This window comes from Musca autumnalis, unplaced genomic scaffold (assembly GCF_047663935.1).
Source record: "Musca autumnalis isolate F117 unplaced genomic scaffold, ASM4766393v1 scaffold_2, whole genome shotgun sequence".
Classification (NCBI taxonomy): Eukaryota; Metazoa; Arthropoda; class Insecta; order Diptera; family Muscidae; genus Musca; species Musca autumnalis.
Window position 1 is genome coordinate 96,194,224 of NW_027411755.1, and position 288,358 is coordinate 96,482,581.

General features: G+C 35.0%; 4 protein-coding genes, 4 long non-coding RNA genes and 1 pseudogene across 24 annotated transcripts; 4 read left to right on the forward strand and 5 right to left on the reverse strand.

Moving 5' to 3' along the window:
* The first annotated feature begins 3,313 nt into the window (after positions 1-3,313).
* Positions 3,314-207,406, forward strand: LOC141394323 (uncharacterized). Of its 13 annotated transcripts, XR_012410346.1 has the most exons (6): positions 199,892-199,944; positions 200,305-200,459; positions 202,420-202,959; positions 205,513-205,558; positions 206,963-207,141; positions 207,207-207,406. It is a non-coding gene; the product is annotated as an uncharacterized lncRNA (long non-coding RNA). The 13 variants fall into 13 exon arrangements; XR_012410342.1 differs by lacking the exons at positions 199,892-199,944; positions 200,305-200,459 and adding an exon at positions 3,314-3,396 and having other exon boundaries at positions 202,157-202,959; XR_012410353.1 differs by lacking the exons at positions 199,892-199,944; positions 200,305-200,459 and adding an exon at positions 199,364-199,402 and having other exon boundaries at positions 202,759-202,959.
* On the forward strand, positions 21,522-24,381 carry LOC141394322 (uncharacterized). Its single transcript, XM_073968578.1, has one exon. The coding sequence runs from the start codon at positions 22,156-22,158 to the stop codon at positions 23,950-23,952; it is 1,797 nt and encodes a 598-aa protein (XP_073824679.1). The 5' UTR covers positions 21,522-22,155; the 3' UTR covers positions 23,953-24,381.
* Positions 36,810-39,371, reverse strand: LOC141394317 (uncharacterized). Its single transcript, XR_012410338.1, has 2 exons — positions 39,117-39,371; positions 36,810-39,048 (listed from the first exon to the last, which is right to left on the reverse strand). It is a non-coding gene; the product is annotated as an uncharacterized lncRNA (long non-coding RNA).
* Positions 46,557-49,103, reverse strand: LOC141394318 (uncharacterized). Its single transcript, XR_012410339.1, has 2 exons — positions 48,864-49,103; positions 46,557-48,795 (listed from the first exon to the last, which is right to left on the reverse strand). It is a non-coding gene; the product is annotated as an uncharacterized lncRNA (long non-coding RNA).
* Positions 51,260-52,398, forward strand: Wdr82 (WD repeat domain 82). The gene has a single exon (XM_073965937.1). It carries the CDS (start codon positions 51,341-51,343, stop codon positions 52,292-52,294), a length of 954 nt encoding a protein of 317 aa, XP_073822038.1. The 5' UTR covers positions 51,260-51,340; the 3' UTR covers positions 52,295-52,398.
* On the reverse strand, positions 87,804-199,591 carry b (glutamate decarboxylase-like protein black). Of its 5 annotated transcripts, none has more exons than XM_073968574.1 (5): positions 198,398-199,366; positions 145,853-146,081; positions 126,195-126,333; positions 125,479-126,100; positions 87,804-87,862 (listed from the first exon to the last, which is right to left on the reverse strand). In XM_073968574.1, exons 1-4 carry the CDS (start codon positions 199,253-199,255, stop codon positions 125,503-125,505), a joined length of 1,824 nt encoding a protein of 607 aa, XP_073824675.1. In that variant the 5' UTR covers positions 199,256-199,366; the 3' UTR covers positions 87,804-87,862; positions 125,479-125,502. The 5 variants fall into 5 exon arrangements, 4 of the variants coding, with proteins under 4 accessions (XP_073824675.1, XP_073824676.1, XP_073824674.1 ...); XM_073968575.1 differs by lacking the exon at positions 87,804-87,862 and adding an exon at positions 113,900-114,362; XR_012410340.1 differs by lacking the exons at positions 87,804-87,862; positions 198,398-199,366 and adding exons at positions 125,197-125,386; positions 158,169-185,917.
* Positions 107,807-125,184, reverse strand: LOC141394321 (uncharacterized). The gene is made up of 2 exons (XM_073968576.1): positions 121,400-125,184; positions 107,807-108,360 (listed from the first exon to the last, which is right to left on the reverse strand). The coding sequence occupies exon 1, from the start codon at positions 124,386-124,388 to the stop codon at positions 121,953-121,955; it is 2,436 nt and encodes an 811-aa protein (XP_073824677.1). The 5' UTR covers positions 124,389-125,184; the 3' UTR covers positions 107,807-108,360; positions 121,400-121,952.
* On the forward strand, positions 185,738-186,465 carry LOC141394324 (uncharacterized). The gene is made up of 2 exons (XR_012410354.1): positions 185,738-185,835; positions 185,902-186,465. It is a non-coding gene; the product is annotated as an uncharacterized lncRNA (long non-coding RNA).
* Positions 207,407-255,784: 48,378 nt separating the features above from the next.
* LOC141394969 (NADH-ubiquinone oxidoreductase chain 1-like) lies at positions 255,785-256,771 on the reverse strand (annotated as a pseudogene).
* Positions 256,772-288,358: the final 31,587 nt, after the last annotated feature.

Genomic DNA, 288,358 nt, shown 5'->3' on the forward strand with positions numbered 1-288,358 from the left:
AGAAAATACCAGCTGATCGATCTTTAACTGCCAAAATAAGTTATTGTAAATTAAATTCTAATACAAAACACAACAAATGTTGGCATTTTACGTGTACAACATAAAGAGGATTTGTTTTCTTTTTTCGATATACATCTACCTGTTCCTCTACAGTTTGACATTTCTCTACCTCACAGCGAATTCAATTGACAAATATGAATTTTGACAGCTCAAATCAAAATCATTTGTTTTTGAGAGAGGACCTTTATAATTGGGCCATGGATTGACCGAAGAAAAAGTCGAACACTGACAACACTAAATTAAAAACTGTGAAATAAAAGACGAAAATCGATTTTTTATGTTTTTTTCTGACATTGCTGCCGGATCTACCATTTTTCCGTTCCTTTACTTTTCTGGTAAAAATGTTCATGAGAGAGAAATTTTGAACAATTTTGACACTTTTCTCTTTTACCACTCTTACCATTAAAAAAGTAAAGGAACAAAGCTTATACCTCAAATCTCCTTGTTCGAGAGTCTACGTCTGGCAACACCTCGAATCTGTACAACGAACACACAGACGCACATTCGCACTAAGCGAACAACCAGACTCACACACATACAAGAGCAATACAAGTAGACAAGCACACTAATGACGTAATTACAACAACAAACAAATGCAAGAAATAAGAAATGGCAACTAAACGATAATTACATGATTATGGAGAACAAACAAAAGCACATTAATAAAAGGTAGAGTAAGAACTAGAATAATGAAGAGAATTCTACATGGTAGTTGTTGTTGCTTAAATAAAGTAACTGCGTAATAACAACTTTACGTTACAATTAAAATTCTTAAATTAGCGGAAATTAAACTTAATTAACTAATTAACTTAATTAACCTATCAGTTACATTCGTAACAATATAATACAGCTTGCCATCTCGAAATATTTTTGTAGACAGTTCTGTAACAATCTGTAGCGTATCCAAAATTTAATTTTTTTCTTTAAAAAATATTTTCAGATTTGTATACAGTCTATGTGTGTATACTATAGCCAAGCATCAGCTGTTACTTGAATCCCCCAAAAAGGTATATGTAAACGGAAAAGATTAACTCACTGGATGTATCAAATCCAGTGGGTTAACCTTCAATAGTATAAACGCCCTATAAAATGGATACAACAAATATCGCAGTGTTTAGAGATAACAATTATAAACAACTAGCGGACCCGGCGAACTTCGTCTCACTATTAAGGAATAAAATTTCATACAAAAACTCAATTTTCGATTTTTCCAATTTTCCGACTTTTCCAGAGAGATTTTCCAAAATTTTCTTCCGTAAAGACCTTCTCCTCGAAAATACGAATAGCTGACAAAAATTTTTACAGAAATCGGCCTAGCCGTTCTCATTTTATGAATTACTATACATTTTTTACACCATTTTTATATATATATATAGATAAATCATTTGTCCCAGAACTGCTAGAATCTACTAATTTTTACTATTTTTTTCCGATAACATAAAGGAATAAAATGTTATCGTAGTAAAAAATAGTAGCTTCTTGCAGGTTCTGGAACAGAGCAAAAGTTCATAATTCTAACTCATTATATTAAAATTTAGAAAATTAGATTAATTTGTTATTCTAGCCCCTGTGGGAGCCTTCAACGGTTTTCTTGTACAAATCAGTAGTGGGATTCTGTAATACTATGTTTACATTTACGAAATCCACTCCATTTCATCTGTCAAAGCCTTTGTGCATACGTCAAATGAAAACTCATCTGAAATCGATTGGATTACATTTGACGTTTGAGCAATGGAATTGACAGTTGAAATCGAGTGGATTTCGTAAATATAAAAATAGTATAACTCATTTTTGCTGTTATCGATAATTGTCAGTAAAATTAAAAAGGTTATAATTTCGATAATTAACGAAATTTTCGGTAAGTTAGACCGTGTTTAGACATTCAAACTGGAAAGAAAATTTTTCTTCTCAATTTCTTTTAAAATTTCCTTGTTGTTTAGACACGGAAATCATGTTTGTGTCAATTTTATAATTTTTCTTATTCTTCTTCACACTCATTTTCTCATTGCGCCGTTCAAAAACAAAGCCAAGGCAAAATTGTAATGAAAAGTAAAAATTGACGTGTGTGATAAACAATTAATTATTAAAGGAACCCTTGAATTGCATTTTAACTTTGATATTTCCACTTATTTCGAATTGTTTTTGCTTAAAAAAATAGTTTTTCCTCCAAATGGTTTTTTTCCAATTGTCTCCGCTGTTGTTTGTTTCTCGGCAGAGAAAATAAAATGAAAGAAAATGCGAAAACAAGTCTGCAGCCAACTTCAGGTTGTATACGAAGAAAAACGAAACAAAACAGAATTTGCCAGTACAGAGGTGTGTGTACCCCCTCTTATTCCTCTCTATTCCCTCGCCCATAAACTCAATTTTCTTTCCCATCAACTTTCCCTGTATAAACAGGGACTTAACGATGAAAAAAAGTAGTCGCTAGCCTCTTCCGACACAAACAGTGATGCCAACTTTTCTTTATGTTTTTAGTCATAAGTTTGCGATTTAATTTTACCGATTTTTGTCGGTAACAGCAAAAATGAGTTACAGAATCCCACTAAAGGACCTGTTGAGTAATCGGATTGTTGCCAATATCTTCATTTAATACGCCAATAGGGGAAAGATATATTGATGTGGCCCAAGCCAAGTGTTTTTCCAAATCATAAATGTCGTTCATTAAGGAGTTATAATGTAAGGCCAGTCCATCAACAAACTTCTGTAAATGGGAAAGTGCCACTTTGCAGAAAGGCGGAACTCCTGCAGGATTGTAGATGAAGGTGTTCGAAAACTTTTTTGTTGGATTTTCAAAGTTTTTGTTTACGCACTTTCTCAAGATATTGCGATCGAATATATCCAGTTCTTTAGCTACTATAGGGGAAATAGCGAACCAGACTGAAAAACCGTACAGAAGTATGGACACTATCGCTACCTTATTTAAGAGTAACTTTGTGTTTTGATGTAAGTGATTGCTGTAAAAGATGGAGGAAAATGTACCAGCAACTTTTTTCGCTTTTTGTAGGGTAGTACGAACATGCGTGTTGAGGCTCGTTACAAACGGTATCTCGTTTCCGTGCAGTGACAATAGAAGTTGTTTACTAAAGGGGTGTTTACACCATCTATGAATGTCATATGAGATGTCAAATTTACCCACCTTTGAATTTTGTACACATAGTGTGACCACTATGAAAATTTGCATGTATTCAAATATATAATATAAAGTTCATAGCGCCCACGATTCGCCCATAACCTAAAAATCGTCATGAAGACTGCCATTGAAAAGTAAATGGCATATTTGGTAATGATATCACAGGTAAATGATTTCCCTTTAGCAGTCTTCATGACGATTTTTAGGTTATGGGCGAATCGTGGGCGCTATGAACTTTATATTATATATTTGAATACATGCAAATTTTCATAGTGGTCACACTATGTGTACAAAATTCAAATATGAAGTTCCTATGACTTCCCCCGATGACGTAATTACAGCTTAAAGTACTCAAAATATGCAATTTTTACAAAATTCATCGTATGTTTTATATATTTTTAGATATATATTCGCCATAATTATTTCAAAAAATGTTTTGTATCGAGCGTATAACATCTTCTTAATATATTAGTGTCGAAAAACCCGCAATAAAATATTTGTTTGTATCCGAAAATAACGAAATTCCGGGTAAAACTAGTAAAAACCGATTTTGAGCTATATCTCAAGAACAAGAGCTGATGGAGAAAAACCGTGACCAGATTTGAAAATAGCTCGCCGATTTCACTTAGAAACAACAACAACTTCGGTTGAAACATTCAACTTTTTCAATTTTGTTGAGCAGTTTAATTGATGGTTTTGACTGACTGTTATTTTGCCGCTGTTTTTGTTGTTATGAATTGAAAAGACTGGAAAAGGTTTTTCCTGGGGATACAACAGCCATGTTGATAGCTCTGTTTACATTAGATCTTGCAGTGTTTTTTCTTCAATTGCTTTAGCAATTTTCTTAAGAGGAGCAGCTACATATTTCTTATATGTGGGGCAGTCCCTCCAATTTGCAGGGTGACCAGTTTCTTGGCAATTGACGCAGTAGGGATCTAACGATTTAGTACGAATGCGTTGACATTCGCCAATGGCATGTTCTTTGTCACATTTCACACACTTGGGCTTTTCCCAGGATTACAAGAATTTACTGAACTTGTACAAATTGTTGAGTAAACGAACACACCTAATGTATGTTGAATTTCAATTCCAACTAGAGTTTGCAAAAAAAGTCGATGGCACTATCGATAGTATCGATTTGTTTTTTAAAAATTCAGTGTGGATAGATATTTTTGTCTATCGATTTTATCGGATTAAAAACCCCTAACGGGTTCTTTCGTACCGGATTGACCCGAAACCATAGTGTTTCGGCCAGCGGCTGCCAACCCAGCATCAAAACTATAGCTCTGTTCCTTTACGTGCAAGAATCCTCAAGTTTTACCACTTTTTACTCGAAAAGCGTTCCTTTACTTCTGACACCATGCAATTCATATGGGAACAGTTTACAACTTTTACTACTTTTGCCGGTTTTACCATTTTCAAAAGTAAAGGAACAGACCATATGATTGTACGTAGGTTTCTATGCTGTTAGAACAACAACAACCTAAATTTCGTTGCTTATCGTTTTTTTTTGGATGTGAGAAAGTAAGTCCGTATTCACACGTACAAATTTTTCGGAAAAGTAAACTGTATTTTTGTGTATTATTAGCTTTGTTCCTTTACGTTAAAGTTTCTTAAAGTTTTACCAGTTTCACCATTTTTAACTCGGAAAGCATTCCTTGAACCCAAAAAGTAGTAAAACTTGAAGCAAAATTTAAGAGAGAACATGCCAACATGGTTTTTTTACTACTTTCTGCTCGACAAATTGCGTGGTGTAAGAAGTGGAAAATCTGTAAAACTGCTGATTTGACATTTATTTGACAACTAAGGCAAAAGCAAAAAAGGAAACAACGCGCACTGTCAGAGCAAAATAAAAAGAAATAAAATAGATATTAATAGAAAATAATAATAAAAAATTTAAAACAGTGAAATTCATTTTGTTTGTTTTACTTTTTAAAGTAGCCATGTTTGTTTTTTTTTTTGATATTGCTGCCAGATCTACTATTTTTCCATTCCTTTACTTTTGTGCAAAACTTGTTACGTGAGAGCAATTTTGACAGTTCTCACTTTTGCTACTTTTACTGTTAAAAACAAAGCTATTGTCAAATAAATCCAATTTTTTTCTTCTTTATATTTCTGTGAACTACTTGTGCGAAGTGTAAACAAAAGCATAGACATTTCCGCCATTTTCTTTTCCAAATTAATGGTGATGACAAATTAACGATAATATCGATAGCAATCGATTTTTTGGAATGAAATATCGAAAATATCTATTGTTGGGAATATCGATATTGTTTACTCCAAAACGTAAAGCCCTACTTTTTTCCTTTTTGTCCTTGCTTTATGTTTCAAGTGGCGTACACACGATAAGCAGTTTTGACTGTCATTTTTGCTCAACAAGTCGGTTGCTGGCAAGTGTGGCCTTTCATTTTTGTCAGTCATCAGTAGTGGGATTCTGTAACTTTTTTTTCTATCGAACCGATATTGATAATTAACGAAAATTTTCGATTGAATTACCGAAAGTGCTATTCTGTATTTCAATGTTATCGATACAAAAATTTTACCGACGAATATCGGTAGAATGACGGAATTTTAAAGAAAATGCAGGTCATTTCAAAATGGAATGAAAAAATCACACTTTAAACGACATAATGCTTATTCAAAATTAACGTAATTCAAAATTCTAATGAAATTATTTAAATCACAATTGTATATAAAATGATTATTTTTCAAATTACATGTAGAAAAATTCAAACTAAAAATTAAAAATCGTAGTTAAAACTATAAATGTACGTTTACATGTAACTATATTTATTTTATTTTTTTATTTATTCCACTGGATTTTTATTGTCAAATCCATTGGGTATACGTACATATAAATTCACATAACCCGACAAGTTATAATGTAAATTATTAATGTAAATTATTAGAATAAATTATGTGCTCATTTTAATCGTAATCAAATACAGCGTTCATAAATGTTGTCTTAGTTTGTAATGATATATTGTTGCATAGCTGATTCTATTAATGATTATTTTGTTATATATTTTCATTTCTTAATTTACATGCTTTTGCTTTTATTTATGTTTAATTCTATTCATGATATGCTAAGAAATATTGTTAGATATAAGTATCTGAGAGTAGTTATTGTATAGCTGTTTTTGGAACCGCTCATGGCCCTATGGGCTAGGTTACTGTGTTTGTCAAATAAAAATTAAATTAAATTAAAAAATTAAACGTGGTGTAATATTCGACAAATTGGTTGAATTGTTTTTTGTTTTCAGAATTTTTATGATGTGGAGGGGTATTTTTAATAAGATCGAATATAGAGTGAAAAAGAAGATGTATAATTGTAACATTTAATATGTGTATTTTGAACAGGATTTTTTAAATTTTTTTATTGATCTGTTATTTCAGAATTACGTATTATCAGGGAATATGACGTTCATGGTGATATTCTTTCTTTTTTTGTTGATGCTAAACGAAGCCACCAATAAATTTTTATATGGGTAGAAACTGTTACGGAATATATCCTTAAACATATTTTGTTCGTACTGAAAATAGTTATTATTTTCTCAGACATTTTTCGCGCAATTCTGGAGGTTACCAAATGACCCCCAATTTCATTCATTATTTTATAAAATGTATCCAAGTGTCATACGCTTCCTATTAATTAGACTGAAAGTATCCACCATATGTCGCAGAAAATATATCTCAGCTTTCCTTTTTATTTGGCATAATATATATTCCAAAATCATTTCTTAAAATTTAGATTTTTATTCATTTTTTTGTTTAAAATATGAAAATTCTTTTATGTCGGTAGACTTAACGACTCCTTTTTTTCGTCGGTAACTGACCGATGATTTTCGATAATTACCGACATAAAAATCGGTAGAATTTGTATACAGAATAGCACTCACCGACAATTATCGCTAACTATCGACATTTGTCGTTAATTCCATCGGTAGAGAGTAAAGCGGGGTACACACGATCAGTTTTGACTGTCGATTTTTCGGAATTATCGATAACTGTCCAACCGTCCAGCAACCACAATATATTTTGTGGTTGCCTGATGACTGACAGAAGTGAACGTACACACTGGCAAGCAACCGACTATTTGAGCAAAACTGTCAGTCAAAACTGATCGTGTGTACCCCGCTTTACAGAATCCCACTACAGTAGTGGGATTCTGTAACTCATTTTTGCTGTTATCGATAATTGTCGGTAAAATTAAAATGCTTATAATTTCGATAATTAACGAAAATTTTCGGTAAGTTAACGATGAATAAAAAGTAGTCGCTAGCCTCTACCGACACAAACAGTGATGCCAACTTTTCTTTATGTTTTTAGTCATAATTTTGCGATTTAATTTTACCGATTTTTGTCGGTAACAGCAAAACCGAATATTTTCGTTAACTACCGATGTCGGTTCGTTATTAAAAAAAGTTACAGAATCGCACTACAGGTAACCACAAAATGTTGGTTGCTGGACAGTAGAGCTGGCAAACCATCGATATTCACCTGCGTGAAGTTAGCGACGTCGCCAACTTTCGATAACACAGAGTTATCGAAATTCACAGGGTGACACAGAACGTCAAAAATTCACATTTAGTACTATTTTTGCAACCCTGCTGACGAAAAAAGTTAGCGACGAATATTATAATAAATTAATTTTATAAAATTATGAATGAAAAACTCTAAAAACAATCCATCTTATTATAAATAATAAAATATAAGTAATTTTCAAGAGTTAAATGTACGTCAATGTTACCAAACCATATCAAATAACGCATTGTTTTGAACCTAAAATTGACCGGTGGTCAGGACAGAGAATCACCTCTGGTATCTTTCCTATACAAACCTCGTCCAAACTGAATGCATGGAATGAAAGATAGAGTCCCAGAGAACATTTCCTCATACTAGGAATATTCAATTTCAGTTTTTTGTAGAACAAAGTTGTCCATTTTCCGTTTTCCAACTGGTGGTCAGGACATAGAATCGCCTCTGGAATCTCCCCTATACAAACCTCGTCCAAACTGAATGCATGGAATGAAAGAAAGAGTCCCAGAGAACATTTCCTCATACTAGGAATATTCAATTTCAGTTTTTTGCAGAACAAAGTTGTCCATTTTCCGTTTTCCAACTGGTGGTCAGGACATAGAATCGCCTCTGGAATCTCCCCTATACAAACCTCGTCCAAACTGAATGCATGGAATGAAAGAAAGAGTCCCAGAGAACATTTCCTCATACTAGGAATATTCAATTTCAGTTTTTTGTAGAACAAAGTTGTCCATTTTCCGTTTTCCAACTGGTGGTCAGGACAGAGAATCGCCTCTGGAATCTTCAATATACAAACCTCGTCCAAACTGAATGCATGGAATGAAAGATAGAGTCCCATAGAACATTTCCTCATACTAGGAATATTCAATTTCAGTTTTTTGTAGAACAAAGTTGTCGATTTTCCGTTTTCCAACTGGTGGTCAGGACATAGAATCGCCTCTGGAATCTCCCCTATACAAACCTCGTCCAAACTGAATGCATGGAATGAAAGAAAGAGTCCCAGAGAACATTTCCTCATACTAGGAATATTCAATTTCAGTTTTTTGTAGAACAAAGTTGTCGATTTTCCGTTTTCCAACTGGTGGTCAGGACAGAGAATCGCCTCTGGAATCTTCAATATACAAACCTCGTCCAAACTGAATGCATGGAATGAAAGATAGAGTCCCATAGAACATTTCCTCATACTAGGAATATTCAATTTCAGTTTTTTGCAGAACAAAGTTGTCCATTTTCCGTTTTCCAACTGGTGGTCAGGACATAGAATCGCCTCTGGAATCTCCCCTATACAAACCTCGTCCAAACTGAATGCATGGAATGAAAGAAAGAGTCCCAGAGAACATTTCCTCATACTAGGAATATTCAATTTCAGTTTTTTGTAGAACAAAGTTGTCCATTTTCCGTTTTCCAACTGGTGGTCAGGACAGAGAATCGCCTCTGGAATCTTCAATATACAAACCTCGTCCAAACTGAATGCATGGAATGAAAGATAGAGTCCCATAGAACATTTCCTCATACTAGGAATATTCAATTTCAGTTTTTTGTAGAACAAAGTTGTCGATTTTCCGTTTTCCAACTGGTGGTCAGGACAGAGAATCGCCTCTGGAATCTTCAATATACAAACCTCGTCCAAACTGAATGCATGGAATGAAAGATAGAGTCCCATAGAACATTTCCTCATACTAGGAATATTCAATTTCAGTTTTTTGCAGAACAAAGTTGTCCATTTTCCGTTTTCCAACTGGTGGTCAGGACAGAGAATCGCCTCTGGAATCTTCAATATACAAACCTCGTCCAAACTGAATGCATGGAATGAAAGATAGAGTCCCATAGAACATTTCCTCATACTAGGAATATTCAATTTCAGTTTTTTGTAGAACAAAGTTGTCGATTTTCCGTTTTCCAACTGGTGGTCAGGACATAGAATCGCCTCTGGAATCTCCCCTATACAAACCTCGTCCAAACTGAATGCATGGAATGAAAGAAAGAGTCCCAGAGAACATTTCCTCATACTAGGAATATTCAATTTCAGTTTTTTGTAGAACAAAGTTGTCCATTTTCCGTTTTCCAACTGGTGGTCAGGACAGAGAATCGCCTCTGGAATCTTCAATATACAAACCTCGTCCAAACTGAATGCATGGAATGAAAGATAGAGTATGAGGAAATGTTCTATGGGACTCTATCTTTCATTCCATGCATTCAGTTTGGACGAGGTTTGTATAGGGGAGATTCCAGAGGCGATTCTCTGTCCTGACCACCAGTTGGAAAACGGAAAATGGACAACTTTGTTCTACAAAAAACTGAAATTGAATATTCCTAGTATGAGGAAATGTTCTCTGGGACTCTTTCTTTCATTCCATGCATTCAGTTTGGACGAGGTTTGTATAGGGGAGATTCCAGAGGCGATTCTATGTCCTGACCACCAGTTGGAAAACGGAAAATGGACAACTTTGTTCTGCAAAAAACTGAAATTGAATATTCCTAGTATGAGGAAATGTTCTATGGGACTCTATCTTTCATTCCATGCATTCAGTTTGGACGAGGTTTGTATATTGAAGATTCCAGAGGCGATTCTCTGTCCTGACCACCAGTTGGAAAACGGAAAATGGACAACTTTGTTCTACAAAAAACTGAAATTGAATATTCCTAGTATGAGGAAATGTTCTCTGGGACTCTTTCTTTCATTCCATGCATTCAGTTTGGACGAGGTTTGTATAGGGGAGATTCCAGAGGCGATTCTATGTCCTGACCACCAGTTGGAAAACGGAAAATGGACAACTTTGTTCTGCAAAAAACTGAAATTGAATATTCCTAGTATGAGGAAATGTTCTATGGGACTCTATCTTTCATTCCATGCATTCAGTTTGGACGAGGTTTGTATATTGAAGATTCCAGAGGCGATTCTCTGTCCTGACCACCAGTTGGAAAACGGAAAATCGACAACTTTGTTCTACAAAAAACTGAAATTGAATATTCCTAGTATGAGGAAATGTTCTCTGGGACTCTTTCTTTCATTCCATGCATTCAGTTTGGACGAGGTTTGTATAGGGGAGATTCCAGAGGCGATTCTATGTCCTGACCACCAGTTGGAAAACGGAAAATCGACAACTTTATTCTACAAAAAACTGAAATTGAATATTCCTAGTATGAGGAAATGTTCTATGGGACTCTATCTTTCATTCCATGCATTCAGTTTGGACGAGGTTTGTATATTGAAGATTCCAGAGGCGATTCTCTGTCCTGACCACCAGTTGGAAAACGGAAAATGGACAACTTTGTTCTACAAAAAACTGAAATTGAATATTCCTAGTATGAGGAAATGTTCTCTGGGACTCTTTCTTTCATTCCATGCATTCAGTTTGGACGAGGTTTGTATAGGGGAGATTCCAGAGGCGATTCTATGTCCTGACCACCAGTTGGAAAACGGAAAATGGACAACTTTGTTCTGCAAAAAACTGAAATTGAATATTCCTAGTATGAGGAAATGTTCTCTGGGACTCTTTCTTTCATTCCATGCATTCAGTTTGGACGAGGTTTGTATAGGGGAGATTCCAGAGGCGATTCTATGTCCTGACCACCAGTTGGAAAACGGAAAATGGACAACTTTGTTCTACAAAAAACTGAAATTGAATATTCCTAGTATGAGGAAATGTTCTCTGGGACTCTATCTTTCATTCCATGCATTCAGTTTGGACGAGGTTTGTATAGGAAAGATACCAGAGGTGATTCTCTGTCCTGACCACCGGTCAATTTTAGGTTCAAAACAATGCGTTATTTGATATGGTTTGGTAACATTGACGTACATTTAACTCTTGAAAATTACTTATATTTTATTATTTATAATAAGATGGATTGTTTTTAGAGTTTTTCATTCATAATTTTATAAAATTAATTAATTATAATATTCGTCGCTAACTTTTTTCGTCAGCAGGGTTGCAAAAATAGTACTAAATGTGAATTTTTGACGTTCTGTGTCACCCTGTGAATTTCGATAACTCTGTGTTATCGAAAGTTGGCGACGTCGCTAACTTCACGCAGGTCGATATTCCTAACATTAGATATTTGCGATATAATGTTTTAAAATATCGATTGCTATCGATATTATCGTTAAGTTGTCATCGCCATTAATTTGGAGATGAAAATGGCGGAAATGTCAATGATTTTCGTGAAATTATGCAAAAGTAGTTCACAGAAATGTAAAGGGGAATAAACAACTACTTTTGTTTTATAAAAAGGTAAAAAAAAATACATTTTATTTTACGGAAAAATGTGTACGTGTGACTACGGACTTACTTTCTTGCACGCACATAACCGAAAAGCAGCGAAATTTCTATTTATTTCAATGGATTTCAGGTTGGGGGTTTTTATTCCGATAATATCGATAGGCAAAACTATCTATCGATATTGAATTTTTAAATAGTAATCGATATTATCGATAGTGCCATCGATATTTTGCCAGCTCTACCGGACAGTTTGACACTTATCGATAATTCCGAAAAATCGACAGTCAATGATCGTGTTTTACCCCGCTTAACAGCGTGTTTTTGTAAAAAGTTTTTGCCCATTCGTTCGTCGATTTCATGAACGAAGACACAATTTGGTTTTCATAGCGGTTGACGTTTGTATTCGTGTGACAAACAAATGAAAGCTTTTTATTTTCGTAACAAAATCAGACGAACGAATACGTCAAAAATAAACGAATGGAAAAGACCCATCGTTTTGAATGAAAATTAAATAATTTGAGTAATAAATGGCACAAAACACACGAAAACTGGAAGGGAATGCAATTTTATTTATTTCCATAGAAGCACACGCGTATATGTACATCCGTTTCTTCATATTATCACAATTATTTTTGGACAAATTTGATTACATTTTTTTTCTTATTTTTTGTTTGTCATCTGTTTATCGGGGTTGCCATCATGTAACACATTTTACGTGCAGATGCCTATGCAAAATTCACAAAATAAGTATCATGGAAACCCTGAAATATAAAAGCTTTTATGAAATAGACGAAAGCTTTCAGATAAAAACGAATGGTTCGTAAAATTTTACAAGAACCAAATTTTGAACGTATACGTTTTAGTACGAACGGTTCGTGTGACAGGCAAGCATTTTTAAAAAAATACCCTGTAAATCTTCGAATAGATGAAATGTAACAACGACATAGTAGAGGCGTTCCCCTTTAGGACTCTGGCATTCCTTTATAATTTGACATTTGGGAAGCCAGCAAATCAAGCGACGATTGATTCTGTTCTGGCCTTAACAGCCTGTTTTTGTAAAACCGCTTGCCTGTCACACGAACCGTTCGTACTAACACGTATACGTTCAAAATTTGGTTCTTGTAAAATTTTACGAACGATTCGTTTTTATCTAAAAGCTTTCGTCTATTTCAGAAAAGCTTTTATATTTAAGGGTTTCCATAATACTTACGTAATATGTGTTACTTGATAACAACCCCGATAAACAGATGACAAACAAAAAATAAGAAAAAAATGTAATCAAATTTGTCCAAAAAAATTGTGATAATATGATGAAATGGATGTAAATATACGCGTGTGGTTCTATGTAAATAAATAAAATTGCATTCCCCTCCAGTTTCCGTGGGTTTTGTGCCATTTGTTACTCAAATTATTTAATAGCCCATTTAGATATTACTTCATTAGCCGGATTTAGCACATTATCAGGTTTTATTTGCTAAATCCAGCCAAAATCTACCAGATTTCCCATACAAAAATAATATGCCATTTAGATATGACACCATTAGCCGGATTTAGCCCATTATCAGGTTTTATTTGCTAAATCCAGCCAAAATCTACCAGATTTCCCATACAAAAATAAATCCTCCTATTGAGTGGATTTGTTTTAAATCTGGCATAAATCCTCGTATACAACTCTGTTTTTTGCAACATGTTGCTAGAAAATACAAAAAGTTGCAAGCTGGCACAAGAAACAAGGTAGATGCATCGGTGAATTGCTACACTAAAAATAATTTAAAATGTAAAAATTTGTAAACAATGCGGAAAAATTAAACTTGTTTTGATGTACAAAGTTGATTTTAATCAACCAAGACTAATATTTATGATGTCTAAACCATAAAATAATTCGTTTATTTATTTTAGATGGGCAAACTGCGATAAAATAATTCTTTATTTGCTCTTTAGTTAGCATTAGTGCTAACATTTTCAGTATTAAACAATAAATTTTTAATTTGACGTATGTTTTTTTGCAACGAATTCAATTTACAAAAAATTCTTTTGACGTTTCAAATTCGATCAGATGGGCTGATGCATCTACCTTGGTAACTGTGCTATGAACAAAAATCAGCTGACTGCCATTTAAATCCTCCAAAATGTATATCTAAATGCAATGAGATTTGTACTGGATTTCTTAAATCCAGTTGAGGATTTATGGCTAGTCTAAATGAGCTATAAATCCATGTAATGAGTGGATTTGTTTTAAATCTGGCATAAATCCTCGTATACAACTCTGTTTTTCGCAACATGTTGCTAGAAAATACAACAAGTTGCAAGCTGGCACAAGAAAGAAGATAGATGCATCGGTGAATTTCTACACTAAAAATAATTAAAAATGTAAAAATTTGTAAACAAGGCGGAAAAATTAAATTTTTTTGACGTACAAAGTTGATTTTAATCAACCAAGACTAATATTTACGATGTCTAAACCATAAAATAATTCGTTTATTTATTTTAGATGGGCAAACTGCGATGGAATAGTTCTTTATTTGCTGTTTAGTTAGCATTAAGTGGGGTTCAGACGATCAGTTTTGACTGACAGCTTTTGGTCAAATATCGATTGCTTCAGTTTTGTTGTGCTGTTCGTAGCGGCCAAACAGTCATTCAAGTTGGATGACAAACCAACAGTCAAGTTGAAAAATTACTGTGTTCACATAGCTATAAAATCATATACATAACAACTTTTATTAATAAATATGGATGACAAAAAGATTGGATGTGCATTTTTGATCATTTCGCTTTTAGAGGAAGAAAATAAAGTGACAAGAAGAAGGAAATGGGTAAAAAAATGGATAGCCTCCCGAAAACAATATTCACATGTGAATATTTTAAAAGAAATTCGAGATTCTGAGCCAAACGCTGTCCACTCCAGCTCCAGAAGATTCAGATAGCTTTATTTTTTTCAATTCCCTTCTGTACGATGAGCGGATTACGTTTATTTTCTTCTTGACGTCGTCAATAGAACAATCCTTCTTGTATTTCTTCATAACATTTAGTAGTTCTCCATATGCTTTTGTTTTAATGTCGCGCATCATATATTCTGGACTGGTTATGTCCCAGAGGCATCTTTGCATTTCGTAGCAACATAAAAATTCCTTTAAAAATTAATTTTCGTTGTCCATGTTTGCAATTTTTTGCTTGGCCGATATTAAAATGAAGGAAAAGATTTTTGTCTGCTATTTTTATCTCTTATTTGCAATAATAATCAATCAAATTAATAAAAACACACGACTTTTTTAACTTTTATTTGATATTTACTCTGCTAATTTATTCCTTGACTGACGTTGTTTCGTTCACACGGTCAAACAAACAAACAACCAACAGCTGACTGTCCAACATCCACAAAAAATTTTGTGGTTGCCTGATGACTGACAAAAATGAACGACCACACTGGCAAGCAACCGATTATTTGAGCAAAGCTGTCAGTCAAAACTGATCGTCTGAACCCCACTTTAGTAGCATAATGTGCTACCATTTTCAGTATTAAACAATAAATTTGTAATTTGACGTATGTTTTTTGAGATGAATTCAATTTACAAAAAATTCTTTTGACGTTTCAAATTCGATCAGATGGGCTGATGCATCTACCTTGGTAATTGTGCTATGAACAAAAATCAGCTGACTGCCATTTAAATCCTCCAAAATGTATATCTAAATGCAATGAGATTTCTACTGGATTTATTAAATCCAGTCGAGGATTTATGGCTAGTCTAAATGAGTGTGGTAACATTAGTGATTTTCATTTATATTTTCGTAAAAACATTGCCACATATAAGTGTTTTATAATTTTTAACACATTGGCAACGATCAACCAGGCAAAATCCTTGGTGTAATAAAACGGCAGTTTTCGACCCAGTAACGTTACCTATGGATTTAAATTATGACATTTTGCTTACACGGGGGTCTATGAATTCATAGATAACTACGCGTAGAAATTGCGTTACACGGGGGATATCTAAAGGCCTCGGCACATACGGCGCATTGAGCGTCGCGCTACAACAACCACATGAAAAATCAGATAACAAACTTGGCATCACTTACACATTTTTCATGTGGTTGTTGTTTTCAACGCGCAACGTGTCACAAAACGGACCGTATGTGCCGGGGCCATAAGAACTCATAGATAATAGAGTTGTACAATCTAGTTCATTTGAAAGATCTAGTTCAATAGTTCAGATCTTTTAACTGAACTAGTTCAGTAATCTAGTTCATAGTTCACTAACCAGTTCAATCATTCGGATCATAATCGTTCAATCAAACGCATACATACACCAAATAGAAACAAACAATAGAATAATATAATAATAATATAATAATATAATAAATACACCAGAACAAAAGTATTAAATTTACGTGTTTTATTCCATTCATAAAGAAAGATTAAGTTGGTATTAATTTAAGAATACACGTCCTTCATTTAGTTGGTTGGCAAAAATCTTATGTTGTGTTTGTGTGTGTAGAAACTGTCAATGCGAAAAAGCTTTGTGCGTGTGTGCTTCTTTTTATTTATTTTCTATCCAAAACCAGGCACTTTCAATATGGGAATATGTGGAATTTGTTGTGTTTTTGAAGAAATCTTCACTTTCGAACAGCTATTCATTGTACCTTGATCCAAAACGTAAACAAACTCATCACATTACGAAGGCACCACTTAACACAGACGACGGCGTTTCTTTATGCATATGTGAACGACATGTTGAACTAGATTGTGAATCGTTCGTTCGATCGTACGGTCGCTGACTGATTATAGTTCAGTGAACTATTGAACTATATCAACTGATCTAGTTCATTCGCTCTATTCATTGAATCGTTCAATTGAACTAGTTCGTTCATGAACTATACAACTCTAATAGATAACTACGTGTTGAAATTACGGGCATTAATAGATCACTAGTTATGAGTATCTACTCGTCATTGTAGAGCTGGCAAACCATCGATATTCCCAACATTAGATATTTTCGATATGATATTTTAAAATATCGATTGCTATCGATATTAGCGTTAAGTTGTAAACACTAGCTTTGTTCCTTTACTTTTTTAATGGTAAGAGTGGTAAAAGAGAAAAGTGTCAAAATTGTTCAAAATTGCTCTCTCATGAACATTTTTACCAGAAAAGTAAAGGGACGAAAAAATGGTAGATCCGGCAGCAATGTCAGAAAAAAACATAAAAAATCAATTTTCGTCTTTTATTTCACAGTTTTTAATTTAGTGTTGTCAGTGTTCGACTTTTTCTTCGGTTTTTCGTCCATTTTGTGAAATAATCGTCAAACAAACGTCGAAAAATCAGTTCTGCCATTTTCTACCTGCAGAAATTTTGCTGGTAGCCTGTGGTAGAAGAGAAAGCCATTTTCGCTCTCTCTCCCCTCTCACTCTCTTAAAAATTGCTTCCAGTTTTGGCACTTTTCGGGGTTAAGGAACGCTTTGCAGGTTAAAAATGGTAACAAATGGTTAAAATGGTAACCTCAGGTAAGTAAAGGAACACAGCTACTATTAATTTGGAGATGAAAATGGCGGAAATGTCAATGCTTTTCTTGACATTTTGCACAAGTAGTTCACAGAAATGTAAATGAGAATAAACAATTGCTTTTATTTTATAAAAATATTTACAAAATGCATTTTACTTTTCCGAAAAATGTGTACGTGTAACTATGGACTTACTCTCTCACACACACAAAACCGAAAAGCAGCGAAATTTCTATTTATTTCAATGAATTTTAGGTTGGGATTTTTGTTCCGATAATATATGGGGAATTCCAAGTGAAATCGGACAGTTCGGAGAAAAGTAATTTTTGATTTCAATTGTTTTTGGTTCAATTAATGCTCCTAGCCAACAGAACATTTTAGTATATTTAAAAAATTTTTTTTTGACCAACGGTACAGAGATATCGCCTATTGAAATTATCACATTTTTAAAGAACTATGTCCAAATAAATACTCATAACTTCTTTAATATTGGTCCAAATGGGACCATCTTTTTTTGAATTGTTTGTTTTTTCATCAGCTATTGAAAGAAATACTTAAAAGAGAAATGCACAGTGGGCTTCAATGCAATTTTCGGGATTTAATATTTAAAATCAATTTTTAAATATGATTGTACCCTTCGATTTTTTCAAAAAAATTATATGTTAAACTACGTTCAATTACAAAAATTTTAAGCTCTAAATCGTAATGGGATGCGAATAAATACTATTTTTTCTGAATTTTTTAAAATTTGTCAATTTAATTTTTCCTTTATACCTTTGTCTAAAATGTATTATTTTATTAAAAAAATTAAAAGTTTCATTTATAAATATTTGTTTTGATTTTATATTTATGAATTTATCTCAAACATCTTAAAAACTGCGTCATTTTTCGATTTTGAAAATGCATCAGCGAAAATTCCATTAAAGCCCACTGTGCATTTTTTTCAATTTTTTATGATAAATATATAACATATAATGATAAATATGTACTCTTAGCTTCAAAAATACAGGAAATACAAATTTTGGACAAAGGTATTAAGGAAAAATTGTATCGACAAATTTTAAAAAATTCAGAAAAAATAGTATTTATTCGCATCCCATTACGATTTAGAGCTTAAAATTTTTGTAATTGAACGTAGTTTAACATATATGGTCTGTTCCAGTACTGCAAGAATCTACTAATTTTTGCTATTTTTTCCGATAACATAAAGGAAAAAATGTTATCGTAGTAAAACATAGTAGCTTCTTGCAGGTTCTGGAACAGAGCAATAATTTTTTTGAAAAAATCGAAGGGTACAATCATATTTAAAAATTGATTTTAAATATTAAATCCCGAAAATTGCATTGAAGCCCACTGTGCATTTCTCTTTTAAGTATTTCTTTCGATAGCTGATGAAAAAACAAACAATTCAAAAAAAAGATGGTCCCATTTGGACCAATATTAAAGAAGTTATGAGTATTTATTTGGACATAGTTCTTTAAAAATGTGATAATTTCAATAGGCGATATGTATCTCTGTACCGTTGGTCAAAAAAAAAAATTTAAAATATACTAAAATGTTCTGTTGGCTAGGAGCATTAATTGAACCAAAAACAATTGAAATCAAAAAATACTTTTCTCCGAACTGTCCGATTTCACTTGGAATTCCCCATATATAGGCAAAATTATCTATTGATATTTATGCTTGGTTTACATTTACGAAATCCACTCGATTTCAACTGTCAAATCCATAGGTTAAACGTCAAATGAAATCCAGATTTTAATTTAGTTTTGTCAGCGTTCGACTTTTTCTTCTGTTTTTCGTCCATTTTTTTCTTCATTGTGAAATAATCGTCAAACAAAAGTCGAAAAATCAGTTCTACCCTTTTTTACCTGCAGAAATTTTGCTGGTAGCCTGTGGTAGAAGAGAAAGGCATATGTGCTCTCTCTCCTCTCTCACTCTCTTAAAAATTGCTGCCAGTTTTGCCATTTTTTGGGGTTAAAGAATGCTTTGCAGGTTAAAAATGGTAACCACAGGTAAGTAAAGGAACACAGCTATTGAAAATTTAATGTCAAAGAAAATATTGAATAATGGGGTCGTTCTAAAAAATTTCTCAGGAAAAACATAAATAGATTTTGAAAATCCTCTAAAATAGAACAAATTTGAATCAAAATGCAAATATAAAGCATACAGAACTGTCGCAGGTCATTGCTTTACACGTTTACGATGAAAATAATTATTTTATGGTAGCAAATTTTGATGTTTCAAATTTCATGAGTAGACCCTATTACATTTTGAAAACCGATGGTATGTTCCAGTACTGCAAGAATCTACTAATTTTAACAGTTTTTCGATAACATAAAGGAAAAAATGTTATCGTAGTAAAAAAATAGTTGTTGTTGTTGTTGTTGTTGTAACCGTGTTTTTGTTATGTTTATTTGTTTGTTCCTCTGTTCAATCTGGCTCTGGGTCTATCTCCAGTTCAAGAAAAGTGGCTGCTTCGATGGGATGTAGCCATAGATCCACTGGAGTTATATGGGTAGGTTTAGCGGCGCAGTTAAAAAGGTGTTGTGTGTCGTGCGGGCCCATGCTTCATACTGGGCAGATGTCTTGCACGGCGCGATCGATTTCCGCCCAATAAGAATTTAGGCGACTGCAATATCCCGAGCGTAGTTGAGCCAAAACTACTCTAGTTTGTCGTGGCAGCTGACGCTCCTCAGCTGCGATAGATGGAGGATGTACTCCGAGTACTTTATTCACACTATAATTGCTTAAGGCTTTGGCAACTGCGTTCCTGTGAATGCTATTCAATCCTGCTTGATATGCTTGTTGATCTAGGGGTTCTCTCCTGTATCGTTGGACCTCTCCCTCTAGAGCATGGATATCCTTCCTGATCTCCCTGAATGGGCCGGGCCTACCCACAAGATGGTGATTGGGATGGCTCACACGATAACATCCAAGCAGGTACTGCAACGAAAGCATCTCATTGTGTTGCTTTACAGGAAGAATTTTTGCCTCCTCATGTAGATGGTCCACTGAAGATTTGAGGTGGCACCATGTCGCTGTTCTCAGGGCTGCATTCTGGCAAGTTTGAATCTTTTTCCAATTCGAATCACACAATCTCGGGGACCAGACTGGAGCCGCATATAAAAAATAGTAGCTTCTTGCAGTTTCTGGAACAGAGCATTTTTACATAGTTTGTTCAATCAAACCCTAAAAAAGTAACTAAACCAAAAACCTATAAAAAGTTACCAAATTTGATAATATTCTACCAACTGTGGCAACCGTGTGTACTTGATAAGTGTGCAGCAAATCATTCAATCAGCATTTCATCTGCAACCGAAATCTTAAAATTTTCCTCTAAAAATGAATGAACTCAAATTTTATATTTCTTAACAAACACACGTTCTGTTCCAGAACTGCAAGAATCTACTAATTTTTACTATTTTTTCGATAACATAACATAGCAATTATGTTCTGTTTTTTTTTTTTCAAAGCAGAACATAGCAATTATGTTCTGTTTTTTCAAAATTCCTGTTTGATAATTTTGAAAATGAATATCATCGGTTTATCGGATTGACTGGGTTTTATTTTGAAAATCAAAACTATTTTGATTTTCCTTAATCCACGAAATTCACACACACATTCATATTTTGAAAAAAAAAAAAAATACATATACTACTACGAATGTTGACATCAAAATTTGATAGTGTATGGCCCGTTTTAGTTTACACTATCCATCAATGTCATATGCACATTCCGCATTGATGGCTAGTCTAAACTACGTCTTAGAGGCAGTTTACACTATCTATCAATGTCATATGTGCTTAAAATTTCCATCGTTATACAGTCGGTAATGTGTGCAATATTGGAGATTTTTCTTACGCCATTTACTTTTTGCTTCTACACCAGCAAAAATGCTGTGAAATTACGTCTCCACATTGCCTGCGTGGATAGATATGGAATGTTTTTATTTCATATGATAGCTAGTGTAAACAATGACTAAGCAAACCCATTTAACTGATAGGTGCCGGCTCGGAATTCAACCGTTTCTAATACAATGGTGATTTGAAATGCGCATGACCAAATAAGGCATTGCCAAATTTATGTATTCTGGATTGTAGCTTGTATATCTTTGTTCCGGTGGTATAAAAATATAGCATTTTTCGTATTATTAACAAAATGGAATAGCGATAAAAACTTACTAATTTAAATGTTAGTACCGATTTGTCTATCAGTTTTCAGTGATAAAGTTTTCGAAAACACTGCAATATTATCACGGTGAATAGCGAATTCATCTCATCAAGAAAAAAGAGCCCAAGACTGAAAAGGCGTTGCTAATGTCAGAGTTAAATATAAAAGCTAATGAATTTAACCAAAATGCTTACAAAATAAATCTCAGTACAAATATGAATCTAGTTTGATACGCGTCAAATCAAAAGTTGGTCGCTAATATGCAAATCATGCTATACATTTTCGCTACGTAAAAATGCCGGCTACAACCACTCAGTAATTATTTGCGATTTATTGTCAGAATGAGAAGCAGGTGCAATGTATTGCAATTCCACCACTTAAAATTTGTTTGGCAGCGCCCACTAGTAGACAAATGTGGATGATATAAACCGTGTTGAAACACATTAAAAAAGTTTTTTGTCCGAGAAATAAATTGATAACAGTATGCAAGAATACACAGAAGGAGAAATTTTGCATTAACCAATCGTCTTAGGTACAATGACAACTGTTAATTGTGTACAATCGCCAATATCATCTTGTAAGACGTCTCTTTCTCAATCAGCAGCAATAAATCCAAAAATAGCGTCATGTTTCTCATCCTTCTGTATTAAGAGTGGTTTAGTTCTTAACGAAAATATTTCTATTCCAAATCCACCTAACCCTTCAACAAATTCTTACTTACCGCAGCAAGTATCGCCAAAAATACCTCCAGCCACATCTAGTCGTTTCTTCGGAGCATCTTCACAATGTCAATCGCAGCAGTGTGTAGATTCATACCCTGATTGTCCGGTAAACGTTTCGTTACTTGCCACTGTGTACGGTAGTTACAAGGAGGAAGTAGATTCAATGTTTTTAACTAACGACGCTAATGTTGCCCTTGATGAAGATTTTCTTTCAAATGAACACCAGGAAAAAGTGATGATAGATAGTATTCATAATCAGCAAACTTCATCGTCCAATGCTGATACAAATGAGGACGATGAAAAAACGTTAAAGTTAGCTGTTGAACTAACAATGCTGAACTTAAGAAAAGTCCAATCTCCGCTAATATCAGCACCATCACTTGTCATTAATAAACCACTCCAAGAAAATCACAGTCAATCAACTATACATCCATCACCTGAACAGTCGTCAGCAATAAGCAATCCGTATCGAATGACAACCAAAGTTTTTCTACAGACTCAGTCTCGTAATGTGCTTTCAGCTGCAACATCACTAAATAAACAACTATGTACCGGTAATGAAAACAGCCTCTGTAAAACTAGTTCATTGACTGATATTAATCAGACAATGATATCATCCGTAATTAGTGAGGAAAGATCAAAAAAGTCACAAAATATGACGGAATGCGTTCCCGTACCGAGTTCAGAACATGTCGCAGAAATAGTAGGTAGGCAAGGTTGTAAAATTAAAGCATTACGAGCCAAAACAAATACATATATTAAAACACCCGTACGAAATGAAGAGCCAGTGTTTGTTGTCACCGGCCGCAAAGAAGATGTTACCAAAGCAAAACTTGAAATTCTCTCAGCGGCTGAGCATTTCACAGTCATACGAGCTTCGCGAAGAATAAATGACAATGTTCCAATACATTCTCCAACAGCTGGAAACAAACAACAAATACTTGGACTGCATAAGACTCACGGATCCACGGGAGCGCAAACACCCGGGCAAGTCACGGTACAAGTAAGAGTGCCGTATAGGTTAGTAGGATTAGTCGTTGGAACCAAAGGTAATACTATCAAACATATCCAGCATGAGACTCAAACCTATATTGTTACACCGTCGCGAGATAAGGAACCTATATTTGAGGTAACTGGATTGGCAGATAATGTAGAATTGGCTAAAAGACACATTGAGATACATATAGCAACAAGACTTGGCAGCACTAAAAATAATTCCGTTGCTACATCAATATCGCCTCCATCGCCTTGTACTACAGTAAGACAATCGGTAGATATGGACTCCACTGAATCGTCGCTGCATTCTCTGAATGCCCTCAATCATATGTTGAACGACGACCTTCATTCAGAAATATTGTCATCGATTTATAAAAATGGAATCTGCTCAACGTTGGACTGCCGGCAGATTCATTTAAATGGAGTGAACGCTGATGATAAATGTAACAATATACATTCAATGAACGGATATTTTAATGACGACATAGATAGACCATCTCCATATGTTTTAAATGAACAAATTAACAACCAGCTCAAATGCGTTGATTTCGTTAACAATCTCATAGAGACGAACAGTTCACAATATTGCTCAGAGCAAAGGACACAGTTTACATAAACATACCGACGTGTTCATTTTCTTTTAAAATGGCTGATGCTATAGGGTCAAAATATTTATATTATCTCATCTAACGCCTAGTCACATAGAATATTGAATATATCCCAAAGCGATGTTGAATCCTCCAAAATGTTAAGCCAACCGCTGTGAAATAATTTTGAAAAAGCATAATAAATGACATCAAAGACTTATACTCCCTCTACAGCGCCAAACTAGTCAAGCAGGTGAATGCGGAATATGTGTAGATAACACATAAACATACATACATATATTATTTTTTTTTACACAATGCTAATTCGACATACGTGAAAATACGTGTGCCCGGATATTTGCATATTTTATACAAAATATTTTTAAAATGTATATTTGCATTGTAACTGATCAATATATGATTTATTTTATATTAATAAACTACAATATAAAACGAAACATTTATACATAACTGTCTACATTAAATAATTTTCTACTTAATCTGTTCCATGGAACAATTACCCGGGTAGTGGTATCGTAAAATTTTGAATATGTTATGTCAAAATCTTTTTTAGGTCTTATGCCAGAAAATTCATTGTTATTCTCTTTTAATTTTTCATTGGCGTCTACACACATACATATGTATATGAAATCATATGAAAATTTTGACTTTTTCATTGCTTTGCATTGGTTTGAGAGTTACGGATTTAAACACAAAGAATAATTTCAGATTACAGAACCTTGTGTACAGAGTTTCACTCCCTTCATACCTCTACCCTATAAACTAATTTTCATGTTAATGAAAATTTTCATAGTCTGGCACAAGGCCAATTTATATAAGGGATATGCATGAATTACAACAACTAACAATTTTACAAAACCAACATTGTTGTTATTAAGGCTTTACCTAATTAATTGCGTGTGCGTTCAAAATACATGTATTTTGTTTTTTCGAACGCACACGCAACACGCAATTAATTAGGTAAAGCCTTTAAAAATAAATTGTCAAAGAAAATATTAAATAATAGGGTCGTTCTAAAAATTTTCTCAGGAAAAACATAAATACGTTATGAAAATCCTCTAAAATAGAACAAATTTGAAGCGCAAAGTAAATATAAATCATTCAGAACTGTCGTAGGTAATTTTTATTATACGTTTAGGATGAAAAACTGTATTTTATGGTAGCAAATTTCGTAGTTTCAAATTTCATAAGCAGACCCTATTACATTTTGAAAACTAAATTTACAAAAAAGTAAGAATACAGCTGATTGTAAATAAAAAAAAAATAAAATAAATATAAATATGCCTTGGTCTGTCATAAGACTATGTTGTTGGGGAAATTACAACGGAAATATTTTTTTACAAAGGGATTTGACTTTTCATTTTCGAACACCTGGTGTGATACCACTACCTCGGTAATTGTGTCATGATCTGTTCGTAATCAAACGAATCCCAGATTATCGAATAAGTTTTCTTACCCCGGCAGGAGGGTATAATTAAATTTCTCATTCCGTTTGTAACACATCGAAATATTTTTGAAATAAATAAATATTCGTCGGAGACCCTATAAAGTATACATGGTATAATAAGAAAGGTATGGCAGAGCTCACAGCTGATTACAATTTGTTTTTCGTTTGGTGACCGACTTGTGTCAAACCCATTTTGTTATGTTTTGATTTTAATGTTCAAATTATGTCAATTTTCAAATACATAATTTTCATATTCATAAAACGAAAAGAATTTTCATCGTAATGAAAAAAAAACAAAAGCCGTTATAATTAAAAAAAATGAGAAGTTGTCGCATGACACCCTAAAGACGGCTGATGCTGTAATGTATGCGGATGATTGTACGATCTTAGCGTCGGGTCCTATCGTCGATGACATACATATGTATGTGATAGGTTAAATGTCTTTAAATATCTACATAAATGAGCACAGTACTTTCATCCACAGCCACTCTGCTCAGCACACAGACGTCTGAAACGGGCCTCTCCAGAACATATTGTTCCATGATTCCGACCACTAACTCCCCTAAGATATTGGGTTTAAATTTCCATAGGATGTTTAAGTCGTCCGTGCATGCCACAGATTAGAAGCAGGAACAAGGTCCTCAAGTCGCTGGCCGGCAGCAGAAAGAAGCCTTGTAACCTCTTACAAAGCTATAGGCCGATCTGTGGTAAGCTATGCAGCGTGGTATGTAAATGTTAGCGCTACGCAGTAGAAGAATATTCGAACGTGCCAAAATGCCGTCTTAAGAACTGCAACAGGGTGACTCCTCATGACAGCGTTGTACCATCTTCATGAGGAGACGAAAATTGTACCCATACATCAGCACAACACAATGTGGATGCAGTACCTCATTGGGTGTTATCGCCTTGAGCATCAGTACCACGATCAAGTGTACAGGCTTCCCTAGCACAGGTACGTCAGGAGAAATCTTCATGATCTCGAGAGAGAGAGGTATAATCGAGAACCTCTTTATCAACGAGCCTATCAGGCAGACTTGAATAGCATTCATACTGATGCAGTTGCGCCAGCTGTACAATGTATATACTATCAAGATAAAACGAGTGGTTTTAGCGGACGATGCAGCCATCTCAATTCGTATCGGGCCCAAATTGATATCACGATATTCAACACATGCCCGGCATGTGAATTGGGACCTGCATTTGTTTAGCTCACTCACCACTTTCTCCTAATTTTTTATGGACGCAACCAATATATGTTGCCGAATTTTTGAGTTTGAATACGGAGGAACCAGCACCACCAGATAACTGAAATATGTACATATTTGCGTTGCTATAACACAACAACATCTGTAATAGCAACGTTTTCTGCAGATCCGCATAAAAATATTTGATTTTTCTTTACAACGTTCCATTTATTTTTTTAAACATTTTATTATTTTCGACAACAGAAAACAAAACATAAACAAAAACAAAACTTGAAGTTTGTCACCATTGGCAATTTTGAAAGAAAGCGGGCACAGGTGTAGGGTTGATTTTCTATGGTTTTTTCAAACCTGTTCTACCTTCCTTATTCTACCATGAAAGTATATATATTATTGATCAGCATAAAATTCTATGTCGATTTAACCATGTCCATCCGTCTGTCTGTTGAAATCAAGATACAGCTCGCAATTTTAAAGATAGACAGTCAATATTTGGTACAGAAGTTTTTATTACTTGCTGGATGGTTGGTATTGAAAATGGGATATATCGGTCCACGTTTTCATATAGCCCCCATAGAACTGTACCTCCGATTTTCGGTATTTTGAACGTTGTGGCCTCAATATTCCACCGAAATAGCTGAAATTTGTTATTCGTTGGCGGTACACAAACTTCCCCTTTAAATTTATCGGTATAGGTCCACGCCTTCATATAGCCCCCATGGAAAGGTACCTCCCGATTTTCCGTATTTTGAAGGTTGCGGCTTCAATATTCCACCAAAATGGCTGAAATTTGGTATTTAGTCTTCAATATGATATAAAACTGTTCGCCAGAAATTTGTCTGTACAGGTCCACGCTTTCATATTGCCCCATTTTCGACTAAAATTCGTCGGTATAGGTTCACGTTTCGATATAGCCCCCTTAGAACGGTACCTCCCGATTTTCGTAATACTGAAGATTTTGACGTTAATATCCCACCGAAATGGCTGAAATTCGTTATTTAGTCTTCCAAGAGTTATAAAATACTCCAGAAGAGTATTATCAGTATAGGTCCACGTCTTCATATATCCCCATAGAAGCGTACTTCTTGATTTTCGGCATTTTTTAAGTTTTAGCCACATGCTCTTACCGAAATATAGGAAATTTGGTATTTAGTCTTCTTTGAGTCTAAAAACTTTCCGTCAGAAATTTGTCGGTATAGATCGACGTTTTGAAATAGCCCCCATAGAACGGTGTCTCACATTGTTTTTACCGAAATTGCTGAAATTTTTTATTAAGTCTTCTTCATACACGAAAGGAAACTAATTATTCCATTTTACTTCAATACAACTTGTGGTGGAGGGTATAAGAAGTTCGGCCTGGCCGTTACTTGTTTTATTTTCCATTTAAAATTCTTCTTTGATCCATAAAATCTTGTACACACTTAACAGCTATATTATTTGATTTTGTGTCAACAGATGTGAAAATAATCTTCTCTCCTTCTCTGGCCTTTCCTACATCTTGTTCTGAGTGCCTCGGTACATAAGAGCCATGGCTTTCTGGCTGAAATCATTTCTGCCTCTTATGTGACGAGGCCCTTAGTGCTGCTACAACTATAATTCCCTTTCCAATGCACAAATATAAAACATACTGGAACGCAGTGCGATGTTTGGCATACATATTTATTGCTTTCGTTGGGAATACCTGGCCGTCTACATTGTGTTTCTCCTACTCCGTGGATGCACCGCTTTTTGCTGGGATTTGATACCTTTAAAATAAAAAAAATAGTCACCACAAACTACAAAATTAGTTATTTTACTTACATTATCGTTTTCCATAATTTATTTAATAATTTTTTCCCTTTTTATATCTATTTATTTTAATAGCCAAACGTTTGTTTATGTTTTTGGCCAAGAAGTCCGCCACAAAACTTTCGAATTTAAATCAGCTGATCAAACTTGCAAATTCTTACAAGAAAAATTTTCCTTGCAAAAACTTGTAAACAAAAGTCTCCAAAACTCTCCAATATTCTCTCACAATTGTCTCCAAATTCTCTCTCTTTTACTTTGCAAGTTTGTTATCGAACAGCATTTTGTAAAAGTTTGTACAAATTTGCACAAACTTTTGGGTTGTCGTACAGACGTATTAGTGTCAAAATCTAGAGTTGTGCCAAAGGAACTATATGGAACTATCTCGTTCACTTCGCAGTTTCTTTGAACAAACTGCGTATACTTAATATCATACGTTCCCAGCAAAATAAATTGGAAGTAGTGCAATGTAGACTAGTTCTTTCACGGCATGTTTTTATGCAGTTCAAACGGAGTCGTGAAAAAGGCACTCCATTCCTCACATTTTAACCGCATTTGGATGCAATCCAAAGAATCACATCCATTCGTCACATTTTAACAACATCCGGAGGCAGTTCAACGGAGTCGTGAAAAAGGCACTCCAATTCCTCACAATTTAACAGCATCCGGATGCAGTGCAAACGGAGTCGTGAAAAAGGCACTCCGTTCACTACATTTTATTAGCAGTTGTTAGAGATCCCTACATGTACATAAATCAGTTTATACATCTCTACAGGCAGCGGAATAAAAGAGATAATCGCGTTAACATTTCCAAACATTTGTTAATACAAACTAAATAATATTTAATTTGTGAACATTTTTCCGGTAACTCACGAGAAGAAAATTTCCCAATGGGTGCTGTTGGAGTACATGTCGAAATCTTAACTAGTGATGGGAAGACAATATCAAACCCATTTAGCAGAAGAAGCAAAAGCACTTAAGCTTGGATTAAATAAAGAGCGAAGGAACACACATGTTTGCTATTGAATTCAATAGAGAATTTTCATAATGTTAATTTAATAAAGTTATTAATATTTTTGTTTTACACAAATAATAAATGCATTTTATTTTGTTATTCAAAACACGTGCTCTGGACTGCCTCCTATTCTACCCCAAAGGGTCAGTTAAAATGCAATGCCAAAGGGTCAGTTAAAATGCAGTGCCAAAAGTTCAGTTAAAATGCAATGCCAAAGGGTCAGTTAAAATGCGGTGCAATGGAGTGCCTCTTTCCGGGGTCACTCCCTTGTAAAAATCATGAGTGAAAATGCATAATTTGATGCACTTCCAAATCACTTGTACATATCATTTAACTGCCTCTTTGGAGGCAAACTTTTCGCTGGGTTATTTTTCATGATGTTACTCATACGTTTTGGAACTAGTACAAGGAACTAGGAACTAGATTACCCAACTCTATCAAAATCTATACGGGAGTTTGAATTTTTGTTTCTATTTTTGATATCGTCAACAGAAATGGCCAAAGACGTAACCCACATGAAATTCAAAATTCGTATTTTGATGGAATCTGATACATAACGCTAAAAATACATGCTCTGGCAAAATTTAAATTTTTACATTGAAGAAATCCCAAAATACGTAACTGCTCACTGTAAGTCCCAATTTACATTAGGCGAGTTTACTTGCGGCAATTTTTCACGTTCCCTTTTAAACTAGCCTCTTGCATTTATACAAAGCAATTCTGTTCCGATAAGTTTTGTTTAAAAAACAATGAAAATAATGTCAAATACGAAAAAACTAAAAGGAATTGCCGGTAGGAGCAATTTTTTTCTATATCCATTCCCCATACGTGTCTCTCCTACGAGACTTGCCGCAAGTAAACTCGCCTAATGTAAATTGGGACTTAAAAATTTTTTACACATTTAACACAATTTGCACATTTTTACCCAAATGCGTTCCCGTACACCAAAAAGGTGCAAAATTTTTACTTCTCTTTAAACAAAAATGGCGCTGAATAGCTTTCTCTTTAGAAACTTTTTGTTCAACATGTTTGCGGATTGTGATTTGCCTACTTTGACATGTGTTCCAGTTTGCATGACGTTTCTGCTTTCCGTTCCCGTACATTTTGGAAAAATGTGTATGTTGAACTCATTTTCGACAGTTTGCTCTTTTTCCTTAAAAAAGTACTGGAACGAAGCTATTATTTAACCAGTAAGGAAAGGATCAAAGTCGGGCGGGGCCGACTATATGATACCCTACACCACTGTGAATATGTAAAATATAAATAAGAGCTTTATCCAGATCTTAACCGATTTCGATATAATTTGGCACATTTATTTCTAGACCGAATTCAGTCACACATTCAAAATTTCATCAAAATGGACGTATATAGCGTGTTTGGTGCAGCAAATACGTGAAATCGAAAATATATATATGGGAGCTATATCCAAATCTTAACCGATTTTCACCAAAAGCAATAGCGTTCTTCGTATGGCTAAAAAAATTGCTGTCCCCAATTTTCAGCTGAATCGGACAAAAAAATGCGACCTGTACGTTGCGAACAAAAATACATGGACAGACAGACGGACGGATATGCATAAATCGACTCAGAAAGTGATTATATCTATATCCCCAAAAGGAACTATGGGTCTATTTCGTTTCCTTTTGTATGTTACATACAAATGCACAAAGACATAATACCGCTTACCACAGTGTGGTAGGGTATAAAAACTAAACAAGAGTGCAGTAGTGATCAATGTAGTCTTTGACGTTTGTAGCAATTATGACGTCACAGCTAGGTTTTATTGTGCTGATTGCAGAAATGTATAATTTTCATGGCGGTGGATCCGGTTATTTGACCCGAAAGTCCAGATTAAAAAACCGGGTTGGATCTGGGCCCTATTCCACGAAACAACTTATCAACTTTTCATTTTGCACTTATCAATATTTTTGACAATGCTCAAAGTTAAGTGTTCCACAGAACCATTATTTTTTGATATGTGATAAGTTGTTAATTATAAAGTGAGTTTGCTTACTTTTCAAATAATGTAGCTCTTTTTTTGATTTCTGTTCCACAAACGTTATTTCTGCTATATGAAAAGTTGTAACGGCAAAGCGTATTTTGCTAAGATTTTGCAAAAAAAAAATTGCTCTTTCGTTCCACAGAAAACTCTGCATTTTGATTTTGCAGATCAAATTTTGATAAGTTTGCCTTAAATTTGCGAGGTAAACGTTCTCTTTGCCAATTGTTAAAGCGAGATTTTGTTCGGAAATACTGAAAACACGGTTATGACAAGAAATTGTAAAGATTTTTCCGAACTTCTACCCTCTGAATCAACCATCCTACTTCGAACTCTCACTATCCGAAATTCCACCCTACGAACAACCCCATTCCGAACTTCTACCCTGCGAACAACCTCACAAATCGATGTTTCTCGATTTTACATTTAGACTATACTCTATTTGAGAGACTATTTTTATTTATTACTATACCCTCCACCATAATATTTCATTTGAAACTCATCGAAATAATCATTTGCGACCCTATAAGGTATATACATATACATATACATCCGTCCGTCTGTTGTAACCACGCTATCTTCCGAACGAGTTGAGATAAGGGGATGAAATGCTGTTCACACGTGTCTTAAATCAAGTTGGAAGTTGAGCTTTGTTATAGTCCCCATATAGCAGTGCCGTCGATTTCAGCTATTTTAAGGCTTTTAGCTACATTTTCAGAACGAATTAGTTTTAATATGCTTCCAAAACTTACCGACCTAGGCCCAACTTTTATTATAGCCACCTTATACCGCACTATTTCAGCTAATTTGTGGTTATTAGCTACATTTCCAGGCCGAATTAGGTATAATTCAGTCAATCACCAAGAAACGTCTCCACAAAAAATTATGGATATAGGTCTACGTTTTTTTATAGCCTCCATATAGTAGTATAGTAGTACCGTCCGATTTCAGCTATTTTAAGGTTTTTAGATACATTTCTAGAACGAATTAGTTATAATTTGACAAGTAACTTCTCTACTGTGTGGAGAAAGAAAGCTAATTACTCTATGCCGAACATAACGCTTTTTACTTGTTTGATTTCGCTTAATTTTATTGTATTTTATTTTATTTGTATTTCCCTTCATTTTATTTTAGATTATTTAATTTCACTTAATTTTATTTTACTTTATTTTATTTATTTTTTAACTTTATTTTATTTCAATTTACTTTACTTTATTTCACTTAATTTTATTTTATTTCACTTCATTTTATATTGTTTTATTTTTTTATTTTATTTCATTTTATTTTTTATTTTATTTTACTTCATTTGATTTATTTTGATCTTATTTTAATTTATTTCGTTTAATTATTATTTAATCTTTATTAAAATTATTTTATTTTATTTTTATTTCATATTAATTAATTTTGTTTTATTTTATTTTTTATACCCTACACCACTATGTGGTAAGGGGTATTATGTGTTAGTGCATTTGTATGTAACATACAAAAGGAAGCGAGATAGACCCATAGTTCCTTCTAGGGATATACATAGAATCACTTTCTGAGTCGATTTATGCATGTCCGTCCGTCCGTCCGTTCGCAACATACAGGTCGCATTTGTTGACCGATTTCGCTGAAAATTGGGGAATACCATTTTTTTAGCCGTCGGAAGATCAAGTTCGAAGATGGGCTATATCGGTCCAAGTTTTGGTATAGCCCCCATATATATTTTCGGCCGATTTCACGTATTTTCTGTAACACACACGCTACATATGTCCGATTTCGATGAAATTTGGAATGTGTGACTGAATTTGGTCTAAAAATAAATGTGCCAAATTATATCGAAATCGGTTCAGATTTGGATATAGCTCCCATATATATGTTCGTCCGATTTCACGTATGCGATGTACCAATCACGCTATATACGTCCGATTTTAATGAAATTTGGAATGTTTGACTGAATTTGGTATAGAAATAAGTGTGCCAAATTATATAGAAATCGGTTCAGATTTGGATATAGCTCCCATATATATTTTCGGCCGATTTCACGTATTTTCTGTACCAAACACGCTATATATTTCCGATTTCGATGAAATTTGGAATGTGTGACTGAATTCAGTCTAGAAATAAATGTGCCAAATTATATCGAAATCGGTTCAGATTTGGATATAGCACCCATATATATTTTCGGCCGATTTCGCGTATTTGCTGCTCCAAACACGCTATATAAGTCGGATTTCAATGATATTTGGAATGTTTGACTGAATTCGGTCTGGAAATAAATGTGCCAAATTATATCAAAATCGGTTTAGATCTGGATATAGCTCCGATTTATATTTTACATATTCACAGTGGTGTAGGGTATCATATAGTCGGCCCCGCCCGACTTTGATCCTTTCCTTACTGGTTTTTAATTTTACATCTTTGTGTTTATTTCAGCTTTAGTCCATATTTTGTTGTATTCAAGTATTTGAATAACAACAAAATGTTTTACAGTGGATATGAAATTGATTAGTTGCGGGCGGAGGGTCGGGAATACTATAGTTTCAGTTGTCACCAAACAACTTCATCAGTTCCCTTTTCCGCCGACTCTGTATCGATAAACAGGTCAATAAGCCCATCCAGCAAATTAAACAAAATGAGAAATTTGCTGTATGGCCCTAAAACTGATTACCCTACAATTTGAGTCGAACTAAAGAATTTTATATCCACCACTGTTTTTATGTCGTCTTTGCATTGCAAAGAATACGAACATAGTGTGTTGCTTCAATAAGCGGGGGTAAAACAACGAGAAAGTTGTTGTTTTTGCATTACGCATTGATCAACAAGGCCGTGCTGATGCCTATTATTGTTGTTGGCGTTTTTATTGTTGGACTGCAGAATTTTACATCTTTGTGTTTATTTCAGCTTTAGTCCATATTTTGTTGTATTCAAGTATTTGAATAACAACAAAATGTTTTACAGTGGATATGAAATTGATTAGTTGCGGGCGGAGGGTCGGGAATACTATAGTTTCAGTTGTCACCAAACAACTTCATCAGTTCCCTTTTCCGCCGACTCTGTATCGATAAACAGGTCAATAAGCCCATCCAGCAAATTAAACAAAATGAGAAATTTGCTGTATGGCCCTAAAACTGATTACCCTACAATTTGAGTCGAACTAAAGAATTTTATATCCACCACTGTTTTTATGTCGTCTTTGCATTGCAAAGAATACGAACATAGTGTGTTGCTTCAATAAGCGGGGGTAAAACAACGAGAAAGTTGTTGTTTTTGCATTACGCATTGATCAACAAGGCCGTGCTGATGCCTATTATTGTTGTTGGCGTTTTTATTGTTGGACTGCAGAATTTTACATCTTTGTGTTTATTTCAGCTTTAGTCCATATTTTGTTGTATTCAAGTATTTGAATAACAACAAAATGTTTTACAGTGGATATGAAATTGATTAGTTGCGGGCGGAGGGTCGGGAATACTATAGTTTCAGTTGTCACCAAACAACTTCATCAGTTCCCTTTTCCGCCGACTCTGTATCGATAAACAGGTCAATAAGCCCATCCAGCAAATTAAACAAAATGAGAAATTTGCTGTATGGCCCTAAAACTGATTACCCTACAATTTGAGTCGAACTAAAGAATTTTATATCCACCACTGTTTTTATGTCGTCTTTGCATTGCAAAGAATACGAACATAGTGTGTTGCTTCAATAAGCGGGGGTAAAACAACGAGAAAGTTGTTGTTTTTGCATTACGCATTGATCAACAAGGCCGTGCTGATGCCTATTATTGTTGTTGGCGTTTTTATTGTTGGACTGCAGAATTTTACATCTTTGTGTTTATTTCAGCTTTAGTCCATATTTTGTTGTATTCAAGTATTTGAATAACAACAAAATGTTTTACAGTGGATATGAAATTGATTAGTTGCGGGCGGAGGGTCGGGAATACTATAGTTTCAGTTGTCACCAAACAACTTCATCAGTTCCCTTTTCCGCCGACTCTGTATCGATAAACAGGTCAATAAGCCCATCCAGCAAATTAAACAAAATGAGAAATTTGCTGTATGGCCCTAAAACTGATTACCCTACAATTTGAGTCGAACTAAAGAATTTTATATCCACCACTGTTTTTATGTCGTCTTTGCATTGCAAAGAATACGAACATAGTGTGTTGCTTCAATAAGCGGGGGTAAAACAACGAGAAAGTTGTTGTTTTTGCATTACGCATTGATCAACAAGGCCGTGCTGATGCCTATTATTGTTGTTGGCGTTTTTATTGTTGGACTGCAGAATTTTACATCTTTGTGTTTATTTCAGCTTTAGTCCATATTTTGTTGTATTCAAGTATTTGAATAACAACAAAATGTTTTACAGTGGATATGAAATTGATTAGTTGCGGGCGGAGGGTCGGGAATACTATAGTTTCAGTTGTCACCAAACAACTTCATCAGTTCCCTTTTCCGCCGACTCTGTATCGATAAACAGGTCAATAAGCCCATCCAGCAAATTAAACAAAATGAGAAATTTGCTGTATGGCCCTAAAACTGATTACCCTACAATTTGAGTCGAACTAAAGAATTTTATATCCACCACTGTTTTTATGTCGTCTTTGCATTGCAAAGAATACGAACATAGTGTGTTGCTTCAATAAGCGGGGGTAAAACAACGAGAAAGTTTTTGTTTTTGCATTACGCATTGATCAACAAGGCCGTGCTGATGCCTATTATTGTTGTTGGCGTTTTTATTGTTGGACTGCAGAATTTTACATCTTTGTGTTTATTTCAGCTTTAGTCCATATTTTGTTGTATTCAAGTATTTGAATAACAACAAAATGTTTTACAGTGGATATGAAATTGATTAGTTGCGGGCGGAGGGTCGTTTTTAATTTTATTTCATTTTATTTTATTTTATTTTATTTTAATTTATTATATTTTATTTTACTTTATTTCATTTTATTTTACTTTATTTCACTTAATTTTATTTTATTTTATTTCACTTTATTTGATTTTGTTTTATTTAAATTTATTTTATTCTATTTTATTTTAATTTAATTTATTTCGTTTAATTTTATTTTATTTTATATTTGTAATGTGCCTGGCAAGTATGACCTCTATTGGTTACCAAGGTGACAATGGCATTTGATTATTTTGGCTCCGGCTTAAGCTCTAGCGGCGAGGAGGTGCACTTGGGCACATACAAAAAAAAAATATATCAATTTATAAGAAAACCAGGAAAAGCCTTGTTGTTGTATTGAATTTGGTTGTTGTTGTTGTTGCTGGTACCCCTAGGTGGAATTTGGGTACCCTGTGCCCTCCCTATGGGTTCCTAACATGAACCCCCTAATGGGCCTCTGAACTAAGAGGACCCCCAAAATATTTTCTTCACTGACCCTTATACCTTCTTACCCTACCGATTCATGATTACATTCTACTCAAGCATGTTCATTTCATTCATGACTTCAAACAATTTATTGTGCCTAAGTAGGGCTCAAACAATTTCATATAACTTATCTTAACTTATTAACTAAATTAAGCTTAAGTTAATGATAACAGGTATTTCATTATACAACTTGTTCATCCTTAGGATGAAATATCTTTTAAAGTTATTTAAAATCTATATAATTAAATATAAAGCAAAAATTAATAACCGGTTTGGTCGTCCCATCAATATGTGCCAATTTGCACAAGCGATATGGTAACATTTAAATTTTTCCCTGCCTAGTCGAGCTCGAAAAGATAAGGAAATGATTTTTCTATCTCAAAGACAGATGGTGTTGTTATTTTAGATAATGGGATTACCAAAGCGAATGTTGGTAAACATCAACAAAGATAAAAGTTTATGTATAAAAAGAAATCAGATAAATTACAATTCCTATAAGCCTAAAAGTATGCTTCGAGGAAGCGTAATTTAGATAACTTTGCAAAAGATTAGATTTCAGATAAAAAAAAAACAAACTATTAGTTAAAATGAAATAGGAGTATGTGTATAGCAGTATAAATTAGAATAATACTATAGATCAGATGGATGGCAAGAAATAATCGTATAAGATTGTATAGGAAAGAATATAAGGATAGGTGGTATAAATAGGAAATCGAAAAGGTATATATCTTACAACTAGACAACAGGTGGATTGTATAATTGCAAAATATAAATATGAATCATTTAAAAGTCAATAATCATTTAACACAACTTTTGGACCACGTATGGTAAACCATGCAAAATGATATACTATGGCTTCCCATTATACTGTCCATAACTTTTCTTTCAATATTTCAAGACTTACGCAAACTTCCTATACTTATAACTCTTGTGTGTTCATAAGGCTGGATGAATGATGTAAAAAGTCACGGCTGTTAAATTGTTGTTGCGGCCAGATGATATTGATGTTATTTACCACTGCTTTTGCTGCCAGATGTAGACGATGGTAGGCTGGACTTGATGTTGTTGTTGGACAGTTGTTGATTCTTGCAGTTACTGTTGCTGTTGACTATTTACCACTGTTGTTGTAATGAATACGTTGAAGCACTGCTGTTGTTGACTATTGTTGGAGACTATAACAGCTAACTATTGCCACTATGGCCTACAGTTGCGACAGTTCATTATAGATGAATGTGGTGACGTAGGACAGAATGTTCTAACTGAACGTTGATGCAAATAGAGAGGTGGAGGTAAAATGCATGAGAATGGTAGTGTTTATTCCAACTTCTTGATGAGGTGTACTTAACAAAGCAGGTTAATGTTTCACAAAATCTTATGTTGCAGGTTAAGAGTGTTGTTAATTTTACACAATGGTAATAATGTTGCGGCCCAGAACCAATGAACATCACTTTATTAAACAGCAGGAATTTTATGATGACACCGATCGGGTTGTTGTTAATTCTCACGTGGAACTCGACTTGATGACTTTTGATGGTCAACACTGTGTTCTTACCAGGGTTTATGTTGTGCACAGATGTGTGCCACAACAGGTGGTTATAATCCGAGTTGGTGACGTAACAAAATGAACTGCTGTTGCACTGGGATGTAGAAGCGATGCAATTTATTAGATTTTTCCAGAACAGTATGGACAGACAAATGGTCGATCAGGTGGCGTGTTCACGAATTAGAAATGCAGGATTCCGCCTTATTGTAATCCAATTTTGGGTTGAAAATTTGTAGACGACTGCTTGCACTAATTTGTGGCTTACTAAGTTGCTGTGCGTAGCCCAAAGGTTAGATGGTTCTGGAAGCAGTCATTATGACACGTGTAAAGTTGAACAAGGCCATTCCAAAATGGTGGATGGGCGAACGACTGTCTTATGATCAACCAGCAAGATTCCAGTGATGATACGATGTCTTCAATTATGTTCGGTGTCACAATTGGCGGGGTGACAATATGATACAATTAAATTGCAGACGTGAACCACAAACTAGAAGTGTGTTTGTGTGGAACACATGGCGACTGGTGTTGCTGTCGGGAATAATTTTTGGACGAAGAGGCAAACGTGTTGTGTGGTGTGTGGCTGCATGCAATTTTTAGGTTATGGAAACTATTGCATGTGCAACGAATTCATAGGTGTTTGGGGCGTATTGGTGGAGATGGTGTACAGATGGTGTGTCTTATGGGAAGATGCACGTGGTCAGGCCTAATGATGAACGGCCAACCGCGTGTAAAGTACAGTTATCCTGCCCAGTTGCAACGTTCTGTAAATTTCCAGAAAAAAATTGAGAATTTTCCTCCGAGTTATTTTCCGCGAAAGCAAGCAACTTACCATTTGGTGCTGCAATTATATTTCGAAGAATAGGAACAAATGGTGTTAACAATTTTATTCTTGGAGAATTAATAAAATTGTGTACAGCCACACTTTCGAGAAGAAGTTTTATGACTTCTTCGTTATTCTCCTTTTTTTCGGCTTGTTGCCTCTTCAGAATTTTCTACTGCAATGATTTTTCGCAATCATGGCGCCTTTTTTTGCAAGCAAAATGTCAGATTTGATCAGCGCGGTGCCGACAAACATTTAGACGGCGTTGAACAGCTGATTAAAATACAGCGGTGTAAAGTGAAGGTGATCCTTCACGTTCGGCGCATCGAAGGGTGACATAACAAACCCGAAAAGTTACCGAAGACCAGTCGCAGGTCCACTGATTCGGGAAGTCAGCCTTAATATGCCGCATGTGGTGGGGAAGAACTGCGACCCTGAGATTAATCTCACAACTACAAAAAAAAATCTAATAAAGCCGGGCAACTATTTCGCGGGGACTATATGCTGTAGGTCCTTCGCGTGATATTTCCCTATACTTCGGCCTTGCATGTCCTCAACTTCGTATAATGCGTTTCCCACTTTCCGAACCACTCTACACTTTGCGAATTTTCTACACAATTTCGCATTTATATTGCGCGAAGCATCGCTTAAGACAAAATTGCGTCTCAGGATTTCTTGTCCTGGTTTAAAATCTACCTCTCGAGATCGCGTATTATATCGGGCCGCCGATTTGTCATAAGAATCATGAAGTTTTTCCTTGATCGTTTTCCTGACTATTTCCAGCATGTTTTGTTTCGGTATAATTTCAACAGCTCCGTCTTCAAGAGTTCCTAGTTTCGTTGACAAATCATATGCGCTGGCGTGAGTGACCATATGCGTTCCAAAGAGTGCAAAATAAGGCGAACATCCGATTGATGTACGCACAGTAGACCTAAGTGAACATTCGATGGCCGAAAGATATCGGTCCCAATCTTTTTGGTCTTCGGATACATATGACCGAATCGCCGCTATGATTGTACGATTTGCGCGTTCCGATGCATTCGCCTGTGGCGAATACACGGCATTTCGCATCGGTTGACAACCATATCTTTTTAAGAAACTAGTAAACTCTGAAGAAACGAATTGTTTACCGTTATCCGAGTGAACTATCTGCGGTACACCGAATTTATGAAACACTTCTGCCTCCAAAAATCGAATGACGTTACTCGAATTAGCTTTCGCTAGCGGTTTCAGCAAAATAAACTTCGTCAAATGATCTAAGACGATGAAAGCATAAGTATTGCCTGATTTCGATCGTGGAAATGGTCCGATAAAGTCTATAAAAATTTTCTGCCAAGGCCTGTCAGTCACAGTTTCACTTCCCATCTTCGGGCGTAAGATTTGATTCGGAGCTTTTGTCTCCTTGCAAACAATACAAGAATTTATAAACTCACGAATTTGACTTGCCATTTTCGGCCAATAGAAATACTGTTTAAGCCCCGCGATGGTTCTACCTATCCCACAATGACTGCTTACCGAGGACATGTGTGCTTTTTCGATTAAAGATCTGGTCAAATCTGAAGGAATCCATAACTTCCATATGAAATTCTCATGCACCTGGGTGCCATCCGACGGGATTGTCTTTTTATAAACGAAAGAATCGCAAATTTTTAAGTCTGGAAGACTGTCCTGGTTTTCTTTGACCATATCGATTAACTTCAAATACTCTTCACTCTTGAATTCGGGTGACTCTAAATTGACTAAAGGTTTCTCATCCACAAACATGTTAAGTTCATCCATATGAACACGCGATAAGGTGTCGGCGACCACATTTTGGGAACCTTTTCGGTGTTGTATCTCAAAATTAAAGGCTTGGAGTTTTAGGCTCCATCTTGCCAACCGACCACTGAGATCTTTCTGTCCCATCAGCCATTTCAAAGCGCTATGGTCCGTTACCACCGTAAAGGGCATAAGTTCAATGAACGGTCTGAACTTTTTTATTGCGCTGATAACGGCCAAGCACTCCCGCTCAGTTACGCTATAATTCCGTTCAGCCTTGGATAACTGGGCGGAATGAAAGGCGATGGGACGTTCAAGACCTTCAGCGTCTAGCTGGTATAAGACGGCACCAATCCCTATGTTGGATGCGTCGCATTGGACGTAGAACCGCTTATCGAAAATTGGATGACTTAACACTGGGCTTGTAGTGAGAGCTGCCTTAAGTTTGTTGAACGCTTCAACTGCTTCTTCGTCAAAGGAAAACTGTTTGCCCTTCTTCAAGGTGCGAGTAAGAGGAGTTGTAATTTCGGCATAATTCCTAATAAATCGCCTAAACCACGATGCCATTCCTAAAAATCTACGGACCTCACGCGTATTCTTCGGTACTGGTATGTCGGTTATTGAATCAATCTTTGAAGGGTCGGGCTTTAATTTCCCCTCACCGACGATGTATCCCAAGTATCTCAGCTGACGTCGACAGAACTTCGACTTTTTCAGGTTTATGGTCAGGTTTGCTCTGGACAACATCTCGCCTACCTTGCTCAACAGATCGACATGAGTCTCGAAATCTGGAGATACGACCAAAAGGTCGTCAAGGTATACGAATACTTTGTTCTTCAGTTCCGGTGAGATCACTTTATCCATTAACCGACATAACCGTTGGGCAGCGTTACACAACCCAAACGGCATGACGGTGAACTGATAATGTGGTCTCCCCGGTACTGTGAACGCAGTCTTCGGACGGCTATCAGCTGCCAGAGGGACCTGCCAAAACGCGTCTTTCAAGTCGATGCTTGAGATAAAATATGTGTCTTGTAAGCGTCCTAGCAAAGAATCTATAAAGGGTAGTGGGTACGCATCCTTAATCGTAACGTCATTCAGTTTCCGCGCGTCCAAGCAGAGCCTATTCTTCTCTCCTCTGCGTACGAGCGTGACCGGCGAATTCCAAGGACTAGTACTGGGTTCTATCACACCTAACTTTAGCATGCGATCAAGTTCCGAATATATCAAGGATTCAACAGCTGGAGACACTGGGTAGTGGCGCTGTTTAATCGGAGGAGCATCTCCCGTATCTATAATATGCTCTTCCAGATTTGTCTTCCCAAGACCAAACTGTTCAAAATCTTTGAAACTTTCTTTTGCTTTGTCAAGCATCAGCATTTGGTCTGGAGACAATGTATGCATATCAGAATCTTGAATATCGGACTTGATCTCTACACTGCTTACAAGTTTAGGTGCGACACTAAATTTCTTCCAGAAATCAACACCACAGTACATTGGATTCTCTAGACCAGGAATCAAATAGATGTCCATGGTCTCCGTCTGGCCATTGTACGTGAGCTCTACTTGAACTTTGCCTGAACACGAAACTCTCTGCCCATTAGCAGTACCGACACTACATTTAAAAATTGGGATAACCTTCAAATTCAATTTTTCAATAAACGACAAACAATTTTTACCTAAACAGGTAACAGTAGCCCCACTGTCGAAGAGTGCTAATACGGGAATACCATTAATCAAAACTTCTCGGAATGGTCGAGGATCATTGGAATGAAAATCACAAAAATTGGTAGAAGATAACGATAATCTCTTCTGACATCTAAGTTTATATCTCTCACGAGCTTTCAAGATTCTTTTGGAAACGAAAATTTCAGGTTTTGTCGAAATTTCCGAGTTAAAAATGCGCTCGCGGGCCTTCCTGTAGTTCGCCATGCGTACATGGAATGGTAGGGTCAAATCAGGTTTCGTTTTGGCTAAGTTATTGGAAAGTCTGGGTAATATTCTACACGGATCAGAAAAGATTGGGTCTATAGAAGTGGAAACATCGGATGAGCTTAGTCAGTCCACAGTCTGAGTAGCTGTGGATTCGGACTTAGAGGCATTAGAAGGACGACTAATTTGTTTGCAATTATTGCATTGTGGAGTGGTAACCCCTGGAGATCCACAGCGGAAACAAAATACTGAACGATGAGAACTAGAACAATTCTTAAAAATGTGGCCATTGCTGCCGCAATTCCAACACCGTGAAGGCTCATTTTTGGAAACACCAGTTGGCTTCTGCCGTAAACGCAACTCCTCAACATCATGGACTAAATCATCAAAATCAGAATCGTTAATTTCATTTATCATTCGAGGGGGTTGGCCTGTTCTGAATCTCATCGACGATTCCCTTTCAAGAAACTCTTCAGCTTTCCTAACTTCATTTCGGAATTGTTCCACCGAATAAAAAGTGCCACTAAATGTTAAATGGGCAAGTTTGGGTTTCAATCCAGCTTTGAGGATGTCTATAACTTCAAAATCTTTCAAAGGTTCCCTTAATTGAGTACGCAGATTATTTATAGCGTCTATATATTGTGTAGCAGACTCATCTCTCCCCTGCTTCCTGTCCATAATCTGCCTCATTACATCAAGATTTGATTGAAAACGCTGGAATTCCCTAACTATACACAGCTTTAACATCTCCCAGTTCAAATTTGGATATTGACGGATCAGACCCCAGTACCACTGACAAGGACGGCCTTCCAGTAAATGATGAAATTCATCAACCAATTCTCGTTCTGGGCAGCCATAACTATTTCGAAGCCTTTCTACTCGAAAGATGAAATCTTCGACATTTGGTGTCTTTGGGGTAGCATCAAACTTAATGCCCCACTTACTGAGATATGGATACCTGGGCCTACTAAAATCTTCCCTATTTCGATTTGGAACTTCCTGGTTTCTACTACCCGATCCTGCATGTCTGGTATCGGTTTGTAGTGGTGGCAAATCATGAGGCCAATCAATGCTTTGAGAATGTGGTTCTTGTCTGTTAATAGGATTAGCTGGAGGAACGGAAGATTGAGAAAAAGCAGCTTGAACTGCAGCAGCAACCGCTTTCTGCATTTCCTTTTTCATGGTTTCAACCATTGATGCTTGGGTGGCCTCTAAGGCGGACTGAACTACCTCAAGAACTCCTGTGCTACTAAGTCTTTCAATTTGCTCATCATCATTGCCTCGAATGGTCAAGGGACTAAACGAAGGCCTAGTAATTGTACTTGGTTGCTCATTTACTTGCGAAAGAGTAGGTGGACTTGCAAATTCGTTTGGTGTGGGCGGATCATTGCCATCAGCGCTAGCTGGGATACCTGATCCGGTACCTGGTTCTGTTCCAGCAGCTTCTCCTACTGCTTGGCTTGTCGACCTGGTAATAATGCTGTAAGTTTTTGGCTTAGCACCTGTAGCAGGCTGCATGATGTCCCACAAATCAACAAAAGTTACACAAAAAAAAAAATGTCCTTGTACTACTCAGTCCAACAAGAAATTTCAATAAAAAGCTCAAAATCCAAAAATGTCTTCTCTAATGACCGACAGGTTTTCAAAAAGGTAGGTATGATACCATAAATTCAACAAAAATACCAAAGATATATAGATGAAACAGTCAATCACGGTTACTGCCTTAAGGTTCCGTAAAGTCCAATATAGAAAATCTCATACGCAACAAAACTCAATATGAAAATTTAAATGGTTCCAACAGGTCAGGTATTTCAAAAAAAGGATCGAACCAAAAAAACAATAAATCTTGCAAAGTTTCTCATAAGCAGGAAAAAAAAAACTCAAAAATCCTGAAAAACAGAATAAATTGAGACAGTAGATTATCTAGGCTGTGGTAGATCAGGGTAAAAGTTTGTAAGTCCGGGTAAAATTAGTTCGAATAATATTCGAATAAAGTCTTAGCTGGTAAAAGGAAAATAGAACTTCGATAGGCTCTTCAGTTCTCTTCGCCTACCCCTATTGTTCTATGGAGTAGACTGTTCAAACGTAGGAGTGGTTGTTGCCGGTTAGAATTTCCTCAAAAAGTTTCTCGAGGTCTCTTCAGTGTATCCTTAGTTAAGCATAGAACGGCTTTCTAAAGATACACTGGGAAATCGACAACCAGACAACAATCCGTCCTACGGAAAATGCTCCAACTCAAGGTTGAGCGCTGCCGTCCGAAGGCTCTCCAGACTATACCGCCCCTACAACCTTAAGGTACTTCAGCTGACCTCGAGTCGAACTGAAGACCAGTCTTCGGGTACAGTTAGTCCAGTTCTGTGTACACCCTGTGTGTACGTGAAAACAAACAAAAATATATTACTACTTAAAGCTTATATATTTTAAAAGTAAGAACTAGCAATCAGTAGTTTGAGCCTATCAAACCCCTCCTGCAGTCTTTTAAAAACAAAAAAAAAAACAAAAGTCTTGTGGGCGACGACCCTATGCTTCTAGCTATCTGAATTGGAATAGTAATTCTACTGTAGAAAACTTCAAGCAAAGTGTATAGTAAAATAGCGAAGGCCCTTTACTATCAAAAGGTTCCGAGAAATTCAAAAGTAAATCTCACACTCGACTAAAATCTCGAAAATTTCACCAGGTTCCACGACGAAGTGCTATATACAATTCTCAAACCGGAGACAGAAACAAAAAAAGTTGTGCCAAAAGAATTCGTTAGTGCAGGTGCCAAAAAAAAACTGGGTAACTCACTATGTCTTAAACGTGCCAACAATCGAATAAATATCAAAAATTTTAGTGTCAATAGTTTTTAGAAAGAGTTCAAATAATTGTAGATCAGAATTTTCATAAAGTTAAAGGTAATTAGTAGAAGGTTAAGGTATCAGCCAAGATAAAAAAAGAATAAACAACAACAACAAACAATCTTCCTTATCTTTGAAAAGCGCAGTCAAAAATTTTCCCCAAAAAATTTCAATTCTAATAAATCAATATATTAAAGCATCTATAATATCGCAAATCATGCAAATGATCATAAATAATCAACTGCAGATGACAATATATTATAAAGCTTTAAAGAAAGTCGAAGTATGAATTCAATAACGCAGAAGTTTTGTCACAAAATTGCAGCTTGACATAAACTCAGGCTTGCAAGACGACTAAAACACTTTTTCTTTAAGATGAAATTCAAGAAATGATGTTAAAATTTAATTGACCTTAAGTCGCAATTGGTATGTTGTAATATAACAACAACTCAAGACATACTGAAAACCAATCAAACAAAAATTCATACACCTAATGCTTAAGAACAATTCCCATTAAGGGGAGTTGAACCTAAGACATCGGCCTGTACGTTGGGCGCCATTTTGTAATGTGCCTGGCAAGTATGACCTCTATTGGTTACCAAGGTGACAATGGCATTTGATTATTTTGGCTCCGGCTTAAGCTCTAGCGGCGAGGAGGTGCACTTGGGCACATACAAAAAAAAAATATATCAATTTATAAGAAAACCAGGAAAAGCCTTGTTGTTGTATTGAATTTGGTTGTTGTTGTTGTTGCTGGTACCCCTAGGTGGAATTTGGGTACCCTGTGCCCTCCCTATGGGTTCCTAACATGAACCCCCTAATGGGCCTCTGAACTAAGAGGACCCCCAAAATATTTTCTTCACTGACCCTTATACCTTCTTACCCTACCGATTCATGATTACATTCTACTCAAGCATGTTCATTTCATTCATGACTTCAAACAATTTATTGTGCCTAAGTAGGGCTCAAACAATTTCATATAACTTATCTTAACTTATTAACTAAATTAAGCTTAAGTTAATGATAACAGGTATTTCATTATACAACTTGTTCATCCTTAGGATGAAATATCTTTTAAAGTTATTTAAAATCTATATAATTAAATATAAAGCAAAAATTAATAACCGGTTTGGTCGTCCCATCAATATGTGCCAATTTGCACAAGCGATATGGTAACATTTAAATTTTTCCCTGCCTAGTCGAGCTCGAAAAGATAAGGAAATGATTTTTCTATCTCAAAGACAGATGGTGTTGTTATTTTAGATAATGGGATTACCAAAGCGAATGTTGGTAAACATCAACAAAGATAAAAGTTTATGTATAAAAAGAAATCAGATAAATTACAATTCCTATAAGCCTAAAAGTATGCTTCGAGGAAGCGTAATTTAGATAACTTTGCAAAAGATTAGATTTCAGATAAAAAAAAAACAAACTATTAGTTAAAATGAAATAGGAGTATGTGTATAGCAGTATAAATTAGAATAATACTATAGATCAGATGGATGGCAAGAAATAATCGTATAAGATTGTATAGGAAAGAATATAAGGATAGGTGGTATAAATAGGAAATCGAAAAGGTATATATCTTACAACTAGACAACAGGTGGATTGTATAATTGCAAAATATAAATATGAATCATTTAAAAGTCAATAATCATTTAACACAACTTTTGGACCACGTATGGTAAACCATGCAAAATGATATACTATGGCTTCCCATTATACTGTCCATAACTTTTCTTTCAATATTTCAAGACTTACGCAAACTTCCTATACTTATAACTCTTGTGTGTTCATAAGGCTGGATGAATGATGTAAAAAGTCACGGCTGTTAAATTGTTGTTGCGGCCAGATGATATTGATGTTATTTACCACTGCTTTTGCTGCCAGATGTAGACGATGGTAGGCTGGACTTGATGTTGTTGTTGGACAGTTGTTGATTCTTGCAGTTACTGTTGCTGTTGACTATTTACCACTGTTGTTGTAATGAATACGTTGAAGCACTGCTGTTGTTGACTATTGTTGGAGACTATAACAGCTAACTATTGCCACTATGGCCTACAGTTGCGACAGTTCATTATAGATGAATGTGGTGACGTAGGACAGAATGTTCTAACTGAACGTTGATGCAAATAGAGAGGTGGAGGTAAAATGCATGAGAATGGTAGTGTTTATTCCAACTTCTTGATGAGGTGTACTTAACAAAGCAGGTTAATGTTTCACAAAATCTTATGTTGCAGGTTAAGAGTGTTGTTAATTTTACACAATGGTAATAATGTTGCGGCCCAGAACCAATGAACATCACTTTATTAAACAGCAGGAATTTTATGATGACACCGATCGGGTTGTTGTTAATTCTCACGTGGAACTCGACTTGATGACTTTTGATGGTCAACACTGTGTTCTTACCAGGGTTTATGTTGTGCACAGATGTGTGCCACAACAGGTGGTTATAATCCGAGTTGGTGACGTAACAAAATGAACTGCTGTTGCACTGGGATGTAGAAGCGATGCAATTTATTAGATTTTTCCAGAACAGTATGGACAGACAAATGGTCGATCAGGTGGCGTGTTCACGAATTAGAAATGCAGGATTCCGCCTTATTGTAATCCAATTTTGGGTTGAAAATTTGTAGACGACTGCTTGCACTAATTTGTGGCTTACTAAGTTGCTGTGCGTAGCCCAAAGGTTAGATGGTTCTGGAAGCAGTCATTATGACACGTGTAAAGTTGAACAAGGCCATTCCAAAATGGTGGATGGGCGAACGACTGTCTTATGATCAACCAGCAAGATTCCAGTGATGATACGATGTCTTCAATTATGTTCGGTGTCACAATTGGCGGGGTGACAATATGATACAATTAAATTGCAGACGTGAACCACAAACTAGAAGTGTGTTTGTGTGGAACACATGGCGACTGGTGTTGCTGTCGGGAATAATTTTTGGACGAAGAGGCAAACGTGTTGTGTGGTGTGTGGCTGCATGCAATTTTTAGGTTATGGAAACTATTGCATGTGCAACGAATTCATAGGTGTTTGGGGCGTATTGGTGGAGATGGTGTACAGATGGTGTGTCTTATGGGAAGATGCACGTGGTCAGGCCTAATGATGAACGGCCAACCGCGTGTAAAGTACAGTTATCCTGCCCAGTTGCAACGTTCTGTAAATTTCCAGAAAAAAATTGAGAATTTTCCTCCGAGTTATTTTCCGCGAAAGCAAGCAACTTACCATTTGGTGCTGCAATTATATTTCGAAGAATAGGAACAAATGGTGTTAACAATTTTATTCTTGGAGAATTAATAAAATTGTGTACAGCCACACTTTCGAGAAGAAGTTTTATGACTTCTTCGTTATTCTCCTTTTTTTCGGCTTGTTGCCTCTTCAGAATTTTCTACTGCAATGATTTTTCGCAATCATGGCGCCTTTTTTTGCAAGCAAAATGTCAGATTTGATCAGCGCGGTGCCGACAAACATTTAGACGGCGTTGAACAGCTGATTAAAATACAGCGGTGTAAAGTGAAGGTGATCCTTCACGTTCGGCGCATCGAAGGGTGACATAACATATTATTTTATTTTATTTTATTTTATTTTATTTTATATTATTTTATTTTAGTTTGTTTCATTTTATTTCAGTTTAATTTAATTTATTTAATTTTAGTTTATTTTATTTACTTTTAATGGGTACTTTACACGATATGTTTTTAACATATGGGTTGTCACTTTTTAAATACAAAATGTATATGCAAAGTGACAACCCATATGAAAAAAACATATCGTGTAAAGTACCCATAATAATATGAGTTTCATTTGATTTTTTCGCTCGTCTCAATTTTACATGTCTTATTTATTATTGCCAAGTAAAAAGTAATGCAAAGATGATAAAACGTTCTGTGGAACAAATATCATTCACACTTTGCAAGAGAACTGAGAGACTTACCAATATGGCGGAAAAATTGAGCAAGAGAGCACAACAACTGTGCTAAAAGAACAGTGATAGACAAATTTGCTAAGTGCAAGGGAAATTGAAAAGTAATTTGTGGAACAAAAAAAGGTTATCACTTTTCAAAATAACTACTTTTTGATAAATGCAAAATGAAAAGCGATAAGTTGTTTCTAGTTTAGAAATTTTTTCCAGAGGTAGATATTGTTACGCTGATCACGGAAATGTATAATTTTCTTGGGGGACGGACCCGGGTCCAACCCGGGTTTTTTACCCGGACTTTCGGGTCCAATAACCGGGTAACCGGGTCCGTCCCCCAAGAAAATTATACATTTCCGTGATCAGCGCAACAATATCTACCTCTGGTAAAAATTTCAAAAAAAAAAATCGGAGAGTTTTTACTAAACTAGAGTTAAGCCCCGATTGCTAAAGTTGGTATCCTTTGAAAGGTTATGGAAATACCCAAGGTATATTTATTATAAGGTATATGCATGAATTACAACAACTAACAAATTTACAAAAACAACATTGTTGTTATTGAAAATTAATTGTCAGCCTTTACCTAATTAACTGCGTGTTGCGTGTGCGTTCAAAAATACAAAAACAAAATACATGTATTTCAAATTGACAACAAAAACAAATACATGTGTTTTGTTTTTGTTTTTTTTGAACGCACACGCAACACGCAGTTAATTAGGTAAAGGCTTCAAAGAAAATATTGAATAATAGTTCCAAAATTTTCCAAAATTTTTTTCAGTCGTTCCAAAATTTTTTTCAGGAAAAATATAAATGCATTTTGAAAATCCTCTAGAATAGAACAAATTTGAAGCAAAATGTAAATATAAAGCATTCATAACTCTCGTAGGTCATTTTTATTACACGTTTAGGATGAAAGTCAGTATTTTATGGTAGCAGATTTCGAAGTTTCAAATTTCATGAGTAGACCCTATTACATTTTGAAAACTAAATTTACAAAAAAGTAAGAATACAGCTGATTGTCACTTCTACCTTATATGAATATGCCTTGGAAATACCTTAGTCTGTTCCAGAACTGCAAGAATCTACTAATTTTTACTATTTTTTCCGATAACATAAAGGAAAATATGTTATCGTAGTAAAAAATAGTAGCTTCTTGCAGGTTCTGGAACAGAGCACCTATTACATGGTGCTGTAGAGCTGGCAAAAAATCGATGGCACTATCGATAATATCGATTGTTATTTCAAAATTCAATATCGATAAATAGTTTTACCTATCGATATTATCGGAATAAAAACCCCTAACCTGAAATTCAGTGAAATAAATAGAAATTTCGCTACTTTTCGGTTATGTGTGTGTGAGAAAGTAAGCCCGTAGTCACACGTACACATTTTTCGGTAAAGTAAAATTTATTTTTTATAAAATAAAAGCAATTGTTTATTCTCCCTCACATTTCTGTGAACTACTTGTGCAAAATTTCAAGAAAATCATTGACATTTCCGCCATTTTCATTTCCAAATTAATGGTGATGACAACTTAAGAATAATATCGATAGCAATCGATATTTTAAAACATTATATCGAAAATATCTAATGTTGGGAATATCGATGGTTTGCCAGCTCTAATAAAAACCCTATTAATGGCGGATAAAATCGATAGAAAAAGAACTATCGATATTGATAAAATATCGATAGTGCTATCGATATTTTGTCAGCTCTAATGGCAGGGCATTATGTTTTTCTTTGCAACACAACAACTTCATGTTAAATTAAAAACAAAAGCAGCAAAATGAAAATGAAATTAATAGATCCAGTTGTACGGAGTTTTAAGGTTGCTAAAGTTTTTAGAGAAAATACCGACAAAATAAATGCCATTGATTTTTCGCCAAATGGAGAACATTTAATTTCATGTAGTGAAGATGATCAAATTGTTATATACGATTGTGAAAAAGGAACACAATCTCGAACTGTGAATTCCAAAAAGTATGGCGTAGACCTAATTCATTTTACGCATGCCAACAACACTGCAATACATAGTTCAACAAAAGTTGATGATACCATACGATACCTAAGTCTCCATGATAACAAATATTTGAGATATTTCCCCGGCCATACAAAAAAAGTAATATCGCTGTGCATTTCACCAGTCGAAGATACGTTTCTATCAGGATCTTTAGATAAAACCTTGCGGCTGTGGGACTTGCGTTCGCCAAATTGTCAAGGATTGATGCATCTTTCTGGAAGACCAGTTGCGGCATATGATCCAGAGGGGTTAATTTTTGCTGCTGGTGTAAATTCAGAAAGTATAAAACTATATGATTTGAGATCATTTGACAAAGGTCCATTTGTTACATTCAAGTTAAATCAAGAGAAAGAATGTGACTGGACCGGCTTGAAGTTCTCCAGAGATGGAAAGACCATACTGATAAGTACAAATGGTTCTATAATAAGGTTGATTGATGCATTCCATGGAACACCGCTACAGACTTTTACGGGCTATCCGAACACTAAGGGAATACCAATTGAAGCAAGCTTCAGTCCAGATTCTCAGTTTATTTTTTCTGGAAGTACTGATGGCCGTGTTCATGTATGGAATGCTGATACTGGCTACAAAGTTTGTGTTTTGAATGGTGATCATCCTGGACCAGTACAATGTGTCCAGTTCAATCCAAAGTACATGCTGTTGGCTTCAGCATGCACAAATATGGCTTTCTGGTTACCAACATCCGAAGAAGGACTTTAATAAGTGCTATTAATCGTGGACGCATACTCTAATGAGTTAATTTTTAAGTTATATGTTTATTCATTAATACCTAAAATTGAAATAAAATTGAATTATTTGAACTACGTAAGGGTCTCTGATTTAAGACTTGGCTACGGGCGGTGGGTCACATAATTTAATTTAATTTGCGTTTTATTTTGTATTAAAAAGCCTATGGGCCAATAAACTAATACAATATTCTTCAGATTATAATTATATTATTGAAAAAAAAAATCTAAAATAACCCTAAGACTTACAAAAGGTTTAACTTACAATTATATAAACCACATTATAGAAATGTACATTAAATCTTAACTTCTGACAGAGGGACTACTCTCAAATGCCCCTTAAGGGTTAAGGTAACTAAATCTATATTAATTAAATAATGCAAGCTGAAATATTAGAAAATGCTAGAATCATTTATAAACTATTTCAATAAATTAATTTAAACCGAATTAAAAAATATATATCACAAATGTTGTCAAATATTTCATATTCCATTTAAAAAAAATGTTAAATTTTTTTTCGCGCTACATCGAAGGTTTTTCGTACATAGGTTAAGAAACAAATTCCGCTCGCGAGCCAGTTTTTTGTTGATGCGGACAAAAGTTATGGCGGTTTTATTTTCGTTTTAAAGAAACAATTATTATAAAAACGCTAATTATTTTACCGCGAGCAATTACTACTAAAAAGTTATCTGGAAGTGGCTTGAGTTAGTAGATTGCATAATATTTGTTAAATGTTACTCAGTACTCGCGAAATGTGTAGTAAATTGATAAATTATTGAATGTAAGTCAAATTTTTCCAAAATAAAGGTCCATTTACCCGCTATAAAATTACGAAAAAATTCGTATGGAAGCAAAACTTCACCGCGAATCAAATGAGACTAAAATCATACAGATTGGTATTATAGTTTCGATGTCACAGCCAAAATAAACACATATTTTGGTTAAAAAAATAATTTTTTGTTTGAAAAAATATTTGTTCACATTCATTATGTAGTATAAAATTTTGGAAAAATCTACAGGAATACTTCCTTCATTTTGCTTAAATCTCCCATTAAAATATACGGATTTTGCTTTATAGACATTCATATAAAAGCTTTCTTATTGAGGAAGATAATTGGGTTGCTGAGGATATATCTCAAGGCTTCTGAAATGGAAACAGAGGTCACATAACCCATTTTAATTTATATCCATTTTAAAATACGTGTAAATCGCGTAATTATCAAAATCATTTTGTCCGCATGTGATTTTCATGTACATCAAGACCATATATTTTAATTTGTATATATTTTTCGAAATATAAGTTGGACGCTAAGATGTAGCATCGGCTGCATCTTAGCATTAAAAAACCTATAAAAAATCGCTAATTTGCGCAAAGTGCATACAATTTTTGTCCGCATCCGATTTCAGTGTCCACCATGAAAATCTACATCGATACATATCTATTTCAAGGCGATCAATAAAGAACCGTGGATGTAGCATCACACACTATTTTTTGGGATAAAATGAATGTAGTTTCCTTATCAGTGAAGTTTTCAAATCTCTGTTTCAGCTAAAACGAAGATGCTGCACTAGTTTTTTCATTGCAGTGGAAACGATCCGCAGAAAACGCGATAAAATACGCGATATTTTCAAAAACATTTTTAGCTGATTTTTCTACTTTGGAATTTCTCGTAACTCGCGTTTTAGTGGATGGATTTTCACGGGGAATGATTTATTGGATCCGGAACGTAAAAAACTAAAATGTGCAATCAAGTACGAGGAATTCGAATGACAATTGTAAAAATAAGGCCCGAAAAATATGATTTTTCGAAAAATGTTCACACAAAATTTCCGTATTTGGATGCAGATTTCTATGAAGCTGTGTAGACTACATTCACGACACATATATCAAATAACTCTGAATCGCGAGTTCTACAATCCTATATACGATTTTTTGAAAAGCCTGTTTGCGGAATGAAGTTAGAAGAAAATGTCAAAAAACACTGTAAATCTGGCTTCAAAATGTCAGCATCATTTAATGGTAGAAACAGATCAAATTTTGAAAGTAATACATTAGTGAGATGATCCTTATTTAGTTTGCTTCTACTTTTACTTTGACAGGAAAATCGGGAAAAGTTTGGTTTATTCACAAATCAAGAGAAAACAAAAAAAGACACGTTGGCTTCAACCCATTTTTACATATTTTAGAATATAAATATAGCGACAGCTTCCACGCAAATTAACTTTTGGTGCCAATATTTTTTGCCACGTCCAAAAACATCTCATTTTAACCAAAAACATTTAATTTGTATAATATACAATCACAAGTCGCGAGTTCTAAAAGGGTAAACCTTGGCTTCAGCTATGTTAAATTTTCAAAAATATTGGTGATATATATTGTCTGCTCCGTCGGAAAAGGTCGTAAGTCCCTCTCAATAAATTTTTCAGGAGGAAGAAAAAACATTCCAGCGCTTTTTGTATTAAAGATTTTATTATGGTGGTAAAGGCAGTATTCATCGTTTATTTATTCCGCTTCAATACCTGTACTTTGTTTGATAAAATTCCGTCGCGTTTGGGAGATAATTGGATGTCTTTGGACTTACGACCTTTTCCTTGTACAGTTTTGTATTTTTGTAGGGACTTACGACCTTTTCCTACAATTTACGGACGTTTTTTAAATAAAATATTTATACTATACAAAACAATGTGGAAAGGGTATTGTAAGTTTGTTTTGTCCAATATTCGTGTAACATCGCTAAGAATTCGTCGTAGATCCCCTCCCCTTGCCATTTTGTCATTATGTCCGTCGATCCATTAACAATTTTAATTAAACTCCAGGCCTCAATTTTAGACCGATCGTCACGAAATTTTGTGGTGGTCGGGTTCCGACAATAGGTGACCCCATTAGATGTTGGTTATGATCGAAAGGTGTGAAGTGGACCAAACCCACAATTTTTACCCGACTTTGTAGCTTTCCTGTAGATCGCAGTAATATTCCGATCGGAGCAAAATTTTAAGAATGATTTGAGCTTAAGAGAGAATAAGCTTGCATTTTAACATGGTGATGAGATAATTATTGGCGGGTTTAATGGACCAACACTTTTGGGTGAAATCTTATATATAAAAGACAATGTGTGTATGTTCCGCATAGGCTTAAAAACAGCTGGACCGATTTTTTTTTTTGAAAATTTCAGAGAATATACTAGGCTATATAGGCTTTATATTTTTTGAATTTCAAAGGCGCGGAGAGGGATGTTCCTTTGGTGGAAGTAGGCTATATATTTTGTTGAATTTCGGAGGAGCGGGTTGCACCTGTGCCCTATTTTTTGAATGCGCTATATATACATAAAACTTCCGTTTCTCCAATCCAGGGTATATATTTTAGGAATAAGACCCGACCACTCCCTCCTATTTAAATATGCTACAAATTAATGGAAATACCAGATGTTATGCATAACGAAGGTTTGGTCTTATTGGAAAGCAAGCGTTTAGATTTGAAGGCAAATATCGTAGCTATAGTTTCATCAGGTATATAAGGTACATTATAAGAAGGTGGACACAGTCGGCATGCCTCAAATCATCAGTTATTTGGTGGTATGTTAAAATTGCAAATCGACACCAACATTTCTTACGACCTGTTTCCTTCAATTAAATTTCATGATTAATTCCGTTTTTTAGCTACGTTGTAATCCCAAATAGTGTCCTTTTTTGTCTTCCCAAGTATTTCTGCCCCAACTCTCTGCATTTTTTATTTTTGTCTGCAAACCATGTAGAATCTTCAGCATGTAATGTCTTCCTGCGTTCAGGAAGTTTATCAGCAGAGCTTTCAAAATCACCGTGAAAACCATAGGGAACTATACCCCTGACACCATGAATTCAGAATACAAACTAATCTTGTTATGTGAATAAATGTCCCTAGAGAAACCACAAATTACCAGTAATTTTAATAAGATATACGACAGTAAAAACAGTAAAAATTTTGTTTTTTTTTTAATTTTTCAATATATGAGGTATTTGAACGCATACAGCATCCCAATTTGTTTCAATGAAAAGGCCAGAAGTCCATCTTTCATAACCAGTTCGCTTATAGGGGAAAATAAATTTCAAATGTAAATTTTCGTTGCAATATAGAATTTATCACATTTTTGTTCAAAAGTTTGGTCCACAGGCTCCGCCAAATATCATCCGATTATCATCGAAAGGTGTAGGCTAGTTCTTTACATTGTACCCCATCCATGGATTACGTTAAAAATTATCTCTGAACTACATTAGCTGTAGTATTCTTTTAAAGTATACATTTTCCTTTGGACTTACGACCTTTTCGTACTCAAATTTGTATGTTTTGTGGACTTACGACCTTTTCCGACAAGGTCAAAACATATAGAAAAACGCGACATACTGCCATTTTCTTTGTATCATACGACGTGTTTTGACTTGTACTATCATCTTGTACCAAAAACGCGATTTCCATAAAAAGTGGACTTACGACCTTTTCCGACGGAGCAGACGATATGTAAAATAACATTATAGAACTGTACATTAAATCATTGCTTCTGAAGGAGGGACTACTCTCAAATGCCCCTTAAGGGGGGTAAGTGCTAAATTTCTATTTAAAGCAATAAAGCAAGCTGAAAAATTTAAATTGAAAAATACTGGAAGCATTTATATACCATTTCAATAGTATAAAACAAACGTTTGAATTTAATGATTAACAGTTCGGAAGGAAACAATTAGCTTATACTGAAATGAACGTGGTGTTAAATTGAAACGTTTTAATTGACTTGGGGGTATATTATATAAACGAGACACTCTAACAATAAAAGATCTGTCCATATGAACCTCTAACCGCGGTAATATTAGACTTGTTATCCTGGTTGAGCGTGAAAAACTGAAATTCTCACTGTACACTGTACAATTTGTAAAACATCAAAAGACATCTAAGATCAACAAATTTTTTGAAAGGGCAGCCTAAGAAACTTTCAGTGAAAGACGATATATGTGAAGATAGGTTCACAGAATAAACATACCTAACAGCACTATTAACAACTTTTTGAATCCTCCTCATAGTTTGATCGTTAGATTCAGAGTAGACTTCCAGACAATATAAAATATTGGACAGTACAAGTGCATGGACTAATTTATGTTTCATATGCTGAGGAAGAACAAGATCACAATTATAAAGTCTTCTCAATGCCATATTGGTGCGAGAAACAACTCTATCAACATGCGAAGCAAAAGTTAGTTTATTATCAACAATAACTCCGAGAATCTCCATACTATCCACGAACTGTATTGGCACACCTTCATACCTCAAATCCAAAACATTAGAGTGAGACGAAAAATAAAGGGATTTAGTTTTTGAAGTATTTACCCGCAATTTATTTCTAACCCATTGTTAAATTTAAGTTTTTCAGAGTAGTAAATGTATAGTGGTTTTTCAAACCGATCATGGCCCTATGGGCTAGGTTTTTATATGAGCATAAATAAAAAAAAAAAAAAAAATAACCATCCAATTACTGACCAGTGACAGAGTATAATCAATTTTAGATTGCAGAACATCCATATTCGAAACTTCTCCTGTAAAAAGCCTTCATTCAAACAGCCCGATCATGAATATAAACTCCCCATGAGTTTTCTCACTCTCTTCTTTAAGTTGCAATGGCAGATACAAAATAGGACAGAGTAAGACGAAAAAGGCTATGCTAAACATTGAAATTTGGAATGTGGGGTGCTGTTGGTATCTAGGTGTGAAATAAGGTTGGATGTCCACACACTGAACATTTTTTTTCCTTTATTCATTCCACTTGGGAACATAGGGCATTTACAAGAAAATTCCATTCTATTTTATTGTTACAAATACATTTAACTTCTTCTTGTTCATTCTTTTTAATTCCATGGAAACTGTTCTGCGCCAAGTGTTCTTCGGCCGACCTGGACGTCTACTGCCTTGGGGGTTCCAGTCTAAGGCAATTCTAGAAATGCTGTCGGGACTTTTTCGCAGGGTGTGGCCTATCCACTTCCACTTTCTTCTTGTGATCTGGCGTTTAATGGGTTCTTCATTAGTTTTATTCCATAGTTCTACATTGGAAGTTTTATTTGGCCAAAAGATGCCGCAGATTCTTCTTAAGCATTTGTTAATGAATGCTTGTAGTCTGTTGATAGTTGAATTTGAAATCAGCCAGGTTTCGCTCCCATATAACAATATAGATTTTACGCACGCGTTAAATATGCGCAGTTTTGTTTGTAGGGAAAAATGTTGTGAGCTCCATGTTTTGTTAAGACGACCAAACGCAGATCTAGCTTTATTTAGCCTACTGTTGACGTCTTCTTCTACTCCTCCGTCAATTTCCATGAAACATCCTAAGTAGCAGAATGATTTCACATATTGTAGTGGCTCGTTGTTTATTTTTATTTGGTTGTCCATTGAATAATTCAAGCGCATTGCATGCGTCTTTTTTGTGTTTATTTCGAGGCCAACCTCTTTTGCTCGAAGAACAAGTTCATTTACTTTCTCCTGCATCGTTGAACTTATGCGACATGAGGCAAATATCGTCTGCAAAGTCCAGGTCCTCTAGATGACGATGAAGTGTCCAAACGATTCCTCTTTTCTTCGAAGAAATCTTCTCCATGATATCGTCGAGAACGACCGCAAAGAGCAGTGGGGATAAGGGACAACCTTGTTTCACCCCGGCGTTGGTTGTGAAAGACTCGCTTAAGCTGTAAACAGATACAACGTTTGGGTAAAGTTTTGTGTCGTTTTGGCCGTTTTTACACTGTTGGGCATGATGCCGAAAAATTCAAATTCATTTGAAATACACATAGCCCAGAAAGACTGCGTTCACCGTACTACTTTTCAAAAATGATGCTAAAACTTTAATAAATAGGTAAATGAGATCAGTTTTTCTTTCATAAATATGTTATCGGCACTCTTTACTACCAGAATAAAAAGAAAAATTCCTGAAAATATATTATTATTACGAAGATAACGGTACAAAAGTGTTACAACTGCTAAATTAGAGCCCCAAAAAGTCTGCGTTCACTTTGTATGTTGCAATAATACCGTTAGTTTTTTTGATTTTTTTCGCAGTTTTCTCCCATTTTTAATCAATATTGTCACAACTGGTCATTCTTTGAGGTCGTTTGCACACTTAACTTAAAAAAGTAAAATATTTCAAGAATGGAGAACAAGGACAAAGAAATTGGCATCGATAAAAGGAAGATTCTAGGTAAATTATGGAAAAAGCTATCGAAATATTGGCTATCCCGTTCTGATAATATTTTTGACCGTCCAAAACTGAGCTTTGACCGTCCAGATCTGGGCATTGACTTCAAACTTCCGTTTTGTTTTATAGTTAATTATCACTCTATGTATAGACTAATATGTTCTACCTACAGTTCCGCCAATATTTCGATAGCTTTTTCCATAATTTACCTAGAATTTTCCTTTTATCGATGCCAATTTCTTTGTCCTTGTTTTCCATTTTTGAAATATTTTACTTTTTTAAGTTAAGTGTGCAAACGATCTCACAGAATGACCAGTTGTGACAATATTGATTAAAAATGCGAGAAAACTGCAAAAAAATTCAAAAAAACTAACGGTATTATTGCAACATACAAAGTGAACGCAGACTTTTTGGGGCTCTAATTTAGCAGTTGTAAGACTTTTTTACCGTTATCTTCGTAAAAATAATATATTTTCTGGAATTTTTCTTTTTATTCTGGTAGTAAAGAGTGTCAATAACATATTTATGAAAGAAAAACTGATCTCATTCACCTATTTATTAAAGTTTTAGCATCGTTTTTGAAAAGTAGTAAGGTGAACGCAGACTTTCTGGGCTATGTGTATATGCCGGCAAACAGATAAACGCTGGACTTTGGTATCGTCGTCGCCCTGTTGTTGTTGTTTTTTTCTCGACGCCCAACGCAAAACTTTAATCAAACGTTGTATCTGTTTTCAGCTTTATTGTGTTGCTGTGCTTGACTTGTAATGTTGCGTTGTTATACATGCCTTTATGATGTTTATAATCTTCGTCGGCACCCGTTTTTTTTTTGCAAAGCGGACCAAATTGCACTTCGTTTAATAGAATCGAATGCTTTTCGAAAATCTATAAAAACGAGATAAAGTGGAGTTCGCCTATTATTACACGCAGGGTGTTTGTCTGATCAACGCAGCTACGATGTGGGCGGAACCCGGCCTGTTCATCACGTAATGTTCCTTCAATAGGCTGCAATCTCTCGTTTATAATGATTGCAATTATTTTGTAGACAGTGTTAAGTAGGGTGATTCCCCGCCAGTTGTCACATAGTTTTAGGTCACCTTTCTTTGGCAGTTTAATTATAATGCCTTTCGTCCATGCGCATGGTAGCCTTTCATTGGACCATGCCTCGTTTATGTGGGTATGTACAATTTTTGCCGATGTTGTAGGGTCCACTTGTAATAATTCGGGTGGTATGGGGTCTTCTCCTGGCGCCTTGTTCCTTTTCAATTTATTAATTGCTGTTGCAATTTCTGATATTGTGGGGGCATTTGTGATAATTAGACATCGGATTTTTGCATGTTTTTTATTTCTCATCCGATTGGACTCAAATTTTGGATCTAGGCGTTTTAAGGGTCAATTTTTCGATATTTGGGGTCATATCAAAAACATGCAAAAAATATGCAAAAAATATGCCAAAAAATATGCAAAAAATATGCAAAATATGCAAAAAATATGCAGAATATGCAAAAAATATGCAAAATATGCAAACAGTTTTTGGCCGAAAATAGTCATAAAAGTCGTAAAATTGTCAATTAATGTTAGAAAAATCGTCAAAAATCTTCAAAGTGTTCTAAATTATGATAGTTGGCCGTTTAACGTCGATTTTTTAGCAGATTATTGTGTTATCGAGACATCTTACGACAGTGTGGTGTAGGGTATAAAAGCATGGTATTGTAATACAATTTTTTTATTATTATTCTATGCAAAAATATAAAATTTGATAAAATATCAAACGTTCTATGTAAAATTCAATATTTTCTTCGTCATAAATTGTAGCATTGGCCTGATTTTTGTTCAAAGGGCACAAATCGATGTCGGATTTTTTAAGGCGGCACTCGCATAAAGTTTTTAGTTTGGTCTGATTTTAAGACTGTCAAAGTTTGAGCACAGTTGGAATATGTTAACACGTGCCACTGGGGCCTCGAAGTTATGAAAATCTCGATTTGTTGGCTATTTAGCGACTTTGGCGACCCATTTCTCTGGAATGGTTAAAGCTTTTTGTCCATATTAAGCATTAAATTACAGACCATTCTGTTCTTATCATTTTTGTTAAACAACAACAAATTACGTAAGTATTACTGAATTCGAGATACTAAAGCCAATGTCCCGAAAAACGTGACTAGGTACGCCTTTGTGCGAAAATGGAGTCTATTAAAAAAACATTTTCTTTCTTAAATTTTTGGAATGAAAACAAATGTCTCTTACATTTTGTTCTAATTTAAATTTATTCGAGAGTCAGACATCATGTGGTTTTGGAGCTTTCTGGGTACAGCTGACTACTTGAAGAACGCTCTGTTATGTAGTTCGCAACTTTCAAGTTGTTTACCACCAGTTGCGCCTTCTGGAAATTCGGAGTTAATGTTTAATCTCTTGAACAACAAGAATTATGCCAGACCTTTTTCTAGGATTTTCGGCAGTTGCTCCTTTGGAAGTTTGGATCGAATATTTCTGAAGAAATTTTAATCTTTGCTTTGTTAAGATTTTTGTCGTATTTTGCCTCTTTACGGCGTTTTGCACCGTTGGATCAAACAATGCCAGGTCAGCAAGTTCAGGACTAAGATACCACAGATTATTAATTATGTTGTTATTTCCTTTTTCTGAAATTTGTGTGTCAATGTTTTCATATTTCAATACATTTTCAATGAGGTCTAGGTCTTGTTTTGATGCTAAACGTATCGTAGAATCTGAAGAACCATCTGTCCCGAAAACAATCAAACGTGGCTTCAAAAAAATCGTAACTATGCAATTGTCATTGGTGCTGGACACCTGTAGGGTGTATAGGAACGTTACTAGTATCATTATGGCTACAGTAGAAGCTATCGGAGAGGATCCCTACAAATATAAGATCTCTAGAAGCTTTATCCGTGAACAGCGGAGAATAAACCGTGAAAAATAAACTCAACAGCTTCAAGGAACGAGGCTATTTGCGTGCACTGGCATGGAAAACTTTTACCAAATATTCTCAAAACAGAGATGAAAAAACAGGTTGCTGTTCTGGTATCACATGGGGGTAAAAAACAACCCCTAGGCGTTCCTGAAACTGACAGTAGCTCATGGGAGAAACAAGAACTAGCAGTGTACAAATGCCTAGAAAAATTGGGTCTCTCCAGCTCGAGCAGATATTAGGTCGAGAGCTTCTGTACCACCGTACAAACTTGTTAGAAAATTGTTGAGAGGGATTTTTGACTGCAAGTTTGGATTTTTGACTGCAAGTTCGAAGTAGGCGAGAGTGTTTTAAAACTACTGCCCAGCCCACTTCCCAAGAACAAGTGGCCGTAAAAGCACCTTGTGTTTAAATCGTTTGAGACTGGACGCCCCAATAATGTTTTTTTCTATTCTATTTATTTATTTGGTATGCCACACGACAACAACTGAGTGTTATAAGTGAGAGTTTGAGTTATTGATTTTACAAAACGTATAATGAACAAGATAATGTTTATATAGACATAATATAGGATATATTGGGTAAACATTATCAATAGGTTAAAAAGAAATAAAGACAATAGATTGAGTTTAATACAAAAAATAGTGAAAATGATATTCAGAAATATTTTTAGGTCCAAAACAAGACCTAAACCGTATTGAAGATTTACTTAATACGAAAGGCATTCACAAACAAGTATGTATCAGATAAAGGAAATAACAAAATGATAAATCATATGTGGTACCTTAGTCCTGAACTTATTGTTTGATCTGATAGTACAAAACACCGTAAAGATCCAAAAGACGACACAAATCTTAACAAAGCAAAGATAGAAATTTCTCCAGAAATAATCGATCCAAACTTACAAAAATCAACTGCCGAAATTCCTAGAAAAAGGTTTAGCAGGCATAATTACAAGTGAGACTTAATTGTTATTCAAGAGATTAAACTTGAATTTCTTGAAAAAGATCCTGCAATTTGACCACAGAACATCAATTACCAGGAGGGGTAAAATATGGTAAATAACTTGAAAACTGTGAGCGACATAGCAAGGAGTCGAGTTCATCACCAAGTTGTCATCTGTACCCAGATGGCTCCAAAACCACATTATGTCAGTCCCTTAATGCCCGTAATTTCAACGCGTAGTTATCTATGAGTTCACAGATACATATCTCCCGCATAGGTAACGTTACCGAGTCAAAAACGGCCGTGTTACTTACACCAAGGATTTTACCTGGTTAATCGTTGCCAATGTGTTAAAAGTTGTAAAACACTTCTAAGTGGCAATGATTTTGCGAAATCATGAATGAAAGTCACCAATATTATTACATGATTTCAAAATTTACACGCCTCGGTAAATCGCATGTAGAAATTACCAAACGCGTAGGTAAAGATAACTAATAGGTAGCTACCTACCCGTTTACCCAGACGTTGAAATTACGGGCATAAGTAAATTAAAATATGTATGAACAAAATGTAAGCGTTTGTCATTGAAGCCATACAATGAATGTACAAATGTCCATCTTTGTAAAAACAAAATTGCGTTTGAAAAAGGAAATGTTTGATGGATAGCGCTGCCATTCCACGGCCGATATGTCTGATGAGTCTCTACATAAGGCGAAATATGTCACATAATGGTAGTTGTGGGGGTTCGAATCTTCGGCTTTCCTTTTTCACTTGCAAACATCATCGGTCATTAAGCTCGACTCCAACGAGAAATGAATTAAAATTAATATTAAAATAGATTTTCGCCCTAATAGGCAACATTTTCAAATAAAGTAAAATATTTGTTGTGTATTTATTTCAGCTAAAGTCCATACTTTGTTGCTTCAAAATTTGAAGAAACAAAATGTTTAACAGTGGGTATTGAAATTGATTACTACGAGCGGAGGCAGAGAATACTATAGTTTCGGAAGCAGCCAAACTTCCTCATCAGTTCTCTTAACCGCTGACTCTGTATCAATAAACAGGTCAATAAGAGTGACCAGAAAATTAAACAGAACGAGAAATTTTCTGTATCCTCCTAAATCTGTTCACCGCACAATTGAGTCAGAATAATCAAAATCATATACCCACTACTGTTTTTATGCTGTCTTTGCATCGCAAAGAAGACAAGCATAAGTAGTGTTGTTTGCAGTAAGCAGAGATCACAACAAAATGTTGTTTTTGCTTTATGCGTAGTCAACAAGTAAGGCCGTGCTGATTGCCTGTTATTGTTGTTGGCTTTGTATTGTTGGACTGCAAAATAATACTTGTTGTGTATTTATTTCAGCTAAAGTCCATACTTTGTTGCTTCAAAATTTGAAGAAACAAAATGTTTAACAGTGGGTATTGAAATTGATTACTACGAGCGGAGGCAGAGAATACTATAGTTTCGGAAGCAGCCAAACTTCCTCATCAGTTCTCTTAACCGCTGACTCTGTATCAATAAACAGGTCAATAAGAGTGACCAGAAAATTAAACAGAACGAGAAATTTTCTGTATCCTCCTAAATCTGTTCACCGCACAAATGAGTCAGAATAATCAAAATCATATACCCACTACTGTTTTTATGCTGTCTTTGCATCGCAAAGAAGACAAGCATAGGTAGTGTTGTTTGCAGTAAGCAGAGATCACAACAAAATGTTGTTTTTGCTTTATGCGTAGTCAACAAGTAAGGCCGTGCTGATTGCCTGTTATTGTTGTTGGCTTTGTATTGTTGGACTGCAAAATAATACTTGTTGTGTATTTATTTCAGCTAAAGTCCATACTTTGTTGCTTCAAAATTTGAAGAAACAAAATGTTTAACAGTGGGTATTGAAATTGATTACTACGAGCGGAGGCAGAGAATACTATAGTTTCGGAAGCAGCCAAACTTCCTCATCAGTTCTCTTAACCGCTGACTCTGTATCAATAAACAGGTCAATAAGAGTGACCAGAAAATTAAACAGAACGAGAAATTTTCTGTATCCTCCTAAATCTGTTCACCGCACAAATGAGTCAGAATAATCAAAATCATATACCCACTACTGTTTTTATGCTGTCTTTGCATCGCAAAGAAGACAAGCATAAGTAGTGTTGTTTGCACTAAGCAGAGATCACAACAAAATGTTGTTTTTGCTTTATGCGTAGTCAACAAGTAAGGCCGTGCTGATTGCCTGTTATTGTTGTTGGCTTTGTATTGTTGGACTGCAAAATAATACTTGTTGTGTATTTATTTCAGCTAAAGTCCATACTTTGTTGCTTCAAAATTTGAAGAAACAAAATGTTTAACAGTGGGTATTGAAATTGATTACTACGAGCGGAGGCAGAGAATACTATAGTTTCGGAAGCAGCCAAACTTCCTCATCAGTTCTCTTAACCGCTGACTCTGTATCAATAAACAGGTCAATAAGAGTGACCAGAAAATTAAACAGAACGAGAAATTTTCTGTATCCTCCTAAATCTGTTCACCGCACAATTGAGTCAGAATAATCAAAATCATATACCCACTACTGTTTTTATGCTGTCTTTGCATCGCAAAGAAGACAAGCATAAGTAGTGTTGTTTGCAGTAAGCAGAGATCACAACAAAATGTTGTTTTTGCTTTATGCGTAGTCAACAAGTAAGGCCGTGCTGATTGCCTGTTATTGTTGTTGGCTTTGTATTGTTGGACTGCAAAATAATACTTGTTGTATATTTATTTGAGCTAAAGTCCATACTTTGTTGCTTCAAAATTTGAAGAAACAAAATGTTTAACAGTGGGTATTGAAATTGATTACTACGAGCGGAGGCAGAGAATACTATAGTTTCGGAAGCAGCCAAACTTCCTCATCAGTTCTCTTAACCGCTGACTCTGTATCAATAAACAGGTCAATAAGAGTGACCAGAAAATTAAACAGAACGAGAAATTTTCTGTATCCTCCTAAATCTGTTCACCGCACAATTGAGTCAGAATAATCAAAATCATATACCCACTACTGTTTTTATGCTGTCTTTGCATCGCAAAGAAGACAAGCATAAGTAGTGTTGTTTGCAGTAAGCAGAGATCACAACAAAATGTTGTTTTTGCTTTATGCGTAGTCAACAAGTAAGGCCGTGCTGATTGCCTGTTATTGTTGTTGGCTTTGTATTGTTGGACTGCAAAATAATACTTGTTGTGTATTTATTTCAGCTAAAGTCCATACTTTGTTGCTTCAAAATTTGAAGAAACAAAATGTTTAACAGTGGGTATTGAAATTGATTACTACGAGCGGAGGCAGAGAATACTATAGTTTCGGAAGCAGCCAAACTTCCTCATCAGTTCTCTTAACCGCTGACTCTGTATCAATAAACAGGTCAATAAGCAGAGAGCATATACCCACTACTGTTTTTATGCTGTCTTTGCATCGCAAAGAAGACAAGCATAGGTAGTGTTGTTTGCAGTAAGCAGAGATCACAACAAAATGTTGTTTTTGCTTTATGCGTAGTCAACAAGTAAGGCCGTGCTGATTGCCTGTTATTGTTGTTGGCTTTGTATTGTTGGACTGCAAAATAATACTTGTTGTGTATTTATTTCAGCTAAAGTCCATACTTTGTTGCTTCAAAATTTGAAGAAACAAAATGTTTAACAGTGGGTATTGAAATTGATTACTACGAGCGGAGGCAGAGAATACTATAGTTTCGGAAGCAGCCAAACTTCCTCATCAGTTCTCTTAACCGCTGACTCTGTATCAATAAACAGGTCAATAAGAGTGACCAGAAAATTAAACAGAACGAGAAATTTTCTGTATCCTCCTAAATCTGTTCACCGCACAATTGAGTCAGAATAATCAAAATCATATACCCACTACTGTTTTTATGCTGTCTTTGCATCGCAAAGAAGACAAGCATAAGTAGTGTTGTTTGCAGTAAGCAGAGATCACAACAAAATGTTGTTTTTGCTTTATGCGTAGTCAACAAGTAAGGCCGTGCTGATTGCCTGTTATTGTTGTTGGCTTTGTATTGTTGGACTGCAAAATAATACTTGTTGTGTATTTATTTCAGCTAAAGTCCATACTTTGTTGCTTCAAAATTTGAAGAAACAAAATGTTTAACAGTGGGTATTGAAATTGATTACTACGAGCGGAGGCAGAGAATACTATAGTTTCGGAAGCAGCCAAACTTCCTCATCAGTTCTCTTAACCGCTGACTCTGTATCAATAAACAGGTCAATAAGAGTGACCAGAAAATTAAACAGAACGAGAAATTTTCTGTATCCTCCTAAATCTGTTCACCGCACAATTGAGTCAGAATAATCAAAATCATATACTCACTACTGTTTTTATGCTGTCTTTGCATCGCAAAGAAGACAAGCATATGTAGTGTTGTTTGCAGTAAGCAGAGATCACAACAAAATGTTGTTTTTGCTTTATGCGTAGTCAACAAGTAAGGCCGTGCTGATTGCCTGTTATTGTTGTTGGCTTTGTATTGTTGGACTGCAAAATAATACTTGTTGTGTATTTATTTCAGCTAAAGTCCATACTTTGTTGCTTCAACATTTGAAGAAACAAAATGTTTAACAGTGGGTATTGAAATTGATTACTACGAGCGGAGGCAGAGAATACTATAGTTTCGGAAGCAGCCAAACTTCCTCATCAGTTCTCTTAACAGCTGACTCTGTATCAATAAACAGGTCAATAAGAGTGACCAGAAAATTAAACAGAACGAGAAATTTTCTGTATCCTCCTAAATCTGTTCACCGCACAATTGAGTCAGAATAATCAAAATCATATACCCACTACTGTTTTTATGCTGTCTTTGCATCGCAAAGAAGACAAGCATAAGTAGTGTTGTTTGCAGTAAGCAGAGATCACAACAAAATGTTGTTTTTGCTTTATGCGTAGTCAACAAGTAAGGCCGTGCTGATTGCCTGTTATTGTTGTTGGCTTTGTATTGTTGGACTGCAAAATAATACTTGTTGTGTATTTATTTCAGCTAAAGTCCATACTTTGTTGCTTCAAAATTTGAAGAAACAAAATGTTTAACAGTGGGTATTGAAATTGATTACTACGAGCGGAGGCAGAGAATACTATAGTTTCGGAAGCAGCCAAACTTCCTCATCAGTTCTCTTAACCGCTGACTCTGTATCAATAAACAGGTCAATAAGAGTGACCAGAAAATTAAACAGAACGAGAAATTTTCGTATCCTCCTAAATCTTTGTTTCTTCAAATTTTGAAGCAACAAAGTATGGACTTTAGCTGAAATAAATACAATCAGCACGGCCTTACTTGTTGACTACGCATAAAGCAAAAACAACATTTTGTTGTGATCTCTGCTTACTGCAAACAACACTACTTATGCTTGTCTTCTTTGCGATGCAAAGACAGCATAAAAACAGTAGTGGGTATATGATTTTGATTATTCTGACTCAATTGTGCGGTGAACAGATTTAGGAGGATACAGAAAATTTCTCGTTCTGTTTAATTTTCTGGTCACTCTTATTGACCTGTTTATTGATACAGAGTCAGCGGTTAAGAGAACTGATGAGGAAGTTTGGCTGCTTCCGAAACTATAGTATTCTCTGCCTCCGCTCGTAGTAATCAATTTCAATACCCACTGTTAAACATTTTGTTTCTTCAAATTTTGAAGCAACAAAGTATGGACTTTAGCTGAAATAAATACACAACAAGTATTATTTTGCAGTCCAACAATACAAAGCCAACAACAATAACAGGCAATCAGCACGGCCTTACTTGTTGACTACGCATAAAGCAAAAACAACATTTTGTTGTGATCTCTGCTTACTGCAAACAACACTACTTATGCTTGTCTTCTTTGCGATGCAAAGACAGCATAAAAACAGTAGTGGGTATATGATTTTGATTATTCTGACTCAATTGTGCGGTGAACAGATTTAGGAGGATACAGAAAATTTCTCGTTCTGTTTAATTTTCTGGTCACTCTTATTGACCTGTTTATTGATACAGAGTCAGCGGTTAAGAGAACTGATGAGGAAGTTTGGCTGCTTCCGAAACTATAGTATTCTCTGCCTCCGCTCGTAGTAATCAATTTCAATACCCACTGTTAAACATTTTGTTTCTTCAAATTTTGAAGCAACAAAGTATGGACTTTAGCTGAAATAAATATACAACAAGTATTATTTTGCAGTCCAACAATACAAAGCCAACAACAATAACAGGCAATCAGCACGGCCTTACTTGTTGACTACGCATAAAGCAAAAACAACATTTTGTTGTGATCTCTGCTTACTGCAAACAACACTACTTATGCTTGTCTTCTTTGCGATGCAAAGACAGCATAAAAACAGTAGTGGGTATATGATTTTGATTATTCTGACTCAATTGTGCGGTGAACAGATTTAGGAGGATACAGAAAATTTCTCGTTCTGTTTAATTTTCTGGTCACTCTTATTGACCTGTTTATTGATACAGAGTCAGCGGTTAAGAGAACTGATGAGGAAGTTTGGCTGCTTCCGAAACTATAGTATTCTCTGCCTCCGCTCGTAGTAATCAATTTCAATACCCACTGTTAAACATTTTGTTTCTTCAAATTTTGAAGCAACAAAGTATGGACTTTAGCTGAAATAAATACACAACAAGTATTATTTTGCAGTCCAACAATACAAAGCCAACAACAATAACAGGCAATCAGCACGGCCTTACTTGTTGACTACGCATAAAGCAAAAACAACATTTTGTTGTGATCTCTGCTTAGTGCAAACAACACTACTTATGCTTGTCTTCTTTGCGATGCAAAGACAGCATAAAAACAGTAGTGGGTATATGATTTTGATTATTCTGACTCAATTGTGCGGTGAACAGATTTAGGAGGATACAGAAAATTTCTCGTTCTGTTTAATTTTCTGGTCACTCTTATAGCTCATTTAGACTAGCCATAAATCCTCGACTGGATTTAATAAATCCAGTACAAATCTTATTACATTTAGATATACATTTTGGAGGATTTAAATGACAGTCAGCTGATTTTTGTTCATAGCACAATTACCAAGGTAGATGCATCAGCCCATCTGAACGAATGTGAAACGTCAAAAGAATTTTTTGTAAATTGAATTCGTCTCAAAAAACATTCGTCAAATTACAAATGTATAGTTTAATACTGAAAATGTTAGAACATTATGCCACTAATGCTAACTAAAGAGCAAATAAATTATTATTTTATCGCAGTTTGCCCATCTAAAATAAATAAACGAATTATTTTATCGTTTAGACATCATAAATATTAGTCTTGGTTGATTAAAATCAACTTTGTACATCAAAACAAATTTAATTTTTCCGCCTTGTTTACAAATTTTTACATTTTAAATTATTTTTAGTGTAGCAATTCACCGATGCATCTACCTTGTTTCTTGTGCCAGCTTGCAACTTTTTGTACTTTCTAGCAACATGTTGCTAAAAACAGAGTTGTATACGAGGATTTATGCCAGATTTAAAACAAATCCACTCAATAGGAGGATTTATTTTTGTATGGGAAATCTGGTAGATTTTGGCTGGATTTAGCAAATAAAACCTGATAATGCGCTAAATCCGGCTAATGGTGTCATATCTAAATGGCATATTATTGACCTGTTTATTGATACAGAGTCAGCGGTTAAGAGAACTGATGAGGAAGTTTGGCTGCTTCCGAAACTATAGTATTCTCTGCCTCCGCTCGTAGTAATCAATTTCAATACCCACTGTTAAACATTTTGTTTCTTCAAATTTTGAAGCAACAAAGTATGGACTTTAGCTGAAATAAATACACAACAAGTATTATTTTGCAGTCCAACAATACAAAGCCAACAACAATAACAGGCAATCAGCACGGCCTTACTTCTTGACTACGCATAAAGCAAAAACAACATTTTGTTGTGATCTCTGCTTACTGCAAACAACACTACTTATGCTTGTCTTCTTTGCGATGCAAAGACAGCATAAAAACAGTAGTGGGTATATGATTTTGATTATTCTGACTCAATTGTGCGGTGAACAGATTTAGGAGGATACAGAAAATTTCTCGTTCTGTTTAATTTTCTGGTCACTCTTATTGACCTGTTTATTGATACAGAGGCAGCGGTTAAGAGAACTGATGAGGAAGTTTGGCTGCTTCCGAAACTATAGTATTCTCTGCCTCCGCTCGTAGTAATCAATTTCAATACCCACTGTTAAACATTTTGTTTCTTCAAATTTTGAAGCAACAAAGTATGGACTTTAGCTGAAATAAATACACAACAAGTATTATTTTGCAGTCCAACAATACAAAGCCAACAACAATAACAGGCAATCAGCACGGCCTTACTTGTTGACTACGCATAAAGCAAAAACAACATTTTGTTGTGATCTCTGCTTACTGCAAACAACACTACTTATGCTTGTCTTCTTTGCGATGCAAAGACAGCATAAAAACAGTAGTGGGTATATGATTTTGATTATTCTGACTCAATTGTGCGGTGAACAGATTTAGGAGGATACAGAAAATTTCTCGTTCTGTTTAATTTTCTGGTCACTCTTATTGACCTGTTTATTGATACAGAGTCAGCGGTTAAGAGAACTGATGAGGAAGTTTGGCTGCTTCCGAAACTATAGTATTCTCTGCCTCCGCTCGTAGTAATCAATTTCAATACCCACTGTTAAACATTTTGTTTCTTCAAATTTTGAAGCAACAAAGTATGGACTTTAGCTGAAATAAATACACAACAAGTATTATTTTGCAGTCCAACAATACAAAGCCAACAACATAAAGTAAAATATATTCGTTTTCATTTTTATACCCTCCACCATAGGATGGGGGTATATTAAGTTTGTCACTACGTTTGTAACTACTCGAAATAATCATTGTAGACCCCACAAAGTATATATATTCTTGATCAGCGTGCAATTCTACATCGATATAGCCATGTCCGTCCGTCTGTCCGTCTGTCCGTCTGTCCGTCTGTCCGTCTGTGGAAATCACTCTAGCGTCCGAACGGATTGACGTAGGTTGATGAAATTTTGGGAAAATATATTATTTGTACGTAGGACTTATGGTATTGAAAGCGGGCTATGTAGGTCCACGCTTTCGTATAGCCCCCATACAAAATGACGCGTGACGCGTCGTCGTTTTAAGGAATTTTTAAGATATTTGTCCCATTCTACCACCGAATTGGTTGTAGTTTGGTACTTTGTGTCTCCAGAGGCCAAAAAACATTCCTACCAAAGTTGAGTTATATAGGTCCACGTTTTGGTATAGCCCCCATATAAGGCCCCATATAAAGTACGCGTCATTTTAAATTATTTTGAATGTATTAGACCCATTTGACCACAGAATTGGTTGTAATTTGGTACTTTGTGTCTTCAGAGGCCAAAAAACATTCCTACCAAAGTTGGGTTATATAGGTCCACGTTTTGGTATAGCCCCCACATAAGGCCCCTTATAAAGTACGCGTCATTTTAATATATTTTGAATGTATTAGACTCACTTGACCAAAGAATCGGTTGTAACTTTGTATTTTGTGTTTCCAGAGGCTAAGAAACATTTCTACCATAAAATGTTTATATAGGTCCACGTGTTGATATAGCACCCATAATACGATATCTCCCGATTTTCGATATTTTGAAGGTTTTAGCCTCATTATCACACCGAAATGGCTGAAATTTGGTATTTAGTCTTCTTTAGGCTTATAAAACTTTCCCCCAGAAATTTGTTGGTATAGGTCCACGCCATCATATAGCCTCCATAGAACGGTACCTTCCGAATTTCGGTTTTTTAAGGTTGTGGTCACATTAATCCACCGAAATGGCTGAAATTTGTGGTGGAGGGTATAAAAAGTTCGGCCCGGCCGAACTTAACGCTTTTCTTACTTGTTGATTGTTATGACCGTATATTATATTTTCATTTAATAAAAAGTGTTTCCACCGGGCTGATTCGGTCAGTTATTTTTATGGAATAAATAAAACTAATTTATTTCATATTTAACTCAACGTTTCGTTGGTCTTTTTCCAACTTCTTCAGGAGTTTTTTTATTAGAAAATCAATTAGTTTTCAATACCATTGTTAGAATTATTTCTTAAATTATATAAAAAACTGGACATCACAACACAGAAATTTGTATAATTTTAAAAAATAATTACTAAAAATATATAAAAAATATTGCAGCAAAAAAATCCTTAATCTATATCACAGAGCCGTCGTTTTCATTCGCAAATATTTGATAATATAGGAAGAAAAAAGTTGCTTTTTTTATAGACTCCATTTTTGCCCTAAGGCCTTTTTCGGGACATTGGGTTTATTGTCTCGAATTCAGTAACACTTACGCACTTTGTTGTTCAGCAAGAAATTTTAAGAACAGAATAGCTTTTAATTAAATGCGTAATACGGGAAAGTAGCTTTAACCGTTCCACATATATGGGCCGTCGAAGTCGCCAAATAGCAAAAAACATAGATTTTCATAACTTTGAGGCCCCAGTACATATTCGGATTATGCTCAAACTTTGGCAATCTTAAAATCTAACAATACTAAAAGGTTTAGACAGCTCCCTGGCTAAAAAATCCGAGATCGATTTAGTCCTTTGAGTTAAAACCAGTCCAATGCTACAAATTAAATTAAGATGCTACAAAAAAGAAAATATTGAATTTTACATAAAACGTTTGATATTTTATCAAATTTTATATTTTTACATAGTTTAATAATAAAAAAAAATGGTATTACGATACCATATTTTTATACCCTACACCACACTGTCGTAAATGGTCTCAATAACAAATTAATCTGCTGAAAAAATCGAAGTTATACGGTCAACAGTCTTAGTTTAGAACACTGTTATGTATTTTTTGATGGTTTTTCCAACTTTAAATGACAATTTTACGACTTTTATGACGATTTTCGGCCAAAATCTGTTTGCATATTCTGCATATTTTTTGCATATTTTTTTTGCATATTTTTTGCATATTTTGCATATTTTTTGCATATTTTGTGCATATGCAAATTATGCAAATATGCAAAATAAATACGAAATATGACCCTTCCATTGAATTTAGTTTTCTTTGAAACGAATTTTGGTCCAATCAGAATCTTCGTATCTTTAATATTAAAAAATATGCAAATATGCAAAATCCGATGTCTAGTGATAATGGAATCGTCTGGCATTTGATTTCCATAGTTTTGCTGGTGGTTAGGCTCGTAATCGTCACCGTCCATGTTGCTTATGTCTTCGAAGTGCTGCTTCCATCGTTTCGTTTGCTCTTCGACATTTGTTAGGAGCTTGCCGTTCGTGTCTCTTATTGCTTGTGTACGGGTTTGTGAGTTATTTGAAAGGCGCTTTATTATTTTGTGGAGTTCTCTCATATTGTTTGATCCTGCTGCTGCTTCCGCTTCTTTGGCCATTGCTTCTGCGAAATTCCTTTTGTCATTTCGCGCCGATCGTTTTACCATTTTCGCGACGTCTTTATATCGTTCCTTGCTTTGTACATCTCCTAAAGCCTGTTGTTTTAGACATTTCCGTTCCTGGATTAGATTCCAGGTGTAGTCTGATATCCAATCCTTCCGTTCTGACTTCTTGGTGTATCCAACATGGGTTTTTGCTATACTTCTAAGCATGTTGCATGTATCTTCCCATGATGACACGTTGTTTGGGAGTATATGTGTGCTTAGACTGTTTGCAACTTCTATGCGCTTTTCCTCCGTCTTCAGCATATGTGTATTGAATCGCCGTTGTGAATGTTGGGTATTGTTGTCACGTACACTTTTAAGTTTGATTTTGAGCGTTGCCACTACGAGGTCGTGGTCGCTATCAATATCGGCACTACGTTTGGTGCGCACATCTACGAGAGAACCTCTCCATTTTCTGCCGATGCATATATGGTCAATTTGATTTTGTGTATTGCCATCTGGAGATGTCCATGTGTATTTGTGTATCCGTTTATGTGGGAATATAGAGCCACCTATTACCAGCTGCGCTGCCTGGCAGAGTTCCACAAACCGTTCGCCATTGTCATTCATAATACCCATGCCGTGTTTTCCCATGATGTGAGATAGACCTTCGTTTTCACAACCGATTTTAGCGTTGAAGTCGCCAAGTATGATCAGCATGTCTCTATTGGCAATTCCGTTTATGGTGGCGGTTAATTGTTCGTAGAAAGAGTCTTTCACTGCCTCCTCTGCTTCTTCGGTTGGTGCATAACATTGTATGATGGGAACGATGTGGGTATAGAACCGCGCTGTGATTATTCTGTCGTTTACAGGGTGATACGTGTAGAGGGATTTTTGCATATTTTTGGAGATAATGAAGCCTACTCCGCTTTCGCTTTTATCATCCTTACCACTGTAAATTACAGTATTTCCATTGGCAGATATTAGGTCGCCATTACCACGCCATCGCATTTCGCTAATGCCTAGAATTTCTATTTTGAGTTCACTCATTTGTTTTTCTACTTGTGCAAGCCGTGATGATTCTCTTAAGCTGAAAACAGATACAACGTTTGATTAAAGTTTTGCGTTGGGCGTCGAGAAAAAAACAACAACAACAGGGCGACGACGATACCAAAGTCAAGCGTTTATCTGTTTGTCGGCATATATTTCAAATGAATTTGAATTTTTCGGCATCATGCCCAACAGTGTAAAAACGGCCAAAACGACACAAAACTTTAATCAAACGTTGTATCTGTTTTCAGCTTTAATGTCCTGACGTTCCATTGTGCTATTCTTATCCGTTTCCGAGTGCCAAATGTTGTCATCGAGTTTGGGGTAATTTTTTGTTCATTTCTTGTATATGTTTCAGTAATCAGTTTTATTTCGGGCAAGCGGATGATTGGTCCACTGTGTCCTATGGTGGTATTGGGGCTGCCAATTTGAAGCCACCATTCTGGCTTTTAATGTGGACGTTTCCTCGCAGTTCCTTTGCCGCTTTCTTCAGTATTTGAAACACGCCTCCAGTTTGTGGTGTATACTGCTGTTCCGATCCACCTGATCTCCACCGGTATACACTACGTAGTCAGCTGCTGCCCTGAGTACGACTTGTTGGTCCACGGGAGGTATTTTATTTCCCTCCTACTCTTCGGTTGAACCGACGAGCATTCCCCCATCCGCCACCCGGGGGACGCGCCCGATGGGGGTTTCAAGTTCCCCGCACGGGCACACTGAAAATATAACATGAAAATTGTTTAACATTTAGGAGAGAGGAGGCGAAGCAGCTGCCTTTCCCCCTTCTTACCCATAAAAGTTTTGAGCCAAATTTTGTCAGCCTACGTCAAGTGGTTCGGCAGATAAGGAGTTTTTACCCAGTATTTACCTAAGTATTTACCCACTTGTTTAAAGTATTGTAAAACTGTCCATTTTGAAACGATTTCACAACCTAAACCCAGAAATAGGGTGTAAGAGTTTGTATTGGCGATTCAATATGGTAAATACCACCTCTATTAGTTATTTCACAGCTGTAAAGCGACTAAGAGGTAGCGGAACAACTTATTTTGTGATTAAAATTTCACGAATAAAAACAGTAAGTTTGTATACACAATTTTGAAAGTTGTTTATAATGTTTAATATTGTTAATTGTATTTTAGATAAATAAAATAAAAACCCAACAGCGTGATGACATACGGAAACTTTATTGTTTAATAACTTGGTAAATAAACCTGGTAATAAACTATTGAATTCACAAAATTTATTATATAAAGAAGTTCTTATTTAATAACTGTGAAACTAGGATCAAACATCCGAAAATTATCTGTATTTCAGATTGAACAACGGAATTTTTTTCAGATAAAAACAAACCTACGAAAAGTTTCCCATTTCCGGATCAAACATCTCGAGTTTTCCGAACTTGTTCCGACATTTTTCTGAATCTTGGAAAGAGCCTGAAAAGAGTTCTCTTTTTAACCGAATATCTAATTTTTCCTGAGAACTTTCTAAGAATTTTCTTTCAAATTCAAAACGAATTTGAGTCGATTCTCGACTATTCCTTTAAAATTTCTTCGACAAAACTTTCCGATTTCGGTGGATACGTTGATATACCAACCTTACCAACATTTCGAAAGTTCATGTTAGCGAAAATTTCTTATTTAGCAATGAGTTTAACCTTATTTCAGACTTATATTCCTGATGAAATATTTTTCATTACTATTTTTAATTAAAATGGTTCTTATTTTTATTACTTTTTGACAATATATTAGATTTAATATATGTGCAAAACAATGGATATATTAATATTCGTATATGTTTTTGGGCGTATCATTTATTAGATAACTCACAACTACAGTGCATGTTATGTAATTCAGTGATATCATCACTTCGGTAAGATCAAAAGAAAGAGAATACAATCGGAAAACCTTAGAAATATCTTAACATTTAATTTTTTACATGGAATGTTGAGATCCTTTCCTTTGTTTCCTACTTCACAAAATTTTAAAATCACGGCTTCAATTTTCCACTCCGATTTTATTCAGTAATTTATGGAAAGAAAATGGTATTAGTAGAGAATTGATTTATGCAGGGTGAACGTTTGAATATCATGGCGTTAGCAGTTGTATAAATAAAAAAACGCCGAGACACGTGTCTTCTTTTGCTTTTATCACGCTGCGGTGCCAGAAAATGGTCAATATTTGATTTTGGGAAATTCAGGTGGCCTATCGTTGTTATTGTCATTAAGAAACCAATTGTAGTTATTTCCCTGAATATATTTTGCTGCCCAATCGTAGATCTTATCACAAAGAATTTCTGTAGGCCGATAGTGGTTTTCTTGATAAAGAACTAATGCTGAGCAATAGTGAGTCTATCCATCATGAAATTCTAGCACCCAATGGCGGGTATGTAAATGACAAATTCTGTTGCCCAATCGTGCATCTGTCAATAGACTAATTTTGGCTTCCAATCGTCGGACTTCTCTTATAGAAAATCTGGTTTCCTATCGTGGATCTTCTCATAAATTGATCAGGAACAAGGAAAACACTGACAACCATTATTGAATTCTTTTAAAATGAAAGTCTGGCGCCAAATTCAAGGTCTATACATGCATGAATTTTTTTTAGCAAAAATCCGTAAACAGTTTGTATACTCTCAGCTTTTAGCCAAAATGTGTCTCATCAAAATAATGGTTTAAGGACCAACGTGTGTTTGGAGGAAATCTCTTTCAGAAAACTTGGAGTCCACTAAGCTATGTCCGTTCGTCCGGATGGCTGCCTGGAAAGCACCGTAGCACTTGAACGGATCAACTGATTCGGTCCAAAATTTGACCTTCGTGATATTTTGTCCAAATTTTGGGTCATATCGATGCACACTTTGGGTAACCTTCAACAGAGTATTTCAAAATTTTTTTAGAGATGTGCAGTTTAAGACCTCTCTGGATAATTAGTAATTATACCAGTGTAGGCTTAGTTATAAGTAAAAATATTAAATAAATTAGTAAATAAAAAGAACTCTTTGGGAACACTTTGCTGTTTTGCAACAAGTGTTCTCGGGACCCCTATTACTACAGTACAAGTTTTTTCAGAGGCAAGTACATACTTCCAGAGAAAATGGCCCGAAAGATGTAAAGAACACCTACAGCCACCCTGTGTAGTGGCTGATGCGCACGACAACTTTCGAATCGAATACTACTATATAAAGTTCTAAAGTGGTATGCGCGATTTTTCTTGAACGGAGCAACAGATTTGGCCCAAACTTTGCAAGTCCATATTTCCTGACATAATGATCCAAAATCTGAAAATTATACTGTGAAGAAATATCTTTTAAAAGAAATGACTCCCAAAATAAGATCTACTTCCTTTGCCGAAGAAAGAAAACGGAGTATTCATTGAAATGTGCATCCATTAAAAGCGCTTCCCAAAATACAATTGATTGACGTTTTCTTCTGGTTTTATTCAAAGAGTAATCGACAGAGAAATCCCTTAAGATGAAGTTTAATGTAATTTCGAAATATTAGAAATAATATTCAATAAATAAAATGTAAACATTGACCTCAAGCTCAATAATCTTGATTTTATTAATATTAAGGCTTTCCGATCAGAAGCTATTGCCTCCATGTCATACCTGTAGAGGATATCGGGTAGTGTTGTGCAATCTCGTTCATTGAGCGGATCGATCTTTCCGTGTCGTTCACTTCGTTTTTTTCGTTCAGACGAAACGATATGAGCCACTTTGTGTGTGTGCAAATTTGTGATGCTAGCGCTGACGCAGCTTGTGTGAGTTTGTCTGTGTGCAAAAAATGGTGGTGGTTACTGTTTTGAATATGAACGAAAGAAGCAAAAAGAAACAGAGGAGATAAAAGAACGAGATAAACCATATGATTTACTGAACGATTGTAGCTAACTGAATGATTGATTGTTTTGTGTGTGCAAATTTGTGAGTTGATGGCTTGAGTGTGTTTGTAAAACTAATTATAATCTTAAGTTTTACATAATATCATAACAACTCTATCTAATTATAGCGTCTGTAAATAAAAGGCTCAATAAATTAAATCTTAAATCTTTGTAAAACTAAAGGTGATGGTTCTGCTGCTAATTTTGTAAGCAGCAAAGTCTTGGCCATCGGGTATCTAAATGAACGATATAAAAGAATGTGCCGGATATGGATCCGTTCGTTCTTTTCAGGGAATCTTTCCTTTGAACCGGTTCGTTCATGAACGACACAAGTCTAATATCGGGTACTATGTTCTTGTTTCCCTGTCTGTGTTCTACATCACAGGAAAACGATCGGAGATGTAAACTCCTCCTCATCATCCTTTTGGAACAGGATCGCTCCGATTCCGAGGTCGAAGGCATCACATTGGACGAAGAAATGTTTGCTGAAGTTGGAGTGTCTGAGAATAGGACTAGTGACCAAGGCTTCTTTCAGTCAACCCTGCCTCATCCAACTACTTAGCTACTCGCTCCAACAGTCCCATATAAATGTCGAAGACTGGCGATATGATCAGCGATCACGAATCTCCGAGGGAATCACCTTATCCATTAAACGGTAAAGCCTTTGGGCTGCGTTGCACAACTCAAATGACACTACCGTGAAATGGTAAAGCGGCTTCCCCGGGACAGAGAACTCGGGGTTTTGTCCTACTGTATGACTGTAATGGTATCTGTAAAAATGCGCCCTTTAAGTCGGCACTGGATATATAATAGGTATCACCCAACCGACTGAGCAAACCTTCGATGTGCGGGAGCGGAAAGGTATCTTTGACTGTTAGAGCATTGAGCTCTCGTACGTCGAGGTACAACCGGTTCTTCTCGCCCTTGCGGACTAGGGTAACCGGGTGAGACCAGGGACTAGGGCTAGGCTCAATGACTCGCATTGCCAGCATCATCTCCAGCTCGACATACATTAACCGCTGCACAGCCGGTGATACGGGATTATGCTTGCTATTTACAGGGACTACATCGGTGGTATCTATAGTGATGACCTCAGAGCTGGTTCGTCCCAAGCCTCTTTTAGTGAAGCTGGTAAACTTGGCAATTATTATTTCCATACGTTGCCATTGTTGATATAATAAACGTGAACCGTTTTGTCATCAACGGTCTTCTACTCCGCTTCTTCAGAAAGGTTAATATTGTTGGTGGAGAGACTCTCAAACGACCAGATAAAATATTATGGGATGAGTTTGTTTATTAAGGTGGAGATCAACGCTAGTGATCCTGTGGGGACTCCCATCGGCTGTTTTTATGAACGAAAAAAAGGTTTTTGCTTAAGACTCAATTTTTCTATACACTCTACACAGTCCCTACCTAGACAGGTCACGGTAGCGTCACTATCCAAAAGTCCCTCGATATGGACACCATTAACACAGATCTTGGTATAATACCTTGAGTCTTTTCCTTCATACAAACTGGCCGAAACAATCACTCGGCGCACAGAGGGGTGAAATCTCAAAAAACGGAGATTAATTTAAAATATTAAATTCAGTTTTTGGTATTACTGTCGTAACATGGTTATAGTGTACAATATTCTACGTTGAAGATGTCTTTACAATTTCAAAAGTAGCATAAAAAAATAAATTTTTCTTGTGTTTAAAGTGTAATATGTTGTTTTTATAAGGTGGTCATTATAGAATGGAATCTTCAACTACAGGTGATTATGCGAATTTTAGTCAAATATAATTAAGCAGAAGAAGGTTAGAAACATATTTAAACATAATTTAAAGCTTGTCCATATTTTCCCTATTTTTCAAAAGTACATAGAGTATTTTCCTGAGTGTTGTCTTTCGAAATAAACTCATAACTCGTGCCGTTTTTTTATTGATGTTGATGTCTTTCACCAACTTGTTCTGGACTGGCCACCACAGACTTCTTGTCTCCGATCAGTACAATCGCCTACCTTATCCTTAACAGATTCCATTCCCCCCAAAAGGAATGAGTTGCTGCTTTCGAATGGTTTTAGCTGGTTTTTATTTTTAATTCAATTTTATATTTCACAGTTCACTAAAACTTAAATTCTACAATATTTATGTTGTCTGACAGTATTCAGCTCTATTTCTTTTTTTGTTTCTTTTAAACACACTGCTCGCAGGTAGCTATGACTGAATCAGTATTTTTCGGTCTCTCATCCCCAATTTCAAAATAATTTTTCCCCAAAAATCCCCAAATTTTATCGAATTTCCCCAAAATAAATCCGCTCATACCCATTATGAAAAACCAAAGAGAATGGGTATATTTATTTGAAATAATATTTGTACAGTGGAATTCAATTCACAGACAAGTATATGTTTCGCATTAGTCATAAAAATCAACAAACATAAAAGAACATAAAAGAAAAAATGCAAATAAAAAGCCTCTTGAGTAGTCATCTTTTACGTAATGTTATATTTCTTGTAATCGCTAACTTGTTAATTTTTTTAATTTTATTCCAAATGATTTTACTTTTGTAACTGCCACCTCATTAAAGTGGGGTTTTATGGAGTAGTTGCTCTGCATAGGAGTCCCTTAAATGTAAGATTTTTGTTAATTTTAAGTTTTTTATGTCATTAATGTTAAATGTAAAGTTGCATATTGTAATAGTTCCTTGGCCATTGGGCTTTTTATTACAAAAATAAATAAATAAAAAAGTAGTACAAAGTTGTACAAATGAAATGCATTTCATATGCTAGCATTTTTAAACATTTTAGTTCTACTAATCCATGGCCACAATATTGCTTCTGGTAGCACAGCTAAGTTTCCATTAGTTTCAGAGATATAGCTTTAATCTGAGCAAAAACAGTCGTTTTAGCCCGTTCTAGATGAGGCTATTTTTTATTTATTTTGCTTAAAATTGTAGAACTTTTTCATTGCTTTGGAGTTAGTTTTTCTTTCATACATTGGCGCCAATGTTTTTGTTTTGGTAATCAACTGTTACCTGGCTAAAGTTTACTAAATCCTGTCTTTTTACTTTTTTCTCTATTTTCGTATCAAAGAGTAAAATCTCTCTTACTCTCAGAAAAGAAGTTACTGAACAATTATTACTGAAAAAGTAAAAAGACACAGCTGATAATATATCGTTCTACTTTATTAACGGTAGTTTCTTTCACTGTGATTCATAAAGGTTCATTGAGTTTTTCGTATTTACAAAATGTTCGAAAAATCCTCTTATGGATTCAAAGCAGGTGCCTTTTTAATTAATGCTCTGGAAGGTATTTTACTTCATTTTGAAATCATACTTAAATCAGTTGATTCTAATGATAACGATGAATCATTATTGATAGTTTCCATTATTATTGCATCAAGGTCATCCTCATCCTCGAGGTTTACCCCTACATACGGTTTCAAAATTCTTGTACACAACGAGAAGATGCATATAAGCAATTCGTCATATATACATACATAGTTTCTTTTATTACTTTGGAAAGTAATATTAAGAATATTCATTTTTTAGGGGACAAGAAGACGAAATAAGGTTTTATTTGTTTATTACCTATTTGTTCATTGATGACTTTTTAATTTTTTGCAGTAAAATCACCTTCACTCATAAAATGCGTAATGTAACTGATATTTCAAAGCAGAAAAAAATCCCCATCAAATCCCCAGTTTTTGAGCTTATTTCCCCATCAAATCCCCAGATCCCCAATTAAAATTTTTCATCCCCATTTTGCAAACAAGTGAGAAAAGGCTATAGTCGGTACGGGGCCGATTATGTAATACCCTACACCATTTGACCACCTACGCCAACCTAGTTTGCATAATTTTAAATATGGGATTTTCTGCTTTCTTAGTCAGGCTTTGCTTAAAGAAGTTCCCCAACCAAAGGTGTGATATCTGTCATTATTATTAGAATCACAAAAATGAAAAGTTGGGTTCTATTAGCGATTATTGCGATATCATCGTTGTGTGATCACCTACTACAACTTACGTTACATCGTTTCAAAGGCGATATTTTCTACTTTCATTGCCAAGTTTTGATTTTTATATACCCCTTATAGACGCTGAGATATTTGCTTTGGAATAAAATTTAGACTTTTTCTCTAAACAACTTTTTTGCTCATTCTGACCACTAATTATTATCCTACCATCACCAAAATCAATAGGCTTCTTCTCCTGCGGGACCCCCATCAACACCCAAAATTTCGTGACGATCCGATCAAAATTGCGACCTGTAGCGTGATTTCCAAAAAAATGGAAAAATGGGATGTATTACCGACTATTGCGATATCTCCGTTAGTTGGTCACCTACGCCGACCTAGTTTGCATCATTGTAAAGATGGGATCTTCTGCTTTCATAGTCAGGCTTTGCTTTTGGAAAGTCCCCACCCAAAGCTGTGATATTCGTCATTATAATTAAAATTGCACGAGTGAAAATGTGGGTTTTATTTACGACTATTGTAATATCTTCGTTGTTTGATCACCTACGAGAACTTACTTTACATCATTAGAAAGGTGATATTTTCTACTTTCATTGTTAGGTCTTGCTTTTGGTATATCCCATATAGAAGCTGAGATATTCGCTTTGGAAGAAAACGTTGTCTTTTTATCCACATACGTTTTTTGCCCATTCTGACCCCTGAATATTATCCGACCATCACCAAAATCAATAGGCTTCTTCCCCTCCGGGACCCTCATCAACAACCAAAATTTCGTGACGATCCCATCAAAATTGCGACCTGTAGCGTGATTACAAGGTTTAGATGGACAGACGGACGGACGGACGGACTGACGGACGGACACACATAGCCAGATCGACTCAGCTCGTCGAGACATTCATTTTGGTATATATAAGTATGGGTCTGTGACCATTATTTCGATGCGTTACAAACTTTTTGGGCAAAACCAACTTATAATACCCTCCCCACATAGTGGTGTAGGGTATAAAAAATCCCCATTTTGGGGACAAATCCCCAATACTGGCAACACTGGACTGAACTATACAAGTTGAGCGACAAGTGGAGAGTTAGAGCCCATGAAAGGCAATATACGAAAACAAAAGGCAAACTCCGCGCCAACTAGCCACTACTTGACGCCGTGTTTAATGAAGAAAGAGAACTGTATAGTTCATGAACTAACTAGTTCAATTGAACGATTCATTGAAAAGAGCGTATGAACTAGATCAGTCGATATAGTTCGTTATAGTTCAATAGCTCACTGAGCGCCGACCAAAAGATCCACGAAGAACGATCAACGAACGATTCACAATCTAGTTCACATGCCATTCACATATGAATAAAGTGACGCCGTCTTCTGTGCTAAGTGATGCCTTCGTAACGTAATGAGTTTTGTTTATTTTTTGGATCAATGTGAAGTATCAACCCCTATTGTAATAAAAGTAATTTCTACAAAAAGAACATTTTTACATAACATATCCCAATATATCAAATCTATTACCCATTCAATATACCTTGTTTTGAACAGAAAAAGGGAAAAAACAAAGCTTTTTTCGCAGTGATAAATTTTACATACATACAACATACGAGATTTTTGCCAGCCATTTAATTAAATTCTCATTACATTTTTTTCTGAAGGAAGTTTCTTGTAATCTTAGTGCAAACTTAATATTTCTTTATCTAACTATAATATTTTTGTAGTTTAATTATACTATTCCATTGCTTTTTTGCTACTTGGTGTATATATGTATGTGTTTTGATCAAGCGGACGATTAAGAGCCCGTAAACGATTCTGATCCGAATGATTGAACGGGATAGTGAACTATGAACTAGATTACTGAACTAGTTCAGTTAAAAGAACTGAGCTATTGAACTAGATCTTTCAAATGAACTAGATTGTGCAACTCTAAAGAGAACGTTAAGGCGGGAGGTGAGTAGCTGCTGTCATAGTAATGCTACTGCTGCGATTTTTCCCACCAGCATTAACAATTTAAGCAAAAATCTACTTTTTTGTTAGTTTATTTTGTTCTCGTTTTCTATGTTTTGTTTGTTGTTTTTGAAGTTTTTATTTGACTTGGGATTTCTGTTTACACCCTACATAAGGCAATGTATAAACAACAAGTTATGACAACAAAAACTGTTAGGTATGGTTACATATTAACCGTTGGATAGATTTTTGTCTTGATTTTTAACATCAGCAATCCCATTTTATTAACAATTACAAAAACATAGTTATTGGAAGTAGTGCGAAGGGGGTTCAAAAGTCGGTGAAGTCGAATGTCATTTTGTTTTGTAAACATTTCCATATGTGTTATGTACAAACGTGTGTAATGTCCAATATTGAAAGTGATGTGAAGAAATGTGAGTAATCGGTAGAATTCAAATGCTTTACGCAGTAGATTTTTATAAGTCTATCTAATCATTCTAGGCATTAACACCCACACCCCACCCACAATGCGAAATATTCGAAATTCAATGAAAAAAAAAATTATTTTAAAAGACGAAATAAAAAAACGTTTCGCTCCTATTGATATTAACGATTTTGAAATTAAATTCAAAATGTTCTTTTCTGAATTTAAAAAAAAAGATGGGAAAAATCTAATAGACGCGATGCTCGATTTTCCGATACATATAAAAATTGGCTACATAGTTACATCACATTCGTTAGTAAATCCACAAAGAAAAGAGGTCGTAAGGAAATGGAATTTGATGAATGCTTACACAAAACTAAAACAAAAAGATGCAAGAACTTAATAGATGACACATCTCTTTCTACTGAGTTATGCCACTCATGTAAGTCTACGTACTGCTGGTCACCAAAATGTTTAAAAGTTTAACGTCTACCCCATCCGAAGCTAAGAAATATACGGCAAATTTAACGTCAGAAGATAGGGTAACACAAATGAGCCCAGAAGCAGCACTCATAGTTATGATTGATGCAAAGTTAACACGAAGCCAATATGAAATAATTAAAAAATCAGCTCCGGAAAAATTCCTTCGTATACTTCTGTGCAGCAAGCATAAAAACTATGTTACCCTGAGGCAATATCAGTGTCCGAAACATTCGCAAAATAAACCTACAGGACCTCCTCAAGTAGATGTTGTTTCCACTTTAACGGATGAAGAACTTCCGGAGACAATTCTATACACCAAATGGGGCTTTGATGGTATTTCTGGGCATAGCTCATATAAACAAGCGTTTCATGGCCATGAATGCAGTGACGCATCTGTATTCATAACATCCATAGTTCCTATTAGACTAGTGTGCCAAAATAAGATTATTTGGCAAAACCCTCGCCCATTTTCTATAAGATTTTGTAGACCACTTAAAATCGAATTTATTAAAGAATCTGCATCTGTTTCCAGAGACGAAAAAATTAGAGTTTAAAATGAAATCACATCCCTCGAAAAATCTACAGTATGCATTCAAAATAAATCAGTTAATGTAAGTCACAAGCTTATGCTGGTAATGGTTGACTTTTCCGTCAAAAGTCTGTCCATATTGCCTGGTTGGTTCCGTCCATATTGCATGGTTGGTTCCGTTTTTCGAATGTCTTATCCACTTGGCATATAAATTGCCTATTAAAAATGGCAAGCAAGGACAAATGCAGATAAGGAAATTGTGCAAGAAAACAAACTAAGAATTCAAAAAGAATTTAGAATCAACACTGGGCTCAGTATTGACCAACCAAAACCAGGCTTTGGTAACTCAAATGATGGTAACAGGCGATTTTTTGAGAATTCAGAAATATCTGCACAGAGTACACAGATTGACAAACTACTTTTCAAAAATATGCATATCATATTAATAGCAGTGTCCTCTGGGCATTATATAAATGTTGAAAAATTCAGGGAATTTTCATATAACACTGCTAAACTTTTTGTTAGTGAATACCCATGGTACACCATGCCACCAACTCTGCATAAATTTTTCATACATGGAACAGAAATAATTTCCCATGCTTTATTGCCTATAGGCCAATTTTCTGAGGAAGCTCAGGAAGCTAGAAACAAAGATTTCAAAAACTACAGAGACAATTTTTCACGAAAATTTAGTAGGGAAGAATGTTACAGAGACATTTTAAATAGATAAAAGGTTCAGCATCTTCCAGAAGCAGTAGTCGAGTGATCTGACCTTACCTTCATGTATGACGAATGAGCCATATTAAGACAAGGAAGCCGATACATGGGAACTTGAAGAATTCTGAAATATATAAAAAAATAAATTTTTCTTGTGTTTAAAGTGTAATATGTTGTTTTTATAAGGTGGTCATTATAGAATGGAATCTTCAACTACAGGTGATTATGAGAATTTTAGTCAAATATAATTAAGCAGAAGATATTTAAACATAATTTAAAGCTTGTCCATATTTTCCCTATTTTTCAAAAGTACATAGAGTATTTTCCTGAGTGTTGTCTTTCGAAATAAACTCATAACTCGTGCCGTTTTTTTATTGATGTTGATGTCTTTCACCAACTTGTTCTGGACTGGCCACCACAGACTTCTTGTCTCCGATCAGTACAATCGCCTACCTTATCCTTAACAGATTCCATTCCCCCCAAAAGGAATGAGTTGCTGCTTTCGAATGGTTTTAGCTGGTTTTTATTTTTAATTCAATTTTATATTTCACAGTTCACTAAAACTTAAATTCTACAATATTTATGTTGTCTGACAGTATTCAGCTCTATTTCTTTTTTTGTTTCTTTTAAACACACTACTCGCAGGTAGCTATGACTGAATCAGTATTTTTCGGTCTCTCATCCCCAATTTCAAAATAATTTTTCCCCAAAAATCCCCAAATTTTATCGAATTTCCCCAAAATAAATCCGCTCATACGCATTATGAAAAACCAAAGAGAATGGGTATATTTATTTGAAATAATATTTGTACAGTGGAATTCAATTCACAGACAAGTATATGTATCGCATTAGTCATAAAAATCAACAAACATAAAAGAAAATGCAAATAAAAAGCCTCTTGAGTAGTCATCTTTTACGTAATGTTATATTTCTTGTAATCGCTAACTTGTTAATTTTTTTAATTTTATTCCAAATGATTTTACTTTTGTAACTGCCACCTCATTAAAGTGGGGTTTTATGGACTAGTTGCTCTGCATAATAGTTCCTTGGCCATTGGGCTTTTTATTACAAAAATAAATAAATAAAAAAGTAGTACAAAGTTGTACAAATGAAATGAATTTCATATGCTTGCATTTTTAAACATTTTAGTTCTACTAATCCATGCTTCTGGTAGCACAGCTAAGTTTCCATTAGTTTCAGAGATATAGCTTTAATCTGAGCAAAAACAGTCGTATTAGCCCGTTCTGGATGAGGCTATAAAATCCAAACCCAATCTAACAACAAATAACCCAACTACAATTTTGTAGCCTCAATATTTACTTTCAGAAAATGCCTACTAGAAGCTGTTTGAATCTGCAGTATTAACATTTCTTTAGGCTATTCATAACTGACATATTATACGCAAGCATTGCTGGGAAAGCCAGTTTAAAACCACCTCTGCAAGTTACTCAGAAGGCTTTGATAATGTTGCATTTTTGATAAGAATATACCCTGCTCCAAAATGTGTTTAAATTATTGGTTGTATCTTCTCAAAATAGGTGTGTCTTTTTACGTGATAATGTTACTAAATGCTGTCTTTTTACACAATAGTTCAGTAAAGAGAGCGAAGTGAGAGAACAATTTTGACAGTTGTTTGCTGAGAAATTGCTGAAAGAATTTTCCCAGCAACATTTAGCAAGTTCGATCAGCTGTTTTTTAATCATCTGCTAATGGTCAGCTGCTCCATGTTTATCTGATTTTACGATTCAGCTATATTTATTGATTATTTTTTAATATATTAATTATTTTTTATTTATTATGCTTAAAATTGTAGAACTTTTTCATTGCTTTGGAGTTAGTTTTTCTTTCATACATTGGCGCCAATGTTTTTGTTTTGGTAATCAACTGTTACCTGGCTAAAGTTTACTAAATCCTGTCTTTTTACTTTTATCTCTATTTTCGTATCAAAGAGTAAAATCTCTCTTACTCTCAGAAAAGAAGTTACTGAACAATTATTACTGAAAAAGTAAAAAGACACAGCTGATAATATATCGTTCTACTTTATTAACGGTATTTTCTTTCACTGTGATTCATAAAGGTTCATTGAGTTTTTCGTATTTACAAAATGTTCGAAAAATCCTCTTATGGATTCAAAGCAGGTGCCTTTAATCTTTTTAATTAATGCTCTGGAAGGTATTTTACTTCATTTTGAAATCATACTTAAATCAGTTGATTCTAATGATAACGATGAATCATTATTGATAGTTTCTATTATTATTGCATCAAGGTCATCCTCATCCTCGAGGTTTACCCCTACATACGGTTTCAAAATTCTTGTACACAACGAGAAGATGCATATAAGCAATTCGTCATATATACATACATAGTTTCTTTTATTACTTTGGAAAGTAATATTAAGAATATTCATTTTTTAGGGGACAAGAAAACGAAATAAGGTTTTATTTGTTTATTACCTATTTGTTCATTGATGACTTTTTGATTTTTTGCAGTAAAATCACCTTCACTCATAAAATGCGTAATGTAACTGATATTTCAAAGCAGAAAAAATCCCCATCAAATCCCCAGTTTTTGAGCTTATTTCCCCATCAAATCCCCAGATCCCCAATTAAAATTTTTCATCCCCATTTTGCAAAAAAATCCCCATTTTGGGGACAAATCCCCAATACTGGCAACACTGGACTGAACTATACAAAAGATCCACGAAGAACGATCAACGAACGATTCACAATCTAGTTCACATGCCATACACATATCGACGCCTCCAAACAATAGTATCCTAAGTCGACTTAGCATGTTTTCAAGTTCTTTACATTTTTACATTTTACGTCCTTTAACCTAAATTCTGTCAAAATTTTGGTAATGGTCGGTCAATCCGAACAGAAGTTATAAACAAATGTTTACTCAGAATAGTAGTGACGGTCAAAGAAAAGTGTAAACTTTGAGAGCTTCTCCTGCAAAACTCACTTTTCAGACTTAGCATACTATTATTTGGAGGTGTCGATATGAATAAAGTGACGCCGTCTTCTGTGCTAAGTGATGCCTTCGTAACGTAATGAGTTTTGTTTATTTTTTGGATCAATGTGAAGTATCAACCCCTATTGTAATAAAAGTAATTTCTACAAAAAGAACATTTTTACATAACATATCCCAATATATCAAATCTATTACCTATTCAATATACCTTGTTTTGAACAGAAAAAGGGAAAAAATTTTACATACATACAACATACGAGATTTTTGCCAGCCATTTAATTAAATTCTCATTACATTTTTTTCTTAAGGAAAGTTTCTTGTAATCTTAGTGCAAACATAATATTTCTTTATCTAACTATAATATTTTTGTAGTTTAATTATACTATTCCATTGCTTTTTTGCTACTTGGTGTATATATGTATGTGTTTTGATCAAGCGAACGATTAAGAGCCCGTAAACGATTCTGATCCGAATGATTGAACGGGATAGTGAACTATGAACTAGATTACTGAACTAGTTCAGTTAAAAGAACTGAGCTATTGAACTAGATCTTTCAAATGAACTAGATTGTGCAACTCTAAAGAGAACGTTAAGGCGGGAGGTGAGTAGCTGCTGTCATAGTAATGCTACTGCTGCGATTTTTCCCACCCGCATTAACAATTTAAGCAAAAATCTACTTTTTTGTTAGTTTATTTTGTTCTCGTTTTCTATGTTTTGTTTGTTGTTTTTGAAGTTTTTATTTGAATTGGGATTTCTGTTTACACCCTACATAAGGCAATGTATAAACAACAAGTTATGACAACAAAAACTGTTAGGTATGGTTACATATTAACCGTTGGATAGATTTTTGTCTTGATTTTTAACATCAGCAATCCCATTTTATTAACAATTACAAAAACATAGTTATTGGAAGTAATGCGAAGGGGGTTCAAAAGTCGGTGAAGTCGAATGTCATTTTGTTTTGTAAACATTTCCATATGTGTTATGTACAAACGTGTGTAATGTCCAATATTGAAAGTGATGTGAAGAAATGTGAGTAATCGGTAGAATTCAAATGCTTTACGCAGTAGATTTTTATAAGTCTATCTAATCATTCTAGGCATTAACACCCACCCACAATGCGAAATATTCGAAATTCAATGAAAAAAAAAAAAAATATTTCAAAAGACGAAATAAAAAAACGTTTCGCTCCTATTGATATTAACGATTTTGAAATTAAATTCAAAATGTTCTTTTCTGAATTTAAAAAAAAAGATGGGAAAAATCTAATAGACGCGATGCTCGATTTTCCGATACATATAAAAATTGGCTAGATAGTTACATCACATTCGTTAGTAAATCCACAAAGAAAAGAGGTCGTAAGGAAATGGAATTTGATGAATGCTTACACAAAACTAAAACAAAAAGATGCAAGAACTTAATAGATGACACATCTCTTTCTACTGAGTTATGCCACTCATGTAAGTCTACGTACTGCTGGTCACCAAAATGTTTAAAAGTTTAACGTCTACCCCATCCGAAGCTAAGAAATTTACGGTAATTTAACGTCAGAAGATAGGGTAACACAAATGAGCCCAGAAGCAGCACTCATAGTTATGATTGATGCAAAGTTAACACGAAGCCAATATGAAATAATTAAAAAATCAGCTCCGGAAAAATTCCTTCGTATACTTCTGTGCAGCAAGCAAAAAAACTATGTTACCCTGAGGCAATATCAGTGTCCGAAACATTCGCCAAAATAAACCTACAGGACCTCCTCAATCACACTGTTGAGCGATTGATTCTCCTTCAAGTAGATGTTGTTTCCACCTTAACGGATGAAGAACTTCCGGAGACAATTCTATACACCAAATGGGGCTTTGATGGTATTTCTGGGCATAGCTCATATAAACAAGCGTTTCATGGCCATGAATGCAGTGACGCATCTGTATTCATAACATCCATATTTCCTATTAGACTAGTGTGCCAAAATAAGATTATTTGGCAAAAACCTCGCCCATTTTCTATAAGATTTTGTAGACCACTTAAAATCGAATTTATTAAAGAATCTGCATCTGTTTCCAGAGACGAAAAAATTAGAGTTTAAAATGAAATCACTTCCCTCGAAAAATCTACAGTATGCATTCAAAATAAATCAGTTAATGTAAGTCACAAGCTTATGCTGGTAATGGTTGACTTTTCCGTCAAAAGCATGGTTGCATGGTTGGTTCCGTTTTTTCGAATGTCTTATCCACTTGGCATATAAATTGCCTATTAAAAATGGCAAGCAAGGACAAATGCAGATAAGGAAATTGTGCAAGAAAACAAACTAAGAATTCAAAAAGAATTTAGAACCAACACTGGGCTCAGTATTGACCAACCAAAACCAGGCTTTGGTAACTCAAATGATGGTAACAGGCGATTTTTTGAGAATTCAGAAATATCTGCACAGAGTACACAGATTGACAAACAACTTTTCAAAAATATGCATATCATATTAATAGCAGTGTCCTCTGGGCATTATATAAATGTTGAAAAATTCAGGGAATTTTCATATAACACTGCTAAACTTTTTGTTAGTGAATACCCAGGGTACACCATGCCACCAACTCTACATAAATTTTTCATACATGGAACAGAAATAATTTCCCATGCTTTATTGCCTATAGGCCAACTTTCTGAGGAAGCTCAGGAAGCAAGAAACAAAGATTTCAAAAACTACAGAGACATTTTATCACGAAAATTTAGTAGGGAAGAATGTAACAGAGACATTTTAAATAGATAAAAGGTTCAGCATCTTCCAGAAGCAGTAGTCGAGTGATCTGACCTTACCTTCATGTATGACGAATGAGTCATATTAAGACAAGGAAGCCGATACATGGGAACTTGAAGAATTCAAAAATATTTTTGGTACTACATTTAGAAATAATTTCTTATACAAAATTGTACATGCCGTTTTGCTTTTTTCAGATATGAAGCCTTTATTGCAGCTGCAGTTTTAACTAACTTCGACGTCGAAAGGGATCGATAATCCAGCAATAAAATTAATGTATACATATATATACCTGTACATACATACATATACCTATATATAGTTTTACAAATAATTCTTTTTCAATAATAAATAAATATTTTTTGTCAAAATCTTTAAGCAATGTTTTCAACGAATAATGATTTGGATGTGAACTTTATAAAAATAATGAATTCTATTTGTGTTAGCCCGTCGAAAACAAAGGTCTCTGTCATGTATAATGGTATGAATACTGAGTTTGTGTCCGAGTTGCTATGTTTGGGAGTGGTCCTTGATAATAAGTTAAGTTTTGATGGTCACATCAATATGATTACATCTCAGATGAATTGTTCCCTAAGTGGTCTTTATTCCACGGATCTGGATTTGCCGTTACATATTAGGAAGCGTTTGGTCCATGCATTAGTATTACCAACGTTTCTATACTGTATACAAGTCTATTCCGGCTCCAGTTCGAGTAATATGAATCTCATTCGGTTGACAATAAACCGAATTATTCGTTTTGTTTTTAGGTCGAAGACTCGTGTTCATATCACTCCATATGTGGTTGAATTTTTCGGGCGTTCTTTCACATCCTTTGTAGGCTCTCGACTGTTACTTAGTTTTTTTTCTAAATAATTAAGCACCAATGCCCATATTTTTTTTTGAGATTTTGTCATTTGCTCTTCTATCAGACGAAATCAACTGCAAATACCCATGGTTCACCATCTCTTAAACGACTCATTTCTAATTCGTGTTGCGCGATTGTATAACGCTTTACCTTATGAATTAAAAAAAGTTCAGTACTACTATAGTATTTTATAAAAAAATTGTTCGTCACCTTGAGTGATGAGTTGTTTTTTTCCAATATTTCCTAAGTGTACTTTTTATATATGAATATAATTTATAAGGCATATAAAGAAACATATTTTGTCAATTATCTCTTTATACTAATGTTATATAATGTTTATTTAGTTATATGTCGATTTTTGACATGTCACTTTGTTAGAGTAGTTACATCAAATTATTATGCATATTATATTCTCATTAATCGGCCTAAAGGCTTTGGATACATGTTAGACTATGAATAAAAATAAAATGACAAAATGAACTGTCTGTGCTTTATTATTTTTCGAAATTATTGCTGCGATGTGTCCGTCTGCGTTGAACGTGTCTCCGCACGAGTGCACTCGGCCTATTGGAACCGAACACTCCATTTAGCTGTAACCACTCTTTTTACAATTCCAGCAGATGTATTTGGACCTTGCACCAATGGCATCCAACTCAAACCCTCCTTGACTCCTTCATGTCCAAAGTCTATCTCATGAACCTTCTGGTGTTGGTATGTTCTATGTTGGTAGGCTTGGCGCTGGATGGCTATCATGGCTTCTGGTGCATTATTTGCTTCGGTTGCAGTGCTTCCTGAGGCTTGGTATCCATATTGGCCTGCCTCTTCAACATACTACTGAAAAAAGCGAAATGCTAAATACCAAACTACCAAAAGTTTCTTCTCTTATCCAAGTTTACATAAAGTTCAGGGATTCCTACCTTCTATTCCGCCAATTCAAGCTTTGTTACCACGATATGCAAAATAAAGCCAATAGATGAAAAAAATTACAATAACCTTAAGTGAATACCTATGACACCTATACAAAAAACACGCTTTCTATCTTCTTCCTGTAATGAAATACGATTCAACTGACACATCAGTATTTTTATACTGGTGTACTAAAACTGATATGAAGTTAAAACGATAAAGGGGTACCTGACAATCAGGGGACAAAATAAAGAGAATAGTTAGTGCCAGAAGTGTGTCTCTCACAAAGAAGCTCTATTAAGACTGTTGTACAGTCATTCCTATTGTTGATTGTGGTGATGCTTTTTATTTGTTAATATTGGAGTAACTACAAAACCCATGTGTAAAAAATCTTTCTACCGCTTTGAAAATAAAAGACGATTTTTTCCGCTTCCCGGTTGTTTTCGGTTTGCAGTCAATTTATTAACTAACTAAAAATGCAATGTTACATTTTATTTTTGGTTCAAGAAGTAAAAAATAGTTCAGTTAAATCATTTTCGTAAACAAGAAACAGTAATTGAGTGATTTTTAATATTAGCAAATTTGTACATATGTATGTGTGTAATAATACACATACATACATAATACATTCTACATCCTCCGCCCCGGCAGCTGATATCTCCAAAGGATATAGCAGTTGAATTGGTCGCTTCAAAATCTTTTGGTTCTGAGTTCTCACATCGCACGCTCGCACCTTTCCGTCTCTTCATTGATATATTTGTTGTACCACCGCTAAGCGCCAAAATAATCTTGGTTTGTTGTCTTCATGAAGTAGGACTACATCTCCAACTTTAACGCTCTTCGCTAGTTCAGTCTTGTTGTGGTGAATAGACCTCAGTTGACATAGGTATTCGCTTCTCCAACGCTTAAAAAACTTTTGAATCATTGATCGTCTTAGGAGCCAGGATTTCCCAATTATCGAACCATCATCTAAGAAATCTAAGGAAGAAAAGATACATTTGCAATTATTTAAGAAGTGAGACGGCGTCAATGGCTCCAAATCGTTATGGTCGCTGGTGATGTACGTCATCGGTCTTCCATTCACAATGCTCTCCACTTCTGTTAACAGTGTAGATAAATCATCAGTCGCTAAGTTTGTTTTCCAATAGCCGCTTTCAGACATACTTTCACACTCTTCACTAATCGCTCCCAAGATCCACCCCACCATGCCGCTCGTTCAGGAATGAATTGCCATACCACATTTTTCTCTGCCGCTAAATTTTGCACTTCGCTTGTTTTTAACATCTCTTCGAGTTTTCGCAATTCCATATCAGCTCTTTTGAAGGTTTTGGCGTTGTCAGAAATAATTTTCGCTGGTACACCTCTCCTGGCAACAAATCTCCGAATGGCATTAATGCATTTCTCAGTGGTCACATCTTCAACTAGCTCCAGATGAACTGCACGAATTGCTGCACACGTAAACAACATGATGTAAACCTTTTTCTCGCTCTCATTATTTTCCAATTTAACATAAAGTGGGCCGGCGAAATCGACTACAGTTGTTTGAAATGGTTGACTCGTCATTACTCGCTCTGCTGGCAGCACACACCATGGCTCCATTGCGCTCTTACTATGTAAACGTAAACATATCACGCACCTCTGCAGAATTCGTTTGATTAGTTGACGCTAGAGTTTGGAAATTCCCGGCTTTTTTTCATTCCCGGGAACCCGGGAATTTCCGGGACTATGGTAATTATAATTCGTGGGGCATAGACGTGACAGAGATTATTCCTGACTAATTAGCGGAGATTATATAAAATATCTTTTTCCAACTACCATCCTAGCAAAGCTTCCTTGATATCAAAGAGTGCTGTCCGATTATATTTTTAAAGTCAACTATATTGTATGTTCTTATGATTCGAAATGCGCGTTGGGTACACGCCTTCACAATGGCAACACGTTGGCACCAATGATATAGAGTCGTACTTACATGAACATACATACCATTGTTATTACTGGTTTCCAATCCAAATATGCTCTATTTGCCACTTACACATTATACAGTGTTTTATATTGCAAACAATAATTCGAATGGATCACCGCTTTTATATCTTAGCCAATTAATATTCTTCAAGAATGCCACCAATAAAAATTTAGACTAGAACAACCATGATAAACTAAAAATTAAGTATTATGTGAGGCTATACAGACTTCGAATTCCAAAAAAAACACCAATTATCGAGAAGACCAATACATACATATTTTATACGAATTATGGGGATTTTTCCAATGGGCCCGAAATTACGAATAATCGGGCACGAATTATCGCCATTCTACTATATTCCCAATATTAAATAACTATAAGGCAAGTAATATATGACTTATACATGAAAATACAAATACCCGTATTCCCGGGAATTTCAAAAAAATGTCCCGGGAAATCCCGTTCAAAAAATTTTGGGAATTCCCGGGTCGGGAATTCCCGACTAGAAACTCTAGTTGACGCGCTTGAATTATCCAATATTTTCATCTTAGATACGCTAATACCGCGGAAATTCCTCTGTGTAATGTTTTCTTGTGTGCGTCTATCACTATGAGCTGGCTGAAATAAGAATTCTTAGGCTATATTATAGGATTTCTCTCGTCGCTGCAAAACTCGTCTTCTGGTAGTCTGAAATTCGCTCGTACTATTCCATCAACAATTGTTGGGTTGAGAGACGCTATTTCAGAATTCGGAGGTAATGGTTTTGCATTTTTCTCCAAAGCTGCTACTTCTTCGCTGTAGTACATTATTTGTTTTCCTCTTATCCAGAATTTTTCTGCTTCTTGAACTTCATTCGCTATTATGTACTCTGTTGTCGGTTTCTTTCTTACACTGGTTCGCTTTATAAATCTAAACACATACGCTGTTGCGTGTAGAAGCCTGCTTAATTGACTAAATCGTGTAATATCAATAACAGGTTTAATTCTCTCTTGCTTTGGCTTCTCATCAGATGTAAACAAACATTCTATTTTCTCCATCTTGTTATTCGCTGGCCAATGAGATTCATCTTGTGACAACCATGAAGGGCCAAATTTCCACTCTTTTGATGATGTCAGCTCTTTTGCTTTATCCCTCTGGTTAGTAAATCAGCTGGGTTACTCTTTCCGTCGCAGTGTCTCCATTCGCTTTGTGTTGTTAATTTGTTGATTTCAGCCACCTTACCTTTAACATGAGGTTTGCATTGTTTACCATGACCGTTGATCCAATTCAATGTTATCAATGAATCTGTCCACATTGTCGTTGAGTGAATCTTAAAATCCAGAGCACTGTAAAGAAATACTCTCAGCCGCACTGCTACTAATGCTGCCGTTAATTCCAATTTCGGTAGAGTAATCTAATTTCCAGTCTGTTTCATTGGGCTGATTCTATTCTTGGAAGAAACAAAAATGGTTTTAATGTCGCTCGATGATGAAACTCTAATATACGATACGACTCCGAACGCCTTTAGGCTCGCGTCTGCAAAAATATGAAGCTGTTTTGTTAGATTATCACTATTTGAAATACATCTAGGGAAACTGAAATCTTGCAAAAAATCTAGTTCACTCTGCCATCGCTGAAATTTGGCTGATATTTCGTCGTTTAATTGTTCATCCCAATCGCTTTTTTGCTGCCAAACTTCTTGCAAAATTAGTTTTATTCTGACTGTGAGTGGACCTAAAAATCCGAGGGGATCGTAGATTTTTGCCATCGCTTTCATTACATTTCGTTTTGTTGATGTTTAACTCTGTAAATAAACCTTACTGCTCTATATCGACGCTTATTATGTCAAAAAATTTATTCCAAATCACTCCTAAGACCTTTTGTTCTGCCATAATCCGCTTGTCACCCATGATTGCTGCCGCTTGTTGATCGTTAGTAGTCCACTTTCTTAAGTTAAAGTTGGCCGCTGACATAACCTTTTGCGCTGTGCCATAAATATTCTGAACGTCGTCTATCCTATTCACGCTTAAGATCAAGTCATCAACATAAAATGACGATTTTAGTTTTTCAATTACAGGTCCGAGATGCTGATAGTTGTCCAAGTGGTGGTTTATTGTCGCTGTTAGAAGGAATGGACTTGATGTTGCACCGAACGTAACTCTTGTCATTCGAAATTCCGCTAACTCTGGCAATGGTTTATTTATTTCTGGCTTTCGCTTGTACCATAAAAATCGATGAGAATCACGATCGCTTTCGTTAATTGAAATTTGCAAGAACGCCTTTTCTATATCCGCTGTTATCGCTATTGTATTAGACCGAAATTGTAATAATATTTTGAACAAATTTGCCACCAAATTATCAACCGCGCTTAAATGTTCGTTTAGTGATGTGTATCCACGTTCGCTAGATGAGGCATCAAATACTATTCGTCACTTCGAAGTAGTTTTGTCTTCCCCATAAACTGGCTTGTGTGGCATGTAATATATTTTACCGCTTTTATCTTCGTTATTTTTATTTACACTTTCTGCAATACAGGCATCTATTAAAATCTTATTTCGGTATCGTATTCCGCTATTTTTACTTCGCTTTTGATTAGTTTATTCGTCAAATTATATAACCGTTTCTCCGCCACATTTCTATTATCATTTAAAATTTCGTTAGTTTCTTTCCAAGGCAGACTAACCTCATAACGACCTTTATCAAATTTTATGTTTTGCACCGTTTTGTTGTAGAGTTCACTGTCAGACGTAACGAATGGCTTAATCCCTATTGATTCTAAATTCGAAAATTGTGTTATGTCGAAATTCTCGAACGCGACTTTATTTTCGTTTACGTTAAACACACACGGAGTTGGTTCATAATTTTCACTATTTTGTTTTCCTTGAAAGGTCCAACCGAAAAATGTTTTCACTGCCACCATATCTTCGCTTAATTTCTCCACATAATTTGTATCGCTATTCTCGCTATTTATGTTTTTGTCCGCTAGTTCTATTTTTATGTTCGCTGATAGGTTTGGTATTTGCTGTGCACACGGGAGTACATTGTTACAAATAGATGGAACAACTGTCGCTGATATTATCACTCTTTTGTTTTGATATTGACTTGTCAGTGCTATTTATACTATTTCGTATTGGCTGACGTTTTTAATAGAATTATCTCCGAAACCGGTTATGCTCATGTTAATGTAATCCACTGCTTTTAATTTTAATATATTTTTTACGCGCTCTGTTATAAATGTACGCTGGCTACCATTATCCATAATTATTCTTGAAAACACATGATCTCCACTGTTCACATTACATATCATTGCTTTAGCTGTTTGTAAATATATTCCATTTGATTTTTTGTTTTGGGTTTGTTCCATTCCAAGAGTTTCTGTTAGTGGGGGCTTCTCCACTCTCTTAACATCTCTCTCACACATCAATGTCAAATGCCTACCGCTACAACCATCACATCTTATATTGGGTGTTTTACAGTATTTGGAGTTATGATTTCTGTTAGCGCATCAGTAACATCTCCCCTCGCTCTTTAAAATTGCCTTCTTCCTCTCAATGCTCAAACCAGTTTTGCAATCCGTTGTTGAGTGGTTGTTTCTTTTGCAAAAAATGCAATACATTTTTGAGTCGCTGCCTACATGTAAAGCCGAAGCTGTTGGGTACTTTACTTTAGATTCTTTTCGATCTATTGTTCGCTTTTCGCTCTCTGATATTTGTGACATTTCCATTGCCTCTAATTCTCCTTTAATGAAATTGAGAAGAAAATTTAATTGTTCTGAGTCTTGTCCGTTGCCCTTTAGGTTTGCAATGGCTGTGTCGACGCTGGAATTTAAAATTGCGTTTACGTTATTTTTTGCTACTTTTCTATGGAAGGCTACACGCATTGTTGCTGGAATACATTTTAGGAGAATGGACTTTACCATAATGTCATATTGGTTTGATGAAACCTGAAATGCCGCTAATGTTCTCATCGTAGAGGTGACCTCGTTGTAAATTTACGTAACCCTGTTACGTCCCTCGCTGATTGTACTGGTTGGAGAGCCATTAATTTCTGTATGAATTTTTCAACGATTTTGTCGGTGTGTCCATACTCTCCAACAATAAATCTATTGCCTCTTTGTAGCACTTCTCCGATGGGGTAAATCCTGCTATGGTAGCTGCTGCTCGGCCTACCAACGATTCGCTTAGAAAATTAAACTTGGAAACTTACGAAATCTTCGCTTTTTATTAAACGCTTCACTTGTTCGTCCGCTTTTCTTAATTTTTCGTGAGCATTTTTTAACCGCTGAATATAAACGGAAAGTTGTGTCTCTACGTTAGTTGGATCGCTAGATTCGCTAAAGTTAATACTTTCAAACGTTTTCAAATAGTCGCTGATCGTGTTACACAATTTCGTTACATGTGTTCAACAAGACGCTCTGTATACCGTTTCTATTTTTAAACTTTTTAAACTTTAATTAATGTCGACTGTACTTTCGGTCCCGGGGTTTTTACCATGTAAAAAATCTTTCTACCGCTTTGAAAATAAAAGACGATTTTTTCCGCTTCCCGGTTCTTTTCGGTTTGCAGTCAATTTATTAACTAACTGAAAATGCAGTGTTACATTTTATGCTTGGTTCAAGAAGTAAAAAATAGTTCCGTTAATTCATTTTCGTAAACAAGAAAAAGTAATTGAGTGATTTTAAATATTAGCAAAATTGTACATATGTATGTGTGTAATAATTCAAAAATAATACATTAGGATGCTCCGCTTTTTAAATAACTTTCTACACCATGAAACTCGAGTATGTCCATCAACCATTGATGAGTACTAGACCACCAGTGGGATCAAAACCACTCCATTGTTGGACATTAAGTTACTCTTGGCCTATTTCATTATTCTATTGGATGATCAAATCCTAAGCTAATCCAAGGCTGGATGCGATTAGATCTATTAGACGACTAAAATATTCTAACCGCCTGTTCATGTATATCGCACGGAAACTTGTACGAAAGGAAAGCAGTCACTCACTTCCGTCTAAAAATGCGTTCATGTATTTCGCAAACTATGGTGCGACTGCCGTTACTCATCCTATGCGAAATATTACTAATTTGAATGTAGATTTGTACAACTATGTTTCATAAATGAGAGCCAAATGTGAAATAAAAACAAAATCCACATATACATACAAACATTGGAATATATGTGATTTGTTTTGTTTGAAAAATAAAATGAGTCGGTATTTTGAATTATTTTATTTTATTGATTTCTTCAAAATAATGAATGAACCCGCCATTAAAACGTGTCTATAAAATTTTTATTTGTTTCAAGAATGTGCTGCATAAATTTGTTTTAAGATTTTCGGTGTTATTCGCGAGTTTACGTTCTACTCGGCAGCTACAAAGCAAGTGAGTGATTTTGACATTCTCTTCCTATAAGAGACAGTCCTTTCGAAATACATAAACCCAAATTTAATGTAAAAGTGTACGTTTACGTGTTATTTCGTATGGCTTGTCGGCCGCAAAGATTTTCGTTTCGAAGACGTTTACATGAACAGAAAATGATGTTTTCCCACTTCCGAAGCGCAAAAAACCCTTCGGTCGACATACATGAACAGGCTGTAAGTCTCCAGATTCCCATTCCCTGCCTCTCGAATAGACTTATAAAAAATCCCATCGGGACATGGACGCCGAGACATAATCCAGAAAACCACATAGTTACAAAATAAAACTATAAACAAATGTGTACCACAGGAACTCTTACATCCACGCCATCCTATGGCACCCAACTCAAACCTAAAAGAAGCCTGAAATTGGGACCTGGACGGAATTTCAGAAGAATTCCTTCTATTCGGTAATACTAGCTGGCACTGTGGCAACCGCTGAGGACTCCTAAGGTAAACTCTAACGGGACCTACGGCCTACTTTATACTGGGTGCCATTTTGTACTGTGCTTGGTCAAAAGTGAAGAATTTAATCTGTTTAACCCTACACCACTATGTGGGGAGGGTATTATAAGTTGGTTTTGGCCAAAAAGTTTGTAACGCATCGAAATAGTGGTCGTAGATTATACTTATATATACCAAAATGAATGTCTCGACGAGCTGAGTCGATCTAGGCCCCGGTATATGAGGGTCCGGGAGAGAAATGAGCCTAATGATTTTGGTGATTGTCGGATAATATTCAGGGCTCGGAATGGGCAAAAAACTTATTTGGAGAAAATGTCAGCGTTTTATTTCAAAGCGCTACAGGCCGAAATTTTGATCGGATCGACACGACATTGATTTTGATGATGGTCGGATAATATTCAGGGGTAGGAATGGGCAAAGACTTATTTGCAGAAAAGGTGATGCGACGGACTTCTCGTCGCATCACAAAAATGTACCAAGAAACCTTGAGGGAAAACCCCAAGAAAAGAAAACACGCGGGCTGATGTTGTCTGTTTGATGGCTTTAGAGAGACTCATTCTTTATTCACTACAAAATATTCAAACCTAAATCTTACAATCTAACAATAACACACATACACATACATTTTGTTTACACGCACATTAGAAATGCACGCTGTGTCTATAAATGCCTTATGCAGCCGTGCACACACACGTTGCGTTGATAATGGAAAGTACATCTTTTATTATCGATCCTTTCTTATCTTTACTATTTTGGGCACGACATTTGTTCCATTATTTATGACAGGCAGTTGGTTATTTTTAAACATAGATTCTTAGAAGACATGCATTAAAAAGAAATCTACCTGACTCTATTTACACAGAAAAGAGTCTTTAACAAAAATCACCATTCTCCCCGCCTTAAAAGATCCTATTTTCATTTTCTTGCTTGCTATTTATCTGACTCCATTTACATAGACTAGTTTAGATACAAAACTAAGTACTCCTCTCTCTCTCTCTCTCTCTCTCTTAGAGTATTATAATCTTTTAACAATAATGTAGGAATGTTATTTTTTACAAAATAGGAATATTATCTTAAACATTATCATAATGTAATACTTTTCATTTTCTGAAGCATGATGCTGAAGGCATTATTTAGTTTAATTATTAAAAGATGATAACCACTTAATTCTAGGTGATGGCACACAACACCTTCAGCAACCAGCTAGGATGAGGACTTCTTTTCCCTCGATGAAATACGTGGTATATCCATTTTCTTCGTAAAGGATATTTCTGGCCACTAAAACTTTCTTCGTTAATATGATGACTTGACACGTGACGTATAATTGTACGCTTGATACGATCGGCACCAGCAACTTCTTCTTCATGTGTTGCACTCGATACATACCATTGAGACACGGGAGCAATTTTACATTTAAACCGCCTGCCGTCGACTTACACTTCATCGGTACCTTTATTCGGCACCTTCAAAAATTTAGCCTTCGCTTCACATTCAAAAATTCCGATGTCATCCTTTTCACTGCCACACACTAGTTTCTTGTAGGCAGCAACTTCGAAATCCAATGAATCCTTGATATCTATTGAATCTTGATATTCGTGCAGTTGTTGTGTCATTTCATCACGGCACAGCTGCAATTCGGTTTCCACTTTGGCAATATCAGAAGCATGACGTCTACGTTCATTGGCGAGCAATTTCTCCAAATCACAATTGCGGTCATTCAATACAGCATTCGTAGATTCCAATTCTCTAATGCGACTATTCAAACCATCAATACGTATACGAGTGACATGTAATTCTTGTATAGCACTTGAAGATACAACGGACTCACGATTGGCTGCTGCTTGAAGATTTTTATTCTCTTGTTTGTATACAGTTTCCATTTTGCGCATTACTCCTACGTGTTGTTCAGGCAACTCTTGCTGTTGTAATTTGGTCTCATATTGTTTAGAGAGTCCAGTGCGTAATTCATTAATTTCTTCTGAATGAAATTTTTCCTTGAAGGTCAGTTCGTTACGCAGGCGTTGTATGTTGCCTTCCAACTCAATACGTGCCCGTGTTTCATCTTGCAAACGCTTATGAGCCTCTTTCATTTGTTTGCGTAGAAGCTCCAATTCTGCATGCACCTCACAGAGTTCATCACCGGCTTCCTTCGTTTAAGCATTCGCAACATCGTATTTGGCGTTAAAGTCAGCAGCTCGTGATTCGTACACACGAGCCTTCTTCTCAGGAATTTGCCAGTCCTTGGTTTTTTGCTCCGATCTGGCCTTCAACTGCTAATTTTTCTCACGCAGTTGGTTGACTTCAATCTTTAATTTCCTCGAAACATCATCCCGAACGTTTTCATTCTGAGTTTCCGTAGTTTCCGAGTCCCTAACAACTGCCCTACACTACCTGAAACTGTACATCATTATTTATGTTCACCTTTTTTGGTGCTATTCTTGAAATGCTCCCACTTCGCACTAAGTGGTAACAAATCTTTAAAAAATTGGTTGGTCGGAGCTCCCTTTCGTTACCTAAAAAATCCTTTCTTGCTGCCGTGAAAGAATGGGTAGTTCTTTCACGGCAGCAACACTTTTCCCTAGTTACTCTTACTACACTTTTTTGAGCAATTTTGCTCATTTCTAAATATAGCGACACAATATATTCGCCCAACATCTTTTGATGTTGAATGAATTCTCATAAATTCATCTTGATGAAATAATATATTGTGCGCTTAAAGAAAACAAATTAAACTTTTTTGTGTTTCTTTAATACACATGTTAGAAACCTAACGTAGTCACTTTTCTTCGTTTCACTACGTGTCACTAACACTATTGATTGGCCTAACACAGTCTTTTCTTCGACTGTTTGCCTTTTAACTTAGCAGGCGGATAAACGGTATCTTTTTAACCTACGTCCCTATCAGGTCACTAAAATAGTGGATAAATCCAACGCAGTTACTTTTTACTACGCACTTTTCTTTTTTTAAAATGTGAGCCTACCACGTTACTACACTTCGCACGAATAAACTACACTAATTTCACTATACAGAAACCGCGAGCGTATCTCGTCTCTATGCTACGTGAAACTATCACGTCGGGGTCACCAAAATTATGCGACGGAATCCTCGTCGCATCACAAAAATGTACCAAGAAACCTTGAGGGAAAAACCCAAGAAAAGAAAACACGCGGGCTGATGTTGTCTGTTTGATGTTTTTAGATAGACTCATTCTTTATTCACTACAAAATATTTAAACCTAAATCATACAATCTAACAATAACACACATACACATACATTTTGTTTACACGCACATTAGAAATGCACGCTGTGTTTATAAATACCTTATGCAGACGTGTACACACGTTGCGTTGATAATGGAAAATACATCTTTTATTATCGATCCTTTCTTATCTTTACTATTTTGGGCACGACATTTGTTCCATTATTTATGACAGGCAGTTATTTATTTTTAAACATAGATTCTTAGAACACATGCATTAAAAACAAATCTACCTGACTCTATTTACCCAGAAAAGAGTCTTCTACAAAAATCACCAAAAGGTCAACGTTTTATTTCAAAGCCAATAGCTCCGTTTCTTTAAGAGGTATATCAAAACCTGGCTAGGGAAGTAGGAAAATATCACCCTTACAACGATGTAAAGTAGGTTATCGTAGATGGTCAAACAACAGAGATATCGCAATAGTCGGTAATGCATCCCATTTTCCGATTTTTTGTAATCACGCTACAGGTCGCAATTTTGATCGGATCGTCACGATTTTTTGGGAGTTGATGCGGGTCCCTCAGAGGAAGAACCCTATTAACTTTTGTGATAGTCAAATAATATTCAGGCATCGGAATAAGCATAAAGCTTATGTGGAGAAAAGTCAACGTTTTTTTCTTATGCGAATATCTCTGCTTCTGTAACGAGTATTCCAAAAGGAAAGCCCGTCAATGGAAGAAGAAAATATCTCCTTTATATTGATGTAAAGTATGTTGGCGTAAGTGGGCAAACAATCGAAATATCGCAAAAGTCAATAAAATATACAATTTTTACATTTTTTGTAATCACGCTAGAGGTTGGAATTTTGATCGGATAGTCACGAAATTTTGGGGGTAGATGGGGGCCCCACAGAGGAATGGGGAAAACTGATGTGGAGACAAATTCAAAGTTTTATTCTTTGTGAATATATCGGCTTCTAGTTGGGGTATTCCAACGGCAAAGCCTGTCAATGGAAGAAGAAAATATTACCTTTACATTGGTGTAAAGTACCACAATAGTCGGTAATGCATCCAATTCTTCCATTTTTTGCACACCATTTTTTGTCACAGAGAGAAAGAGGCATATTATGTTTGGTGGTAGTCGGACTATATTCCCTAAAAGAAATGTTTACCAGTGAAAAGCTTATGCACAGGGGTAGTTGTGTACGGTATCACATGGTCGGCCCCGTCCCGACTATAGCCTTTGCTCACTTGTTTTTGTATGGTTCGTTGTCATTGCGGGCTCGCCGGATGGGAGGCAAAATTAAGGATAAGGAAAATATATATTTAACATCTACTATACACCGCCACGGAATCCACACTACCATAGGAAAGGACCTACCGTCTCGGCTGATGCAGTGCCGAGGTACGCCCACCCGCTGGAATTAAAGTTCCACCATAGCACCTTGGAAATTTAAAGATGCCCCATACCCACCTCTCAGTTTTCTGTCCCCTGTTTTCCTACCCCCTCTCAATCAATCACTCAATAATCAAAAACGTAGCTCGTGAATTTCTGATTCATAAGAAAATATACATGTTTATTGGTTTTAGGTATATTCAGATCGTTTACATTACATGCAAGGAAGATTTTAAATATGACATGATTATTTAATTTACTTCTAACAAAAGATGATTCTTTTTTCTAGCATAGTTTCAGGAATGCTGACGACTTCGGCGTCCACAGGCTTATCGACTGTCCTTCCCTGAGTCACGTAGTACAAGGTGAGTATTGCGATGTTTCAGTTTAATATTGATATACATAGAATAAAAGTTTTTTGTTTATTTATTATAGGCAATCTTCTAAGCCAACAAGGGACGACATCTGTAAATTAACAAGGATAATATCTCTGTGGAAAGGACCCTCCCTAAAGACCTGTTGTGAGCAAATATTACTGAAAATTATAGTAGGCAATTAGAGTAACAAATGTCTACCCTTATGTTTATATTTTATGTCTAATGAAAAACTACTTTTATTCCTAGATATCAACGTTTCGTATTCGTCAGTGTAGGTTATGTTGAAGGTCATAAGCCGTATACCTGGACACCGATAATGATGCATCCTGAAATTAAGAATGTAAACGTTGATAACTTCGAAACGAGTTGAGATTTTTTAATAATTCAAAAAAACAAATTTCTAGACTGAAAATGACATACAAAAATAATCCATTTATGATACGGAAAAGCAAAAAAACAATTTATGGGAAAACAAAAAATGGGCATTTTTAAATTGAGAATTGAAAAAGATTTCCAATTGTTGGCTTTTTATGCCATTTTAGTAATCAGAATGGTAGAATAATTGTTTCCCTATCGAAAGAATGATGTTCCTGACACAATTTTGTCATGATCGTAATTACTAATTACGATTTTTATACCCTACACCACCCTGTGGCAAGGGTATTATGTGTTAGTGCATTTGTATGTAACATGCCTAAGGAAAAGAGATAGACCCATAGTTCCTTCTAGGGATATGCATTGAAACACTTTCTGAGTCGATTTATGCATGTACATATGTCCGTCCGTTCGCAACGTACGAGGGCGGTTCGGAAACTTCTTAGCCTATCAATGAAAGAGAATAGTTAGTTTTTCAAATATATTTTTATTTTTCAATATAATCTCCTGAAACGTCAATACACTTAGTCCAACGCTTTTCTAGCAATTCTATCCCTTGATTAAAATAGTTTTCCTCAAGGTCTTCAAAATAGTGGTTTACAACTGTAATTGCATCTTCATTTGAGGTAAAACGCTTGCCAGCAAGGAATTTTTTTTAGATTTGGGAACAAGTAAAAGTCACTGGGAGCTAAATCAGGAGAAAAAGGTGGGTGGTCAAGCAACTCGTACTTTAATTCGTTGATTTTAGCCACTGTTAAAACACTCTTGTGCGCTGGTGCGTTGTTTTGATGAAAAATTATTTTTTTGTGTTGTAAGCCAGGACGTTTTTCTCGAATTTGTACATTTAATTGATCCAAAATGTTGCAATAGTACTCAGAATTTATTGTTTTACCCTTTAAAATACCTTTGAAGTCCCAAAAAACCGTTGCCATAACCTTACCAGTCGATTGAATTGTTTTTGCCTTCTTTGGGGCACTTCCTCCAGCTTCAGTTCATTGTTTGGATTGTTCTTTTGTCTCTGGAGTATAGTGGTGGATACATGTATCATCAACAGTTATGAAACGACGCTTAAAATCCATTTTATTTCGCTTAAAACGATCCAAACAAGCTTGAGAAATGTTCATTCTTATGCGTTTTTGATCGACTGTTAACAAATGCGGCACGCAAGAAAGCTTTTTCATATGTAGTTCTTCATGCAAAATTAAATGGACTCGATCATTTGAGATGCCCATGATATTAGCAATTTCACGCACTTTTATTCGTCGATCATTTAATACCATATCATGGATTTTGGCTACAATTTCTGTTGTTGTTGCTGTTTTTGGACGTCCACTACGTGGTTCATCTTCAATGCTTGTACGACCACGTTTAAATTCAGCAACCCAATTTTTTACTGTTGCATATGAAGGAGCACTTTCACCTAACACATTCACCATATCATTATGAATTGCTTGTCCCGATAATCATTTTTTATGTAAATATTTAATGACTGCACGCACTTCTAATGTTTCCATTGTAAAAAAATTGCGGATGCGTCTTTTTTGAACACCTGTTTCTATATGAAGGAGTTGCCAGATCGAAACAAAATTTAACATGTGTTCATAACAGAGATGGAAGTTTCCAAAACACTTAATTTTTTCTGTTTCTACCGCGCTTTTTGTGCTAGGCTAAGAAGTTTCCGAACTGCCCTCGTACAGGTCGCATTTATTGTTCGATTTGGCTGAAAATTGGGGAAGATCATTTTTTAAGCCTAATGAAGAACGCTATTGCTTTTGGTGAAAATCGGTTCAGATTTGGATATAGCTCCCATATATATTTTCGGCCGATTTGAGGTATTTGATGCACCAAACACGCTGTATCTGTCCAATTTTGATGAAATTGGGAATGTGTGATGGAATTAGGTCTATAGATGTGCCAAATTATAGCGAAATCTGTTCAGATTTGGATATAGCTCCAATACATATTTTCGGCCGATTTTTGGTATTTGGTGGACGAAAGACGTTATATATGTCCGATCTCAATGAAATTTGGAATATGTGACGCAATTTGGTCTAGAAATAAGTGTGCCAAATGATATCGAAATCGATTTAAGGTATTTGATGCACCAAAGACGCTATGTATGTCTAATTTTGATGAAATTTGGAATGTGTGACGGTGTTTGGTCTAGAAATATATGTGTCAAATTATATTGTAATCTGTTGACATTTGGATTTAGCTCACATATATATTTTAACTATTCACAGTGGTGTAGGGTATCACATAGTCGGCCCTTCCCGACATTGATCCTTTCCTTACTGCTTTTAATTTAATTTACTAATTTTGGCACCCTACGTCACTTAATTCGGCAGATAAATAGTTTTTAGCCAATACTAGGGTAAATACTCGAAATTGGGGTACCCTTATATGGGGGCTACAAGAAAACGTGGACTTACGTTGACAATTTTTGTATGCCCATTGAGAACTCACTGTGCCAAATTACAGCCAATATGATTGTAAAATGTGGCTAATAAATCGGGAGGTATATGGGGCCTACATCAAAACAGATAAACCATTTTCAATACCAGAAGTTCAGTTGATATAAGAAAGATTTGAACCAAATTTTGGCACAATACCTCAATTGGTTCTGGTTCGGCAGTTATAGAGTTTTTACCCAACCAAATACTCGGGTATTTACCTACATGTTTAAAGTAATGTAAAACTAACCATTTTGAAACGATTTCACAACCTAAAACCAGGAGTTGGGTGTAAGATGTTGTATTGGCGATTCAATATAGTAAATACACAAATAAATACTACAAATGGGTATTTACCCAACGTGTGGGTATTTACCGGGTAAATACTATCTCTAGTAATTAGTGTCCCTCTGTAGGCAATTTGGCTTGAAATTTCTAGTCTTTTAAGTTATTATTCAAGAACTGACTATGAAAAATCATTAACGGTTATGTCTAGAGTACGTACAACCAATTTAATGATATATGGAAAGTCCTGTATCAACCAGGCTTGCCCATATTAGACTAGTCTTTAACGGCATTGCCCTGATACAGGAAAAAATCAGGGCATAGAACAAACGTTTTTGAACATTGATTCTTCCAGTACATTAACACAATGGCATGCTTTCATTGCAGTACTTGATGACGACAAACAGAGAAATTTTGGCTCAACTACGTTCGGAATGGTGTAGCCGTCTAAATTACCACAGGACAAGGATCGAAACAGGCACATTTCTAGAAGTGGAGAAGCACCCAGAGTCAGATTAAATAGAAAAACGAACATACATATAAAATAGTGTTACAACAACAACAAAATTAAATTTTGGATGTAATTAAGTTATAGTTATTTCATGAATTCCTTTTAATTAATAATGAGTTTTTTTGGCATGAAAATCATATTTCAATACAGCATTTTCCATTTTCTAAACAAGACATGAAAATGTCATGCCAAAGGGTAAAAATGGCATGCTAAAGGGTCTGTGGAAATGCTATTCTAGGGAATTGGTTAAGATATTATGCCAAAGAGTTGGTTAAGATGCTATTCCACCGGGTTTTTGAAGATGACATGCTTAGGATCTGAAAATGAATTGCATTTTTGGTGGTGCACACATGCCTTAATAGCATCTTTGACATCGAACATTTAGCTGGAATTAAGTAGTGGTCCTAAACATGGTGTATTTAGATCAGTAGATTTAGATGGAAAAATCTATAGAACACTAATTTTTCTTAAATTCCTAAAACTTCAAAATTAATAAACACAAATGCAACAAGTGTTTTGTTTTTAATGCTTTTTGGCGCATTATATAATAACGTAAAAAATGAATGAAGTGTCAACTTTTACCCAACCTTTCTAATTAAACCATGGCCATAAATGTTTTATCATTGTACATATTTTTTATTTATAATGAATTCTTACATGTTAAAAAGCCTTTTGTTCAATAAAATGGACAAAAATTTAACTTTTGCAAGTAAAATGTACCAAAAACGTTTAAGAAGTTACCAGTTCGTGGAGGCCCGAGCCGCCCCCTGGATACGTCGGTACAGTGGAACAACACGTACAATTCATGAGAAAGATTCATGAGATGGTGAACTGTGGGAATTTGAAGTTGATGGCGGCGAGTTGATGAACGCAAATATGAAATCTTTCACCAGAAACAGAGGGACTGGTCCTTAATAGGATTAAAAAAACTAAGCAGTAGACGAGTGTTCGCAAACGATAGGAAGGAACAACAACAACCACGTAATCTTGTACAAAACGAACAATCTTGTTTACTGCCAATTAAATCAAGTGAAGATTACTCCAAGTGGTCCCAGAATAAACTTCAAGGCTGTAAAGAATAATAGGTTAGACCGAAGCATGAGCCAAACGTCTCCTAATGAAAGGCAGCAGCACAAAATCCGCCCTTGCAATGGCTCCATAGCATTATGAATCTTGGATTAACAAAGTGAAATTAGACGACAATCACCTTTGAAAAGCATTTGAACGTGATCTGCAAACGGTTCGCACCAAAAACTTAAATCAAGAAAGAGATCATTAATAAAAATAATAAAGAAAAATTGCCCTAAAACCGAACCTCGCGGCACACCACTTCTAAGAGGAAGAATAGATCTTGCACTCCCAATACACACAAGCTGCTTTCTATCAAAAAGATAAGTAGGCGTTTACCAGCAAGCTCTTCGAGAAAATTGGTATAATGATTGCAATTTATTTTTATTTACATATTTACTTATTTCACTTATTTCATGTCAAATGCCTTCTTCAAGTCGAGAGACACCAGGACACAAAGTTTTGTATTGTCTGTAACGGTAGCATTGTTGTTTTTTTTTTGCTGCGGCTTTAGGCCGCGTATATTGCAAGGAATCCTCCGCTCCCTTTCTGCTACATTATAATTATAGTGTCAAATGCCGTCCTCAAGTCGAGAGACGCCAGGACACAAAGTTTTGTATTGTCTGTAACGGTAGCATTCCTGTTTTTTTTTTTGCTGCGGCTTTAGGTCGCGTATATTGGAAAGAATGCTCCGTTTCCTATCTGCTTAATTATAATTATAGTGCCAGGTGGTAAAGAATTTTGTAACATTTTTCTTAAAAGGTTACAAAAGGGATTTGAATTTCAAGTTTGGAATCAAAATAAAGAGTCATACTATCCCAGCATAAAGTTTGCCTCCAAAGATGCAATTAAATCATATGTACAAGTGATTTGGAAGTGCATCAAATTATGCATTTTCACTCATGATTTTCACAAGAGCGTCACTACTGAAAGATTCACTCCATTAGCGCTGCATTTTAACTAACCCTTTGGCATTGCGTTTTAACCATCCCTTTGGAATCGCATTTTAGGGTAGAATAGGAATCAGTCCAATTTGCATCCAAAGCACGTGTTTTGATGCTGTGCTTTGGTACTGTTTAAAGGCACTCCTCGGAATGTGTTTTTATGCAGAGATGTAATAAAAATGCAAACCATTACGAAATGTCCCAGAATAGATAAAAAGAAGTTATTATTTGTGTGAAACAAAAATATTACGAACTTTATTATATTAACACAAATTCTGAAAATTCTTCATTAAATTCAATCGCAACTGTTGTTGCTGTAACAGTGTTTTGTATTATATGTTTGTATACTCCTTCTTCTGCTTAATCTGGCACTGGGTCAATTTCCAGTTCCAGGAACGTAGCTGCTTCGATGGGATGTAACCACAGATTCAATACAGTAAGTTTAGTAGGTTTGGTGCCGCGTGGGCCTGTGCCGCATGCGGGACAGATGTTTTGCACAGTGCCTTCGATCCTTGTCCAATAGGAATTTGAACGGCTGCACTTTCCCGAGCGTTGTTGAGCCAAAACTACTCTGGTTTGTCGTGGCAGCTGACGCTCCTCAGATTCGATTGATGGGGGATGTGCTTCGAGGACCGCATTCAAATTGTAGCTGCTTATGACATCTGTAACTGCCGCGGTATATGCTTATTGATCTAGGGGATCAATAGAAATCCGTTGTAATAAAAATAAATTATGCCCATTAAAATGTTTACTACTTTTAGCGTTATAAAACAATAAAACGAAGTGACCCACACGAACCAAAATATTTTCGTTGTCCTTGGACCCCAATACGACATAATTTTCACATCAACTGCCTAAAGGTGTGTTCCAATTTTTTGCTATGTACTAGAGCGCAGCAAAATACATCTGATTATTCCCCCGATTTTAACTACAACGCCTGTAATGACTGGTCTTCGATACTTCCTCGTTTTGGTGCATCTGTTTGCTATGATTTATTTTAAGTACAGTTTTAAATATCATTAAAGAAAATGTTCCATTGAAAAGACAAAAGCCCCACAAGCTTCCCTGGTACACTAAAGGTCTAAACAAGCTTAAAAATCTGCGCAATAAACAACATAAACGATACTTAAATTCTGGTAATCCTGACGATCATGCCAAGTTTGTACACTTTCAAAGAGAATTTAACTGTTTGAACAAATTTCTTTATAAGCAATACATTCTTTCTAAAGAATCCGAAATTAAGGAAAATCCTAAAAGTTTTTGGTCTTTCGTCAAATCGAAACTCCAATGTTCTGATATTCCATCAACCGTTAATTACAATAACTGCAGATCTCAATCTACTCATGATTTGGTAAATATGTTTGCTAATTTTTTCAAATCTAGTTTCCAGATATTAACGATTTGTAATACGACATTTCCTGAATTCAATACTGTCATTAATGTTGGCAACTTTCTTATATGTGAAAATGATGTTTCCGAAGCAATTCATAAAATCAAGAATAGTCTTAAAAGAGATTGTGATGGCTTATGTACATACTTTTTAAAAATGTGTCATTCAAGCATAGTTTCTGTTTTAACTTCAATATTTCGCCTATCTCTTGAAGAAGGTATTTTTATCGATAAGTGGAAAGTTTCAACTATTATCCAAGGTGTTTGAGCAGATCATTTATAAAAAAAGCTTTTTTTATATCAAAATCTATTATTTCGCCAAACCAGCATGGATTTTATTCAGGGAGATCCACCACGAATAATTTATCGCTGTTCACCGATTACGTTATTTCCGCTTTTGAGCAAAGCGTTTGATAAAGTCTCACACAGCATTTTATTAGCTAAGTTAGAAAGGCTTGGCATCCATTCTTCTTTTCTCGCTTGGATTTCTTCTTACTTAAGAAATAGAGTTTGTAAGGTTGAAGTTGAAGGTTATGTGTCTAGACCTCATTTTCAGACTTCTGGTGTTCCACAAGGAAGTGTCCTAGGACCACTTCTTTTCAACTTATTTATTAATGACATTTCGACATGTTTTCTTAATTCTAAATTTCTTCTATACCGGGATGACCTGACATTTTTTTCGGTAGTACAATCTTTGCGTGATATTGTTAATTTACAAGTTGATTTAGATAGTTTAGTATCGTGGTGTGATGCAAATAAACTGTTTCTCAATCTTTCAAAATGTTTTCACATGTCTTATTCCCGATTAACTAATCCAATTCAGGATTGATAGTAATGCTCTAATAAAATTAAGCACTTTCCGAGATCTCGGTATTGTATTTGATACATCTTTGACTTTCGTGTCTCATATTGATCACATTATTCCTGAGGCCTATAACGTACTTGCTTTCGCTAAACGGAATTGCAAAGACTTCTCTGATCCATATACCATAAAATTGATATATACGTCATTTGTTAGATCCAAAATTGAATACGGTTCATTTATCTGGGATCCTCAATGCAATACTCATATTAACCGTATTAAAAAAATCCAAAAGAGTTTTGGAAAGTTTGCGCTCAGAAAGTTGTTTCCAACAGAAATTCCGGATTATAAATCCAGGTTTTTGTTACTAGGACTTCAAAGTTTGGAATCCCGTCGAAAGTTGCATAATTTTATGGATTGTCCAGATTTGCTGGCTTTAGTGCCCTTATTTGTACCACCAAGAAGCTTACACGAAGTGAACTTGTTCTATATCCCTTTTCATCGAACTAATTATGCCCTAAATGGACCAATAACTCGCACCCTTTTGCACTTGAATGTAGGAAACAAAGCACTTCAAAGAGAATCTAAGCCTGGTATTGACTTTAGTACATCAAAAGATATGTTTAAATCGTTATTGTACTATGTTTATCCAAATTTGTAATGTTAATATTTACTATATTTGAATTGTTGTCTTAGTCTGTAAAGATTTTTTGAATTCCATTGACTAATAAAGAAATAGTAATAGTAATAATAATAATAATAATAATAATAATAATAATAATAATAATAATAATAATAATAATAATAATAATAATAATAATAATAATAATAATAATAATAATAATAATAATAATAATAATAATAATAATAATAATAATAATAATAATAATAATAATAATAATAATAATAATAATAATAATAATAATAATAATAATAATAATAATAATAATAATAATAATAATAATAATAATAATAATAATAATAATAATAATAATAATAATAATAATAATAATAATAATAATAATAATAATAATAATAATAATAATAATAATAATAATAATAATAATAATAATAATAATAATAATAATAATAATAATAATAATAATAATAATAATAATAATAGTAATAATAATAATAATAATGATAACAATAATAATAATAATAACAATAAGAATAATAATAATAATAATAATAATAATAATAATAATAATAATAATAATAATAATAATAATAATAATAATAATAATAATAATAATAATAATAATAATAATAATAATAATAATAATAATAATAATAATAATAATAATAATAATAATAATAATAATAATAATAATAATAATAATAATAATAATAATAATAATAATAATAATAATAATAATAATAATAATAATAATAATAATAATAATAATAATAATAATAATAATAATAATAATAATAATAATAATAATAATAATAATAATAATAATAATAATAATAATAATAATAATAATAATAATAATAATAATAATAATAATAATAATAATAATAATAATAATAATAATAATAATAATAATAATAATAATAATAATAATAATAATAATAATAATAATAATAATAATAATAATAATAATAATAATAATAATAATAATAATAATAATAATAATAATAATAATAATAATAATAATAATAATAATAATAATAATAATAATAATAATAATAATAATAATAATAATAATAATAATAATAATAATAATAATAATAATAATAATAATAATAATAATAATAATAATAATAATAATAATAATAATAATAATAATAATAATAATAATAATAATAATAATAATAATAATAATAATAATAATAATAATAATAATAATAATAATAATAATAATAATAATAATAATAATAATAATAATAATAATAATAATAATAATAATAATAATAATAATAATAATAATAATAATAATAATAATAATAATAATAATAATGATAATAATAATAATAATAATAATAATAATAATAATAATAATAATAATAATAATAATAATAATAATAATAATAACAAAATTCTCGATGCCAAAGATGCCATTCAATCATGGGTGAAAGTGATCTGGCATGTCATCTTTTTAGCATCTTCACCGATTAATTTTATATGAGCATGGATGATTTGGCATGTCATTTTCACCAACCCTTGGCAATGACATTATTATTACGACGAGAGTTTTAACAACGTTGATTGTGATTTCGAGTCTCCGACAACATCAAGCCTATTGCAAATAATTAATCTTATATACTTAGAAAAATGTGTATAAATAAAAACACAAAATTTATCTCTACTGGATCGATGGAATGCTGATGAAAAGATCGGATCTTTCACGACTTCCTTTGCATGGGTTCAAATGCTGATGAAAATATCGGATCTTTCACGACTTCGTTTGAACCAATGCAAAAGATGCCATGAAATCACGTCATCGCATGGAACCCCTTCCTTCAAATTTAGCTGGGAGTGTTCTTCGAAAATCTCAATGGTTTGGTTGTTATATACCAAAATATCCAAAAAAGCTGGATAAAAAACTTCAAATCAAAATCCGGAGGCTCGATTTTCACCGTAAAAATTCAGCGTACACTAAAAGAAAAAGATACGTAATATGAATGAAATCCTACGTTGTATCAATGAAATTTGTCATTAATTTTGAACCAACGTTGATTGAATAAATGAAAAAAGTTTCATTGGAGTAAAATTAACGAATTTGTTCATTAATGCAATGAAAATCCTTCATTGATGCAATGAAACTTTTTCATTAATGCGATGAAACTTCGTCATTGATGCAATGAAACCTCTTCATTAATGCAATAAAAGTAGTACTTTCATTGCCGTAACGAAACTTCTTCATTAATGCAATGAAATACTTTCGTTGTTATAATGAAACTTCTTCATTTATGCAATGAAGCCTTACGTTGGTTCAAAATCAATGACACATTTCATTGATGTATTGTATTGATGTAAAAGATATGATGCAAAATACCGCTGAAACAACATGAAGTAAGCATTTTAGAGTTTCAGAATGTTCTAAAGAATTGTTGAGAACTTTATTTGGAAGATTTTTGGAAAAGGTTACTTTGTTCAACTCCCAATAGTTTAGCCGATACTGACCAGAATTTCAGCAATTATGTAAAGTTTATAGATTTTGATGCCCTAAACGGAGTTTTTCTTATGTGTTTTTTTTTTTCCAAAAGATACGTTCTACTTGTCTAGGGCTACAATATTGCTAAAGACAGCAAGGCTAAATTCCTATTCGTTTCTGAGATAAAGTCCTGATAAATGCAAAAAAGTGTAGATTTAGCCCGGTTTAGATGAGGCCATAAAATCCGAACTGGATCTGACAGGACAAAACCCTACTAGGGTTTTTGTAGTCTAAATATGTACTTTCAAAAATGCATACTATAAGTTGTTTGCATTTTCAGTGTTGCATAGTTTATTATTGATGTAGCTAAGAAAACGGTGCTTGTTTTGCAAAGAGAGAGAGAGAGAGTAATTTCGCCTACACATGTTTTCTGCTTTTGAAATACACACACACAACCACAGCTGGAATTCAATGAACACCAATACAAACAATAACAAAGAACTGAGAATAGCATTCTTTTTAATGCGAATGAATATTTATGTATACCAACGTCAATCGGTGACAGTAGCGAATTTGTGTACAGCTGGTGCCGCTTCTGCTAGTTTTTGTAAATATTCATGCATACATATTTATGTATGTGACTCAATACATATGTATGTATGTAGCCAATATATGTGTTCTTTTTGTGATTGTCAAAAATATAATTTGTTTAAAAAAGACAAAATAATTAGAAGACAACTGTTATAAATTAGCAGATTTACAAAGAATACAGAATGCAAAAAGGGTGATAATACATATACATAAGATAATATTAGATAAGATAGTTGGTCTGTCTGGTTACTTTCCCTGCAAGAATTGACCAGCAAGAACTTTCTCAGAGAGTAAGGAGTTTTTATTCTCTTTTGCTAGAAAATTGTAAAAAGTAAACAGACAACTTCCCAGCAGAAACCAGGAAGCAATCAGCTGGCTTGCCCAAACAGAACAATTTGTCCGCCAATAAAGGAAACAAACACGTTGTATTTTATTAAAAATAAGAAAGAAAATGTCCCAAAATAGGGATTTTCCCACTTTGCAACTTTGTTCTCCAAAAAAGCAATACAATTACGCTTGCTATTTCCACAATAAAAATGTTTTTAATTTTTACAAACATAAATCAACGAAAATATTAAAACAGATGATTGATTGTTTTCAGGAAGAAGAAGAGTGCAAGTGCTTGCTAGAAGAAATTTGTCCAGCAAGAATTTGCAAGCTCTCAGTGAAAGAACTGTCAAAATGTCTCTCTCGAACCGCTCTCTTTTGCTGACTTTTTGCGTTAACAGACGACTTCCAGCAACAATTGGTACAAGTTGGTACAAATTTTGGGGTAACCAGACAGACTTAGTATTAGGGATTTCAAAAATGTTTCATTTAAACTGTTGAAACTGTTTCATTAATTTTTGGAGCAAACCAAAAACAACGAATATATATTTTTCGCCATTTTTTTTAAATGGTTTGCGTACTAGTTCTTTTTTGCCAGTTGTATTTAGTTTGAATTCAAAACGTACATATTTTCCTTAACTTAGGAGGGTTGGGGTTTTTTTATTTGGGATGACGACTTCTATTTTGTTTTTTAAATAGTCAGGCTTAATCCCATAGTCGTTACTTTAATATTTTATTAAAACAACTTTAATTTATTAGTAGGAAAAAAAATTAGCGATGTTTAGCAAGGGGTAAGGCAGGGAAGACTATAGTTTCAGATCTCGCCACAGATCTTCATCAGTTCCCTTGTTTCTTGTTTTTCAACAATAAACTTTTTATACCCAAGTGTCAATTGCTCGCTTCCACTAATAAATTAAAGTTGTTTTAATAAAATTTTAAACAACGACTATGGGATTGAGCCTGACTATTTTGAACATTTTTCTTATCTTTACAAAAATTAAAAGTTTCATTACATCAATGAAATTCGTTTCGCTTATACAATGAAACCAAAAATCATTAAATTTTAAATAACGTTAAGTTTCACAGCATGAAAGAAACATTTCTTCATATTAATTGAACGTTTCATAGCATCAATGAAACCCGTTCATTGATACAACGAAGCATTTTTCTTTCAGTGTAGACATAGGGTCTAGTGAACATTTTTGCTCAGTACAATACCAAGAATCAGAAACTCCAGGCGCCCGTTAACATTTTTTTCCTTCCATACAAATCGCCCTGGACTAAGCTGTCATGCTTAAGTGTTCCATACGCATTTTCCCATTTTGAGATAATTACATTTTATATTTGCGTCACAACTGCATGGAGTTGACTGAAGAAAATATTTATGTATATTTTTGACATGAATTATTAATAAAAGAAATAGTCTTTGCTAAAATTTAGAAGAATATCTGTTCGATTTGTTGTTTAATAGAAATTTTGTCGATTTGTTCCATATCCACACTTATGACTTACTTACTTAGTTGGCCCATTACAGAACATTTGTTCCATAGACCGAACTAAGAAAAGATCTCCATTCCTCTCTGTTTTTCGCTTGACTTTTTGGAATACCGCGCCTTTCCATTTCTTCATCCACTTGTGTGCTCCATCGAAGCTTAGGCCTGCCGATTCTGCGTGCACCGCCATGTGGCATGTATTCATACGCCTTTTTAGCGGGTTCATCATCGCTCATTCTCATGATATGGCCTAGCCAACGCAATCGTTGCATCTCGATACGTTTAACTATATGCATGTCTTTGTATAGCTTATATAGCTCGTGGTTCATACGACGTCGATATTCACCGTCAACGCAAATCGGCCCGTAGATCTTTCGAAGAATTTTCCTCTCAAACACACCAAGCACTGCCTTATCTGCTTGCGCAAGTACCCATGCTTCGGAGCCATACATTAGCACGGGTAGTATCAGCGTTTTGTATAGTGTTATTTTTGTTTGACGAGATGTGGCTTTGTTTTTAAATTGCTTACTTAATCCATAGTAGCATCTGTTGGCCAATACAATTCTTCTTCTTATTTCACAACTGATGTTGTTTGTTGTGTTTATGGCAGTGCCGAGGTAGACGGTCTTTAACTACCTCAAAATTGTAGGTACCAACTTCTACGGTTGGTCCGAGCTCTATGGACGCTTTGCGCGTCGACACCATCAATTTGGTCTTTTCGCCGTTTACCGCCAGACCCACTTTCGCAGATTCTGCTTCGACCTTCCTAAAGGTATCAGTTACTTCCTTTACTGATCGTCCCATGATGTCTATGTCATCAGCATAGGCAAGTAACATGTGGCTATTGGTGTAAATTGGGCCACTTCTTTTGACATTTGCATCTCGTATTACCTTTTCCAGCAAAATGTTGAATAGGTCACACGAAAGGCTGTCTCCTTGTCTGAAACCTCTTTGGGTACAAAATTCTTCGGAGAGGTTCTTTCCAATTTTAATTGAGGACCTAGTATCAGTTAGAGTCATCTTACAAAGCCGGATGAGCTTTGCGGGAATACCAAATTCAGACATTGCATGGAATACCTTTGATCGGAGGGGACTGTCGAATGCTGCTTTATAATCGACAAAAAGGTGAAATGTGTCGATCTGCATCTCTTGGGTCTTCTCTAGGATTTGCCGCAGGGTAAATATCTGGTCAATGGTGGACTTGCCAGGTCTAAAGCCACATTGGTATGGTCCAATTATCTCGTTGACCATAGGCTTTATTCGTTCGCACAGTATCCCTGACACTATCTTATAGGCAATAGGGAGTAGACTTATGCCCCTATAGTTGGAGCATACAGTCTTATCTCCTTTTTTGTGGACGGGACATAGGATGCTCAGGTTCCAATCGTCGGGTACGCGTTCTTCCTGCCAGATGGTGCTAACTAGCTGATGCATACACCTTATCAGCGCGTCGCCTCCGGTTTTAAACAGCTCGGCTGGTAAGCCATCGGCTCCTGCTGCCTTATTATTCTTCAGCCGGTTGATTGCTGTTTTTACCTCATCTTGGCCGGGTGGTATACATTCTATACCATCTTCTGGGATTGGATCTGCGGTATCATCGTCTTCGCCACTATTGGCTACCAGCAGATTGGAGAAATGTTCCTTCCATATCCTGAGCACGCTATCTGTATCTGTTACCAGATTACCTTGCTGGTCTCTACAGGAGGATGTGCCTGTACCAAAGCCATCTGTTTGATGTTTCACTCTTTGGTAGAATTTTCGAACTTCATTCTGGCTCCTGTACATCTCGATTTTTTCACACTCCCGCTTTTCCATTTCTCTCTTTTTCTTGCGGAAAAGACGTTTCTCTTCTCTCCTTTTCTCCCGATATCTCTCTCGTGCGCTACGCGTTGCTACTGATTGTAAAGTAGCTCTATATGTCGCATTTTTATCTTCGGTAGCAGCACGACACTCCTGGTCATACCATGAATTCCTTTGTGGAGGTCTCTGGAATCCAAGTATGGATTTTGCGGCTGTTTGCATGGAGTGGGCAATATTTTGCCATTGTGTTGTTATGTTATCGGGACAAGGAGTGCTCGCGTTAAGCAATTGGGCTAGTTGAGTGGAATATGCTGTGGCTATCTGTTGTGTTTGCAGCCTATCGATGTCCAACTTCCGCGTTGTGTCTGTTCGTGCTTTATTTGCAACGTTTAGACGGGTACGTACCTTTGCTGCAACAAGATAGCGGTCCGAATCAATGTTTGCGCCTCGGAACGATCGTACATCCAACACGCTGGATGAATGTCTTCCATCTATCACAACATGATCAATTTGATTACTTGTTCTTTGATCTGGGGACAGCCAGGTGCCCTTATGAATATCGAGATGATTAAATCTGGTACTGCTAACTACCATGTTTTTTGCAGCTGCAAAGTCTATCAGCCTCATACCATTGTCAGATGTTTCACTGTGGAGACTGAATTTCCCGACTGTTGGGCCAAAGATATTCTCCTTTCCAATTTTGGCATTAAAATCGCCTAGAATGATTTTAATGTCATGGGCAGGGCAACGGTCATATGTTTCTTCTAAGCGCTCGTAAAATATATCTTTGGTCTGTTCGTCCTTTTCTTCAGTGGGAGCATGAGCGCAAATAAAGCTGATGTTGAAGAATTTAGCTTTTATTCGAATTGCAGCAAGTCTTTCATTCACTGGGGTGAAGCTGAATACCAGATGTTTTAGTCTCCGACTAACTACGAATCCGCAACCAAACTCATGCTTTACGTCATGGCAGCTATAATACAGTGCGTCACCTTTAGGTGTTGTTGTGACGCCTTTCCCAATCCATCGTATTTCCTGTATGGCAGTAATATCGGCCTTGTACTTTTCAAGTACGTCTGCCAATGCGAAGACTGCACCTTCTCTATAAAGAGTGCGAACATTCCAGGTGCGGATTCGCAGATCATGGTCCTTAAAACGTTTGCGGGGTTCGTCAACTTTAGAGGGGTTTGTTTTTCTTTTCTTTCGTTTTTTCATAGTAGGCAGTTTTTTTTCTAGGGGAGGGTTACTAACCCGACGCCCAAACCCAAGTTTTTAACGTTCTTATGGGTGAACGCGCGGCACATGTTAGCTCACTACCTTTAACGGGTGTTAAAGGCAGTTCCCCAGGTGACACCACGGGGAGGTCAGTGTCCACTTGAGATGAAAGAGGGACCAAGATAAATCCTGGGCTTTGCCATGTTAAAACCGGTCAGGACCGTTCCTTGGTATCTTCCATCCCCTACGTCACCCCCACACTTATGACACAAATGTAAAATATTGTACATCACATGGAACAAAGTGACAAATATTTTTTCCCATCTTTGCCTCAATAAATTCAAAACTTCTACAAGTTCTGATTTTGGAAATGTGCTTTCAAACTTGTAAGTTATTATAATCATAATATTATACCAAAAAAACTTTGGCGTCGGAACGTGGATATTTCGAAAAATGGCACAGAAAGAGCGTACGGGAAAGACCCTGAAACCACCTATATCTCAAAAAGTCAAAAATATGGAACAGTTAAGCATGACACCACCGACGAAATGTCTACGCAAGGGATGCTCTACAAGAATCGGTCATATTTTCTCTTAAATATTTCACACTATATTCTTTGCTGTTTCTTCATATAATTTTGTTGTTTCAAATATGACTGCGATTAAGAGTAATCGTACTTTTTTGTGTATAGTACTGTCTGGGCACTTTTTTTCTAATTTTTATTGACAGTAAACATGAGAATTTTTGAGCAAAAGAAAACAAAACTATTGCAAATAACAAAAAATACGAAATAATAAAAAAATTAAAGTTGATATAAAACAAATTGTTAAAATTTACATTTAATTTCATGATATCAACATTTGTATTGCCATTGTCAGGGGCCTACGTCAAAAAATCAATTTTTTCATTAAACAAAAAAAAAAACATGGAACTCCCAGGGAACATGCCGGACATAGCGCAAATGAAAACTCTGAGGAAATTTGACAAATAAGCAGCGCCTGTTTGAATTTATAAAGTCAATTAATATCTCGCTAAACTGCATATTTTATTTTATGTTATATTTGTACATACATATTTCGTGAATACTTACATATATAACAATATACGAGTTATTCTACAAATCTTTTCCTAGTGCTTCAATTTCATTAAGAAAATAATCCATGTCATCTTCATTAAGGCATGAATTCTGCAAAACTATTCTGAAGAAATTTGGCAAGTTACGTAGAGGCTGATATGTTACCATCATTGAACCCTTTTTAATCATTGCTTCCTTGATCTTCGGTGCAACTTTATGAAGCTGGACGTTAAAGGACGCATTTCTACTCAAATTTCGTAAACTGGGCGGAACGTACCAAAAGCATATGTTAGTACATTCTGGTTTATCTAAGACTAATTGGAACCCATCTCGTTTTTTAATGCTTTGTGTTATATATGCTGCCATGCGAAATATTTGGTTTATATGTTCCTCAAGCCCACGCGTGCCCTTTGCTTTCCACATGAACCAGAATTTGAAAACATCAGCTCTGCGGCCGCATTGAATGTGTTTATCACCTGTGTCGTAACTAGTATCATAAAATTTGTCTTTCTGGAAAAGATACGTAGCATTGGTTGAATGACATTTACTCAAAATATCCTTATGTTTGGTTAAAAACGTGGAGCATTGTTGTGACGCAGTTAACATTTTGTGGGGATTCCATGTGACAGAATCGGCCCTGAAATAAAAATTGTGCATATATTAAAACATATACATACATATGTAAATTGTATAAAATTTTAGTAACTCATTCAATAGATCGCGTTAAATACCTTTCAATGCCTTTTAAAAGATGCCGATGTATTGGACTCATTAATGCTCCTCCGCCCCAAGCGGCATCAACGTGCATCCACATACCGTGCTGAGCACACAAGTCAGCAATTTGTTCGAGATTATCGTAGGCACCTAAAACTGTCGATAAACATTATTAGACATTTACTAGACATTATTGCAGCAAACAAAGTCTTTCTTTTTACAAATTGTTGATTGAATGTACCAAGTGTCTCAAAGAGAAGCCAAACCCTAACCCAGCAAAATAAATTGGAAGTAGTGCAATGTGGACTAGTTCTGTCACGGCATGTTTGATGCAGTATATGAGGCGCTCAGCGCCAAAACGGCCTAACACACATGCCCAAAAAAATCAAACAGATCTAACCAGAACCTTTTGAAATAGCTACTAAAAAACTTCATATTGCAATGAATAACACTAGGTTTTACTACCTTTTAAAATAATGCAATATGATTTTTTTATTTATTTATTTCAAAAGGTTCCAGTTAAATATTTATAGTCAGATTGATTTTTTTGGGCATGAGGTTAGGCCGTTTTGGCACTGAGCGCCTCATATACTGCATCAAACCAACGGAGAACTACACCCAAGCCAATTAACAACGCTGCACCTTCCCGGTGGATCATCGTAGTGGCCCCCTCATCACCCTTTTCATTATCCTTTCAATAGGAATAGGAAAATCTTGATGGCATACATTGACATTTAATTTAATCCAATTTATTAAATAAAGAAATTATAACCCAGCAAAATTTGAAGGAAGGGGTTCCATGCGATGACGTGATTTCATGGCATCTTTTGAATTGGTTCAAACGAAGTCGTGAAAGATCCGATCTTTTCATTAGCATTTGAACCAATGAAAAGGAAGTCGTGAAAGATCCGATCTTTTCATCAGCATTTGAACCCATTCCGTCGATCCAATGGAGATGAATTTTGTGTTTTTATTTATACAATTTTTTCTAAATATATAAGATTAATTATTTACAATAGGCTTGATGTTGTGGGAGACTCGATATCACATGCCAAAGCATTGGTGGAAATGACATGCCAAAGCATTGGTGAAAATGACATGTCAAAGCATTGGTGTAAATGACATGCTTTGGATCCAAAAATGAATATCATCTTTTGGGGTCCACGCTCATATAAAATTCATCGATGAAGATGCTAAAAAGATGACATGCCAGATCACTTGCACCCATGATTGAATGACATCTTTGGCATCGAACATTTTGCTGGGAAAGAATATGTAATTAAATTATATAATAGAGAACTTCTTTTTATATATATAAATGAGCTTGGTGATAAGTGATTGGCTGACTGACTGACTGACTCATCATCAACGCCCAGCCAAAACGGCTAAAGCTAGGAGCTTGAAATTTTACCAGTGGGTCTCTGTTGATGCAAATGTGCGAGATAAGGCCGGGTTTTAGAAAATTCGTCCTGGAACCACAAAAAATAACAACAACAAAAATCCTTCTTTTTCATTATTATTACGTACTGATTCACATAGTTGGCCCTCTGCAAGACATGTGTCAAATTAACAATGCTATAACTTCATGATACCGTAAACGATCACACATAATTTCAAATTTTGTAGTTTACTTCTAGGCGCACTTATTTTATCGTAAAACACTAAATAATAGAAAGACAAGACATTTGTTATCTTCCATTGCAACAGATGTCGCAGTTGGTGATTATGGTATAAACATCAATTACGCGAAAAATACAAACCGATCCTGATTTAGTTTTCACATAACAGGTGTCGCACAAAAGATTTTCATTCGTTAAAATACAGTTAGAAAAGATGATTACAAACGATGCATTTGTAAAAATTTTGATTTTCAATTTAAAATTAAAACAAAAATTCTTTCAATAAATGATGTTGGGTTTGTTGAACAAATGAGTTGCTGTTGAAGACAACATTAGGGGAATAAATTCAGAAATCGGCCAGAAATAACAACAACTAAAAACTGTATGGACCTCACTTTTTGGTAATAACTAAATGTTTGCAAATCAATGAAAGTGCAATAAAATTGTGCATATTACCACGATTTATTTGCAATAAAGAATTTTATCGTATATGGAGATGTACAGTCATAACTATTCAATTTCAAAATCTGTAATTTGAAGAAATCGCTAAATAATTAGTGAAATCAATAATAGGCCCCAGGAATATAGGAATTTGGTATGGAAATCAAGGTTGGGAAGTGGTGCTTCTAAAAGGAAATGGTTTGGAAAATTACCAATCATGTGTACGAAAAGTACGAAATGGTACTAAATTTAGTACAATTTAGATTTGGGTGAACGTAAAGAGCTGGAAACCTGAAATTCGGAATTTTGGAAATTCGTGCTAATGTGTACGAAAAGTACTAAATAGTACTAAATTTGATACAATGGGGATTTGGGTGAATGGATAAAAGCTGGAATCTCGAAATTTGGAATTGAGATTACTGGTGGGGTGTAGGATTGAGGTAGTTTTGAAAATTCGTACTTATGCGTACGAAAAGCACTAAATGGTACTAAATTTAGTACCATTTGGATTTGGGTGAACGTATGTATGTAGCTGGAAACCTGAAATTTGGAATTAAGATTACTGTGAAGTGTAGGACTGAGATATGAGGGTGGTTTTGGAAATTCGTACTTATGTGTACGGAAAGTACTAAATGGAACTAAATTTTGTATAATGGGTATTTGGGTGAACGGATAGCTCTGGAATCTCGAAATTTGGAACTGAGATTACTGGTGGAGTTTAGTAATGTGGAAGTTTTGGAAATTCGTACATAGGGTACGAAAAATACTAAATAGCACTAAATTTGGTACAGTTTCGATTTGGGTGAACGGATAGAGTTTGATTCCTTAAATTTGGACTGAGGATCACTGATGAAGAGTAAGAAAGATGCACCAAATGGTTTTTGGAAACTTGAGTGTACGAAAAGTACTAAATGGTACTAAATTTAGTACAATTTGGATTTGGGTGAACGGATAGAGCTGGATTCCTGAAATTTGGAATTGATATTACTGTTGGAGTGTAGGACTGGGAAAGTTTTGGAAATTCTTACTTATGTGAATGAAAAGTACTAAATGGTACTAAATTTGGGACAATGGGGATTTGGGTGAACGGATATAGTTGGAATCTCGAAATTTGGAATTGAGATTACTGGTGGGGTGTAGAATTGAGGTAGTTTTGAAAATTCGTACTTATGGGCACGAAAAGTACTAAATGGTACTAAATTTAGTACAATTTGGATTTGGGTGAACGTATGTAGCTGGAAACCTGAAATTTGGAATTAAGATTACTGTGAAGTGTAGGACTGAGATATGAGGGTGGTTTTCGTACTTATGTGTTCGAAAAGTACTACATTTGGTACAATAAGGATTCGAGTGAACGGACAGAGCTGGAATCCTGAAATTTGAAATTGAGATTATTGTTGGAGCATAGGATTGGGGAAATTTTGGAAATTCGTATTTATGTGTACGAAAAGTACTAAATGGTACTAAATTTATTACAATTTGGATTTGGGTGAACGGATAGAACTGGAATCCTGAATTTTAAGTATTTTAATTTTATTTATTTTAATTTAAAGTATGAATTTTAGTAAACGGAAAGAGTTAGAATTTTTTTTTTTTTTTTTTTTTTTTTTTCCACATTACAAAGGCATCCCTTAACATAGACGACGCCGTCACTTTTCATTTCATTCATTTATTAAATTCACATAGTAATATAAATAAGTCAACATGGCCAATAGCTTATATTAACTTACTACAGATACCCTTAAAACAAGAGTTTTTAAGCATTAAAACTAAACAATAAAAAAAAAATATATGACCAATATGCAACCCCATAAAAGGAAACAAGGATATATAAACTAAACCTACCCTCACATATGTATCTAAACCAGAGTATAGAAAAATCAGTAAGAATAGGAAGTATTTATCCTTTCAAAAAAATGCTATTATCCAGTCTATATAATAGAGCAGACCTAGCCACTACTTCAAAAAGCATAAAAGTTCATATAAAATATAAAAGGCTCCCCAGCCTCAAAGAAAAATCACAAAAATAAAAAAAGGGAAACCCATATCAAGCAATACGCAAAAAGGACAAGAAAATCATTTAGGAACTAGCCTGCAGAAACTCAAAGCACTTCCTTTTGTATAAATATGTAGGAAATGTAAATTTTCGTAAGGACAGAGGGAGCTGGTTCCACAACCTAGCGACCCTTACAACAAACGACCGCTCACCAATCAATGACGTGAATCTAGGGTAAGTTATCTGGGGATTACGAAAGGAACTACAATATATAAAATTTCCACGGAGACACGAGGAAACACCAGTCATAACACTATAATGCAATAGAAGTACACGAAATTTAATGTACTTCAGAAACGGTAATCCCAGAAAATGATCAACAAATTGCGATACATGCTCTCTACGACGAAGACCATATACAAATCGCACAATAGAATTGACAACTCTTGCAATACGTTGGATTTGAACGGATGAAGTACCAGATACAACCTCCAAGCAATAGTTAACATGTGACATAAGCAAAGCCACTGCAACTTTTTTCCTAACAGGGAACGGCAAATAAGCTTCGAGACTGTACAACCTTCGCAACTGGAATCTAACACGAGCCAAAAGTAAATCAATATGTAATTTAAAGTCTAATTTGTTATCAATAACAACACCCAAGCACTTCATACTGCTAACAATCTCTACGGTAACAGAGTTAACAGATATCCGAAAGGAAGAGTCATAAACAGAATTGTTGAACAATATAGCTTTGGTTTTATTCCAGTTAATGGTTAGTCCATTAGAGCAAATCCACGAAGAAAGAGAATGTAACACCGAAGTTGCAACAACTTCCAAATCCTGCAGGCATGGTCCTCTCAGAAAAATGTGGACATCATCCGCATACATAAACAGATTACAATTCCCAACATTTACAGATTCCACAATGTCATTAATGAACATGATGAACAAAACTGGACCCAGCACTGACCCCTGCGGAACACCACGATGAACATCACAGACCTCCGATTGAATACCCTCGTGGACGACAAATTGCGATCTCTCATTCAAATACGAAGATAACAATCTACATGCAGAAGATTCAAACCCAAATTTCCACTTCAATTTGTCAATCAGAAGGTCATGATCAATAGTGTCAAATGCTTTAGACAGGTCAAGACCAACAAGCAAGCCAACATCAGAACTGTTAAAAACATCCCTAATGGCGTCGGTAAGTGTTAACAAGTGCAACGTAGTACTACGCCCATGCCTGAAACCGTACTGTGAAGTACTTAGAAAACCACGTTCATCTAAGAACTCAAAGATGGCATCTTTAATGACATGCTCAACAATCTTAGACATCATAGGCAAAATACTAATAGGTCGCAGGTTAGACAATTCATACGAAACGCCTTTTTTAGGGACAGGTACAACACGTGCTGTTTTCCATGCCTTAGGAAAAGCAGATGTCATAAATATACAGTTTACAAAATGTAAAAAGTGAACAGAAATAAAAGGAAAGATATTCTTGAAAAAGTGTATAGGGACCCCATCAATTCCTACAGCACCAGATTTTACCCTACGGACAGCATTTACAATATCCTCCATAAATACACAGTTAAATCGGAATAAATCCAACCGCCTGTCATCCGCTCTACGTTCCGCATCTGCACCAACAAACGAACTGCCAGTATTGACGAAATAATTATTAACAGCATTGACATCAATATTAAACACCTCATCATCACTATCCAGACAGCCAAAAGATCTAAGAGATTTCCAAAGTTGAGTATTATTCATGGAACCAAATAAATGATTAAAATACTTTCTTTTTTCCCTGCGCAAAACCGCCTTACAACGGTTTCTATATAAGCAATATATACGCCTGTTATTCTCGGTAGGTCGTCTACGCCACTCTGAATAGGCTAGATTTCTTAGCGTACGAGCCGATTTCACTATGTCAGAGTTCAACCAGCTGTCACTTCTTGGGTTTATATATCGAGTTACCACCGGGACAAAAGAAAATAATTCCACAAACAAGGAATTAAATATGGCCAACTGCACATCAACATCACTAGTTTGGTATAAAGGATTAAAGTCATAATTACATAAAAAATTTCCAATACCAACCCAATCCGCTCTCTTATAGTCTCTGTACTCAATGTGCTTTTCTTTCAAATAAACAGGAAGACCAATTTGACCAAAAATTAATGCATGATGGGAGATACATGGACATTGACCCTGCGAAGAAAAATCAGTATGTAACGACTGACTAACAAGGCAGAAGTCTATCAATGATGTGGAGTCATGCGCGACATCGTAATGCGTTGGGAGAAAATTATGGACAATAGCCAAACCAAGTGACCCACACAGACTCCTAAACGAATTGGAGCTGGCAAGTCCGAACATATTGCAATTAAAATCACCCAGGACAATAACATTCGAATACATGTCAAAAATACGCTCATGCACATCGTGAAAGGAATTAATATCTCCATAAGGTAAGTAGACGACAGCTACAAGCAGAACAGATGTCCCGGTACGAACCTCGACACACAAAGACTCACATACACCGTAATTTTCAGAGCGAAAAACAACCTTATATGACATCTTGTCATTAATATATAAAGATACACCGCCACCAACTCGACCAACCCGGTCACTACGCAAAAATTTGTAACCAGGTATCAACAATGCCTTCGAAGAGACAGAAGAACTGAGCCAAGATTCAGTGACGGCAAATATGTCTAATCCACTACCAGTTAAAAGGCATTTAAGTTCATCAATTTTGCAATTGTATCTTGAAGGGCGCAAACTCTGACAGTTTAAGTGGCCATACGTAAACTTACTACTGCAGGTAGAGAATTTATGCTTAAAAAATTGCGCATCACTAATTATGGGTCCCAAATTGACATCACGGGACATCAAACCCGAATAAGAGGCTGGGGAAGAGAATAGTTAAAATAACTCTATGCATTTGAGATTAATCACCAATTAATTAAAAAAAAATTGTAATAAGATTTTTTTTATATAACCGTAAAAACACAGAAATTAGTTAAATTAAACTTTGTAGAAAAAATAATTATATTGAAATATGAGATCAAAATAGAAACCTACTAATACCAATAAATAAACAAAATACTGATAAAAGCATAAACTGCACCCAACTACAAATCATTACGAAGCATTTACATCACAGTGAGAACGCTCAGCAAACTGCAAAAATTCGTGCTGCTCAAAAGTAGTCTTTCGTCCATCAGGAAGTAAAACCTCAACCTGAGGCTCATCACTATTAATCAACTTAAACCTCTTGATAACTTTCTTTCTGAGCAAACCTCTGCAGGTATAAACCAGGTTTGAAGTCGATCTGATAAGATGATCGTTTATGTAGACACGGGACTCTATTAGGCAACCATCAATCACATCCTTTAAAAGAACTCGCCCCTTCTTCACAAATTTATACATCAGGGAATCTCGGATTTGAATTGAGTTGAATTTTACGAGTACTGCCCGCCGCTCAGATATATAGCAACAATGGTGCAGATCCCTTGGAGTCAAATTTATATCACAAGCCGCAGCTACTTTAACCACAAGACCACTAAGGTCTTTAGTATTATCAGGCAAGCCCCTAATAATCACGTTTGCACGATTTAGCCTTCGTTGAAGCACAGCATTAAATGATTCTAATGATTTAATTCTCTCCGTCAACCTCTTCTCAACAGAAGCCACAGTAAGCTGCATATCACTAATAGTCGATTTGAGGTGACTAATATCAGTTTTCACTTCGGAAATTTGTGCACTATATCGATCAAAAAAAGCCTCAGTCTTGCTATTAAATTCTTCCATCAATTTGTTCGTATACGCATCCATTTGTTGCTTCATAGAAGACATAAGATCAATCCGCAACTGACGCAAGGCATCAGTGTTATCTGGGACAACATTGTCATCACTATCAGCAGCAGCAAAATTCAGACCAGAACCACAACTATCACCATAGTCAACCGTACCATTACCACCCCGGCCATCAGCAGCATGGGAACAACGGGCACAGGTATATCTAAGAGCCTTGTTTGTTTTCGCCTCAACCTCAGAAATTCCAGCACAGTCCAGATGAAAATAATTTACACAGCCAGTACATCCAATCTTGTATTGTGTTTTAGCAATATGTTTATTGCAGACATTGCACACACATTGAGACGGCATGCTTAAAGTTGATGTAATAATCAAATATGCAGGACAGAGCGCCAAAACAAAACAGCAACAACGATGGAGAGTTAAACTGTATAAACAGCAAGATAACTTACGACTCCAAGCAAAACACCACAGTTTATCTCCAGTTAGAAAACTTCACAAGCAATGGCAGCCTGCATCAACGAAAATTGTCAAATTTCAATAATAATTATTTTTCCCGAACAGAGCAAAAATTTTATTGACTATTCATTTCAGGGTTCTATAGATCACTCAAAATTTCCAACCCGTTCGCGGTAGGCTATAGAGGTAGAATTTGGATTTGGGTGACGGATAGTGTTTGAGTCCTGAAATTTGAAATTAGGATAACTATTGGAGTGTAGGACTGAGGTAGTACGGGTACGAAAATTACTAAGTGGTACTACCTTTGGTACAATTTGGATTTGGGGGAACGGATAGAGCTGGAATCCTGGAATTCGGTCAGACTGCTGTTGGAGTATAAGATTGAGATGGAAGTAGTTTTTGAAATTCGTACTTATGGGTACGAAATGTACCAAATGGTACAACTTGGATTTGAGTGCACGGATAGCGCTGGAATCCTGTTATTTGGAATTATGGTTACTGTTGAAGTGAAGGATTAAGGTTGTTTTGGAAAATCGAATTGTACAGAATTTGGTACAATTTGTTTTTATGTAAAGGGGTTTTTGGAAATTCGTCGTAGAAAGGTACGAAAAGTGCTAAAGTGTACTAAATATGGAATCCATTGTATTAGGCAAACGCGAAGAGCTAGAATTCTGAAATTTTGAACGTGTGGTCATTGATGGAGAGTAGGAAGATGTACCAAAGGGTATTTAGAAACTCGACCTATTAGTGTACGAAAAGTACTAAAAGTTTCTAAATTTGGTACCAATTGCATATTTTTAATGGATAAAGCTAGAATCTTCAAATTTGGTATGGGAATCAAGGTTGGGAAATGGCGTTGAAATAAGGAAGTTCGTATTTATGATTACGAGCAGTAATAAATTTGGATTTGGGTGAACGGATAGAGGTGGAATCCTAAAGTTTTGAATTAAGATTACTGTAGGGGTGTAGGATTGAGATAGTTTTGGAAATTCGTACCTTTGGGTACGAAAAGTACTAAATGGTACTAAATTTGGTACAATTTGGATTTGGATGAACGGAACTAAGATTACTGCCGGACAGTAGAATTGAGGTAGTTTTGGAAATTCGTACTTATGGGTACAGAAAGCACTAAATTTGGTACAATTTGAATTTTAGTAAACGGATAGTGTTGGAATTAGTAATTAAGATTACTGTAGGAGTGTAGTATTGAGGAAATTTTGAAAAGTCGTACGTATGGGTACGAGAAGTACTAAATGGTACTAAATATGATACAATATGGATTTGGGTGAACGGGTAGAGCTGGAATCCTGAAATTTTTGTTTGGGAAAGAAATGGTACTAAATTTGATACAATTTGGATTCGGGTGAATTAATAGAGCTGGAATCCTGAAATTTGGAATTACGATTACAGTCGAAGAGTAGGATTCAGGTTGTTTTGAAAAAGCAAACTTATGGTACTAAATTTAATACAATTTGTATGTAGGTGAACGGATAGCGGTGGAATCCTGCAATTTGAAAGTATGATTATTGTAATCCTGTTGCGTTGAGGAAGTTTTGAAAATTGATACGAAAATTCTAAATTGTTCTAAATTTAGTACAATTTTAATTTGGTTTAACGGATAGAGTTTGAATCCTGAAATTTGGAAGTAAGATTACTACTAAAGTGAAGGATTGAGGTAGTTTTGGAAAATCTTACTTATGGGTACGAAGAGTTCGACTTGATACTAAGTTTGGTACAATTTGGAATTGGACGAACGGATACAGCTGGAATCTTGAGATTTGGAATTACTGTAATTATTATGGAATTTACTGTAATTATTTTGTATTAATGTCCGTGTTTGGCTGAGATATGTCGTCGAAATACGTACCATAAGTATACGAAAATTACTTAATGGTACTCAATTTGTTTTTGGGTGTAGGGACAGTGCTGGAATTTTTATTTTTTGGAGTTAGGGTGTGTATTGGTGTGCAACGTTGATCTCGCTGTTAATGTGTAAGGGTGAGATACGGCTGATCTTTTTGAAAATCGAACTTAAGGGGTACGTACAGTCCTAAGATAAAAATAAATATTGATTAAAATTGGTATTAGTGCGACCAAATTTTCAGTGTTTGTTATTTCCATATTATATATTGTTTATTTGTTTTTTATATCCTTTCCGCATACGAAGTAGCGGGCATTTTGCTAGTAAAGAATAAATAATTAATTTAATTAAAAAATAAATTATAATTTTTGTGTGTTTAATGTAAAGTAAATGAGTTGATCTCTTAATGTGATATTTTCATGCTGCTGCTGATGTAGACAAGCCATTTTCTATGCAGTCCATAATTGATTGATGTTTAATGTTCTCACCATAACGTCTTTTTCTTCGTTTAATTTGGCCTATCATCTTTAGACGTCTATATAAAGTTGTACGTGACTATTTATATTGTGCACATATCCTTCTGATAGAAATTTCTTCGTTCGTTAAGTAGGCTTATACTGCTCTTTCAGTTTTTATACCCTACACCACACTGTAGTAAAGGGTATTATGTCCTTGTGCATTTGTATGTAACATACAAAAGGAAACGAAATAGACCCGTAGTTCCTTTTGGGGATATACATATAATCACTTTCTGAGTCGATTTATGCATGTCCGTCCGTTTGTCCATGTATTTTTGTTCGCAAAAATTGGGGACTGCGATTTTTTAGCCATAGGAAGAACGCTATTGCTTTTGGTGAAAATCGATTCAGATTTGGATATAGATCCCATATATATTTTCGCCCGATATCACGTATTTGCTCTACCCAACACGCTATATACGTCCGATTTCGATGAAATTTGGAATGTGTGACTGAATTCGGTCTATAAATAAATGTGCCAAATTATATGGAAATCGGTTCAGATTTGGATATAGCTCCCATATATATTTTCGGCCGATTTCGCGTATTTGCTGCACCAAACACGCTATATATTTCCGATTTCAATGATATTTGGAATGTGTGACTGAATTCGGTCTGGAAATAAATGTGCCAAATTATATCGAAATCGGTTAAGATCTGAATATATCTCCGATTTATACTTTATATATTCACAGTGGTGTAGGGTATCATATAGTCGGCCCCGCTCGACTTTGATCCTTTCCTTACTGGTTATATCACGAATTATTGCTTCTTTTAGTTTCGATTTCAACAGAACATTGTTGTTGATTTCACTGAACTCTTCATCGAATTCATCGTTTTTGAGACATTTATTTTCTTCTTCAGTGGCAGCATTGTTGTTGTCACTGAACTCTTCATCGAAATCATCGGCATTAGCAGGAGCAACTTCTTCATTTTCGTTTGTGGGAGTCCATTCATTCTCCTCTTGAGTGCCAGTAGCAGCATTAGAAATTGCGACAGCGTCGTCGTCGGAAATTCGAAAAGATTGTAAATAGTTTTTTCAAACTCTTCGTCGGCAGCGTACTCTTCTTCACTTTCGTTTATGGGAGCACTTTTATCAACAACATCAGGAGCATCAACAACAGCATCAGGAGCAACTGGAGCATTTTCGTTTGTGGAAGCAATTTTATCACCAACTTATATTCAAAAAATTATGGACATTGATTCATGTTTTAATATAGCTACAGTGACAAATCGTACTCTATTATAGAGTACAGTACTCTATTTTATGTGTCCGTACTCTATTTTTTAACGTACTCTTTTTGTCCCCTATTTTTATTGGGCGTACTATATTTTTGATTAGTTTTACAAATGCATGTGTGTGATTACGTGTGTAATCTAATGAAATCCATGAACCCTAAGCAGAATGAAATCACTGATTTATCTGTTGATTTTAAAAAGCTGGAAGGTAAGTTCTTTTTTTGCATTTATCGTGTCTTTATCTTAGAAACGAATAGGAAATAGGCCTTTAATAATATTGTAGCACTTATGTAGTAGAACTTGTCTGTTGAACAGACCATATAAGATAAACTCATCTAGGGCATCAACATATAGAAAATTGTACATAAAACTATTAGGGCAAAACTATCTAGGGCATCAACATATGTATAGAAAATTGTACATACAACTATTAGGAGTTGAACCAAGTAACCTTTTACAAAAATCTTCCAAATAATGTTCTCCGCAATTCTTCAAAATATTCTAAAACTCTAAAATGCTTACTTGTTGTTTCATATCATCATATCTTTCATCATATATTTCATATCATCATATCTTTTACATCTCGTATTTTAAACACTGTTCTCACGAGCAGTTTATTCTCGCATTTGGGATTTCACGACATTATTGACATATGTATATGTATTTAAATTGTCGTTGAAAAATATACTAGAAACAACATGATAGAGACATTTTAGAACAACGGTATGTTCTGAAAAGTTGTGTATTACATTCCAGCGAATATTTTTTTTAAAAGAAATCATTAAAAAATAACAAGTAAGAACGGCGTTAAATTCGGCCCGGCCGAACTTGTTATACTCTCCACCACGAGTTGTATTGAAGTAAAACTGAACAACTAGTTTCCTTTCGTTTATGAAGAAGACTAAATACCAAATTCCAGAAATGTCGGTGAAACAATGTGGCTAATTTTCAAAATATCGCAAATATTGAGGTACCATTCTAGGGTGCTACATTAAGGCGTTGACCTGCACCGACACAATTCTGGGGGAAAGTTTTATACCGCCAACAAAGACTATATACCAAATGTCAGCAATTTCGGAGGAATATTGAGGCCACAACCTTCAAAATACCGCAAATCGGGATGAACCGTTCTATTGGTGGACCTATACCGACAAATTTCATATGGAAAACCCAAATAAAGACAAAACACCAAATTTCAGCCATTTCGGTGGAATATTGAAGCCACAACCTTCAAAATAACGAAAATCGGGAGGTACAGTTCTATGGGGACAATAAGAAGGGGTGGACTATTCCTACAAATGTACAGGGGAAAGTTGAATACCTCCAACGAAGACTAAATACCAAATTATTGCAGCCATTTCGGTGGAATATTTAAGGCACAACCTTCACAAAATACCGAAAATCGGGAGGTACCGTTCTATAGGCGCTATACTTAGGCGTGGAACTATACCGACACATTTCTGGGAGAAAGTTTTATACCACCAACGAAGACTAAATACCAAATTTGAGCCATTTCGAGGAATATCGAGGCCACTACCTGCAAAATACCGCAAATTGGGAGGTACCGTTCCAAGGGGCTATATAAAGGCGTGGGCCTATATCGACAAAATTCTGGAGAAAAGTTTTATACCCCCAACGAAGACTAAGTACCAAATTTTAGCCATTTCGGTGCAATTATGAAGCTAAAACCTTCAAAATACCGCAAATCGGGAGGTATCGTTCTATGGGGGCTATATGAAGGCGTGGGCCTAAACCGCCAATTTCATATGGAAAGTGTTTTATCATCAATTTCTTCAAAATACCGGAAATCCGGAGGTACCGCTATAATTATGCTGACAAAATTCTGGGGAAAAGCTGTATACCCCCAATGAAGACTAAGTAACAAATTTCAGCCATTTCGAAAATCGGGTGGTACCGTTCTATAGGGGCTATATCAAAACGTGGACCGATATAGCCCATTTGCAATACCAAACATCCTAGGAGTACTAGAAACTCCTATACCAAATTACAAAGCTCTATCTTATAAATTGCGTGTTGTATCTTAATTTCAACAGACGGACGGACGGACAAGCGGACATGGTTATATCGACTTAGAATTTTACCCTGCTCAAGAACATATATACTTTATAGGGTCTCCGATGAATATTTCCATGTGTTACAAACGGAATGACAAATTTAATTATACCCTCCATATTATGGTGGAGGGTATAAAAAAGACGCAACGGCAAACATTTTCTATCGCGTAAGAATAATTCGCAATTCTCCTGGAAGATCAATTAGCCGCAGGCGAGCGCGCCTAAAAATCTTCGGCGAATTACAAACCTAAAGTAAGTGTTTATGCAATGCGAATCGCTGCCAAGATTCGCTGACGAATCATGTGGATGATCTTATGAATAAGAAAATATAAAGAAAAAATTAGAGGACATTTATTTTTCAATCTTCTTTGTTTTTTGTTTCTTTCAGTTGTTGCCTTTGATTTTTACCCCTTTTGTTTTCTTTTCTGATTTGTTATAATTTTAATTATTCCTTATGTTGTGTGTGGGTGGTTGTATACTGGTTCTCATTCACTTTCTTCGTGTCACTTGGCAAAACACGGACATGTGTTGTGTTTGTCAATACTCATAATATTTAATGTGCCATTTATATCAATGTTATGTAGAATGTGTATATGGGATATATAGACAACCAAATCAAAAATTTTACTAACAATCGCGTGATCACGGTTCGGAAGAATAATATATTATTTGCCTGCTCTAACAACAGCGGCGCATAATACAAATTCGCGGAGAGATCGCCGAGAATAATAACAGAGGATGACAAATTACTCGCGTGGGTGAATTTTGTATAAAAAATCGGTAAGAGATCGCCGCAAAGAAGCGTAGAAGAATCATCTGATCAAACAATCGTCCAAAAATCTTTCAAAGGTTTGCAGGGAAGAGGCCGAATGCCGTTTTAAAGCAATGTAATGGCATAATAGTCATTAGAAATTTAACGTAATTTGAATCATATTTTATTGCGAATTATTTTCAAATCCGGGCGCCGCTTTTCTCTATTAGCTATTGTTTTCGAGATATGATTTTATGATTTTTATCCAGATTTTCGTTATATAATCTTTATATATAAAACTCAATTGTCGTTTGTTGGTAATTGAATCAGTTGAAAACGGCTGGAGCTATTTGGATAATTTTTTGTGGAAATGTTAGTCATAGTACAGTTTAGGTTTTTATGTAAAGAAAAATTGGCCACGCCCACTTTTCCGCCCACTTTTATAAATATGTTATATCTACGAAACTACTCAACAGATTTTCCTGAAATTTTCAGGGAACGTAGAGTGACGGCCCCCTGTTGAAATAGGCTACACATTTGGTTGAATTTCGGATCGGGCGGCGTAACTCCCCTATGCCCTATTTTTTAAAAAATGCAATATTTGCAACAATTACAAATGTATCGCTTTGAAAATTAATTTCCGAGTCAATGGCGATTGTGTCTCCGACCTTACGTGCTTATTTGGGGCATTACGACTGGACAACGCCCATTTTTAAATATGTTATATCTACGAAACTACTGAATCGATTTTCTTGAAACTTTCAGCGAATGTACAGGGTTGGTCCCCGATAAAAATAGGCTACATATTTTTTGACTTTCGGATCGGGCGGGTACTTCCCCTATGCCCTATTTTTGTAAAAATTATATATTTGCAACAAATACGAATGTATCGGTTTCGGAATTTATTTACGAGTCAATGGCGATTGTGTCTCCAACCTTACGTACTTATTTTGGGACTTAAGATCCGACCACGCTCACTTTCTAATTAGGTTATATCTACAAAACTACTGAAGGGATTTTCAAGGAAATCGCGATTTTTCTAAACTTTTAAATCTTTAAAAATAAAAATCAAATGTCGTTCGTTGGTCATGGCATCAGTTGGGAACGGCTGGACCGATTTCGATATTTTTTATGCAAAGAAAATGTACGCCCACTTTTTTTCAATTTTCAATTTTTATCATTTCTACAAAAACTACTGAACCGATTTTCCTGAAATTACCAGGGAATGTACAAGGATGGCCCCCGCATAAATTAGGCTACAAATTCAGTTGAATTTCAAAAGGGCGGGGAACTTCCCCTATACCCTACTTTTTTAAAAATGTTATATTTACAATAATTACGAATGTATCTATTTCGGAAGACCTTACCCACTTTTTTAGGATCCAATGACATGACCACACCCACTTTTTAAAATATGTTACATCTACAAAACTACTGAACCGATTTTCCTGAAAATGTCAGGGAATGTACGGGCATATTTTCTTAAATTTTGAAGGGGGCATATTTGAAAAAAAACGCCTTACCTTTATGAATAAAAATCAAATGCTGTCATAACCCAACTTAGGCTTTTTGGAAAGAAAAGTTTACCACGCCCCCCGAAAACAGGTTACATATTTTATTGAATTCCAGAGGGAGCGGGGTACCTCCCCTATGTGATATTTTTAAAAAACGTTATATTTGCAAAAATTATGCATGTATCGGATTAAAAATGTACGGATTAATCTACAATCTAGGTACTTCTTTAGGGCCTATAGGCCCGACCCCGCCTAATTTATTTTTAATATGTCATAACTCCAATAATACTGAAGGGATTTCCCTAAAATTTGCGACAAAAGCACAATGTTTGCCGTTGTTATGTATATATTATGAATTTCGGAAGAGGTGGGGTACCTTCCCCATGCCTTTCTGTTAAACGCTCTATATAAGCCAAATGTATGATTATATCGGTTTCAGCATACATTTTGGTAGGCAATGGTACATATTTGGAACCAAGATACCGGACCAGGCCTACTTATTTTAATATGTTATATCTTGAAAACTGATGAACACGCCCACTCTTTTCAAAACATTATTTTTCCAAAACTACTGAACCTAATATTCAGGAAATTTTCAGGAATGTTCCGTGGTTCAAAATGCTATATATTTGTAGACGAATTTCGGGGCCTATTATTTTATAATCGCTATATTTTCTAAACTGTTGCAAATTAGTTTTCGAGACAACGGTGGTTGCGCCCCCGATCAAGAAAAACTATATATTTATAAATTATGGTGAGGTTCAACGGTCTATCAGCCATGAAAAGCTAAAACATATAAGTCTCAATAAGCGGGAGAATTCGATTTAACCACTTCTTAACCTTCAAAATTAGATCGCTTTAGGATAAAGACAGGGACATGGACGATAATAAATCCTAAAAGCATAAATTGGCGAAAAAATCCGACAAAGTCCGTAAGAGAAAAGAAAGGTTAAAGACAAAAAATCCTTCTCGGTTTGACAATAGACCGAAGAAGTGAGATAGAAAATACCTATTTTTTAATTTTCAAGCATAAAGTAGATAAAAAGTTATCATTAAAACTCATTACGACGGGCCAGCAACGCGGACCGGGGTCTGCTAGTATTATTATAAGAATTATCTATTGCTTGGGCGATAATAAAACCTTAATACAGTTTGTCAAGTAACTGTTTTCGTTATATAATATTATTATAAGAATTATCTATTGTTTGGGCGATAATAAAACCTGAATACAGTTTGTGAAGTAACTGTTTTCGAAACAAGGAAACAATTTTTTTGTATTAATTTATTTATGAAATATTACAGGTAATTGTAATAAAAATAAATTAAGGGATAAATACATTCTCTTAAACAAACAAAATATTGCAAAAAGTACGAAAATCTCTTGTTAAGATATTGCCAGTTTATACTGATTTTGTATTATGCATCCAATTTTATTTTTTATATTCCTTTGAAAGGATTACCCGAATTTTTATGCTTCCGCCACATAAAAAAAATTTCTAAAATAATACATATTTATTTAATATTACAGTAATATTTGTGTTTTTCGTATACTTTAAAATGTTTACCGGGAAGTTTTGCCAATTACAATTTTCATTTACTTTTATTTCCTATATTAACGGAAACAGGTATAAAGGCGGAAGATAGCAATTAGTCAAGCCACCTACACTTCTTAAATAGCCTAGAGGAAGTGACGCCGCTTAACGGGCAGAATGTCGTCGCTTCAAACCCCAGCTAGGGTAACAATGTTTTTATCCTTTTTAATTTGTCCTTTTCTTCTTACAGTACTTTATTGGAGACTTTTTATAGATAAAGAACCCGTAGTGTTAGTGAGATATATATTGTGGTGGTTGCGTTTTCTCAAATTCCATAAATATAGTGGTGAAAAGTAAACAACGTTGAACCATCCATTAACTCTCATATCAATAAACAAAACCATCATCGTTCTTCGTGCATTTGACTGTCCATAAGATCACACAGGTCTCGTAAAGATTCAGTTAGAAGTTATAAATGTTTTACACAATCTTTAATTGCACTTGCATCACTAAATAAAGTGGAAAGATATCGTTAATTTTCCGTAAAATCGTAAAGACTTTTAACAAAATTAATAATACGGATCATAAAAAAGGTAATTTTAGTTTTCTTTGTGAGAAAAAAATCGATAGGTGAAGTTATTTTATACAAGTCTTTACATTTATTTGTGAGAAAAAAAACGATAACTTTATTTATTCCGTTAAATCAACATGTCCAGCAGTAGCCTAACAGGGAAGCAGGCAGTGCAAAGAATTTGCGTAGAAACAACCGACCTAGTATCGGATCCCAACGTCATCGATCGGTTTTGCTTTATAAAATTAATAAGTTTTCAAACTCCTAAGTATCCTAAATAATGTTCGAGAATATTTTTAAAATAAACCACCAACTGATGACAATATCAGGTATGCATATTCTTTCATGTTGAGTGGTTTATTGACGGATTGGAATCTATTAATAGGCGTGGAGACAAAACCCAGATTCGATATGGATTGCATTTAGGACATGCTTTCTGAAATTTTCACTGCAGCAGAAAACATAAATGCCAAAATTATATTTTCAACATGCGATGCTGATTCGATTCACATGCCGTTCTTGCATAGATTGAATGTACTACAACCATATTTCGATGCGATCCCAGGACATACGTCGCTTTGGGGCATTTACTATGTTATTTAGTCCATGCCTTTTACGAAGCAAGGATTTTGTAGCAGGAATCAAAACCAAATTTGACATTTATAAATGTCAACCACAAAACTTTACGCAAGAAGAATGCATACGAAACGATCAAATTAGAAAATTTTCGAAAAATATTTAATAACAAGGTTTTACAACAACATGAAGCCTGCAGCCCAAAAGAAGATTTGGAGTGAACAAAAAATTTTGTGACAGGAATGATACATTTTATTGCTTTTTTAAAATTGTCTACATCAAACGCTTTCATTAACTAAACTATTCTAAAAAAAAAAAACATTTTCGTTGCAACCCTCACAGCATGGAGAACGTTAATGGAGCAGCATCGAAATATTTTATTAAACAAATGTACCACACATTATACAGTGGAAAATTTTTTTGCGAAAGTAACATCTAGATATTATAGTACACCAACAGTATCCAACATGATGTACGTCAAATCGCGTTCTGATGCGTCAAAAGAATGTAGTGGTAACATAAATTATTTGTTTCGGGCAGAGCATAAATTTCCCAATTAAAAAAAATAAAAAAAAATTTAAAACGAAAATAAAATTTTTGGATATTTAATAGGGATGGGAGGAATAGGGATGAATGGAACATAATGGATGATTATCATCAATTTCAAGTCAATAGCAAATATGCCTTACCTGTCGTACCAGCTGTCGCAGATACCATTAGCGGCACACAGTCTTCACTTATATGTTTTTTTATGTTCAACTCCAAATCATCTATGTCAATTTTTCCGCATTTATCGGTTTTAATTTTGCACACGTTTTCAGATCCAAGTCCCATAAACATGGCAAGTTTTTCAACAGAATAGTGGGAATCTTCAGATGTGAATATTATTTGCCGCTTTGTAGTAAATAGTCCATTTTTCTAAATGATTCAAAGAAATAAGATATTTTAAAAGAATGGCGTTGACACTAGAAGTTAAGGGAAGTACAATGTATGAAATCAACTGTTAAATCATCATCTATATGGGATTTTTTAAATTTGCTTATACGTAAACTTACTATTGTTAATTGCATTGATAACCAAACTTCTTATATATCAATCAAGCTTCATCCCCGCCAGCAATTAGAAGATTGTTTTTTCAAAAATCACATTGCGGAATCTTTTTAGAGTCTTCTTGGTGATCAAAAACTGATTAACTCACTTGTGTGATCAAAAAGAGACTCGAAAGCGATTCCCTCTAATGATTTAAAAGAGTTCAATTTAAAATACAATAACAAAATGTATAGCAATCGAAAATAAATCATTGAGGCGTTTAAAATGTGACTCTTATTTTCGTTATTTATTGTCAAATCTTTGTCATCTGCAGATTGCAAAATTCTGTATTAAAATCATATCATACATGTGTTTGAAAAGGGATTGTAATTATGTATCTTGTGATCATATTATGAACAGATAGGTGATTAAAAACTGATTGTTTTGTTTTTTTTTTCCTGGGCATAATGGTATGTTTGTATATAATTCTCATATACATTTTCTACATAACTTTGATATAAATGGCACGTATAATATTAAGAGTATGGACAAACATTACACATGTCCAGGTTTTGCCAAGTGAAATGAAGAATGTGAATGAAGAAACCAACCAACCACAACATAGAGGAATAATTAAATATCATAGCAAAGCAGAAGAGAAAAGAAAACAAAATAAGGATAAAAAAGAAACTTATTTTGATTTTTTTTCATATTTTCCTCTAACGACTCACTAAAGACTCATAAACGGTTGTAAACATGACTCAAAAAAGAGTCACAAATTAATCAACAAATCACCAATAAATGATTAAAATACGACTCGAAAAATAGTTGACATACCATCAGAAAATGGTCGTAAATGACTCTAAACTAACGCAGAGGAAGACTCAAATGTGATTTTTAGACGAGTCGCTTAAGGTTACGTTTTTCTCCCGACAAAAGAGTTTTTAATGATCAGAAAATGCGCTCATATTCCAGCTTTTTAATCGCGCTGTCTGATCAAAAAAGACTCGAATTTGATTAAAACTTTCAAAAAATTTCCCATGTAATTTGAATAATTTCAGTTGTAATTCCAAACATTTCACTTGTGATTTAAGAATTCCAATTGAATTTCGAATTATTATTATTCTATAGTTTGGGAATTTCTTGTAATTTAAGAATTCCAATTGAATTTCGAATTATTATTATTCTATAATTTGGGAATTTCATTTGGAATTCGAATTATTTCATTTGTTATTTTAGAATTCCATTTGATATTCGAATTATTTTGAATTCTTTCATTTGTAATTCTAATTATTTCATTCGAATTTTTACATTTGTAATTTGAACTTTGTTAATATGGAATTTCAAATGAAAAACTTCGATTTACAAATAGAAAAATTCAAATTGCAAATGGAAAAATTCGAATGACAAATGAAATAATTAGAATTACGAATGAAAAAATTCAAATTATAAATGAAATAATTCGAATATCAAATGGAATTCTCAAATTACAAATGAAATAATTCGAAATTCAATTGGAATTCTCAAATTACAACTGAAATGTTTCGAATTTCAAATGAAATAATCAAAATACAACTGAAATTCTTCGAATTACATGTGAAAATAGAGTAGTGAATTGTTTGTGAAGAAGTTAAGTTGTGTAGTGAAGTGAAAGTGATAGTCATACCTATAGCTCAAGTAAGCTTCTATTAAATAAATATTAGTTTTATCTTTTATTTTTAACTTTCGTTATATTTTTCGGTAGTTGAATATACCCTCTTTTTTCACAGAACAAAAAATTAATTTTTTTAATTTCAAAAGCAATTTCGTTTTTTTTTTTGTTAAAAAAAACCATTTTTTTATTTTATGTTTTTTTTTTAGCTATGGAGATACCTAGTTCGTCGGGGGTGAAAATAGTGACCCGTAAATGTCTTGGATGAGAGGTTGGAGTTTTTAGAAAACCACTTGCTATTGTCTTGCGGAGACACTGTGGAAAGAAAAAAGAGCCTTAAGCATACATTTTCATACATCAAACACGAATTTAAACGGAGATGGCTAAAAGAAGTTTTTATGAAAAACAACCAAAAGTGGCTGGAAGGCACTTTTGAAATACCAATGCATTCGCTTAATCAACCAGGTCGTCCGAGCAAATCATTTTCGGATTCGAGTGAACGAAGCAAGATAAGAAAAACTGAGGAAATTCGATCAAATGTTGATGATGAAATGATTATACATGCCGCACAAGTCGTATTGCAAACGAATGGAAAAAGAACTGCCTCAAAACTGCTCAAAGAAATTCAACAACAAAGGCTAGTAAATATAGAAAAGCTTATTCCAAGACCAATGAAACAATTGCTCCTTTGACCCCGTTCCAAGCACTCAAAATGTTCGTAGAAGTTGATTTAACAATACGACAATATGAAATAATAAGGGCAACTAACCCAAAGCATTACCCTTGTTACGACCTTTTGTTGAAAGCAAAACAAGAATGCTACCCACCAAAGACGGCATTGCGAGTAACGGCTTCCTGCGCAGAAATTAATTTACAATGCCTAATGGATCATACTATTCAACGGTTATCAATCTACCTGGAAGAAGTGTTATCAACCCTTAACGAAATTGAAAAAAAAAATCATTAACGATAATTAATAATTGGGGGTGTGACGGGTCACAACAAGCACGGTACAAACAAAAATTCTCGGAAGACGCCGAATCCGATGCTAGTATATTTTTGATTTATTTTGTCCCACTCAAGTTATTTGTGGCAAAGAAAACAATAAAGTGTTGTGGCAAAACCCAACACAATCATCACCACGATTTCGGTATGTGAAAGAAACTACAGATGTAACAAAAGAGGAAATAAGTTATGTGCAAAATGAAATTAAGAACCTCACTCCTACAAAAGAAAATATTGATGGAAAATAATTTGCTTATAATCACATTTAAAAATGAACATGGTTGATGGCAGAGTTTGCAATGCTGTAACCAACACGACCTCAACTAACCGATGCTATATATGTGGCGCCACTTCCAAAGATTTCAATAATTTAAGCAAAAAGAACGAGATAAGTCCCGATGCTCTTGAGTTTGGAATTTTGGTATTGCACGCAAAAATACCTATTTTTGAAAGCATTCTGCATTTGGCATATAAATTGCCTAAAATGCCCGTGAAGAAATATGGAAAGAAAAGGACCCAGGAAGAGAAAGCATTAGAAGAAGGAAGGAAAAAAGAAATCGAAGAAAGATTCCGCTTAGAAACTGGGCTGTTGGTGGACATGCGTAAAGCTAATTTTGGTAATACCAATGATGGCAATACGAGTAGGAGATTTATTAAAAAAAAAAAACACAGAATTAGAGATCTTATTAGAGGCGATTTCAAGTGGATACAAAATAAATACAACAAAATTCAAAGAAATGTATGTGAAATTATACGACTGGCATCCCATGACTCCAACAATGCATAAATTACTATTACATGGTGCGACCATCATAGATAATGCACTGCTGCCAATTGGCCAATTGTCGGAGGAGGCTGCAGAAGCTCGAAATAAACATTTTCGGTCATACAGACAGAATTTTTCAAGAAAAATTTCAAGGGAAGAATGCAACCGTGATATTTATCAAAGATTGCTTCTTACATCGGATCCACTCATAAGTAGTGAAAGATCGTTAAAGAAAAGTTCACACAAGATGTTTTTCAGTGAAGTTATATAACTATTAGAACCTGCCGAGCTCCACACACAATCCTGTATTGAGCACGAAGAAGTCGAAATAGAAACATCTTTTAATAAGACAATTTAATTTATTTATAATTTTTGTTTATTTATGATTTATGAAAATAAAATGTGTATTTATTATAAAATATATATTTTTCTTATTTTGTTAAATAAATACATATTTTTTTTACGTCCGAAAATCTTTTTGGCCGCCTAAATATTTCAAATCGACCACTGTGCGTCGTGGACTACAAAGCATTATCCGTATAAACTATTGAAAGTATGTACTTAATTCGTTTTGAAGAAAATGGTAATTCCGGATACAGATATTAAAATTTATTGCAACGTTTCCACTAAAACCGTGTGTTCATATATTACACAGCCATTTCGAATATATTCATGGAATTGTTCGAATATATTAATGGAATTCAGTCTTCAGTCAAAGTCAATTTGCATGGATATCCACAACTGCACACAATGCTGTGTAATATTTCAACAAATCAAAAGTCACTCGGCATGTTAAGAGCCCGATTGGAAATTTTGCAGTTCCAACTCAACGATTCAATCATGTGAGCATTGAATAGGGGATCCTCACCTTTATGTGAAAACTACAGGTGTGTTCTAACATGTATTGATCGATTTACTAGATGGGCAGAAGCTATACCACTGGTGGACATAACCGCGTCTTCAGTCGCTTATGCCTTTCTATATGTTTAGATTTCGAATTAGGGAGTTCCTCCGTATCAAGGCAGACAGTTTGAATCTGCCTGGAATCAATAGAAAGATGACACAAAATATTGCAAGCAGCAATCAAGTCCTAAAGTCGACTAACTGGGAAGAAGAACTACCAATCGTCATGATGGGTTCTCATTCGGTAAATATAACACTGGTAAACACGACTTTTGTTTCAAACGAAATTTTTATTGTTTCTAAATGAATTTGACGAGTTATTTTCAAATCCGGACATGATGATTTTTAGGTTATGGCCGAATCATAGGCTCTATGAACTTTATATTATATATTTGATTACTGGACTATATAGTAGACACCCTAAGCATATCCACATTGCCATATGAAGATGCTATGACTTCCCCTCGATGGCGTAATTACAGCTTAAAGGGCGAAAAATATGCAATTTTTACAAGGTCTGTCGTATGTTTTCTATTTTTTTTCGTTATATATTCACTGTAATTATTTCAAAAACTCTTTGTATCGAACGTACAACATCTCCTTAATATATTAGTGTCGAAAAACCTACAAAAAATATTTGTTTGTATCCGGAAATAACGAAATTCTGGGTAAAACTCGTAAAAACCGATTTTGAGCTATATCTCAAGAACAAGAGCTGATGAAGAAAAACCGTGATCGGATTTGAAAATAACTCGTCGAACTCATTTAGAAACAACAAAAATTTCGGTTGAAACATTCAACTTTTTCAACTTTGTTGAGCAGTGTAATCGATCTGCAATGGAATATATCGACTGACAGACTAATGTCAGCAAACATTCTTAATAAAAGCAAATCTAAAAAAGAAAAGTGCAGCAATTCAATATTGGTCGTATATTTTCCAAAATGAATGTCTCGACAAGCTGATTCGATCTGGCAATGTGTGTCCGTCACGTTGTAATCACGCTACAGGTCGCAATTTTGATCGTTTAATGGGGGTCCCAGAGTGGAAGAAGCATATTAATTTTGGTGATTGTCGGATAATATTTAGGAGTCAGAATGGGCAAAAATCTTGTGAGAAGAATACATGCGTTTTTTGTTATAAGAATAACTACGCTTCCAGTAGGGGTAATCTAAATGCTAAGTCTGCCAATCGAAGAAGATATAATCACCTTTACAATGATGAAAAGCAGGTTGGCGTAGGTGGTTAAACAACGGAAATACCTCAATAGTCGTTAATACGAATTTTATCCATCTGCCATTAGCAATGAAACTAGACCATCTGAGCTTTAAATTAATACCAAATGTGCTGTCATTGATAGTAAAATATCAGAGATATTGCAAAAGGCGATAACATATGTACTTCATTCGTTTTGAAGAAAATGGTAATTCCGGATACAGATATTAAAATTTATTGCAACGTTTCCACTAAAACCGAGTGTTCATATATTACACAGCCATTTCGAATATATTCATGGAATTGGTCGAATATATTCATGGAATTGTTCGAATATATTAATGGAATTCAGTCTTCAGTCAAAGTCAATTTGCATGGATATCCACAACTGCACACAATGCTGTGTAATATTTCAACAAATCAAAAGTCACTCGGCATGTTAAGAGCCCGATTGGAAATTTTGCAGTTCCAACTCAACGATTCAATCATGTGAGCATTAAATAGGGGACCCTCACCTTTATGTGAAAACTACAGGTGTGTTCTAACATGTATTGATCGATTTACTAGATGGGCAGAAGCTATACCACTGGTGGACATAACCGCGTCTTCAGTCGCTTATGCCTTTCTATATGTTTAGATTTCGAATTAGGGAGTTCCTCCGTATCAAGGCAGACAGTTTGAATCTGCCTGGAATCAATAGAAAGATGACACAAAATATTGCAAGCAGCAATCAAGTCCTAAAGTCGACTAACTGGGAAGAAGAACTACCAATCGTCATGATGGGTTCTCATTCGGTAAATATAACACTAGTAAACACGACTTTTGTTTCAAACGAAATTTTTATTGTTTCTAAATGAATTTGACGAGTTATTTTCAAATCCGGACAGGGTTTTTCTCCGTCAGCTCTTGTTCTTGAGATATAGCTCAAAATCTGTTTTTACGAGTTTTACCCAGAATTTCGTTATTTCCGGATACAAACAAATATTTGTTGTGGGGTTTTCGACACTAATATATTAAGGTGATGTTGTACGTTCGATACAAATAGTTTTTGAAATAATTACAGTGTATATATAACGAAAAAAATATAGAAAACATACGACAGACCTTGTAAAAATTGCATATTTTGCGCCCTTTAAGCTGTAATTACGCCATCGGGGGAAGTCATAGGATCTTCATATGGCAATGCGGATATGCTTAGGGTTTCTACTATATAGTCCAGTATTCAAATATATAATATAAAGTTTATAGCGCCCATGATTCGGCCATAACCTAAAAATCGCCATGAAGACTGCTAAAGGGAAATCATTTACCATTGATATCATTACCACATAAGTCATTTACTTTTCAATGGCAGTCTTCATGATGATTTTTAGGTTATGGCCGAATCATGGGCTCTATGAACTTTATATTATATATTTGATTACTGGACTATATAGTAGACAGCATAAGCATATCCACATTGCCATATGAAGATCCTATGACTTCCCCTCGATGGCGTAATTACAGCTTAAAGGGCGAAAAATATGCAATTTTTACAAGGTCTGTCGTATGTTTTCTATTTTTTTCGTTATATATTCACTGTAATTATTTCAAAAACTCTTTGTATCGAACGTACAACATCTCCTTAATATATTAGTGTCGAAAAACCTACAAAAAATATTTGTTTGTATCCGGAAATAACGAAATTCTGGGTAAAACTCGTAAAAACCGATTTTGAGCTATATCTCAAGAACAAGAGCTGATGAAGAAAAACCGTGATCGGATTTGAAAATAACTCGTCGAACTCATTTAGAAACAACAAAAATTTCGGTTGAAACATTCAACTTTTTCAACTTTGTTGAGCAGTGTAATCGATCTGCAATGGAATATATCGACTGACAGACTAATGTCAGCAAACATTCTCAATAAAAGCAAATCCAAAAAAGAAAAGTGCAGCAATTCAATATTGGTCGTATATTTACCAAAATGAATGTCTCGACAAGCTGATTCGATCTGGCAATGTGTGTCCGTCACGTTGTAATCACGCTACAGGTCGCAATTTTGATCGTTTAATGGGGGTCCCAGAGTGGAAGAAGCATATTAATTTTGGTGATTGTCGGATAATATTTAGGAGTCAGAATGGGCAAAAATCTTGTGAGAAGAATACAAGCGTTTTTTGTTATAAGAATAACTACGCTTCCAGTAGGGGTAATCTAAATGCTAAGTCTGCCAATCGAAGAAGATATAATCACCTTTACAATGATGAAAAGCAGGTTGGCGTAGGTGGTTAAACAACGGAAATACCTCAATAGTCGTTAATACGAATTTTATCCATCTGCCATTAGCAATGAAACTAGACCATCTGAGCTTTAAATTAATACCAAATGTGCTGTCATTGATAGTAAAATATCAGAGATATTGCAAAACGCGATAACATATCTCAATTTTAAAATTTTGAAGTTTTTATTTTAATGACAAACACCTTCGCATCTGTTTGGTGCATTGAAAACATACATATGTAAACTGCTAATCAGTAGACATCGGATTTTGCATATTTGCATATTTTTTATTAATAAAGATACGAAAATCCTGATTGGACCAAAATTCGTTTTGAAGAAAACTGAATGCAATGACAGGCTCATATTTTTTATTTTTTTGCATATTTGCATATTTTGCATATTCACAAAATATGCAAAAAATATGCAAAATATGCAAAATATGCGAAAAATATGCAAAATATACAAGTAATTTTTTTGACAAAAATCATCAAATTAAATTTGGAAAGTCATCAAAAAGTGTTCTAAATTAAGTTTATTGCCGTTAAACGTCGATTTCTTAGCAGATTATCATGTTATTAATTATTATTCCGCCATAGCAATAAATCTGGACTAAAAGACTTATACGGCGTTTATATTATAGTTTTTTGCAGGGTTAACCTTCTTTATGAGGATTTATTTGAAGTATATACAATGGAAATGACATTTGAAACCCAGACCTACTGGGTTAACCTTGTTATATATAAACGGCCTATTAGAAAATTTCCTATAACCCAGCCTTCTTATTACAACATAAGTTGCTTTCTAATACAAATTTGTTCAAAAACTCATTCAGAAATGTCAAAATGTATGTATCCAAATATGTTGATAGTTTCTGCTCGGCCAAAATTGTCTGAAAGAATAACAAATGAGCTAGAAATTAAGACTAAGAAAATATTGAATATTACATAAAATCTTTCATATTTTATTAAAAACATATAAAAATATATACGGGGCCATCATGAATATTTCCCTCTGAATTTTCCACACGGAAAATAATTTTAAAAAGTGAAGTTCTTTTAAAATCATTATTTGTTAAAAGTTGAAAACTACTAGATTCGCTTCATTTGGCGTATTCTATACGGAAATAAAAAATTGTGAAATTGGGGATAGGAAACAAATTCTGCACGGAATTTTTATTCATGATTGCACTGATAACTATATTTTAATACCCTAAGGGTATTATGTCTTAGTGAATGAGTTTGCAACATGCAAAATGAAACTAAACCCACAGTTCCTTTTGACGATCTGCATAGATTCGCACTTATCCATCTCGCCATGTTTTTTGAAAACAAAGCACAGGTCACATTTATAGACCACTTCGCATAAAAATTGGGGATTTTTTGGCCCCAGGGCGATCCCTATTTTGGTAAGAATCGATTCAGATTTGGATATTGCTCCCATATATACAGTACATTCGCGATAATCCCTACACCACAGGTTTCGGCGGTGTCCGAATTATCAAATTGTTCGGATTAACGAATTGTAAGGAAAATAATTTATTTTATATGATTAAATCACTCGTGGAAGTTATATAATAATACTTTTTAAATTGTAATTGCTAATAACGAACACTTAAATGAAAGTAATCTACGTGTAAAAAATAGAGAGATTTTTCTACTCGATAATCCGGAAAAACAAAAATCCAATCAGATTGTGAAAATAGTGCTAGAAATATGGCGTTTTTAAAGTTTACATTAGGATATAAGCAAACCCAGAGACAGATGTGGAATTTCATCGTTTTGTAAATTAATATTCCTTGAAATCTTTGCCTTTTAGGTGTATACTGCATTTGGCAACTTTAATGACAATATTGCGGCGAATATTTTTCTTAATATATTTATTTATATCCTATACAACAAGGCTAATGTGTCATGAAAGGTTTGTCCTTGTACTCGATAATATTTACTAAATGTTGCTGAAACAATTTGTTTACGAACTTCTCCATTAAACAACTGTCATAATTCGAAGCATTGGTAATAATTAGTACAAATTATCGAGTACAAGGACAGGTATAAATTAAACAATTGTGTATACAAAAGGTAATGACTTTTCGACTGTGTTATCAAAATTGTTTTCCTGTAGCAGGAATGAATGAACTATATTTTTTCAGCATTCAAAATACTTTTCTAGCAGAAATATGTGAGTGGTTTTTCCATTTTAAAGACAATTCCAAGGGTTTTGACTTATTTTACCACTACCACTCTATAGTGTGGTTTTTCTAAGTGATGTAATTTTGCACTAATCATTGCGCGTTCTTCATTTTGCTTATTATTCATCGTGGATGGGTATAACATTAATGCATTACTTTTCGCCGAGGAGTGAACATTTTCCAATTCTGCATTAAGCGATTGTATGCGTACAATATAGATCGATATTATAAAATTATGTATTTTTAGTGCATTAAACTAAAACCATGTCATCAACATTAAAGCAGCAGTTAGAGCATTTTTCCAAAGAAGCTTTTTGACCACAAAAGCACAAAAATTGCCAATTTATGTCTGTATATACTGAATAAAGGACTAAACACTATAAAATATATTCAAATCTAATATGTGGATATTCAAAACGTATACTTCTAATTATAGTTATATTCCAGAACCTGGACTCGTAAATGGTACTTTAGTACTTTTTCACATTTTGCCCTAAAAAACGAACCTTTTTTCCAAAAATTAGGAAAAATTGCACAAAAATAGCGATGACTAACTCTAGCTCCTTTGTTTTTCTGCTAGACAATTTTGGCCGATTAGAAACTATCACCATATTTGGACACGTTGATTTTGACATTTCTGATTGAGTATTTGAAATTGTTCCATTATCTATCTACATTTGTATAGGAAGCAAATTATGTTGTAATAGGAATGCTGGGTTATTTGACATTTTCTCACCTTGTGAAAACTGATTTAAGTCTTGTTAGTCTAGATTTATTGCTGTGGTGGAATATCTGGAGAGTCTCAATAACATAATAATCTGCAAAAAAAACTATGTTAAACGTCAAAAAACTTAATTTAGAATGCTTTTTTGATGATTTTCCAAATTTAATTTGCGATTTTTGTCAAAATATCACTTGCTTATTTAGCATATTTTTTTGCATATTTTGCATAATTTTTGCATATATTTTGCATATATCGAAAAATTGACCCTCAAAACGCCTAGATCCAAAATTTGAGTCCAATCGGATAAGAAATAAAAAACATGCTAAAATCTGATGTCTACTAATCAGCAAGTTTTCGATCAGTACCAAGTAGATTGTCGACAGTAGGCAAATATAAAATTAATTACTTTTTATTTTGGTTCAGTTAGACCCATGTCATTTGATATAAAAGCCAGAATGGCTGATAACTTTAGCGCCCACCTAAAAATGTTTACAAGTGAAATCTTATTCTCAGGATAGTGGTTATTTATTGGAAACCACTATTCATGATTTAATTATGTGCATGCGGTTTCGACTTCGATATCCTCAAAATGATTCAGCATTTTATATAATAGATTGTGGAAAGTAATACTTAAAATATTATAAAGGATATAAAGGAAGTTGCGCCGCTTTTTGGTATTCTGCACAAATTTAAAAATACTTTTGACAAAAGTACTAAACTTTTATTGCACAACTCTTTAATTCACAGTCATGGCTATGATATATGCCTACAAAAGTGGTTTTTATTTGAAAGCATTACAAAGAAGTCAAAATTAGGCACTTACAACTGCGTATTTGGGGTATTACCAAGTATGTATGAATAATGAAACCAAAACCGCGAAAAATCTTGCTTTTGGGATCCGTCATTACTATAACATCTGAAATATTATCCCATTTTCCGAAATGCCATTTCTTGAAAGGATCCTTATTTTTGAAAGTAGAAGTTTGAAATTTGCAACTATTTTTGGTACATGTGTTAAGAAAAAATTCCCTGTACGAATCCCCTCGCGAGCTATTTTTTTGTTGCTGCGGACAGAAGTTATCGAGGTTTTATTTCTGCTTTTAGGAAAACATTATTATAAAAAGCTAATCAAAAAAATAATTTTTTGTTTATAAAAATAAAGTCGAACTCCTATATAACGTAGCACTTGGGGACCGAAGAATTACTACGTTATAGAGAAAATTCGTTACAGAGACAGCAATGTAAAGTGGTTAATTTGATCTACTTACTTACTTACTTAGCTGGCCCATTACAGAACATTTGTTCTATAGGCCGAACTAAGAAGAGATCTCCATTCCTCTCTATTTGTTGCTTTGCACTCTGGAATACCGCGCCTTTTCATCTCATCATCCACTTGTTTGCGCCATCTATTCCTTGGCCTGCCAATTCTGCGTGCATGCCATGTGGCATGTATTCATACACCTTTTTAGCGGGTTCATCATCGCTCATTCTTATGATATGGCCTAGCCAACGCAATCGCTGCATCTCGATACGTTTAACAATATTGATGTCGTTATATAGCAGATACAGCTCGTGGTTCATGCGACGTCGATATTCACCGTCAACGCAGATTGGTCCGTAGATCTTTCGAAGAATTTTTCTCTCAAACACACCAAGCACTGCCATGTCTGCTCGCGCAAGTACCCAGGCTTCGGAGCCATACATCAGCACGGGTAGTATCAGTGTTTTGTAGAGCGTTATTTTTGTTTGACGAGATGTGGCTTTGTTTTTAAACTGCTTACTTAAACCAAAGTAGCATCTGTTGGCCAATACAATTCTTCTTTTTATTTCACAACTGATGTCGTTTGTTGTGTTTACGGAGGTGCCGAGGTAGACGAAGTCTTTTACTACCTCAATATTATAGGAACCAACTTCTACAGTCGGTCCGAGCTCAATGGACGCATTGCGCGTCGACACCATCAACTTGGTCTTCTCACCGTTTACCGCCAGACCCACTTTAGCAGATTCTCCTTCGACCTTTATAAAGGTATCAGTTACTTCTTTTACTGATCGGCCCATGATGTCTATATCTTCAGCATAAGCAAGTAACATGTGACTATTGGTGTAGATTGTGCCACTTCTTTTGACGTTTGCCTCTCGTATAACCTTTTCTAGCAGGATGTTGAAGAGGTCACACGAAAGGCTGTCTCCTTGTCTGAAACCTCTTTTGGTACCAAACTCTTCGGAGAGGTTCTTTCCTATTTTAACTGAGGACCTCGTGTCAATTAAAGTCATTTTACAAAGCCGGATGAGTTTTGCGGGAATACCAAATTCAGACATGGCTTGGAATACCTTTGAACGCAGCGGGCTGTCGAAGGCTGTCGATCTGCATCTCTTGGGTCTTCTCCAGGATTTGCCGCAGGGTAAATATCTGGTCAATGGTGGACTTGCCAGGTCTAAAGCCGCATTGGTATGGTCCAATTATCTCGTTGACCATAGGCTTTAGTCGTTCGCACAATATCCCTGACACGATCTTGTAGGCAATAGGGAGTAGACTTATTCCCCTATAGTTAGAGCATACAGTCTTATCTCCCTTCTTGTGGACGGGGCACAGGATACTCAGGTTCCAATCGTCGGGTACTCGTTCTTCCTGCCAGATGGTGCTAACTAGCTGATGAATACACCTTATCAGCGTGTCGCCTCCGGTTTTGAACAGTTCGGCTGGTAAGCCATCGGCCCCTGCTGCCTTATTATTCTTTAGCCGATTTATTGCTGTCTTTACCTCATCTTGGCTGGGCGGTATACATTCAATACCATCTTCTGGGATTGGGACTGTGGTATCTTCGTCGTCTTCGCTGCTATTGGATACCAACAGATTTGAAAAATGTTCCTTCCATATCCTGAGTACACTATCTGTATCAGTTACCAAATTACCTTGCTGGTCTCTACAGGAGGATGTGCCTGTACCAAAGCCATCAGTTTGATGCTTGACTCTTTGGTAGAATTTTCGGACTTCATTCTGGCTCCTGTACATCTCGATTTTTTCACTCTCCCGCTTTTCCATCTCTCTCTTTTTCCTGCGGAAAAGACGTTTCTCCTCTCTCCTTTTCTCCCTGTATCTCTCACGTGCGCTACGCGTTGCTACGGATTGTAAAGTAGCCTTATATGCCGCATTTTTCTCTTCGGTGGCAGCACGACACTCCTCATCATACCATGGATTCCTTGGTGGAGGTCTCTGGTATCCAAGTATGGATTTTGCGGCTGTTTGAATGGATTGGGCAATGCTTTGCCATTGCGCTGATATGTTATCGGGATGAGGAGTGCTTTGATTAAGCAATTGGGCTAGTTGAGTGGAATATGCTGTGGCTATCTGTTGTGATTGCAGCTTACCGATGTCTAACTTTCGTGTTGTGTCTGTTCGTACTTTGTTTGCTACGTTTAAGCGGGTGCGTACCTTTGCTGCAACAAGGTAGTGGTCCGAATCAATGTTTGCGCCTCGGAACGATCGTACATCCAACACGCTCGATGAATGTCTTCCATCTATCACAACATGATCAATTTGGTTTCTTGTTTTCTGATCTGGAGACAGCCAGGAGCCCTTATGAATATCGAGATGATTAAATCTGGTACTGCTAATTACCATGTTTTTTGCAGCTGCAAAGTCTATCAGCCTCATACCATTGTCAGATGTTTCACTGTGGAGACTGAATTTCCCGACTGTTGGGCCAAAGATATTCTCCTTTCCAATTTTAGCATTAAAGTCGCCTAGAATGATTTTAATGTCATGGGCAGGGCAAAGGTCATATGTTTCTTCTAAGCGCTCGTAAAATATATCTTTGGTCTGTTCGTCCTTTTCTTCAGTGGGAGCATGAGCGCAAATAAAGCTGATGTTGAAGAATTTAGCTTTTATTCGAATTGCAGCAAGTCTTTCATTCACTGGGGTGAAGCTGGATACCAGATGTTTTAGTCTCCGACTAACTACGAATCCACAACCAAACTCATGCTTTACGTCATGGCAGCTATAATACAGTGCGTCACCTTTAGGTGTTGTTGTGACGCCTTTCCCAATCCATCGTATTTCCTGTATGGCAGTAATATCGGTCTTGTACTTTTCAAGTACGTCTGCCAATGCGAAGACTGCACCTTCTCTATAAAGAGTGCGAACATTCCAGGTGCAGATTCGCAGATCATGGTCCTTAAAACGTTTGCGGGGTTCGTCAACTTTAGAGGGGTTTGTTTTTCTTTTCTTTCGTTTTTTCATAGTAGGCTGTTTTTTTCTAGGGGAGGGTTACTAACCCGACGCCCAAACCCAAGTTTTTAACGTTCTTATGGGTGAACGCGCGGCACATGTTAGCTCACTACCTTTAACGGGTGTTAAAGGCAGTTCCCCAGGTGACACCACGGGGAGGTCAGTGTCCACTTGAGATGAAAGAGGGACCAAGATAAACCCTGGGCTTTGCCATGTTAAAACCGGTCAGGACCGTTGCTTGGTATCTTCCATCCCCTACGTCACCCAATTTGATCTACATGCATGATAAATAAAGAAACAAACTTGTGTATATGAATAAACATAAATTGAAATTTTATTTAGGAGTGAAATAACAACTAAAACTGATCTAAAACTAAACTAAACTAAAAATGACCTTCGCCTTAATAAGGCAAAACAAAAAAATGATTTCAGCATGAGCCAGGCTGGGATTCGAAACTGGGACCCCAACAACCAAGTGACACGGTTGCAGGCGTCTTAGCGTTCTAAGCCACCATCAACTTGTCAAAGATTCCGATGACAAATATTGATGATCAAAATCTTCTGATACAGAAGAACAAATAAAATAAAGGTGGAAAAAAGCTGCCTTAGTATTTGTAATAAAGCATTGAAAAATAGGGTTACCAGCCAAGTCGGACTATAGGAAAGGTTTGGAATTAAATGACTAACATTAAAAAAAATAAATAAATAATTCGAATATACAAATTTCGAATGATTTGTGATATAAATGCTAGTCTCCAAGCTTAGCCTTCGTCCACCCACTAAAAAACACCATTCAATATGCCTGATGATCGGTCTAACCACCCGTGAAACGTAGCATAGTGGTTGAATGTGTGGGACTTCGGTGGATTCCTAATTTTTCAATGTACCTATTAGGTCTAAATAGCTCAACTCGAAAGAGAATTAATTCAAATATCACTCTAAAAATGACCTTCGCCTTAATAAGGCAAAAAAAAAAAAACAACTGGTTTCATTTGTTTTTGATTTTACCACTTTGTTTTATCAGAGTCTTCACAAGTTGCAACGGAAGAAAAAATATGGTCGGGAACATTGCTCGAGACTCCCAAAACGGGATTATTCATAGTTGAAGTATCGCAAACGACATTAACCTGATCTTCAAATTGAAAATGATTTTTTGTTTTGTATTAATACATTTAATGACGTAGAATGCCTCGCCTGCAATGCAACAATAAAAAATGTATGTGCATATTACCTTAGGCGTCATTATAAATTACATATATTCGAATATGTTTGTGGGATTTTTTTTTTCATTTCACGTTTATAAAGCTTCATTTGACCTATAAATTTCCACGCAATTAGCCTAAAACCCAAGCTTTTCACAAAAATCGACTTTTTTGACTCCTGATGGCACTTTTTTTTAATGCTTAGAAATTCTTGAAAATATCATTTTCATATACAATTTTAAGTTTTCTTAAAAAAAATCTCGGCGCTCAGTGGGATATTATATGTATATTTTTAAAAAGTATGTATTATTCTTTATTTTTACCTTAACATATGAAATGCTGTACCAGTTTTTTTCATTGAAGTGGAAACGATCCCAGAAAACGCGATAAAATGTGCGACATTTTCAAAAAATTTTAGGTGATTTCCTACATTGGAATTTCTTGTATCTCGCGTTTTAGTAGATGAATCTTCACTAATTATGATTTATTAGATCTGGAACGTTAAAATCTGAAATTTGCAATCAAGTACGAGGAAATCGAATGACAATTGTAAAAATTAAACCCGGAAAATATGATTTTTAGAAAAATGTTCGCACAAAATTTCGGTATTGGGATACAGATTTCAGTGAAGCTGTGTAGACTACATTCACGACACATATATCAAATAACTCAGAATCGCGAGTTCTACAATCCTATACATGATTTTTTGAAAAACCACAATAATATTTTAAAAGTAATATGCCAAGTCCAAAAACATTTCATTTTATCCAAAACCATTTAATATGTATAATATACAGCTACAATTTGTTTATTTATTTATTTAACAACCGAACATTAATTCAAAGCCATCGGGCCAAAAAAGGTGAATTAAATTATAACAATTCATTGTATGTTCGTGATTTATAAAAGGGTAAACCTTGAATTTTCAGAAATATTGCCCATATGTATGCATGTGGCTTTTAATCTTATGATATAATCATGAGTTCTTAACGTCACACAATGAAACAATTAGCAACGATTATTTTCCATTGCCTCGAAACATGCATTAGAGGAAGAATCACCTGCGTCTAATAATGTTACCGCACAAAAAGAGGTTTATATGTCAATCAAATATAAGAAGCTACGCAAACTATAACCAAAGCAATTGTTATATTTTTAGACTACGATCCAGATGAATATCACAGCGGCAAGGCCAAAAAGGCTATGGAAGATGCTAATGAAGGCCTTACAATTCATGAAGGAAACCCCCCTTCGATTGTACATGTGTATGTATTGAGAAAATGATTCCTAGACAAGACACTAGGGTGACTTGATAAAGAAAAAGACTTCAAAAAATACTTCATATCTAAAATATTTGTAAAAATTGTTGTATAAATAGAAGGTATTAAAATCAGCCTTTGTCTTCTAGCCATTAACATTAAATACGCCTGATGAGCTGGCTAATAAAACCACCAGCGAAACGATCGTAGGGTAATGGTTGAGTGTGTGGTATTTCGCTAGAATTCTTTTTCAATATAAAACTCCTTAGGCCATGTTAGCTCGATTAATTCAATTAATTAATTAAAACCTTTCATAAATAATGGCATCCGTCTTAAAAAGACAATAATAAATAAAATGCACAGCAGAGCCCGGCTGCCCCGGCTGAGATTTGCACCTGGGTCCTCTCCAACACAATTTTGACGAGGTCTTAGCGTTCTAAGCCACTGCCAATCTATCATATCAACAAACATGTCGACATGATATCAACAACACTTCAGAAACTGAAGGCATTACAATTCATGAAGGAAACCCCCCTTCGATTGTACATGATTCCTAGACAAGACACTAGGGTGACTTGATAAAGAAAAAGACTTCAAAAAATACTTCATATCTACAAATTTGTAAAAATGGTTGTATAAATAGAAGTTATCAAAATCAGCCTTTGTCTTCTAGCCATTAACACTTAAATACGCCTGATGAACTGGCTAATAAAACCACCAGCGAAACGATCGTAGCGTAATGGTTGAGTGTGTCGTATTTCGCTAGAATTCATTTTTCAATACAAAACTTCTTAGGCCATTTTAGCTTGGAATGAATTTTTAATATTTTTAGATAAGTTTTTCATAAATGGACTGATGTTTATGTTCTAATAATAACATAATTTACATAGCATTTGAATACTTAAAACCACATTCGCTTGAAAACAAATCCAAAAACATTTTTTGAAACTAATTATAACATTCTTCACACAAATATATTGAAAGCATATGTTTCGATTTGCGTTGTTTCACATTGCGTTGAAGTTCGCCGGAACCAACCAATAACGCAAATCGAGGTATTAGTGTATTATTTTCACTATATCTAAACGATCTGCATGAGTTTCTCGAACGAGGTATTTACATAGAGAACATGAACATACGCCTATTGTCACAGTATAAAACAATCTGGCAAAATACAGTGAAATGTCAGAAAACCTGGTGTTCAGAAAAGGCGACAGATTGGCAGAAAGCGAAAAGTGACTTACAATGGAGAATTGCTCAGGATTGTAAATGAATATCAATACCTTGGTATGACATTAACACCTAGACATTTATTCACAAAACATTTGGAACGTAAAAACAATACATCTAATCTAAAACTTGCGTAAATATATCGTGAAAATATTTCATTGGGAAAACAAATATATCCTTACATGCAAAATGGAAAATGTTTCTTGCAGTCTGCAGATCAATGCAAAGCTATGGAGCACAAATATGGGGAAAAAGTTATGCCTATTTTGTATAAAACGAATTTTAAAATTGCCAGAACATGTTTTTGGCTTAGAAACTGGTTAGGAAGAGAGGTATCTAAATATTTTTTGATATGAGAGGGCATCGATAGCCACACAAGCTTTCGTTAAAGATAACTATTTATTTCTACCAGGATTTTCAGTCAGAAAATGCTGTACAAGTGGAGAATGTGATGGAAAACAATAGAACAATAATGCTTGTAGTAAAATACATGCTTTATACTATGAAACAAAAAGGCACCAATATATTGTTCAAAGGATATATATCAGCCTTAATCATAATCTTGTACCTGTCTATTGTTGCAAAGACTACAATCTAAACCAAATATCCATGTGTATAAACTAGTTTATATTTATGTAGTTAAACCGTTTTATCGACCTTTGAATTTTTTAAATTATTTGTATTTACCAATTACTTAAGTAACTGTAATCTACCGTATGGAATCATGAATTTGTACTTGCTGAAATTTCTTGCTGGGTGTAAGCCAAAAATAAACTCCTTCTGGCTTGAACATCCAAACTGTAAGAACAAAACCCCACATCAATAAATTATAAATATCTGAAATAAACACGGATCTCTTCTTCCCTAATTGCTATGCGTTTCGACAATTAAAAATAAATAATTTCTCACTGCTGAGAAATTATCTAAACAAAGATAAACCTTCTGCGTCATTTGTGTCAACGGACGACTGTTTTCTTAATACTCCTTTAATTACAGTCCACATTCTCTTCTGCAAAAAGCTGTCTTAAAACAGGTTCCACTACTCAGCAGCGCAAACCTGCCACCGCATTTACCCGCCTGTCCCGCCTGTTCATGGTCCGTCGAGCCTTCTATAAGCAACCCTTCGTGATGGTAAATTCAAGGAGAGAAAGCTCCAACGAACGAAGATCTAACTCCCAAGGAAGAAGGTAAAGCATATGTATAAAACATCAATTACAATAGTTATGCGTTGACACTTAAAAGGAGAACACGAGGTAAATCGATAAAAAGGAGATATTAAATGTAAAAAAATCGCCTCGGAATAAGCAAAATCGTTGAGTGATTTAAATAAGAAGTGGTTTTTTTATTCCTAAATAGGTATATTTGCACAGAAAATGGCCCACTGAAAACAAAAAAAAAATTTAATATTTGTCTGTCCGTGATTGCAAAGTAAAAAAAAAAAACATAAAAAATCCTTGCTTAATTTCCCCAAAAATAGTTTAAAAACGCGTAAAAGTTAATCATAATAACAAAGCAGAAAACAGATGTAGTTAGTGTTGTTACAACAATCAAAACCATATTTAAAAGCGGGATAATAATTTTACTTTGCTATGTAAAACAAAATAACTAAAAATTGAGGTACAGTGTTTCTAACCTAAAATCGCCAAATTCGGGTTTGGTTATTTTCTATGGTGCCAAAGAAAACGTAGATTGAATACATGAGTATGTACGTATTTAGATGAGCAAAGAGAAAGATTGCCATTCCTCTAGAAGACAAGAACAACTTATTACCGCTACGAATTTGGTGAAGTGCATGCCATTGGAATTTGCAATTCCCCCATCCACACGTTCGTATTCAACAAGTTTCTTTTAGTTGCTTGGTGTTTAATTTCATCAAAAATTCTTTTCGCTTTCATTCACTTTCTTTGTGGAATTCTAACATTGAAGCAAGGCTGTTATAAGTGTTATACTACAGCCTCTGTGATCAAATACATTACCAAGTCATCTCTGAGTAAAACCTTTAACGGAAAGAGAGAAAAGCTTGAAAATTTTGTAGCAATTGTTTAGAAACAAATAACGCACGCTCTAAAACATGGGAATGTCTGGGCCAAATCATTTGTGACATCAAATCATCAGTGGTATTCACAAGGAAACATAAATCTTGTAAATAAATTTATGCTATTTCGATTCGCATTATTCACAAATAAATTTGCGTTTTTTGTTGTGGGAAAAGAAGTCTATAAGGTGCGAAAGCTGTTTTTTCAAAGTGCAGTGAGTGACTAAAATATACTTCAGATTATACGCATATAGTACCTATCCATCCACACTGCGATTTATCATGAGAATGTTCTTTTTTGATTGAAAAACTTGGTTCAAATTGGCTTTCTGCAAAGAGTGGAAAATAATTCTAGAAATTTTACATTATATGCATTATTATATTCTCAAGTGATTGTTAATCGTTGAAACTACCATGGAAATTAGAATGTCGTAGTTTCTGTAGTTGGATATCATCTTGGAAATCGTGTATACACTCGAAATCAATTGGCTGCACATAACTAAATTACTATTTACATGGCTGATTCTTTATGATTTAGCAACACCTACATAGTGTGGTAAGGTTCTACTAAGTAGAAAGAATAGAGCAATTCGGATTCATATTGTGTTTGTGCGTTTTTAGCTGCAATCTACTGTCTGCAAAGGTTGGTATTGAATCGGTATAGTGTGTACGAAGCTAGTTTATGAACTTTTTTTTTGTTGTTGGGGGTTTTTTTTACAATACGGTTTTACATCACCTATCTTATATATATAAATGAGCTTGGTGATAAGTGATTGACTGACTGACTGACTGACTCATCAACGCCCAGCCAAAACGGCTAAAGCTAGGAGCTTGAAATTTTACCAGTGGGTCACTGTTGATGCAAATGTGCGAGATAAGGCCGGGTATTAGAAAGTTCGTCCTGGAACCACAAAAAATAACAACAACAAAAATCCTTATTTTTCATTATTATTACGTACTGATTCACTTAGTTGGCCCTCTGCAAGACATGTGTCAAATTAACAATGCTATAACTTCATGATACCGTAAACGATCACACATAATTTCAAATTTTGTAGTTTACTCCTAGGCGCACTTATTTTATCGTAAACCACTAAATAATAGAAAGACAAGACATTTGTTATCTTCCATTGCAACAGATGTCGCAGTTGGTGACTATGGTATAAACATCAATTACGCGAAAAATACAAACCGATACTGATTTAGTTTTCACATAACAGGTGTCGCACAAAAGATTTTCATTCGTTAAAATACAGTTAGAAAAGATGATTACAAACGATGCATTTGTAAAAATTTTGATTTTCAATTTAAAATTAAAACAAAAATTCTTTCAATAAATGATGTTGGGTTTGTTGAACAAATGAGTTGCTGTTGAAGACAACATTAGGGGAATAAATTCAGAAATCGGCCAGAAATAACAACAACTAAAAACTGTATGGACCTCACTTTTTGGTAATAACTAAATGTTTGCAAATCAATGAAAGTGCAATAAAATTGTGCATATTACCACGATTTATTTGCAATAAAGAATTTTATCGTATATGGAGATGTACAGTCATAACTATTCAATTTCAAAATCTGTAATTTGAAGAAATCGCTAAATAATTAGTGAAATCAATAATAGGCCCCAGGAATATAGGAATTTGGTATGGAAATCAAGGTTGGGAAGTGGTGCTTCTAAAAGGAAATGGTTTGGAAAATTACCAATCATGTGTACGAAAAGTACGAAATGGTACTAAATTTAGTACAATTTAGATTTGGGTGAACGTAAAGAGCTGGAAACCTGAAATTCGGAATTTTGGAAATTCGTGCTAATGTGTACGAAAAGTACTAAATAGTACTAAATTTGATACAATGGGGATTTGGGTGAATGGATAAAAGCTGGAATCTCGAAATTTGGAATTGAGATTACTGGTGGGGTGTAGGATTGAGGTAGTTTTGAAAATTCGTACTTATGCGTACGAAAAGCACTAAATGGTACTAAATTTAGTACCATTTGGATTTGGGTGAACGTATGTATGTAGCTGGAAACCTGAAATTTGGAATTAAGATTACTGTGAAGTGTAGGACTGAGATATGAGGGTGGTTTTGGAAATTCGTACTTATGTGTACGGAAAGTACTAAATGGAACTAAATTTTGTATAATGGGTATTTGGGTGAACGGATAGCTCTGGAATCTCGAAATTTGGAACTGAGATTACTGGTGGAGTTTAGTAATGTGGAAGTTTTGGAAATTCGTACATAGGGTACGAAAAATACTAAATAGCACTAAATTTGGTACAGTTTCGATTTGGGTGAACGGATAGAGTTTGATTCCTTAAATTTGGACTGAGGATCACTGATGAAGAGTAAGAAAGATGCACCAAATGGTTTTTGGAAACTTGAGTGTACGAAAAGTACTAAATGGTACTAAATTTAGTACAATTTGGATTTGGGTGAACGGATAGAGCTGGATTCCTGAAATTTGGAATTGATATTACTGTTGGAGTGTAGGACTGGGAAAGTTTTGGAAATTCTTACTTATGTGAATGAAAAGTACTAAATGGTACTAAATTTGGGACAATGGGGATTTGGGTGAACGGATATAGTTGGAATCTCGAAATTTGGAATTGAGATTACTGGTGGGGTGTAGAATTGAGGTAGTTTTGAAAATTCGTACTTATGGGTACGAAAAGTACTAAATGGTACTAAATTTAGTACAATTTGGATTTGGGTGAACGTATGTAGCTGGAAACCTGAAATTTGGAATTAAGATTACTGTGAAGTGTAGGACTGAGATATGAGGGTGGTTTTGGAAATTCGTACTTATGTGTTCGAAAAGTACTACATTTGGTACAATAGGGATTCGAGTGAACGGACAGAGCTGGAATCCTGAAATTTGAAATTGAGATTATTGTTGGAGCATAGGATTGGGGAAATTTTGGAAATTCGTATTTATGTGTACGAAAAGTACTAAATGGTACTAAATTTATTACAATTTGGATTTGGGTGAACGGATAGAACTGGAATCCTGAATTTTAAGTATTTTAATTTTATTTATTTTAATTTAAAGTATGAATTTTAGTAAACGGAAAGAGTTAGAATTTGCAACCCGTTCGCGGTAGGCTATAGAGGTAGAATTTGGATTTGGGTGACGGATAGTGTTTGAGTCCTGAAATTTGAAATTAGGATAACTATTGGAGTGTAGGACTGAGGTAGTAAGGGTACGAAAATTACTAAGTGGTACTACCTTTGGTACAATTTGGATTTGGGAGAACGGATAGAGCTGGAATCCTGGAATTCGGTCAGACTGCTGTTGGAGTATAAGATTGAGATGGAAGTAGTTTTTGAAATTCGTACTTATGGGTACGAAATGTACCAAATGGTACAACTTGGATTTGAGTGCACGGATAGCGCTGGAATCCTGTTATTTGGAATTATGGTTACTGTTGAAGTGAAGGATTAAGGTTGTTTTGGAAAATCGAATTGTACAGAATTTGGTACAATTTGTTTTTATGTAAAGGGGTTTTTGGAAATTCGTCGTAGAAAGGTACGAAAAGTGCTAAAGTGTACTAAATATGGAATCCATTGTATTAGGCAAACGCGAAGAGCTAGAATTCTGAAATTTTGAACGTGTGGTCATTGATGGAGAGTAGGAAGATGTACCAAAGGGTATTTAGAAACTCGACCTATAAGTGTACGAAAAGTACTAAAAGTTTCTAAATTTGGTACCAATTGCATATTTTTAATGGATAAAGCTAGAATCTTCAAATTTGGTATGGGAATCAAGGTTGGGAAATGGCGTTGAAATAAGGATATGGTTTTGGAAGTTCGTATTTATGATTACGAGCAGTAATAAATTTGGATTTGGGTGAACGGATAGAGTTGGAATCCTAAAGTTTTGAATTAAGATTACTGTAGGGGTGTAGGATTGAGATAGTTTTGGAAATTCGTACCTTTGGGTACGAAAAGTACTAAATGGTACTAAATTTGGTACAATTTGGATTTGGATGAACGGAACTAAGATTACTGCCGGACAGTAGAATTGAGGTAGTTTTGGAAATTTGTACTTATGGGTACAGAAAGCACTAAATTTGGTACAATTTGAATTTTAGTAAACGGATAGTGTTGGAATTAGTAATTAAGATTACTGTAGGAGTGTAGTATTGAGGAAATTTTGAAAAGTCGTACGTATGGGTACGAGAAGTACTAAATGGTACTAAATATGATACAATATGGATTTGGGTGAACGGGTAGAGCTGGAATCCTGAAATTTTTGTTTGGGAAAGAAATGGTACTAAATTTGATACAATTTGGATTCGGGTGAATTAATAGAGCTGGAATCCTGAAATTTGGAATTACGATTACAGTCGAAGAGTAGGATTCAGGTTGTTTTGAAAAAGCAAACTTATGGTACTAAATTTAATACAATTTGTATGTAGGTGAACGGATAGCGGTGGAGTCCTGCAATTTGAAAGTATGATTATTGTAATCCTGTTGCGTTGAGGAAGTTTTGAAAATTGATACGAAAATTCTAAATTGTTCTAAATTTAGTACAATTTTAATTTGGTTTAACGGATAGAGTTTGAATCCTGAAATTTGGAAGTAAGATTACTACTAAAGTGAAGGATTGAGGTAGTTTTGGAAAATCTTACTTATGGGTACGAAGAGTTCGACTTGATACTAAGTTTGGTACAATTTGGAATTGGACGAACGGATACAGCTGGAATCTTGAGATTTGGAATTACTGTAATTATTATGGAATTTACTGTAATTATTTTGTATTAATGTCCGTGTTTGGCTGAGATATGTCGTCGAAATACGTACCATAAGTATACGAAAATTACTTAATGGTACTCAATTTGTTTTTGGGTGTAGGGACAGTGCTGGAATTTTTATTTTTTGGAGTTAGGGTGTGTATTGGTGTGCAACGTTGATCTCGCTGTTAATGTGTAAGGGTGAGATACGGCTGATCTTTTTGAAAATCGAACTTAAGGGGTACGTACAGTACTAAGATAAAAATAAATATTGATTAAAATTGGTATTAGTGCGACCAAATTTTCAGTGTTTGTTATTTCCATATTACATATATATTGTTTATTTGTTTTTTATATCCTTTCCGCATACGAAGTATCGGGCATTTTGCTAGTATATAATATATCAATAGCTCAATACTTTTTCACACCATTTCTCTTAAATTTAAAACTTTTTTACCGCAATACCAAAGCAAAAGCGAATACAAGAATAAAAAATTTCAATAATCTTTCTGTCAAATTGTTGGAAGGTACAAATAATCTGCAAACGTGAACTTTATTAAATCAACAATTCAACATACGCTTACAAATTACCAACATTTGTACGCAACAGTAATTTTTCTCGAATATTTTTGGATTGACACAATTTACACACCAAAAAACCGTTAACCCTTTGCACCGATTATTGTGTTTTTTTTTTAATTTTGTATTGAAAACATTTACAAAGAAACTAAAACTGCTCAGAGTGTCTAAAGCCATTTCTTCTATCGTTTTTAAAAGGTTTATAAATAACCTAAAGATATACACTTGCTAAGAGTGTACATAGCCGTTTCTTCTATTGACATTAATACAAGGTTTATAAATAACCTAAATTTATACAACTCTATTATACACTTGCTCAGAGTATCCATAGTGTCCATTTGCTCGAAGTGTATACAGCCAAATTGTCCTATTCTATTCATAAGGTTTACAATTAACCATAAGTTGTACACTATAGGAATAGTGTCTATAACAACTTTTTCAAGGGTTACAAGATTAATCCTCATAAATCGGAAAGTTACACTCAAAAATTTACCAACAGCCTAACGCAGAATACTTTGCTCAACGTGTTTACATTCACTACAATGGTTCTTGTTATTGATACAAGATTATAAACAAATAGTGCTATACACATCATCCGAAGCGTCTATAACCATTGGCGGCGTTCAACTTATAGCTAATTTACAGTTAGCTTCATAGGTATACGTACAAAACAAATTAACTCGACAAATCTGTTTTCTTATTTAACTGGGACCGATTCACTTATCTCAGCCGTTTAGCTTTTCAGTCAACGTCAACGATATACATCTGTCAACTCTTTGAAAACAAGGAGATTCCTTGTTCGTTGAAACTCAGATTCAACAAGTTGACCGTTCTCGGCGTCTCTCGAATAAACAAATTTGTTCTTTCTTTCTTTCTCTCTCAAACAACTCATACAAATTAAGATCATGTGATCAACTTTTGCACTGCGTTCGGAGTAACGGACGTTACAGATCAAACTGATTTTGTATTGAAAATAAAATTAGAAGCTTCGGAATGTAGATACAAAAAACTACAAGTGGATTATGAAAATCTGTTGTTATCCCCCGAATCAGATAACACAAAAGACTTGAAAAATAATGCCAAACTTAACTTCATCGTTGCCTCTGAAGCGTATTATGAGACGAGATCCCAAATTGCAGATGTTTTAAAAATTGCTGAAAATAGTAGAGACCCCAATAATTCCCTCAATACTCAAGTTTGTGACAAATCTAACATGTCCATTAAAGTCCCCCCATGCGACACTGAGGTATTCACGGGCAGCTACGAAGAATGGCCATCTTTTCGTGACCTGTTCACGGCTGTTTACGCAACACACCCACAACTCACTCCTGCGCAAAAACTCTAGTGCTTGCAAAATAAAAAAAAGCGTAGCGCAGGAGCAATTGTGAAAAGATACCCTCTTTGTGACGAAGACTTTGACCTGGCATGGAGTGCACTGAAGGCTCGATACGAGAACAAGCGAGTGCTTGTAGACAATCAACTAAAGATATTATTCAATATGACAGAAAATAGCTCGTCGTTGCAAAAAATACATTCAACAGTGAATGATTGTCTCTGCACTTTAAAATTTCTTAATGTAAAAACTGATAGTTGGGATCCCATTTTAATCTATTTGATATCCACTAAGCTACCCAAAGAAACAATTTCTCAGTGGGAACAATCCTTACATTCTCATCGGGTGCTTCCCAGCTGGTCCCAAATGGATGAATTCTTATTAAATCGTATTGAGGTGGTTGAAAGAATATCGAGTATAAAGTCCACGAAATCACATAACATCCCTTCTTTCTCTTCTACTCAACCTTCCTATAAAACTCAAACATATACGTCCCAAGAAAACCTTAATTCTCCATGCCCGTTATGTAGCAATGATCATAACATTTATTTTGCATTCAAACACAAGTTGTGTAATAATTGCCTCTCTGATAATCACTTTAAAAGTAAATGTAAAAGTAGTTGTCTTAGTTGTAGAAAATGGAACCATACGCTTTTGCATTTAGACCAACCCAATGAGTACGCATCTCATGGTAAGAACAGTACACATTCCAATAGTAAAAATGCGACTAGAAAAATCTTTAGCTAAAGACCCAAACCTCCAGCACGAATACAATACAGTCTTAAAAGAATATCTATCTCTAACGTCATCCAAAGAAATATGTGATCAAGGTAAATACTTCTCGTTTTACCTCCCACATCACGCCGTTGTGCGCCCTGATCACAAATCGACGAAAGTAAGAGTAGTATTCAATGCTTCTCGAAAGTCAAAGTCTGGCTATTCGCTAAATGACGTACTCTACACAGGTCCCGCCCTCCAAACAGATCTCATATCAACAATTCTCAATTGGAGAAAGTACAAATACATGTACTGTGGAGACATACAAAAAATGTATCGGCAGATTAAGATACATCCCGATGATAGACAATATCAAAGAGTTTTTTAATTTTTAATCGAGCTTTATGATCTATTATGCAAGTGAAAAAGGAAAGCCGACGATTACGACCCACACACCCACCACTATGTGACATGCATGTTTCGTCTTCGGTAAAGACTCTTCAGACATATCGGATGTGGAGCGGCTTCGATGTCCTCGAACTTTTCTTCTTTCAAATGCATTTTTGTTTTGTATTTTACAACAACAATGAGGATTTTACCATTTAGTTGTGCTTTCATGACAAACGCTTAGCGCTGCCTTTGAAAGTTATGAGTTTGGCTCTGAACGCTAACACGCCGTGACAACACTTTTTTCCTGTGTTTTTCAAGGACGTGTGTTCAAACCCCAGCCTGGCTCAGCTGATTTTATTTATTTGAAAATTTTTGCCTTTTTAGGCGAAGATCATTTTTTAAGATTAATTTTTAAATTTTTAATCGAGCTTTATGATCTATTATGCAAGTGAAAAAGGAAAGCCGACGATTCGAACCCATACACCCACCACTATGTGACATGCATGTTTCGTCTTCGGTAAAGACATATTGTTCCAAAAAGACTCAGAAAGCCCGATAAAAGATTATGAATTGAATACTGTCACCTTTGGTGACATTTTTTGGCCATAAGAGCTCTTTTGCAACTCGCAAACGATGCCGAAAACTCATTCCCAAATGTTGCGAAAATATTACGCAATGAGACCTATGTTGACGACATACTCACTGGTGGATTTTCAATCAATGAAACCATCAACTCTCAAAAGCAGTTAATATAAGTTCTAAAATCCGCTGGATTCCTACTCAAAAAGTTCGTAGCTAATAACTCTAAATTACTTTCTCATTTGCCACCCGAGGACGTGTATGATTTAGATCTCTTGAAATTTACCGAAAAAAGTTCAACAAAAACTCTGGGTATTAAATGGAATGCCCTAGAATATACATTTTCTTATTCTCCGATTCCCATTAAGTTATTTGACCCAGCCGGTTGGATAACTCCCATAATTATAAAAGCAAAAATGTTAATGTAACAACTTTGGTTGCAAGGCCCTCGACTGTTTACAAGAATGGAACAAATTTATTTCCGACATAGCTCACATTAAAACCATCACAATTCCCAAATGGATACAATACGTTCCCACAAGCAAAATTGAAATACACTGCTTTTGTGATGCATCAAAATCAGCATATTGTGCATGTGTATATATTCGCTCTCAAACCTCAAACTCTACAACATTCTCTAATCTCCTTACTGCTAAGAGTAAAGTGGCTCCCTTAAAGGTTGTCTCTCTTCCAAAACTAGAACTAAATGGTGCACTTCTTCTCGCCAAGTTAATTAACTACGTTATTAACACTTTTGAATTGAATTATACTTTAATAACATTGTGGTCTGACTCATCAATTTTTCTTGGCTGGCTCTCAAAACCTCCCATGACATGGGAAACGTATGTTGCAAATCGTACTTCTCAAATTATGGAATTGGTTCCAAAGGCAACATGGAAATACGTTTCCACTTGCGAAAACCCTGCCGATTTAGGCACCCGAGGATTCAATACTCAAGATCTAGCAAGTAACTCATTATGGTGGTTTGGACCCTCCTGGTTAACCAGATCAGAATCTTTTTGGACCAAGAAAAACCCACTAGTGGTTTCCATTGAAACTGCGAAAATTGAAACATTTCACACAATAACTCAAGAAGACGACATTTTATTACGATTTTCTGATTATACTCGAGCCCTGCGAGTGCTATCATATGTCTTTCGATTTTTCAATAACTCCCTTCAAAAAGCCAGAAACACTCCGAGACTTCGAACAACAGATTTAATGTTGTCTGAAGTTCAATTTGTTAAATCAAGATTAATTACTCTTGCCCAAGGAAAATATCATCAACTCGAATATGAATCTTTATTGCATTCAAAACCAATCTCTGACAAAAGCAATCTATGTGCACTAAACCCATTTTTGGACACCGACAAAATCATGAGAATAAACGGAAGACTCTCTGATTCGAATCTTCCATAGAAATAACGCCATCCCATTATACTTCCGGGTAATTCTAGACTATGTCATTTCTATCTTCTCCACTTACACAGCTTTCTGGGACATGCAGAATGTAATCTTATGTGCAGATTTACCCAAACAGAATTTTACATTTCTCGCCTTAAGCCCAGAGTAAAAAATATAATTCACAAGTGTAAAACTAGCATTTTGTACAAACAAGAGAAACAGCTCTCAACCTACTGAGAGCACCGACGTAGTCAGGGGGGGGGCCCGGAAATGATTTTCGTTCCTTTAGGATATTAGCTTATGTTACACATTTTTTAAGTTTTGAGTAAAATTTTAAACTGTTTTACATTTTCAAGAAATATGTAAAGTAGTTGGAGGAAGTATTACAGAGAATTATTTAACTACATTGGTGTATTTATTGTACAATATATTTAAAAATATAAAAATAGTGAAAAAGTTAGGCTTTTTGTTAGTTGCTGTTAAGTTTTAAGGCGTTGTTTAAGCGTTTAATCGTAATTTTAGGCTGACTGTGAGTGTTACTGAGTTCAGAACAATACGTTCCATAGAGGGGAAATTTGTGTTAAAATTTAATCAAAAGCCCTAGTAAGCTCATTTATAGTCGGATTGATATAAAATTTTGCACAAAGCATAACTTATGTACAAGGATTAATCCTATAGAAAATAATGAAAATCGGTCCAGATTTGGATGCAGCTTCCATATATATTCGCATCTGATGTGAGATAAAAATGCACCAAAATCACTGAAATTTTACACATTCAACCTGAACTAGCCTAAAAAAACAGATGTATATATAGTCTCATATGCATATATTTCATTCCAAATTTTATTTTTTGAAACTTACTTAAATTAAATTTTTCTCAATTTACATGAGAAAAGCCGTGAATGTTTCGGAATAATGCAAACATATTTGATAGGTGTTGGTTTAGTCTGATAAATAAGAGTGCCGGTTATACTGCGGAACAAAATTTAGTGTGAGTAAACCTTGCAATTCCATATAAAAATATTTCATATTTTAGTTGAGAAAAATTAGATTTTTTCGAAATGGCGCAAATATGCGCAATTTTTTATGATTGAATCTGATATTTGAGACTCAAGCGAATAAAACATTAGAAGAAACTATGGTCGGGAAACGACGGGGAAATAGACTTTTTCACTATTGAAATTGTAGTAATATTAAAAATTATCATAAAAAATTGTCATAAAGAGGATATGTATCACCATTATTAAAGAGCAAAGATGTAAAATCAATCTGAAAATTTTAAATGCTAATCTTATTCGGAGACTGTACAAAAACAATAAATCTTGAAAATATAAATTTTCGCGAAAATAATGTCATTTTAATGTTCACCTAATTTCTTAGTTTTCGAAAAATTACTTTTTGTTTTCAGTATGGCTGAGTTCAATCGACTGCTGCATTGGATTGGTTAATCTTACAAAGTCGAGGATGGTTATAGCAAATGTAGAAAAGAGTCTGGTTGCCGTTTATCAAAATTTTTTTCATAAAATCTATTTTCATATTTTGAGTTTTGAGCAACTTTAGGCATATGTTTCCCCTCTGTGCGTTCATTTGTATTTATTGAACGTTTGTAGCATATTACGTCCAATACTTTGGCTCATAAACTACATCTAGAAAAACATTCTTGCGATCTTTTGTTTTTAAAAGTTTTGATAAGAGCAATTCAAGAATAAAATATAAAATTGTTGCTTAATCTTTGTAGTTTTAAATTTTTGTATATATTCTTTAAGACGTTTTTGTAATAAACTATTTTAAAAATCATAACAATTACAAAATCACGCAAAAAAATCTATATCAACCATTTTTTATGATATAATTTCTGTTCATCCGCAGTGTCGTCGTTGTGCTTATTTGAAACTGGTGCCTTGCTACAAATTAGTAAATGCCTATTGGACAAAAAAATGTGTCGTATTTTTATGTTTTGCTCGAACTTTTCGAATGTTAATAAAATCAAGATTATTAAGGTCAATGTTTATATTTTATTTATTGCGTATTATTTCCAATATTTTAAAATTATATTGAGTTTCATCTTTTAAAAGTCATTTCAGTTCGTCACAGTATAATTTTAGGCTTTTTTTCAAGATATATGGACTTTCCCACAAAAAACATAATATCGCTCTAAACACAAGGAATACTTTCCGTAAAAATTTCTAAGGATCTTCGAACAGACCTTAAACTGCATTAAACAACTATTTTGAAGGTTTGTGAGGGAGGTACCCCAGTATGGTCCATATTTTGAGCTAAAACTAAGTTTGGACAAAATATTACTAAATCCAAACTTTGGACCAAATCTGTTGCTCCGTTCAAGAAAATCGCGCATACCACTTTAGGTAAAATTCTTGAAATTTTGGGGAAAATACCAGAAGGAGTAGACCAAAAAGCACCATAATCGAGCTTTATATAAGGCTCGCAGAAATATTGTGATAAACCAAGTTTGGACCAACGCAGTATCCGGTTCGAAATTTGTCGTGCACATCAGCTACTACACATGATAGCAGTAGGTGTTCTTTACAGGTTTTGGGCCATTTTCTCTGGAAGTATGGACTTGCCCCTGAAAAAACTTGTACTGTAGTAATAGGGATCCCGAGAACACTTGTTGCAAAAAAGGAAAGCGTTTCCAGGGAGGTATTTATACCCTACACCACAATGTGGAAAGGGTATTATAAGTTTGTTTTGGGAAAAATTCATGTAACACCGCTAAATATTCGTCGGAGACCTCCAATGTGGTATACCAATCTTCATATCTCGACGAGATAAAGCGATTTTGAGATGTGTGTCCGTCCGTCCGTCTGTCCATTATAAATTGTAAACACGCTCCAGGCCGCAATTATGGACCGATCGTCACGAAATTTTGTATGGAGGTCGGGTTCAGGCCAGAATATATCCCTATTCTTATTGGTGATGATCGAGAAATATTTAGCGGGTTAAATGGACCAAAAACAAAATTTTTATCCGATTTTGTAGCGGCTCTGTATGTCGCAATTATAGTCCGATCGCCTCGAAATTTTAAATAATATAAGATTATATGACAAAGAAGAAGCTTGCAATTTAAGATGGTGATCGGATGATGTTTAGAGGGTTAAATGGACCACAACTTTTGTGTGAAAATTGTGAAAATTTTTAATATACCGGTAATATCCTTATTCCTGGACCACACATTCCGCCCACATAAATGATATTTGGAAGGACAACTCTTGCCCTTTCAATTACTGCCAATTATGTTGATTTATGTGATCAGATAACAGATTTACAGCCTAATGTATCCAGTGTTTTGCTTGTAATGTAATCAAATGTTTGTGGAACAATTGTTATATTGTTATTTAAACTTAATGTGATAAGGTTGCAGACTCCAAAAAGTTATTTCTTACAATAAGTTTATTTGTCCAAAAGAAACTTTGATTTGCTGAAAGCTAACTCGCAGGGTAGTGGTGTAGGGTATCGTATGGTCTGCCCTTTCCGACTATAGCCTTTGCTTACTTGTTTTATTTATTAATTTTTTTATTTCATATTTTTACTTTTAACTAAATTATTATAATGTCTTAAGCTTATACAGATATATTTACTAATTATCAAGATAGGCCTTAAACTACACTTCTCCGAAAATTTTGGAAATACTCAGTGGAAGGTTACCGAAAGAGTGGACCGATATGGTCCATCTTCGAAGTTGACCTAAATTTGGACAAAATGTTACGAAGGCCAAATTTTGGGCCGAATCGGTTGATTTCTTCGAGAATTATCGTGCTCTCTAGGCAGCCATCCAGACGGACGAACATAGCTAAGTCGACTCCAAGTTTTCCGAAAGAGTGGACCGATATGGTCCATCTTCGAAGTTGACCTAAATTTGGACAAAATGTTACGAAGGCCAAATTTTGGGCCGAATCGGTTGATCTCTTCGAGAATTATCGTGCTCTCTAGGCAGCCATCCAGACGGACGAACATAGCTAAGTCGACTCCAAGTTTTCTGAAACACACTTTGGCCCTAAAATAATTATTTCGATGAGGCACATTTTGACTAAAGGCTGAGAGTATAAAAAATGTAGATTGGGAAAAAATGTGTTTATGGATTTTTACTAAAGTAATGTATGCCTATGTATACATTGGATTGGACGCCAGAATTTCATTTTAAACGAATTCAAGCTTGGTTGCCAGAGTTTTCCTTGTTCCTGATCAATTTACGAGAAGATCCACTATAGGAAACCAGAATTTCTATAAGTGAAGTTCGACTATTGGATTGGAAAATTAGTCTATTTATGCACGATTGGCGACAGAATTTGATATTTAAATACCCTCTAGAATTTCATGATGTATAGACTCACTATTGCTTAGCATTAGTTCTCTATCAAGAAAACCACTATTAGCCTTCAGAAATTCTTTGTGATAAGATATACGATTGGGCACCAAAATATCTTTAGGCAGATAACTACAATTGGCTTCTTTATGGCAATAACAACGATTGGACACCTGAATTTCCGAAATTGAAAAATGTACCATATTCTGACACCGCAGCGTGATAAAATAACAAAAAAAGGAAAGTGTTTTGGAGTTTTTTGTTAAGAAATTTCTAAGGGTTTCCGATTGTATACTCTTTCCTTGGTCTTACCGAAGTGATATCACGGAATTACATAACATTCACTGTGGTTGTGAGTTATTTGATAAATGGTACACCCAAAAATATATGCGATTATTAATATATCCATTGTTTTGAACATTTATTAACTCTGATATATTATCAAAAAAGTTCTGAAAACAAGGGGAAATTGGCCAAGAAGTCTTACGTCATTTTAATTATAAATAGTAATGAAAATTATTTAATCAGTAATATAAGTCTAAAATAAGATTTACATCATTGCTAAATAAAAATTTTTCGCTAACATGAACTTTCAAAATTTTCGTCGGGTGGGCCCCCCCCGAAATGAAATCCTGGCTACGTCCCTGACTGAGAGATGTTCCTTGTCACCCCTCTTTTCAATTACTGGTGTCGATTTTGCTGGTCCAATAGAGTTAAAAAGCTCCTCACTTCGCAACAGCCCAATAATTAAACGATTCGTACGTGTATTTGTCTTCTTTTCTATAAAGGCAATACACCTCGAACCGTCCTCAGACTTTACTCGTTTTATTGGTAGTCGGGGACTCCCCTGCCGGGTAATGTCGGATAATGGACGTAATTTCTTGGGAGCTAGCAGAACAATGCTCAAAGAATTTTCCACATTTTTAAAAAAGCGTCCACTCAAGTCTCTCAGAAATATGCAACTCATGGTTTTGAGTGGGAATTTATTCCCCCTCATGCAGCTCATATGGGTGGCCTACGGGAAGCGGCCATCAAGAGCATTAAAATTCATTTTATGAATATATGTGGTGCCCATAAATTAACATTTGAAGAATTCTCCACATTACTCGCTCGCATTGAAGGCATCTTAAATTCTCGCCCCATCTCTGCCATATCCGAGGATCAAACAGATATGACTGCTTTGACACCCGGGCATTTCCTAAGAGGTTCTCCTATAATGGAATTCCCTGAAGTTCCCTCACAAAACATATCTCTCGTTAACAGATGGTCAAAACTAAAAGCCCTCCACCAAAACTTTGTTGTTATGGAAAGAAGACTATCTTAAATATCTTCAGAAGCGGTACAAATGGAAAACTAAATCAGACAACTTAAGCGTAGGTGATTTAGTTATTGTTATTGACGACATGCTCCCTCCCCATGAATGGAATCTTGGAAGAATTGTCAAAACATACGTGGGTTCAGATGGTAACTTGCGAGTCGCCGATGTAAAAGTCGCGCCTGGATCAATCAATCGGCCAATAGTTAAAATATGTCATCTACCGTTCTCTAATTCCAGCACCGATGAAAATTTCCACTAAGTAACATCTGTATCACAAAATACCTCTACATATTGCACTCATTTTACATTTCTATTCTCTACTAATTCATTTCATGCATTTTCAGATCTCAACCCCAGCGTCAAAAAGTTGACATCCATAAATGCAAACTATGCAACAGGTTTCACGCCCCTTAAATCGTGCCCGAAGTTTCTAGATATGACACCACGACCGAGGAATCTATTGGTTTTAAAGGAATCTTATTGTGTGAACTGTTTAGCCAGAAGCCACGGGTTCCGAGACTGCCGTTCTCACAACATGTGCCGAAGATGTGGCAGAGCTCATCACACCCTACTATACAAAGTCTATTCAGAAATCAGGGGGGGCACGATCACCAACTTCCAGGCAAAAAAATCAGCAAACTAATAATCGAAACGTCAGCCAAAATAACAATCAAGCGACTGAAACATCTTTAGATCCACAAATCCTGTCCGAGGCAATTCGTGCAATAGCATCGGTTCTATGTGCTAAATCAAATTGACCATCGTTGGACCCGGCGGCATGTGTAAACTAGTTTATACTTATGTAGTTAAACCGTTTTATCGACCTTTGAATATTTGAAATTATTTGTATTTACCAATTACTTAAGTAACTGTAATCTACCGAATGGAATCATGAATTTGTACTTGCTGAAATTTCTTGCTGGGTGTAAGCCAAAAATAAACTCCTTCTGGCTTGAACATCCAAACTGTAAGAACAAAACCCCACATCAATAAATTATAAATATCTGAAATAAACACGGCTCTCTTATTCCCTCATTGCTATGCGTTTCGACAATTAAAAATAAATAATTACTCACTGCTGAGAAATTATCTAAACAAAGATAAACCTTCTGCGTCATTTGTGTCAACGGACCACTGTTTTCTTAATACTCTTTTAATTACAGTCCACATTCTCTTCTGCAAAAAGCTGTCTTAAAACAGGTTCCACTACTCAGCAGCGCAAACCTGCCACCGCATTTACCCGCCTGTTCACCATGATTATGAGTGCAAGAGGAGATCTCTTACATTATGGTGCTATATGTATATGGTGCCACCGTGGTGGTGGGATCATGGGTTCCATTCCCCGGCTAGGCAACATCACATTTTCAAAGGTGGCAAAGTACACCTCAGTAATGTTGGCGATATTTTCTGAGTATTTAAGCTATGTAAAACTTCTCTACAAGTGGTGTCTTAGGACACGCCGTTCGGACCCGACGATAAAATGTAGGTCCCATATCATTGAGCTTAATATGAATCGGAATGTACTCATTGATAAGAGAGAAGTCTCTCTTGTCCCGCCTCGAATGTTTGTGGAACAATTATTTTATGTATAGCATTTTCAAATTAAATGAAACGTTCTCCAAATTGAATGAAACCTTTTCCAAATTAAATTGAACCTTTTTCAAATAAAATGAAACCTTTTCCAAATTGTATGAAACCTTTACATTTATTGAAAGAAATGTAAAAATCATATTAGTTTTATGTTAAGTAACAACATAAAAATTTAATTAATTGATTTTTTTAGTTTTTATCATAAAAATTTAATAATGCCTGGCCATCAATGGAGGTTAGACCGAAATGATCTGAAAAAGAATATTTTGTTTTAACAACGTGGTGGTAATGACAGGGGCTAAGTGTCTTATCCAATGAAGTGGTTCACGATTTGCCGTCTGTAGAATTCTTAGTCCATGTCCATTACATAATTCGAGCCGTCGCAATGATTGAGATGTTCCATACTATGCTCAGTCGCGTCAACGATATTATGATAGATTGTCAGGTCGCTTAGTACACATCTGGCAAAAAATTTTATTTTTGATAATGCCTTTTTTGTTAGGTCAAAAATTCTATCAAAACATTGATGATATATAAATGTTTAACGTAATATAAAAGGCATTTTTAATAATAATATGTTGAGACAGATATGAACTACGAGATCTGTTACGGCTCCTGATATGGCGGCGCTAGAATGGAGCATCCGGACTAGCTTGCGGTCCCAAGGTCAGGTTCTCAACCATCCACTCTAGCCCATCTGGGCGAACATAAATTTGTTAAGCTAACAAACAAACACAAACACTTAATACATTTACATGACCTGCTCTTGAAAATGGGGGATTGCTGTTGCCCTCCTGCATTCGCCCGCCCTTCTATGGTTTCCAAATTGTCCATCAACACCATTTCGTTGGAAACCCCACACGACACACACACTCACCTCATCACCTTTTTAAGGAGGTCCCTCCACACTACCACACGGATCAAAACATATTAAATTTTCTTTTACAAAATCAACACATTAAAAACATTTATTATTATAAAAATGGCTTAAGACTATATATCTTTGTTGTTTAATTCGAATCAATGAAAAAAAACTAAAGAATTCCTAACAACAGTATTATACTTTAGTACGGCGTCAATAATATCGCACGACAAAGTCTTTCATAATCTAGAGATGTCTAATTCACTTTCAAATATGGTAATGAATACTATTTCTGATGTCTATTTAAGGGAGCTCTCTTAAAACTGGTGTTTGATGGCCAATGCGGCTCTAACTCTCATAAAACATTACTTTTCTCTAGTTAATGATGATAAAAACAAAAACATTTAAGTAAAAAGTTTAAAGCTGACGTTAAAAACCCGTACAATATATCTCGGTGATCTCCCACAATAAACCCACCACGAAGGAATGCCGGTGGTGATAACAACAGCAGGGGGAGAAATAACCAGACTGCAGTTTAACGGCCAAAAGAAGCGCTGGTGCAATCGTAATGTGGCAAGGCAATACAACACACAAAAATCTAGGCTTAACTAACTGCCCAAATCTGAAGCAGCCGGACTTCCGTAGAATCAACAATTCTTTAGGGAAATTTTATAAGTTTGCTTTCACAGGCTAAATAGATTGTTAATAAAAATAACTCACAATACTTTGGTTTTCATGTGTTTTAATTTTCTTTGCCACGAGATGCAAAAGAGTCTATATCTTTTCAACGGTTATACAGCAAATCTCCTCACGCATTTGCCGCCCTTTCCTTTTATACCCCCTTCAATTCCTTTTGATTTTCCCCATTTTCTAAAATTTTCCAATATTTTGGCATACATTTTCAATGGCTGGTAAAGTGCCACTAAATGGCTGAGATTTCAGTGTTGATTAAATGGGTAACTCTTATGTTCATTGAACACAGTCCCTAGTCGCCTTTGAGCTGGCAACTCCTTTCATTTCCTTTGATAATTTTATTTCTTGGATCGCACTTCGAGCGGAGGCATCCAACTAGCCTTATTTTATTTTATTTTAAATTTCGTGGTGGAGAACTCTGCGTCTCTTCCCACATAAAAGGCATAGTTTTAAAGTAAGTTTCTCCTAAAAACTAAAAAAATTAATTTAATTCGCTTGACGATTGTATTCCTTTTTGCAGATGGAAAGCGCCGCCATTCATTTTCCTTCGTCGCCCACCCCAACACGCAACAGATCTAGCAATTGATCATATTATTGTTGACGTTATTGAGCATAGTATGGAACAGCTCAATCATTGGGACTGCTCGAATTATGTAATGGACATGAACTGAGAATTCTATAGACAGCAAATAGTGAACCACTTCATTGGATAAGACACACAGCAATTTGTTAAAACAAAATTTTCTCTTTCAGATCATTTCAGTCTGGGTGCCACCGTGGTGCAATTGTATGCACGCTGAAGGTCGTGGGTTCGATTCCCCGGCCAGTCAACATCAAACACTTTTCAACCCCTCAGTAATGTTGGCGACATTTTCTGAGTATTTCAGCCTTGTAGAACTTCTCTACAAGTGGTGTCTTAGACACGCCGTTCGGACTCGGCGATAAACAGTAGGTCCCATATCATTGAGCTAATATGAATTATTACATTTTAGGGTAAAAAATAAATAAAAAATCAATGAATTGCAGTTTTATGTTATTACTTTGCATCAAAAATAAAATGAAAATCCCTTAAAAACTAATATAATTTTTATATTTCTTTCAATAAATGTAAAAGCTTCATTCAATTTGGAAAAGGTTTCATTTGATTTGTGAAAAGATTTCATTTAATTTGGAAAATGTTTCATTCAATTTGGTGATGCTATATATAGCCCAGTCAAAATAGTCATGCGTATAAGGGGGAAATAGCAAAAATTCCCACAATGCTGGATTTTGGTGGAGAGCTAGGGTTTACCATTAGAAGCAACATCCAAAAAGTCCCCATCGATCCCATGTGTGCAAAAAAAGTTTTTCGGCGTCAAAGGTAATGTGGCATTATTCAGTTTTAAAGGCCAAATTAAAAATTACCCGCCTAAGTACATTATAAGGCGAACCGGTGACAGTAACCACACTATGTGTTAGGTATTTCCATAAGCTTTCAACCGATATCCAATTTTCAATTAAATCTGGCCTTTCAGGTCGAATAACCGTCGAAACGGATCCGACGCCCAAGAAAAATATATTTTTCCGTAATCAGCCCAACAAACCCTACCTTCTGACAAACTTCAAAAAAAACGGAGAGTTTTCGTTGGGGTCGTTCCCGTTCCCAGGTCGTTCCCGTTCGATTACACATGTGGGTTAAATGGGCTATTTTTGCATAAAATAATTCTAAAATGGAATAACTCTACTAAACACGCTCCAATTTTGTTGGAATTTGTTTTAATAGATAGGTATAATTTTGCTCTTCAAGGAAACATATATTTTTTGGGGGACAGACCTGGTTACTTCGGTTATTTTAGCCGGTTCGTCTGAATATGTGCATATTTCCCTTATATGTGCATAAAAATCATGTGTTTTTAGAACATCTATATCTCAAGAATGGTTCCTTCTAGGAAAATTATTATATTATATATTAAGACGTAACCTGTAGATAATTTTTCTGTCTACAATATTTACTCTACAATATTTACTTTAGCCACGATTAGATCAACCGTTTTCAAAAAATAAATCCGAAACCCTAAAAAAACCTTAAAATTTGACCTTTGACTCCGAATAATTTTTTTTCGCACACAAGGGATCGATGGGGACTTCGGACGTTGCTTCTAATGGCAAACCCTAGCTATCCACCAAAATTCAGCTTTGTGCGAATTTTTGCTATTTCAATGTCTATTTTGACTGGGCTAATATAGAACTGTAAACCAACGAATTTGTTCCTAATGCAACCTTTGTGAAGAAGAGATAACAGAACATTGTCTCTAACGGTGTCCAGCACTTAAAAGATTAAGAACGAAATATATCCAGAAAAGCGAATTGAACCGTGTAGAAATAGCATCCCAATTAAATGGCGGTGAAGATATTTCATGGTTTGGTTTATATAATTTTATAAAGAAAGCTTTAAGTTATAGACAATTTTTAGTAAGACAATTTATTTATTGAATTGAACCATGCAGTAGACACCTTTTACTTCATTAAAATATCATTACAATAATATACGAAACAGTTGGTAGGTAAGGTTTATAAAAAATAAATATCAAATACATACAGTCAACCAAAAAAGTCTACATACACCCCATAAATCTCGGGTTTTAAGGGTAAGGAAGCATTTTTATGAAAATCCAAGTACATACTTCTATCTCATATCCCTAATAAACAATATTACATAAAACAAAAATATATTCCATCATACGAATAACGGTAAATTATATAAAAATTAAAAAAATTAATAGGGAAAAAGTGTACATACACCCAATGAAATATTAAGATTACCGTAAAATTTATGGAATAAGCAATACAAATTTTACATTTTATTGCTTTATCGAATGTATCTGGTTGTCTATGATATATTTTAGACAAAATAGGAACATATTTGTGGATTAATTGCCGTTATTTAATGTCAGACTTCGCGTATAGCTCGTTAAGACGGACCCTTGCAGATTTCTTTGAGTTTTTCAGTCTGGTAGTTTATGAAACCCCAGGAAATACAGTGGGACTAATTATTTTGAGATCCTAGAGCGCTTTGAAGTTGTTCTTATGGATAATATATGCTCCTGAGCTTCGCTAAATATGTGAACTCCTAAGGTTTTCATAAATTTTATAGTTTTCACAATATTCCAAGGGGCAAATTTCATGCAGAAGTCTTCGAATTACCTTGTAATAAGGTCTGGTACAATCCTCGAGCATCCCTTGAATCAGCAATGTAAAATTATCCGACATTTATAGCGCTTTAAGTGACCCTAACGATCATAATACGAGGGTATACTAGTTAACAGTGTAAATTTCATACAAATTTCATGCATTCTTTGGTGGTGCTTTTATTTTGATGCTTTGGAAACTTTAGGAGCGGATTTGTAGAACAATGTTGTACATTTCTGATTGAGTTAAGGTCCAAAAATGTATTACAAGGTAATTCCAAGGTTCTTGCTTTCAATTTGACCCTTAGAATGCTGTGAAAACTATAAAATTTATGAAAAACTCAGGAATTTGCATATTTAACGAAGCTCAGGAGCACATATTATCCATAAGAACAACTTCAAAGTGCTCTAGGATCTCAAAATAATTAGTCTCACTGTATTTCCTGGGGTTTCATAAACTACCAGACTGAAAAACTCAAAGAAATCTGCAAGGGTCCGCATTAACGACGCGAAGTCTGACCTTAAATAACGTCAATTAAACCTCAAATATGTTCCTATTTTGTCTAAAATATATCATAGACAACCAGATACATTCGATAAAGCAATAAAATTTAAAATTTGTATTGCTTATTCCATAAATTTTACGGTAATCTTAATATTTCATTGGGTGTATGTACACTTTTTCCCTATTAATTTTTTAATTTTTATAGAATTTACCGTTATTCGTATTATGGAATATATCTTTGTTGTATGTATTATTGTTTATTAGGGATATGAAATAGATCTATGTACTTGGATTTTCATAAAAATGCTTCCTTACCCTTAAAACTCGAGATTTATAGGGTGTATGTAGACTTTCTTGGTTGACTGTACATACCAGTAGTGCGATTCTTTAACTCATTTTTTGAGTTTGAATTGAATGAAGTTGGTTGTTCACGTTCGAGTAGCTCGCCTAATTGCTTTGTTTACGAACTTATGTTTACGTTTCAACATTAGTTGTGTCTTTTTACTTTTTCAGTAAGATTTACTCAGTAACTTGTTTTCAAAGAGTAACGTAAAAAGACAGCATTTAGTAAAAGTTAGCAAGATAACAGTCGATTACCAAAATAAAAAGATTGATACCAATGTATGAAAGAAAACTAAATCTAAAGCAGTAACAAACATCTCCAATTTCAAGTAAAATAAATAACAAATAGTTAAAAGATTGATAAAATAATTTATAAATATAGCTGAATCGCATTATTTGCAGTAGTCTTCCACAAATATCACATAAACATTAAACATCTGATAACAGGTCTGATCAAAATCAGCTGATCGACCTTGCTAAATGTTCTAGCAACATTTAGCAAGTTCTGACCAAACAACTGTCAAAATTGTTCTTTCATTTCGCTCTCTTTTACTGAACTTTTGAGTTAAATGACAGCATTTAGTAACATTTCGTAATAATTATTACAAATTATCACGTAAAAAGACACATCTAATATTATTTTTAAGTGTTCGTTGTGAAGTGACTGATTTGATTGGATTCATACTCAGAATATCTATTTTGATTGAAATCACAGTTTGGGTGTGTGTTATAAAAAGTGTTACAGTGGATATTTATATGAATTACAGAGTTTTTCGACTTGGAAGATTTAAAACTGAGCTCCGAGTTGCTCGATTTTAATCAGGATTGGAGTTGGTTCGGAGGGTAGAAGAGGGTTGTAGTTCGGAAGTGGGTGGTTCGGATGGTGGTAGTTTGAAAGTGGATGTTTCGGAGGGTGGTAGTTGGAATGGGGTGGTTCAGAGGGGGTAGTTCGAACTCCGAACTTCCACCCTCGGAACTACGACCTTCCAAACTTCCACCCACCATTCTAACAAAGAAAAACACACAAACGAACAGTTATTTACGAAAAAAACACTGAGTTGAGCGAACAAGTGAACAATCATTGAGCCAGAGCAAAATCGATTACCAACGACCCATATGAACAATCATCCCTTGTTACGGAACAAAAAAACACAAACGCTCACTCTTGTGTACGATTCGAGCTCGTATAGAACCATCAGATTTGATGAAACAATCATTCTATGCAGATAAAACTAAACAACACTATAAACAAAAATCGAGATAGTGAACGAGTGTGATGAAATTATTTTTGATCGAATCCATTCTCTGATACATACAACTCGGGGTCTGAATTACAACTCAACTCGAACACCTTCTACTCTCCCGTATTTATTCTCGCTCACTGATGCATAAGCTGTTCTTGCATCCTCAGTAAGTTGGTTTTATCTCAAAGGAAAAATCGAATAGGTCGGTAACCCTTTAATGTGTTTAGTTTTGTTAGTTTTTAAGATTGCCAAAGTTTGAGCACAATCGGAATATGTAAAAAACTAACACAACTAAAAACTTTAGGGCTGTGGCGCCTAAAGAAATCCAACGTTAAAACCACCCTAATCCTCAATCAGGGATGTTCACTAATTGATTTATCACTCGCCATGGCACAATTAACAAGGTAGATGCGTCAGCCCAGCTGATCGAATGTAAAATGTCAAAATAGACTGGGAATTCACCATGAAAAATCAAAACAAATACTCAAAGTCAAAACAAAAACCATATGATTCAGTTATTCAGCGTTCTGATTGGTTAAATAAATTTGCGGCGAAGTTCATATGCCGAGGCGAATTGTTTTATTTTTCGTCTTGTTTACAAATTTGAATGACGTCACAATGTAAAATTATTATTAAATTTAAATAAACGATGCACCGTGTCAGCACCATGTTCATGTAGGTCATAAATCTCTCTCTCTCTCTTTGGTTATTACAACCCAGCAAAATTTTATGGAAGTGGTTCCATGAGATGCCATGATTTCCCTGGATCTTTTGCATGGGTTCAAATGAAGTCGTGAAAAATCCGATCTTTTCATCGGCATTTGAACCCATTCCATCTATCCAACAGAGATGCATTTTGTGTTTTTATTTATATATATGTATATTTCCTTTTATTTATCTAAATATGTTTGAAGCTATATAATAGTACATTTATAATAATTGTTCCACAAACATCCCATAAAGACAAGGGAGACTTCTCTCATATCAATGAGTGCACCCCGATTCATATTAGCTCAATGATATGGGACCTACAGTTTATCGCCGAATCCGAACGGCGTCTCTAAGACACCACTTTTGTAGAGAAGTTTTACATGGCTGAAATACTCAGGAAATGTCGCCAACATTACTGAGGGGTATTTTGCCACTGTTGAAAAGTGTTTTGATGTTGCCTGGCCGGGGAATCGGAGCCACGACCTTATGTGTGCAAGGCGGGTGTGCATACCTTTGCACCACGGCACCCATAATAGTACATTTACATTTACGAAATCGAGTGGATTTCAACTGTCAATTCCTTTGAATATACGTCAAATGAAATCTCATCTGAAATCCATTGGATTTCATTTGACGTTTAAACAATGGAGTTGACTGTTGAAATCGAGTGGATTTCGCAAATGTAAATCTAGCATAAGATGTATTATGCTAGGAAGTCCCAATCATTGATCTAAAAATAGAGTCGGACTGCGCTCTTTGATATTATAAAAGTTTCCTTGCCTGGTCTAGAGAACCCAAAAGAGTATACATACATTTCCACAATGTTGTAAAATAAAATTGCATACTAAAATTCACGAAATAGTAATTTGCAGTTGGAGTCCATGTCGAAATCTGCACTGGCGATGGGAAGTAAAAAACCTTTTGTAAGATGAATCAAAATCAGTTGCGGAGGAAGTAAACTCTGTTGCGATTAGCGGCGGTGCTTAAACTGCAACAGCTGATTGGCTGGAAGTCTGGTATCTCACTAAAGTGCTCAACCTGCCGTTCCCGAAGTTTGGAAAATAGCCCCGCTACTGAAGCCTGGTAAGGATGGCAGCATAGGTGAATCGTACAGACCCATTTCGCTTTTGTCGGCCGTAGCAAAGACCATTGAGGCTTTAGTCCTTCCCAGCGCCCGAAAATGCCACCCAGTTACCGATCATCAGCATGGATTCCGTAACAACACAGCGCTGCACGCCATATCCACACATATTAGTCGAGGACTCAACCCGAGCAAGCGTGTGACAGAACAGTGATGGTGTCGTTTGACTTATAAAAAAGGCCTTGGCACTGTCCATCCAAACGTTGGATAATCAATTATATGTGTGAACGCCAGTTGTACGTGGAATTCAGAAACAAGAAGTCCAAGGCCCGTAGAGTGAAACAGGGAGTCCCCCAGGTGGAGTGATATCTACTTCTCTTGCATTCCGCCCCCATACGGCGTCAGGTTCCTTCCCTGATGTCATTTGTAAAAGGCTGAACTCCTGATTGTCTGATCTAAGCATGTCAGGGGGATCTTCATTATCTAGAAAGAGACGTTCAACTTTACAAGAGAGAATCCCTAGATCAACAAACCTATCAAGCAGGTTTAAGTAGCATTTACATGAATGCAGTTGCTAAGGCCATAAACAAACAGTGAGAATAAAGTCCTCGGAGTATATCCCCATCTATCGAAGCTGAGGAGTCCTCGGAGTATATCCCCCATCTATCGAAGTTGATGAGTCCTCGGAGTATATCCCCCATATATCGAAGCTGAGGAGCGTCAGCTGTCAGGACAGAGAGTAGTTTTGGCTCAATATGCTCGGGATGGTGCAACCGTCTAAACTACTGTTACAACAATAACAAAGTGCAATTATGGATGTAAACTTTTATGATGATAATTAATAATTTAATTATCATCAAAAAAGTTAAGTTATTTCATAAATTCCTTTGAATTAAAAAAAAGGTGAAAATCATATTTCAATACAGCATTTTCCATTTTCCGAACAAATCGTAAAAATTTCATGCCAAAGGGTTGGTAAAAATGTCATGGCAAAGAGTTGTTGAAGATGCTATTCCACCGAGTTAGTGAAGATGACATGCTTATGGGTACTTTACACGATATGTTTTTTACATATGGTTGTCACTTTGCATATACCATTAGGATCTGAAAATGAATTGCATCTTTTGGGGGTCACGCTCTTGTAAAAAGAATGAGTGAAGATGCTAAAAAACGTATACCCAGGGCGTGTGTGGTGAAATAAGTAGAACACGTGTATTCTTATGAGAACTACCGAAATACATCGAGCGTATGTATACTTCTTGAAAGTTGTACAAATTCAACTATGACAGAACGTTTTGTACGCATGTATGTGTGTGTTTTGAATTTTGAAAACAAAAGCCCAACAAGACCTGAAATCCAATTAATTGCAAAGGAAAATTATTTATTTTACGAATGAAAACATTTAAATAAGTTTTGGTCGCAGATTTGGTGTTTTAAATGTGATTTTGTACTCAACGTATTTGGGTAATACGGACGCTCAGAGAGCGTTGTTGTGGTAATAATAATAATAATAATTGTTCCACAAACATCCCATAAGGGACAAGGGAGACTTCCGAACGGCGTGTCTAAGACACCACTTTTGTAGAGAAGTTTTACATGGCTGAAATACTCAGGAAATGTCGCCAACATTACTGAGGGGTATTTTGCCACTGTTGAAAAGTGTTTGATGTTGCCTGGCCGGGGAATCGAACCCACGACCTTCTGTGTGCAAGGCGGGTGTGCATACCATTGCACCACGGTGGCACGGTGAAATATTTGTGTACGTCCCGTCGTTATTTAGGTTTAGCAGTAACTCAAATTTTCGTATACGTTCGTTTTTGTCACACACAAAAACATATTTTGCTTTTTGTATCCAATGATGTTTGTATGTGTGTGAACACTAAAAGAAACTTTCGATTTTCCTCATATATTTGGTTTTTATAACAAAACAAGTAAAAAAGTATCAGTCGGCTTTGCCGACAGAGATATACCCTCAGCCTGTGTATATTGATACAATTTTTTCCCAAAATACGTATGTTTTTAGGGGGTTTTAACAATTTTGGGCGTTTGAACCGACAAAATTGATGATGATTAAAGATCAAAAGTTTTGCGGAGGATGGATCGACATTGACAGTTATGGAAGTGGATCTCCAGCCACAACATATAGTACCATAGGGGTTTTTTACACTCTTCGGGCTGTTTGCTCAAGAAGTATGGACTTGCCCCTAAAAAATTTTACCATCGTAATTGAAGCAGCGAATACAAGTTGCTTCAACAAAAATCAAAGTGATTCGATATTAGGTCTTAAAGTGAACTTATCCGAAATTTTGTGTGGGAGGTACCGGGTGGAGTGGACCAATATAGTCCATATTTGAACCTGATCTATATCTGGTAGATATATTAGGATGTGTAAAGTATAGACCAATTCGGCCACTCCCTTCAAGAGTTACCGTACGAACAATTTTTCCGAACATTTGTGGGGAAGGTACCGAAGGAGTGGACCGATATGGCTTATCTTAAAACTTAAACTATGTTTGGGCAAAATATTACTAAGGCCATACGTTGGACCCAATCGGCAGATTCGTTCGAGAGTTATCTTGCGCTCCAACCACCTCACACGGTGTCATAGGGTTTTTTTTTTGCAAATTTCGGGCTATTTTCTCAGGAAGTATGGACTTGCCCCTGATGAAACTTGTACCGTCGTATGGAGGGCAGTGAATACAAGTTGCTAAAACAAATGTCAAAGCGATTCGAGAGATGGCCCTAAACTGAACTTTTCCGAAATTTTGTGTGGGAGGTACCCGAAGGAGTGGACCAATTGAGACCATATGGGAACCTCATATTACTCTGGTAGAAAGTTTACGCTATACAAAGTATAGACCAAATCGGTCACTCCCTTAAAGAGTTATCGTGCGCACAAACTTTCCGAACATTTTCGAACTTTTGTGGGGGAGGTACCGGAAGGAGTGGACCGATGTAGCTCATCTTTGAACTTAAACTAAGTTCGTGCAAAATATTACGAAAGCCAAAATTTGAACCCAATCGGTTCATCCGTTCGAGAGTTATCGTGCGCTCCAGCCAGCAGGACAGACAGACAGACAGACAGACAGACAGACAGACAGACAGACAGACAGACAGACGGACGGACATGGCTAGATCGACTCCAAATTGTCTGAAACACATTTCGTCCAAACATACTTGGGGTCTAAAACCATTATTTCGATGAGGCACATTTTTATCGTATCAAAGTGTATATACCCTCCTTAGCCTAAAGGCTGAGGGTATAAAAAGGAAAAGAAAACGTCTGAAAAAGACGATAGCAAGAGACCCAACGTTTTGAGCTGAAATTGTGTTGTTTGTTACAGAATTTCGCTGAAAACGCATGGATATGATGGGAAATTTATCTAGAAAAATTTTGAGATACTAATATACATATGTAAATATCCGCCATAAGGGCGAAATATCATCATTTTTCAAAAATGTATTTTGTCATTCATTGAAAATTATTTTCATTGAAAAATGTCTGTATATTGAATATTTTTTGGGATTGCCACAGGGAGCATATTTTTTAATGAGAACAATTTAAAAAATGTTAAAAATTAACATAATCAAACGAATGCTTTTTAATTTTTTATAAAAACCAAATTTTTAACGCATTCGTTTGAGTACGAACGGTCCGTTTGAAAAAAATTTTTTACAAAAACTGGCTGTAAGTTATCAAAATAATATGAGAGTGTGAGGTAAGTTTTTATGTTCATAATTTATTTTTCCATATTATGGAAGTACCTTACTCAGTACTTCCCCACTATTTATAAAAATTTTCCTCCCCACTATCATTGAGGCTGTATCAACAAACTACAACAATCTGATTGCAATACTACTAAATGCTTGACGAGCGTTTTGTTTTTCATTCTTTTGTTTTTGTTATCACCGTCGCTGCCGTCACTTTGTCGACGTACGAGTATCCCAGCGAGCATGTGGAACATTGTTTTTTTGAAAAATTCCGGAGTCTTTTAAGAGTCCTTTTGATGACCAAAAATTGATTAACTCACTTGTACGATCAGAACGGGACTCGAAGGTGACTCGCTCTAATGATTTAAAAAGTTCAATTTAAAATACAATAACAAAATGTACAGCAATCGAACATAAATCATTGAGGATGGTAAAATGTGACAATTATTTCCGTTATTTATTGTCATATCTATATCATCTGAAGATTGAAAATGTTTAATCAAAAACAGATCATGCAGTTGTTTGAAAAGTGATTAGAATAATGTGTCTTCTGATCAGATTTTGAACAGATAGATGATTAAATACTGAATGTTTTGCTTGGTTGTCAATAATTCTCATATACACTTTTTACAAAACTTTGATATAAATGGCACGTATAATATAAAGAGTATTGACAAACACAACACATGTTCAGGTTTTGCCGTAACATAAAGGGATAACTAAAAATCATAACAAAGCAGAAAAGAAAAAAAAACAACTAAAGAAGCAAAACAAATGAAACAAACAATGATATTTTCTTCTTTGAGTGATAACAAGACTGATAAATGACTCGCTAAGGACTTATAAACGATTATAAACATGTCTTAAAAAAGACTCAAAAAAGAAACGCACTGTTTGCTGTCAAAAAAAAAGTTTATGGTTTTATAGTTCGCATATAATTTTTTTAATTTTGCTGATAGACTCAACACATACATGTAGTTCACATTGTTCTGCTTGTACCCATAAAACGAAACCAACTATAGTGAAAATCAGTAAAAGAAGCGCTAAAGTTACAATAATGCTACATAAAGCGCCTTATACGGTATGTTTTATGTGTAAAGACTGGATGTAGACATGGTGTGAACCGTACAAAAATGTAATTGTATCAAAGCGATATGGAAAATGTATTTTTACTAATAGAACGCTCTCTATTCTCTGTACAACAATAGGAAGACAACTGTTTTGTTTGCTCGCAATATAAATGACAACATGAAAAATAAAATTTTGCCGTGCAGAAGTATTATATATGGGCGAAAAAGTGTAAATTGCTAAGCATAACATGTAAAAAATAGTGTAGAATTATAAAAAAGGTAACTTATATCTCTGTCCAGCAAAAATTCGGATCCGTTAGTCATTATGTAACCCATTACAAAGTAATGTATACAAAAATAACGGTGGCACAGAGCTTGTGTGTCCGACTACAAATCTAACACTTGTGCGTTCCGCCGACCGGGTACTTTTAAAAAAAAAAAAAAAACAAAGAACAGTTGCTGGTGCACATGTAAACACATGTACGCTTTCAAACAACCCTTAATGTTCGTACGCGTGACCGAGTGTGTAGTGTGTTAGGCTGCAAAGCAGAAGTTCATGTGTTCAAATCCAGCAGAGGACGAAATAAAAAAGAATAACATAAAAAATATGAAGTGTGTTGAAATTGAAAACAACTTCCACCTCAACTGTTCTAAAAATAGAAAATACAATTTTGTAACTTATAGCTTATTTTTCGACTTCCAGTGGCCATAAAATAACTAGTTATTCTAGTGGTTATATTGGTCACAGAGTCACTAGTTATTCAGTGCGACATTCCCTTGTTAAAATAATGGGTTAGTAGGGGGTTTTGTAAGTAGTTACGACTACCAAAAAGTACTATAATAACCCATTATTTTTGGAGGACTTTTTTTGCTGGGTGGGTTTGGTTGTCAATAAAAACAAATCGTCGGCGACAAAAATACTTCAACCCTGTCATAAAAACAAAACAACTCACCAAAGATTTTCTCCATATTTCTCAGAAGAAACCAGTATTTTTCGCATTATGAACAGCATTCATAATATGTACGAATCTGACCATTGGCAACACCTTTTGAACACTATTCCTAATATATTCATATGAATATATTCATATTAAATTTACATGCTGTTATTGCGAACGCCATGTGACGTTTATATGAACATAATTAACTGTACATATGTATAAAATTCAGTAGATAGATTCTTACCTTTGAATTCGGAAATTTGAAATACCGAGCGCAGCTTATTGCGTAACCATTCGCAATAGATCCTCCCGGGCAAAATATACCATCACCATAACCGTTATCAGGAAATCCAACTATTCGACGCATTTCAGACAAAACTTCTTCTTCCATTAGCGTAAAAACTGGGGCAACTTCGTATGTATAGACGCTTGGATTTAGTGCATCTGTTAACCATTGCCCAATGAGTGCATAAGGGTCTACGCCTGAATACAACTGGTTTATAAAATAAGGATGTCCCGTTTTCACCGAATATTCAATAGTTTTTCTTAAGAGTGTAAAAAGGTTTTCATGTGTTTCGGCATCCTGCTTTAATTTGAAGTCGAACAAAGTCTTTAGATCTTCTGGAGAATGCCATTCCACAACTCGGTTCGAACGTGTAGTCCCACTGTAGACGGCTGATTTTATAATTTCCTCAATGCAAGTTTGTATAAATGCCCTAACTTCATCATTGGGGTGACTTGGAATCAGTTTGTGTTGTTTATTTGTTTCTTCCGTTCTGCTGCTCATTGCATTTCCTTCAAATACAAATAGTTTATCTGTCGACACGCCCGTTAACTTTGAACTACTATTTACAGCATTTACAATGACATTGGCATCTGTCTTCGCTGTTGAGTGTGAAGGCTCATTTGATTTTGATTCCGAAGAGATAAACAATGGGTTTGTGTTACATATAACATTATCGTGTGCCAACATTTTCTCTCCGTACCCGTCAGGTGCCACTTGGTCTACCTTTTTAAATATAGATTCGTCGTACCCATGAGAATCTTGGTGTTGACGCTGGTGACGGTGACGTTGATGAAGGTGATGACCACTTGCAATCATTTTGTTTACCAGTGTATTTAGAGTAGAGTTAGTACAATGTATGGGATGGCTATGGTAGGCTATGGTATTCACTGTTATTCAGTTGCAGTCCAACTGTCTCCATCGAATAACAGATGTTGCCTTTATAAATACATTGCCATTGAACCGGTGGGTTACATGAGCCATAAAAATGTTATGTGAACAGTGATGTTCATTTGTGTCTACATACTTGTGTGTATGTGTATGACCATTAAAACGTAATCAATTAAAACTTTTGAAATATACCAATACGCCAGCGTAATTCTCCCACCCAAAGCTCATAGATTTTATGACGTAGAGAAGAATTAAACCTCAAATTGAACACCTGCAAATCAAGCTTAATATGATTCAAAGCCATTATGAAAACATCTGGATACCTACAAACAATTCTCTTCAATCAACAATATTTTTGTGGTAGGGGGTTATTCGGTTATTCATGTAACAAATGTGCGGCAATTAAAATAATTATGGGCTTAATTACATTGCATGTTCCGAGAGCTGAGAAAGTAATATTCTAAAGTGGGTGCTCTAAGTCAGGTGAATAATATTATCAATGCAAAAACTGTTTAAAAGTTTGTTGTGCATAATATGAACAGTAATACAGTAGACTGTGCAAATAAAAAACTCTGGAAAAAATATATGAATTCTAAGGAATTGACAACTCGTTAGATGTAAAAGCAGCTTCATAGGAATAAGAAAGATGATATAAAACCTTTAAGACAATATTTATTTGTTTATTATTTAATCAAGTTTAATAAGTGAAAATACAGTTGTAAAAATGCATTAAAATACATAACAAACTTAAAAACATCATTGTTTAACATAGAAATATTAGTGTTAAAAAACAAAAAAAAAATAATAGATTTGTTTCGATTTGCGGTATAAAAAACAATATATTTTGTTTCGATTTGCGGTATAAAAACAATATACAGTCGAACTGCTCTATAACGAACTTCCCTATAACGAATTTTTCTTTATAACTAAGTAGCATTGGAAACACAGCTTTTTCAGCTCATTTTCTCCCATTTTAGACTCTCCATCACGAACTTCCCTGTAACGAACTAACTGACATTGTGTACTGCACTTAAAGTGAAAAGTGTTAAAATTTGCTCCTCGAGAGAATAAATAGAGATGGACAGTGGGTAAATACCCAATGGGTAAATACCCGGTAAATTGGGTAAATTGGGTAAATACCGGGTAAATACCCGTTTGTGGGTATTTATTTGGGTATTTACTATATTGAATCGCCAATACAACATCTTAGACCCTATTTCTGGGTTTAGGTTATGAAATCGTTTCAAAATGGATTTACAATACTCTAAACCAGTGGGTAAATACTTGGGTAAATACCCGAGTATTTACCCAAGTGTTGGGTAAAAACTCTTTAACTGTCGAACCACTTGACGTAGGTTGACGAAATTTGGCTCAAAACTTTCTTATATCAATAGTATTACAGGTATTGAAAATGGAGTCCCTGGGTCCATGTTTTGATATAGCCCCCATATAGTCGTACCTCCCGATTTGAGGTATTTTTCACCTATTAGCCACATTTTACAACACATTGGCTTTAATTTGGCACAGTGAGTCCTCAATGAGTATAAAATATCTTTGCAAAATTTTGTCAACGTAGGTCCACGATTTCTTATAGCCCCCATATAAGGGTACCCCGATTTCGAGTATTTACCCAAATATTGGGTAAAAACTCTTTATCTGCCGAACCACTTGACGTATGCTGACAAAATTTGGGTCAAAACTTTCTTATATCAATAGTATTAAAGGTATTGAAAATGGAGTTCCGGGGTCCATGTTTTGATATATCCCCCATATAGTCGTACCTCCGATTTGAGGTATTTTTCACCTATTAGCCACATTTTACAACCAAATTGGCTGTAATTTGGCAGTGGGAGTCCTCAATGAGTATAAAATATCCTCGCAAACATTCGTCAACGTAGGTTTACGTTTTTTTATAGCCCCCATATGAGGGTACACCGATTTCGAGTATTTACCCAAATATTGGGTAAAAACTCTTTATCTGCCGAACCACTTGACGTATGCTGACGAAATTTGGCTCAAATCTTACTTATATCAAGAGGACATCTTGTATTGAGAATGGGTTCTCTGGGCCCACGTTTTGATATAGCCCCCATATAGCCGTAACTCCCGATATCAGGGATCGGCAAGCAAGGATATTTTATACATAAGGGGAACTCACTGTACCAAATTACAGTCAGTATGATTGTAAAATGAGGCTAATAGTTAAAAAATACCTTAAATCGGGATGTACGACTATATGGGGGCTATATCAAAACATGGACCCAGGGACTCCATTTTCAATACCTTTAATACTATTGATATAAGAAAGTTTTGAGCCAAATTTCGTCAACCTACGTCAAGTGGTTCGACAGTTAAAGAGTTTTTACCCAACACTTGGGTAAATACTCGGGTATTTACCCAAGTATTTACCCACTGGTTTAAAGTATTGTAAAACTATCCATTTTGAAACGATTTCATAACCTAAACCCAGAAATAGGGTCTAAGATGTTGTATTGGCGATTCAATATAGTAAATTCAAATCAAAAAATAAATCAAAAAATATAGAAAACATACGATGAATCTTGTAAAAATTGCATATTTTGAGTACTTTAAGCTGTAATTACGTCATCGGGGGAAGTCATAGAAGCTTCATATGGCATTCCGGATATGCTCAGGGTGTCTGCTATATAGTCCTGTATTCAAATATTTAATATAAAGTTCATAGCGCCCACGATTCGTCCATAACCTAAAAATCGTCATGAAGACTGCTAAAGGGAAATCATTTACCTGTGATATCATTACCAAATATGCCATTTAATTTTCAATGGCAGTCTTCATGACGATTTTGAGGTTATGGGCGAATCGTGGGCGCTATGAACTTTATATTAAATATTTGAATACAGGACTATATAGCAGACACCCTGAGCATATCCGGAATGCCATATGAAGCTTCTATGACTTCCCCCGATGACGTAATTACAGCTTAAAGTACTCAAAATATGCAATTTTTACAAGATTCATCGTATGTTTTCTATATTTTTTGATAAATACTCGCCATAATTATTTCAAAAAACGTTTTGTATCGAGCGTACAACATCTTTTTAATATATTAGCGTCGAAAAACCCGCAAAAAAAATATTTGTTTGTATCCGAAAATAACGAAATTCTAGGTAAAACTCGTAAAAACCGATTTTGAGCTATATCTCAAGAACAAGAGCTGATGGAGAAAAACCGTGACCAGATTTGAAAATAGCTCGCCGATTTCATTTAGAAACAAAAACAACTTCGTTTGAAACATTCAACTTTTTCAATTTTGTTGAGCAGTGTTATCGATGAAAAAATTTACCAGCTTACCATTACATTTACCATTACAAAGAAATAATATAAAACAAAATTCACTTAAAAGAACAACTGACAAATTATACTTCATACTTACTTTTCAAAAACACTAGTTCCACGATTTTGTTCATCCACATTTGGCGGTGTTCTAAAATCAACAAAAACAATATTCTTGAAAATCTGCTGATGAACTTAACCATGCGCTTATTGTTATAACAAGGAGATGGGTCGTTTTGACAAATCGTGTTTTCCACTTGCTAAACATACACACGCACATTCACACTACACAGCTGGAATTTACTGCATATCAACAGGTAAATAAATAACAAAGAAAAACTGAGAATATCATTCCTCTACTCTAGAGAGAGAATCGGTCCTGATACACAAGTAGAAAAAATTATACAAACATATTTTAATGAGAATGAATAAAAGATGTTTGCGTACTTTTTTAAGCACATACTGTTTAGCATCATTTCAATACTCACATATTTTTCTCAAATTTAAAGAAATCAAAAGTTTCATTAAATCAATGAAATATGTTTCATTTAAGCAATGAAACTAAAAATCAGAATTCAAAATCAAAAAATGACAAAATTGTTATTTTTTTTTTTTTTGAAACGCCTACCCCCTAATTTCTTCCAATTTTATCCAAAAACCTTATATATGAAATCTAATGGCGATCGGTTAACTTTAACCCGTGCCCACAGAGGGATCTTTGTTTCCATAGTAATTTGTAAATTTTCACGAAAATGCTCTAAAGGCCGCATTTATGGTCCAATCGACAAAAAAAACTATACCAGTTCATTATTGGGGCTAAAAAATGATGTCTACAACAATTTATGATGATCGGTTAACGATAACCCTTGCCCCTGGCCGTTCTTTATTTCTATAATACCTTGTATAGGGGCCAAAGACGAATTTTCAGGAAGTCGCTCTATAGGCCACAATTATTTTCCAATCGATACAAAACTTCAGCAGTTGATTGTTGTGTCTAAAAAATGAATCCCACATAAATTTGTGAAAATCGGGCCAGATTTTAATATTAGCTATATAATGGGGCCCAAATTACCTGTTATTGACCATATATACATACATATTGGAGCAAAATCAAAATCTGGCCCGATTGCTTCCAGCAAAAGGAAATTCGGATTCTCTTCATTTGTAAAGCAGCAGCAATTCGGGGTTTCGTTGTGTTACAAGGGGCTCGGACTCCGTCAGCCACCAACAATTGCATATAAACATCATACCTCATAATAATAATTGTCATCGACTTCTTCATTATTTAAGTAACGTGAGTACCGTGAAATAAGTGAGCATTCGCGAGTGAAATTTCTGATCTCCAACAAATTATAAAGTGTTTAATTCTCTCCAAGAATAACTACATTTCTTTTTCGTACGAGTACTCCAAAAATAACATTCAAAGTCAAAGAGAGCATTGATCAGTATTTGTTGGTATTATTTTCTGTTCCAGAAAAACATGCATATCGTTGTTAGAGTTTTTTTCAATGCAAAACCAAATTGCCAACTAAGAGGTAGTTTACACTATCTTTCAATGTCATATGACACGAAATAAAAACATTCCATATTTACCCACGGAGGCAATGTGGAGACGTCGTTTTTTTTACATTTTTGCTGGTGTGGACGCACAGAGTAAATGGCGTAAGGAAAATCTCCAATATTACACATATTAGCGAATATATAACGATGGAAAATTTCATGTCATATGACATTTACATATAGTGTAAACTACCCCTAATGGCTACATCATACCATATGCTTTTGCACATGTATGACATCAGCTGGGGCTCAATTCTGTTTCTATGAAAATGTGAAATGAAAAGTTTTATAAAGGAGAAAACCGTCATCCCCAGGGGCTGGATTCTTGTTCTATGAAAATTTGAAATGAAAAATATTTCCTTTATAATTTTTTGCTTTTTACAGTTTTCTCCTTTATAAAAGTTTTCATTTCACGTTTTCATAGAAACTGAATTGAGCCCCTGGTCTGTATATTAGTATACCCAAAGAAAGAAAAAACTCTAACAACTTTACTGGCCACTATTCGCTGAGTTGTAACAACAAATACCCATCAAAGCAGTCATCTGTTCTTGTTGATCGATAGTTAATATACACACACATGTTATTAATATACGAGGGCCGCGCCAAAAGTCAAATATACGAATCAGTGAAAAATAAAATTTTCGGTTTCTCGTCAATTTTGTTCTTTTTATTGTATTTTCGGTACAATAAAATAAAAATAGTGTATCTTTCGGTACATTTGGAACATTGAGGAACATTTTGTCACTTTTCGGTACACTTGAAAAAATTATTTCATAATTTTTTTTGGATGCTTTTAATTTTTTGTGTATTTTTCCATACAGTAAGAACAATGGGTATTTTTCGATATCAATTTTCAAAATTTTGGAATAAGTGAACATTTTTCGAGAATTTAGTAAAATTTACACTATTTTCTCTTTTACTTTGGTAATTTGGTACGTTTTATTGCTTTTTTTTCGGTACAATAAAATAAAATTGTATATTTTGATACATATATTCAGTTTTTGCATTTTTAATGATTTTAACACATATTTTTTGATTTCGTTTAAGTTTAGTTTCTTAAAGTCAAATTGTTTTAGTGCATTTTAGAAAGGAAAGTTTTCGATTTTTTCATATTTAAATTCAATAAAATTTAATGATTTTTAGTTTCATTGCATAAATGAAACAGATTTCATTGATTTAATGAAACTTTTTATTTCTTTAAATTTAAGAAAAATATGTGAGTATTGAAGTGATGCTAAACAGTATTAAGTATAACTTGTCAGTTGTTCTTTTAAGTGAATTTTGTTTTATATTTTTTCTTTGTAATGGAGGCAAGCAAGGAGGAGAAACTTTAGTATCTAGCGGCAAAAGTTAAAGGTGAGTTAATATTTAGAAAACCAGATAAATTTCTTCTTCTTTATTTACTCATCCATTATTCGGATACACGCAGAGAAAAAATATTTTTCGCTTTTGTTGGAACAAAAATATCAATTTTTGTTCCAAAATTGTATTTGTTTTGTTCAAGCATTGCATTGCAAATCCAAAAATACAATCTTTTGCTCCAAACATAAAAAACAAAAACAACTTTCGGAATTCCGCAATATTGTAAAAATCATTAACAATACCGATTGATAGGAACTATCATAATCTCGAATTTTTACAAAAAATATTGTCTTTTAAAAAAATCGCTTTTGTTGTAGTTTTAAATACGTATTGTTATTTTGTTTTTTCAGTAGATACACAATTTTGGATTGAAAATGTCTATTATTAGTTCAAAAATACATATTTTTGACTATACTCTCTCCCGTTAACTTGTTGAGTATTTGCTCTGGATTCTAGTCGCTGCATTCTTGTTTTGCTCTCTTTAGTTTATGTGTGGCAGCCGGTGAAGTTATTTGTATTTGCGCATTCTTTGTCCCTAATTAGTTTTTGTTTGGCAGTTAAAGAAAGTGGATCAAAAAATGTAAAACATTAGTGATTATAAACTCAGAAAAACAACATTCCAAGACAAAAATGCAAAAAAAAAATCTAATAATAAAAGTGTCATACATTATTAAATCTATTGAATTCTTTATTATTTTAAAACTGTCGGTGTTTTCTTTTTTTATGGCGTTATCTACTTTTGTCATGTAGTTTTTGTTTTGTTTTTGGTTTTCTCATGTGTTTTTGTGAAGCGGTAAATATAAAAGTGGTGGTTGAAGCAGAATTTGCGTTGCAAGGAGATATTAAAGAAGAATTCCGATAATTCATACATCTTTGACACAATAAATTAAATTTTCTTGAAAACGTCGATCCCTTTTGGGTTCTTTTTGTACTGAATAATGTTTACAACACGCGTTTGTAGTTTTGACCAAAACTATTGTAAATATAGATAATTTTACCTCGACTGTTCTGAATTCTAACAATATTTATTGTCCATTTTACCAATACTATTTTTCATTGTTGTTTGACACCACCTCTTTTGAATCTCTTCTTCTACTATCGTATGTAAGTTGTTATGTGTGTGTGTTTTGTGGAGAGCTAAAAACAAAAAAGGTGGTTGAAACTTATTATACGAAGAGAAAATAGAAATAGTTTTTTTTCCTAAATTTGAGTTTTTGTGAACGAATTGTCGGAATTCTATTTTAATTTAAAATATAAAGAGCGAGTTGCAACAGTCTAATAATTTTTGCAATGCATGCTCAATGAAAACCAAAGAAAAGACTATTGCTGACACTTGTATTTTATTGCGTAGTTTTGTGTGTCTGTTTTTAACTAACTTCATGATGCTATTTTTTTTAGCGGGTTAAGGAGTGTTTTGCTGCAGACTTTTTAAATTTAGTTAAGAAAACATAAAACTAATCAACGACAGCTGAAGGGGACATTTTTAATAAGAATACTCTCTAAACCAGTTATATTCAGTAATTTGGCGCAACAATACATTTCTTCAACCGATTTTGTTTTGGGCATAAAATTAATTAGTAAGTATCTTCTTTTTGTACTTTTACTAAGCGATATTTCTAACATATTTTCTTTTTTTATTTAGCTTCAAATTGTACTAACGACTTGGATTCACAATTTTCCTGACCGAATAAATCACAATAAATAGTTTACCAACATGCTTTATTTGCACATCAATCTTTGTTAAACTAAATAAAATTAGAGTCAATTGAAATTAAAATTATCTCATATCAGGTTAATTTAAAATTGTTAAAAATCATATATGAAATAAATAATAAAATGAAACTTTTTATATTTTTTTTAAATGTAACACATTAAAAAGGTAGGTATGCAATTTTTATTCCAACCATTTCGCATTGCAACAATAAGTATTGTTACTTCTGACCAAAACTATTGTGAATTGCAAAAATAAATATTGTTACTTCTGACAGAAAATATTGTAAGTTCTAACAATATTTATTGTCCATTTTGAAAAAAAAACTATTGTGAATTGCAAAAATAAATATTGTTACTTCTGACCGAAACTATTGTAAGTTCTAACAATATTTATTGTCCATTTTGACTAAAACTATTGTGAATTGCAAAAATAAATATTGTTACTTCTGACAGAAAATATTGTAAGTTCTAACAATATTTATTGTCCATTTTGAAAAAAAAACTATTGTTAATTGCAACAATAAATATTGTTACTTCTGACCAAAACTATTGTAAGTTCTAACAATATTTATTGTCTATTCTGACCAAAACTATTGTAAATTGCAACAATAAATATTGTTAATTCTGACCAAAACAAATGTAAGTTCTAACAATATTTATTGTCCACTTGGACCAAAACTATTGTGAATTGTAACAACATATATTGTTACCTCTAACCAAAACTATCGTACTTACATGTTTGGTCCAAAGCGTTATAGTGTCAAAGTGACAATACATATTTATATTTAGAACACATAATATATTCCAGTGTGACAATAACGATTGTTGGATTGACAATACTACATAAGGAATCCAACAATATGTTAACAATATATATTTTGCTCTTGGAATATTGTTGGATCAAACATATTTTTTTCTCTGCGTGTACTGGTGATTGTATAAGTTCAAACTTGGTTTAACTAATTTAAATTATTTTTATATTCTATATGGGGACAAAATTTAACGCAGGGGTGGTTAAATTTTGTCCCCTACCTTTGTATACAACTTTGTGTATATCCTACATACATACAAGGATAGTAACAAGATCTAACGAGTAACTTTTTTTAAGCTCCGCTTTGTTACATCTTAGTTTTTCTAATTCGTTAAAATCACTCGCTCATTGGATCTCGTCCTATCAGCAGTATACCCTTACACTGTGTAAAAAAGGTAAATAAGTGATTGTTCCACGAACAATCCACAATAAAACATAATCCCAATATCATTGGAGAAAAAACTCTAATCCATTGTGTTTTTTTTTATTTTCTTATATTTTCATTGCTACGCAAACATTGGTCCCCTCGAGCCGGATTGTTTTCAACGAAAACTAACGCTCTCTTTTCTTCCTTTATAAGGCATAACATCGACTTCGTCGAGAACAACAACAACCCACACAGATCCACGATCATCCCCACACATCTAATTTTTATTTATTTTTCTAAATAAATTTTTATCAACAACACAGGTATGTACACCGCCTACTTTATTTTTACAAATAAAAGTGTCGTACAGTGAATTCCGTGTTGTGATAAACAACTAAAAAAGCAGTCGGTCGTTTTACAAACGCGCATAAGTGTCCGTCCATTTGCCGTCGGTAAAATTCATTTAAAAATACCAACAAAACTAATTGTCAAATCGTCCACTACTTCCTAACAGAAGAAACAGCAACAATCACAGTGATTTTCCTTAATTTTTATTTATTTCCACATTCAGTTTTATCAGTGTTTTCGCACATTTCATTTATATTAAATATACATACATACATTGTTATTGTGGTGTTTTTCTTTTATTGTGCTTCTTTTTGTTCGCCAAAACACCAAAATCATCACAACAATAACAATTCCAATATAAAAGAATAAATGTCATTCACTTGTCTTTACTGCTGATAGTTTCCACCTTTAATTAATACGGGTTGCAGATTTGGCACTTATATACAATTTACACTACGATCAATTGTATTAGGGGTATTCCCGTGTACTAAAAATTAAAATTGTTGGCGTTTTTGTTTTTTATTGTTGGACTGCAGAATTTTACATCTTTGTGTTTATTTCAGCTTGAGTCCAAATTTTGTTGTAATTCAATTGTTTGAATAACAACAAAATATTTTATGTGGATATGAAATTGATTAGTTGCGGGCGAAGGGTAGGGAATACTATAGTTTCAGTTGTCACCAAACAACTTCATCAGTTCCCTTTTTCGCCGATTCTGTATCGATAAACAGGTCAATAAAGCCATTTAGCAAATTAAACAAAATGAGAAATTTGCTGTATGGCCCTAAAGCTGTTTACCCTACAATTTGAGTCGAACTAAAGAATTTTATATCCACCACTGTTTTTATGTCGCCTTTGCTTCGCAAATAATACGAATATAGGAATGTTGCTTCAATAAGCGGGGGTAAAAACAACAAGAAAGTTGTTTTTGCATTACGCATTGGTCAACAAGGCCGTGCTGATGCCTATTATTGTTGTTGGCGTTTTTTATTGTTGGACTGCAGAATTTTACATCTTTGTGTTTATTTCAGCTTGAGTCCATATTTTGTTGTAATTCAATTGTTTGAATAACAACAAAATATTTTAAAGTGGATATGAACTTGATTAGTTGCGGGCGAAGGGAAGGGAATACTATAGTTTCAGTTGTCACCAAACAACTTCATCAGCACGGCCTTGTTGACCAATGCGTAATGCAAAAAACAACTTTCTTGTTGTTTTTACCCCCGCTTATTGAAGCAACATTTCTATGTTCGTATTCTTTGCGAAGCAAAGACGACATAAAACAGTGGTGGAAATAAAATTCTTTAGTTCGACTCAAATTGTAGGGTAAACAGCTTTAGGGCCATACAGCAAATTTCTCATTTTGTTAATTTTGCTATATGGCTTTATTGACCTGTTTATCGATACAGAGTCGGCGAAAAAGGGAACTGTAGTGCGATTCCGTAACTCCTTAGCGACAGAATTAACGACGAATGTCGGTAGTTAACGATAGTTGTCGGTAAGTGCTATTCTGTATACCAATATTAACGATTGTTGTCGGTAAAATATGTCGTTAATTACCGAAAATTGTTGTTAAGTTAACAACCAAAAAAATTTAGTCGTTAAGACTTAACGACAGTACATTATTACAATATTTTGCTGAATTCTTTTAACAACGGCACTTTTATATGAACATATGTTATGTTAATAAGGAGGGTACACAAGGTAAATTCCGCCTTATTGAGAAAAATCTTCTTAAGGCTTCTTTACATAAGGGTTAACTATGTAGAATAACATGGGGCAGCTTCGCCACTGTTGTGCTTTCGCCAGCGCCGATTTTATTAAAGCTGCATAAAGATCACCAAAGAGAAAGTTGTAGATCTTCGATTAACTCATAACTTTCCCTTGGACGATCTACATGTAGCATCAATTAAATATGCGGTGGCAAAGGCGCAAAAGTGGCGAAGCTGTCCCATGCTACCCTATCCTTATTATTAAATATGAAAAAGGTTAGCTAAATATTCAAAAGAAGTCAAGTGTGGTACTGTTATATAAGACCTATACCAATGCCCTTATCACTATCTTTCTACGAGGCCAACACGTGTATAGTATTCCTATAACCTACTTTGTTCTGTGATAATATTATAGATTTAAACTCTGCATCACTAATAATCAGAATGCTAAAAATGACGTATATGTCCGGATTTCCGAACTGTATGAAAAGTCCGCAATGAGAAATTCCATTTGATGTGGGCGTGAATTGAATATGTGAATATGTATATAAACTCAAATGACGGTTACGTGGATCCACGTACGTCATTGTAGGGGCTTAAGTAATTTCAAAACTCAATATTCATATGGCAAAATTAACTCTTCGTTTTATTGCGGTGTTAAAAATGTCTTGATCTGTACATGCATAACAATACAATTCACTTCAAAGTGACCTTTTGACCAATGATTCTGACTACACTGTCCTGCCCACTCCAAACATATAATGCCTTGTCGAGCTATTACTTGGATGCGAATGATTGTTTATTCATATCCTGGAATAAAACCACGAAAATCTATGAGATATGTTTGACTTCTAGAAGTTCATACATATGTACATACACACTTGAAGTTTTAGAAGTTGAAATAATACTTGTGTTTCGCATTGTTGGGATACTTGCATATACTTATGTTAGCGCGTTTCTTCAAAAACGGACCTTTTTTTCCTCCCTTACGCGTTTTATGCATGTATTTGCGAAAAAATAATATTTTTAATTCAAAAATACATTAATAAATATCAAAATATAATATTTGACAATTTGCCTTTCCATCGATATTCGTCGGTATGTGCTAACGATTTCTACAATCGTTAACATAAAGTTACAGAATAGCACTTTCGTTAACTCAACCGAATATTTTTGTTAACTACCGATGTCGGTTCGTTAAAATATTTTGTTGTTATTCAAACAATTGAATTACAACAAAATATGGACTCAAGCTGAAATAAACACAAAGATGAAAAATTAAAATTATTTTTGTAAAGATGTTTTTTTTAGTGCCGTTTTCTCGTATTTTTTGAGTTGAATCCTTCGGATATTAACTAAAAATAAATTTTATTTGTGTTTTCGACACCGTGCACCCTATATTCGGTCATATTCATATAAATACATTTATGTTTTATATTTTGTATTACATATCGTTTTTTTCAAATTTTTACATCTATATTTGAATTTATTTCAATTTTTCCATAATTTGTTGTTGTTCGTTACCGATTACAAACGTGCATTTTACAGTCCGTGCACCATACAGCAATCTCAGTGAAATTTTTTGCGAATTTTCTTTAATATTTTCGGCAAGTGCTATCTTCGATACATTAGCTATGTTCCTTTACGTGCAAGAATCTGCAAGTTTTACCACTTTTTACTCGAAAGGCTTTCCTTTACTTTAGACACCGTACAATTAATATGGGAGCAGTTTACAACTTTTACTACTTTTGCCGGTTCTGCTATTTTGAAAGGTAAAGGAACAGACCAATTGTCATAGTTTACGTGTATTACCCTGCGTTTACAAATGACAGGACAGTTGACTTCATGTATTGGTTGTCAAAATCCCAAATCTTGCCTTTGTTTTTTTTTTTTTTTTTTTATTTATTTATTATTACGACTGAGTTCATAAACTCATCAAGCAATATGTCTTTATTTTACAATTCTTGGTTAGAATAATTGTTAGTAATGTTGTGAGTTAGTAATTCAGTAATTACACTCTAAAGAATATAGCAGAAAAAAAAAACTTAAATGACTAAATCCATAGGAGATGTTCTTCTAAGTCTTCTGCCGTTTATGTTGATGTGATCGTGATATATGTTTGACATATCAGTATTTGTATGTTGACGAAGTTTGATAGCATACGCCTGTGCTTGTAATCTTATCTCATCTTTGACTAAGTTCATACGAAGATCTCTGTGAATATCAGAGTTTCGTACGTACCATGGGGCTTTTACTATATAACGTATAATTTTATTTTGTAGTTTTTGAATCTTTTCGATTTCGGGTTGACTTGCACATCCCCATAATTGAATACCATATGTCCATATGGGTTTTATTACTTGGTTGTATACAAGCAGTTTATTTGTTATGGTAACTTCTGAATTAGCTGAGAAAAGCCATTTTAGTTGGTTTAATTTCAGTTTTACTTCATCCACTTTTTTCTTCACGTGCTCTTTCCACTTGATTTTTGAATCAAGGGTCATTCCTAGATATTTTGCTGTATTAGCATACGGAATTTTTATGTTATTGATAAATAGAGGTGGTGTACGTGGGTTATTTTTATTGGTGAAAAACATATGTACTGATTTACATTCATTTAGTTTTAACCTCCACTTTTTAGTCCATGTTACTACGTTAAGGAGCGAAGATTTAAGTTTATCTGTGGCAATTTCCTCTGTTTTTCCGCTAGCCAGTATTGCAGTATCATCTGCAAATGTTCCGATGGTCGATTCTGGTGATGTTGGCATATCGCAAGTGAATATAAGATACAAAAGTGGTCCAAGGACACTTCCTTGAGGAACCCCTGCATTTATTGGTTTCAATGAAGAGTACTCTTGTTCCACTTTAACTCGAAAATATCGATCTTTCAAGTATGATTTTAGAATTTCAAACATTTCAGTTGGTAAATATTTGTGCAGCTTGAATAGCAGCCCTTTATGCCATACCTTATCAAATGCTTGACTTACATCCAGAAAAACAGCAGATGCTATTTCTTTTTTCTCTATAGCCTTTTGTGCAGTATTGATAATTCTGTGCACTTGTTCGATTGTTGAATGTTTTTCTCGAAAACCAAATTGATGTGGTGGAATTAAGGTTCTAATCTCAGCTATTTTCTTGAGTCTGGAAGCAAGAAGTTTCTCAAATATTTTGGACATTATTGGTAGCAATGAAATTGGCCTGTAAGATTTCAATTCATTAGATGGTTTGCCAGGTTTTTCTACAACTATTATTTCTGCAACTTTCCATTGCAATGGCACATATCTCAGCCTGAAACATGCATTTATAATGTATAGAAATTTCCTCATAGCCTTCTCTGTAAATTTCTTGACTACCTTCGTTGTAATTAGGTCGTATCCAGGAGCCTTTTTAGTCGGAAGATCTTTTTGTATTATCGATTTCAGTTCATTGAATGTTACTATTTTCAATGGATTTGGATCTATTTTATTGACAATTGTGGCGTTTTCTTCTGATGTTTGCATAGGCAATGGACTGAATATGTTTTCAAAGTACGTACCAAAAAGTTCAGCTTTGTCTTGATCTGTTCTGATCCAATTTCCCTGAAGGTTTCTGATTGGAGGTATTTTTGGCTTCACTTGATTTATATGTTTAGTTGCTCTCCATAAACTATAATTAGTTTCTTTTGATGCAGAGAGATTCTTGAGATAATCAGACATATTCTTATTATCTTCTTTTTTCATTAATCTCTTGAGATCTGTTGTTAATTGATTAAGTCTTCTTTTGTTTTCTACAGTTCGGTTTTGTTGCCAAATTTTCCTGGCTTTGCGTTTAGTCAAAATTAGGTCTCTTACTGCTTTAGGATAGTTCTTTGAGGTAGCCATTTGTGACGTGTTTCCCGGAGTGCTTTGCCAACAGGCATGCTGAATATCCTGAACGAATTTTTCTAGCTCGTCATCAATATCATTTTCAGTTTTTAGACGTGTGTTCAGAGTTATTTTTTCATTGAGTAACAATCTAAACAAGTCCCATTTAGTTTTAATTGATGTTAATGTAGCAAGTGCAGGTTTTTCAATAACGTAGTCTCCTACAGTTACTATAAGTGGCGAGTGATCAGAGGAGAGACCTACATAGTTTTCAATATTAAGGTATAAGTCTGGTAGGTTTTTTACTATGAAGAAGTCTATTAGATCTGGTATAAGTTCAGCATTTGATGGCCAATACGTTGGTTCGTTTCCAGATAATACACGACATGCATTCCTTTGTATGGATTTGTATAATTCATACCCCTTTGTGCTAGTCAATCTTGATCCCCAAAGCTTGTTTTTGGCATTGAAGTCTCCTCCAAGTATGAAGTGATCTCCTAATGCATTTATCATTTCAGTATAATCTGGTTCTTTTACGGAATGTCTTGGTGGAGAATATATAGCTGCAATTTTAAATGCGTTGTTGTTTTCCAAGTTTACGACTACCGAGACAATTTGGAATATGTCTGTTTCTATTTTTACGTCTTCATAGTGCTGTAGTGAATCCTTGATTATGACCGTTGCACCTCCTCGAGCTCTTTGTGAGGGGTGAACCGAATTGTAAAACTTGTAGCCATTTATATTCACAAAGGATGAATTGGTGAAGTGGCTTTCAGATATTAACAGTATATCTAATTTTTCTGTGTGCAAGAATAACTCAATTTCATTCAGATGTTTGATAAGACCATTACAGTTCCATGTTGCAATTCTGAGGAAAGGCATCTTAAGAAAGTTGGTTTAGTTTTTCGAAAATTTTATTATTTATTTCGCTTTGCATATCAAGTCTATGGTTTATTTTTTCGATACTTTTTAAAAGTTCAGTTAGCATATTGTTTTGCTGATCACTTGCCACTGTTGCATACGTGTTTTTTTGAGGGCGAGTTTCGACTGATTCGATTTTTTTATTTGGAAGCGGGGTATGTTTTGGAATAGATTGTATCGTGTTGAAATTTGTTTTCCGAACTGTTATTTGATTTGCTGTTGGACGAGATTTTTGTCTAATTTTCTGAAGTTCCTTTGCAACTTCGCAGCCTCTATAATTTGCTGGATGATTTCCGGAGCAGTTGACACATTTGGGAATTTCTACAACTTGCTTTTCGCATTCACTTGTCAGGTGTTTACCTGCACATTTTACACACCTTGGCTCTCGGTTACAGTATTGCTTCGTGTGATTGAAGCTCTGGCACCTCTTGCATTGGGGAATAAGATTTGTTGTGCGTTTTAATGGCTCAATTTTCACGCCAATCTTTTTAACATATCGTATTTTATTGATATTGTTTATATCATCTTCGTTTGAAAATGTTACCCTAAATAACGGCAAATTTTTATATTTGTAACCATTGTTTGATTTTTCCTTTTTTATTACATTAGTGGCATCTATAGGGTGAAAGCCTTGCTGTTTTAGATCATCCAAAATTTCTTCTTTTGGACACGTATGATGTAAACCACGGATCATAATTTTATGAGGTCTATTTATCTTATTCTCATAAGTATACCATTCTATTTTTGAATTATTAAGGTACGCGGAAAGTGATCTGTAATTATCAGAATCACCAGTATTCACTTTCCACACATTGTTATTTCGGAATACGAGATTATAGTTTTGGATATTTGCTGATTCTAAAACGCTCTTGATTTCACCGTATGTGGTAATACCCACAATATTGATTGGTGGTGGCTTTTGTTGTTTCTTTTGAGCTGCAGTATCGCTTTCTGTGATTATAGGTACAGGTTTTGATAGTTTAAGATCTTTTTGAGTTTCATTTTTTGGATTATTTTTTCTGGATTTTTTGAGTATCCAGTTGGTTTCTCGTTCTAACTCTTCTTCATCGGTTTCGAAGATAATATTTTGATTCTCCTTTTCAGGTAATTCCGAACTTTCAGGACAATTTTGAACTTCTGTAGAGTTGTTTTGTTCGGTGCTAATATATTGGCACACTGCATTTCTTAGTTCAACATTTTCATCTCTTAGTTGACATAGTTGCGTCTGCATATTTTTTATAATAACATTAAGTTCTTCTATTTGTTTATTTAACTTTATATTTTCATTTTGAATTATTTGCACCCGGTTGCCTCTGAGAGGTGTACCGCCACCTGGCGGTGGATTGCCCAAGTTCATGTTGGTTTAATACACAGTAATTTCTTTCAGTGTAGAATAGTAATGAACACCACCACACTGGTTCAATTACTTCTGATCTGGTAACACTGATATTATGACAGTTTGTGCAAGCAGATCAGGTGTATTTTTGTTTTGGTTATCGTAATTTGTAGTGATTTTTGTTTTGGCACAGCTTTGAGTGATTTTTATAAATAATTTTGTGATAATAAAAAATAAATAAAAATACGTGTTAAACGCAGCTCGACGATGTTCAGAATAGTCACAACGTGTCCGAACCCGGTAACTTCGCGAATTTTTATTCGTTTGACGGTTTTGATGTGTATTTATATAGATTATTTGGTTTTTTACTGGAGCGATAAACAGGTATGTCTGTGTGTTCACGACATAGGCGTCCAGACAACTGCAAAACAGTTGTAAAATTATGAATGAAAATCATCGAATTCCTTTTGTTTTCCGTTCACATATTTTGTTTTTGTTCATGTTCTTTTGTTTTCAACACATTTCAATTATTATCTCACACATTTTTACAAAAAATGTCAAAATTTTGTTAACCCGACTGTCTGTGAAGGAATGATGGACAGCTGGTAGCCAAACGACAAATGTATGTATGTGTTAGTAAATCAGAGTTGTATTTGAAGACAAACTGCCTAGTGTAAACGATACACTGTAAGCAGTCTACGAAAATTTGAATATACTGAAAGAAATTTAGAGTGAGTTAAACCTCAAATATATTGCCGTATCCACGATACATTATTGAAATAGTCTACGACTACTTATAAATTCAGTGTATTCTAACCAATAAATTATTCTATTTTAAAGCATCACGTGTTCTAAAATTATTTTTGCTAATATTTTGGTGAAAATTTACAATTTTTTATTGGATTTTCGCATAAAATTTTTGACATCACGTGTCGCTTTCTGCAAATTTATTGCATCTCGTGCAAAATAGTAGATTTCTAAAATACAGAGTTGTTCTTTTACAAGAATTGTTTTTCAAAAAACTATCTGGAAATTCCTGTTGCATGTGCTACATTTTTGATAGCTTTGTATAATAAAAAACATCGCTTTCAACGAAACTTTACTTTTTAAAATGTCCCTAACACATCAGAGCTACTGACGCTTTGGTTAAATTTGACGCCAGCTTCAGTGCCCAACGGGACGAGCAGCTCGATATTTACATATTAGAGCTGCAAGAAGCTGAGGTCAAGAGTTTATGGGACAGAGTAAAAACTATGTTTGACGACTGTCTTAATTACTTTAAAGAAGATGCAATTCTCTATTAATAGGAGGTTAGATCAACTTCGGGCTCCGCCAAGTCATCAGTAGCAACATCTTCCCCTCATGCAAGTAAAGGCAAAAGATCACGTCGTTCCGACGCACTGTGGTTTAGCTTGTATGGGAGAGAGCGACAAAAATATTTCTAATCAAGATATCGATCTGAAATTTTTACCGTAAACTCGTAGTGACTAGAGGATAATTTTCCCCAAAACTCGTCAGGATTGGTCCACTTTTAGGTATAGACCCCCCATAACGGTACTTCCACTTTTTTATTAATTTTAAGATTTTGTCTATATTTTCAAAGTGACATCTCTGTAATTTGACAATATGTGTTCTTTGGTAGTTTTAAACATCTTGTGTAGGTCCATGGTCTATAGAGGTCCAAGTTTTGGTATATCCCCCATATAGACGTACCTCCAGTTTTTTTTATAATTTCACGATTTTGGTCATATTTTCCAACTGAATTTGTTGCCATTTAACATTTCGAGTTTATAATCTGAATCAAACATTCTTGCCAAAATTCATTAATATATGTCCACATTTTCGTATAGTCCTATATCATGTTAACTCCCGATATTTGACATATTTAAGTATTTGGCCTAAATTTCCTACAAAAACGTTTGTAAAAATCATGACATTTTATGAATTTTATTCTTGACAAGGGTTAATTGTTAACAAGTTTCAAAAATATGAGGTACAGAATATTCTTACTAAGTGCGTTAACATATGGACCAAGGGCGTACCAGATTATATTAGATGCAAACAATATCCTATAGGTCTCAAACAGGGAATAACTGGAAACTAAGAAGTTTTATGAGATTTTTTAGTCGCTAGGATGGGTTGGCATCTATTACAATAAATAATAGCTTTAGGATATCTCGATTAGAAGAGTTACCAGACAAATAAAAACATTAAACAAAACCACACATGTGGTCCTGCTGGCCAATTTAACCATTCTACGTTGTTTAGTTTTCTGTGTGGTGCTAATATCTCCGGCAGGACTCCCGCGTTGTTACTTTCAACGGCAGATAATTCTTGAAGTGGCATGTATTTTTCAAAAATAATGGTGTCTTTGCAAAGATAATGTATACGATCTAACAACTTAGAGAAATCATATCCCGCAACATCCACCTGAAGGTTTGCTATAATTTCCTCGAATACCGTCCGCCCCATGCTGACATTGACAAAGTACTTTGAACACCATATTTCAAAAACATACAAATGTAAAGACACACATTCATACTGTAATCCTAAAAATCATAATTTTTTATAAAATAAGATCGAAACAAAATGCAAAACAACAACCCCGATTGCTTGAAAGCACCCAAAACCCTGTACTAAACATGCACAAAACTCCGAGTATACTCAGTATAATGAAAACTGAATACCGCTCGGCAACTTTCGGCAGACGAGATAAATTTTTTCTAAATCTGGATACTTCCACGAACATTTAAATAAAAATAACGTGAGGATCCGCGAGGATCCAAGGTACTAAAAGTATATTTCTTTTCTCAATATTAAATAAAAAACACTCACAAAAATACATTTCAAAAGAGATCAATTTTACTACAAAATAAAGATACAACTTTATGATGTTATCAATTAAAAACAATTACAATACCATTAACTTTAACTTCCATTTCTTACTATAGTAATTTTACACATTACTTTTTTGTAGTATCACTTGTAACTTGTCACTACGTTAAAGGAAATTTCAATGTCTCAATCTCTTCAAATGGAAATGCCTACTTCTTTGGCTCTGCTGTAGCTAGTACCGTTAGAAGTTGTAAAAAGAAAGCCGGAATACTAAAATTTGATGTGTCCACAATAGATTTGAATAGTTACAATCATAATTTATAGACATCGATTTTTGTATTTTTGTCGCGGGCTGGGACCACAGTGCGACGGTGCAACTTCAATGTTGGATGCCACACATGATTCTCATCATTCCTCCAATACATCATTCACATCCTGTGGTGATGAACATATTGGACATAGGTTAAATTTACCACACTGCGACATTGAAGTATTTAACGGGAACTTCCTTTCTTGGCCGACATTTAGAGACCTAGTTTCGGCTGTGCATATTAATAACATTGGCATTAGTGACATTGAACGTCAATGACATTTAACTCCACTTACCCGCAAAAAATTGGTCCTGCGTGGAAAGCTCTTAAACAAACTTGTGACAATCCACGCATTTTGGTGAACCACCAACTTTATGTTTTATTTTTACCTGTTTTAGATAGTGGGACAAGTTCAGGGTTAAAGAAATTACAAAGAGGTATCAATGGATGTGTTTCTGCCATGACCAATTATGATGTCTCAACTGAAGATTGTTCATATGTCTTCAGACACATCCTAAAAATAGTGTCACGCTTTGGAAACAAAGCCATAAAGACAAGTCTGCTTTGTCTTCCTGGGAAGATTTGGACGAGTTTCTTACAGAACGAATCCAAACTCTTACCTGCCTTCGTGACATTAGGGGTATAGACACGAGCGAATCATCCAACAATAAAAAGGTTCGTTCGCATTTTACGAAGGCATGCATGAACCGTACACCTAAATTTTCTCCTCGAAATGTCCCTCCTTTTTCCAGGTTCTCACGTGCCTCTTCAAATAAAACATGCATTCTTTGTCCACGACAAACGTATCAGAGCATGCCAAAAATTTCTACAACTTTCAGTTCCTGAAAGAATAAATACCATTAGGCGGCATAACTCGTGTTTAAACTGTCTGTCCCCTAAACATATGTTTAACCACTGCAATTGGGGCCCCATCCTCGTGTTCATATGTCTTCAGAGACATCCTAAAAATAGTGTCACGCTTTGGGAACAAAGCCATAAAGACAAGTCTGCTTTGTCTTCTTGGGAAGATTTGGACGAGTTTCTTACAGAACGAATCCAAACTCTTACCTGCCTTCGTGACATTAGGGGTATAGACACGGGCGTATCATCCAACAATAAAAAGGTTCGTTCGCATTTCACGAAGGCTGGCATGAACCGTACACCTAAATTTTCTCCTCGAAATTTCCCTCCTTTTTCTAGGTCCTCACGTGCCTCTTTAAATAAACATGCGTTCTTTGTCCACGACAAACGCATCACATTAGAGCATGCCAAAAATTTCTACAACTTTCAGTTCCTGAAAGAATAAATACCATTAGGCGGCGTAACTCGTGTTTAAACTGTCTGTCCCCTAAACATATGGTTAACCACTGCAATAGCCCCTACACTTGCAGTAAATGTAATAAAAGACACCACACTTTGTTACATAGAGACAATACAACTGCTGGTATGTCTTCGACTACAGCAACACCCAACAATAGGAGAATATCTTCTTCTGATCAACCCTCTACCTCGATAGGGATTAGGTTAGATTCCTCTTCTAATAGACAGGTATTCCATACTGCACAAAGCAGGAATGTCCTATTAGGCACGGCAATGGTAAACATCGTCCATCATGGTGCCACGTACCCTGCAAGGGCACTTATTGACCTCGCTTCCGAACCATCTTTCATAACAGAGCGTTAACAACGCCTCATAGGTATCACAGCTACTACAACCTTAGCTTCCATTTCTGGAATTAACCAGACAGTTTCGACAAGTTATGTTCGGTTAGCATTAGTTCTCCATTGGATGCATCGCGATCAATAAATACTACGGCCCTAATTTTGTCATCTATTTCGGACAATCTGCCCTCTTTTACCGTCAATGCTGACATCGTTTCTCAATTGTCAAATCTTCGTTTGGCAGATCCCAATTTTTTCAAGTGTCGACTTGTTGATCTTTTGCTGGGAGCAGATCTTTACCCGAAGATCTTGCAACAGGGTACTCATAACAATATCTTAGGGTCGCTAATAGCACAAAATACTGTCTTTGTCTCAGAACATTCCTGTCTTTTCCAATAAAGTACGAATTTCAAATCTTGACAAGATTCTTCTTCGCTTTTGGGAACTAGAGAAAATTCCTAAAAGTAAAATTCTATCTCCCTCTGACCAATTATGTGAGGAGTATTATAAGCAGGGATGCCAGATAAGTTTGGTCGAAAATCGGCACTTTACGGGTGCCAAAATCGGCAAAAAATTTTCAAAGTCGGCAAATTAAATAACGTTTATTTCAGTTCAAATTATTGCTATATTTAATAAGCATAAGTTAAAAAATAACATTTTAAGTGCAACAAAACAATTAACAATTCATAAACCAAGGCAATAATTCAAAATATGTATGAATATAAATGGTTTTTCCATATGTCAGTCAAGCTAAACAAAACGTATACAAATATTGTCTTAAGAGGTTATTAATAAGGTGATTGATTTATACCCTCATCATTTATGCTAACGAGGGTATATAAACTTTCATACGGGCAAAATGTGCCTCATCGAAATAAAGGTTTTAGACCCCAAGTCATGGTAGAACAAGAAAAGGTAGCAGCAATACCCAGCTGACTGAACTGGGTTGTAGTGTTAGTGTCAAATTTCATATGACATTTTATACATTCATTTCTATTTCGATGTACATTAGGGACATATATTTTTTGAGAAAAAAAATATATCATTCGGAAAAAACCATTTCCCAGAAAGACTTCTTCATATCAATTATATGTAACCTCCTCCAAGTTCGAACGATAAGCCGCGCAGTAAATCACCGGTTGTAGAGGCGATACAACGTTTGTTAATATGTGAGGTATTTTGTTAAAATTTAAAAAAATAAAGCCCTAATAAACATGTGCTTCTTTGATTTCTAAAACAAAACATTGAAACAGATTCTCCTTTTTCTATGAATTTCCAGCGACCCCAAACTTTTCTGCAAGAATTCTACTTTCTGCGAGAATTTATGCATTTAGTGGAATGATGTGGAACCATAAAAATTGAAAATGTAACGAATTTTCATTCATGTTTTCCAAAATATTCAACCAAATGTGAAAAATTATTAGTTTTTTAAATTCCAATAATTTATAGACATTTCCTTGTTTTGTTTACAAATACAACTGGCAGTAACGTTACAAACAAAAACAAATTCCTTTGTGGTTGTTGTTCGAGTTGTATTTGTTGTAGTATTAACTTTACCTTGTATTTGTTCTACCATGACCCCAAGTATGTTTGGACGAAATGTGTTTCATACAATTTGGAGTCGATTTAGCAATTTCCGTCCGTCTGTCCGTCTGGCTGACTGGTGCGCACGATAACTCTCGAACGGATGAGCCGATTTTTCCAAGGTTTGGCTTTCGTAATATTTTGTCCAAACTTAGTTGTAAGTTCGAAGATGGGCAATATCGGTCCAGTCCTTCAGGTACCTCTTCCACAAAAGTTCGAAAATGTTCGGAAAATTTGTGCGTACGATAACTCTTGAAGGGAGTAACCTATTTGGTTCATACTTTGCACATCGTGAAATGTCTACCGGACTCCTTCGGGAACCTCCCACACAAAAGTCCAAAAATGTTCGGAAAAATTGTACGCGCGATAACTCTTGAAAGGAGTGACTGATTTAGTCGATTTAGTACTTTACACATCCTAAATCTCCTCATTCCCATTTATTACACCCCTGTAATAGTATGAGAGATTTCAACGAATATTCACTTGACAACCGCCCTCTTTAAGCATCCATGCAGATTTCAACATAAACAAAACACAAAATAATAAACAAAACGAGAAGATCGATCGACCGCTTGAATCGCAAGCAACTTTTACCCGCACTTTATCGTAAGCCTTTGTACATATCGTTGTACTTAATTCTTAAAGGTAATATTGTTTACCAATAATAAACACCGGCAGTTGAGCCAAACCCCATGGTAGAATAAGAAAAGGTAGCAGCAATACACAGCTGACTGAACTGGGTTGTAACGTTAGTGTCAAATTTCATATGACATATTATACATTTATTTCTATTTCGATGTACATTAGGGACATATATTTTTTGAGAAAAAAAAATATATCATTCGGAAAAAAACCATTTCCCAGAAAGACTTCTTCAGTCCCTATAGTACGGACTAAACATTTGGTCGCTTCGAGACGAATAAACAATTATTAATCAAACTACTCTTGACGATATAGTTGTCTTTGTTATTGTACCAAATTAGTTCTAGCAACCACAATTTTCATACAAAATGGAAATTTTATGTGAACAAGTTGCCTTAACTAAAAATCGGCATTTTAGGGGTAAAAATCGGCAAATCGGCATTTCTATTTTTTTGGACTAAAAATCGGCAAAATGCCAATAAATCGGCAAATCTGGCATCACTGATTATAAGCGTATCATACGTCGGGATTCAGATGGTCGGTAGATTGTTTGCCTTCCTCTCAAGACCGAGATAGTTGGACAGGTGGAGTTAGGCTTCTCCCGAGCAAATTGTTTACGACAATTTCTTCGAAATGAGGCATACTTCCTTCGCATCATGTACAATTACGGGAGTTGCTCTGGAGTGGACTGCATAAAACCTTTATGTTTTTAGCGGGCCAATCCTATAATTGTAAGCGATGTGCGGGTGAAATTAAAAACAAGTAATTTCGATTTGGATTCCAATTGACGATGCGGTTTCTTTATTAATGTGTTGATGCTTATGCTTCTATGCAACAAGTAAAAGACATTTTTTGTATTTCAAACATTTTGGTTTGTTAAGTATAAGGTGAAACAAATGGGATCGGAAGGAGAACACAGTACATGAATGAAAGCTTATTGATATAAATTTAACATACTTAAAAGTTCTAGTGCAGTTCTGTTAGTGTGGATTGTAAATTCAAATTGTAGTTCATTAGGTTCGTTAAATTCAAATATTTAATAACTAGTTGTTGAACAGAGTTCAACAAATCCTTTACAGGCCGCTTGACTAAAATCAGTAAGGGGTATGTTTGTGTTTTTGTTTGCTTTTTTACGTCCAAATTTACATTAGACAATTTTCCTTGCGGCAATTGCCAGTTTGTTGGTGAGAGAGGGTGTTGAGAGGCAAAGGGTTACGATATGCCTCACCTCTCTTACCTTCAAACAGACAATTGCCGCAAGCAAAATTGTTTAATGTACATATGGACTACGAAAGTCTGGCAACTCTTGTTGTGTTTAGCTGAGTTATTTTTGTGTTCTGCAAAGTGTATAATTTACTATAAAATTTTATTAGTTCCAGTGTTTATTTTGTGTGTGATTTACGGAAATAATAAAAATATAGAATTACACTGTGCAACATTTTTAGAGCAATCTTGTGCAAACAGTTCGAACTGAGGATTTTTTGAAAGTACAGACCCAAACGACAAAAAACTCTAGTTGGGTTTTGTTGTGTCAGATCCAGCTCGGATTTTATGGCCCCATCTAAACATGGTTAAATATTGAGTATTTAAAGAAATTTGGGGCTATATCTCTGAAACCAATGCGAATCTTCTTCTGACCTCTGAAGCAAATTTGTAGATAACGAAAAGAATAAAATATTTGGAGAAATAATGATCTCAAAAAACTTCATTTACTGCCTCAAATTTCAAAATATATCTAAAAATTCCATAATTTGTATACATTTCGCACCATATCTCCAAAACTGTTAATTTTTTTCTTGATGTTTCTTTTGGAAAAATTTTCGCTGGAATGTAATACACAACCCTTCGGAACATGCTATTGTTGTAAAATGCCTCTATCACGTTGTTTTCACTATATTTTTCCACGACGTTTTACTAAATATGTCAATAATGTAGTGTAATCCGAGATGCGAGAATAATCTGTTGGTGTGAACTGTGTTTGAAATAGGTCTTGTAAAAGATATGATACCAAATACCGCTGAAACAACATGAAATAAGCCTTTTAGAGTTTCAGAATGTTCTGAAGAATTGCTGAGAACATTATTTGGATGATTTTTGCAAAAGGCTACTTAGTTTAACTCCTAATAGTTTAGCTGATACCAACCAGAATTCCAGAAATTATGTAAAATTTTCTATATTTGATCGATTTTGATACCCTAGATGAAGTTTTTCTTATGTGGTCTGTTCAACAGATAAGTTTTACTAATTTCGGGCTACAATATTGCTGAAGACAGCAAGGCCAAATTCCTATTCGTTTTTGAGATAAAGGCCTGATAAGTGCAAAAAAGTGTAGTTTTAGCCCGGTTTAGATGAGGCCATAAAATCCGAACTGGATCTGACAGGACAAAACCCAACTAGGGTTTTTGTAGTCTAAATATGTACATCAAAAAAACCATACTATTAGTTGTTTTCATTTCAGGTGTTGCATAGTGTTATTCGCTTTAGTGTTCAGTGAAGTTCTGTTTTATATCACATTAATTTAAACAGATAAGTAAAATTTAAATTTGTGCCTGTCTCAGTGTTTCTTAGTGATTATTTTGTTTTGTTTTATTTTTGACATTTGCTATTTTTCTGTCTTGTGCTTTTATTTGTTCGTAATATTTTATTAGGCTCAGATATAGAGCATAATTTCAGGCGGATTTAAAATTAACTAACTTTAAATTTTTACAACTTTTTATTGGCTTCTGGTATAGCATAATTTTACGCATAACCATTAATAATGGAATGTTTAAAGAAAGACTGTAAAGTTACAAGTTTGAACGTTTGTTGACTTGTTGGTTATGTGAGAAGCATGAACATTTGAAATGCTTAGGTTTTACTGGCAAGCATTTTGATATCATTACTGATCGCAATAATGGATTTCGTTGGGCATGTGCCAATTGCAGGTCACTGGAAGTAGATTTCTTCAGGGAATCTAAAATTGAGCTTGCTGCCATAAGGAAGGATTTTGAAGTCGTTTTTTCAAGGCTTGAAATTTTTGAAAAAATGTTTAAAAATTTTGATTTCGCTGATGGCTCTCCGAAACGTAAAAAATCTTAACTGTTGTTCCTGGTGATAACTTAATAAGCTTTAATTCACCAGCTGTGGTTCCGCCACGCAAGTCTGTTGAGACCTTACCGTCGGAAAATAGCCTGGCCCTTCCGGGGCAGCGTTCATCACTTCCAATCGTTTCAAGTTCAAAGGGAAATTCGACAATTGAAATGCCTTCTTCAGAAATTTTACCAATATGTTCTCTAACTAATTCTTTTCCTCTAGTGACTGTTAATGCACCCTGTTCAAATGTTAATGCTTCTGTTCCAATTACACCTCAAGTTCAGGAAACTGATCAAACTTTAAATTCCAACCCTTTTTGGTCCGGGGGTATTAATGAACTAATCGTAATTCCTCCCAGAAAAAGTATTTTTATTTCCAGATTACATCCTAATACAACTGTAGATAACATTTATAATTACCTAAAAGCTAGATTGAATAATTTACGTGACACTGACTGCAAAATTATGAAATATAATTCGTCAACGCCACGTGTTATATCATCTTTCAAATTAACTGTGCCTCATGAGTTCTTTAATGTTATATTAAATGAATCATTTTGGCCAGAAAGTACACTAGTTAAAGAATATATATATACAGAGAGAAATCTAATACTATTAATCCTGTAGTTATTCCTTCAGTCGTGTCTGTTTCAAAAAACCAATAAGTTCGCTATCCATACTTTACCAAAATGTTATAGGTCTAAATACTAAACTTAATAAAATTTACTTAAAATCTTTTGGTTGTGATCTCAAAATCCTAGTTTTTACAGAAACTTGGCTGAAACCTGGTATTCGTGACACTGAGATTTTGTCAGATCAGTACCAAGTATACAGAAAAGATAGATTAAACAAAATTGGTGGAGGAGTATTCATTGCAGTTCATAATTCCATTGCATCAGAGCGAATTATACATACTGAATACCCTCATATTGAAATTGTGTGTGTTAAAATAAAATATTTAAATCAATCCTTTATTATAACGTGCTCCTACATTGCCCCAAACTCAAACATAGACATTTATCTTAAACATTCCGAATTAATAAAGGAAGTTTCTTTACGGCATTCAGCAAATTCTGAATTGATTTGTCTTGGTGATTTTAATTTACCAAACTTAACATGGGTCTCAGGCGACAACATTGTGGACAACAGAACTGTCTACAGACATGTTATCCTTCTGGGAAAATATTTTTGATCAACGACTCTATCAAATAAATAATATCTATAATTCTAAAGGCAAAATTTTAGACTTAGTGTTTTCTTCAACCATAAACTCTTCTGTATGTGCAAGTCCTCCATTCTCAGAACCTGAAGATATTTATCATCCCAACCTTATGGTAACTCTTGAACTCAATAATATATCAACTACTAAAACTTCACCGCAAACTAAGTCAAGTAAACTAAATTTTGGTAAAACTAATGTGGTCCTACTGCGTTCTATCTTATCAAATAATAGTTGGTTACCTCAGGGTAACATCGATTCTCGTATTTCAAATTTTTATAAAGTACTTAATGATGCATTGACAGTATCAGTCCCTCTCTTAAAGATGTGCTCAGAAATGGGTCCAGCTTGGTTTACGCCACATCTCAGGAGTTTGCGCAATATGAAAAGTAGAATGTATAAAAAATTTAAAAGATGCCATTCCACTTTAAATTTTACCAACTATGCAAAAGCTAGAAATGCGTTCAATAGAGAAAATTCAAGGTGTTATTCAAATTACTTAATTAAGATGCGAAATTATTTTCATAGGAATCCTAAAAACTTTTATAAGTTCGTAAACTCTAAAAGAAAAGTACGTGAATTTCCTAGTAGCATGAGACTTGGTTGTAGAGAATCATGTGACCCTAACGACATTGCGAATATGTTTGCTGACTTTTTTCAAAGTACCTACTCCAAATTTTCAACTAACTCCCTTAATTACCCTTATACTATTCATAAACTTAACCAGTTTCCTCGCATTATTCTCACTGAGGATGAAGTATTAAATGGTTTATTGTGGTTAAAGTGGTTTATTTATATTTGCTCTTAGAGGTTTAGATTGGAGCTCAAATAAATCTCTCCCACCATATGAAAACCATCTAAAGTTAATTGACCTTCCAACATTGGAGAAAAGGCGTTTAATGCTCAGATCTATATTCATTATTAAACTCTTGCGTGGATAAATTGAATCACAGTTCTTAATTGGCGAAATAAATTTTAATGTACCTTTACATAGTACTCGAAACTACATACCACTTAAATTAACGTTAGCGAAATCTAATTATGAAATAAGTAATTCACTCCGATTTTTATGTGTTGAATACATATAACAATTTATATAATAGGATGTCTTTATCCGAACCTCTGCATGTCATAAAAAACTTTATCTTACGTTCTTAGTATTGTTGTAACAGTTGCCAGGCAATATGTTAGATTAGACCTATTCATTTGTTGATGTGTTTGTCTTTAAAATGTAATTTTATAACCGGCTGTTGTTTTGCTGTAGCTGGTTTTCCTTAGTCTACTAACCCCCCATATTCCGGAATATGAGGTGTACGCGCTCGCTACGTTAAGGGGAGGTGGCCCTCTCGGTCGGCAGGGGCGGGAAAGTGTGGCGTTGGGAACGATCGAAAAAAAAGAAAGCAATCAATTTGGAAGCTACTTAAAATTTGTCTATGGCAACATTTTAGCAGCCTTCCAACCATGGTACAATTAAAAGAGGTAACATCATTTCAAAAAAACGAAGATACATCTCTGCATTCCTCTGTACTCGTAAGTTAGCCCGTCTGTAATTAAACTTGCTATTGAAACTATCCCACCATGCATGACGTGAAAAAACAAAAACAAATTTTGTTTATTTACATTTATTCAATGAAATGTTTGGTAAGGTAAAAATACATTTAATAATAAGCAATTTATTACAAAATTATTGTTACGAATGTAACTGATAGGTTTAAGTTAGTTTAGTTTAATTTCCGTTAATTTAAAAATTTGAATTGTAACGTAAAGTTTTTATTACGCAGTTACTTTATTTAAGCAACAACAACTACCATGTAGAACTCTCTTCATTATTCTAGATGTTACTTTACCTTTCACTAATGTGCTTTTATTTTGTTTTGCCATAATCATGTAATTATCGTTTAGTTTGTTACATCTTTATTTCTTGCATTTGTTTGTTGTTGTAATTACGTCATTACTGTGTTTGTTCACTGTATTGCTCTTTCCCCATGTATGTGAGTCTGGTTGTTCGCTTAGTGCGAATGTTCGTCTGTGTGTTCGTTGTACAGATTCGAGGTGTTGCCATATGTTCTAGATATTTCTCGAACAGGGGGACTTTGGGATATAAATACAGGGGAACTGGCAATGACGAGTGAGTTGTGTTTTAAGCGTTGAACTGAACAGATCGGTTAAAGAATTGCTGCGTGCTAACTAGAGACAAGCTGTGTGCTTAGTAATTAAAGTCGGTTCCGAATAAGTGTAATAAAGTAAATAAAGCATTGTAGAAACGTAATCTAAAATGAACCCTGTTTTATTTGGTACAAATCGTACTGGGAAATAAAACAACGTCTACACGGAGATTAGTTAAATCTAATTCCGTAACAATTGGTGTCAGCAGTGAGATTGCGATCATCCTACAATGAAGTTTAAGGATCTACGAAAGGAAGACTTGAAGAAGGCGCTATCTAAGTTTGGGTTGCCAACTACTGGAAGTAAGGCTGAGCTACAAAAGCGCATTTTGGAATTGTTCGAGCGCCTCAGAATGAACATCGACGAATATGAGTTTGATATTAGAGATGGAACTTCAGATGCGGTTCCGAGTAATACGGAGGTTGCAAAAGTGATTGCAGTAACGTTGGCGAAGGAATTTAGTAAGAGAATGGAAGAGAAATCAATTGCAGTAAATGAAAGCTTCAAATGTATTGCGGAGGAATTGGACGAAAATTCCCAAAAATTGGAAAAATTAGAGGCAAATTTTAGAAAAATCAGCGAAAGACTCGAGAATATTACGCAAGTTATTGGAAAGCGATTCGAGGTTGTGGAAAACAATTTAAAGAAATTGGATAGGCAATTTCTGGCCCACGACGAGAAGTTTGTGAATCTGGAAAAGAAAATGTCGGAACTGGAAATAAAAGGAGGTCAAGTGCGAGTTATTGATAACACTCTGAAAATCAAGCCTCCTGAATTCGACGGATCTACATCGTTTGATGTCTTCAAATTACAATTTGAGACGGTTGCTTCGAGAAATTCGTGGAACGACAACGACAAGGCGGTACAACTGCTTATGGCATTGAAGGGCGGTGCTGCTGACGTATTGCAGAATATTCCCGCCGCTTCTAGAAGCAAATATGGAGATATAATTGCTGCTCTCGAATTTAAGTACGGTGGCGGACATAAGCAGGAGACAATGGTGAAACCTCAGGCTTGCAATGTGCGGAGGCTGGAAGTTGAGGACAGCAATCCCCAGACCGTTGTCGAACTAATGAAAGATGCACTAATGCAGGTAATAGATAAAGTGAAACGAGGGGCTGGAAAAACGAGAAAGACTTGCTACAACTGTCGGAAAGTTGGACACATTGCACGAGAATGCAAATTGCAACGACCAAGGTCCAGATCCGCCTCACCGCCTTTGAAAAGCGACGACCAACCGGTGGCCAAGAATCTGGAAAGAGAGACATCAGGTGAATCGAATAAAGTGAATTCCGTCAATCACGAAGCGCCGCTGGCAGAGGATGAAAACGATGGTCCCACTATCTCTATAGCCATAGTCCAGCAGGAGAATCACAACTTGACGGTTAAAGGCTTCATCAATGGTGTTTTGCGTACCTTGACATTGGACACCGGTGCAGCAAAGTCCATTATTAGACCGGATTTGGTAAAAGGGAAGGTATTGCTGTTAAATGGAGTCAAATTGCGGACGGCCACAGGCGAGACTACAACGGTTCATGAAAAGGCCTACCAAAGGCTGAGCATGGGTAGAAAATCTGTAAATTTCGATTTTATAGTGACCGATATTGTGGACGAAGTTATACTTGGTGTAGACTTCATGATTGCCTTCGACATCAACCTGGACATAAAGCACCGTGTGATGACTTGGTCCAATGTGGAAATACCGATAAGTGTGGGCTACACCGAGAAAAGCAAACATCGCCCAAAGGCAGAATCCGGCAAGATCGCTGTCGATGTCCGTACGCTGAAGGTGGAAGCCGCCGACAATTGGCCCGTAGGAAAGAATCCAGCAACGAGGACGAGAAAGCGAAGATGTGCGTCGAGGAAAGGTCCATCGAAAAGCGGCCGTACAACAAAGAAGGACAAGTCCGATGACGACCAGGTGGCACTTAGGAGGGTGACCGAAAAAGAAGATATAACGTCACGATACCTGGAGAGAAAAGAGCGAAAGTCCAAAGCTAATGGCGTAGAGGGTACATCTAAATCTGTTGCTACCACTACGGAAAGAGAACTGTGTCTAGTCCAGAGGAACAGGCTTAAGCGGGAGGCAGTGTTACCAATGCCCATACCACCGAGAGGGAACTGTGCCTATTCGGGACGAACAGGCTTAAGCGGGAGGCAATGTTACGAATGTAACTGATAGGTTTAAGTTAGTTTACTTTAATTTCCGTTAATTTAAAAATTTGAATTGTAACGTAAAGTTTTTATTATGGAGTTACTTTATTTAAGCAACAACAACTACCATGTAGAACTCTCTTCATTATTCTAGATGTTACTTTACCTTTCACTAATGTGCTTTTATTTTGTTTTGCCATAATCATGTAATTATCGTTTAGTTTGTTACATCTTTATTTCTTGCATTTGTTTGTTGTTGTAATTACGTCATTACTGTGTTTGTTCACTGTATTGCTCTTTCCCCATGTATGTGAGTCTGGTTGTTCGCTTAGTGCGAATGTGCGTCTGTGTGTTCGTTGTACAGATTCGAGGTGTTGCCATATGTTCTAGATATTTCTCGAACAGGGAGACTTTGGGATATAAATACAGGGGAACTGGCAATGACGAGTGAGTTGTGTTTTAAGCGTTGAACTGAACAGATCGGTTAAAGAATTGCTGCGTGCTAACTAGAGACAAGCTGTGTGCTTAGTAATTAAAGTCGGTTCCGAATAAGTGTAATAAAGTAAATAAAGCATTGTAGAAACGTAATCTAAAACAAACCCTGTTTTATTTGGTACAAATCGTACTGGGAAATAAAACAACGTCTACGCGGAGATTAATCTAATTCCGTAACATTATAAACAAACAAATATAACACAAATATTACATTTATTTATTATAACACAAATATTACATTTATCTGTGCTTATGAACTAGATTCCTATAAATGTGTGCACAGTGGTCCGTATCAGTTTTGTAATTCATTCTTTTGTCGTTAGGTATGTTTATTATATGCAGCATCTTTAATGTGAATCGTCTCTTGTAATTGTTTTCTTGAGCTAAAATGTCGACTTTTTTAAAATTGGGCTTGTGTCCTGTCAATGTGCAATGCGCTGCTAATGCTGTCTTTTGCTCAAGTGGCTTGTTTGATTTTTGATCCGACTTATGTCCGGAAAGTCTAGTTTTAAGTTTAGTTTTCGTCGTGCCAACATATACCTTCTGGCATACGTTGGTTTCGTCACCGTTACAAGCTATCTTATACACTACATTACACTTGTCATCTTGTTTGGTCTTCGACTTTGTTTTGCTAAACATATTGTTGACATTATTATTGGTTCTTAGAGCTAGTTGATATTTGTCTTTATTATAAACGTCTGAGTTAGAAAATCTCTCCGAAAAACCAGGGATATAAGTTACAGCTTTGTAGGACTTCTCGTTTTCTTTCGATAGTTCCAGTTTGCGTTCCTTTTTAGCATGTTTTAACAGTTCGTCTATAGTTTTTTGTGGGAAATCATTCTTCGCTAATATTTGTCTTATTTTTAATTCATTGTTTGAGTGGAATTGCTTGTCACTTATATTGAAAATCCTGCTGATGAAATTTGTCGCTGTATTCACTTTCACTCTTCTGGGGTGCTTTGAGTAGAAGTTTATTAATCGTCCTGAGGCTGTTGGTTTTTGGTACCAATCTAACTTGAGTTCGTTATCTTGTCTTATTATAATTGCGTCTAAATATGGTAGCTTGTTCTGATTTTCTACTTCATGTGTAAACTGGATGTTCTTGTCGAATGAGTTCAATATCTTCAATGTGTTTTCGATTTCAGTTTTTTTGATTATGCAGAATATATCGTCAACGTATTTTGTTAATAATCTCGGTTTCGTCGTCAACGTTTTCATAGAAGCGTCCAACAATTCTTCCATTACTACGTTAGCTATAATCGGTGACGCTGGCGATCCCATTGGAAGTCCTTTTCGCTGCTCGTACACTTTGTCATCAAATATGAAATATCTAGACTCTTTTATGCAAAGGGTCAGTATTTCTATAAATAAATCTTTGGGAATTCTTGTGTGGTCCTTAAGTATATTCCATTTTTCCGTTATAATCTTTAATGCTAAATTTATTGGTACGCTTGGGAATAACGACACTACGTCAAATGATATCAATATTTCGTCTTCATTAATATTCGTATTGTTAATTTTCGCTTTGAATTCCACTGCATCTTTGATATTATATATTGAGTCCTTCGTCAAGTGCTTTAAGATATCACAATATATTTGGACAGTCCATAAGAAGGTGCATTTATCGATGAGCATATCGGTCGTAGTGGTATTCCGTCCTTATGTATTTTCGGAAGACCGTATATTCGTGGAGCGATTGATGTGTTTGTCGTTAGTTTATTTTTCTCTGCGATGTCTTTAATATTTAAATTATATAACTTATCGACCAATTTGTTATTTTTATTTTGTAATGTAGTTGTCGGGTCTCTTTTTAATCTTCGATAACTACAAATGTCCCTTAAAATATCCTTCATCTTTGTTTCATAGTCCTTTTTATGCATAGCGACGGTCTTTCCCCCTTTATCTGCGTTTAATATTAATACGTCCTTATTCTCCTTTAAAAATTGTTTTGTTTGGCCCACTGTGTCAATTATAAGTTTATCTCTTTTACTTAATTGTCTCCTTTTTAAGTGGTCGTCAATAAGTGATACTAATTTTACTCTTGCATCTTCCTGTTCTTCTTTGTTTTCTAACGTCTGAATGCACTCTTCGCTCTCAGCAATGACGTTGAGTAGGGGGAATGCCGAGTGAGTTGTGTTTTAAGCGTTGAACTGAACAGATCGGTTAAAGAATTGCTGCGTGCTAACTAGGGACAAGCTGTGTGCTTAGTAATTAAAGTCGGTTCCGAATAAGTGTAATAAAGTAAATAAAGCATTGTAGAAACGTAATCTAAAACAAACCCTGTTTTATTTGGTACAAATCGTACTGGGAAATAAAACAACGTCTACGCGGAGATTAATCTAATTCCGTAACATTATAAACAAACAAATATAACACAAATATTACATTTATTTATTATAACACAAATATTACATTTATCTGTGCTTATGAACTAGATTCCTATAAATGTGTGCACAGTGGTCCGTATCAGTTTTGTAATTCATTCTTTTGTCGTTAGGTATGTTTATTATATGCAGCATCTCTAATGTGAATCGTCTCTTGTAATTGTTTTCTTGAGCTAAAATGTCGACTTTTTTAAAATTGGGCTTGTGTCCTGTCAATGTGCAATGCGCTGCTAATGCTGTCTTTTGCTCAAGTGGCTTGTTTGATTTTTGATCCGACTTATGTCCGGAAAGTCTAGTTTTAAGTTTAGTTTTCGTCGTGCCAACATATACCTTCTGGCATACGTTGGTTTCGTCACCGTTACAAGCTATCTTATACACTACATTACACTTGTCATCTTGTTTGGTCTTCGACTTTGTTTTGCTAAACATATTGTTGACATTATTATTGGTTCTTAAAGCTAGTTGATATTTGTCTTTATTATAAACGTCTGAGTTAGAAAATCTCTCCGAAAAACCAGGGATATAAGTTACAGCTATGTAGGACTTCTCGTTTTCTTTCGATAGTTCCAGTTTGCGTTCCTTTTTAGCATGTTTTAACAGTTCGTCTATAGTTTTTTGTGGGAAATCATTCTTCGCTAATATTTGTCTTATTTTTAATTCATTGTTTGAGTGGAATTGCTTGTCACTTATATTGAAAATCCTGCTGATGAAATTTGTCGCTGTATTCACTTTCACTCTTCTGGGGTGCTTTGAGTAGAAGTTTATTAATCGTCCTGAGGCTGTTGGTTTTTGGTACCAATCTAACTTGAGTTCGTTATCTTGTCTTATTATAATTGCGTCTAAATATGGTAGCTTGTTCTGATTTTCTACTTCATGTGTAAACTGGATGTTCTTGTCGAATGAGTTCAATATCTTCAATGTGTTTTCGATTTCAGTTTTTTTGATTATGCAGAATATATCGTCAACGTATTTTGTTAATAATCTCGGTTTCGTCGTCAACGTTTTCATAGAAGCGTCCAACAATTCTTCCATTACTACGTCAGCTATAATCGGTGACGCTGGCGATCCCATTGGAAGTCCTTTTCGCTGCTCGTACACTTTGTCATCAAATATGAAATATCTAGACTCTTTTATGCAAAGGGTCAGTATTTCTATAAATAAATCTTTGGGAATTCTTGTGTGGTCCTTAAGTATATTCCATTTTTCCGTTATAGTCTTTAATGCTAAATTTATTGGTACGCTTGGGAATAACGACACTACGTCAAATGATATCAATATTTCGTCTTCATTAATATTCGTATTGTTAATTTTCGCTTTGAATTCCACTGCATCTTTGATATTATATATTGAGTCCTTCGTCAAGTGCTTTAAGATATCACAATATATTTGGACAGTCCATAAGAAGGTGCATTTATCGATGAGCATATCGGTCGTAGTGGTATTCCGTCCTTATGTATTTTCGGAAGACCGTATATTCGTGGAGCGATTGATGTGTTTGTCGTTAGTTTATTTTTCTCTGCGATGTCTTTAATATTTAAATTATATAACTTATCGACCAATTTGTTATTTTTATTTTGTAATGTAGTTGTCGGGTCTCTTTTTAATCTTCGATAAGTACAAATGTCCCTTAAAATATCCTTCATCTTTGTTTCATAGTCCTTTTTATGCATAGCGACGGTCTTTCCCCCTTTATCTGCGTTTAATATTAATACGTCCTTATTCTCCTTTAAAAATTGTTTTGTTTGGCCCACTGTGTCAATTATAAGTTTATCTCTTTTACTTAATTGTCTCCTTTTTAAGTGGTCGTCAATAAGTGATACTAATTTTACTCTTGCATCTTCCTGTTCTTCTTTGTTTTCTAACGTCTGAATGCACTCTTCGCTCTCAGCAATGACGTTGAGTAGGGGAAATGCCGTGTTTGTTGTTGGCAATGCAAATTTTGGTCCCATTGACAGCAGCCACTGAACTTCGTTTGGTATAGTTACGTTGGTGTTGTTGGTAAACCATTCGTTGTTGTGTTGTATGTTAAGTTCTGCTTGTTGTTTATCTTTTAATCGTTGATATTTATTGATGTGTCTTGTTTTGTTATTGTTGTCGTAGTTCTTGCGGAGAATATTTTCACTCTCCATATAAGTGTGGAAGTCTATCTCGTCCATTAATTTTGTAATAAATTGCTTATTGTAACAGATGATTGTCGATGACAATCGAAATATCGGATGAATAAATAAAGAGAAAATAAAATCAAAACTAAAACACTGATTTTTTAATGACCTTCAGCCGAAACAACAAAATCACAATTAAAAATTTACCAGGTCAACGATAAACAACAACAACATATTACACGGGAGGCACACCGCAAACAATAAAAAGAGTAAGATTCAAAATGCATTTATACAAAGATATAAAAGATAAATATAACAAAAACACTGTCAACAACACCAAACAATACTCCAAATACAATAAGCAAGCGTCATCACTTACAGCATCGACAACATTCTTAATAAAATGCAGGAACATGGGAATAATACCAACATTCATTTATAATACAACAAAAAACACCTACAACATATTCAAAACAAATGAGCAAATCCCGCCAAATTTACTGTCAACAATATAAACATACAATTACAACTTTCATTTCAAAATACTCAAACTATTAATTCAACAAAAACATAAAGAACTCCACAACAATAAAACTATGCTTTCAAACACAAGGGGCAAACTCCAAAATTTAATGGACGAGATAGACTTCCACACATATATGGAGAGTGAAAATATTCTCCTCAAGAACTACGACAACAATAACAAAACAAGACACATCAATAAATATCAACGATTAAAAGAAAAACAACAAGCAGAACTTAACATACAACACAACAACGAATGGTTTACCAACAACACCAACGTAACTATACCAAACGAAGTTCAGCGGCTGCTGTCAATGGGACCAAAATTTGCATTGCCAACAACAAACACGGCATTTCCCCTACTCAACGTCATTGCTGAGAGCGAAGAGTGCATTCAGACGTTAGAAAACAAAGAAGAACAGGAAAATGCAAGAGTAAAATTAGTATCACTTATTGACGACCACTTAAAAAGGACACAATTAAGTAAAAGAGATAAACTTATAATTGACACAGTGGGCCAAACAAAACAATTTTTAAAGGAGAATAAGGACGTATTAATATTAAACGCAGATAAAGGGGAAAGACCGTCGCTATGCATAAAAAGGACTATGAAACATAGATGAAGGATATTTTAAGGGACATTTGTACTTATCGAAGATTAAAAAGAGACCCGACAACTACATTACAAAATAAAAATAACAAATTGGTCGATAAGTTATATAATTTAAATATTATAGACATCGCAGAGAAAAATAAACTAACGACAAACACATCAATCGCTCCACGAATATACGGTCTTCCGAAAATACATAAGGACGGAATACCACTACGACCGATATGCTCATCGATAAATGCACCTTCTTATGGACTGTCCAAATATATTGTTGATATCTTAAAGCACTTGACGAAGGACTCAATATATAATATCAAAGATGCAGTGGAATTCAAAGCGAAAATTAACAATACGAATATTAATGAAGACGAAATATTGATATCATTTGACGTAGTGTCGTTATTCCCAAGCGTACCAATAAATTTAGCATTAAAGACTATAACGGAAAAATGGAATATACTTAAGGACCACACAAGAATTCCCAAAGATTTATTTATAGAAATACTGACCCTTTGCATAAAAGAGTCTAGATATTTCATATTTGATGACAAAGTGTACGAGCAGCGAAAAGGACTTCCAATGGGATCGCCAGCGTCACCGATTATAGCTGAGGTAGTAATGGAAGAATTGTTGGACGCTTCTATGAAAAAGTTGACGACGAAACCGAGATTATTAACAAAATACGTGGACGATATATTCTGCATAATCAAAAAAACTGAAATCGAAAACACATTGAAGATATTGAACTCATTCGACAAGAACATCCAGTTTACACATGAAGTAGAAAATCAGAACAAGCTACCATATTTAGACGCAATTATAATAAGACAAGATAACGAACTCAAGTTAGACTGGTACCAAAAACCAACAGCCTCAGGACGATTAATAAACTTCTACTCAAAGCACCCCAGAAGAGTGAAAGTGAATACAGCGACAAATTTCATCAGCAGGATTTTCAATATAAGTGGCAAGCAATTCCACTCAAACAATGAATTAAAAATAAGACAAATATTAGCGAAGAATGATTTCCCACAAAAAACTATAGACGAACTGTTAAAACATGCTAAAAAGGAACGCAAACTGGAACTATCGAAAGAAAACGAGAAGTCCTACATAGCTGTAACTTATATCCCTGGTTTTTCGGAGAGATTTCCTAACTCAGACGTCTATAATAAAGACAAATATCAGTTAGCTTTAAGAACCAATAATAATGTCAACAATATGTTTAGCAAAACAAAGTCGAAGACCAAACAAGATGACAAGTGTAATGTAGTGTATAAGATAGCTTGTAACGGTGACGAAACCAACGTATGCCAGAAGGTATATGTTGGCACGACGAAAACTAAACTTAAAACTAGACTTTCCGGACATAAGTCGGATCAAAAATCAAACAAGCCACTTGAGCAAAAGACAGCATTAGCAGCGCATTGCACATTGACAGGACACAAGCCCAATTTTAAAAAAGTCGACATTTTAGCTCAAGAAAACAATTACAAGAGACGATTCACATTAGAGATGCTGCATATAATAAACATACCTAACGACAAAAGAATGAATTACAAATCTGATACGGACCACTGTGCACACATTTATAGGAATCTAGTTCATAAGCACAGACGAAAGAAAACTTAGTTTAGCTTTGACGTTAAATTCGTGTAGACGCTGTTCTCCATAAATAAATGTAATATTTGTGTTATATTTGTTTGTTTATAATTTTGTAATAAATTGCTTTTTGTAACAGATCCCTGAAGATGATTGTCGATGACAATCGAAATATCGGATGAATAAATAAAGAGAAAATAAAATCAAAACTAAAACACTGATTTTATAATGACCTTCAGCCGAAACAACAAAATCACAATTAAAAATTTACCAGGTCAACGATAAACAACAACAGCATTTAATAATAATATTGAAATGCATTCTTTTATTTTTTATTACAGTGGGAATTAGGATTTCTATGCCGTCTGGAGGGTGTGGAATTTCAGAAAGGTAGAGATTAAACAGTTCCGAAGATATTACCCATCCGTGGTTCCCTCTACGGGTTGGGGAAAGTCCAAACTTCCCGAGATATTGGCTTTTGATCTTCCGAAATTTCCATTGTTTATAACTTCGCCATTTGTGAACGGATAACGGATACCATTCTAAAGCTTACGGAGTACACTATCATATACAATACAATGTATGTATCTCTAAATAGACGGCCTTCGGCGGGGAATATAAGACTTTCTCCAGTGTAGGTGCAAATCTCGAACGCGGGAACGAAACTTTCTTTTAAATTGTAAATTTTATTTATTTGTTTTATTTCATAAAAAACTTTACATTAATTCAAGCCATGGGGCCAATAGAAAAGTTTAAATTATATTACATTTATGCAAGTTTTCGGGAACTTCACAAGACCGTATCTCGGGAAATATGGACATCTTTATATTTATATTTTTGTAATCAATAAACACAGAATTTTGCGAAAAAACATATTTTATTTGTTGAAAATTAAAAATATTTGTTTAGAATTTGTCATCATATATGTTTGTTTACATACACAATTCACATACATACAAGGTGTGTCAAACTTCGTTTTGACAATGAAGTTACGTCAAGGCAAATACAATGCTGTGTGCTGTGCGCGTAAGGTTACCTTTTATTATTCTACCATGCCTTCCAACGTTTTATTTCTAGGCGAGGTTGTCCAAAAACTATTTTCTCAGATAATGGCACCAACTTCGTTGGAGCTTCTAGAGAATTAGAACGCGACTCCAAAGCCGTAGTCCGTAGTCAAGAGGAATTCATACCAGCCGGCGCTCCCCACATGGGTGGTCTTTGGAAGCAACTGTCAAAAGTTTTAAATTGCATTTCCGCACACAAGCTAAAAACTTCAAATTTACATTCGATGAACTTTCTACGATTCTCAGCAGAATCGATGCTTGTTTAAATTCACGCCCTTTATGTCCCATGAATGATAATCCGCAAAATACTGTAGCACTAACACCAGGTCACTTCCTTATTGGGTCTCCGATCCTAGCTCCTCCGAAACCATTAATAGAAGAATCGCCTTGTGAATCGCTTCCGGAAACTTAAAGGCCTTACTTAACAATTCTGCCTTCGGTGGAAAGAAGAGTATTTAAAAAGTTTGCATAAGAGATACAAATGGAAGTTTCCACAACGCGATTTACAAAACGGTGACTTGGTTGTAATTAAAAATCTCCCTCCCACTTAGTGGAAATTAGGTCGGATTGTAGCGGTGCACCCGGGTACTGATACTAGAGTTCGCGTCGTGGACATTTATACGGAAAGCGGCACTATTAGATGGCCAATCGTTAAATTAATTGCGCTACCGTAATTGTCATAGACCATTTTTCGTGTCGGCTTTCGCGTCCTCTATACTTTTTCGGGAAATGAAAAACGACTATTGATGGTAGCGAAAATTCGGGCTATGATAATTATAAAACGACTTACGGTTTTTATATTGGTCGTTCTGTCCAATCCTCTCTATAATTGTTCCTCATCATTGTCTTGTCGCATCCTCTCTATTTTTCACAGAAGATGGAAGATTTAGGAAAGATGGCTGCGACTCTGCCTGATGTTGAGGACGACGTCCCCATGTCTGATGAGGAAATGGAGCTTGATGCCTCGGCTGTCCCCATTACGGATTCAGAGCTTCCTGAAGATGATCCCCTTCGGAGGAAAGCAATATTTTTAAAAATCCGTCTACGACGGTCCCTGAAGCTCCTTCAGGAGAACCTGTGGCAACACCACCACTTTCGGCACCCGTCCGAAAGAATCAAAAGGCGTGTGTAGTTTGCGAAGGCAATCACCAGTTACGTGATTGCAAAGAATTTAAGGCAATGCGCGTTGAGAGAAGCTTGCGTGCGGTAGCACTTCACATGTGCTGTGGCAATTGTTTGGCCACCACGCAACATATGTCCCAATGTACCAATCGGTATCATTGTAAAATCTGCAACAAGAAGCATCATACGTTGCTCAACCTGCCTTCGCCAAACGACCCTGCTCCAACCAAACAAATTTCAACCACACGCAAACTACGCAAAGGTAGATCTTCCGTCCGCTAAAACCAACCAACCTCCACTTCCAGGTCCCTCTATCGCTCCCCGACATCCCACACCGCCTTCGGCAACATATCGGCCTATCTCTGCCATTCTGCCTGTAGCTACGCTCGGGCCTACTCTGGTGGCACAGGTCGTGTTATCTGATCGTCGGATACCACTCAAAGCCCTTTTGGATCCCTGTGCAGGACACAGCTTAATCTACCGATAATTGGCCAACAACCTTAATCTGTGCCCGGTAATGGTGGGTCCAAAATCGTTCTGCCAGGTACTTGTGGCATCGTGTTACGATAACACACATATTAGGGTTTCGGCGAGAGTGATAGATTTGGGTCACCCCACCGCTCCTTCGGAGTCAGTGTCCGAGGACTATAAAGAACATTTCACTGGACTGCAGTTAGCCGATCCTCGGTTTTATCAATCTGCTGCAGTCAGCCTTGTTCTGGGTCCGGAAGTCTACCAAAGGTAATGAAGTCACAGTCCTATTCGAGACCTGATTTCCCATGGGCCCAACTCACCATCTTTGGTTGGGTAATCTCGGGCCCATGTAGTATTTAAGTTAAATGTGAGGGGCAATCTTCAATCTACAATTTTAAAAAGTTATAGGATCGTGCTTCACGAGTCACACAAATAACTTTTTATATATTTATAATGTTTTTTTGAAAAAATGAAAAAATATGAATGAAAAAAAAAAATAATAATAAGTAAAATAATAATAAAAATAATGAAAAAACTACAGATCCCTATGTCTGAGTAGACGTGTGTTTTTTTATCGCAGCTGATCGCTTTCTTTATTTTGCTATTTTCTTTGTTTACAAAGAAAGGAACAAAGGAAGCTGTTGAAGTTATCAAAAAAGTGGTGGTGCAAGAATTTAAATAGAAATTCTTCATTTTTTTGTGCCATATTGAAATTGTCATTTGTTGCATAATTGGGTCTGTGGCTGTTGTTGCGGTTCTCTGTTACTGCAGATATTTTCTTTATTTTGTTGTTGTTGCTTTGCTGTGTTAAAATGCCGGCTACTATAGCTATCAAGTGCAGAGTTTGCTGTCAATCTTTAACAAAGTCACAATCTAGGGTATCATGCAATGCTTGCAAGGTCTGGTTTCATGCTTCCTGTGCGAATATCGACGAGAAAAATCTAAGTGTCTTGAGGACTGTCAAGGAGTTCGCATATATTTGTGCTTCATGTTTGCCAAATATTAACAGCAATAACAACAATAACGAAATCAACAAGGCTGGTAATAACGACGTCATTGGGAAGATAAACAGCCTAACTACAAAACTTGATAGCTTTATGCTGAACTACCAGGCTGAGTAAAATCGTCTTACAACGGTATTGAATGATATTAAGCAGGAAGTTAGTTCTTTTGTGGCTGATATAAGAGTAGACATTGGTAGATGTAATGACAATGTCCGTCGTGTTGAAGCTTCAACTTCGGCTAAATTTGTAGCTCTGGAGAAGGAAGACAACATTATGCATAAGAGGATAAATCGTTCGGATATATTGATTGGAGGGTTGCCAGAGGGTATAGACGATCTAGAAGCGCCTGTTATTGCTCTGGGCACATTTTACAATATACCTGTCACCAGCATGGACATAAATCACGTATATTACATAAATCGGAAAAAACAAATTCTTGTTAAATTTAACAAAGTATCTAAGCGCGACTTACTGTTGAAGGAGTATTTTAAAACTCGTAACCTTAAAGTCTCTAACTTATTGGGCACCCAGGGTGTTGGTCTAACTAGTCTAGTTTATCTTAACGACCATTTCTCTCCTGCCGCTGCACGTTTGAACTTTGTGTGCAAGAAACTTCAACGTTTAAAGATGGTGTCAAAGTTCAAAATCTTGAATTCTGATATTCTTAAGGCATGGCTAAGGTTTCCTGATGGCAGAGAAGACACTTATAGTGCCAGTCAATGTGATGCTTTGCTTCATGATGTTGAAGGTGGAGATATTTGAACTTTTTTCTCCTTTTTATATAATTCATTACATTTTGCTTGATTCTTCTGAATAATCTTTTTTTCCTTAATCTTTTGTAAAAGTATTTTTTCTTTATTTTCTTTGTGTGCAAGAATCTTCACACTTTAAAGATGGTGACAAAGTTCAAAATCTTGAATTCTGATATTCTTAAGGCATGGCTAAGGTTTCCTGATGGCAGAGAAGACACTTATAGTGCCAGTCAATGTGATGCTTTGCTTCATGATGTTGAAGGTGGAGATATTTGAACTTTTTTCTCCTTTTTATATAATTCATTACATTTTGCTTGATTCTTCTGAATAATCTTTTTTTCCTTAATCTTTTGTAAAAGTATTTTTTTATATGTTTTTACGATGTGTAGAAAGTTAAGAAATATATTTTTTTCATTGTTTATATACATGGTTGACCGCCATTACTTTTTTTTACCTTTGATGCCTTTGAGACTAATTTTGGGCCTGTGAAAAGCAGCAATGTTTACATAAACTCGGTTCTTAGCACATGCCATGGCAAATTGACTATCGCACATTTAAATTGCAGAAGTATAATGCCTTCAAATAACACTACTAAATATTGTGAGTTTAATTCGATTCTATGTGACTCTTCTTTAAATATTCTTGCACTTTCTGAGACATGGCTGAGGCCTGATATCTCTAATCGTATGGTTGATATTCCAGGTTATAAACTTGTAAGGAATGACAGGATTGGAGTCGGGGTGGTGGCGTGGCTATTTATGTTGTTAATTCTATCAGATACAACATTTTTTTCAAATTATCTAGATTGGGCAAATGTGAATCCCTTTTTATTGAGCTTTCGGCCGGTAACTCACAGGTATTGTTTGGTGTTGTTTATCTGCCTCCTCCTGGTGATTTTTCTTTCTTTGAGGATCAACATTCAGATATTTTCATGAGGTATTCGAATCTAGTGATAGCTAGTGACTTTAAATGTAATTTGTTCGATTTCCATAAATCTGCATATGTTCGTTCTTGTTGCTTCCGGTTGAATCTGTCAATATTACACAATTCCAAGCCTACTCACTTGGATGTGTCGCATGGTTCAACTTCTCTGATAGATTTTGTTTTAGTCAGTGACTCTTCCATGGTTTATCAATCTGGTCAAGGTATTTGTCCTGCTATTTCTGATCATTAACTTATATTCGCTTCGCTTAATATTTGTGTTACCACATTCCTTGAATTTGTTGAATATCGGGATTATTCCAACATTGATTGGGATGGGTTTTACCTGCGCTTGTCTAACTTCGACATTGATTTGCTAAATGTTGGTGATGTTCATGTTAAATGTTCTATCATAAATTCCCTTAGTATGGACTTATTTGAGCTTGTTCCTTTGGTTCGTAGAAGGATACATTCTAATGATAACTGGATCACATCTAACTCTATTACTTTTGCTTGCTCTATGCGTGACTTAGCTTTTGGAGCCTATCAGTGTAACAAGAGTCGTGAGTCTTGGAAAGTTTTTTTGTAGGTATCGTAATAAGGCGAAGTCTGTTATTCAGCGTGAGCGCAGAAAGCTTTATTCTAAGAAATTCAATGCAATGGGTTCAACTGCTCTGTGGCGTTTCCTGAGAGGATCAGGATGACTTGGTGGAGATGATATTGCTTTTGACATTGATGTTAATGGTTTGAATGCTGCGTTTGTCGGTAACAATTCTCAAAACTCTAGGTATTGATTTCCCTGAATTTGATGGGTCTGATACTGGCTTTTCATTTAGTTGCGTTTACGCCGATGATATTGTTATGGCGCTTAGTAAAATAAAATCCAAATCAATTGGAGTCGATGCAATACCACCGGATTTCTTAAAACTAGTTTTTCCCTATATATCTGATTATATTTTAGACTTAATAAATTCCATTATCACCTCTTTCTCTTTCCTTTACAGTGGAAAAAAGCTCGCTTTGTTCCAATACAGAAAGGTAATGTTGTTAACAGCTACGACGATCTCAGACCTATTTCAATTCTCCCTGTGTTGTCTAAAGTGTGTGAACACATTATGAAGGATCAAATAATGTTACATGTAAGCAGGTATATGTATAATGGTCAGTTTGCTTTTCGTAGAAATCACAGTACAACGGGTTTATTACTCTATAGGACTGATATGATTAGAAATAATTCTAATGCTAACATGAACACTATAGTTGTATCCTTAGACCTTACTAAAGCATTTGATTCTGTTTCTTACCACTTATTGTTTCGTAAACTTAGAAATGAGTTTAATTTTTCCGTTACTGCTTGCAAGTTAATGATGCCTTACTTGAGTGATAGATCGCAATTTGTGTACTATAATGGAGAGTATTCTACGTTGCTTTCCAGAACATGTGGTGTTCCCCAGGGGTCTATAATGGGACCCTTGTTGTTCGTTCTTTATGTTAACAGCATTGCTGATTGCTTTAATGATGCACATTGCACACCGTTGTTGTTTGCGGATGATGTTTTCCTGGTTTTCCGCGATGCTAGAACGTCTGTTGGTACCTTCGAGAATGAAATTAATTGTTGTCTTGGTCGATTTAGTCAATGGTGCTCTGAAAATGCTCTTTTGATCAACCCAGGGAAGACAAAAGCAATTAAGTTTGGCTTTGGAAGTCTATATTTTCTAGCTCAGAATCGGATCAGCTTCGTAGGTTCCCATAAAATCCTTGGAGTTATTATATATGATAAGCTTTCATTCGAATTTCACATCGAATCTATTCAGCGGAAAGTCTTTAGTACCATTCGCAGATTGTATTCTATTAATGTATATCTTCCTCCGTGGGTCAAACAAAGACTAGCTTCAGCTCTACTCATGCCTTGTATCAATTATGGCTTAGAAGTGGTTTCTGGTATGATAGATCGAAATTTTTTGAGGCTGAGACGTATTGTCGACTCTGTTACCCGGTTTGTCTTTGGTGTGAGTCGTCGTGAACATATATCTAGTTTTGTTGAGAGTTTTTTGGGTGTTGATTTCGAGAAATTTGTCAATTGTAAGCTGTTGTGCACTTTACACAAAATAATTAAGACTGGTACAACCGCTTCATTGGCTAACATGCTTAGCTTTATTTTTTCAACGAGGAATACACAACTTTTTATACCTAGAATATACAACTCTACTTTTGAAAAGTCGTTCTTAATACGCGTTGCAAGATTATTGAATTATTTACCTCTTGATCTGAGAGTTTTTTCACATTCCAATAATGCTTTTCGGCTTAAAGTGCTGAAATATAGAATAAATATATAAATAAATAAATAAATATAAAAAATAGACTTGAAAATATTTTTATTTAATTTTTAATTATTAATTTTGCAACACTGCAGGATGTTGCAACGCGGGCGGCAATATATAAGTTCAAACTTGGTTTAATTAATTTAAATGATTTTTATATTCTATATGGGTTTTCTAGCCCTGCGTTAAATTTTGTGACCTACCTTTGTATACAACTTTCTGTATATCGTACACAAAAACAAGGATAGTAACAAGATCTAACGATTAACTTTTCTTAAGCTCCGCTTTGTTACATCATAGTTTTTCTAATTCGTTTAAAACCACTCGCTCATTGGATCTCGTCCTATCAACACTATACCCTTACACTCTGTAAAAGGTAAATAAGTGATGGTTCCACGAACAATCCACAATAAAACATAATTCCAATATAATTGGAGAAAAAACTCTAATACTTGGTGTTTTATTTATTTTCTTATATTTTCATTGCTACGCAAACAGCGATCGTGTAATAATATTTCAATGATACATATATAATATTAAGTATATATTCATAATTATTTGTTAAGTCCACGCATTCATATAGCCCCCATAGAAGGTACCACCCTATATTCGGTATTTTGGAGGTTTTAGCTTCATTATCCCACCAAAATGGCTGAAATTTGGTACTTCGTTATCGTTGGGTGTATAGAACTTTCCACCTGAAATTTGATGGTATAGGTACACGCCTTCATGCATCCCCCATAGAACGGTAACTCCCGATATTCGATATTTTGAAGGTTTAAGCTTCATTATCCCATCAAAATGGTTAAAATTTGGTAATAAGTCTAAATTGAGCATATAAAACGTTCTTCGTTGAGGATATAAAACGTTCCACTTGAAATTTGTTGGTATAGGTCCACGCCTTTATATAGCCCCATTTCCGATTGAAATTTGTCGGTATAGGTGCACGTTTCGATATAGCCTCCAAGAACAATACCTCCTGATTTTCGTAATTCTGAAGGTTGTGACGTCAATATCCCACAGAAATGACTGAAATAGGTATTTTGTCTTCTTCATAAACGAAAGGAAACTAATTGTTCCATTTTACTTCAATACAACTCGTGGTGGAGGGTATAACAAGTTCGGCCAGGCCGAACTTAACGCCGTTCTTACATGTTATTGTTCAGATTACTTGAAGGCAATTTATTATTTAGAAAATAAGTATATTTGCTAAAAGTTTCTTTATTCTTTCAATTTTACTTACAGATGACAAAGCACAATGGTATCATTACTGTCGTTAATATCTGAGGAATCAAAAATTACGTGTTGTCAACTAATTGTAATAAAATGCATTAAACATATTTAGCATTGACATCATTTTTGTTTATTACGTGAGTATGAAATTACTCCATAACATAAGTGAAATCTCACGTTACATCAATGAAATGTGTCACTGATTTTGAACCAACAACGTAAGGCTTCATTGCATTAATGAAGAAGCTTCGTTGCACTAATCATTACATTAATGAAAGTAATTAATTGCATTAACGAAACAGTTTCATTGCATTAATGAAAAAGTTTCATTGCATTAATGAAGAAGCTTCATTGCATTAATGAACAAGTTTCATTGCATTAATGAACAAATTCGTTAATTTCACGACACAGAAACTCAATGAAACTGTTTTAGTTTCTTCAATGAAGCTCTACGTTGGTTCAAAATCAATGACAAATTTTAGTGATGAGACGTAAGATTTCGTTTATGTTATGAAGCTTTTACTTTCAGTGTACGTTCTGAAGTACGTCCGCTGAATTTAGAGAAATGTTGAAAAAAACCAAAAGAGATATCTGGCGAATGTCTTAATCTGATAAGCCCGATCATAAAGGCATTTCATCAGCAGAGTGTAAATATTAGTTGGCTTTCAAGGCGTTTTTAAATACAATTGCAATGATAAATCGAAAAATTGATGAGCATCGAGCAAGGTCTAAGAATTCTTCACCCACTTTTGCCGAAATATTTTCTCATTCCGAAAGTTTGCAAACTAGGTCGTCTGATGAAGTATCCGCTTCATTCAAAAATAGTTTTTCGCATAGTATGAATCTTCCGGCGTGTGACATCGGTATTTTCAACGGCGATTTTCTCTCATGGCCTAAGTTTAGGGATCTTTTCTCAGCATCGTTTATTTATTAAAAGTGCCTGAGTGATATGGAAAGGCTATATATCACATACTGAAGAAAACTAGCGGCGAAGCCAAAGATATTGCTTCCATGTTTCCCTTGACGAATAGGAGTTTCAATTTAGCATGAAATGTTTTAAAGGAGTCTTATGACAATATACGAATTCTCGTAAATAGTCAACTGAAGTTGATATTCCGCCTTCCGATTTTTGATATATAATCTAGTTCAGGATTGAAACAATTACAGCGGGGAATAGATAGTTCCATATCTGCTATGGAGGTTTATGATGTTCCGATGAAAGATTGGGATCCCATATTTGTTTTCATTTGTAGTCAATGATTACCGACAAATACTCTTCAGCTGTGGGAGCAAAATGTTAAAAATAAATCGGCCCTATCTTCATGGAAAGATTTGGATGTCTTTCTTATAGAAAGAATTCAGACACTTAAGTGTCTTCGCGATATTAAGGGAAGCTAATCCACGACGAAGCGTCAGCATTCTTAACTAAGTCGGTTTTCCACACTAAACCCTTCCATTTCCTCATCCACCTCTTCAGGTCGATTTTGTATTCTGTGTCCCAACCTCGTTCACCCCTTAAGATACTGTTCCAAGTTCTTAAAATTGTCTATCGATAGTCGCTTTTCGGCACTTCGACATTACAATTAATTGTTGCCTAAATTCTTTAGCAAGAGGTCATGAAGCACATAAATGTGGTAAGCATAACTGTTCAAAATTTAACAGGCGATATCACAGGTTGTTACTCATTATTGTTATTCATCATTGTTATTCAGTGATTCTGTGAAATTGTAGTTCGAGCACTCCTGCAGCATCGCAGAATTCGTCAGTTCTAAGCCCAGGTCTCTCTTCTTCGTCGTATGGTAGTTTTTCAACAAACAGGCAAGTGTTCCACGATGCAGAAAATAGAAAGGTTGTATTAGGAACGTCTATGGTGAATATCGTTCACCAGGAAGTTTCACACCCAGTTCATGCCCTTATTAACCCAGCATCTGAAACTTCCTTATTTACTGAGGATTTACAACAAAATATTGGTATTGGTCTACCACATCTTTCAGTTAATCAAACTGTTATCGCAAGATCCAATAAGTAGTGTTCATTATGCATGGGCTTTGGTAGTACCTAGCATTTAAGACAATGTGCCTACCACACATGTTGCTACTGGATTATTTTCGCGTTTTCCAAATATTCGTTTGGCTGAACCACAGTTATTCGACTGCAGGCGTGTAGATGTTAATTGGTGCTGATCTATATCTACATTCTCTTACAAAGAATTAAGTTTAATATGTTGGGTTCTTTGATTGCTCAAAATACAGTTTTCGGTTGGATCATTACTGGTCCAATTCCTCAAAGTTTAAGAGTATATTCCACGGTAGTGAGGTACGCTAAGCACGAGCAAATTAAAAGTTCTAAACGTAATTCTTACAGGAAAAGAAATATATAAAGTTATTTTCCCACGTGTTCATTTAAAGCATTCGTTCTTTTCGATATATATTGTTATTTCACTGCGCCAAATTATTCTGCTCTGAATCTTTTTCAGCATAACTTTGAATCTCCTTACATATCGTTTACCGATTTCGAAAACTTATAGCATTCATGTTGTTATGCAATTCTCCTAGATGTGGAACAGTACCTGTAGTGCGATTCTGTAACTTGTTTAATAACGAACCGAAATCGGTAGTTAACAAAAATATTCGGTTGAGTTAACGAATGTGATATTCTGTAACTTTATGTTCATGATTGCAGAAATCGTTAGCACATACCGACGAATATCGATGGAAAGGCAAATTGTCAAATATTATATTTTGATATTTATTAATGTATTTTTGAATTAAAAGCATTATTTCTTGGCAAATGCAGGCATTAAACGCGTAAGGGAGGAAATAAGCTGCGCCTAACAATGCGTAACACAAGTTTACTTTCAACTTCTAAAGCGTCAAGTGTGTATGTACATACATTTCTAGGAGGTAAATAAATCTCATAGATTTTCGTGATTTTATTCCAGGATATAAATAAATAAACATGTCATTTGCATCCATGTGTTTATATTTACATTTGTGCTATATTTACATATTCAATTCACGTCCACATTAAATGAAATTTCTCATAGCGCAGAGTATGAAAAGTTCAGAAATCCGAACATATACGCCATTTTTAGCACTCTGATTATTAGTGATGTTGAGTTTAAATCGATGCTATTACCACAGAATAGGAATACTATACACCTTTTGGCTTCGTTGAAAAATAGTGGTATTGTGTGGTATGGGTCTTATATAAGAGTACCACACTTGAGTGCTTTTGAAGCTTTAGCTAACGTTTTTCCTCTTTAATAATTAGTCCGGTCAAAATAGACATGCGTATAAGGGGGAAATAGCAAAAATTCCCACAAAGCTGAATTTTGGTGGAGAGCTAGGGTTGGCCATTAGAAGCAACGTCCTAAAAGTCCCCATCGATCCCATGTGTGCAAAACAAGTTATTCGGGGTCAAAGGTCATTTTTGGAGGCATTATTCTGTTTTTTTAATTTTTCTCAAAAACGGTAAGACTTAGCAAAAGCCGACTAAAATAAAAGTTGTAGATTTAATAATTGTCTACAAGAGCGGTCTTTACGATTTTTAAAAAAGACCTACCATTTTCGAGATATCGCGATCTAAAGGTCAAATAAAAAATTAGCCGCGTAAGTACATTATGAGGCGAACCGGTTAAAGTAATGACACTATGTGTTAGATACTTTCATAAGCTTTCAAACGATATCCACTTTGCAGTAATCGGTTCAGTAGGACCGGGGCCGACGCCTTTCGCGTCGAATAACCGGCGAACCGGATCCGCAACCGTTGAAATTTATACATTTCCGTAATCAGCGCAATAAACCCTACCGTCTGACAAAACCTGAAAAAAATCTGAGAGTTTTCGTTGGGGTCGTTCCAGTTGGGCTTACAATTATACATGTGGAATAAATGGGCTATTTTTGCATAAAATGACTCTAAAATTGAATCACTCTACTAAACACGCTCCGATTTTGTTGGAATTTTTTTTAAAAGATAGCTATAATTTCTTTCTTCAAGAAAATATATATTTTTTGGGGGACAGACCCGGTTACTTCGCTTATTTTAGCCGGTTCGTATGAATATGTGCATATTTCCCCTATAAGTGCATAAAAATCATGTGTTTTTTAGAACAGCTATATCTCAAGAATGGTTCCTTCTAGGAAAAAATTATAAAGATCAAACTTGTAGATAATTTTTCTTTCTACAATATTTACTTTAGTCACTTTTTGATTAGATCAACCGTTTTCAAAAAATAAATCCGAAAGCCTAAAAACCATTAAAATTTGACCTTTGACCCCGAATAACTTTTTTTGCACACGTGGGATCGATGGGGACTTTTATGGCGTTGCTTCTAACGGCAAACCCTAGCTCTCCACCAAAATTCAGCCGTGTGGGAATTTTTGCTATTTCAATGTCTATTTTGACCGGACTAAATAAGGTTAGGGTAGCATGGGAAATCTTCGCCACTGCTGCGCCTTCGCCAACGCCGATTTAGTTGATACTACATGAAGATCGTCCAAGGGAAAATTATGAGTTAATCGAAGATTTACAACTTTCTCTTTGGTTACCTTTATTCAGCTTCAATAAAATCGTCGCTGGCGAAAGAACAACAGTGGCGAAGCTGTGTAAATGCCTTAAGAAGATTTTTCTCAATAAGGCGGAATTTACCTTGTGTACCCTCCTTATTAACATAACATATGATCATTAAAAACGCCGTTGTTGAAAGAAATCAGCTAAATATTGCAATAATGTAGTGTCGTTAAGACCTAACGACTACTTTTTTTGATTGTTAACTTAACAATAATTTTCGGTAATTAACGTCAAAATTTACCGACAAAAATTGGAAATATTTCATCTTGATTAAATTTCGGTTCATTATTAGGTTTATGTTTAATTATTCAAATTTTAACTGGACTATTTCTTGCTATACATTATACAGCAGATATTATTTTAGAATTAGAGTAAACCATATTTATCGGGATGTTAATTATGGTTGATTATAACGAACTTTACATGTTAATGGTGCATCATTCTTTTTTATTTGTATTTATCTTCATGTAGGACGAGGAATTTATTACGGGTCATATTTATATACTCCAACATGATTAGTAGGAGTAATGATTTTATTTTTTGTAATAGGAACTGCTTTTATAGGATACGTTCTCCCATGAGGACAAATATCTATTTGAGGAGCTACCGTTATTACTAATTTATTATCAGCTATTCCTTAGTTAGGTACTCATTTAGTACTATGAGTATGAGGAGGATTTGCTGTTGATAACGCAACATTAACCCGATTCTTCACATTCCATTTTATTTTACCATTTACACTATGCAACACTGAAAATGCAAACAACTTCTCTTATGCATTTTTTGAAAGTACATATTTAGACTATAAAAACCCTAGTAGGGTTTTGTCCTGTCAGATCCAGTTCGGATTTTATGGCCTCATCTAAACCGGGCTAAATCTACACTTTTTTGCATTTATCAGGCCCTTATCTCAGAAAAGAGTTGGAATTTGGCCTTGCTGTCTTTAGCAATATTGTAGCCCTAAACTAGTAGAACTTATCTTTTGAGAAAACCGCATAAGAAAAACTCCATCTAGGGCATCAAAATCTATAAAATATAGAAAAATGTACATAATTGCTGAAATTCTGGTCAGTATCGGCTAAACTATTGGGAGTTGAACCAAGTAACCTTTTGCAAAAATCTTCCAAATAAAGTTCTCAACAATTCTTTAGAACATTCTGAAACTCTAAAATGCTTACTTCATGTTGTTTCAGCGGTGTTTTGCGTCATATCTTTTACAACATGTATTTCAAACACAGTTCACACCAACAGTTTATTCTCGCATTTGGGATTTCACTACATTATTGACATTTTTATTAAATCGTCGTTGAAAAATTTACTGAAAACAACGGCATAGAGGCATTTTACAACAATGACATGTTCTGAAGAGTTGTGTACTACATTCCAGGGAATATTTTTCCAGAAGAAAATATTCAGAAAAAATTTATGGTTTTGGGGATACGGTGCGATATGTATACAAATTGCGGAATTTTTGCATATATTTTGAAATTTGAGACAATAAATGTAGTTTTTCGAGTTCATTATTTCTCCAAATATTTTGTTCTTGTCCTTATCTACAAATTTGCTTCAGAGGTCAGAAGAAGATTCGCATTGGTTTCAGAGATATAGCCCCGAATTTCTTTAAAAACTAAATATTTAGCCATGTTTAGATGGGGCCATAAAATCCGAACTGGATCTGACACCACAATACTAAACTAGTGTTTCCTGTCGTTTGGGTCTGTACTTTCAAAAAATCCTGAGTTCGAATTGTTTGCACAAAATCACCTTAAAAATGTTGCACAGTGTTTATTCTATTAGTAATAACAATAATTCATTTATTATTTTTACATGGAACAATTGGATTAAATTCTAATATTGATAAGATTCCTTTCCATCCTTATTTTACTTATAAAGATATTGTAGGATTTATTATAACAATAATTTTAATTTTATTAGTATTAATTAACCCATATTTATTAGCAGAAATAGATATTTTTATTCCAGCTAATCCTTTAGTAACACCTGTTCCTATTCAACCAAAATGATATTTTTTATTCGCTTATACAATTTTACGATCTATTCCTAATAAGTTAGGAGGAGTAATTGCTTTAGTAGTATCAATTGCTATTTTAGTAATTTTACCATTTTATCATTTAAAAAAGTTCCGAAGAATTCAATTTTCAATTTTATCCAATTAATAAAATTTTATTTTGAGCTATAGCAGTTACAGAAATTTTGTTAACATGAATTGGAGCCCGACCTGTAGAAGCACCATATGTTCTCCAAGTAGGACAAATTTTAACAGTAGTGTACTTTCCTTATTTCTTATTTAATACTCTGACTACAAAATGATGAGATAACCTATTAGTTATTGAGCTTGAATTAAGAATATGTTTTGAAAACATAAGATAGACATTTAATTTTCTATTAACTTTAACTACTAAATTTAATTCATTATTATAAATATAATAACAAATTCTATACTCTACAAAAAATAGTAAAAAATTTAACGAAAAAGGTAAAAAACTAAATACATTAACATATCGTATCGAAATCGAGGTAAAGTTCCACGTACCCAAATAAATATAAAAGAAACAAAACTTAACTTTAAATAAAATATAAACCTAAAAATATTACACAAAATAATATTCTTATAAATAAAATTCTAGCATAGTCAGCTCAAAAAATGAATGGAAATCCTCCTATTCTATATTCAACATTAAACCTGAAACTAATTCAGATTCTCCTTCAGCAAAAATTCGATTAGTTTCAGCTAAAGAAATACAAATTAAAGCTATAGGAAATATTAAAAACAAAAATCAAATAAATAATTGATACTTATAAAATATTAATATATTATACCTACCAATTAAAAATAAAAAACTTAACAATACTAAAGCTGATCTAACTTCACAAGAAATTGTTTGAGCCATAGCTCGTAAACCCCCTAAAAAAGCATAATTAGAATTAGATCACACTGCAATTATTACAGTATAAACTCCTAAACTTGCACAACATAAAAATATATTAAACCTTCATTAAAAGAAAGTAACTTAATAAACATAGGTATACATATTCAAACTAATAATGATAAAAATAAAAAACTGGTGAAAAATAGTAAGAAGTAACATTTGATAATAAGGGATAAGTTTGTTCCTTAGTAAATAATTTAATTGCATTACAAAAAGGTTGAGGAATTCCTATAATTCCAACTTTATTAGGACCATTTTGAATTTGAATATATCCTAATACCTTACGTTCTAAAAGAGTTAAAAAAGCAACTCTTACTAATACACAAATTACTAATAATAATCTACCAATTATAAATAATAAATTTTCGAAATAAGTCATGTACTATTTGTAATATAAACTACATGCATAAATTCTAAATTTATTCCACTAATCTGCCAAGACTTAACATTTAAGCGGCTACACCTAAATGTATCTCTTAATCCAACATCGAGGTCGCAATCTTTTTTATCGATTTGAACTCACCAAAAAACTTACGCTGTTATCCCTAAAGTAACTTAAATTTGTAATCGTTATTAACGGATCAATTATTCATTAAATAATGATTTAATTAATTACGTTTTTTTTTTTCAAATTTTAAAATCACCACAATAAAGTATTATCAACAATCATAAAAAATTCGAAAAATTATAATTATCTAAATATAAAGATTTATAGGGTCTTTTTGTCTTTTAAATACATTTTAGCTTTTTGACTAAAAAATAAAATTCTATTATAAATTTTTACGATAATTAATTTAATTTATATATTAATTTATTTAAATATTTTTAATAATTTATTTTACAGCTTATGCCATAAAATGTTAAAATTAAATAATTATTTAATTACCTTAACTAACTAAATATCATGTGTCCTGCTTGGTTCTTTTGCGCAAATTGTGGAATTTTTCTTCGCTTATATTCAATTCAAAACGCAAAAGGAGAAAGATAATATAATTTCAAGAGAAGATTAAATAACAACTAACATACAAAACAAAACTAACACAAAAATTTTACAAATTAATGCAGAAACAATTGAACGAATATAACATAAAACATAATGAAAGATGGTTCGTAAACAAAACAAGCACAGAATTTCCTAACGAAGTAAAGGGGCTTCTCTCCCTTGTTTAAGTTTATAGCGGACGGTGATGACATTATCCAATTTAACAGCAACTAAGAAGAACAAGAGATAATGAGAAGCAAATTTACAACAATGATAGACACACATTTTAACAAACAGAGAGAAAGTGGAAGAGACAAATTAATTAACCGCACAGTGGCTCTCACTAGAATCTTTATGAAAAAGAACAACAACATATTGATTTTGAATTCGGACTAAGGGAACGTTACTATAGCGATAACCAAAGAAGACTAACCACTAAAAACTATTACAAATAGTGAAAATGAGAAGATGGTATCTTCCGATGTGGTATCACTGTTCCCGAGCATACCAGTAGACCTAGGAATCCGAATAATACAAGAAAGATGGAATGAAGTAAAAGAATACACTTATATGACAAAGGGCTTATTTTTTAGTATTCTTACTTTTTGCATCAAGGACAACAGCTATTTCACATATGACGATAAAGTTTATAAACAGAAGAAAGGACTCCCAATGGGTTGACCAGCTTCTCCGATTGTAGCTGATATAGTGATGGAGAAACTACTTGACACCAGTATGGTACAACTGACGACAAAACCTGTAATATTAATCAAATATGTTGACGATATTTTTGTGATCCTTAAATAAGAAGCTATATCTGATACCTTGACGAAATTCAACAGCTACAATAACAACATTAAATTCACAATGGAAGAATATAACGGATCCATACCGTATTTGGACACTATTATCTATAGGAATAAAGAAAAATTTGAACTGGACTGGTATCAAAAACCGACGGCCTCGGGGAGAATTTTGAACTTCTATTCCAATCATCAAAAACCGACGGCCTCGGGGAGAATTTTGAACTTCTATTCCAATCATCCAAAACAGATGGCAAAGGATATGGTAAACAGAATATTGAATATAAGAGAAGAAAAATTCCACAATAAGAACAAAAATAGAATTAAAAAATGTTGACCAAAAATAAATTTTCAACGTATATTATCAACAACTTAATTTACGCAAAAGAAACAGGCATGACACATGATACGAAAGAGAAAATCTACAAATCTATAATTTATGTTCCAAAAATATCTGAAAGGTTTCAAAATCGGATCTTTATGATAAAGGTAAGTACATTGTGGTCCAAAAAACAAATAATACCCTCAAAAAGGTTTTTTTGGGACACTTAAAACCAAATAAAGAATTTGGACAAACATTTTGTTATTTATAAAATAGAATGTTATGGTAACACTGGAGAACGATGTGGGAAAATGTATGTTGGAACCACGAAAAATAAATTGAAAACTGAATTATCGGCTCACAAATCTGATATTAAATTGAGACACAGTAATGCAATTCAAAAAAAAACAGCTCTTGCAGACCACTAAAAGAAAAATAACCATATGCCAAACTTCGATAAAGTGCAAATACTACAAAGGGAAAACCAATACAATAGGAGACTTACTTTGGAGATGCTACATATAAACAATATACCAACAACAAAGAGAGTTAACTTTAAGAGTGATACGGACAACGCAGCATACTGTTACCGGCATCTTACACAGAAAGAGAAATCGTGCAATAACTAGAATAACTAAGTGCAATATTTACACTCGACGACGACGATAGTAAAGTCTATCATAGTTATAAGTAATCTTTATAAGCTATTAATGTAAGCGATTCTCTTTAAATTTTGTGTTTGTTTATTATTATGTTAAATGCTGTAATACTAATATGAAATAAATATTTTGTAGATTTTCCCTGAATATGCAATTTAGTGTAATTGCGAAATATTGGAAAAATTAAAATAAAAACATGACATCAAGCTCAAAAAATATTTGCTTCATTTTAAACTAAACAACTTTAACTAACAAAATTTATTTGCATTATTCGTATAACCGCGGCTACTGGCACAAATTTAGCCAATGCTTTTTAATATTACTATTTCTAGATTTCTCTAATTAAAAATACTAATTACTGCGAATATAAATTTATTTATTTATTATTTAAATAAATACAAATTTGCATATAAATTAAACTAATAATAAATTTGTAAGCTTAAATAAAACTTTATACTTAAAATTTTATTATTATAAACAAAAATAAATAATTTTATATAATAAAAATAAGAAAAATAATAAATTTATTTAATAAATAAATTAAAATTGGTGCTAGGTAACTATACCTAAATCTTAATTGTAAAAATTTCATATTAATTTTTACATAAAAATAAACCAATTATATCGCCTAATATAAAGGTTCATTTTATTACAATTTTATAAAATACAAGCATGTGCCCGCTACTTCGTTAGCGGAAGTGACACAATTGTAAAGAAAATCTCAACATTTAAACTATTTTTTTAATAGAAATTATTTTTGTTATTTCTGACCGATTTCTGAATTTAATACTGTTTGCGTAGCAAATAAATATGGAAAAAGAAGAAATAAAAACACAAATTTTTTGGCAGTAAATAATTCAAAGTATGGTTTGGTTTTATTGAGAAATTTGAGTTATAATATTATCGTAGATAATATTTACCTTTGTAAAAGCTGTTGCTTTGGCGAAATTCAAGAACGAATTAAACAAGTGTCAACAACGAAAGCGTAGGTGTTGTAAAGTGGCGCTCAATGCATTAGTTACTCGTTAGAAGTTTGACAGTACTACTTTGTGCCGTAAGCGCAAAGTTGTACTTCAAAGTAGCAAAGAAATTCTAACGTATGCAAATTTATGAAAATTAGTAAAACGAAAACAAAACCAAAGTTTGATTTTTAAATTAAACATTGCCGCCAGCATTGCAACATCTAGCCATGTTGCAACAAGATAGAATTATATATACATAAAACAAAGTGGAAAAAAAGTAATTTTAATTCATTTCAGTATATATGTATATTTTTAAATTCATTTTTTCAATATCAAGGTGCTCGGAGAGCCAACGCAATTATAATATTGCTTTTCAAACTACCTACTAAACGAGCTCGTAAAGCACGCAGGTCGCGGGACACCGTATGGCTGTCATCACAAAAAAGGGTTACATGGGACATGTACCGGAGACAACCCAACCAAAAATGGTGAGCTGTGCCCACGGGAAACCCGGACTCGCATATGTTTGTGGCTTCATGATTCGGGGGTAAACATCCGGGCCTAACACCATAGCAATGCGGCCAGCCCTGAAAAACTGGGGATCCGCTAGCATCATGCCACCGTAGTGGACCTTAATGGTATCTGAAGCTGTTGCTGATGGAGTTATGATGTGCTGCAAGTCGGAGACCCTTGCAGACACTAACAGTCTCTCACTTCGACTGTAAAAGGACTCCAAGTTGAGGGGACAGTACTGGTCCTGGTCAACATTAATTGGAGAGAGCTGCATTGACTCTACCAAGGATCGACAGATGCGACTGTTACCTGCACACGGATCCAACAGGGCCCGTACTGGATAACGTCGATCACCGAACACCAAGTTGCACACAACAGTGGGACCCAGGGTTACCATTGGTTGGATGCTGAATGTGTGTACAGGGTTGTACCTCACTACAGACGGACAAGGGAGTGCAGGCGGACGTGTCGAGACGGACAGACCCGAAGAAGGACGAAGGTGTTGGAGGTTCTTAGACTCCTCTCGCGACAAACAGGGGTGCAGAAGAGTGTGGTGCTTCTCATTGCATTCTCGACACCTCTGCTCACTTGTGCACTCTCGGAAGGAGTGGGATGCGCAAAGGCAGTTGGAGCAGATGTGTCGAGAGACCAACGTCCGGACCTTTTTTTCCAAGGACATGCCTCGGAATCTTCTGCACCTCCTTAATGGATGCGCCTTATGGCAAAGAGGACATCCGGTTGACTTTAAACCGCCACTTGAGCCAGAGTTTCTCGTTCCCGGTTTTGAACCCTTCGTCGACCCTTGATGTCCACCAACAGGTATTACACCAGAACCCACGATCTCCTCTGAGGGAGGAACGGATTCAGTGCTCCCGGCCTGGATCGGCTCTTCTAATTTCTGCGAAGTCAGTGCTGGTGGAATCTCCTGCATGGGAGTATCAGCTTCCGTAGCCTCAGTCGTAGGACCTGGTTCTGTTGAGGTCGTTTCCGCCGTAGGGTTTGACGATACCTCCTGAGATGGTGCCAATGGAACGTCAACTTCTCTTTCCTCGTCAGACATGGGGGTGAGACCCTCATAGTCGGGAAGAGTTGCAGCCATCTTACCAATATTTTCCATTCTGTGAAAAGATAGAGAGGCCGCGAAGTGAAGAGAATTAAACAATTATTTATTTTAATTGGTCAAAATGACCAATTTGACTACTGGTCGTCTTACAATTCCGTTTTCGGTTCGTACATCGGCGACTCGAACGTGACCGTCGCTACCGGGATAAACGTTAATTACGCGACCTAACTTCCACGATGTGGGAGGCAATTGTTCATGACGAATGACTACGATATCATCCGTTTGTATATCGCGCTGCGGATGCTGCCATTTGTAACGCTTTTGCAGACTCTGCAGGTACTCTTCTTTCCACCGTTGGCAGAATTGCTGAGTAAGCGCTTTTATCTTACGATACCGATTCACGATATGCAACGGAGCTTCGTCAATTAATGGTTCTACAGGAGCAAGAATTGGAGACCCTATTAGAAAATGACCCGGTGTTAGCGCTACAGCATTTTCGGGACTATCATTCATTGGGCACAAAGGCCGAGAATTCAAGCACGCTTCAATTCGAGAGAGTATCGTTGATAACTCTTCGAAAGTATATTTTAGGTTGCTAGCGTGTCTTCTAAAGTGCAACTTAAAACTCTTAACCGCAGCTTCCCAGAGCCCACCCATATGTGGTGCTCCAGCTGGGATGAATTTCCATGAAAGCTCCTGATAACTATATTGTGAACACACCCTATCACGACCTTCATGAAGTACAGCCTTGAAGTCACGCTCTAATTCTCTAGACGCGCCAACGAAATTGGTACCATTGTCTGAGAATATTGTTTTTGGGCAACCACGGCGTGAAATAAACCTTTGAAATGCCTCTAAAAATGTTGTCGTTGACAAATCTGAGGTGGCTTCTAGATGTAGTGCTTTCGTAGAAAAGCACACAAATACACATACGTAGCCCTTCGTAATTCTACAACAACGACCTGTAAACGACTTTAGATCGAAAGGACCAGCAAAATCTATACCTGTAGTGGCAAATGGTCTGGTAATGACAGTTCTCTCCGGAGGTAGAGATGCCATAATTTGAGAACATGACCTTTTCTTTTCTAAAATGCAAGGTTTGCATTTTCTTGTAACCTTACGAATCAACGATGTTGCTCTAGGTATCCAATATTGCATGCGTAACATACGTAAAACTAATTGAATTCCTCCGTGAAAGGAAATACGGTGGAAGTATTCTACCAACAGAAGAGAAAATCTGCAATTGTAGGGTAATATAATAGGATGTTTCTCTGCGAGAGGCAATGTTGGGCATTGGGCTAATCGTCCATTGAGCCGCATAACTCCCATATCATCTAACATAGGATTAAGAGGGAGCAGAGAGCTTTTGGAATTCAATGGCCTTTCGTTTATTAAACAATAATACTCATCCGGAAAGTGAACTTTCTGAGCTACTATAGCAAGACGTAATCTTGCATTTTTTATTTCCATGGCCGTAGGATGTTTTCCATCGAAAGTATGTCGACCTTTATGCAAAGGATGAGTTTTATGGAAAAAACGGTAAACCATTGCAACAGCGCGTAGCGCGCTATCTAGATCTGAAAAATCATCCAGTATATCCTTATGTTCCGAAAAGAAAGAAACATGGCACCTTACTGGGCGCATTTCAATGTTCGTATCAGGAACAGGAGTAGACTGAATATCCCACTGCGAAGAATCTTGACGAAGCCATTGTGGTCCATGCCACCAAATTTCTGACAATGACAACTCTGACGGTGAAAGTCCTCGGCTGCCTAAGTCAGCAGGATTGTCTTCAGATCGTACGTGAAACCAATTACTTTGACCCACGTTTTCATGTATCCTACATACCCTATTTGCAACAAAAGTGGACCATGTCGAAGGGGTTTTCTTTAACCAGGAAAGGACGATCGTGGAATCGGTCCAACAGTAAACTTTTTGAAAAGATATATCAATTTCAGCTACAATCGATTTATACAGTTCTGAAGCTAAAACTGCACCACATAATTCTAGTCGAGGGAGAGAAATGGATTTGATCGGTGCTACTTTTGTTTTGCTAGAAAGCAAAAATGTAAAAATTTCACCATTAAAGGCAATGATACGGATGTACACCACCCCCGCGTATGCCTTTTCCGAGGCATCAGAAAATATATGAAGTTCGGCTACACAATCAGGCACATATTTAACCCAACGAGGTATTTGAATCGAATTAACGCCCTGATAAGTTTCTACGAAGCTATGCCATTCATGTGCCGTCGTAGACGGAAGCGAATCGTCCCAATCAATCTTATCTAATCAAATACGCTGCATTATAATCTTGGCTACTACAATTACGGGGCTCAACCAACCTATGGGATCGAACAACTTAGCAATTGCAGACAAAACTTCCCTTTTGGTATAATTATCTTTGATGGCAAGGGGCTTGACATTAAAATAGAACATATCCAACTGAGCATTCCATCTAATACCCAGAGGCTTAGAGCTACTAGCTTCCACGAAGTTAAGAAGCTTAGAGTCTATCAAATGTTCAACGGGAAGGGGGTCTAGGATGGAGCGATCGTTAGATGTCCATTTTCTCAACTCAAATTTGGCGGAATCTAATGCATTAATAAGTTGATCCCTAGACCTTTCGCAGTCTCCAAATCGTGATATCCCGTCAGGACATCGTCAACGTACATGCACTTACGTAATATGTGTGCCGCCAGCGGAAAATCGGCTTCAGTATCTTGAGCTAACTGTAACAAAGTCCGAATGGCTAAATAAGGGGCACAGTTAACTCCAAAAGTTACAGTTTGTAACTCATAGTCCTGTATAGGATTATTGGGAGAATCCCGAAACAGAATCCTTTGAAGAGAGGTATGAGCTGGGTCTACCCGTATCTGGCGATACATTTGGGTAATGTCACAATTAAAAACATATTTATATAATCTCCATCGAATTATGAGGAGGACCAAGTCCAGTTGTAAAGTCGGACCGACGTAAAGAATGTCGTTGAGGCTTTTCCCGTTAGATGTTTTGTTAGATGCGTTAAAAACCACCCTTAATTTGGTTGTTTGTTTATCGGGGTTGATAACGGGGTGATGAGGCAGATAACAAACCGAAGAGTTTGTCGACGTTGTCGAAACTGGCCTCATATGATCTAACTCTAAATATTCACGAACCACTCCATCGTAAATTTCCTTAACTTCTGGTCTTCTAAGGAGTGATGCCTCATTACGAAGAAATTGTCGTAGACAATTCGTCCTAGAGTGTCCGAGATCTAGTTGGCCTATGAATTCATGTTTAATGGGAAGTGATACGACGTATCTTCCATTAGAATCCCTATGAGTGGTTCGTTTGAAGTTATCCTCACAAAATTGGTCTGAAGGAGACAATAATTTGCGCTTTGGGACTTCTTCTAGTTCCCAGAAACGAAGTAGAGTCTCGTTGAGCTTCTCTTCGTGGGAATATTTCACATTTGTTGAAAAGGTAGTGACGTTACTAGAAGAAGAAATGTTATTGTTGGGGACTGGACCTGTAATAATCCAGCCGAAAACGGTTTTCTGTGCGACTAAAGACCCTAGTATATTAGACTGTATCCCCTGAAGAAGTATTTTCGGATACAGATCTGCTCCTATTAACATGTCTACTGGACGGCAGTCAAATAGATTTCTATCTGCCAAACGTAAATTTGGCATTCTAGATGCAAGTTCTTTGCTAATGGAGAAGGACGGAAGATTGCCTGAGATAGTGGGAACTACTAAGGCTGTCATTTCCATAAAGATCGTAGTATCTACAGGGGAACCTACACATAAGGAACATGACTTTCGTGACATTATCGAAACAGCCTGATTTACTCCTGATATTGTAGCTTGAGTGGAGGATGTGGCTATACCAAGACGCTGTTGTAACCTTTCAGTTATAAATGATGCTTCAGAAGCAGGATCTATTAGAGCCCGAGCTGGATACGTAATACCCCGGTGAACAAGGTTCACCATAGCTGTGCCCAATAGAACTGTCCTGTTTTGCGAAGTATGGAATACTTGCCTATTGGAGCTCGAAATCTGACCTGATGACGTTGTTGCGATATTTGGGTTAGTTTGATTGGATTGGGAATTGGTTGGAACAAATTCTGATTGCAATGGGGGTTGCGACGTCGTCGTTCTATTATTAGAACTGTTATTTTGTACCGTATCATGATGGAGTAAAGTATGATGACGTTTGTTGCACCTTGAACAACTGTGGGAGCTAGTACAATTCCTAACGTCATGACCTCGAGAAAGACAATTAATGCAAAGCTTGTGTCGTTTTGCTAGTGAGAAACGGTCGGCCGAAGAGCGCTTTCTAAATTCTGGACATAATCTTAAATGATGGAATTGCCTGGGACACAGTATACAACACTTTTCACCAGAGGATTGTGAAGATTTCGATGGGGCCGCATTCGTAAAATGGGTCCTAACTTTCTTCTGCTCTGATCGTTTGTTGGAATCGATTCCTTTTATATCCCTAAGACAAGTAAGAGTTTGAATTCTTTCCGTTAGAAAGAGATCCAAATCTTTCCATGAAGACAACGCAGATTTATCTTTTATGCTTTGTTCCCACAGCGTAACTGTAATTTTGGGAAGCCGTTGCAGACAAAGAAAAACTAATATTGGGTCCCAATTTTCAGTAGCAACTTCATAAATTGCCATGGCAGAAATGCACCCATTTATACCTCGTTGTAGACCTTTCAAACCAGCGCTCGTTTCATTGTCAAGAACTGGAAGATCAAAAAGAACCTTGAGTTGGTTGTTAACCAGAATGCGAACATTATCATAGGTTTCTTTTAAAGATTTCCAAGCTAAACTAAAACTTCTATGAGTGAGAGGGAATTTTGACACAATATCTCGTGCATCGCCACTCGTTTTCTTGAGCAGATGACACAATTTTTCAATATCACTCAGGCGAGAATTATCAATATAAATAGCTGAAAAGAAATCCCTGAATGTTGGCCAAGTAAGAATGTCACCATTAAAGACATCGATGTCACATGGCGGAAGATTAATACTGTGTAGACAACTCTCAGCGTTGGAAACAAAAGAACCTTCACCAAATATACCACTTTGACGCGAAACGTTCAGACCAGAAGCAATGTCTTCTTCTAGAGGCTGTGCTGCACGTGGAGTGCTTGCTTGATTAGATACCCTAGCTGGAGTTTGGTTCTTCGTTGAAGGACGAAATTTGTCTATTTTCCTATTTACAGCTGATAATATCTTAACATATGACTTAAATGCAACATCATACTTGCTATTAAGGGACGTAAGTTCATTAGCCGAAGGCTGGTCACTTGACTGAATCTCATCTAGGCAGTTGTCAAAGAGATCTTTAACCTTATTCCAAAGTACCTTAGCTTCATCCCCATGAATTTCTAAGGAATACGTGTCAAGCTCTTCATCTGGAAGAGTTTCAAATTTCGCAACGAACTCTACCAGAGAATCAGTGGCTCTGATAAAGGATTGAAGAGAACTCAAAGGCATTTTGATGGGTTAATTGACTTTTAAAACCAAATCAAAGACTAAAACCACAAGTCTGCAATAAATTTCCAACAAAAAATTGTTGAAAATTCAATAATTGACCAAAAAAAACTATTATTGAGACAAGCTTGCGAAAAAATAAACTTGAATTAAAGATTAAAACCCAAAAATCAATGTGATTTGTATCTCAAAGAAAGAATAATTGGAAAAAACTCTATTCAAAAACCAACAAAATATTTATTAAGCAGCAAAAAACCAATAAACTGCACGGTAAATATGAAGTGGAAGAAACTTTTCCTTAAAATGTAGCGAAAACTACACCAATTTGAGAGAAAAGTAGAAAAAAATCAAAAATTCACTTTTTTCAGTGTGTGAAAAAGCAATAATTTTCGCTCAGTGTATGCGGAACATACAATCACTGATTGAAAATACCAAAAAATTTCCAAAAGTTCAAAACTTTTTCAAAAAACCGAAATTATTTTGAGAAAATTCAAAAAATTCACCAAAAAACACTAATTCAACAATGTAGTGTGCACGGACTGTAAGATGCACACGACCACAAAATGTTAACTGTATTAAATTTTTTCCCAAAATTTAAAAATTTAATAAAAAATCAAAATTCGAAATATATAAATTATAATTTACGTAATAAAAAATAATATACTATATATTCGTATTTATCGAGGACCGACTGTACAGTACGCCCCGAATTTCCAACAATTTTTTATCCGCGTACGTATTCGTAAAAATACCCGAAAATATTTTCCAAAAAAAAATTAATTTATTTTCGACAAAAAATTATTACCAAAAATTTATCACGCCACTTGGGTAACCCTATTCGTGTGCACACAAAGGTTTGATGTGGGAACAGTGAGAAGACCATCCAACATTAACAACAACAACAGTACTGGCTAATGCAGTCAATGTGGTTATGTGGTTCACTGAGTGCCTGTATATTTTGTTTTTGTATTTTTCTAATTTCTTTTTATTCTTTAGCCTTTATTTTTTGTTGTAAAACACTATGTAGGCTTTTTGTATGTGGATAAAATAAAAAAATATTAATAACCACTGAACGATATTTAGGCACTTTTTCACTGTTCTCACTTGTTTTATTTTTATTTGTTTTGCAATATCTCTTAAGGAATATCACTTTGCATGCGACGAGTAGGTTTGACGGGAGAATAAAAACAACAACAACAACCCGCGTATTGTAAGACGACCGTAGGTTATGTCTTTTGTTTGCAATTATTTTTCCGAAAAAAGTAAACAAATTGAAACACTCGCGAATGCACTCTTAAATAGAGATACGTACCTTGATTTTTTAATGATTATTATGAGGGAAATGAGGGTGAATTAATGAGGTGATGGATGTGTTGTGGTTGGCTTGCTTCTATGAAAATAGAAGAAGAGAAAAACCTTTATAATTGTCGTAAACAATTGTTTATCCGGTTCGCTCAGGACCAAATGTTTGCGTAGCAAATAAATATGGAAAAAGAAGAAATAAAAACACAAATTTTTTGGCAGTAAATAATTCAAAGTATGGTTTGGTTTTATTGAGAAATTTGAGTTATAATATTATCGTAGATAATATTTACCTTTGTAAAAGCTGTTGCTTTGGCGAAATTCAAGAACGAATTAAACAAGTGTCAACAACGAAAGCGTAGGTGTTGTAAAGTGGCGCTCAATGCATTAGTTACTCGTTAGAAGTTTGACAGTACTACTTTGTGCCGTAAGCGCAAAGTTGGACTTCAAAGTAGCAAAGAAATTCTAACGTATGCAAATTTATGAAAATTAGTAAAACGAAAACAAAACCAAAGTTTGATTTTTAAATTAAACAAATACCCTAATTTTGTCTTCAACAGCAACTCATATGTACAACAAACCAAACATTATTGAAAGAATTTTTGTTTTAATTTGAAATTGAAAATCAAAATTTTTACAAATTCATCGTTTGTTATCATTTTTTGTCTAACTGGATTTTAACGAAAGAAAATCTTTTGTGCGACACCTGTTATGTGAAAACAAAATTATATAGCTTATAGCAAAATTTTATAGCTTACTTGAAGTTTATACCTTTATCACCAACTGCGACATCTGTTGCAATGGAAAATAACAACCTTCATTGTCTTTCCAATATATATTGGTTTACGATAAAATAAATGCGCCTAGAAGTAAACTACAAAATTTGAAATTGTTTGTGATATTTTACGGTATTAAGAAATTATAGCATTTAATTTGACAAATGTGTTGCCAACTAAGTACATAAGTAAGTAATAACAGTGAATAATAAGGATTTTTGTTATTGTTATTTTTTGTGGTTCCAGGACGAATTTTGCAAAACCCGGCCTTATCTCGCACATTTGCACCAACAGTGATCTACTGGCAAAATTTCAAGCTCTAGCTTTAGCCGTTTTAGCTGGGCGTTGATTATGAGTCAGTCAGTCACTTATCACCAAACTCAAATATATAATAGATTTTATAAATATTTATTAAATTTATTAATTATTAGATAATAAAAATAAGAAAAAAAATAAGTGGTATGAAATGGACAACCAGGGATTAAAAAATTTGAAAATTTTCCGATCGGAATTTGTCATTAACTACCGACACTCTTCATTAATTCTGTCGTTAAGAAGTTACAGAATCGCGCTACTAACTAAAATATTTCAAGAGACACATGAATACAATTTTTATTGGCACACGATATTCAAATAGACGATTTCGTGGTTCTTCGGATTGAACAATTCTCACACTTCGCGTAAATTGGTCGTTTAAAGTAAAACGTTTCCGGTCGTTTACCGTGGTCTTTCACTTCGTGATAAAGTAGCACGGTGTTGTAGGACGACCAATGATTTAATTGATCATTCTGGTCAAAATGAAAATGTTCGTGATGAATTTCTTTCTTTTTTCATATAGTAGAAAAGTGTATAAGAAAACTTACTCTCAGTCTGACGTGTACATGTATAAATATTTATAAAGCACCTGTAGTTGGAAGTAGTAGTAACAGATCCGACCAGTATGGCGGAAAAATTGAGATCGCTCCTATCCGGGAGATTACACTCAGTCCTCTTTTAGAGTGTAGTGCCCTTAAGGCAAAAGAAAATTTTTTGAAATTGCCGTGTAATGCTGTTGCTGCGAAAGTTGTTTCTTCACTAATTTATGAAAAACTAAATTTAGTGGTGCTGTATGCTCTCTGCCTAAACAGATATTGGAATAGTGGTGTTTGCATATGTTTGTACACACACATTTGGAGGAATTGTTGTCAGCTGTTTGGATGCAGATTTGGTTTGGTGTATTTTTGCATTGTTGTTGTTGATCCAATATTTCTTTGTCTTTGAATATTGTTGATCATTGTTCAAGTTTTGCAATCTGTTGGATACACAACATTGTTGTATTGTTGTTGTTCTCACTGCTGGCTGGTGCGTCTTATATCGGGAATTATTGCTTATGTTTACACTTGGGCAACAAAATGCCGTCTGCAACAAAATCATATACGTGCCCTTCGTGCAAGAAAATTTTTAAGGGCAACCAAAATAGTGTTGGATGTGGTGTATGTGGGTTGTACTTCCATATAGATTGTGTCAACGTTTCTAAAGAGCAGCACACTTTTTTATACAAAAATAGAATGAATAAGATGTTCCTATTTACATGTCCCCCATGTATTAAGGTCGCTAAGGAGAGTAGGGCTGTAAACAGTCGAGTAGACGAGGAGGATGTTAACAGTGCTGGGATTGAATCGCAGATCATGGAGTCAGTACAAAAGGAGTTTGAGTCATTTAAACATTGTTTAGAACAGCAATTTCAGAGTTTTATGGTTAATATTAAAGACATTGTTAAAACAATACGTTCTGATGTTGATAATCGTATTAGACAGATGGAAGAAACTGTCAGAGACTGCTGTGCTGCTGTGAACAAAATTGAAACGGAGATGCAAGAGTATGTGATTGAGATTGACGTCCTTACGAGGCGTTTAAACCATAGCCGACCAAGAAGAGCGAGCGCTTAAATTGTTTATGTGTGGGTAAAATTACACTGACAGAACAGGTTGATGATTTTCATATTGAGTGTGAAATGAAAAATATATTGTTGGCGCGTTCGCTTTGTATGACTTAAATTAAAAATAATATAAATAACTTCATAATTTGAAAAGTATTTTTCTTCATATGTTAATTTTTTTGAGAGAAAAAACAAATTGTATATAAAAATGATTTTTTAAGACTTTCTAAGCATACATACATTTTTTATTGTTGCATTGCAGACGAGGCATTCTGCGTCATTAAAAATATTAATACAAAACAAAAATCATTTTCAAATTCTTCCCTCCACATATTTGCTGTACAACTGCAAAATCTTTTCTGTGTACCCAAAAATAAACAAATAAAGCGGCATCAACCTGCTTGCATGAAATTCAGTACAAGACTGAAGTAAAAAAATCAAAACATTTGCTCTCTTACTTTGCGTTCGGGTCGCGTGTGTGTGATTTGCCGAAAAACTTCGTAACCAAATCAATACCCACGAACGGGTTTGGTTTAAACAGATCAAACGTAATAGTCAGTGGGTTGCCTGACGGCATTAAGAATCTAATAGCCCGTTTAGACTAGTCATTTTAAATCGGCTCGATTTTAAAATCCTAGTTGTTTAGACTAGTCTAAAATGATATAAGATGCCAGTCAGCTGATCTTTGTTTACGTATACATACGCGAATTTGCAAAAAGAATTGCTTGAAAATTAAAAATGGAATGGAATACTGCAAAAAAAATCTGACAAATTGCTATTTAATATGTTGTTTACAATTTATATTAAATTAAAGCTACATCCATTTTATTTTCATTTAATATTTTTTTCTATTTTTCCGCTTCTGTTCGTCTTTGTGTGTTTGTGTTTACAGTTATTTAAAAATTGTAAATAATAGGGTTATGACTTTTTTACAACCTCACATCCCTGTGTCATATTTTGATGAGCTTTTGCTTAAGATTAGATAAAATCTTAATTACAAGGTGATTCGATAGAAAAAAGCTCACGCACAAAAAGCTTTTAAAGTTTTTATAAATGAGCTTTTTGGAAAAAAACTTGGAGTCACTTTAAGCACATAAATAACTGAAAACAATCGTTAAAGCCCCACGACATATCCAGAATGACATAAGCTTTTTTTCTCACCAATTTTATCGTCATATTATTACATATATATAATTTTATATCATATATAGCTTTATTCCATGTATCACATAAATTGCTTTGTGCGGGACCTTTTTCAATATTTAAATGGAATAAAAATTATTTTAGTCATTAATAGGCAAAATGTCACTTATTCGTGCAACAGGAAAAAATTTTTGGAGCAAATTTTTAATAGGCAAAATTTCATTCACTCTCGCTACAGGAAATCATTTTAGAGAAAAAAGGTCAAAAAGTCATAACCCTAGTAAATAAACGACACATGAACATAGTTGCCAATATTGGTACAGACTGCAATAGTTGCATTTTTAGGAGCAAAAAGCAGTGTTGTATATCAAAATATTTCGATTCAACATTTGATTTAAAACAAATCCAAGTTTTGAGTTGATTTAATTTTGTATGGTAAATCAGGGTGGATTTGGGTGGATTAAGCACTTAAATCGAGATAATGCCCTTAATCATCGTATAAGGGTATAGTCTAAACGGGCTATAAGAGAGCCAATTTGTAAAATTTCTGCCTTGTGTGGCATTGAAGTACAACCTAACGACATCAATCATTGCTGTTACATGTCTAATGGAAAATCAGTCCTTGTTAAGTTCAATTCTGTCCATGTTAGAGATTGTCTTATGGCTAGTTACCAGAGTCGTCGTGATCCGTTGATGCTTAGCGATATTACTGGCGTGGCTGTAAGGAGTCGTGTTTTTTAAATGACCACCACAATAGGGCAGCGTCAAAGTTGATGTATATATGTCGCAAGCTGTGGAGAAGTAAAAAAGTTTAAGTTGATAAGTGCTGATAATCCGAAGGTCCTGATCTTGCTGCCTAATGGAACTGAAGTAGAGTATGACATCAATGAGTGTACAAATTTGCTTGAATGTGATGTAAATGCGGTCGAAGCAACTAATGTTTAATTTCAATGTGCAGACATCTGATGAGCTGATATAGTAGAAAATTTGCCTGAGTAGTACAGTTTATTTATTATTTTTTTTTTTTTTATTTTCGGGATATATTTTTAATTGTTTACTATGTTTTCCACGTGCTTAGGTGATATTGTCAGCGACAATTCCTTTCTATCCTCCCAGTTGTGCAATTTAAAGAATAATTTTAATATTGGCCATGTAAACGCTAGAAGTTTTAAGTTGCAAGCCAACTCTTACAAGGTTCATGAGATTAGGAGCATACTTGAAGGGCATAACTTGGATGCTTTTGCTGAAACTTGGTTGAAGCCTTCAGTTCATACCAACGCCGTGAAAATTCCAGGACACGTGTGTCACAGAAGTGATCGCCCTGATATAAGAGGGGGTGGAGTAGCGTTGTATGTTTAAACATAAAGTTTTGTGTAGAGGTATGTCTTATGGTGTTGTAGAGTATATTTTTTGCGAACTTTATGTTAACGAGTGTTCCTATTTGGTTTATCTCCCCCATGGTGACGTGAGTGTTATGGAACAGGAGATTTGTGACATTGTTGTTAGGTATTCTAACGTTGTTATTAAGGGGGATTTCAACTGCAATATGTTTGATATATATAAAAGTGTGGTTGTTAAGGATGTCTGTAGTCGAATGAATCTAGATATCGTTCACAACTCCATCCCTACGCACTATGATGTGGCCCATAATTCTACTTCTTTGTTAGACTACTTTTTGTTGTCGTGTCCGAGTGTGTTGAAATGTAGTTGTCAATTTGCTTGTCCTGGTGTGTCTGATCATGCGTTTATTTTTCTGTAACTTGAAGTTTATAATCCCTTTGCAAAAATGTACTATGATTACGTTGATTATGATGCATTAGGACCTGAAGACTTGACCGATGTTATTTCCTCGTGTAATTTTGTGGATATTTTTAGCCTATCAGGTGTGGATGTGCAAGTGAATTTGTTGAACACCAACCTTCTCCGCATTCACCCTGCGTTTCCCGTCAAAAGGAGAATGGTAAAGATTAAGGACGGCGACTGGTACAAAGCGCTGGAAATACGGTACTCCTTATCCTTAAGGGATATTGCATATAAAGCCTATCTAAATGATAGGATGGGCGAGAATTGGAGGAGATATTGTAAGTTGCGCAACAAGGCAAAAAATGTAGTAAGAAAAATTAAAAGATTGACCCATAATAGCCCTTTTTGTGGCAAAACATCCAAAGAAATTTGGTCAACGTTGAAAGTTAATGGGGTTGCTTATGATGCCGAGGATATTGTTGAAAGTGATAACGTTGAGCGTCTTAATTGTGAGTTTGTACGTAATCAATCTAATGGAAACATACGTGTTCCTTGTATACCTACAGATGTTTGTGAGGGTTTTAGTTTTCGAAATGTGTGTTGTGATGACGTTGTAGAAGCTTTTGGTTTGTTTAAGTCAAATGCAGTTGGCTATGACGAATTTAATCTAAAGTTGGTGTTTCCCCATATATGTGTGTACGTTTTGTATATTGTGAATACCATGATTATGACGTCGGCATTTCCCATGGATTGGAAGGTGGCTAAAATTGTTCCGATACCCAAGAGTAAAGATTCTAGCGATCTGAGGCCCATTTCAATTATGCCCGTATTATCTAAAATGGAAGAGTACGTAATGAAAAAGCAAATTATTGGGTATTTATATGACTCTTCCTTATTACATGATAGTCAGTTTGGCTTTCGTCCTAATCGTAGCACTACATCCTTCCTTGTAGTGTTGACAGACAACGTTAGGAGGAAAATCAGCGATGGTGGATGCTGCGTACTTTTGTCCCTTGACCTGGAGAAGGCTATCGACAAAATTAACCATGCTACTTTGATCGAGAAGGTTTTTAATAACTTTAAATTCTCCTCCTCTGCTTGTAAACTTTTGTATTCTTATTTGTTTGGTAGAAAGCATTATGTTAGTAGTAGAAATATAATGTCTAGTGTCTTGTCTGTGAGTAGTGGGGTACCTCAAGGTTCAGCGCTTTGTCCCTTGTTATTCATAATGTATATTAATGATTTTTTTGGTCGTGTTAACTGTACGAACTGTTTGTCTTTTGCATTTGCAGATGACCAATGAACGGAAACAAACAAAACGATTCCCGTACCAATCACACAAAGCCACAAACTTTTCAGCTTCTCTGAATCGTTTCATTCTCACAACCAAAACAAAAACACAAACTTTTCAATGTAAAAAGATGGAAACCGTACGATTGCTGAAATGTAACTTCGGCTATGGTTTGCCGAGTTGTTTCATTCATCACCGAAACAAGAAGTATTTTTGGGAAACGTTTGCCGTGCGTATTGTCAATGACACACTCAGACACACACACACACACACATATATAAGTTAGCATCAGCATACCACAGTGAATTTTATCAACCACCAATCAGCATACCACAGTGAATTTTATCAACCACCAAACGTTTTTGATTTATTCAAATGTGTTTAGTACTATTCCGTTTTCTATCTGCTCTTGTGGTGTTAAGTACTTTTCGCTTTTCGTTTTGTTCGCACTCACGAATGTAAACAAAACAAAACTAAACAGCGAGCTCGGCCAACGTGGGTTATGTTTCGTTTTGTATTGTTCCTATGGGAAAATACGAAACGATTGGAAACGTTATTTAAAGTATTTTAACGTACGCTGCAGATGACATTTAGTTATTGTTTTTAGGCAGCGTTCGAAAACTTACATTAAGGTACCGTACAATAACGTTTTGTAGCGTACCTAGCATGAAAAGTTACACTACGATAAGGCACCGTACATGTACACAAACTTTAAAAAAAAAATTTAGCGTTTGTGTACATGTACCCAACGATAATCGTGGCGTACATGTTTGATACGCAACCACCATTGTAAAGTAACAACCACGTACCCAACCGAAATGGTTGGGTACGTACTTCATAAATGTTGCGTGTACATTAAAAAACCACGTAGCGTACATCATTATGTACCCTAAAAAACAAATAGAGGTTGCGTACATCTGAGTGATGTTTATGAAGAGGTTGCGTACACCTGAGTGATGTTTATAAAGAAATACTAAATATGAATGGTATGAGGAAAAATACAACCATAAAAATAAGAGTGAATATCGTATAAATAAAATACAAAAGTATATATCGAGCCCTTCCCGCGAAAAAGGTGTAAGCGACAAAAAGCTAATTTTACAGGAGACGGTTTTTATTGAATAACTTTTGATATAACCAAAATTGTTTATTCAAATTTGGTATAGTTCTGTTATTAAATCCTATTTACTGAAAAAATAAAAAAATTGTGGAATATCTTCAATATAACGGTAGTTTGTGTCGCTTACATCTTTTTCGCTGTCACGCAATCAGGCTTTTACTTTGAGAAGTGGCGGTTACATCAAAAAAAATTATTTGAAACACATCATTTTTAGAGTAATTCTTATCTACAATTTAAAAACAAAGCACACTAATTTTATAGCAAGTATTTATTCGAAGAATTATAAGATTAAAACGTATTTCTTGTAATATAGTTGAATAACGACAGGGTATGTAAATGTGCAATTTGATGTAAGCGACAATTCGCTGTCACAAACAAATGTACACAAAAACCAAAAATGGCGCTTACATCAAAATTGTTTTTGCTCTAATTTCGTAACGGTACATGGCTGAGTTCTAAAAATTTGGGAGATGGTGTGTTGGAATATTCTTCATAGATTTCCGTAAAAAACGAAAATCGAAAAAATGTCGCTTACATCTTTTTCGCGGGAAGGGCTCGATATATTTATATTTAACCAGTAAATATGAAAACATTTATTTATTTTATAAAAAATTAACGAATATATAAAAGATTAACATGTGAAAACATATGTAATAGATTATGTATAATACTACAGATAATAGAATAGAAAATAGAACTTTCATAATTGAAATCCCCATTGACTTTTACTATTAATATATGCTCAAGATTTGTTGCTGACATGCGGTTGCGCTGATCAGATAATATGTATTTCATAGCAGAAAATAAGCGTGCCACGCTTACTTGGGTTGACGGTATTGCCTGTACAATATTAGCAATCTCACTGATGATGGTTTTCTGAGAGTACCAGAATGCTATTATATTTTCATTTAGTGGTAATCTTGATTGCCGCTCATAAGTGGCAAAATCAGCTTCTAAATTGTGTAAATTAGATGAACTCGGAATTTCTGTGGTAGGATCTATCATTTGCAGATAATCGGAAGAAGATGTGGCTGCATGTGAGAAGGGTTTTCATATTGCTATCCGGTAAAGCGTCAATTTGAAATGTTATATCCATAACAATAATGTATAGTTCACTATAGCACAAATGTTCGCTTTGTAACTTAACGGTAGCTTTGTAAATAGGTTTAAATAGTCCCAAGAATTCAGTTGCGAAAGACAATTCTTCAGATTCAAGAAATAAATCAGGATAATCCTTGCTTAGTGTATTTATAAATTCCTTCATTTCCAGGATTCTTTCAATCATTTTATATGTTGAAAATTCCAACGTGTTGCACAATCAATGATAGGTTTTTTGTAGAGTTCACTTCTTAGAAAATTTAAAATCATTTTACTTCTAAGTTTTTTTTTTACCACGAATCGTATTTTATCGACATTGTCTTTTATTGCCGACTGTTTCAGAACATCGTTTACACACAGTTGGAGAGTGTGAGCACCACAACGAATGTTAGTAATTGTGTTCGATGCGAAGTTAAAATCAATTGATTCAATTGTGTCAATAGCTATTCGGCAATCGATATAATCTTCATCTTCTTCGAAATCCACGGCATCATTATTTATCGACAATTGCATTTCAGAGTTCAGGATTCGTACGGTTTTGAGCATATTTGGTCCGCTGTCGGTTGTAATCGTTAAAATATTACGTATATTAACATCATATTCCCTTTGAACATCCAATATACATAACCGTTTTCTCCTTTATAACCAACCATTAATACCTAAGTCCACTCTTGTCGCGACATCCATCTTAAGGGAAAATAATATCCCTTTAAGATCGTTTAAGATTTCCGTTTTAATATTTTTTGAGAAAGCGATAATTCGTTCCATTACGTTATGTTCATTTACCGTTATCCCGAGTACTCTTAAAACAGGTGCTATAAGAACTTTGAAGGCTTTATCTTCGGCCACATGTAAAGGACGTCCATTTTTTGTAAAAAGTTCCACCAATGCTGTTTCAATATTTTTTGGATTCACACTTTTTTAATAACACTTTTATGACACTTTTTTTCTTTTACGTTTTCCCGCTATTGATCAATATAGTTCGCATACAACTCGGGATGCACATTTTTCAAATGTCGCTCTAAATTTGCGGAATGCCAATTTAAAACATTGTTGACGCAATTTTGTAAATTACACACTGTTTGATTTGATTCGTTTGTACTGAACATATCACCAAGAACAATATTTTTTGGTCTTGACATTTTTATAATTATTTTCACTTAACGTTTAAAAATGAACTAAATAGCATTTTCAGGGGTTCTTTTGCATATAAAGTTTGCAAAAAATGAATTTTCTTAAAAATTTAAATTCCAAAGGGTTTTCGCGAAATTTTCCGTAAATTATACAATAAGACTACGATTGTAACAAACTCAAAAACTAGATCATTCATGTGGTACCTGAATGGTTATAACCAATATTGTGGTTTACAATTTGTTAACTCATATGGTTTTGGTGTGCGAGGAATAATATTTCCACCTAATTCTGACTTTCTAACTTATCAAAACCAAAAACTCCGATAATTCTACCTGTAAACAAACTTTAAAAATATAGCAGATCCAAAGAACGGATGTTGCCTTCACAGCTAGGTACCAGTCCTTGGGTACCTCAACGCCAATTCATAATTTGGAAAAACCCAAAAAAGCAAAACGTAATTCTTAATGTGGTGTTGTAACATTTCTTTTTGTAAAATGATGTTCATACTGAAAACAACTTACTTAAAACTGTTCTTCGGTGCTTTCTTGACATTGCTAAAATATTGAAAATGAACCACCTGTTTTCACAATACAAATAATACGATTTTTAATAATAAAAAACTCCTCCATAACCTACAGCCCAATAGCAACCCTTTTGAAAACTGTCAAGATTTTAGATATTCGATGAGAGCGTTTTGTTTAGGCATTACTAACTTCTTGCATAGGTATTTATGACATTTAAATAATGGCATTTATAGTCCTAATTGATTGAAGATACATATTCATTTATATTTACTTGTATTTCATTTGTATATATTCCACAAAAATTAAACTTAATATTTTTAATATCTTATTAACCAAACAAATGTAAGTGTACCCTAGCAACACTTTCTTTCTAAAGGTACATTATGATGTACTCTACGTGGTTTTTTAATGTACGCGCTGATGTACGCAACCTTTTCGGTTGGGTACGTGGTTGTTACATTACGATGGAGGTTGCGTACCAAACATGTGTGTTTGTCGAACTTTTCGAATCTCGTTGGGTACACGTACATAATCACTAAAATGGATTTTTAATGTTTGTGTACGTGTACATAAACTTTATAATTTTTTTAGTGTTTGTGTACATGTACGGTACCTTATGATAAGGTACTGTTTGTTTCCGAACACTGTTTTTAGGTGATTTTGTCTTTATGGATGTTCTTAAGAGCACCATTAATTTTACAGTTAGTTTGTTGGTGGAGAGGATGACTTCGAATGACTTGAAGATAAATACTGAGAAAACTCAGTGCATGTTTTTTGGCAACATAGCCGATGACGCAATTTTACTCTCCATCTATAATAAAGCTATAGATGTTGTAAGCAAGTTATATTGCTTGGGAATTATGTTGGACAATAAACTAACATTTGAGGCTCATGTAAGTTTAGTTTCGTCTAAAGTTAACTTTGCTCTGCGAAACTTGTATTCGTTGGACATCATCTTGCCTCGAAATATAAAAACTCGTGTGGTTGTTGTTACCTTTTTTGCTGACGGTTGTGTACGACAGAGACTCCAAATTTTCGACGTTTAATTTCCAAAGCAGCCACTTTTGGGACTTTATTTTGCGAACGGGGTGTATTTCTTAACTCGCGGTTCTTGCTGGATATGAAGTTACTCTACACAAAATTACTGGTGAGCTGATTTATTCGACAATTATCAAAATATTTTGCGCAAAATTAGAATAAATATCACTGGAAAGTAATAAAAGTTCACTAACACAACAAAGTAAACAAAACAAAACACCCGTACTGTTCTAACGAACTTACGTACAGCAGCTGACCGTCAAACCGATAACTGTCAAACCGATATCGATAAATACTGAGGCTACCTTACACTATCCTAACTGTTTAAGTAAATGAGTTTGAAGAGAACGCTATTATCGACATCTCCAGAAGCAATTGAGGGTAGTTCGAAAAAACTTTTATCCTGCCAAAAAATGTCTGTTACCAGGAACCAAGATGTTTTCTCTTGGAATAAACTGTGTGAGGTGTTGGATGAAAAATTGAGAGACGTAGCAAAGAAAGATGAAGTAAATTCATTACGTTCGGAAATAGAGGATCTGAAGCAAGAAAACGAAATGTTGAAAAATTATATTAAATTAGTGTCTAAGCGACTGGAAATCGTAGATCGCAAATCTCGTGCCACTAATATTGTAGTGACCGGGTTAAAGAACCAAAAAAAAAAACAAATTTTTCATTTCATTTCATTTATTTCACATGTAATTTGAGGCGATGGGGCCCATAAATAAAAAATTACAATATATGTATGTACGCATTAAGCTAAACCTTAAACAGGAAAAACTACTCCATTTTTTATAAGTAAACATTAAAAATTCTTAAAATAATTTCTTAAAATATTATTGTATTAAATAAAAATATAAATAAACTATAAAAAATAGTAATTATCCTCCCTCAAGGAAAAATGCGCATAAGCAAGATAACTAATACTACACCACATTAGGCATAACCACAAAAAACAATTTTTTTTTCCTTTGATGACTGCCTTCTCAGAGGCATTAACGAACGCAGGGGGCAAAACATTATATAGACGAGCCACTCTAACTAGGAATGACGTATCCATTAAATGAACAACTAGGGGAATTTGCAACTGAAAGCTTCTTGACGAATGAAAAAACACAAAGGCCCTTACCAGAAATTTCGGACATTGAGAAACAATTAGCTTGAAAAACATGAGCAACAACCGACAGTTCAGAAAGGAGGAAAACGAACAGCCCAGAAATTTGTGCACATACTGCGATATATGTGAACGGCTTTTCAAACCATAAATGTACCGCACCGCTCGGTTCAAAGACAGCTGTACCAAGTTCAAACAACATTGTGCCGTACCCGAATAAATTTCAAAAAAATACAGTATAGATGGAAGAACAAGAGCCTTAACTAAACGCTCTTTGACAAAAGATGGCAAAGACAAATCAGTGCTGTAAAGAGATCTTAGGGCCCAATTTACTCTCGACACCACACGAGTTATATGCTGCGTAAAGGAAAGCTTATTGTCTAGTATAACACCGAGGCATTCAAGCTGCCCAACATATTCAATAAGCGCACCAGCATACATTACATGAACATTTATACTACTACACGTAGAAAACAAAAGAGCTTTACTTTTTAACGGATTAACCGTAAGCTTGCTGTCATCTATCCACTTATGCAGCAAATCCATAACTAGATCTACCTGAGATTGCAACACAGAGGGAAATCTCGAATCTCCTTTAAACACTAACTGAAGATCATCAGCAAAAGCGAACGGGACACACCAACTCTCCAACTTGGCAAAAAGATCGTTCATGTAAATAACAAATAGGAGAGGTCCCAAAACAGACCCTTGGGGCACTCCACTACTCACCGCAAGCTGGCCACTACACCTGCCACCCACACTAACCAACTGACTCCTACCATTTAGATAGGACCACAACAAAGAACAGGCACTGCCTGAAAAATTATACATGCATTGTAACTTCCCCAAAAGTGTGGCGTAATGAACTCGGTCAAACGCTTTTTCTAAGTCCAGCGACACATGAATACAAAACCGGGTTCCACCATAATTGGCTCGAATTTCATCAGTCAAGCCTGCAAGAACTGTTGCTGCACTTCTATTATTTCTAAACCCACACTGAGAATCATGGAAAAGGTTATTATTTTCAAAGTAAAACAACATTTTTTTTTTTAGAATGTGTTCGACGATTTTAGAACAAACTGATAATATTGAAATCGGCCGAAAATCAGACGCATTTTTCTTTTCTACTGGCACAATTTTAGAAGTCTTCCACACTTTAGGGAAAACAGAAGTTTTTAATATGCTATTAACAACATGTAAAAAATATGTAGAAATTAGCGGATAAACTGTTTTAACATACTTTAGTGTGTAACCATCTAAACCCGCTGCATTCGACTTAATGGACATTAACGCTTTGGTCAAGTCCTCAAGACTAACACAAGAGAAGGAAAAACCTGCATCAAGATTTCTGATATGATATTCAGCCAAGTCATCAGAAACATCTAATTGGTTGCTAACAAAGACATGATTTAACTCATCGGGATCCAGATCACAATGGTAGGACTTAGCATCTGTAAGCCCATTACTTTTTATAAGTCTCCAAAACTCTTTACTCCCCCCATTCGCTGCAAACAATGATCCATGTGCTTCCCTTTTTTTTTGCCCTTACTACAGACCTAGCCTTGTTTCTCGCTCTACAGAAAATTCTCCAGTTCGTAGCAGTTTTACTTCGAGTATAAGATTTAAAAGCAATATCTCGCAAAGATATATGATACTTTATAGCAGGATTTGAAAACCAATTATTATTTTCATTTCTAAGTTTAAAACGCTTCCGAGGGAAAAGTGAATGCAAATATGACAAACAACGATCAAAAGTATCCCACTGGACATCAACATTGTTGGTGGAATAAATACTCGAAAAATTAAAACTCAACACAGCATTTCTTAATGTATCGAAATCAAGAGCACTGTAATCGACATACTCAATAAAATCCTCTGCCCTATTAACTCTGAATTTAAAAGCCATATAAATAAAGGAATGGTCTGAAACACCTGGACATATAAACTGACCTGACACATCTACAAACTCCGGCGAGGATACAAGAAAATAGTCTATAAGTGACGGTGAATCATGTACTACACTGTAATGCGACGGTTTACAGTTGTGCATAACAGACACGTTGAGCCTACTACATGCATCCCTAACATCCATTGAACAATGTTGATTAAAGAGGTTACAATTAAAATCACCCATTATAACTATATTCTCATACTGGACCAATAAATCACATATTTCCATCTCAAAGGAAGTGAAATTCCCATGAGGAAGATAGACCACCCCTATAAGAATCAATTGCTCACCACACGAAACTTGTATGAACAAACTTTCAACTACTCCATACAAACTACTCTTATAAACGACACTGTACTTTAAAGTATTTGATATATACAGTGCTACACCACCACCCCTCTGGTCGTGCCTGTCATTCCTGCAGCAAGAATAACAGAAATTTCCACTTTCTCTGAGGGGACAGAGGGCTTCAGCCAAGTTTCGGACACTCCGATAACATGTACCAAATTTTCTTCCAGCACATTTCTAATTTCCGCCAGTTTAGAAGATTTTTCCGATATATTAAAACTCCTGCAATTAAAATGCGCAAGTTTCAAACCTGAGGAAGGGCCTAATGCAGAACGTAAATAAGAATTATCACAGACGATATTCCCAAGATTACAAGTATTCATAATATTTCTTTTACCGATAAAAAAAATTAATTAATTTATAATCATACACAAGTATTAAGGAATATGAAATTCAGTGAAAAAATAAAACATTTTTATCAACAAAAATTTAAACGGCAAAAACACCACAAACCAAAGCGCAGTCTCAGCCGAAGCCGACTGTAAAACTCAAAATGTTTTATTTTGAACACAAAATTACTGTTGGTGTAAAAACTAGGAAATTCCAAAAACTTGTTGGCACTCCAACGCAGTCAAAACCTCCTTATCACCATTAGGCAAAACAACACGGACTTTGGGGATGTCCCCATTTACCAAAACATACTTGGAGAGTTTCTTTTGCTGACGCAACTTCTTGCACATATTCATCAAGTTAAAAGCAGGAGGCGTGAGGTGGTAATTTAGATAGATACGGGAATTGACATCAGTATTAACCACATTATTTAAAGTAATGGAAGGGGACCTTGAATAATTCGCCATAACAACATCTCTTGTATGTACGGAATTAAATTTAACTAAAACGGACTTTCCACCAAAAACGTAGCAACAGTGCTGCACATCTAGTTGAGACAGATTCACCTTGCACAAGCTTGCAATTTTAACAATGGGATCGAGAAGATTTTTTATACCACGGGGCAGCCCATTTATCAAAATGTCAGCACGATTTAAGCGCCTCTGCATCACAAAATTATCCTGCTCTGCACGCGCCAGTGCTGCATTTAGCGCATTTTCAACCTTTTTTATATTCCGCTGACTTTCCAACAAGGAAGCACTAAGGTCCTTTTCAACTTTATCGACTTTCTTTTGACAATCAGAAAGATCTTCCCTCAAATTTTCAATAGCAGCAAGAAATTCGGCTCTAAAACCACCAACAATTGGGCCTCACTCATATATTTGTCCATTTGTTCATCCAATGTTTTCTTCATTTCTGCCGAGAGGTCATCAAACATTTTCTTTACATCATCAGAAAGCCTGCCACCATCTCCAGCAGAAAGCATGTTTCTGTCACCAGACACTTCACAACTACCAATATCATTAACTCGAGCAAATGAACTCAATCTACCACTTTGTAGGCTACAATTATTTGGTAGAACAGGTGTATTTTATGAGCGATTAGCACTGGTTGGAGGCGCAGACCTTTTTGCAGCACTCGTACCCTTAGCGCACTTATATTGAAACTCCTTCTTAGACTTAATTTCATCCAAAGTGACATTAATACAGCTGGGATGAAAGTAGTTCGGGCAACCAACACACCCAACTCTGTAAGATCCTTTATTTACTTTTCGATCACAGACTGGACACATCCAAAAAGTTTTATTGGTTCTTGTTAAAGGAGCCATTTAGATACAAAAAAGCGCCACCAATGTGTGTACAACAACAACACCGCAGAAAACAACTTAACACCTTCAGTAAGACAGTTTCTCTTTATTCCTCAATATACTCCTTTATCTTTTTACCACAAACAAGCGATAATACTACAACTTTTAATTAATTAATTTATTTTTTACGGAGAGCTCAAATTAGATCAGCTGCTCATGGCAACGTTGCCAGATCTTTTTATAGATATTTGCACGAAAGAATTAAATATCGAAATACAAATAGCTCAAAGCAGAATGATATCGTCTGGTAAATCGGTAGTGTTCACCTTAGACACCTTTAGCCAAGCTCAATCGATTCTTTCCCGAAAAGACAAACTGCGTGAACTTTAAATTTATATTCATAGAGATTATACTAACGAGGAACAGAATACTCGTTATAACCTGAGACAAGTTGCGAAATCGCTAGCTAATAGGAGAGATCTGAAAATCCGTCTTGGTGAATTATGCGTATACATCAACGATAAAAGTACACATGGTTTAATGATAAAATATTGGCCCAGTCTGAATATGATTCTAAATTCTTGTCGAACATCCTTGCTGAACATGGCTGCTCTTATGACGTCTTGCATAATTTTAGTAATAAGAAACATAATGTCAATTATAGTAACAATCAATAGCAATTCGATCGATGCCATTTATTGCCATACAATGATGCCAATCTCGAAAACCCATTAAACTTTATTTAAACAATTTTGAGAGCAAAAGATAGATAAAAATATATTAGGTGGTCTACCTTTGGTCAAGGAATGCAGATCATCTAGAGATAAAACAATTAGTTCCCAAGGAAGAAAACTTTTAAGTATTATCGAAGATGTTGGCGGTATCATCGTAAATGGTCGAATAGATGGTGATGAGAATGGGGAGTACAGTTTCTGTGGGGTTATGGGTAGCTCAGTAATAGACTATTGTTTTTGTTCTGCGAATTTCCTAGGCTATATCAATAACTTCCGGATTGCTACTGAACCATTTTCAGACCATATGCCTCTGTGCCTTGTTGTAAATATCCCTTCTCCAAGGAGTAACCGACATCCTCACAAGGCATTACAAAGACTTTATTGGAAACACCAGTTTTGTGTTCATTACAAACAAAATCTCAACTCTCTTTTTTCTGACCCTTTATTCTCGTTTAGCACGCCTGTTGATGATTTGGTCAATATTGTTATAGAAAAAGTTAAATTGGCAAATGTAAGAATGCCTAAAAAGAAATTCTTCGAACCAAAACAAAAATGGTTCGACTGGCAATGCTTCCGCCACAGAGCATCTATGCGCAGATATCTAAAATTTAACAAAAGAATCACAGCCCGGCAAATAAAATAAGATATTATTCTTCAAGGCCAAACTTCTTAAAAATATGTAAACAAAAAAAGTTGGAATATTTCAACAATAATTTGAAAAAATTAGATACAGTTTCTTGTAGCAAAGATTGGTGGAATCTGGCTAATTCCTTAAAAAGTCATAATGAAAATGTGAAAAGTGGGCCGAGTGCCGACGACTGCACCATTTTGGACCCCTTCTGCTAGAAAATGAGAACTCCAATAGAATAAGTTGGTGTATGCCGTACTGGACAGATGCTATCTTGAATTCGCCTTTTGAAATTTGTGAATTAAAAAATGTTCTAAGAAAGCTCAAAGCAAATAAAACCCCGGGAGAAGACGGAGTCCCCTATGAATTTTATAAATATGCACCAAGTAATTGCCATCAGTTCATATTAACGAATTTTAATAAAATCTTCCTTCAAGAAGATATTCCTACGTCTTTCAAAACATCTATTCTCATGCCCCTATTTAAAAAAGGAGATCGTAGTGTTGTCAATAATTACAGAGGGTTATCAGTAATAATGTAATAATGTGATGTAGGGGATGGAAGATACCAAGGAACGGTCCTGACCGGTTTTAACATGGCAAAGCCCAGGATTTATCTTGGTCCCTCTTTCATCTCAAGTGGACACTGACCTCCCCGTGGTGTCACCTGGGGAACTGCCTTTAACACCCGTTAAAGGTAGTGAGCTAACATGTGCCGCGCGTTCACCCATAAGAACGTTAAAAACTTGGGTTTGGGCGTCGGGTTAGTAACCCTCCCCTAGAAAAAACAGCCTACTATGAAAAAACGAAAGAAAAGAAAAACAAACCCCTCTAAAGTTGACGAACCCCGCAAACGTTTAAGGACCATGATCTGCGAATCTGCACCTGGAATGTTCGCACTCTTTATTTATTTTATTTATTTATTTATCTACACGACAAGATTAAAATCTTATATTTAATGTGCAGATTTGTAGGTACAGAACAATATCCAATTATGTAAAGTTATAATTTAATTTAATTAAAGTTATAATTACAATTGCGCTTGTTAAAAAAATACAAAAGCTTAAATGCATTGATATAAATTTAAACAAAAATATAAAAAACAAATATATATATATATGTAAAAAATGATAAAATCGTTACTTTGACGGTATCAAAAAAATTTTTATTCAGTTGTATTGAAAAAACTGAACAGCCTTTTCTTGAAGATAGAAGCGTTGCTGATGAGTTGTGTTTTATTCGGTAACGTATTCCAAAGACGAGGAGTTGAAATATAGAATTGTCGTTCCGAAACAAGGCACCGTCGCCTAAAGGGAGTTAACTTCCGACCTCTACCAGACTGTGCAAATTTAAGTTTATCAAAAAGATATTTAGGGTTTTGTTTGACTATAATTTTGTGTAACATTATTAAGGACCTTATACTCATTAGTCTGCTAAAACTAACTCCGTATAGGGAGTTAGTAAGGTGTGAGATGCTCAGAGTTCTTTTTACGCCATAGACATATCGCACAATATTATTGAAAACAACATTAAGTTTCCGCAGACTCACAGAATCACAATTAGCGAACAGCTCACACCCATAAATAAGTCCAGGGACTAGTACAGTTTTTGCTAGTAGAATGCGAATGCTTTTTGGGGTAAATGAATGGGTTATCCAAAGGGCACGCAACTTGGCATAC

Bases quoted from the DNA above. Each gene is read 5' to 3' on its own strand.
- LOC141394321 (XM_073968576.1), bottom strand. From the start codon at position 124,388: ATGAAAAAACGAAAGAAAAGAAAAACAAACCCCTCTAAAGTTGACGAA.
- Wdr82 (XM_073965937.1), top strand. From the start codon at position 51,341: ATGAAAATGAAATTAATAGATCCAGTTGTACGGAGTTTTAAGGTTGCT.
- b (XM_073968574.1), bottom strand. From the start codon at position 199,255: ATGATTGCAAGTGGTCATCACCTTCATCAACGTCACCGTCACCAGCGT. The intron at 146,082-198,397 runs GTAAGAATCTAT...TGAATCATTTAG, and splicing joins TCAAATTTCCGAATTCAAAG to AAAAATGGACTATTTACTAC. The intron at 126,101-126,194 runs GTATTTAACGCG...TTTTTATTTCAG, and splicing joins CTTTTAAAAGGCATTGAAAG to GGCCGATTCTGTCACATGGA.
- LOC141394322 (XM_073968578.1), top strand. From the start codon at position 22,156: ATGACAACTGTTAATTGTGTACAATCGCCAATATCATCTTGTAAGACG.